Source organism: Loxodonta africana, chromosome 10, assembly GCF_030014295.1.
Source record: "Loxodonta africana isolate mLoxAfr1 chromosome 10, mLoxAfr1.hap2, whole genome shotgun sequence".
Taxonomy (NCBI): domain Eukaryota; kingdom Metazoa; phylum Chordata; class Mammalia; order Proboscidea; family Elephantidae; genus Loxodonta; species Loxodonta africana.
This window is the reverse complement of record NC_087351.1, coordinates 89,012,918-89,301,275: the sequence shown is the minus strand read 5'-3', so window position 1 is coordinate 89,301,275 and position 288,358 is coordinate 89,012,918. Positions and strand designations below refer to the sequence as shown.

Sequence of the window (288,358 nt, the reverse complement as noted above, 5' to 3'; positions counted from 1 at the left end):
CACCTGCACACATGTGTTTGTGCACCCAGAGGTGTGTGTGCACACGAAGCACCCAAACATGCTCGCTGCTTCTGCTGCCTTCACAGTACTTGCGTACTTATGTCTGCACACGAGTGCAGACCAGCACCCCCCCACCCCCACCCCCAAGAGGCTGAGACGTGCCAGGCTTTCTGCAGGCCCAGGGATCAGGCAGGGGTGGGGGCAGAGCTGCAGTGCACAGCTAGCTTTAATCCGAAGGAGTCTTCAGGTCGCCTGGAAACATTCTTGGCCTCTGTCCCTCCCCCTCTCCCTCGGTTCTCGGTTTCCTTCGTTCAGCTGTAATGATCTAATCTCCCGTCGCCTCGGCCTGCCAGGTTTTTGATGTCTGATGTTCCAGGCACTCAGCTGGGAGCCGGACTCTTCTGGAGCTGGACGCCTGGCTGGGCTCTGACTCCCTGTGGGGACTGGGGCGGGGCTCAGGGCCTCTGTTTCCCCAGGAGAGAAGGGACCGATGTGAGGATTTATGGATAGAAAGTGCTGGGCCTGCCTGTCTTGACGTGACTCAGGAAATGTGTTCCTCCCCGGTGCTGGGCAGAGCCTTGGTAGGGGGAGTCTACAAGCTCAGTGCTTAGCATGCAGCCTGGATGCTGGCCGCCAGGGCCCAGCTGCCAGCGCTCTGTGTGACCTTGGTCACATTGGGCTCTCTCTGCCTTGGTTTCCCCACCCGCTGGGCTGAAATTGGACTCCTTGCTGAGTCTGCCAGGGTTTTAATGCGACAGGGCTTGGCAGGCGCTTGGGCACCAGGCAAGGTTGTTTGTCACGGGTTCTGGAAGGGGCGGGCAGGGGCAGGCAGGCCCCGGGCCAGGAGGGAGCCCACGCTCCTCCGCTCTCCCTCCTGTCTCACCAGTTCGGCCCTGGCTCAGGCTCAAGTATGGCTTCTTTAAATGGACCCTCCCCAGGGACCAGACCCCCGGGCACTGTCGGCTGTGATTCAGCAGTTGCTAAGGAAGGCCTGGTACCCGGCCTCCAGGGATGAGCTGTGATCAGCCTGGATTCAGCAGGCTCGGGAAGGCTCTCGCCAGCCACAAGGAAAGTGCTAGCGCTTGGGTCCTCATTCCCAAAATGAAGACAAGGCTGGTTCCTAGGCTCCTGGCTCCTGCTGGCTTTAAGGATTTGGGGTCGGGGAGGGGTATTATTAAGAGAGTAAAGAAAATGACAAAAATGAAAATGAGCTGCACAAAGCATGTGTAATGTCAATAGCCTAACATAAGCTCCCAATAGCAGGAGCTCTCTCCTGCTTCCATATTTTGCATAGTGCCACAAGAGTCAGGCAAATAGTAAATAATCCCAAGGCAGGGAAATGTGCAGCAGTGTGTTCCAAGGATACCAGCCTTCCCACTCAGGTCACACCAGCCCGTTGCCCAACACTCCAGGCCCACCCACGCCCCCCACTCCAGCCACAGGACAAAGCCGGGAATAAAGAAACTTGCCTGCAGTCCTTATTTGCACCAGGAGGTGGCGAGAGCGTCTATGTCAGTTGCCTGCAGGTTTGTTTGTGAATTAGAAGGGAAATCAAAACTGAAACCTGTGAGCTGGGAAGCCCAAAGGGGTGAGCTCTGGACCCTAGCAATGACCTCTTGAATGAGGATAGCCTCCTGGAATCCTGCTGGAGAAGGATGAAAGCAGATAATGACAAATCTTTATTGTGTGTTTTTTTTTTGCACACCAGGTACCCTTCTAAGTATGGAGCACAGATCTATCATCTAATCCCCACAACGACTCTGTGAGGACAGTAGTATCATTGTCCCCATTTTACAGATGGGGAAATTGAAGTACAGAGATGTTAAGAAGCAGCTAGTAAGTAACAGGGTCAGGATTCAGACCGTAAATGTTGGTCTCCAAAGTCCAGCTCTTAAGCTCTTTCCTCCGTGGTTGCCCACCAATTTTCATGCTTGAGGTTGGCAGAGCTGACATGATGTGCCACCACCTTCATCATGGCTGCCCACAAGATGGAAGAGAAAGGAAATATTCCGACATACCATTTCCAATGGTGCCTCTGCCTCTGACCTCCAGGGACCTCGCACGTCAGCCAAGACAATCCTCCTGGCAAATTCTATTAAATTGTTCTCTCGCTGAGTGACCTGAGGTGTGACTCAATCCCTGGAACCTTACCTTCTGCCCTTGGGTACAGTCAGGGGCCTTCAGGATCCCTCAGTGCCTATGCTGCTCTGACATGCAACAATTCCAGGAAACTCCTTTCTTCCAGGGCTCCCAAACACAAAGTTACAGATGCTATCAGTGTGCCTGTTCATGCACACACGCGTGCACACACACATATATGCATATGCACACACAGGCACAGGTACCCTGTGGAAATTGGGAGGACTTCAGGGAGTCTTGCATTTTTGTTATATTTTTGATGTTAGGAGTGACCAGGGAGCAGCCTCCGGGCCTATAGATGCTTATGAATAAACATTTAATAGTTAAGGTCTTACAGACTTGTACAATTGTCAGAGGGCTTTCACAGATGGGGTTGTGTGCAATACACACACACGTGTTTTCTTGTTCATAAGCCTTGTCTTCCTAACTAGACTGTAGCATTTTTGAAACGGGGGACATTATTCTATAGTGTCTATCCTATGTTGCCTGGAACAATGCAGCCTCTAATATGTGATCAATTTGTGATGGTGCACACAGTTAATGTGCTCAGCTGCTAACTGAAAGGTTGGAGGTTTGAGTCCACTCAGAGGCACCTTGGAAGAAAGACCTGGTGATCTATTTCCAAAAAATCAGCCACCGCAAACCCTTTGGAGCACAGTTCTACTTTTACAAGCACGAGCTTGCCATGAGTTGGAACTGACTTGACAGCAACTGGGTTTTTCAACGGTCTTAAAACAAACATCATATTAAGCCAATAATAGAAATTGATTGAAGTTTATTGAATATAGAATTTGCAAATGGGGGTAACATTTCGACTAGGAAGTCAAAAATGTTTCAAAGAGGAAAGAACTTCCAAAAATTCTTGTTGTGTTGTTAGATGCCGTCGAGTTGGTTTCGACTCATAGTGACCCTATGTACAGCAGAATGAAACGCTGCACCATTCTCACAATCTTTGCTATGCTTGGGCCCATTGTTGCAGCCACTGTGTCCATCCATCTCCTTGAGGGTCTTCCTCTTTTTCGCTGACCTACTTTAAGACGCATGATGTCCTTCCCCAGGGACTGGTCCTTCCTGATAATATGTCCAAAGTACTTCAGATGAAATCTCACCATCCTTGCACCCAAGGAGCACTCTGGCTGTACTTCTTCCAAGACAGACTTGATTATTCTTCGAGCAGCCCATGGTATAGTCAATACTCTTTGTCAGCACCAAAATTCAAAGGGATCAATTCTTCTTCTGTCTTCCTTATTCATTGTCCAGCTTTCCCATGCATATGAGGCAATAGCAAACATGGCTTGGGTCAGGCACACCTTAGCCCTCAAAGTGACATCTTTGCTTTTTAACACTTGAAGAGGTATTTACAGCAGATTTGCCCAATGTAATACGTTGCTTGATTTCTTGACTGCTGCTTCCATGGGTGTTGATTGTGGATTCAAGTCAAATGAAATCTTTGACGATTTCAGTATTTTCTGTTTATCATGATGTTTGCTGCTTATTGATCCAGTTCTGAGGATTTTTGTTTTCTTTATGTTGACGTATAACCCATACCGAAGGCTGTATGTAGTCTTTGATCTTCATCAGTAAAAGCGTCAAGTCCTCTTCACTTTCAGCAAGCAAGGTTGTGTCATCTGCATGATGTGGGTTGTTAATGAGTCTCCCTCCAACCTGATGCTGAGTTCTTGTTTCTGTAGTCCAGCTTCTCGGATTATTTGCTCAGCATACAGTTTGAATAAGTGTGGTAAAAGAATACAACCCTGACGCACACCTTTCCTGACTTTAAACCACATGGTATCCCCTTGTTCTGTTCGAACTACTGCCTCTTGGTCTATGTACAGGTTCTGCATGAGCACAATTAAGTGTTCTGGAATTCCTTATCTTCAAAATGTTATCCATAATTTGTTACGATCCACATAGTCCAATGCCTTTGCATAGTCAATAAAACACAGGTAAACATCTTTCTGGTATTCTCTGTTTTCAGCCAAGATCCATCTAACATCAGCAGTGATATCCCTGGTTCCACATCCTCTTGAATTTCTGGCAGTTCTCTTTTGATGTACAGCTACAACCATTTTTGAATAACCTTCAGCAAAATTTTACTCGTGCCCCAAGAGTATGGCCCCCAGACACCCTTTTGACTCAGTACTGAAGTAACTCCTGAAGTTCACCATTCAGCCAAAGATTAGACAAGCCTATAAAACAAACAATAATATATCTAGCTCAATATGAGACTAAATGGGCACAAGAGCCCAGGGGTAAGGAAGAGATGGCAGGAGGGGACAGGAAAGCTGGACAAATGGAAATGGGGAATCCAAGGTTGAAAAGGGGAGAGTGTTGACATGTCACGGGGTTGGCAACCAATGTCATAAAACAATATGTATATCAATTGTTTAATGAGAAACTAATCTGTTCATCTAAAGCACACAAAAAATTTTTACTTGTGCGTGATATTAATGATATTGTTTGCTAATTTTCACATTCTGTTGGATCAAGATGGGTACAAGCATGGATCTCTTCCAGTTGGTTGGCCAGGTAGCTGTCTTCCAAATTTTTTGGCATACATGAGTGAGCGCTTCCAGCTTTGTGTCCATTTGTTGAAACATCTCAATCGGTATTCCCTCAATTCCTGAAGACTTGTTTTTCACCAATGCCTTCAGTGTAGCTTGGACTTCTTCCTTCAGTACCATCAGTTCTTGATCATATGCTGCCTCCTGAAATGGTTGAACATAGACCAATCCTTTTTGGTACAGTGACTCTGTGTATTCCTTCCATCTTCTTTTGATGCTTTCTGCATCACTGTATTTTGCCAGCAGGATCCTTCAAAATTGCAACTCAAGGCTTGAAGTTTTTCTTCAGTTCTTTTAGCTTGAGAAATGCTGAGCGTGTTCTTTCCTTTTGGTTTTCTAATTCCAGGTCTGATCACGTTTCATTATAATACTTTACTTTGTCTTCTTGAGGCCACTCTTTGAAAGCTTCTGTTCAGCTCTTTTACTTCATCATTTCTTCCATTCACTTTAGCTACTGTATGTTCAACAGCAAGTTTCGGAGTCTCTTCTGACATCCATTTTGGTCTTTTCTTTCTTTCCTGTCTTTTTAATGACCTTTTGCCTTCTTCATGTATGATGTCCTTGATGTTATCCTACAATTCATCTGGTCTTTGGTCATTAGTGCTGAATTTGTCAAATCTATTCCAGAGATGGCCTCTAAGTTAAGACAGGATATACTCAAGGACATACTTTGGGTCTTGTGGAATTATTTTAATTTTCTTCAGCTTCAACTTGAACTTGCATATAAGCAATTGATAATCTGTTCTGCAGTTCGCGCCTGGCCTTGTTCTAACTGATGATATTGAGCCTTTCTATCATCACCTTGCACAGATGTAGTCAATTTGATTCCTGCGTATTACATTTGGCGAGGTTCATTTTATAGTTGCCATTTATGTTGCTAAAAAAAGGTATTTTCAATGAGTAGGTCATTGGTTTGCAAAATTTTGTTATGCCATCTCCTCCATAGTTTCCATCACCAAAGCTATGCTTTCCAACTACTGTTCCTTCTTTCTGGAGCCCTGGTGGTGCAGTAGTTAAGCGTCTGGCTGCTAACCCAAAGGTAAGTAGTTCGAATCCACTAGCCCCTTCTTGGAAGCCCTATGGGGCAGTTCTACTCTCCTATAGGGTTGCTATGAGTCAGAATCCACTTGACAGCAATGGGGTTGGAGTTTTTTTGGAGTTCCTTCTTTGTTTCCAACTTTCAAATTCGAATCACCAGTAATTATCAATGCATTTTGACTACACTGTTTGATCAATTTCAGACTGCAGAAGTTGGTAAAAATCTTGAATTTCTTCATCTTATGCCCTGTTTTATCGATGTTTCTGTGGAAACGGACCTGAGAACAGTGTTTACACAAAAACAACTTACCCTAAAAGGCAGGTGCCAGTAGACCCTGGAGTTTCCGTTCCTTGAAACTGACTGCATATGGATAATTCTTCAAAAGAGCTCAATGCCTGAGGCCAATCGGTCTCCACTAAACTATTTATTAGGCAGGCTATCGTTTGACTTAAAGGTGACTTTTGAAAACCAGTTTTCTCAAGGCTCAAGGTTCAAAAGAAGATCTCAGGACAATGGCCTAGGTAGGTCACCTCAATTCCATGGGCCCCAGAAACCTGGATTCCGGGAGAATTAAAACTGTTTCTCAGTGGATAAAAGAGAGATTGATTTATGCTAACATAATTTTTTGTTTAGAGGCATCCACCATCTCCATGATCCTTTCATTAGCCCCCACTCACACCAAACCCACAACCTCCTACATAACCCAGCTCCTCACTCAGCTGTCCCACCCCACCTCCCAATGACTGCTCATGGTGTACCCTGAATCACCTAGTCCTGCTTTTCTTGTGTATTCTGCCCATCCCCTACATTCAGTTTCCATCTCATACTTGGGACTTGGAGGCCATTCACAGAGCTTTCCTCTCCCCCTTTACTCTGTTGACTTTCCCCTCCAGATAAGAGCTAGGTGGAGGCCTCTTGTGGCTGTGGGAGAAAGGACTTGAAACTGGAGGGGTGGGCCCCAGGCGGAGGGATGGCCTCAAGTGAACTCCCCTCTCATTTAGACCTTCCCTCCCTTGAGGCCCAAGTGGGGAACCAGAAGTTCCAGGCCTGTAGCTTGCCCTCTGGGATCAGCAGGGTGAGTCTTGGGGGAGGTGGGGCCTGAACCTGAGGTGAGGGAGCCATCTGGCAAACCTGGAGGCTCTTCTGTGCTTGTAGCCTCAGGGGTTAGAGGCCAGAACAGATAAGTTGAAAAAAATGTGCTTCTCCAATTTTCCTTTCCCAGGCTGAAGAGGATGGGGAAGGAAGCTAGTGTCCCGGGGTCTGCTGTTTTCTGGACTCCAGGACTCAGGCAGGCTGGAAATGGCCGTCTGAGCCTCCTAGGTCCATTTCACTCTGCCCCTCCTCCTCCCAGCTCTTCTGGGGGGACTAGGGATTTGCTGTCTGGAGCTGATGAGATGTAAATGGCCTTCCCTGTGGCAGTGCCCTCTACCTGCCTACCACCTTCTGTGGGGTGGGAGGAGCCCTCGGGTGGTCCTGGTAAGCTGAGCTTTTTGCATGGGTGGGGGTGTGGTGAAGTTGGGGGAGAATTTGGGGTCCCACAGAACTGTCCTCCTATCTCACCCTCATCTCCTTTCAGGCTTTGATGGTAAGCCTCCCCAGTCCCCGGACTCGCAGGCCATGATACGAGCCTTTGCAGGGGTGTTTCAAGGCTAAGGGGACAAGACTTCTGCTCTCCTCCACCCAGGGCTGCCCACCTTTACCTCCCCAGTTTGTGCTGGAAAAAATGGGATCCTCCCGCCGGCACGCTTCTTCCCGCCGGCTACACAGCGCCACCTAGTGGGTCATGGACACCAGCACAAGGACATTCCACAGAGGCCCCTCACAAAGGAGTTGCTGGTTCCCTCATCCCAGAGGGCCTCAGAGTCTAGCTCTGATCCCTGGGCTGCTATCTCAGGCCCTTTCCCCCCAGGGAGCTACAACCCACCATATCTCTCCGAATCTCGAGTCCAGGGCACTGTGACCGCTGGAGACTAGGAAATGAGTTTCAGAAGGATCCAAGGCTACTTCAGACAAGCTTTTGGGGCACCGTTTATGTCATAAAGTGATGACCCTTGGCCACTAGGGTTGGATGAGGCTTCCAGAAAGGCCTGGAAAGGACTGAGCCTAAGAGTGAGCCTGGGATGTATGGCCGCAAAGCAGAATCTGCTGCTGTCCTCAGGGCCAAGTGGAAATCTGTCAGACCCTGAGCCTGGTTTATACACCCTGAGGGTCACACTGGGTGAACTTATTCTGCACAATACCTCTGACAGCCCCAGCATGTTTTAGAACCTCAGAACGGGAAGGATCTTGAGCAGGTTTGTCATCCACCTCTTATCTTTGATGATGGGACTTAGGCAAGGCAAACTGACACAGCTACTGAATGGAAAACAGCCCTTAGGGGCCTCTCCCTGGAGGGGACACAGTGACAGACCACTTCCTTGTGGACCATACTAAGATGGAGAACCCTAAGCTCATTCCACAGTGTAGCATTGCCAAGTGTGTAAATGCAGGCTGAGGGTCAAGACACCATTCCTGCTGATTCTGGTAGGTGAGGGCATCAGTCTTGTCACCATCTCTTGTCCCCTTTCTCATTATTGAAGGATAGATCAGAACGTGAGTGCTGGATTCAGACTGCTGGAGTTTGAATCCAGTTTTACTGTATGACCATGCAACCTTGGTTCATTAACCTCCCTGTGCCTGTTTCCTCATCTATAAAATGATTATAATGTCACCTGCTTTAGAGAGTTATTATGAGGATTCAATGAATGAAGGAATGGAAAGTGCTGAGGACTGTTGGCCAAGAATTATTTTCCTACCCCAGTGGGGATTCCTTGGGGAGAGGACCACTGCTCCAAGAACCTAGATGCTGTGGGGACGCCAGCCAGTGATGCCAGGACACAGGCCCTTCCTGGCCTGTGAGTGGGGCTGCTTTCCTCAGTCAGCAGCCTGAGGCAATAGACCCATCAGCAGGGCTTGGTGGAATATTCTAAGCCCCAGGCCACTGCAATCCTGGTGCCAGGGGATGCAGGCCTCCCAAGATGGGGCAACTACTGAGTGCAGATGTGCGCTGCACCCCTGAGAACTCCCTGCTCCCCATCTCTCCAGCCTGGAGAGAGCTTGCTGTGGGCTGTGCATTACAGATTTCACTTGCCTGTTTCTTGGGGTATCATGTAGCTGGGGGCAAGGACATCCTTTTTCAAGTCTGCTATCAAATTTGAGCCTGAAAAATGTGCATGGTAGCATGGATCATAGAGTAGAGTAAGCATGGGCCATAGGTTAGGTGGTGTGGGCCATAGGAGGGCTTCCTGTCACAAGGCTGAAGCTAAGAGACTGCCAAGGCGCGTGGCAGAAGAGAGGTGCTGGGGGTTCGGGGCTCACTGACTCAGGCTGGAGGTGTAAGCTGGTAGATTCTACCTTTCCACGTGCTCAATGCTCCCTCTCACAGCCCTGCTTCAAGAGATACTGCTGAAGGGTTATATTAGTTAGGATACTTTCACCTGCAAATTACAGAAGCTGAGTCAGGCTGTTGCTGTTGTTGGGTGTCCTCGAGTCGCTTCCAACTCATAGTGACCCAATGTACAACAGAAGGAAACACTGCCCAGTCCTGCACCATCCTCACAATCGTTGTTATGTTTGAGCCCATCATTGCAGCCACCGTGTCAATCCGTCTCGTTGAGGTAAGCAAAAAGGGAATTTCTTAAGGCCCAAATGGAGTTCCTGCTTCAGGCGCAGTTGGATCCAAGGGTTCAAATAATGTGATCAGGGCTTAACTCTCTTTGGCTGTCAGCTCTGCCTCCCTCTGTGTTCTGCCTGTATTCTGAAGATAGGCTTTCTTCCTGTGTCAGGAAGATGACAGTCAGTAGCCTTAAGTTCACATCTTGTTGTTGTGTGTCATTGAGTCAATTCCAACTCATAGCGAACCCATGGGACATAGGAGAACTGCCCCATAGGATTTCCTAGGCTGCAATCTTTATGAGAGCAGATTTCCAGGTCTTTTCTCCTGTGAAGCCACCGGGCGGGTTTGAGTCATCAACCTTTAGGTTAGCAGCCTAGCATTTAACCACTGCACTATTGGAGTTCCTTTGGCTCAAATCTTAAAGCCTAATAATGCTTTGCTGTTGAGTTGATTCCAACGCATAGAAACCCTATAGGACAGAGTAGAACTGCCCCATAGGGTTTCCAAGGAGTGCCTGGTGGATTCGAACTGCCGACCTTTTGGTTAGCAGTGGAGCTCTTAACTACTGTGTCACCGAGGCTCCTTATAAAGCCCTGGAAACATAGCTTCTGTGTTTCACCTCCCAGGGAAGACTAATTGATTCCACCGGGGACCATGGGCACCAATGAGCCAATCATGGTGGGGAAGGTACTTTGATTGAAAGGCCTGGAACACTTGCCCACTGCCACATTCTTGGTAGGGGGTAAGACACCATGACTGACAGCTGCTGAGGAGAAAGAGAAGTTCCCCAGAGAAACTAGAGGAAGGGAGATGGGGAGATGGGGGATGGGGAGGCGAGTTGAGCATGCAAAAGCCATGTGTCACACTGTTCTCAGACGGACTTGACCAGGAGAACTTTTGTCTTCAAATCAAGAATCCCAGAACAAGAATATTACAACTCATCAAGTCCACCCCATCTCACTTGACAAATGAGAAGCGGAGGCCAAGGTAAGTGCCTTGCTCAAAGTCATTCTCTTCTCCTGCAGAGGGATGACTTCATTCCTGGCTCCAGCTCTTAATTATTCCAGTCTAGAGCCAAGTGCAGTGGCCAAAGGGTTGTCTGAGAAGCTTCTCTTCCCCCAGAGTGGTTCAGCAGAGAGTCAGGAGGGGAGGAAGGGGCAGCAGGCTCCTTCCTGACAAGCCTAAGGCATTTGTCTTCCCTATTCTAAACCTTCGTACAGTTATAGGCCAGGAGCCCCCACCCCACCCAGAACACACACAGACTCCACCTGCCAGGACAAGGAGATTACAAATGGCTGTCAAGACCACAGACAGTTGCTGGGAGATGGGCTAAGAATGAGGGAGATTGCAAAACAGAGAGGTGGATTGCCACGTGTGGTCTATGTGATTCATCTCATGGACTGAAAGTCATGCTATCCTCCTACGGGGTGGGGTAGGTTTTGAAAAGCCTCATAAATTCCAATCCACACGAGCTCCTTAATCAAAATCATTTTTAGGTGCTGTCTTAATCAGGGTCTTTAGCCAGGGAAGGGTGTGATGTTGGGACAGGAACTAGGGAGCAGGGCAGCTTCTGCCTCCTTCTCCCACATGATCTCAGCTTTTCTCTTTGTCCGTGTGCATATGGTGCCCTGGCCCAGTGTCCCATGTTCTCCATAGAAGCCACTCACATCTTGCTATACCCATGTTGTTGGGTGCTTAGCCCTCCCCCTTAGGGCTTGTTCATGCCCTCCCCAATAGAATACTGCCCCCCTTTTCTCTAGCTCCAGGAATTCTACTCACATTTCCAGCCCTGGCTTGGGTTGTGCATTCTGTAAGCTTCTGCCTTGACAACTCTAACCCAGTGGTCCTCAACCTTGACTTTGCCCTCCCAAGGGCAGTTGGCAATGTCTGTAGACATCTGTGGTTGTCACAACTGGGGGAGGTGCTACTGCCATTGTAGGTAGAAACCAGGGATGCTGTTGAACATCTTACAATGTACGGGACAGTGTTAAACTGGGAATGATCTGGCCCAAAATATAAATAGAGCCAAGGTTAAGAAACCTTGCAGGATAGAATGTCCGTGGCAGTGGTACCCAGCCATCCACTCAGTGGCTCTCAGGAGTTGAAGGAGGGAATGCTGTGTCTCCCCAGTAGACTGTCAAGGACTGAAGGTGGGGCTGGGCCTCATGTTTTCATGTTTTGTATTCACCGGTGATTCCTAGCATAGTGGGTGGGGGTGGGGGGTACAGAGGAAATGCTACCGAACATGTGGCGTGTGGCTGGGTTCAAGTTCCAGCTCCACTTGCTCACTAACCGTGTAACCCTGAGCAAGTAGCTCAACCTCTCTGTGCCTCTGTTTTTCATCAGTAAAATGGGGCTAATAATAATAAAAAAATAATAATATACCTACCTCAAAAACCAGAAAACCCCAAACCAGTTGCCATTGAGCCGATTCCGACTCATAGTGACCCTGTAGGACAGAGTAGAACTGCCCCATAGGATATCCAAGGAGCTGCTGGTGGATTCCAACTGTCAACCTTTTGAATAGCAGCCGAGCGCGTAACCACTATACCACCAGGGCTCCACCTACCTCAAAGTGTTATGAAAATTAGATGACTTGTGCTATATACCAAGGGCTTAGAACAGTGTCTAGCTCATAGAAAGCACTCATTATATGCTAGCTATTATTATTCTGACCACCACATGTCTGTCAATTTGTCCTATTGTGGTGGCTTTCGTGTTGTGTGATGCTGAAAGCTATGTCACTGGTATTTCAAATACAAGCAGGGTCATCTATCATGGATGGGTTTCAGTGGAGCTTTGGACCAAGATAGGCTAGGAAGAAGGACCTGGCAGTCTACTTCTGACAAAATTGGCCAGTGAAAACCTTATAAATAGCAGCAGAACATTGTCTGATATAGTGCCAGAAGATGAGCCCCTCAGGTTGGAAGGCACTCAAAATACAATTGGGGAAGAGCTGCCTCCTCAAAGTAGAGTCAACCTTAATGGCATGGAGGGAGTAAAGCTTTCAGGACCTTCATTTGCTGATGTGGCACGACTCAAAATGAGAAGAAACAGCTGCAAACATCCATTAATAATTGGAACTTGGAATGTACAAGTATGAATCTAGGAAAACTGGAAGTCATAAAAAATGAAATGGAATGAATAAAGATCAATATCCTAGGCATTAGTGAGCTGAAATGGACTGGTGTTGGCCATTCTGAATCAGACAATCATTGGGTCTACTATATTGGGAATGACATATTGAAGAGGAATAGTGTCCCATTCATCATCAAAAAAACATTTCAATATCTATCCTGAAGTTGGGTAATATCCATATACCTACAAGGATGACCAGTTAATATGACTATTATTCAAATTTACGAACCAAACACTAATGCCAAAGATAAGGAAACTTAAGATTTTTACCAACTTCTGCAGTCTGAAATTGATCATACATGCAATCAGGATGCATTGATAATTACTGGTGATTGGAATATGAAAGTTGGAAACAGAGAAGAAGGATCAGTAGTTGAAAAATTCGGCCTTGGTGACAGAAACAATGCCAGAGACATCGTGACAGAATTTTTCAAGACCAACAACTTCTTCATCGCAAATACCTTTTTTCAACAATATAAACGGTGACTATACACATGGACCTGACCGAATGGAAAACGCAGGAATCAAATCAACTATATCTGTGGAAAGAGAGAATGGAAAAGTTTAATACTGCCAGTTAGAACAAGGCCAGCTGCTGACTGTGGAACCGATCATCAACTGCTCATATGTACGTTCGAGTCGAAGCTGAAGAAAATTAAAACAAGTCCTCGAAAGCCGAAATACGACTTTGAATACATCTGACCTGAATTTGGAGACTATCTCAAGAACAGATTTTATATATTGAAAGCTAATGACCAAAGACCAGACAAGTTGTGGTATGACATCAAGGACATCATACACGAAGAAAGCAAAAGGTCATTGAAAAGACAGGAAAGAAAGAAAAGACCAAAATAGATGTCAGAAGAGACTGAAACTTGCCCTTGAACGTAGAATAGCTAAAGCGAATGGAAGAAATGATGATGTAAAAGAGCTGCATGGAATATTTCAAAGGGCAGCTCAAGAAGGCGAAGTAAAGTGTTATAATGAAATGTATAGGGAGCTGGAGATAGAAAACCAAAAGGGAAGAACATGCTCAGCATTACTCAAGCTGAAAGAACTGAAGAAAAAAATCTGAGCCTCGAGCTGCAATATTGAAGGATTTTATGGGGAAAATATTGAACGATACAGGAAGCAGCAAAAGAAGATGGAAGGAATACAGAGTCACTTTACCAAAAGGAATTGGTCTATGTTCAGGAGGTAGAATATGATCAAGGACTGATGGTATTGAAGGAAGAACCCCAAGCTGTACTGAGGGCATTGATGAAAAACAAGGATCCAGAGACTGATGGAATACCAATTGAGATGTTTCAACAAACAGATACAGTCATGGAGGTGCTCACTCATCTATGCCAAAAAATTTGGAAGACATCTACCTGGCCAAATGACTGGAAGAGATCCATATTTGTGGAGAAAATACTTCCAAAGAAAGGTAATCCAACAGAACGCAGAAATTAGCAAACAATAGCAAGTAAAGTTTTGCTGAAATAATTCAAGAATGGTTGTAGCAGTACATTGACAGGGATCTGCCAGAAATTCAAGCCAGGTTCAGAAAAGGATGTGGAACCAGGGATATCACTGCTGTTAAATGGATCTTGGGTGAAAGCAGAGAATACTAGAAAGATATTTATCTGTGTTTTATTAACTCTGCAAAGGCATTGCACTGTGTGGATTATAACAAATTATAGATAACATTAGGAAGAATAGGAATTCCAGGACACTTAATTGTGCTCATGAGGAACCTGTACAGACCAAGAATTGTCAACAGAACATGGGGATACTGCATGGTTTAAAGTCAGGGAAGGTGTGTCAGGGTTGTATACTTTCACCATGCTTATTTAATCTGTATCTGGGCAAATAATCCGAGAAACTGGATTATATGAAGAAAAAATGGGGCATCAGGATTGGAGGAAGACTCATTAACAACCTGCGTTATGCAAATGACAAAACCTTGCTTGCTGAAAGCAAAGAGGACTTGACACTTACTGATGAAAATTACACCTCGACATAAAGGAAACAAAAATCCTTACAACTTGACCGATAAGTAACATTGTGAAATGGAGAAAATATTGAAATTGTCAAGAATTTCCTTTTACTTGGATCCACAATCAACGCCCACAGATGCAGCAGTCGGGAAATCAAATGACGTATTGCATTGGGCAAATTTGCTGCAAAAGACCTCTTTAAAGTGTTGAAAAGCAAAGATGTCACTTTGAGGACGGAGGTGCGCCTGACCCAAGCCCTGGTATTTTCAACTGCCTCCTACACATGGCTAAGCTGAACAATGAAGAAGAAAAGACCAAAGAAGAATTGATGCCCTTGAATTATGGTGTTGGCAAAGAATATCGAATATACCATGGATTGCCAGAAGAATGAACAAATCTGTCTTGGAAGAAATACAGCCAGAGTGCTCAGGTACTTTAAACATTTTATCAGGAGGGACCAGTCGCTGGAGAAAGACATCATGCTCGGTAAGGTAAAAAAAAGAGGGTCAGCAAAGAAGAGGAAGCCCTTGGTTGAGATGGATCAACACAGTGGCTGCCACAATGGGCTCAAACATAGCAAGGATTGTGAGGACCGAGTAGTGCTTTGTTCTGTTGTACATAGGGTCAGTATAAGTCAGAACTGACTCGAAGGCACCTAACAACAACACTATTATTCTGAAGAAGCCCTGGTGGTGCAGTGGTTAAAGCATTTGGTTGCTAACCAAAAGGTCAGCAGTTTGAACCCACCAGCTGTTCCATGGGTGAAAGATGAGGCGGTCTGCTTCTGTAAAGATTTATAAGCCTTGGAAACTCCATGGGGCAGTTGTGTCTTATATAGGGTCGCTATGAGTTGTAATGGACATGAGGGCAGTGGGGTTTTTTTTTCTTTAATGTTATTACGCTAGGTCCCTAGGTGGTGAAAACAGTTTCCACTCTACTACTTACCTAAAGATTACGTAAAGGTTGGTGATTCCATTTGAACTTTCACGGGGATACCTTGGAAGAAAGGTCTGGCAATCTGCTTCTGTGTATAGAGTACAGCCAAGAAAACCCTATGGAGCAGTTCTACTCGGTGACATGTATTTGGTTTGTTAGTTTTTTATTATCATTCACATCAGTGTTCACAATGGGTTGACTCTCCTAGGGAGCATTTTTGAAATTTGGGCGTGTGTTTGGTGAGGAGGTGGGGGGAGGTGAGGGGATGATGTCTCCTACTGTAGTTATGCCTGAGTATTTACATGTTGAAATACGTGTTATTTTGTTATAAATCATTTTATTTCTTTATTATAAAGTTAGGGCAGTATGTTGGTTAAAAATATTATATCTATACAAAAAAAAGAAAACCAAACCCATTGCTGTCGAGTGATTCTGACTCATAACGACCCTATAGGTAAGTTATATTATCGACAGATTTACTTTCAGAATTCTGAAATATTACGAAATAATTTTTAAAAAGGAGCATTGTTGGGTCTTCCTGGGTTGAGCCACATAGTTGTAGATGACTGAGCTCGTACCACTGCTCTTGTTATTTTTAAACGAGGGCACCTCTCCAGCCTGAAGACTTGGCACACTGCACTCACTTAAGCAACTCTCATTAGCTGCTTGCCCGCCTTCCTTGCACACCTGGGGTAAACACAGTCCACCTCTGCCTCCTCCTGATCCCACCCCCTTAGCTGGCTGGCACCCCCAGCCCTGCAATCACAGGCCCAGAAGGGTGGAACTCAGTAGAACATACATGCAGAACCGGGGGTGGGGTACTCAGCTGGGGCAGGCATCCAGCCTCGCTGGCCTGCGGCCAGTGAATTCCAAGGTGGGACATTGCTTGCCATACCACTCTTCTCCTTGCTCAGCCTGGGATCCCGCACCTCACTACTAGCCTCCTACTCAAGCATCTCCTCTTCCCCTGAAGAAACACAACCTGAGCTCTTCTACATCATGTTCGTCCTTGTTACAAATGATCGTTGTAAGAACAATGGGTAAAGTCACAGAGGAGAAGTCGCACTTAATCCCGTTATAGAGAAATAGTAACCAGTTGCCATCGAGTAGATTCCAACTCATGGAGACCCCATGTGTGTCAGAGTAGAGCTGTGCTCCATGGGGTTTTCAATGGCTGATGATTTTCAGAAGTAGATAGCCAGGCCTTTCTTACGAGGTCCCTGTGAGTGGACTGGAACCTCCAACCTTTTGGTTAGCAGCTGAGTACCTTAACCATTTGCACGTCCCAGAAACTCTTATCTAGAGAAAACCTCTCTAATATTTTGATGCATATTCTTCCAGATATTTTTTTTCCTGGAAATCGTACCTCTGTATTTCATTGGATTTTTTAACAACACATCTATCTATACATGCTGTTTTGTAACCTGCTTTTTTTTTTTTTTGACCCAACAATATATCTTGAACATCTTTTCAGGCCATTAAATATTCTTCTACCAAGAACTGTTAATGGCTATAGAGTATTCCACAAATAAGCCATATTTATTTTTTTTTTATTGATTGCTGGACATTTTGTATCTCGTTCTTGACCTTGTTTGAATCCTGGCTCTGCCATTTAATAGCTGTGCGCTATCAGGAAACCACTTCCTCCTCCTGAGCCTTGCTTCCTCATCTGTCCATTGAGTAGTCTAATGCCTGTCCCTTGAGGTTGCTGCAAAGATACCTGAAGTGGTTAAGATGCAGTGCTTGGTAGTGCCATTCTTTGTCTTTTTTTAAAAAAAATTTATTTCAGTTTTGTTGTTGAAAATATACACAGCAGAACATACACCAATTCAACAGTTTCTACATGTACAATTCATTGACACTGATTACATTCTTCAAGTTGTGCAACCACTCTCACCCTCCTTTTCCTAACTCTTCCTCCCCCGTCAATATAAACTCACTGCCCTCTAAATTTCATATCCAACCTCATGAGTTGCTGCTGCTCAAGGCAGACATTCTTTACTAATTAAGCTAAACTATTGTTTGGTTTAAAGAAGACTTCAGGGAATATTTTTGGCTTAGAGTTTAAAGAAGATATCAGGGTTAGAGTGTCAGGGGTTCAGCTAGCCTCAATGGCTCCAGAAAGTCTGGATTCCATGAGAATTTGTCCCAAAGTGTTTTCTTTCTTCCTTTTTTAAATTATTATTGTACTTCAGATGAAGGTTTACGAACAAACTATCTTCTCATTAAACAGTTAGTGCACATATTGTTTTATGACATTTGTTACCAACCCCACGACATGTCAACAATCTCCCTTCTTGACCTCGGGTTCCCTATTACCAGCTTTCCTGTCCCCTCCTGTCTTCTAGCCCTTGCCCGTGGCGTGCCCCTTTAGTCTCGTTTTGTTTTATGGGCCTGTCTAATCTTTGGCTGAAGGGTAAACCTCAGGAGTGACTTCATTACTGAGCTAAGAGGGTGCTTGGGGGCCTTTCTCTTGGGGTTTCTCCAGTTTCTGTCAGGCCAGTCTGTTTTTTTTTTTTGTGTGTGTGTGTTAGAATTTTGTTGTACATTTTTCTCCAGGCTCTGTCTCAGACCCTCTATTGTGATTCCTATCAGAGCAGTCAGTGGTGGTAGCCAGGCACCATCTGGTTGTACTGGACTCAGTTTGGTGGAGGCCATGGTAGTTGTGGTCCTTTGGACTAATCTTCCCCTTGTGTCTTTAGTTTTCTGCCTTCTCTCAAAGTGTTTTCTTGATGTGAATGCTCATCACTTTCGCTGCTGCACCTCCTTCTACTTCTTCAGGAGTTCCCAGTTCATCACAGCCACCCTAAAATGTTGCCCCAAGGTCTTCCCATCATTCTCAGTGTGTAAGTCTCTCTCCTGGTTCCAGCAACAGGGGACTCTAAACTGGCACTAGGCCTTAGCGGGGTGCGAACTCAGCTTCTTCCTTGGCTCAGTTTGGATTTAAGACCAGATTCTTAAGGCAGAGCCTCCTGGAAACTCCCATGATGCCAATTTCCTGGGCCAGCAGGAATGGCTGCCCACCCACTTTTCCAAGGTGAGTGTGAAGGTCTGTCCAGGTACCTGGGCCCATGCTGAATTTGTGTCCTCAGCTTGATGTACACAGATGTGAGCCCTCTGGGCAGTGGCCACGGTCTAGGAAGCTTGCACACCTTCTACAGACCATTCTTTCTGGGGCTGTCCCTCTGTTCAGGTCTGACCATGCCTGTACCTAGACAAACTTGGGGAGCTTTGTTTCCCAACCAGGACTCCCCACTGTCCAGCCAGGGGTTGACTAATCACAGCCCCCATATCCACTGCAAAAGGAAATACTTGGACCCATACCTCTGATTATGAACAAGGCCTCTCAGCTGAGGTACCTGCTTCCAACAACCAGAATGAAGGCCCTAACTAACCCCAAGTAAACACCCCCAAAATGTATAGGATCTGCGTGCTCACACACATACACATGCACACACGACATACCCCTCCTACCCTCACTTACTCACTCAAGCACACTCACACTCATTCACTCACTTATGCTCACACCCATGTATGTGCACACAACTACCCCTGGGACAGCACTGAATTTAACTTGGCTCATGTCCTTGGCAGTGATGTTCTGAGAACAAGGAAGGACAGCATGATTTGAGAGACCTCGGGTGCCGGCCTACAGGGCTCTTCTTCTAGTTGTAACTCCACAAGTCAGCTCCCAATTTTCTGTACACTTTGGGAGGTGAGGGAAAAGGGGTACAGATAAGCTGCCAAGAGAGAAAAGAGACCGAGGCCTGCACACAATGACACCTCGATTATTATTACCGGGCTGTCTCCATACAGGCAGGGCTCTGAGGGGGCCCAGAGCTTCTGATCTCCTCTGGAGCCCACATGACAAGTGTAGGAGCCTGACTTTGGTGGATCCATTGAAATGGGTCAAAGTGCTGGGGAGAGGGGTGGAGGAGGCACATGCGAGAGCAGGGGAGGCAACCAGGGAAGGGAACCAGGACTGACCTCAGGAAGCAGGACTGGCGATGGAACTCGAAGTATTGATAGAATCTCATCAGGAAAGGCTTAAAACAACCCCATTCAAGTCCAAAAGCAATACAGAATCAGTGTAGAAACCTTAAAAACTCATTTAATTCAACAAGTATTTAGTGGGTACCTACTTTGTGCCAAAGGAACCCTGCTGGCATAACGGTTAAGCACTCAGCTGCTAACCAAAAGGTTGGTGGTTCAAACCTGCCCAGCAGCTCCAGGGAAGAAAAGATCTGGAGATCTGCCATAAGGATTACAGTCTAGGAAACCCTATAGAGCAGTTCTACTCCATCACACCGGGCTGCTGTGAGTCAGAATCAACTGGACGGTACCTAACAGCAACTGTGTGTCAGGCCCTCTGGAAGGATCCTCAAGAGAAGAAAAAACTCTAGCATACTCCCATCCTCCCTGTTTCCCCACACCTTCTTTCTGAGAAGGGCCTTCCCAGATGTGCTCAGTGCCATTTCGCTGTTTCTCGGGGGCTATCCACCAGTGTGGCAAAAGGGCAAGGGGACCCGGCCAGAGTCTTGAGAACCTTAGTCCCAGGTCTGACTTGGCCGCAGACTGGCTGTGTGCCCTTGACTAACTTGCTGATCCTCATTGATCCTCAGTTTATTCATCTAATTTAAAAGAAAGGGGGGCTAGGTCAAAGACTTTGTCCTGTCTCCCACCCAGAGCTAATAAAAAAGCACCAGATGGTGGCGTGAAGGATGGGGAAGCACTGGGCCAGTGGCAAACACTGAATGGCTGGAATTACCACTGTCTGCTATAAATGAAGCTCATTTCCAAGAACCACTGATGTACATGTTCTTTGCCCCTTGACTGACCCTACACTGTTTTACTTTCTTGGTTCTCATGGATTTAAATATATATATACATATATATGTATGTATGTATTTGCTGTTGTTGAGAGTATACACAGCAGAACATATACCAATTCAACAAATTCTACATATAAAATTCAGTGACAGTGATTATTGTCATTGTTAGGTGCTGTTGAGTCAGTTTGGACTCATAGTGACCTTATGTACAATAGCGCCATCTTCATGGTTGTTATGTTTGAGCCCGTTGTTGTAGCCATGTGTCAATCCATCTCATCGAGGGTCTTACTCTTTTTAGCTGACCCTCTACTTTACCAAACATGATGCCCTTTGCCAGGGACTGGTCCTTCCTGACTACATGTCCAAAGCATGTGAGACAAAGTCCTGCCATTTTTGCTTCCAAGGAGCACTCTGGCTGTATTTCTTCTAAGACAGATTTATTTGTTCTTTTGGCAGTCATGGTATATTCAATATTCTTCGAGAACACCATAATTCAAAGGCATCAATTCTTTGGTCTTCCTTATTCATTGTCTAACTTTCGAATGCATATAAGATGATTGAAAATACCATGACTTGGGACCTTAATCCTCAAAGTGACATCTTTGCTTTTTTAACCTTTTAAAAAGGTCTTCTGCAGCAGATTTGTCCAATGCAATATGTCATTCGATTTCCTGACTGCTGCATCTGTGGGCATTGATTGTGGATCCAAATAAAATGAAATCTTTACAATGTCAATCTTTTCTCCATTTATCATGATGTTCCTTACTGGTCCAGTTGTGAGAATTTTTGTTTTCCTTATATTGAGGTGTAATCCATACTGAAGGCTGTGGTCTTTGATCTTCACCAGTAAGTGCTTCAAGTCCTCTTCACTTCCAGAAAGCAAGGCTGTGTCATCTGCATAACACAGGTTGTTAATGAGTCTTCCTCCACTCCTGCATGTAGTCCAGCTTCTCGGATTTTTCGCTCAGCATACAGATTGAATAGGTTTGGTGAAAGGATACAACCATGACGCACACCTTTCCTGACTTTAAACCACGCAGTATTCCCTTGTTCCATTCGAACAACTGCCTCTTGACCTATGTACAGGTTCCTGATGAGCACAATTAAGTGTTCTGGAATTCCCATTCTTTGCAATGTCATTCATAATTTGCATAGTTAATAAAACACGGGTAAACATCTTTCTCATATTCTGTTCTCAGCCAGGATCCATCTGACATCAGCAGTGATATCCCTGGTTCCACACCCTCTTCTGAATTGAGCCTGAATTTCTGGTAGTTCCCTGCTGCTGTACTGCTGCAACTGCTTTTGAGTGATCTTCTGCAACGTTTTACTTCTGTCTGATATTGTTTGCTAATTTCTGCATTCTACCGGATCACCTTTCTTTGGAATGGGCACAAATATGGATCTCTTCCAGCTGGTTGGCCAGGTAGCTGTCTCCCAAGTTTCTTGGTATAGACATTGATTACATCCTTCAAATTGTGCAGCCATTCTCACCCTCCTTTTCTGAAGTGTTCCTCCCTCGTTAATATAAACTCACTGCCCCCTAAGCTTCTTTATCTAACCTTTTGAGTTGCTGTTGTCAGTTTAATCCCATATAGTTCATTAGCAGAGCACAATACTCAAGGCAGGCATTCTTTACTAATCAAGCTAAACTATCGTTTGGTTTAGGTTTTTTAAAAAAAAACTGTTTCTCACTCTTGCTGTACCACAGGGGTTCTTCATCAGGGGCAATTTGTCCCCCAGAGAATATATGGCAATGTCTGAAGACATTTTTGGTGTCACGACTGGTTGCTACTGACATCTAGTGGGTAGAGATATTCTGCAATGTGCAGGATAACCCCCACAACAAAGAACTATCAGGACCAGAGTGCCATGATGAAGTTGAGGGACCTTCCCGTAGTATATCGGCTCTGGCTGCTATTGTTGTGATTTCTCTGATAGCATCATTCTCTATTTCTAATGTGGGGTTGCCAGTCCATTGGGGTTGGGAAACTAGTCAATCAAGCTTGCTAAGATTAGTTCTAAACTAAGAGTAAATAAGTGCTGAGTCATACCCGATTGACTACTCTTATGAATCAAGTGCATGAGTTTGATGACCTTGACTTTGGCTTGATTGGGGCTGAAGAACTGGACTTAGCACTCAGTAACTCTAACAATGGCAGAGAGGGGTGCCAGTGACAGGGGGCCCTGGGCCTTCCAGAGGGGTGTCCATGGAAAACAGAACAGACCTGCCCTGGGAAATTAATCAGGGTTCTCTGGTGCCTGAAGGAGGGCTTCCTCCCACCTGAGTTGGACCATGGCCCACTCCTGGCTGCCAGGTCCTGGAGTCTCTGGCTTCTGCTCTCAGTGTTCCAATTCCTGACTGTGCTTCACTCAGTTCCACAATTTGACTTTGAAACTCTATTCTGCCCCCCTGGCTCCTCCTAGCCCCTGCAGCCAGGCAGATAGAACAATAGGCCCTCTTTCCTCCTCCAGTTTTTCTACAGTGTTCTGCATAAGCAAGGGGTCACACTTGACCTCTGGATAACTGAGGATTTACCATATTTGGTTTGGAAATGCTCCATCTATATGATGTGCCAACACTCTGATCTTGGCACAGGCTTGCTCATTCCACATTTGTTAGGACTTCTTTTGTTGTGAGTGCTGGAAGTCAACTCTCGCTGGGCTAAGTAAAACAGGAAATCTATTGGAAGGACCCCAGGGGTATCACAAGAATTCCATGGCAGAAGTTGGACATCAGGGATGGATAGAAACCAGGGACAGGACCACTGTCGGGAGCACAGAGAGTTTTCCTTCCCCTCTGCTCTCTGCTTCCTACCTGTATCTCCCCATCTTCTTCATTCTTCTCTCTTAAAAAAAATTTTTTTGTGTGTGAAAATATACACAACAAAACATACATTTTTGACATGTACAGTTCATCGACAATGGTTACATTCTTCTATTGTGCTGCATAGAGGGTCATGCACTGAGCAAGGCAGGGGGAAGACAGCTGCCCCTGAGCGTCTGGGAGGAAAGCATATCCCTGTTCCCTATAGCATGTAGGCGGGTGGGTTTTGCAGCTGGACTATGGGCCCCCAGTGCTGTTGGCTGTAAGGACTAGGAGGCACCACTTATTCTTGAACCCCTGTCATGGGTGACTAGGTGGCATGGGTGAAGCCACCAGTTATCAGGCCCCTGATGTGGCCTACTCCAATCACCCCTGCCCATCTAGGACTGTAGGTGAGAGCCTGAACCACACACTTGATTACCCAGACACCTGACCTGAATCTGTACAAGAAAAGTAAACTGACTCCTGGGCTCATATACCTAGTAACAGCTCAAACCACCTGGTGACAGGATGTGAGAGCTTCAAGGGCACCAATAATCAAACTAGCTCACACAACCAGCTTATTTGGGCATATGAAAACAAAACAAAAGAAAACAAGAAGCTAGGACACAGTAAGCAAACATAAAATAAATATAATAATTTATTGATGGCTTGGAGACAACAGTCAGTATCAAATCACATAAAGAGGCAGACCATGATGGTTTCGGAAAACCTGGTGGTGTAGTGGTTAAGTGCTATGGCTGCTAACCAAAAGGCCTGCAATTTGAATCCACCAGGTGCTCCTTGGAAACCCTATAGGGCAGTTCTACTCTGTCCTATAGGGTTGCTATGAGTCAGAATCGACTCGATGGCAGTGGGTTTGGTTTGGTATGATGGCTTCAGCAAGCACCCAAAACAAAAAATCAAGAAATCTTCCAGAGGAAGATAACTTCTTGGAATTATTGGAGGTAGAATTCAACAGGTTAATATACAGAGCTCTTCAAGAGGTCAGGAAGGAGATCAGGTAAAATGCAGAACAAGCCAAAGAACACATACACAAAGCAATAGAGGAACTTAAGAAGGTTATACAAGAGCATAATGACAAAGTGAACAGGCTGCAAGAATCCATAGAGAGAGAGCAAACTGAAATCCAAAAGATTAACAATAAAATTTCACAATTAGACAACTCAATAGGAAGTCATAGGAGCAGAATTAAGGCAATGGAAGTCAAAGTTAGTGAGATTGAAAATAAAGCACTTGACACCAACTTATTTGAGGAAAAATCAGATAAAAGAATTAAAAAAAAAAAATGAAGAAACCCTAAGAATTATGTAGGACTCTATCAAGAGGAATAACATATGAGTGATTGGAGTACCGGAACACCGAGGGGTTAGGGGGAGGGGGGATAACCGAAGATACAGAGAGAATTGTTGAAGATTTTTGGTAGAAAACTTCTCTGATATTGTGAAAGATGAGAAGATACCTATACAAGAAGCTCATCAAGCCTCACACAAGGTAGGTCCCAAAAGAAAGTCACCAAGACATATTATAATCAAATTTGCCAAAACCAAAGATAAAGAGAGGATTTTAAGAGCAGCTAGGGATAAACAAAAAGTCATCTACAAAGGAGAGTCAATAAAACTAAGCTTGGGGTACTAATCAGAGACCATGTGGGCAAGAAGGCAATGGAATGAGATACCCAAAGCCTTGAAGGAAAAAGATTGCTAGCCAAAAATTATATACCCAGCAAAACTGTCTCTTAAATATGATGGTGAAATTAGGGCATTTCCAGACAAACAGAATTTTAGGGAATTTGTAAAAATCAAACCGAAACTACAAGAAATGCTAAAGGTAATCATCTGGTTAGGAAATCAATAACATCAGATAAAAACCCAAGACTAGGACACAGGACAGAACAAACAGATATCAGCCCAGATAGGGAAGTCACAAATAAATCAAAGCTAAAACACTGGAAAATAAGGAAACAGGTCAATATATAAAAAATGACAACATTAAAACAAAAAAGAGGGACTAAGTAATGTAGTCATAGATCTTTCATATGGAGAGGAAGTCAAGGCGACATAAAGAAATAAAACATTGGTTTAAACTTAGAAAAATAGAAGTAAATATTAAGGTAAACACAAAGGAAACTAACAATCCTACACATCAAGATAAGAAACAAGAAAAACAAAAAGACTCAGCAAATACAAAATCAATGACAATGGAAAGGATAAAAAGAAAATACATACAGAAAAATGACTCAGCACAGAAAATTAAGTGGGACAAAGAAACTGACAACAACACACAAAAAAATACATCAAAATGACAGCACTAAACTCATATCTATCAATAATTACACTGAATGTAAAGGGACTAAATGCACCAATAAAGAGACAGAGAGTGGCAGAATGGATTAAAAAACATGATCTGTCTATATGCTCCCTACAAGGGACACGTCTTAGATTTAAAGACACAAACAAACTAAAACTCAAAGGATGGAAACAAAATATATGAAGCAAACAACAATAAAAAAAGAGCAGGAGTGGCAATATTAATCTCTGACAAAGTAGACCTTAAAGTAAAATTCACCACAAAGGATAAGGAAGGACACTGTATAATGATTAAAGGTTCAACACACCAGGAGGATATAGCCATGATAAATATTTTACACACCCAACAACAGGGCTCCAAAATACGAAAAAACAAACTCTAACAGCATTGAAAAGAGAAATAGACAACTCCACAATAATAGTAGGAGACTTCAACACACCACTTTTGGTGAGGATAGAATGTTCAGAAAGCAGCTCAATAAAGGCACAGAAGATCTAAATGCCGCAATCAACCAACTTGATCTCATAGACATATACAGAACACTCTACCCAACAGTAGCTAAGTATACTTTCTTTTCCAACGCAAGTGGAGCATTCTCCAGAATAGACCCATGTTAGGCCATAAAGCAAGGCTTAACAGAATCCAAAGCATGGAAATATTACAAAGCATCTTTTCTGACCATAAAGCCTTAAAAGTAGAAATCAATTACAGAAAAAGCAAGGGGAAAAAAAAAATCAAACACATGGAAACTGAAAACACCTTGCTCAAAAACTACTGGGCTATAGAAGAAATTAAGGATGGAATAAAGAAATTCACAGAATCAAATAAGAATGAAAATACATCCTACCAGAACCTTTGAGATAGAGCAAAAGCAGTGCTCAGAGGGCAATTTATAGCAGTAAATGCACATATCCAAAACAAGAAAGGGCCAAAATCAAAATAGTAGGCTTACAACTCGAACAAATAGAGAGCAGGAAAAGAAGCCCTTGGGCACCAGAAGAAAGCAAATAATAAAAATTAGAGTAGAGTTAAATGAAATAGAGAATAGAAAAACAATGAAAAGAGTTAACAAGACCAAAAGCTGGTTCTTTGAAAAGATCAACAAAATCGATAAACCATTGGCCAAGGTGACAGAAGAAAAACAGGAGAGGAAGCAAATAACCCAAAAAAGAAATGAGATGGGCAATATCACAACAGACCCAACTGAAATTAAAAGAATCATAACAGAATACTATAAAAAATTGTACTCTAACAAATTTGGAAGCCCAGAGAAAATGGACAAATTTTCAGAAACATGCTACCTACCTAAACTAACACAAACAGAGGTAGAACTAAAGAAACTTATAACAAGAGATTGAAAAGGTAATTAAAAAAACTCTCAACAACAACAAAAAAAGCCCTGGCCCTCATGGCTTCACTGGAGAATTCTACCAAACTTTCAGAGAAGAGTTAACACCACTACTACTAAAGGTATTTTAGAGCATAGAAAAGGATGGAATACTCCCAAACTCATCCCATGAAGCCAGCAGAACTCTAATCCTAAAACCAGGTAAAGACACCACAAAAAAGAAAATTATAGACCAATATCCCTCATGAACATAGAAGCAAAAATCCCCAGCAAAATTCTAGCAAATAGTATTCAACAACATACCAAAAAAATCACCACGACTAAGTGGGATTCACACCAGGTATGCAGGGATGGTTCAACATTAGAAAAACAATCAATGTAATCCATCACATAAATAAAACAAAAGACAAGAACCACATGATCTTATCAATTGATGCAGAAAAGGCATTTGACAAAGTTCAACACCCATTCATGATAAAAACGCTCCACAAAATAGGAATAGAAGGAAAATTCTTAAACGTAATAAAGGGCATTTATACTAAAGCCAACAGCCAACATCATCCTAAATGGAGATAGCCTGAAAGCACTCCCCTTGAGAACAGGAACTAGACAAGGATGCCCTTGATCACCACTCTTATTCAACATTGTGCTGGAGGTCCTAGCCAGAGCAATTAGGCTAGAAAAAAAAATAAAGGGCATCCAAATTAGTAAGGAAGAAGTAAAAGTATCTTTATTTGCAGGTGATATGTTATACACAGAAAACCCCAAAGAATCCTCAAGAAAACTACTGAAACTAATAGAAGATTTCAGCAAAGTATCAGGATACAAGATAAACGTACAAAAATCAGTTGGACTCCTCTACATCAACAAAGAGAACTTGGAAGAGGAAATCACCAAATCAATACCATTTACAGTAGCTCCCAAGAAGATAAAATACTTAGTAATAAATCTAACTAGAGACATAAAAGACCTCTACAAAGAAAACTACAAGACACTACAACAAGAAACCAAAAAGAGACCTAAATAAGTGGAAAAACATACCTTGCTCATGAATAGGAAAATGCAACATTGTGCAAATGTCAATTCTACCCAATGCTATCTATAGATACAATGCAATCCTGATCCAAATTCCAATGGCATTTTTTAATGAGATGGAGAAACAAATCACCAACTTCATATCGAAAGGGAAGAGGCCCTGGATAAGTAAAGCATTACTGAAGAAGAAGAACAAAGCGGGAGGCCTCACACTACCTGATTTTAGAACTGATTATACCACCATGGTAGTCAAAAACAGCCTGGTACTGGTACGACAACAGATACATAGACCGGTGGATCAGAATTGAGAATCCAGATGTAAATCCATCTACCTATGAGCAGCTGATATTTGACAAAGGCCTTAAGTCCCTTAAATGGGGAACAGACAGTCTCTTTAACAAATGGTGCTGGCATAACTGGATATCCATCTGCAAAATAATGAAGCACGACCCATACTTCACACTATGCACAAAAACTAACTCAAAATGGATCAAAGACCTAAAATATAAAATCTAAAACAAAAAAGATCATGGATGAAAAAATAGGGGCAACACTAGGAGTCCTAATACATGGCATAAACAGAATACAAAACATTACTAACAGTGCACAAACTGGGAGCTCCTAAAAATCAAACACTTATAAGCTCATCCAAAGACTTCACCAAAAGTGTAAAAATACAAACTACAGACTGGGAAAAAAATTTTGGCTACAACATATCCGATCAGGATTTAATCTCTAAAGTCTACAGAAACCAAAAAACCAAACCCACTGCCATTGAGTCAATTCCGACTCATAATGACCCTATAGGACAGAGTAGAACTTCTCCGATAGAGTTTCCAAGGAGCGCCTGGCGGATTCGAACTGCCAACTTCTTGGTTAGCAACTGTAGCACTTAACCACTACACCACCAGAGTTTCCTTAAAATATACAGGATACTGCAAAACCTCAACAACGAAAAGACAAGTAACCCAATTTAAAAAAATGGGCAAAGGATATCATCTTAGACATCTAGTGCTGCTATAAAAGAGATACCAAATATGGATGGCTTTAACAAAGAGAAATTTATTTCCTCACAGTAAAGTAGGCTAAAAGTCCAAGTTCAGCTCCAGAGGAAGGCTTTCTCTCTCTCTGTCAGTTCTAGAGGAAGGTCCTTGTTATCCATCTTCCCTTGGTCTGGGAGCAACTCAGCACAAGAACCTCAGGTGCAAAGGACGCGCTCTCTTCTTGGCACTGCTTTCTTGGTGGTATGAGGTCCCCAACTCTCTGCTTGCTTCCTTTTCCTTTTCATCTCTTGAGAGATAAAAGGTGGTGCAGGCCACACCGCAGGGAAACTCCCTTTACATTGGATCAGGAGGTGCCCTGGTAAGGGTGTTATAACCCCACCTTAATCCTCTTTAACATAAAATTACAATCACAAAATGGAGGACAACCACAGAACACTGGGAATCGTGGCCTAACCAAGTTGATACACACATTTTTGGGGGCATAGTTCAATCCATGATAGATATGAACAGGCACTTCACCAAAGAAGACATTCAGGTGGCTAACAGATACATGAGGAAATGTTCATGATCATTAGCCACTAGAGAAATGCAAATCAAAACTACAATGAGATATCATCTGACCTAAACAAGGCTAGCATTAATCCAAAAAACACAAAATAATAAAGGTTGGAGAGGTTGTGGAGAGACTGGAACACTTACGCATTGCTGGTGGGAATGTAAAATGCTACAATAAAAAGCTAGAAATAGAACTACCATATGATCCAGCAATCACTCTCTTTGGAATATATCCTAGAGAAATAAGAGCCTTCAAACAAATAGATATATGTGCATCCATGTTCATTGCAGCGCTGTTCACAATAGCAAAAAGATGGAAACAACCAAGGTGCCCATCAATGGACGAATGGATAAACAAATTATGGTATATTCACACAATGGAATACTATGCAACCATAAAGAACAGTGACGAATCCACAAAATAACTCATAACATGGATGAATCTGGAAGGCATTATGCTGAGTGAAATTAGTCAGTTGCAAAAGGACAAATATTGTATGAAACCACTATTATAATGACTCAAGAAAAGGTTTAAACACAGAAGAAAACATTCTTTGGTGGTTACGAGGGTGGGGAGGGAGGGAGAGGAGTATTCACTAACTAGATCCAAAAACCAAACCAAACCCATTGCCGTCGGGAAGACTCCAACTCATAGCGACCCTAAAAGACGGAGTAGAATTGCCTCATAGAGTTTCCAAGGAGAGCCTGGTGAATTCCAACTGCCGACCTTTTGGTTAGCAGCCGTAGCACTTAACCACTATGCCACTAGGGTTTCCACTAACTAGGTAGTAGACAAGAATTATCTTAGGTGAAGGAAAGGACAACACACAATACAGGGAAAGTCAACACAACTGGACTAAACCAAAAGCTAAGAAGTTTCCTTAATACAACCAAACACTTTGAGGGACAGAGTAGCAGAGGCAGGGATCTGGGGACCATGGCTTCTGGGGACATCTAAGTCAATTGGCATGAGAAAGTTTATTAAGAAAATGTACTGGATCCCACTTTGGTGAGTGGCATCTGGGGTCTTTAAAACTAGCAAGCGGCCATCTAAGATGCATCAATTAGTCCTAACCCACCTGGAGCAAAGGAGAATGAAGAATACCAAAGACACAAGAAAAATATTAGCTCAAGAGACGGAAAGGGCCATATAAACCAAAGACGCCATTGGCCTGAGAACAGAAGTAGGTGGTGCCCGGCTACCACCTATAATTGCCCTGACAGGGAACACAACAGAGAATCCCTGATGACACTGTAGAAAAGTGAGGTGCAGAACTCAAATTCTAGTAAAAAGACCAAACTTAATGGTCTGACTGATACTGGAGGAACCCCAAAAGACATGGCCCCTGGACTCTCTGTTAATCCAGAACTAAAACTGTTCCCAAAGGCAACTCTTCAGACGAAGATTAGATTGGACTATGAGACATAAAATGACACTCGTAAAGAGTATGCTTCTTAGTCCAAGTAGATACATGAGACTAAATAGGCAGCTCCTGTCTGGAGGTGAGATGAGAGGCAGAAAGGGACAGGGGCTGGTTGAATGGAACACAGGAAATCCAGGGTGGAAAGGAGGAGTGTGCTGTCACGTTATAGAGAGAGTCGTTAGGGTCACATACAATGTGTGTATAAATTTTTGTATGAGAAACTACATTGAGCTATAAACTACACTTAAAGCACAATAAAAAAAAATTATTGTCATTTCAATCTCATATAGGTTATTCTTCAATAGGGTGCAAAGCTCAAAACAGACATTATTTACTGAGCTAAATTGTTACTAGGTTTAAAGATGCCTTCATGAGATAGTTTGGGCTCAGTGTTCAAAAGTTGTTTCCAAGGAGCAGCTGGTGGGTTCGAACTGTGGACCTTTTGGTTAGCAGCCAAGCTCTTAACCACTGTGCCACCAGGGCTCCACAAATGCCTATAGATACATCTGTCTATACACACATATATATCCATATATTCATACCCATACACATATGCCTATATACATATTTGTGTAACCATTCACATATTTTTTGTTTGTTGTTGCAAAATCATATTTGTCGTATCCTTTACCAAAAACGTCCTTTTCTGTTATACACTTACTGACATCATTTACCTTGGTCAAGCTGTGTGTACACTTCACCCACATTCAATGCCCCCTTTCCCATTACCAAAAATAACAAGTATCTGCTAAGGGGTCACTGTCGGTCAGAACCGACTCCATTCAACGATACCTAACAACTATCTCGAGAGTGCTTTCTGCTCCCATCCCTGCCAATTCTGCATTCAGCTCTGCCATTAATAAAGCTGACCAGTGTGCAAGCCCTGCTTCACTGCTTCTACCTATTCTGGATGGGCCAAGCGCCCTAAGGGGAAGAGGAGTGAGTGCACTCCCTCATACCTTCCGCAGTCCACTAAGATGGCTATCAAGGCAGTGGGAGAAGGAAGTACAACATTCAGAGCAAGGGAGGTAAACAGTCCCAGTGAACACAATAGAGTTTTGTGTTCCATCTTAGGACTACCTTTTAAAAGAAACTCTTGAGCAGATCCTGGGAGCAAGTCCAGGAGGAAAGAACTAGAATGATGTCACATGATGCACAATTACAGGAAGTGAGAGAAGAATGAACATTTGTTGAGTATCTGAAATGTTAAGGCACTTTGCTTAAAGGTCTCTAATCACCCTAGAAACCCTTGAGAAAAGCACATTTATCCTGATTTAACAGGTGAGCAAACAGGTACTCAAAGTACTTAAGAATATCTCCTAAAGTCAGACAGGTTAGGAAGAGATGGGGCTGGACTTAGAGTTGGGGTCTGTCTGACTCCCCAAGTCTTGCTCCAATGCTGCTTCTCCATAAAAGAATTTTGCCCGGAGAAAGCTTTTGAAGTACCTGCTGGTTGCCTACCCAATACCCATTCTCCCTTTCTTCTTTATCAAAGCACCATCATCGTTTTATTTGAGGCAGCAATGTGTCTAGATTTAAACAAATAAAAGATAGCCTCTTTTCTTTTGCAACTTGGGGAGGTCATGTGACAGTTCTGTGCCCACAGTCTAACTAATCACCTATGGTTGGTTGAGGCCACATCGTTCAATTTCTGCCTCTGTGGTCACATTGCCTTCTCCTCTTCCATCTGTGTCAGTCTCCCCCTACCTCTCTCTTACAAGGACACATGTGATTGCATTTAGGACCCAACCAGAAAATCCAGGATAATCTCCCCACATCTCAAGGTCCTTAACTAAATCACATCTGCAAAGAGCTTTTTCCAAGTAAAGTAATATGAACCAATTCTAGGAATCAGGACCTGATAGTTTGGGGGCCATTATTCAGCCCATTACAGTGTGTGATGAGGTCATAAAAGGCACTGCGGCTCCTTGTTCTTTCTTGGATTGCTCACTCTGAAGTTGTGTGCAGCCCTGTGGAGAGGCCCAGGCGGTAAGGAACTGAGGTCTCCTCCTGCCAGCAACGATGAGAGCGAGCCATTTTGGAAGCAAGTCTTTCAGCCTCAGTCAAGCCTTCAGACAGCTTGACTGCAACCTTATGAGAGATTCAGAACTAGAACCACCCAAACGAAGCTGCCCTCAGATGACTGATCCTTAGAAACTATGTTTGTTGTTTTAAGCCACCAAGTTTTGGGGTAATTTGTCATGCAGCCATAAAAAATTAAAGTACCACTTTCCAAATTACCCTCCAAACCTCTGCCAAAGTTGTTTTCCAAAAGTGAAAATCTGATCAATTCATCTTCCATCTAAAATCCTGTTGCTACCCAAAATTTTCAGGGTAAAGTCCTAAGTGCTTTGCTTAGCACATAAGGCCCTTCTATACCGTACGTGGTCTCTCTGCCCAGCTCCCAGGCTTCATTTCCAGCAATCCGCTGCACTCTCCTTCATCTAGAACAACTAACAGTTCCTTCCCAGGTCATGCACTCCTTGGGCCTTTATTTATGTTGTTCTCTCTACCTGGATTGCCCAAAATTTTCCTCTTTCTTCAACTAACTAACAAACCAACCAGCCAGTTAACTAGCAAGAAGGGCTTAGAAGCTGGTGGATCCTGAGCTCTGCCAACCCTTGGGGTCTGTGACAGGCAAACTCTAGGTAGCCTCCGTTGACTTCTGCCTTTTGATATTCCCACCCCTGGGCAACCCCCTCCCCTTGAGTGTGGGCAGGACCTCTGGTTTGCTTCTAACTAAGGGAACATGGCAAAGAAGGTATTGAGGGTACCTAGAAATGAATTCCTGACCTGAAACCCTTTGTGACTTGCTGAAAGATAACCGTGAGATGCTGGTTGGTTGTTGGGCATAGTTGGCTCAGTAACTGCTCTCAAGTCAGTTCTTGTCTGTGCATTTTATTTCCATAGCTACAAGCTCCATGGTGATATCTATTTATTTTAGCCTTTCCTCCCCTGCCATGGGAAACCCTCAGTGAGACAGACTGACACATCGGCCACAACAATGGACTCAAACATACCAACAGTCATGAAGGTGTCACAGGACCAGGCAACATTTCATTTTGCTATACGTAAGGTCGCCAGATCTGACTCAAGGGCAACAAACAACAACCCTGTCCAAGTATGACTTAAAATCAAAACAAAAAACTATATTTCAAACAAAAAGAAAAGGTTCTGGTGCTTAGAAATAAAAACGGTAAAAATACAGAGAGGAGTTTCCTTGCTCCTCCCTTTCCCCACCTGCTGTCACCCCCGGCTGTCCCACTGCTGGGTTTTTTCCACATGTGCCGTTGGCAGTGCCTGGGCCGACAGGGTGGGAGCTGCTGCGAAGTGTGGACGGTGGGCTTGTCACCCAGGATTCTCCGAGCTGATGGTGAAGGATTCCACATACAAGCAATTGTGGCAATGGAGGCTGAAAAAGTGCCACACAAGGCCATGAAATGGGACCAACACTAGGAAGCTTGTGTTCAATTTCATAGCATAAAGCCTGGCACTTAATCATTAATTTTTAAAATTAGATAAATTGCCAAGTGAGTAGTGGGGGCAGAAGGTCTTATGGGTTCCAGGGAAGGAGCAGGAGCTATGACCTGGGATGACAAGGAGGGCTTGGTGGAGGACAGTTCCGAGCTGGGCTGGTAAGATAGCAGAGGGGACCAGAGTTAGGGAACCGCCGGAGCCTGGGGATGGGAGCGTTTTGCCCCACCCCTAGCACTGTCTCCCCCAGTGGCACCTTGTAAAGTAATATGTTGACATTATGGTTGCCAAGACCGAGATGGGAAGACACCTGGAGCGGAGCTTCTCCAGCTCTCTATGGCAAAGGGCCAGTTTTTTTCTTTTTAATTTCTAATTAATCGTGGGCTGATTCTTTTGTAAAATATAGTACAAAAGAATTACTAGAAAAATGAAATGAAAAAGAGGCATACAAAATACAAGCCAATTTAAAAATTATCATTAGATTAAATTTACATCAAATTACTCTGTCAAAGTGCTATAAAAGTACCTAAATGCTTCCTCACCATTTCTGTACTTACCTCACCCTGGGCCTGCAGCAGGCACTTTGCAGATGGGAGGACCACACTTTGATTAGTATTCAAGATGGTGAAAGATGCAGAGAAGGTGGCCAAAGGGTGGGGCCTTGAAAACATCACTTCCCAGCCCCTCTACCTGGCCCCCTGCCTGTCCGGGTTTGCTCCCCCATGGTGGAATCTGGCTACCCTTCTGGGAGGACAGGCTTCTGGGGAGGCAGCTGGGCCAGGCTGAGAGGTGTGGTGTCCTGGTGCGTTAATAAGTCAGAATGCCACCACACTAGTGGAGTCCCTGGGTGGTGCAAACGGTTAACGTGCCCAGCTGCTAACTGAATGGTTGGAGGTTTGAATCCACCCAGAGGTGCCTTGGAAGAAAGGCCTGGTGATCTACTTCCAAAAATCTAGCCATTCAAAACCCTAAGGAGCACAGTTCTACTCTGACATATAAGGGAGTAGAGTCGGAATGGACTGCATAGCAACTGGTACTGGTCAAAAAAAAAAAACAAAAAACTGGTCAAGCTGGTATTATTTAAGCATTTGTTCAACGTTTGTTTGGAGAGGAAGCTGAGCCCTGCACAAGGCTGGGGGGTGCGGGAGTGAGGGGTGGGAGGTGCAGGGTGGAGGAGGGGAGACTGAGCCCTGCACTGGGCGGGGGTGAGGAGGACACATAGGGTAGAGGAGGAGGCAGCCTCCGTTTCTCCCCTACTCTCCTCAGCAATTTGGCTCTGCCCCAAGCTTGCTGAGCCCTCTCCACAAACAAATGCCCTGCGGGAGACACGACATCCTCCTTGGAAGACGGTTTATGGAGGAGCTCTTGTATGGAGCACATCCCTTGGTGAGGGCCTCTCCCGGCCCCCAAGTAGCTTGTCAAAGTGGGCCCTCCAGCTGAGAACAGCCCTCCTCCAGGGCCAGACAAGCGCGGGCAAATAAACCTCCTCCGTGCCGTTACAGGACTGGTGCTGTTTTAGCATCCCTGGGGAGCATCCGTAGTGAACAATTTCACATTTTTTCACCACATCGAAGATTCCCCTTCTAGGTATGGCTGACATCTGTCTTTCTCCCAACCCCACAGCACCTTCATACAAAAAAAAAAAAAACAAGAAAAATCCAAACCCATTGCCATTGAGTCTATTCTGACTCATAGTGATCCTGTAGGACAGAGTAGAACTGCCCCATAGGGTTTCCAAGAAGCGCCTGGTGGATTTGAACTGCCGACCTTTTGGTTAGCAGCTGACCTCTTAACCACTATGCCATTGGGATTTCCAGTTTACAATCCATGACAGGAATGGATGACCCAGTAAGCAACGTAACCAGGGGCTTACTTGTGTTTACTTACTACTCCATATGATCTGGTAAGCAAGGTAAGCACAGTGCTCACCTATCTATTGGATTATCCACCCTTGTCTGGAACAATGATATCAATAACAGCACTGACTCTTCACCAGGCGCTGCACTCAGCATTTGACAGGCACCATCTCCGCTCAGTCTCATGACCACCCTAGGAAGGAAGGTTGGGTATTGGGCCCATTTTACAGACAAGCAAACCATGGCTCAAAGTTTTAGGCACCCTGCCCAAGGTCACATAGGTAGTAGATGGTGGAGGCAGGTAAACACAATTCTAGCTGACTCAAAGGTCGTATTCAGAGCCAGGATCTGGAGGTCTGGAGCAGGCAGAAAAGAGAGCCCAGAGCAGTATCCTGGTGAGTTTCTCTGAAAGGAGCTGGGTGGAAGTCAGGCTGCAGAGCAGCTAGGCAGTTCTCCCCGCCTTTGGGGAGGGTGCGGGGCCTTGAGACGTGTGTCTTCTCCATTTCCTTGGAAGAGGAAGGGGCAGCTGTCAGCCTATGCCCTCTACAATTCATAATTTGGCTTTGGGCCCAGGCTTGCTGCACAGGACAGTGGCAGGTACTGAGCACACAGTCCTGACTTCTACCAGGTGATTTTCCACTCGGTCCCTCTCACTGGGTGGTGAGATGACAGTCAGTCCTCGCTGATAAGCTCACTGTACCCTGTCACCCTAGGTCCCTCCTCAGCATGGAGCTGCATAACAATGGATAACGTTGTCAAAGGTTAAAGATACAAAGATTTGGGAGAAATGATTGGGCAGGCCTAATTGTCCCCTTCCTTTGCCCTTTGTAGGACAACACGTCCCGCTCAACCATCACTGTGAGACAAAATTCTTCCAAACCTATGTGGCGCTCATAGGTTGTACCCAATTTCTAGATAGCCGGGAGGGCATTAGAAAAAGGGCCCCAATAACTAATGTGGATTGCTCCCCAAGCATCACATCCTTCCCGTCCCAGCCTGAACACACATTACCCATGGCTGTCGAGTCCGTTCTGACTCATAGAGACCCTGAAGGACCAAGTAGAGATGCCCCATAGGGTTTCCAAGGCTGTAATCTTTATGGAAGCAGATTGCCACATGTTTCTCCTGCGGAGCGGCTGGTGGGTTCGAACCGCCGACCTTTCAGTTAGCAGCCGAGCGCTTAACCACTGTACCACCAGGGCTCCTTGAACACACGTTAGCACATGGAAAGTAGCTTTTATTACTTACAAGAATCAGGCAGTTTATGACAGGAAAAGTTCCATCACCATCTGTCTCCCCTTCAAAAGCCGTCTGGATAGAGATGACAACCCTTCCTTGCACACTCTACTTTGTGTCTGGTCTCCCCCTGGTGGGTAGGTCCACTTAGGTGGACTGTAAACTTAGGTTATACATGCCCCATCTGCACCATACCTGAGGAGACTCCCAAAACTTCCTCTTCCAGCTAGTTTATAACACCAACCTAAGTGACTAACTGTATCTTTTTTTTTCCCTCACAGGTTCCTCCAGATAGTTTCTTTTGTTTTTTTAAATTGTATTTAGGTGAAAGTTTACAGAGCAAATTACTTTCTTATTCAAAATTTTATACACAAATTGTTTCACGGCATTGGCTACAATCCCGCATTGTGTCAGCACTTTCCCCCTTTCCCTGTCCACCTTGGGTTCCTGTCCATTCATCCAGTTTTCCTGTCCTCTTCCGTCTTTGTTCCCAGGCAGATGTTGCCTACTTGATTGTATATTTGATTGATGTAATAAGCACGTTCCTCATGGCTGTTATTGTTTGTCTTATAGGCCTGCCAGTCTTCGGCTGAAAGGTGAACTTCGGGAGTGGCTTCAAGTCTGAGCTAGAAAGGTATCTGGAGGCCATAGTCTCAGGGGTTCTCCCAGTCTCTGTCAGACCAATAAGTTTGGTCTTTTTTAAATAAATTTGATAGTTTGTTCTACATTTTTCTTCCACTCTGTCTGGGACCCTTTGTTGTAATCCCAGTCAGAGCAGTCAGTAGTGGTAGCTGGGCACCATCTAGTTCTTCTGGTCTCAGGGTCATGTAGACCGTGATTTATATGGTCCATTAGTCCTTTGGACTAATTGCTCCGTTGAGTCATTAGTTTTTTTCCCCTCTCCTTTGCTCCAGACTAGAAAAGACTGACAGTTGTATCTTAGATGACTGCTCAAAAGTTTTAACACCCAAGACTACTGACCAAAGTAGGATGTAGAACGTTGTCTTTAAGAACTGTGTTGTGCCAGTTGATGTAGATGTCCCTCCATGATTGTATCTTTTTAACCCTGCTGTCAAACGTCCTACTGCATTATGCCCCCCGACTGCCTGAGGAGGGGGTAGTTACCTCAGAACTGTATCTTTTTAACCCTGCTAACAAATATCTGGCCTCAGTGTGGGGAGGGGAGGTATTTTTTTCCTAAGGCCTAAAGATGCCCGCAGGGAGAGGAATGGAGATAACCATGGCTGTCTGGCTTCTCTGAAGGCCTTATTCCTCACACCCTCTTTTCCACCAATTTCCAGGATAGATAAGGTCATATGGTCAGGGAGGAAGAAGGTAGCTGGAATAACTGGACATAGGGTGGAGATATTCTCTTCTCTCCCCTAACCAGAAACCAGTTGTTGTCAAGTTGATTCTGACTCATGGTGACCCCATGTGTGTCAGGGCAGAACTGTGCTCCATAGCTGATTTTTTGGAAGTAGATCACTAGGCCTTTCTTCTGAGGTGCTCCTGAGTAGACTTGAACCTCCAATCTTTTGGTTAGCCGCTGAGTGAGTTCACCGATTATACTACCCAGCGACTCCAGCTAGGTCAAATTCTTAGAAGGAGGGATACTGGACTAATTGCTCCAGTTATGTTTGGATAACCAAGAGTAGAGGGGCCAGTACCCTGCTTCCTGGCTTCACTCTGGGAGGGCAGGCAGCCCTAGAGAATTCCTTGTGCTGCCATGGATTATGTTAGTGATGCCTGCGTGGGGACCTGCACAGGGGATGTCTTAGTCTGAGTTCTCTAGAGGAGCAAAACCAGTGAGACATATAATCATATAAGAGAGAGATTTACTTCCAGGAAATGGCTCATGCAGTTGTGGGGGCTGGTAAGTCCCAAATCCATAGGTCAGGTGGCAGACGGGAGACTTCTGCAGGCACTGGAACTGGAGTCCTAGGAACTGGGGCTCAGACAATGAGAAGAGTGCAGGATCGAGAGAGAACGACCTTTGCCAGAACATACATTTATGTACTAGAGGCAAGCCACACCCTCAAGGAAACTCTTCTTTTGACTGATTGGCTGCTCACGTTGGATCACGGCATGGAACATGATTCCATTACATTACATTATGGAAGGGCAACCAGTCCAGAATCTGCCAACTCCCTGAGAATCATAGCCTAGCCAAGTTGACACATAACATTAACCATTATGGGGGGCTTAGGCAGCCCCACTGGAGTCCTTGCACATCCCCATGGGATGCAAAGTTCTTTCTGTGTGAACGAGCCTGATGCACATTTGATGCCGAGGGCTGGAGGGTCTCTATGAGGGAGGCAGGTCAGGGATGGCAGCGTGAACCCACACAGGGCAGAGTGGAGACCCAGCTGTGGCCCCTCCCCACATCAACCCTCTGAGAGAGGATCAACCACCAATTAGAACGGGGAGGAGCAGGGTGAGGAGAGAAATCTTGACTTTAATGGCTTGTTAGCATGAAACATCAGGGGCATCAGTCCCTGGAGAAGGCCATCATGCTTGGCAGAGTATAGGGTCAGCGGAAAAGAGGAAGACCCTCAATGAGGTGGATTGACACAGTGGCTGCAACAATGAGCTCAAACATAACAACGATTGTGAGGATGGCACAGAACTGGGCAGCGTTTCATTCTGTTGTGCATGGGGTCGCTGAGTCGGAACTGACTCGACGGCACCTAACAACAATAACAACAACAAAGCATGAAACAACCTTGAAATCATTGCAGCGACCAAGCTTGTCTAAAAGTCACTAGATTAAATTTTACGTTATCAGAAAGAGTGCAGGGTTAAATGTGGTTTAGGATAAAAACTAAGCTTTAGTAATGGGAAACAGAAGAGTTACATGTTTGCTTGCCACAGTGTGGGGACTGTAGAATGGTTCAGTCTGAGGAGAGGGTCCCTCCAGGCTGGGGCTTCTGCCCACCCCAAGATGCCCACCCCAAAATCCCTGTCTGAGTTTCCTGGTGGGGCCATAGAAGAGATAACACAAGTGGGTGGCTTTAAAGAACAGAAATTTATTTTCTCACAGTTCTGGACATGTCTCTGAAAGTCTAAATTAGGGACAGAAGGTGGGGGTAAGCCAGTCTCTGCCAGGGAGGCCAGGCTTTGCGAGTCTGGCTTCCAAGAATGAGGCCAGGCTCCAGGCAGGCCCAGAAGCTAAGCTCTAACCCTCCTACAAGGGCACTGGGCTGGGCCCCCCTCCAGCCTCCCCGGCCCTGGCCCAGGACCCAAGGCCTGCTCCCCTCCTGCCAGCTCCTTTCCCGGCACCGCCTGACTGTGGACCAGCTGTGAGCTGCAGGAAAGACAGCGGAGCAGCTGGCTGGCCTCTGGAGGTGGGAACCAGGAGTTGGGCCAGCCCAAGGAGGGTGGCTCAGGGAGCAGGCAGCAGTACTCTGGAGGAATTGCTGAATTACCTACTGCCGGAAGACCATAGCCAGAGCAGGCCTGGGCTGGCTCTGCTGGTTGAAGCCCTTGAAGAGCCCTTTCTCCTGGCTCTGAGGCCTCACCACCACTGCCCTCCCCTTCCCTTCCTCACCCTCCCCTCCACCCTGCCTGCCTCAGAACCAACCAGCGGCCTCTTCCAACTAGGAGGAAGGGAAGGTCAGCTAGCTAGCTCCCTCTATGAAAGTTGGTGGAGGAGGCCACCGGGGAAGGGGGTATCCTCCCCACCCTGCCCTTCTTTCTTTCTTACTTGCAGCCTGCTGAGATCAGTGCTGTTCTTCAGATCCTACCAGGCTAGTCAGGAGGCCACCTCAGAATTGTTGAGGGGAGCCTGGGGCGGTGGGGGGAGTGGGGGGAGAGGATGGGTTGTCTGTGCCCTCCAAGTCTCTTTCCCAGAGAGAAAGGTCCCTTGTGATAAATGTTCTAAATCCCAGACAGGACTGGCTACAGAATTTATGGGGCCCAGTGCAAAATGGCAGGAGCCCTGGTGGCGCAGTGGTTAAAACGCTCTGCTACTAACTGAAAACTTGGCTGTTTGAACCTATCAGCCACTCTGCTGGAGAAAGATGTGGTAGGCAGCTTCTGTAAAGAGTTACAGCCTTGGAAACCACATGAGGCAGTTCTTCTCTGTCCTACAGGGTCGCTATGAGTTGGAATCGACTAGACAGCAGTGGGTTTGGGTTAGTGCAAAATGACAAGGAGGAGCCACTTGTTAAAAAATTATTAAGAATTTCAAGATGGTGGCAGCAGAACATTGAGCTACGTGGAGCTCTATGAAACTGGCCCTTCCCTTCTGGGCCGCACCCATCTCCCCTGGAATAGAGAACGTGTCTTTGAGACCTTGGCTGTGGGTCGGTCAGAACAGACACCCAGCCCTTGCTCCTTCACTTACACTGTCCTCTGCGGCAGTGTCTAAAGCCCTTCCTCTCAGGGAAACTGAGGCAGCAGGAAGCCTGGGTCTTCATGAGCCCATGCAGTACTACCATCCAGAGCACCAGGGACTCCCATCGGCTGCCCATTGCGGGCCAACCCCATGTTCTTGGAGTGGTGGGTCAGGCTGCAGAATTCCTACCCTGTCTTTTGTTGTCCGTTGGCACCCATCTTACCTGTGAGGAAGGAGCGGAGGGCGTCCAGGTTTGCTTTGCCAGTTCAGACCAGTCCCTCTGGGCAGCCAGGTCTCAGCAACTTTATTCTTTGCCTTGGCCTCTGCACTGTGGCTAGCTCAGCAAGACTGGGTGGGGTGATGGCCTTTGCGGCTGGCAGGTCTCCAAGCCAGAGGGAGGGTGGGACCTGGGGAAGATCCAGGAGTGGACTGATGAGGAGTGTAGCACTCTGGCACTGCAGCTGGGCCAAGGTCAGGGACAGCAGCAGGCTCTGCCCTGGGCTGGAAACCACCCTTCCAACTGCAGAGAAATGCCAGGCCTAGAAGGCAGGTGGGCCTGAGGAAACCTCCCCAGCTCACAGCCCCCAGCCTGATAGGTCCCTTAGGGTGCAGTCCCCGCTGAGACACTTCTTTCTGCAGCTTCATCCCCAGGCTCTGGAGGCTTACTACCAGCTTTGGGATGATACCAACAACCCCTCCGATTGTTGTCGTTAGCTATTGTCAAGTCAGCCTAATTCATGGCAATCCCAGCTTATGGCGACTCCATGCACAACTGGACGAAACGACCTGAGCCTACGCACAACAAACCAAAATGCTGCCTGGTCCTGTGCCGTCCCCATGATCAGTGGCAGATTGGATGGTTGTGATCCATACGGTTTTCATTGGCTGATTTTTGTAAGTAGATCACCAGGCCTTTCTTCCTAGTCTATCTTAGTCTGGAAACTGTTGAAACCTGTTCAGCATCACAGCAACGTGTGAACCTCCACTGACAGATGGGTGATGGCTGCACTTGAGGTGCACTGGCTGCAGTAGAACCTGGGTCTCCCACATGGAACATGAGATTTCCACCACTGAATCACCAGGCCCCAGATCTCTCCCGTTAAACCAAAACCTTCTGCCAGTCAAGCTGATTCCAACTCATAGCGGCCCTATAGGACAGAGTAGAATTGCCCCATAGGGTTTCCAAGGAGCAGCTGGTGGATTTGAACTCTGGACCTTTTGGTTAGCAGCCATAGTGCTTAACTGCTGTGCCATCAGAGCCCACTTCTCCCATTAGGGAGTGCTTACTTAGGGCCTGGCAAGGGGCTAAACTGTTTGTGAGCATTATCCCATCTATCCTCCTAACTATCAAAGGGGATAGGCCCCAGCCTCCAGCCTCCACTTCTGTTGTCTCAAGCATCGGTGGGCGTTCATCCCAGATCTGTTTACACATGGGCACTGCGAGGCTGCCATGCTGCTCTGTCTGACTGAGCAGCTCTCAGGAAACCTCACAGCTGGACTGTTGAGAGCAGAGATCCATTCACTCTTTCTTCAATTCCTTAAACATATTCTCCAAATATTTCTGAGCCTCAGGCATGGCACTAAGCATGGAGATCTACAGACGAGGAAGCACAGCCCTGGACTTAAGGAGCTCAAGGTCCAGTAGGAAAGGGCAACATGCCACCAGACAATGAGCACACAGAGGGATGTGTGTGTACAGGGATTATGGGAGGACGGGCTTGTACCTCCTAAGATGCTTTTGGCTGCAAGTAACGGGGAACTCAACTCAAAGTAGCCTAGACGTAAGGACATTTATTGGCTACTTCACTGGGAGGGGTTGGGGAGGGGCTGGCTAGCAATTTAGCCATGTCTTCAAGGACTCTGGGTTGTGCCTTTGTGCTCTGCCATCCTTGGTGCTTTTGATGATGCCACATCCAGTCCACACGATGGATGCCACAGCAGCGAGCCTCACAGCCTCATGCAATCGTGTCCAAAATCAGAGTGAAATGGTGGCTCTCTTCCTGAGCCTTGTTCCTTTTATCAAGTAGGAAAATCTTCCCCAGAAGCTCCCAGTAGACTTCCCTTTACATCTCTTTATGCCAGCTGGTCACAGGGCAAGACTACCTGCAAGGAGTCGGGAAAGCAAGTACCAGGCATTTTATGTTCTGCCTAGGAGGAAGGAGGGAGAGGGTGGTGGCTATTGGGTGGAGAAGAGATCATTTGCCACCTGCTCCACCTACAGCAGGAGCTCTCAACCTCTACCCTATGGACATGCCGGGCTGGATTGTTTTGTGGGGACTGTCCTGTGCATGGCAGCATCCTTGGCTTCTCCCCACTAGAGGCACTCCTCCCCCAGGTTATGACAACCAAAAATATTCCCTGTGGAGCAAAATTGCCCCTGGTGGAGAACCACTGTCTACAGTCTTCACTAAGCCATATTGAGGAGTCAGGGAAGGCTTCCTGGAACAGGCACTAACTGAACCGAGACTTGGAAAATGAGGAGTTATGGAGCTGAGGAAGGTGGGGAAAGACCTTCTTTCAACAAACATGTGCCCATAATTCCTCACATTTTTATACAGCTTTATAGTTTGAAATGTGCTATTGTTTATATGATTTTATTTAACCCTTGCCATGGCCCTGAGAAGGAGCCCTGGTGGCGCAAACAGGTAAGTTCTTAGCTGCTTACAAAAAGGTTGGCAGTACGAACCCACCCAGCCACTCATCGGGAGAGAGACCTATCAATCTGCTTCTGTAAAGATTACAGCCAAGAAAACCCTATGAAGCAGTTCTATTCTGTCACATGGGGTCAATATGAATCAGAATTGACTTTATGGCACCTAACAACAACATGGCCCTGAGAGATAGATGCTATGATCCCATTTTATAGACAAGAAAACTGAGGCTAGAGAAACTAGAGCCTTGCTACCTGGCCAGTGAATGGTGGCTCAAAGGGTAAAACCCTTGGGTTTGAAGCTCTTCGAGCCCTTTTTCTTGGCAGGATGGGCTCAGGAAGCCAATTGGCCTCTGCCTGAGAAATGTGTCTGGGCGTCTTCCCACTGAGAAACTAACGAGGCTTCAGCTGCAGGGACCTCCACTTCAGTGAGGCCACCTCTGAGGCATCGTCAGTTTTTAAATCTGTGTCATTTGTTGTGATTTCTTTTCTCATTCTAAATCAACATCTACTTTCTATACCTAATGTTATATTTGTACATTTTTTAAAGTATTTTTTTTTTTTTTTTAAAAGATGACTACCAAATTGTGTAAGCTCTGGTCCCACGGAACCTGGATCTGCCCCTGGGTGGGGAACCTGCACCCAGGCAGGCAGAGGGCTCTGGCCCCAGCTCCCACTGTGGTCTGGGGTCCCTGAAGACAGCTGGGTTGCAGCCTTTTCAGGGACCTATAAAAATATGATTTTCCTGAGCTGGTTTGGGGTCCTATTTTCTTTTTCTGGGCTTTCCCCAACCAGGTCTCAGAGCTGGAAAAGCAGTGCCAAGACGGAGGACTTGTGAGATCGGATTGCCCTCTGCTGGGCAAACGGAGGCACGGCTGGGAGTGGCTTCCCTCGGCTGTTAAGACAGCTGGCGAGAATGTGGGCGGGTGTGGGGGTGACAGCGCAGACGTCCTCTTTTGGGACGTGGACTTTCTGTAGACTTTGCATTAAGGTAAAGATGCTGAATGATCTCCCTTAGCAGACAGTGATAACCGGTTATCTAGTGAATTCAAATTAGTGGTCTGCTTCTTGTTTCTCTTCATCAGTCTACCAAATGTGGATGGACATCGAAGTGGAAAAGAATGCTAAGATACCATATAAAACTTCATTATTTTTGGAAATCAACATTAGCCAAGGTCCTTTGGATAATAATGCGTCTCCGTAATTCAAACGTGAGCACGCTCTGATTTGACACAAGAGTCAGCCTCATCCAGCATCAGCCAGCTAGCTGTCCCCATGCCAGTTCCTCCATGGACTCCCCAAGGCAGCGGCAAAACATCAGCAAAAAGCCCTGTGAGGGTCACACCACTGTTCCTCCACAAAAGCCACCGCTGGGCGCCCGCACAGCCCTGCCCCAGCTGTGCTTGGCTTCTGCTCCCCTTTGGGATGTCTGCTTCCTGAGGGAGAACTGACCTCCAACTCTTCTCGGCTCCTTCCTCTAGTTCAAGGCTGCTGGTTGGCAGCCAGTGTTTGAGATGCAGGCTTGCCTTGCCAGTGGCTGTTTTCTTTCTCTCTTGTTTTAAATCCCAACTTGGGGTGGAAAGGGGGAGACCGCTGTCACATGGGAGGGATTACAACCAATGTCATGAAATATTATATGTATATATTGTTGAATGAGAAACTAACTTGAGCAGTAAAGTTTCACCTAAAGCACAATAAAGATAAAAAAAAAAAAACATTCCAAGCCCCAAATTGACAAGGTAGTCCTGGTCCACTGAGGACACCACAGCCGCCACCCCCACCAGCTGCCAGAGGCTGAAGCTTGCACTGCTGACCTGCGGGCCCCGGGTGTGGAGAACACCACTGGCACGGCTACCAGCATCACTCCGGGAGCTCCTCCAGCTGCCGTACCGCAGATGTTGGAAGGAAGGAATTCTCTGCAGTCCTTGGTTCTTGGGGGCACCAGTTCCTGAATCTAGAAGGGAGTGGATGTCTGGTGTAGTCAGGGTCCTCGGGCCCAGCTGCAGGGAGACCCTGCCTCCTCCAAGACACAGAAGGTGGGTACTCCCCAGCCTGGGAAGGGGGGTTGAGCTCAGCAGCCAAGAAAAATGCCAGATGTCTACTGTCTGTCCCTGTTCTAGCTGGCCTAGGAATCTGCATTGTTCATACCACATCCACCAGTGCTGCTGGCCCTGCTACCTCCCTCCAGTTCTTCCTAAGACCTGGGCAAAGTCTTTTGTTTTTACACAAGCTTGAAGCCAAAGCCCGAGATGGGAACGTCCACTCCTCCACCCCCCCAGCCCCAGTATTTCAAAGGCCCAGTACTTCGGCGTTTTCAAAGATGGCTGCTCAGGTCAGCCCCTAAGGTGTCCTGCTGGAGCTGAAGCTTCCCCCACCCTCCTGTCTTAGGAGTGGCGTGCCATGTTTCATGGGGTCATGTTTACATGAAGTATTTGTATGCCAGGCCTCAGGCACAGTGTTTCACCCAATCCTCACTACAACTAGATGGGGAGGGGGTACTAGTATTATCCCCATTTACTGATGAGGAAACTGAGATTCAGAGAGGTTGAGCGACTTGCTCAAGGTCACTAACCTGGTAATTGTGAAGGCAGACACAAGTCAAACCCAGGTCTGTCAAATGCCAGAATTCACAGGCTTAATTAACCACTTTCTGGTCCCTGGGTGGTGCAAATGTTTAACATGCTGAGCTGCTAACCGAAAGGCTGGAGGTTTGAGTCCATTCAGAGGCACATTGGAAGAAAGGCCTGGCCTTCCACTTCTGAAAATTAGCCATCGAAAACCCTATGGAGCACACATGGACTTGAGTCAAATTGACAACAAACGGTTGGAACCACTTTCTGGTTCTGGCACACAGAGATATTCCACACTCCTTCTCTTCTCCTGTTTCCTCAGGGCATTTTCTCTGTAATGGGGCTGGGGGTGGGGTGGGGAGGGCACATCAACCTGACCTTGAGAATTTGGCCACAAGAGAGTATCACCGTCTCTGCCTTTGCCTCTCCCCCATTGGTCAGTCCAGCCTGGCCTGGAGCCTATGCTTGCTTATCCATTTAGCATTCCTCACCTGGCTACAGAAAGAAAGGCTGTTAACAGGGCAAATGCATTTAAACTTCCCCCTGTTGATACAAAGCTCACTGGAAGTCACAAAGGGGCAGGAAAGCATGTTGGTTAAGATCTCGGGGTGCCAGAGCCACACTGCCGAGGTCTGCACAACCATATTTCCACTTGCTAGTTGTGGGACCAAGGAGCCCTGGTGGCACAATGGTTAAGTGCTCAGCTGCTAACTGAAAGGTTGGTGGTTCGAGCCCACCCAGTGGCTCCATGGGAGATCCTGTAAAGGTCGCAGCCAAGAAAGCCCTACTTGTTCTGCTGTGTTATATGCAGTGAATATGAGTCGGAATCGACTGGACGGCACCCAGCAACAACATCTGTGGGGCCTTGGGCAAGTTGTTTAACCTCACCATGGTCCCACTGCCCCAGCTGTAAAATGTGGCTAACAGTCTTCACTGCACAGGGTCACTGCGACGAGGCTGACTTAGTGCCTGAAACCAAAGTGAGTTGGGCACAGAGGAGGGTTAAGGCCAGGTGCCATTTCCCAATTTCCCAGGCTGCAGCCTGACCCCTTCAGAGGCTGGGCTTGTGGCCTCTGGGCCATCTTTGACCATGACCTACTCCTTCAAGGTCTTTCTGCCTCCACCTTGGTCTGTGGAAATGCTGTAGCTCCTGCTGCTGTCCTGCCGGACTTGTCAGGTGGATGAAGTGCAAGTCCGCCCTAAGGGTGCACGTCTCCTCTTTGTGGCCTTGTCCAGCTCCAGGGTGGGCTGATGGGGGAGAGGACTGCACGTTTGTGCAGCTATTCCTGTGTGCCTGCTACTTCTTCACAATAAGGGTGCGAGGTAGCCACTAAACCAAAAATCAGTTGCTGTTGAGCCAACTCCAACTCGTGGAGACGAATTCATGACACCTTTGACTCTTCTACTGTCCCGGACCTTAGGCGACAAACCTGCAGCTGCTTTTCTAACAAACTGTCGATCAGCAAGAATGAAGGGGCTACAGAAACACTCATTTTACGCTGTTCCCTTTTGGGCTTCATGCAGAGACAATTCTGTATAAATGTACAGTTGACTCTGATTTGGAAATCTGAAAATCAGTCCATCGTTGTTACAATTTTTTTTTTTACGATTATAACTATATTGATGTTCATATTGTGTAAAATAACTCATTTAATAAAGTAGTACTTTGATTTTACAATATCACACGCACACAAAAAAGTTGAGTTGTGGTTGAGTCAACTCCATTTCAGGGCGACCCCATGTATGTCGGAGTAAAACTGTGCTTCATAGGGGTTTCGACGGCTGATTTTTTGGAAGTAGATCGCCAGGCTTTTCTTCCAGGTAGCCACTAGTAATCTCCATTCACAGTGATCCTTGGAGAGGTCTACCCAGGTACAAGGCTGCCGGACCCTGGATCCCAGGCACTACCTTCAGGGCTCAGATTTCATGCCAGGCTCCTTAGACGGAAGAGGTTGGAGATAAGAAAAAGTGCCTGGCAAAGACTCCAAAGCGGTTTAGGAAACGTCTATAAGAGCTCGAGGCACAGCTCTCAGTAGGACTTTAGGAGCTTGCCTGACACCTAGTGGCCACAGGTAGGAATGACTCAGTCTTTGGGAGGGCTGTTGTTTGGGTCCGTTGTTGGGGGCTTGGCCATCCCTTCATTCACTTGGGGGTGGCGGTGTCAAGGGGTGGCCTGGAGGGTTGAGGGTTGGGGAGATATTTTACCTTCTCTATAATTTCCATCATTCTTCCAACAACCCACTACCAACCCACTGCTGTCGATTCCGACTCATAGCGACCCTATAGGACAGAGTAGAACTGCCCAAAGCCACTCAAATAAAAATAACATTTGATAAGAACAATTGATGCCTTTCAATCTTACGCAAAAGATGAATAAAGGCATCTTGAGAAAAATTTGCCGTTTTTGTTTATACATAACCTGTAGTCCATAACAAATTTTGATACTTCATGGTCTCTCCTTCCAGACCACACATAATCCTCATGGTTCCACCCTAACCAAAACCAAACCTGTAGCTGTTGAGTTGATTCTGACCCATAGCGACCCTATAGGACAGAGTAGAACTGCCCCATAGAGTTTCCAAGGAGTGCCTGGTGGATTTGAACTACTGCCCTCTTGCTTCGCAGCTGTAGAACTTATCCACTACTCCACCAGGGTTCCTGGTTCCACCCAGACACCAACATTTATTGGATGCTCAGTTACCGGCTTGATGGAGAATTGAGTGGGTTATAACAGACATTAAGGACACAATCCCTGATGTCAAGGGGCTTTGATTTACTTGGGCAGATAAAGCCATATTCGCCCCCTGATGTGCATGGAGGATATGAGTTTCAGCCCACAAACTCCTTATTGCATTTCTTTGTTTTCTTCTTTCTCAGCCTAATTTTGACTTTGAGCCACGTTCCACCCAGGCAATGGGACTTTCAACCTGAGGAACACGCCCAGGGTTGTGCCAATATCTTGACCATTCTGCTGTGCTGAAGTGCTGGGGAGACCCCTCTGGTCACTGTTCATCTGCTGCTGTCCAACCCACATAGTCTCATCGGGGCTTCTGATCTGCTGCAACCATGCCCTGGTTGGGGCAGGGGAGTTGTGATGAGGCTGGGAGCCCAGGCCAAGAATCCAGCCCCTAGATCCAGCTGTTTGCTTGGAGGTCCTGTGGGAGAGCAGCCTGGTATAGGCACCCTGCTTTCTGCAGGACCCACAGCCTACCTCTCCTCCTTCCAGTGGGGGAAGCACCTCTTAGTGCCCTGTGCCCTCTCCCTTTCGCTTCTCTGCCACCCCCCTCAAGTTCTGTTCTCCCCAGTGAGCTTAAACCAGTTGCCATCGAGTTGATTCTGACTCATGGCGACCCCACATGTGTCAGAGTACAACTGTGCTCCATACGGATTTCAATGGCTAATTTTTCAGCTGTAGATCGCCTGGCCTTTCTTCCAAGGCACCTCTAGGTGGACTCGAACTTCTAACCTTTCAGCTAGTAGCTGAGCATGTCAACCATTTGCTCCATGCGGGGACTCGACCCTTGTTGGAAACTTACTCATTGGCGCTAAACCCCGTAGAGGCTAAGACCTTGAATAATGAAGAGAAAGGGGAAACTATGGTAAAAAAAAAAAAAATTACTTCAAATAATTATTCTGTCCCAGGTGCAGAGAGGCCTCAGGACTCACCTCCTGAGTGAAGCAAAGTGAAACCCACAGGCTGGTGACTTGATCCTAGATGCCTCCACTGTGATCCAAAGAATTGGTCTTGGATATTGTGGCCTTCCCCTCTCCCTCAAATTTTCCCAGTTTTCCACCACTTGCCAAAAAAAAAAAAAGTGCCAGGTGAACGTATTCATTTATTCAACAAGTATTTATTGTGCCGGGCACTGTGCTTGTGCTACTGCGATGACAGCTGGCGATTTAATAAAAACGCAACCGTGAGGTATCCTTTCTGCCCACCTGAGCTTAGCTATTCCTTTTCTACTTTTGCTAAGCTCTTCGTGCCTTCTCAGTTACCCATGGGATTTAAAAAAGAAATCCAGAATGATAGCCTCTTAGAATAGAATGGGAAATCTCTATTTTAGCTTTTCTGGTTTTCAGGTGAAACCAGTGAGGTCCCAAGGGCACGTGGTCATTTAGCCCTGGGGCCATGGCTAGGCACTTTCTCCCTGTTACCCTTGACATTTGTCTCTGAAGTCTCCTGTCGTTTCCACAGGATCTGCTCCCTCTGCTGTCTGAATCTTTGAAATCTCTCCCCTTGACCCGGTTTACAATCACTATGGCAACTGCTGTTGTCCACTGACCTTCTCATCCCTCAGCTCTTGCCCTGCCGCCTAGCACCCCCCCTGCATCCCCTGTTTGTCCGTGCGGCTCTCCGCAAGGCTGGAAGGGTGCGCCCCCTGGTGGCCGCTAGCATCCGAGCGTGCACCCGCGGTGAAAGGGCACAGCAGCAGCAGCCCAGGGAGCGGAGAACAAAGCCAGACTTTATTCGCTCGCTCACAGCCCTCGCCTTGGCGTGTGTTCACCGAGGTTTCGCTGTCTCTGAGCCTTTTCGCTGCTACCATCCGACTTGCCAGGACTTCTCTCGCGCCATTACTTCTTTTCAGAGCAGACCTGTTGCTATGGTGCTTTCAAGGAACTGTTTTGAAAGGTAAGGGAATAGATATGAACACCAGTCCGGCCTCCAGCCTGCTTGACGAGAACGTTAAGGCAGGTTCAAATTCAAAGGAGACCTTTTATAATTTTTATCATTCTGGCAGCAAGTGGAACATGGGTCACGTTCAGTGTTGGCATGGGGCTGGGGGAGGGCGCTGGTTACATTGTGGCAAGAGTGAAAGAAAACTGGTTGGTCTTTTTGGAGGGCAATTAAATTCTTTTTTCTTCTAGCAATTTTTATAGTTTTATTTCTATTTAAATCTTTTTAAAAATTTTGTTGGTGTTGTTCAACCATTTCTACGTGTACAATTCAGTGACATTACATTGTTCCACCTGGGCAACCCTTCTCACCCTCATTTGCTGAGTTGTTCCTCCCATTAACATACATTCACTGCTCCCTAGGGTTCCAATCTAATCTTTCCAATTGCTGCCGTCACTTTGATGCATGCAGTCCTTAACGGAGCAAAATGCTCAAGGCAGACATTTTTTAACTAGTTTAGCTAAACTAATCGTTTTTAAATGTTATTGTGTTTTAGGTGAAAGTTTACACAGCAAATTAGGTTTCTATATTGTTTGGTTTTAAGAAGACTTCTGGGGATATTTTTGGCTTAAGTTTTAAAGGTTATCTTGGGGCCACCATTTAGGGATTCATCCAGCCCCCATGGCTCTAGAAATCTATGAGAATTTGAAATTGTCCTACATTTTTCCCCCTTTTGATCAGGAATCTTCTCCAGTCTCATGGCAAAGGAGCCAGTTGTTCTTGGAGACAATTTTAAATTAAAAAAAAATTTAAATTTAAGTTTATATTATAGTACCTCAGTTGTGCCAGGTCTATTCCCCTGAGCCTGTTTGAGAAAAACAGTCGCATGTGTGCAAATGCTTATATGTGTAAGGATGTTTTATTTGTAGAAGGCAAAAAAACTAGAAGTAGCATATATGTCCATAACAGTGAGATTGAAGTGCGAGACGGCTGTACTATGGAACACCCATGCAGCTGTGTAAAATACTGAGACGGATCTGAGTGTTTTAGCAGGGAAAGATCTCCAAGACATACTGTTAAAGGAAAACAAGTTACAGAAGAACGTGGTAACAAGATTTCACTTCTGGTAAAGAAGAAACTCTACGTGTGTGTGTTTGTGTATGTATAATCATCTATAATAAAAACACATGTGTATTGTGAGCCTACTGCATGCCGGGTAGTGTTCTAAATGCCTTCTAGGCATTAACTCATTTAATCCTAAAAAAAAAAAAAAAAAAAAATTGTGTGACACAGATTCTGTTACTAGCCCCATGATACAGATGAGGAAACTGAGACACTGGGAGATTGGGTAACTTGCCCAAGGTTCTACAGTCGTGGAGCCTGGGTTGAAATTTAGATGGTCTGCCCTAGAGCCCCTGTTTTTAATCATTTTCTCTCTGCATCTCTCTCTCCTTCTCTGTCCTTCACCAATGCACACGTGCACACATTTGATTACATGGGAAAAAGTATGGAAATGTGCACCTGAAATTACTCACGTGAGCACTTTGAGGAGGGAGTGTGAACTGTGGGGGGAGATAAAGAGAACCTTCAGTTTCTCCTTGCTGTACTTCTGTGGGTTTAGCATTTTTACGAGTAGATGCTATTGCTAACAACAACAACAAAAAGATTGATGCAAAAATACAAATGATATGTCTGCTTCTCAGTCGGAACTAACAAAGCAGCAGTGTATGATCCGAGGGGCAATTTGAGGTGCCACGAGAGCGTCCCACCTGGGACTGCGACTCAGGGGCCCCGGTCCCGCTTCTGCCTTTGATGATCACATGGCCTCACTGGCAAACCTGGAGAGTTGGTGCCCCTCCAGCAGGAGCTGCACTTGGAATCTGGCCTCTTGACCTCTGCCTCGGGCACTTGCCCCCAGCTCCCCAAGGGTTAAGAGGCACCATTTTAGGGAGGGCAGCCAGGAGGTAGAGGACTGAGGCATCTGAGCAGCACAAGAGTGAGGGCCAGTCTTGGAGGGGTGCAAGACCTGAGCCCTCCTCTGACACCCCCTTGTCTGGATGGCAGTGCCACCCCTGAGAGACAGCACCAAATGCCAGTCACTTTACATGTGTTTCCCCATATAGCCCTTCAATAACCCTCTGGAGCGCTGTGGTTATCATCCATATGTTAAAGACAGGGAATTAAGGCTCGAAGATTGAGAGCCCGCCCACAGTCACACTGCAACTAATAGCAGGGCAGAGTTTGCACCTGGGCCACATGAAAGACACTCAATAAGGCAAAGGAAAAAGATATCAGGGGAAGGGGTTGTGCAGCAGGACCCCGTAGGGACCTCTTTCTAGTAGAGTTCCTAAGCCACAGGGACCCAGTGGAAGCCCCAAACTCCAGACCGTGTTTGGGTGGCAGGCAGCTGGTGGTAGTGAGGAGGTCTAGCTCAGTGGTTGTGAACGCGGGCTGTGGGGCCACTCAAACCTGGGTCAAAGGCCAGTGCTGCCCTTTTCCAGATGTGAGGCCCAGATACTAAAGCTTAGCATCATCGTTTACAAAGTGGGGTTGATCACAGTGCTATCATTGGACATTGTGGGAATCAGGTCCCAGTGCCTGTTGAGTGAGGAGCAGAATACTTGGCACATGGTGAGGGCACAGCGGGTGCTGGTTGTTATGATTGCTGTTATTGTGGCCTTTTCCATCTCATCGAGGAATTCAGTGTAATTCATAGCCCACCTCACTCCCCAAGCTGCAGGGGAGCAGAATGGCCTGTGGTTCCCCCGGGGCACCAAGCCAGCCCACTCTCACTACTGTGTCCTTGCTGCCCTCTGCCTGGGCAATCACCCGTCTTGTCTGTGTCTGTCTATCCCGCCAGACTCAGCTGAAACATCACCACCTTCTACCCAAGTGGTAGCTCCTCTTTGGGCTATGATTGTACGCAGTCCCCATTACTGCTCCCTCCATCCTGTGGCCCAGCAATCTGCTTCCTGGTCCTACCTCCTATTGGGTGTGAGCAGTGCGCTGTGGCTGCTTCTGCCCTGTGGCCCCAACAGCCAGCACACGGTTGAGGCTCACTAAGCTAAATGAGTGGACTGAAGATGAGAAGGACAGTAAAGAGTGGGCCGGACTTGGGAACCAGGAGAAAGGCAGCCACTTGCTGCAGGGTAGGGGAGGCCCTAATAAGAAGCTCAGGCCAACACAGTCAGGGCCCCTTATAGAGAGACCAGGCCTTCGTGAGCTGGGAATTGGGTAGGGGCAGCCAATGGGTTTGGGCTGACCTGAAGTCCACCATGCCTGTCTTCTTCTCATCCAGCTTCTTTATCAGCTCCCTGATTTGGTACCGGTTCACAGGTACCTTGCTTTGCTGAGGAGGGGGGTGGAACATGTGAAGTTAATGGAGCCCTCTGCTCAGCAGCTCTTTACCAGACCTCCATCTCTCTCTCCCACTCTCACACACACACGTACATAGATACACACACGTGCACACACACACAATGCCTCCCTCTTCTTAGGACCATGGATGACAGCTGAGGGCTCAGAGGAGACTGAACCCACAGTATGGAGGGATAGGAAGAAGCCCGGCCTAGGGGTCATTGCCCAGACTCCAGAGGGTCTCTCTTCTCTGAGGAGCAATAAGGGTGAAGGAGACCAGAGGTCAGTGAAGTAGGTGGCCCTGGGGTGGACAGGAACTGTCCTTTGTAGCATGGTGAAATTCATTCTCTTTTCCTATTCTCTAGTTCTGGCTGGCCCTCTTCACCACGGGCCTGGGTACTGAATGGCCATCTGTCTTAGTCTGGGACCCAGTTGGACCTTCCCTTCGTGAGTCCTGTTATTGCAGGGCCCAGCTCACTTCTAGGGCTGCTCTGAGGGCCCTCCTTAAGTCTGTATCTCAGGGGGCCTTCAGCACCTCATCACCTGGGTTGAGGAACATGGGGTTTCTGGCACAATGGCCAAAGGTTGAAATATTGGGTGTTTGGGATGTGGTCTCACTCCCTTTCTTATCTGCCCAGTAACCAAACACAATGGGGAGAAAGAGCTACAAGAAGAAGAATATGTATCTTCAGGTAGCATCTTGGCTCAGAGGATGACTCTCAGCAGGGGTGTTGAGGGAGGTCTGAGGTTTCCCTCCTGGCCCAGATAAATGAGGTGAGCTGCTCACAGCCAATCCCAGGAGGCCCTATGAAGCACTTTCTCTCTCTCACACACACACAAACACACTCATGCACGCACAGCATCGGGGGTCAACACACCTGTAACATCGCTTTCCGAAACTCCCCTACAGGCATCTTCATCATTCCACGAGGGCTCAAACTCTTGAAGAAGTCCAAGGCTGTGATCTTTTGCTGTTCCACATAGCTCTGCGAGAAGTAGGAAACACCAGGAGTAAACACGTGACCTTATAACCACTCTAACAACCCCTCACCAGCTGCGAAAGGGTAACCCGAGCTCCCAGACATAGAAAGGCTGAGGAGATGGTAAGAAGGCTTGAGTCTCCCATATCTTATAAAAAAAAAAAAAAAAATTTTTTTTTTAATAAGATATCTTAGCAGTTGTTTAATATCAAGAGCCCTGCATGGGCCGAGGCACAGCAGCATTGCATGTCATGATAGTTCTTGTGTGCTTGCCCAGTTTTGAGTTGCCCCCACCTGCCACTGAGCAAAGTCTCCATGCCATTCTAAAGGTGGGAGCATTGAAGTCAATGCTGTGAAGGTCCTACAGGATTAAGGGAATAAAGACTGGTGGTCATATTTACATATCATATTTAGTTTTGAAGATGCTACACTGATGGTGGGTGAGCTCTTATGAGCTTAGAGATCAAAAGACCAAATCACAACCATGTACTTATCATACCTTGTGATAGGTTGGACAGATGCAAAGAATTCATGAAATTCTCATAGTTCTCACACAAGTGCTTATATGGAGACATACCTTGTTAGGATGTTTAAGATATAATATTTCATTTTTTTTCATTTAAAGATGGACCACTGCCATTGAGTTGATTCCGACTCCTAGCGACCCTATAGGACAGAGTACAACTGCCCCCAGAGAGTTTCCAAGGAGCACCTGGAGGATTCAAACTGCTGACCTTTTGGTTAGCAGCTGTAGCTCTTAACCACTATGCCACAAAGGTTTCCCATTTAAAGATATTACCTATTAATTGTAGGATGATTTTAGATTAGTAGAAAAAGAAGAATAACCCTTAAATCCAATCCCATCACTCAGAGCTTACATCTGGTTGTGTATTCTTTTATCTATTTATCTGAACCATCTTTCTTTTGCAATACTGATTTATAAAAGTTATCTATACTGTATTAGTACATCGTGAATACCTAAAATATTCTTTTGGAGTCCTTTTTTAGTGTCTTCTTGTTTCTCTTCCCACTCTCAAAAGACCTCAGGCAAGGCTCTGCTGTACTGATATATACTCCTGTAGATAACCTTATTGTTGTTGTTGTGTGCTATCCAGTTGATTCTGACTCATAGTGACCCTATATAACAGAGTAGAACTGCTCCACAGGGTTTCCTGGGCTAATCTTTATGGGAGATCACCAGGTCTTTTCTCCCTTGGAACCTCTGATGGGTTCAACTGTTGACCTTTTGGTCAGCAGCTGAGCACTTAACTATTGCCCCACCTTGAGTAGGGCTCCTTGCAGATGCCCTACTCACATGGAATCCTCAGGGGTCATTCCCTAGTCCTCTGCTCTTGTTCCCCACCCCTGCCTTCCTGGAGCATACTGACTCTCGCCCTTCTGGGATGAGCCCCAAGCCTACATGTCCAGTTCTCTTTCAGCAGCTGTTGGACAGTTCATGCTGACACCACACTGGCACCTCCATCCAACATATCCAAAGTGAACCTCATTTGGCTGAGTTCTACAAGCTGTACTGAGTGCCATGGTGGACACTGTGGGTGAGCCCTCAACCCTACTCCAGTTCCTCACAGCAGAGGCTGGAAAGCTAAAAATGGACACTTTCCAAGTCCTCTTGCTGCTGGGGTTTGGAGTAGGATGGGTCCGGTCAAGCAGTGTGTGAGACGTACACGTGAGACAGTTGTGGGAAGCTGCAAGGGTGGGTAATTTGTGGTTGTGCAGCTTCCTGTTTATGGCAGAAGCAGCAGCCATCTTGACAACCTATTTCGGGTGTTTTGCAAACCAAGTTTCCCCTTGGTCCCAGCTGAGGTTATCTTACCTGTAAAAATACTTGATACCCCTCTGCCTTTTAGAACTTAGACACAATATGCTAGAACGCCTCTCTTTGGTCCTGCAATCTGAGGCACAGAGCAGACCAGTCAGGGCCAGGGAGCAGACCGAGGGGCTCAGGCACCGCAGAATCTGCATTTGCACAGCAGCATCCCTGTCCCTGGTCTGCAACCATGGGGGGCTCCTCACTGCCACCGCGTGGAGAGAGGCCAGTGGTGGAGAACACCAGACCTGGGTTTGGGAGCTGCTCTGCGAGGTGATCACATTAGATGGGCTCTGACAGCCCTTTCAGCTCTAGTATGCTCTGGTTTTTTATTTCCACTGTTACGTCTTCCTCCTGTGCTTCCCAGAGACAATCTAACAAAAGACTCTAGCCAGTCCAGGTTACCTCAAGAGATAAAGGACTTGAGAGTCCCTCTTTAACTGAAACCACCACAGGGGTGTCTAAGCATCCTCACCAGCTGTTGGAAGATTCGGAGTTTATTGGGTGCTTATTATGAGCCCTGGTAGTGCAATGGTTAAGCACTTGGCTGCCAACTGAAAGGTTGGTGGTTTGAACCCACCTTGTGGCTCCACTGGGGAAAGACTGGCGATCTGCTTCTGTAAAGAGTACAGCCTAGGAAACCCAATGGGGCAGTTCTACTCTGTCACATTGAGTTGCTATGAGCCAGAATCTACTTGACAGCACCTAACACATAACAAAAATTATATACCAGGCATGGTTCTAAGCACTTTGCATACATTACCTAATGTAATTTTCACAGCAACCCTATTATGGTGGATGCTACTGTGATCCCCTTTTTACAGGTGAAGAAACTGAAGTACAGAGTGCTTCAGTGACTTGCCCTCGGTTGGTCATACATTTAGCAAGTGGAGGAACCTGGGTAGTAGACTCCATCCTGTTCCAGACCCTCCCGCTTCCAACAGCTCTCAGCTTTTCCCTTCCTCTGGGAGTGGAGAAGCACTGTGATGAAGTCTGGAATCCGCAGGGAACATTCTATGTCTGCAGTCCAGGGAACTGCTATGTTTCTTGGCAGAGAGGATAGTACAGATACTTTGGGGAGGGGGCACTCTGGGTGGCAGATTTGGCGCTAAAGGTCAGCTTTCCCCGAGGGGTCTGAGAGGAAGGCCGAAGCTCACCTGGATCAGTTTCATGGGGTTCGTGCACAAGAGGATGTTTTTCTTGCTGGAGAGGCCTTGCACTGACTTGTAGATCACGTCCAGCTGGGGGTGAAGGGCACATACCCCATCCAGAATTTTCACGAACTGCTCAGACACCAGCACATTCTGGGGGAGAGGGGAGAGGGGAGAGGGGACCCGTCACGGGGGGTGGGCCTTGCCTTTGTGCCATTGTCCTGCCTAGGCCAGCGGGCACCCCCTTCCACCCAAGCCAAAGTCAGAGTGTGTCGTCCTTTCTTGTTCGTCCTGCTGTGCTGCTTCTAGGTTTTTCAGAGCTTCTGATTTGCCTTGTCAGTTTCTTTCATGATTTTGATCAGATGTTTTAATCAAGTGCTGGTGGCTTGTAACACACTGTCAGCTCAGCTCTGCTTCCAGACGGTGACCATAAGTGTCTATATGTGACAGATACGTTACAACTATGGAGTTGCAACTGGTCTTTAAACAAATATTCTGAAACGTCCATATCTACGTGAGTGTTTTTCTTCTGAGCAGGTGCCCTGGGAAGAAGACCCTTTATTCCAACAATCCCGTCATGGTTCAAGATGAATTGGGAACTCTCTTTTGGAAGTGCCCTCAGAGCTGGCTTATAGGCCACAGGAGAAAACATGCCCTGTGAAAGAAAGAGTTCAGCCCAACTTGGCTCAACCAACTCGATCAACTCGCTTCATTTCTCTGATGTGGTTCTGGGTAGCTTTTGGCTTTTCAAAAAATTAAACCTAGACTTACGGGTTGAAGAACTACCCCCTTCGTAGACACTCTAGAGAGAGTTCTAGAAGCATCTACAATGGAGGAATTCCCACACCGTTTAGAGTTATGGCAGCAGAGTTGACAAAAGGGAAGGAAAGGGTAGTTGAGACCTCTTTCTTCTGGTAGGCTTGTTATGTGGCATGTGATCACAGCTCATGGCTCTATGTGCCATCTAGTGCCGAAACAGCAACATTTCTAAAGCTTCCCCAAACACACCAAGGCAGTGCCTGGGTCTGTGCCTTCCAGCCTGCACTGCAGGGAAAGAAACAAATGCCACCAAAATCTGGACCCCTGTCCGAGGCAGGGTGGAGTGGGGGCCAGGTAGCATCCTGGGCGCAAAGTCAGAGCTGTAGGAGTAGGGTGGGGAGAGTGTCTCAGAGGAGAAAGACCCATGAGTGGGGGCGAGGAGGAGGAGGTCAGAGGACAAGGTAAAAAGAAAAGCAAGTCCTTTTTGTAATGTTTTATAATCTGTGGCAAATATAAATTCAAATTTTACTCACCGTTCAGTTCTAAGGAGCTTGAATTTAAGTATTCAGAATATCACTGAGATTGCAAGGCACTAAAATCGTATTAACAAAACATCATATTCGTGTATGTAAAAACACGTAGAAAGGCTTTAACACCATACCTTTATAGAACTCCAGTACCCTACAGTACGAGGTAGAAGCCCTGGGTTTACTCCTTGTTGTGTTTCTCACTTGCTGTGTGGTCCTAGTCAAATGACCGAACCTCTCTGTTTCAGGTTACTCATATGTGAAATGGAAAAATGAGGAAAAGTACTTGACCTGCCTCTCAGAGTAGGATCAAATGAGATGACATATAAAAAAATGACTTTCGTGGGAAATGTATAAAAATTGTAGATAAGCACAGGGTATGATTGTTATACAAGCTACCACTTCTAAGGTTAGTCAGGTTCATTGTGCCAAGAGTATCTGGCAGGAGTCTGAAGTCACCTCCTTGGGCTTTCCACCTTCATTAAGTCATTTTCACCATCAAATACTACTCTGAGTACAACAGACCAAGTCATGAAATGAAAATACAAGAATGTATATTCTTTAATACCCATATTCTAAAATTTTGTGATTCTGGAACAATTGTGAGATCCAGGACCACCCATCAGCAAAGCTGACTGTAAATGAAATCTGTTTTGGGGTTCTCCTGCCTTCCGAGTTGGTGTCTCCTTATTTTTCTTCTCATGCCCACTCTCAGAAGGTATTCATGTGTTGGGATCCCAGGATGTAATAAATTATTTCACACTGTCATTAACTAAATGGCTACTCCCTCTGAATGGACCCCTGGAGAAGGCACAGTTGTACCAAAAGGAGTGACTTTCTCAGGGAGCATGTGTGGGAGGGCCTGTGGGGGGTAGAGGTGCTGGCACGGCAGACATAGAGTGGCATGGTAGCTGCCTCGCTCTCTGATGTGAGCCACTGCCATTTAATTACTTACAGAAATGTCTAGCTCTTCCATCTTGGATTTGGGGTTCCTCTTGATGGATGTGATAAGTAAAACAGCCCCCTCCATTGTCAGAGGGTTCAGGAAAAGCTGTGGGAGGAGGGATAAGACAGGAGGAGGCTGAGATGGGGCCAGGAGAGGCTGGCTGAGGTCGTGGCTTTATTTTTTCCCACCAAACCATAATCTTTGTCTTCCTCCCGGACTTCTCTGTAAGCACTTATCTCCTCATCCATCTGTTCATTCATTCATCTGTCCACCCATCCATTCATCCATCTATCCATCTGTCCACCCAGCCACCTGTCTATCTCACTGCTCATTCTTTTATCCAACAAACATTAATGGGGGCCTGTCATGTGCCCACCACTGGGTTAAGCACTGAGGGACACAAGCAGTCATGACAAGGTCCTGCCCTTAGGTAGCTTACATCTGAGTGGGAGAGACAGGCAAGCAAGAAAAAAATGTCAGTCTCTCTTCTCTGAGTTACACCTGGCCCCACTCTACCCAGGCTGGGGCTCTCCCAGCTCTCCTGGTCTGTGCATGCTCTGTGCACCAGCCCGAATCTGATTTCCTCCTGTCACCTTGCCAGCTCTGAGGTGGCCATCCTCTCTGATGGCTGGCTCATCTTCACTGATTCCTAACTCCCATTCTTCTTCCACCAGGAACCCCTTGTCTGTGGTCCACATGTAACACCCCCGCCACGAAGGAGAAGGAGTTGCAGTGGAAAGCCAGGTGTAACCTGAGCAAGTCACAGAGCCTCAGTTTTCTCATCGGACAAATGGAGCTAATAGAGCCCACTTTGTAGGTTTGGGCAATGAGTAATGAGGCAAATCACTTGGCTCATGGTAGGAGCCCCAGAAAGGGGAACTTTTAACAGAAAACCTCATCCTTCACCTGTTTTCCCACTGCTCAGAAGCTTTCATATTATCAATTGGCATCTGTAAGCAAATTAATTTACAATGAAATAGGCATTCATACATTCATTTAATAAATATTCATGGAGACCTGGTGGCACGCTGGTTAAGAGCCTGGCTGCTGACCAAAAGGTCAGCAGTTTGAATCCACTACCAGCTCCTTGGAAACCCTGTGGGTCAGTTCTACTCTGTCCTATAGGGTCTCTATGAGGCGGAAGTGACTTGATGGCAACGGGTTTGGTTTTGGAGCATCTTTTATACGTAAAGCACTATGCTAGTGCCAGTGGTATAATAACGGGCAAAACCAAACACAATCTTTGTTCTTATGAAGCTTTCACACTATGGAGGTTTCAGACAGGAACCAAATAGTCACTCAAATGAGAGTGTCATTAGCAGGTGCAGTCAGTTCTGTGTGAAGGAAGTGAGCGTGGTTCTTGATAGCAGACAGCCTAGACTGAGGATTCCACAGGGTTCCCGAGGAATAGCAGCTTGGGCCGTGCTCCGAAGCAGAGAGGTAATTAAAGCTAGTGGAGGGAATGAAGGGACAGAAAGCACTCAGGCTGAGGAAGCAGCGTGACAAAGACCCCTGGTAGGAAGAAGGAGATGAAAGACCAGTGAGGCCTTGTGTGGAGAGCAGAGAGCATGGGGTCAACTGAGGCTAGAGAGGCATGCAGGGGTCAGAGAATTGGACTTGAGCAACAGGAAGCCATGGGAAGGTTTAAGCTGGAACGTGGGGTGGGAGGTGCGGGGGGTCAGCTTTGTGGTCACAAAGCATGCTCTGGCTGCAGGGAGAAGACCCTGGAGGTGGCCCAGATGTAAGGAAGGAAGACGGGTTAGGAGATGACAGCAGGGCACCAGGTGACAGACGAGGGTGACATAGAGTTTACAGCAAAGAGTCAAGAATATAGGCGTATAGAAAGGACGAGATAGGTTTTCCTGAGGATTCTGTCTGCAATATCCAGCCCCATCACCCTGCTGTCTCCACTCCACCGCGCGCACGCACACACACACACACACACACACACACACACACGTGCACACTCAATGGCCTGTTCCCAGCTTAGGTAAAGACTGTACTTTCAGAACTTTGAGGCTTTCATTGGACTCCAGTCCTCTGCTGATCTTGGCAGCTCCATCATTGGTAATGTCATTGCTGTTGAGATCTAGGTAGGCCAGGGAGGTGTTGAGTTTGAGGACCTCCCCTATGGCCTGAGCCCCGTCGTTGCCAAATCCATTCATGGAGAGGTCCAGTGTCTTCAGGGTCACATTAGCCTCCAGAGAGAGGGGAGAACAGTACGAGCATCAGAGTTGCATGTGGCTCCTCCACCCACGCTGGCCCCGATTCTATCCCCTGCCTGCGTCCTGACTGGGCTCTCAGTGGTCCCTGGGAGAGGCACGTGGGCCAGATCTTTCCAGATCCCTCCCAATTGGGCTCAGAGTCCCAAGTACAGGGACTCCTTTGTGTGTTGGTCATTCCCTACCCCCTAATCAAACTGCCCTCTTGAGGTGCCCCCAAAGATGCCTCCCCAGCCGCACAGGGTGAATTTACTTGGGTAGGATTTATACTAAACTATAAAGTGTATCCAGGAATCGTGGAAGAGAGAGCAACAACATGAAAAGCAATTGATAAGAGCTTAGTATGCCCTCGTCAAGGGTGACCATGAGGAGCAGAGTCAGGATGACGAGGATGGGGGTGCCCTGGGCATCCTCACCAGGGCTCAAAACTTCACTCCCAAAGGGCGTCTTACCCGGAGACCGTTGCACAGGGCCACAGCTCCCCGCGTACGGATGTGATTCCAGCTCAGATCCAGCACCTGGAGCCCTACATTGAGGGCTGTAAGGAGGGGGAGTCATTTTAGCAACCCCTGCATCCCAAAGAACCGAGTCTCAGAGTTCACAGAAGTCCATGACATTGAGACAAAGATTGCCCAATGATCAGGCAAAGTAAAATAGTGAGGTACTATTTTTCTCAGTTATTAATTTAAACACAAAAGTGTTAGATGATCTCCAACACTGGCAAAGATGTAAAAATACTCATATTGCAGGTGACAAGTAAATTGGTAGAATCTGTTTGGCAAATATCTGGTCACAGGTATTTTCTCATTAAAATGTGCATGCCCTGGACTAATGGACCACAACTACCATGGCCTCCACCAGACTGAGTCCAGTACAACTGGATGGCGCCCGGCTACCACCACTGACTGCTCTGACGGGGATCACAGTCGAGGGTCCTGGACAGAGCTGGAGAAAAACGTAGAACAAAATTTTAACTCACAAAAAAAGACCAGACTTACTGGCCTGAGAGAGACGGGAGAAACCCCAAGAGTATGGCCCCTGGACACCCTTTTAGCTCAGTAATGAAGTCACTCCTGAGGTTCACCCTTTAGCCAAGATTAGACAGGCCCGTAAAACAAAACAAGACTAAAGGGGCACACCAGCCCAGGGGCAAGGACTAGAAGGCAGGAGGGGACAGGGGAAAAAAAAAATGCACATGCCCTATCACCCATCAGTATCACCTCTGAGACTGTACTTGAAGGAGACAATGTGGAATATGGGAAGTGCCACAGCGTCACTTATAAAAGGAGCATTTGTGACTCCCAGAGGAAGGGGTAAGTTGTACTTTTTTTCTCCAGTTGCTGTTGCATCAGCTCTGACTCATGACGATCCCATGTGTGTCAGAGTAGAACTGTGCTGCCGTAGACTGCTGACTGAAAAACTGGAGGTTCGAGTCCACCCAAGAGATGCCTTAGAAGAAAGTCCTGATGATCCAGTTCTGTAAAATTAGCCATTGAAAACCCTACAGAGCACAGTTCTACTGATACACACGGGATCACCATGAGCTGGAATGGAATGGCTGGTAACTGGTTTAAGGGCTAAGCATGTAAAACATGGAGCCCTGCTGGTGCACTGCTTATGCATTCAGCAGCTAACCAAAAAAGGTCGGCAGTTCAAATCCACCAGACGCTCATTGTTACTTTTATCTGAGGGCGAGCTATTATGCTGAGGACATCCTTGGAAGGAGAGGCTAAGGCACCTTTGAGCCATTACTGAATGGGAGGACTCGCCTTCAGGCCTCAGGTCGGGGAGAAATGTATTCTATTTATTTTGTTTCATTTCATTTTATTTACAGTGTATGGTGTACCCAGGATCTTGTTTCTTTTTCACCCACCAGGATGTACTTATAGTAAAGTGCACAACATCTTATATTCATTTTGAACAAACTTTCTTCTGTCTTCTCTATCCCTCCAACCCCTTCCTACTTCCTTCCCTCCCCCCGCCATTTACCCGTATTTTGTCTTCTCTGCCAATCACCTCACTTAAGTTATACCTTTCACACCTGCATCTTTTAATAAATGGCCATAAAATTTAACTTTTAATTCTCATCTCACTACTTTCTAGCTGATGGCCTCGGAGGTTACTTATCCTCCCCTTACTTCCTGGTCTTTAAGATGGCGATATTAACCTGTATAGGGCTTTTGTGAAGACCGATGTAAAATTGTCTATAATGGTGCTTGTCATGTACCGTCCTACCGATACCAGCGGCCAGTGAGTCAGTTCCAACTCACGGCGACCCCATGTGCCTCAGAGTAGAACTGCGCTCCATAGGGTTCCTAGTGGCTGATTTTTCAGAAGTAGCTCACCAGGCCTTTCTTCTGAGGTGCCTATGGGTGGACTTGAACCTCCAACATTTTGGTTAGCAGCCAAATACATTAGCCTGTTGCCCCATCCAGGGACCCCTGCCTGTCATGGTAATCAATAAATAGCAGCTTTAATAATAATAAAAATATTTCTAAAAGCTGCATGTATAAGCATGTATAGTAGGGTTATATGCCAAGCCCAAGCCAAGCCCATTGCCGTCGAGGCGATTCTGACTGATAGCGACCCTATAGGACAGAGTAGAACTGCCCCATAGAGTTTCTAAGGAGTGGCTGGTGGATTCGAACTGCCAGCCTTTTGATTGGCAGCCACAGCACTTAACCACTATGCCACCAGGGTTTCCAAGGGTTATATAACCACATTAAAATAGAATGTGCTCTATCTCAGTTTACATTTATGACCTCAGTTTTCAAGTGGAGACTCAAACCGCCCAGTAATTCTTCTATATTTTCCTTAGTGCATTTGCTCCTTCGCTCCTAAATGCTCTTTTATAACTTCTCTCCCCTCAAATCTGTCAACCTCCACCCCACTCTCAGCTAAGGATCTTACCTTGCATTTCACTGTGAGAATAGCAGCAGTACAATGGGAGGGTCCTTGGCTTTCCAACAAGGAATCTACCAACCTACCTGCACCTGTACCCACTCTTGGCCTCCTACTCTTCCAGTGAATGTACTGTCCCGCCTGCTCTCCAAGGGCACCCCTCCATCTGGTTCTGGACACCGTTGCCTCCAGTCTTTTCATGGACTTTGCTCTTGTCCTCAGTGACCTTCTCTCTCTTCTGCATCATCAGTTTCTTCTTCTTTCATTGATTTTTTTTTTCATATTAGCATCTTCACACTTAAAATCCCTCCCTGTACTCGATGGTACTCTGCTATCACCCCCTCATCTTTCTGTTCCAGCCCTCTTAGCGAGACTTCTGGAAAGACTTGCTTATGTTGCTGAGTCCACATCTTTGCATCCTATTTTCAACTTAACCAACTCCAGGTGGATTTCCACGCTCATCTACTTCCCTAAAATACTGCTTGTCAAGGTCATCAGTGATCTCCATGTTGCCAAATCCTGAGGCCACTTTTCTGTCCTCATCTGACCCCTAAGTAGCATTTGACACAGCTGGTCACATTCTCTGCCTTGAAGTACTTCTTTGATACCTCACTTTCCTGGTTTTCCTCCTACTCCTCAGGCTTCTCCTTCTCTTCTGTGAGCCCTAAAAATGTTGGAGTGACCCAGGGTTTGGTGCTATGGCTACTCACTCAGCTCTGTGTCTAAATGACCTCATCTTGTCCCATGGTTTTAAATACTTCTGTATGCCTAGGACTCCCAAACTTGTGTCTCTAGTCCAGACCTCTTTGCCAGATCTAAACTCATGTAGCAAGCTATCTACCTGACATTTCCATATGGGTGTCAAATGGGCATCACAGTCATTACATGGCCAAAATGGAGACCTTGATTTATAACTCCTGTCCCTCTGTACCTGTTACCTGAGTTTTCCCCATTTAAGTAAAAGATACCACCACCCAACTAGTAGCTGAAGCAAAATAGCCATGAGTCAATCTTTATTTTTCCCTTTCTCTCATTCTTCACATCAGCAAGTCCTTTTAGACTTACCTCTAAATTCACCCACTCTTTCTATCACCACCTCCACCTTTAGTCTAAGCTATTATCATGTCTTGCCTGAACTTCCACAATAGCCTCTGAATCTGTCTCCCTTCTTCAATTCTTGTCTTTCGGCGCATTCTTCATACAGCAGACCGACTAGTCCTTCTAGAATGCAAATCAAGCCACATGACCCCTCCCACCTAACATCCTCCAATGACTTCTGACACATGAATAATAAAATCCAAACTCTGTTCCTGCCATGGCCCATGAAGCCTGACACAATCCCAGGCCCCTCCATGACCACATCCCCCTCTTGTATCCTCCCTGTCCACTCTGCTGTAGCCACACTGTCTGTCCCCCATGTTTCTCAAACTTGCTAAGCTCTGCTCTTTCCACTTGGAATGCTTTGACTCTAGAATTCAGCGTGGTTGTTTCCTTTTTGTTCTCCAAGTCTCAGCGAAGAGCCACCTTCCGTGTGGGGTTTTCCTACACTATCCTGTCTAAATTAGCCCTGGTGGTTCAGTGCTAGAGTTCTTGCCTCCCACGTGGGAGATCTGGGTTTGCTTGCTGGCCAGTGCACCTCATTTGTGGCCACCACCCATCTATCAGTGAAGGCTTGCGTGTTGCTGTGATGCTGAACAGGTTTTAGTGGAGCTTTCAGACTAAGATGGGCTAGGAAGAAAGCCCTGCTGATCGGTTTCCAAAAATCAGCCAATGAAAACCGTATGCATCACAATGCTCCAACCTGCAACCAATCGTGGGGATGGCAGAGCACCGGGCAGCAATTCGTTTTGTTGTGCACGAGGTTGCCATGAGTCCGGGGCCAACTCTACAGGTACCTAACAAGAGCCCTCCTACCGGCTCATAGCATTCCCCTCATTTCTTTAGGAAAGAACACTTGTTTCTACCTTTTTGAAAATCTTTTATAGCAGTGCTGCAAGGAACCTTTCTGCATATCACTCTGTGTATGGCTGACAACTTCTCTGAGGCATGTGAAGGAAAACTGCAGGATCATAGGATACATGTATTTTCAATTTTACTAAATACTGTCAAGTTGCTCTCCAAAGTGCCTTTCCCTAGAAGCTTGTGAATATTCTTATTTCTTCACAGCGCCCACAGTGTTTGATATTCACTGGCGTTAAGATTTCTGCAGCTTTGGTAGGTGAGGGAAATCTTCCTTTAGTTTACATTCAATTACTAAAGAGGCTGGGCATTTGGGTGTCTTCTTTTGCTATCAGTATGATTTGACTATTGGGGTACTTAGCATTGTCTAATTGATCTACAGGATTTTTTAAACCAGTATTTTGAACCCTAGTTTTTTAAGTCCTACAAATGGTGCAAATATCTTCTCCCTGACTGTTGTGTACCTTTTAACCTTGTCCATGGTGTCTTTTATCATACGTAAATTTAAAACTTATTGTTGTCAAATATAGGAATCATTTTTGTTATAGATTATGCTTGCTGTGCCACATTTAAGGTTCCTGGGTAGCACAAACCATTTGCCTTCCACTATTAACCTAAAGGTTTGCAATTTGAACCCACCTAGCGGTGCCTTGGAAGAAAGTCCTGGCAATTAGCTTCCATAAAGTTTGTTGTGCACTTCAACAGTTGTCATCAAGTCAGTTCCTATTCATAGCAGCCCCTGTGTGCAGAGTAGAACTGTGCTCCATGGAGTTTTCAAGGCTGTGACCTTTTGGAAGGAGATCACCAGGCCTTCCGAAGAACCTCTGAGTGGGTTCAAACCACCAACGTTTGGGCTAGTAGTTGAGCACTTAACCATTTATGCCACTCAGGGACTCCCTATAAAGATTAGAGTCAAGGAAACCCCATGGACTGGTTCCCCATGGACTGGTTCTACTCTGTAGCACATGGGGTCGCCACGAGTCAGAATTGACACAATGGCCGTGGGTTTTTGGTTTTGTGCTGCGTTTAATAATCCTGAGCCTTCCTGAGTTAGTCCTGGTTATTTCTCTGTATGTTCTTCTCATCATTTTAAAGTTTAACTTCCCACATCCGGTGCTGAATCCATTTAAAATGTATCTTGGGTGCAGTTCCCATAACTTTTATAATCTGAACATCCAATAATAAAAGAAGAAGGAAAAGAAGCAGCAGCAGGAGCTCTGACAAGGGATCCTCCCCAAGTCCCTCCCATCTGCTGGCCTGCTCTCTGCGGGGGAGACTTACCCAGCATCTGTCCCAGCTGTTCTCCTCCCTTATCAGAGAACTGATTGTGACTCAGGTCCAGTTTCTTAATTCGATAATTGGACTGAAGAAACAGTGGTAAGGGAGATTATTTTTCTCTTCTGTCTGCAAACATCTCACTTATCTCAGGCAGCACGATGAAGGGCTCCCATATACCAAAAGTTATATGAGCTAGGGTGCTAAGACTGAAGGCAATTTCCCATTATTTTTCTTATTCATTATTTATTCAACTGTTGATGGCCGCTGGGCGAATTTAGTTCCATCTGAACAGGCCCACCACTCACTGTGGCTTTTGCAAGGAACAGCAGATCCAAACACTTACCAGCTCCCCTGAACCATGCCAGTGGCCACACTTCACTGTGCCCACACAGCCACCAGGACCTCCACCCCAGGTCTCCCAGGGATCTTCCCATTGGACTCGGCTGCGCCCCTGGCTTCTTACCGACATGGCTTGGCAGAACAATACTGCGGATTCTTCTTTGAAGTTATTTCCTGCAGCGAGGGAGGTATATTAGCAATGCACTCCAGACTAGGCTCCCCTTCCCCACCCGGATCCAGCCCTGCCAGTCTCTTCCCTTGGAACAATCAGATGAGAAAACAGTGGCAAGCGTTCAAAGCAAATGTTTCATGGTCACAGAGAAACCAGGAGAAAAAAGACAACAATTTACCATCTCCTTTAATTTCTCTTCTGTCTCTGTCAGGACTGCCCAGGAAGTTCGAGGAGCTGGTACATTGTACCCTTGGCATACATGGCAGCACCAACTCCTAGCCTAGTGCCTAAAGTCTGTACCATTATAGAAAATGCTAATACAACATCGCAGCAGCAGGGCCAGGACTAGGGTGAGGAGAGGAAGGCCCTTGCCATGGGTGTAAAATTTAAGGAATGCCAAAACTCAGTAGTCCAGATAAAGAATTTTTTAATGCAGCATTATTAAAAATAAAAAATAATGTAAAAACTCGGATAAACACAATTTGAAATAAAGACAGAATCTGACCCTGCAACTTGCCTAAGTAGGTCTTGCTCACTTTACCCCAATCTTATTCCTCTCAGATTCTGTTTTTATTTAAATTTTTGGTATTTTGTTCATCATGATTTTTAAGTTTTAAAAAATTTTTATTGTGGTGAAATAAATGAATCAAAACATCTCAACCATTCTTACACGTGCAGTCCAATGATTCATTGAACATCCTGTATGACAATTCATCATCTTGTACGACAATCACACTGTTTCCAAATTTTTTCATCGCCATTACCGAAAGCTCTCTATTGCTTAAGTAATACCGCCCCCTTCCGCTTCCCTCACCCAGCTAATCACTCATAAACTTTGGTCTCCATGTATTTGCCTATTCTGAATATTTTATGTAATATTCGTCCTTTGTCTGACTTTTTTCATTCAGTATAATGTTTTCAAGGTTCATCCATGTCATAGCATGCATCAGAACTTTATTTCTCTTTATAGTCGAATAACGTTTCATTGAATGGGTATAACACATTTTATCCATTCGTCTGTTGATGGACAATTGGTTTTTCTTTTACCTTTTGGCTATTGTGATTAATGCTGCAGTGGACACTGGGGTACAAGTCTCTGTTTGCATCCCTGCTTTTGGAATTGCTGGGAGTGAAATTGCTGGGTCATGAGGTAGTTGCTGTGTGTTGGAATCGACTGGATGGTAACGGGTTTAAGGTAGTTTAACTCTTTCAGGACTGCCAAACTGTTTTCCATCGCGGTTGCACCATTTTACAAGCCCAACAGCAGTGGACAATGGTTCTTGCCAATACTTATTATTTTCTGTTTTTCTGATCATAGCCATCCTAGTGGGTATGAAGTAGTATTTCATTGTGATTTTGATTTGCATTTCCCTAATGACTAATGACGTGGAGCATCTTTTCATGTGCTTATTGGCCATTCATCATGTATTTTTACATTAATTTTGATTTTAATTACATTAAGATATCACTTATCTTAATTACTGAGTTATCCAGCACCCCCTTACATTCTGAACCGAGGCAAGTGCCTCACTGCCTTCACCTTCCTGCCAGTCTTGCTCCCTGCTAAGCAGTCTAAAGGAATGGTGATTTCTGGGTAATAAATGACAGAGCCTTGTCCTCAAATTTCTTCTCTGAACCCTGAAAAGAGCAAACTGTAGAAGTTCTCAGGGAAAATGAAATCAAAACTCATTCATTTATCTTTACCTGAGGGGTTTTTGCAAGTTGCTCTAGAGTTCAAGAGATCCACCTTTACCCAGGTAATTTTTATAATACTTTCAAATTAAGGCATTGTATTTGAAAATCTAGCTTTACTGGGTGGTGGCGGTGGTGGTGGGTTGGAGGCTTTCTTTTAAATGGTGGTTTCTTAAAAGGCAGAAAGGGAAGGGCAATGGTTAAAAACGCAGTTAACCTGATAACAGACCAGCAGACCTTTGCCAAATCTTTCCCACATGCCACTAGCTCTGTGAGAACAGAGACCATTGCTTAACGATCTTTGTATCTCTAGCACCTAAACAGCACTTGGCACATGACAAAAAGGCGCTCGATAAATGCTTGCTGAGTGAATGAATGAATAAATAAATAGATTCATCTATGAAAACACAAATACTTCTTTGGCTGTGTCTGGTACCGGTGCAGTTACAATGAGGTAATAAGTTAGTCAATGCACAAAATGAGATAAGTTATTCAAATTATTGTGCTTACAGCAGTGGTTACAAATAGTGCAGGGCTGGCTATACGAGAATCACCTGGGAAGTTTGACAAGGTACAGATTCCCAGATTTCCCCCCCTAAAGATTCTGGTTCTGCAGCTGGGATAGGGCCGGGTAATTTGTATTTTTACAAAGAGCTGTTAGCATTATGTCAACATTATGTTAGAAGTCTTAGCTAATGCAACTAAAATCAGTCATTAGGAGTTATAAATATTAGAAGAGAAGAGCAACACTCTCTCATTGTCTGCAGACATCATAACCTACATAAATAATACAAGAGAATTAACTACAAAATGTTAGCACTAATAAGGTAATTCAATAAGTGGCTGGATAAAGGATCAATGTACAAAAATTAATACCTTTCAGACATACCAGTTATAACCAGTTAGAAAATGCAATAGAAAAATATTCCATTCACGTAAGAATAAAATGTTAAAAGACCTAGAATTAACCTAATATGCAATATGCGAAACCTATATTGAACATAACAAAGACTTAAAGAAATAGAGAAGTTGGTGATTTGTTTCTCCATCTCGTTAAAGAATGTCATTGAGATTTGGATTGGAATTGCATTAAATGTATAGATCACTATTGGTAGAATAGACATTTTTACAATGTTAAGTCTTCCTATCCATGAGCAAGGTACGTTTTTCCACTTATGTAAGTCTCTTGGTTTCTTGCAGAAGTGTACTGTAGTTTTCTTTGTATAAGTCTTTTACATCTCTGGTAAGATTTATTCCTAAGTATTTTATCTCCTTGGGGGCTACTGTAAATGGCATTGGTTTGGTGATTTCCTCTTCGAAGTTCTTTTTGTCAGTGTAGAGGAATCCAACTGATTTTTGTATGTTTATCTTGTATCCCGATACTCTGCTGAACTCTTCTATTAGTTTCAGTAGTTTTCTGGAGGATTTCTTAGGGTTTTCTGTGTATAAGATCATGCCATCTGCAAATAGAGATACTTTTACTTCTTCCTTGCCAATCTGGATGCCCTTTATTTCTTTATCTAACCTAATTGCTCTGACTAGGACCCCCAACACAATGTTGAATAAGAGCAGTGATAAAGGGCATCCTTGTCTGGTTCCCGATCTCAGTGGGAATGCTTTCAGGCTCTCTCCATTTAGGGTGATGTTGGCTTTGTATAAATGCCCTTTATTATGTTGAGGAATTTTCCTTCTATTCCTGTTTTGCTGAGAGTTTTTATCATGAATGGGTGTTGAACTTTGTCAAATGACTTTTCTGCATCAATTGATAAAATCATGTGATTCTTGTCTTTTGTTTTATTTATGTGGTGGATTACATTAATTGTTTTTCTAATGTTGAACCATCCCCGCATACCTGGTATGAATCCCACTTGGTCATGGTGAATTATTTTTTTGATATGTTGTTGAATTCTATTGGCTAGAATTTTGTTGAGGATTTTTGCATCTACATTCATGAGGGATATAGATCTATAATTTTCTTTTCTTGTGGTGTCTTTACCTGGTTTTGGTATCAGGGATATGGTGGCTTCATAGAATGAGTTTGGTAGTATTCTTTCCTTTTCTGTGCTCTGAAATACCTTTAGTAGTAGTGGTGTTAACTCTTCTCTGAAAGTTTGGTAGAACTCTGCAGTGAACCCCTCCGGACCAGGGATTTTTTTTTTGTTGTTGGGAGTTTTTTGATTACCTTTTCAATCTCTTCTTTTGTTATGGGTCTATTTAGTTGTTCTACCTCTGTTTGTGTTAGTTTAGGTAGGTGGTGTGTTTCTAGGAATTCATCCATTTCTTCTAAGTTTTCAAATTTGTTAGAGTACAATTTCTCACAGTAATCTGATATGATGGTTTTAATTTCAGTTGGGTCTGTTGTAACATCGCCCATCTCATTTCTTATTCGGGTTATTTGCTTCCTTTCCTGTTTTTCTTTTGTTGGTTTGGCCAGTGGCTTATCAATTTTGTTGATTTTTTCAAAAAACCAGCTTTTGGTCTTGTTAATTCTTTCAATTGTTTTTCTGTTTTCTATTTCATTTAATTCAGCTCTAATTTTTATTATTTGTTTTCTTCTGGTGCCTGTGGGTTTCTTTTGTTGCTCTCTTTCTATTTGTCCAAGTTGTAAGGATAATTATTTGATTTTGACCCTTTTTTCTTTTTGTATGTGTGCATTTGTTGATATAAATTGGCCTCTGAGCACTGCTTTTGCTGTGTCCCAAAGGTTCTGATAGGAAGTGTTTTCATTCTCGTTGGATTCTCTGAATTTTTTTATTCCATTCTTAATGTCTTCTATAATCCAGTCTTTTTTGAGCAGGGTATTGTTCAGTTTCAAACTGTTTGATTTCTTTTCCCTGCTTTTCCTGTTATTGATTTCCACTTTTATGGCCTTATGGTCAGAGAAGATGCTTTGTAATATTTCAGTGTTTTGGATTCTGCTAAGGCTTGCTTTATGACCTAACATGTGGTCTATTCTAGAGAATGTTCCATGTGCACTAGAAAAGAACAGCACTTGGTTGCTGTTGGGTAGAGTATTCCGTATATGTTTATGAGGTCAAGTTGGTTGATTGTGACATTTAGATCTTCTGTGTCTTTATTGAGCTTCTTTCTGGATGTCCCGTCCTTCACCGAAAGTGGTGTGTTGAAGTCTCCTACTATTATTGTGGAACTGTCTATCTCACTTTTCAATGCTGATAGAGTTTATGTATCTTGCAGCCCTGTCATTGGCTGCATAAATATTTAATATGGTTATATCTTCTTGGTGTATTGTCCCTTTAATCATTATGTAGTGTCCTTCCTTATCCTTTCTGATGGATTTAACTTTAAAGTCTATTTTGTCCAAAATTAATATTGCCACTCCTGCTCTTTTCTGATTGTTGTTTGCTCGATATATTTTTTTCCATCCTTTGAGTTTTAGTTTGTTTGTGTGTCTAAGGTGTGTCTCTTGTAGACAGCATATAGATGGATCTTGTTTTTTAAACCATTCTGCCACTCTGTCTCTTTATTGGTGCATTTAGTCCATTTACATGCAGGGGAATTATGGATCAGTATGAATTTAGTGCTATGATTTTGATGTCTTTTTTTGTGTGTTGTTGACAGTTTCTTTTTCCCACTTAATTTTATGTGCTGAGTAGATTATCTTTATACGTTGTCCTTTCCTCTTATTTGTTGTTGTTGATTTTGTTTCTGCTGAGTCTGTATTTTTCTCTTATGAGCAGGATAGTTTGTCTCCATTGTGGTTACCTTATTATTTACCCATATTTTTCTAAATTTAAACCTAACTTTTATTTCTTTGTATCGCCGTATCTTCCTCTCCATATGGAAGGTGTATGATTACATTTCTTAGTCCCTCTTTATTATTTTAATGTTGTCTTCTTTTATATAATAACATTGCTGTTACCCTGTTTTGAGCTTTTTTTTTTTTTTTAAATAATCTTGCTTTGTTTTTTTGGATTTCCCTGTCTGGATTGACTTCTGGTTGCTCTGCCCAGTGTTCTCATCTTGGATTGATACCTGATATTATTGATTTTCTAACCAAAGAACTCCCTTTAGTATTTCTTGTAGTTTTGGTTTGGTTTTTACAAATTCCCTAAACTTGAGTTTATCTGGAAATATCTTCATTTAACCTTCATATTTAAGAGACAGTTTTGCTGGATATATGATTCTTGGCAGGCGATTTTTTTCCTTCAATTTTTTAAATATGTCATCCCATTGTCTTCTTGGCTGCGTGGTTTCTGCCAAGTAGTCCAAGCTTATTCTTATTGGCTCTCCTTTGTAGGTGACTTTTCGTTTATCCCTCGCTGCTGTTATAATTCTCACTTTATCTTCGGTTTTGGCAAGCTTGATTTTGTCTTGGTGACTTTCTTTGCAGATCTACCTTATGTGGAGTTCGATGAGCCTCTTGGATAGATATCTTCTCATCTTTCACAATATCAGGGAAGTTTTCTGCCAACAAATCTTCAACAATTCTCTCTGTATTTTCTGTTATCCCTCCCTATTCTGGTACTCCAATCACTCGTAGGTTATTTCTCTTGATAGAGTCCCACATAATTCTTAACTTTTCTTCATTTTTTAAAATTCTTTTATCTGATTTTTCTTCAAATATATTAGTGCCAAGTGACTTATCTTCGAGTTCAGAAATTCTAGCTTCTACTTGCTCAATTCTTCTCCTTTGAATTTTATTGTTAATCTTCTGAATTTCTGATTGCTGTCTGTCTATGGATTTTTCCAACTCATTAAACTTTTCTTTATGTTCCTGAATAATCTTTCTAATTTCTTCAGTTGCTTTATTTGTGTGTTCCTTGGCTTGTTCTGCATATTGCCTCATTTCCTTCCTGATGTCTTGAAGGGTTCTGTATATTAAACTTTTGTATTCTGGCTCTGGTAATTCCAAGAATGCTCTTTCATCTAGAAGATCCTGGGTTCTTTGTTTTGAGAGCCTTTTGAGGTGATCGTGGTCTGTTTCTTTATGTGACTTGATATTGACTGTTGTCTCCGAGCCATTTATAAGTTATTGTATTAGTTTATGCTTGCTTACTGGGTCATAGCTTCTTCCTTTGTTTTGTTTTGGTATACCCCTATGGGTTTCTTGAGTGAGCTAGCTTGATTATTTTCACCTTTGGAGCTCTGACGTCCTGTCCCCAGATGGCTAGAGGTGTTATCAGGTACATCAGTTTAGGAGACCATTCAGTTTTCTTGTATGAATTCAGCTCAGGTTTCCAGGTAGCTGATCATCAAGTGTGTGGTACAAGCTCTGTCCTACAGTCTAAGAGGGGCAGAGGTGGTTGGCGTATATACTGGTACCTGATTGCAGCAGGGGGTCACGCTCTGAACAAGGCAGGGAGCTGAGAACCGACCCCCGAGTGTCTCTGAGGAAAGAGCGTCCCTGTTCCCTAGAGCGTGCAGGTGGGTGGGTTCTGCAGACGGACCATGGGCACCCAAAGTTTTTGGTTGTAAGGATTGGGACGTACCAGTTATCTTTGGACCCCTGTTACGGGTGGCTGGGTGACCTGAGTGGAGCTACCAGTCCTTAGGTCCCTGATGTGAGTAGGTGAGGACCTTGTTTAATAGGCAAAGCAATGTCAAACACCAAACACCCACCTCTCCACCTCACAGCTGAAACGGTTGGAGCCTGCCAACAAGGGCCTATTTTCCTGAAATAGGCCCACACAGGTCCATGCAGAAGGGATAGGTGCTCAAAGTCCACAGATGGTTTATGCCTGGACAGGAGCCGCTTCTGTCCTGAGCTCCCCCAGTTAGTGGAGCTAGCAAATTATCTTTTCCCCAAATTGCAAATTTTTTCCTTCCCCAAGGCTGGGAGGATGGCTTTAGGTGCTCAACAGTGTCTATCTGAGGCCCAGGGAATTCAGCCGCTGAAGCTGGCTTGGGGGCAGGGGGGCAGGGTAAAATATACGCAAGTACTTAGCTTTTGCCGAAAGCGCCTTTCTTCTCAGGTTCTGGAGGTGTGAGTAGGCTGTGTGGCTGGCTGCTTCTCTGTGAGGAAACTGCGGCCAAACGCTAGTACCAGCCCGCCCCCACTCCGGGAATGGTGCCTGAGGGCTCCCCATGATTCAGGTCTGGTAATTCCTCTCCGCTTCTGAACGGTCTTTTCCTTCCCCTACCCCTCAGTTCGTTTTCTAAACTTGCCTTTGAAGCTCAGGGCTATGAGCTTGTCACAAATGTACTCATTTCACTTGTTTTTTCGGGTCTTTGTTGTAAAGAGGACTTGCCAGAAGCGTCTGTCTATTTCACCGTCTTGGCTCCCTGGTACAATCTTCTTAAGGAGCCCTGGTAGCACAGTGATTAAGCACTCAGCTGCTAACAGAAAGATCACTCTGAGGGAGAAAAGACCTGGTGATCTGCTCCCGTAAAAATTACAGACTAGGAAGTCCTATGAGGCAGTTCTACTCTGTCCTATAGAGTTGTTATGAGTCAGAATCAACTCGACAGCCTACAGCAGTCTTCTTAAAAGGAAATTTGGAAATTAATTTTTTTAAACATTTAATTGTGTTTTAGGTGAAAGTTTACACAGCAAGTTAGGTCCCCATTTAAAAATTTTTATACAGATCGTTCTGTGACATTAATTACAATTTTCACAACCTATCAGCATTCTTATTATTTTCATTCTGTTTGTTCCGTTTCCATTGATCTAGCTTCTCTGCCCTTCCTTGCCTTCCCATTTTTGCTTTTGGGTAAATGTTGACCATTTGGTCTCATGTAGTTGATTGTTTTAAGAGACACATTACTCACAGATGATATTGTTTATTTTATAAGCCAATTATTTGGCTGAAAGGTGACCTCCAGGAATAGCTTCAGTTCCAAGTTCAAAGGTTATCTTAGGGTTTTTTGTTTTTTTTTTTAGGAATTTGAATTTTGTCTACATTTTTCTCCCATTCTATCAGCGACCTTCTGTTGTGTCCCTGGTCAGAACGGTTGGTAATGGTTGCCTGGCACCATCTAGTTCTTCTGATCTCTGACTAGAAGAGTCCATGGTTCATGTGGGCCATAAGTCCTGTGGACTAGTTTCTTCTTTGAGTCTTTGTTTCCTTCATTCTCTTTTGCTCCAGACGAGTAGAGACCAATAGTTGGAAATTAATTTTTAACTTCACAAAACTGGGTGTATCTTTATATTCAGTAATTTTGCTCCTGGGTATCTTTCTAGACATACTAGAACATGTGCCCAAAAGATATATGCACAACAGAGTTCTTGGAATTATTATTTGAAAGATTGAAAAATTGGAAATGACCTAAATGCTCTCCTCCCAAATAAACTATGCTGCATCCAACCATGGAATACTACCCAGAAGTTCAAAAGAATGAGATAAACCTATTTGTTTTGTCACGGAAAGAAATCCAAGATATATTTAGAGTAAAAAAAAGGAAAACTGGAGAATAACACCTGACATGTAATAACATTTATGTTAAAAATATATACAAACTCTAATTCCGTATATTCTCTCTAGATACTTCTAATATCTCTTTGTCTTAGGTATTTTCGCTATGACATATTCAGGTGTGGATTTATTTTATTTACCTTGCTTAGGACTCACTAGAATTCCTGTATCTGAGAATTCATCAATTCTGGAAATATCTCAGTATATGTTTAAATATTGCTTCTCACACATTCTCTTCTCTTTCTGGAACTTCTTTTAGATATATTTGGGTCTACTCATTCTCTCTTCCATGTCTATTATCCTATCTTTATATCCTCTATATCTTTATCTTTCTATGCTGCAAAGACAGATAAAATATCCTTTCAGGTTATTAATTTTCAGTTCAGCTTGTTGTCGTTAGGTGTTGTCAGTTTGATTCCGACTCATAGCGACCCTATGTATAGTGGAATGAAACACTGCTGAGTCCTGTGCCATCCTCACGATTGTTGTTATGCTTGAGCCCATTGTTGCAGCCACTGTGTAAATCCAACTTGTTGAGGATCTTCATCCTTTTCAATGACCCTATTACTTTACCAAGGATGATGTCCTTCTCCAGGGACTAGTCCCTCCTAATAACATCTCCAAAATATGTGAGACTGAGTCTCCCCATCTTTGCTTCCAAGAGACATTCTGACTGTACTTCTTCCAAGACAGATTTGTTTGTTCTTCTGGCAGTCCATGGTATATTCAATAGTTTTTGCCAACCCCATAATTCAAAGGTGTCAATTCTTCTTTGGTCTTCCTTATTTTTTTTATTTATTGTCCAGCTTTCCCATACGTAACAGATGATTGAAAGTACCATGCCTTGGGTCAGGTGCACATTAGTCCTCAAAGTGACATCTTTGCTTAACACTTTAAAGAGGTCTTTTGCAGCAGATTCGCCCAGTGCAATTTGCTGTTTGATTTCTTGACTGCTACTTCCATGGGCGTTGATTAAAGTTGTCAAGAGCTTCATTTTACTTGGATCCACGATCAATTCAGCTATGTCTAGTAATTTGCTGTTGAACTTACCTATTGAGATTTTAATTTCAATGACTATGTATATATTTTTCATTTCTAGAAGTACTATTTGGTTTTTTGGGGTCTTTTAAAAATGATGTTTTGTTCTTTTCTCATGTTTTTTCTTTTTTTTTTTAATTAATGTCATTAATTGTACTTTACAGTTGGGTGTACTACATCTTAGTCTGTTTGGACAATTCCAGTTAATTAATAATGCCCTTCCTTCGTTCAAATGATAAATTATATGGTTACTTTCTTTATAGTCTATATCTGATAGTTCTATTTTCTGAAGTTTCTGACTTTGACAGCTCTTGTGATGTTCTGTTTCCTTGTGTATTTTGCAAATTTGGACTACAAACCCATCTTTAGTAAGGCTTTATCTGTGGGAATCCCTAGCACCTGGGTAGAAAGTGTGTTCTTCCAAAGAGGTTTTATGTTTGTTTCTCTTCCATGCCACAGGATACTTTTTCATGTTAATTTCTTGGCTTAGGGGTTCCAGGATGCTGTGGATAGTATGAATTCAAACCCCAAACCTGAGTGAGGGCAGGTCTATAGGTACTGGAATTCTCAAGTGACTTTTTTTTTTTTTAACTGATTTAAAACAAGTATATAATAGAAGGCTAGGTAGTAATAAATGCTATGAAGAAACATCAAGCAGGGAAACAGGAGAAGGAGTGATAGTGACAGAAGGTGGTATTTCAATAGGGTGATTGGGGAAGTCCTCCCTAAGGAGATGCCATCTGAGAGGATATGTGAATAAATAAGCCATACAGGTATCTGAGGATGGAGAATTCCAAGCTGCATTTCAAGAGGGAAGCCTGTGTGCAGAGTGAGACAGAAGTGAATGTTGAAGACAGTGGAGAAGCCAGGTGTGGCTGTGGAGTGGGAGGAAGGAGGACTGGAAGGCTTTCACAGGGTGTAGACACAGTGTTCTGGTCTCTGAAACCGAAAGGACCTGGTCTAATTCAATCAGACCCTGCATCTTCTCAGCTCCTCTCATTCCTCTCTCTCTGATTCCCAAATGTTCTCTCCCTCCTCATTCCATGGGCTCACCTGAAAGCTGAATATTCCAGAGTGAAGAGATATTTCTCTGGAGAAAGCCTGAAAGGATTCCAGCCCCTTCCAAACCAAGATCATTCTCGGAAATATTCTAAAAGGCAACAAAACACTTAAGTATGTAAAAACCCTTCCGAAGGGCCCTCATTAATAAACAATGTCAGCGTGAAGTTACTCGAGGTCTGCACCAAGGGAGGAGCCCTGGTGGCACAATGGTTAAGAGCTCGGCTGCTAACCAAAAGGTTGGCAGTTCAAATCCACCAGCTGCTCCTTGGAAATCCTATGGAGCAGTTCTACTCTGTCCTATAGAGTTGCTGGGAGCAACAGGTTTTGGTTTGCACCAAGGGAGTAGGTTTGGGGTGGGTAGGGGGCCCAGGAGGTAAGGATTAGAAGGATTGAGGCTGTGCAAAGAACATAGCTATCGAAAATCCTATGGAGGGCAGTTCTACTCTGAACCATATTGGGTTGTCATGAGTTGGAATCGACTCTATGGCAACTGGTTTTTGTTTGTTTGTTTTTTAAGTACCAGGGTTAAATTAGGCAAGTGGGAAGTCATTGAAGCCAACTTCAGGGAAAACAGACCAGCCCAAGGGTCTCACTGTGGCAGCAGAAGATGTGGGTTTGGAAGCTGGTTTCTGGCTTCCCTTCTTCCTGTTCTTTGCACAACCTCAATCACCAGGCCTTTCTTTCAAGGTGCCTCTGGGTGGATTTGAACTGCCAACCTTTCACTTAGTAGCTGAGTGCTTAACCGTTTGTGCCACCCAAGAATGCCTTAAATCAGTTGCCATCAAGTCAGTTCCTACTTATGGCAACCTAGTACTTCTGTACTAGCAACCTATAGCAGGCTCATAGGACAGAATAGAACTCTTTCAGAGGATTTCCTAGGCTGTAATCTTTACAGGAGCAAATCGCCAGATCTTTTCTCCCACGGAGCTGCTGGCGGGTTCAAACCGCCGACTTTTTGGTTAGCAGCCGAGTGTTTAACAATTAGGTCACCAGGGTGCCTTCCTAGTACTTTAGATAGGCAAATAATATTTTATAAAATTATCATGCCTTTATTTTCCTTGAAAAAGTTCACTTTAAGGCAACTAGACAGAAGTAAGATGATCTATGTAGGGGCTTATAAGGTCCCAGATGGAAATGGTTCCTTAGGGTTTCCCATGGTCACAGGGAGCGTGGTCCCCCGGCCAGCTCTCATACGTGGCACTCCTCTGAAAAGCCACTTCTAGAGGAGAGGAGCCTGCAGTGCGATCGCAGACAGCCTGGGAGCCAGTGTGGGCTTGGGCAGGAGCCTCTGGGCTGGTCTTGAGTGGGTTCCGAGCCCCGAGGTGTGGTGGTAGCAGCAACGGAGAAGGCACAGTACCAGCTCCTGGATGTAGTAGTTCTCATGCAGCATCTGCATCAGGCTGGTGACGCCCTCCTCCATCATACAATTGTCTCCCAGCTCCAGGCTGATAATAGTCGTGTTGGACTTCAGCCACCACAAGGGAAGGGGGAGAAAAACACAGAGTTGGTTGGTGACCTAAGTCAGTTCCCTGCCATGGCCAGAACTTGTCCCCTCTCTTGAACAGCCCGTTCAGATCAGAGGGGATGGAGGTGCAGGCTAGGAGTTCCAGAGGAGTAGATAGGAACAGGAGACTTGCACAGAGGATGCTCCATCTCAAGGAGCCTCGCTAGAATAATGTGCTTATTCTGGGCACTTCCCTGGGGGAATTTAGACGAGAAACGTTCAAGTAATTAAAGCCCTGAAAAGAAAGAGGTACAAGGATGAACTGGACAAATTTGAGCTATTTAGCCAGGAGGACAGAGAACCATTACCTACTTCAGATTAAGGAAAACGTGATACGTTTAATAAGGGTATTTAGCAGAAAGTTCTTGCAAGGAGGGTTTGTAAATCATTACTTTGTCTGCTTCCTTCAGAAGTCTTTATTTTAGTTGTCTGGCACTTTTTTTTTTAATCAGGAAGCTGTCTCAAGGCTGTTGGGAAGGAGCTGGACTTAAATCAGTGCTCTTTCAGTTACATCCAAACTAGCCTGCATTTCCACTGGGAGTGAAAGCAGAGGAAATTATTTGCGTTGCAGCAGGAGGAACTGGGATTAACTCTAACCAGAGTTTTTTCTACCCACCCCTTCCCACAAACCAGTTGCCGACCAGGTGATTCTGACCCAGGGCAACTCCATGTGTGTCAGAGTAAAATCGTGCTCCATAGTTGTTCAATGGTTGGTTTTAAGAAGTAGATTGCCAGGCCTTTCTTCTGAGATGCCCCTGGGTGGACTCGAATCTCTAACCTTTTGGTTAGCAGCCTGGCATGTTAACCGTTAGCACCATCCAGTGAGTTCAGTGGCAGAATTCTTGCCTTCCATGCGGGAGACCTGGGTTAAATTTCTGGCCAATGTACCTCACGCATAGCTACCACCCATCTGTCAGTGGTTGCTTGTATGTTGCTATCATGCTGAACAGGTTTCAGTGGAGCTTCCAGACTCAGACCGACTAGGAAGAAAGGCCTGGCAACCTACTTCCAAAAATCAGCCAGTGAAAACCCTGTGGATCACATTGATCCACAACTGATCACAGGGTGGTGCAGGACCAGGCAGCGTTTCCTTGCCTTGGGTGCCATGTCCACAGTGGCTAACAATAGTTTCCTTTTCCCAGAACAGAAAGGTACAGAGAATAGGCCAATCTTTGGACGCAGTGAGTGAAGTAACAAGTATGGCAAGGATCTCTAGGGGCTGTTTCCCCTTCCAAGAAAAAGGAAAGTGTGACAGTGCACGGTACTGCAATGTGGAATGGCTCACCCAGGAGCTTCATGGAATGTCTTTTGGTCTCAGCTCTCTGGGCAAAGTTCCCTGGTGCTCAAGGGCAAGGGCAATAGCTCAGGTGATCTCTCAAGTCCTCACAGGCCTAAACGTCTAGGTCTTATTTAGCAGTGTGCAGAAACCTAGCTTGCATTACCACTTCCAGAGCCACCCTAGGGACCAGCTCATTGCATGGTGAAACAGGAGGCCCAGTCACCAACTCCATCCACGTTCATGACACATGGCCCAGTTATCTACTTGTCACCCCCTGTGCTAACTGCTGAGGAAAAGATGATGATCACAGAGAATCTCTGCTCCCCAGGGGCCTTTGCCGCACTATGTGTAAGGGCATAGTCCTAGGCCCCAGAGGGACAGATACAAAGAGAATGAAGTATGATCCTTATTATCAGGGTGATTTAATCTGAGCCAAGGAAACACAAACATGTAAAAAATTAAATAGTACAGAAGGCAAATAACAGTTCGGTTGTGACACCAGAATGTCACAATGATTAATTGTCCAATGAATGATACAGAGAATCAGAGGAGAAACTTCCCCAAAACAGACACTGCTGTTACTAAGAAACGAGCGGTCCAAGTCCTGAGAGGACCTTGTCATTATTATCTATTTTTTCCAGGAAACTCATGAGGTAATGGTGTGTCCCAAACACTTTATTAATCAGTATTTCAACCCTCCGTGAATTTCACCATGGCTTTGTTCTTTTTCTGCTCTTCCCTCCCTGCTCCCCTTCCCTCCCTGCTCCCCTTCCCAAGAGAAATAGTACAATCTCGAATTTCATGTAACTTCTTAATGGTTTGTGCTAAGCACAAATGCTGTTGTTATATCCTTCTCCCTCCCTCCTCGCCCCTAAAATGAGCTATATTGAACTTTCTCTTTACCTTCCTAATTGACAGTGCTGTGCTGATATACAATTGTTAAAATTTCTGAGTGTTGTGTGTCAAGGGAGTCAGTTTTGCACATCATTAATTATAATTATATAAAGCTATGAACAGTTCAAGGTCAAGTCCTTGTTTGGCCATGCCAACCCAAGAGATAACATTATTCCTGTGGGAAAACCATCTGTTGTACAGTGTGGTCTTCAAGAATTATAACGTTCTAAAAAGCATACATCGAATGAACTAGCGAACCCTTTTATAGCAAAGGTGAACTTTGGAATTGAGACCCAGGCTAATACTTCGTAATGTGCTTTCACTCAGGCCCAAGCCCAGCCCAGCCTAGCCCCTTTCCTGGGCCCATGGGCTGGTGCCTTTGCTTTCTGAATAGGAAGGAGTATAGACTTCCAAGTCCCGGGACTCCAACAGCCTCTTTCCTAGGTGCTAAAGGGGAGTCCATGCCTACTGGAGAAACCGACTGGCAGTCAAGCAAAGCCAATGGCAGGGTGGGTGTAAAGCTTGCAATTTAAGCTTTCAGAGGGGAGACCTACCACCTTGTCAACCCCCCACCTCCTCCAAGTCTCACGTGTCCCCATGGCATGCTCACCACCAGGGCTATAGCAATCGCCTTGGTACCCTTGGGGCCCAGCCCATGGTGATTGAGGTTCATGTAGGACTCCTCCATGTTCCGGATGAAGTAGGAGACGGGCACTACACCCACCAGTTTGCAGGCCTCCAGGTACAGCTCCTTTTGTCCAGTGGTGAAATATTTCTCAGAATCTGTGAAGAAAGACAGTGTAAACTAGGATTTCTCTTCCACCTTTGCCTCATCTCCCTCTAACCCAGGCGGAACCCACTTCTGAATGCCAGCTCCGATGACAGAGGATCTGTCCCCATGGGTATGAAGTCTAGAGGGCAACTCCAATCCAGAAAGTCAGCCAGAGGTGGGAGAGGGAAACTCTAACTCCAGGAAACCCCAAATGATGTCTCCCTTTGGGTAGGAGATGAGGACCCCGGTTTTAGGCCCCAAGCTTTCCTAGGAGAAGAAAATAGCATGCCGCCACCTTCCCAGGCTGGTATATCCCATGACTGACCATCAAGGATGTGCAAAGTTCTAACCCTCTTGCCTATCTTGGGTCAACTCTCAAGGACCCAAACCAGACAAAAACAGATGGTTTTTAAGGCGGTGGGAGTCTCCATTTCAATTTCATTGTTGCTGTTAGTTGCCGTCTAGTGAATTCCAACTCACAGCAACCGCATGTGTGCAGAGTAGAAGTGCTCCATAGGGTTTTCAAGGCTGTGACCTTTCAGAAGCAGATCACCAGGCCTACCTTCTGAGGTGCCTGTGGGTGAGTTCCAACCGCCAACATTACAGTTAGTAGTCAAGTGCTTAGCCATTTGTGTACCAGGGGAGTCAGGGATAAAGCTTTACTAAGCATTTAGATAGGACCTCTCTTTAGGTAAATTCTTCACTACACAGGGGATATTTCCATCTTGCAATGATTTGTATCTTAAGAAGCCCTCTCTGTCCTACTTGGGTTTCTAGTTGGTAAATGTTTAGTAAAGCTTTATTCCTGACACCCCTGGTAGCACAAACCGTCAGGAGACCTGGTGGCATCACTGGTTAGATGTTCAGCTGCTAACCAAAAGGTTGGCAGTTGAGATCCATCAGCCACTCCTTGGAAACCCTATGCGGTAGTTCTACTCTGTCCTATAGGGTTGCTATGAGTCAGAATCGACTCAATGGCACCTAACCACAACAACAGCAAAGAGAGGTCTGGCTTTGCCCTCGGCCACTGGGAGGTGATCTCTAGGCCCCTGGAGTGTCCTGTCTGATAGGATCGTCTTTGTTGACTGGGGGCTTTGGCCAATGGAAAGTCTAACAATGTGATTTATGATGGGGCTTTAGGACATGCCGTATCAGGTCTGACCTCCGGAGGAACTGGAGACTAAAGATATTAGCCAGAACCTTTGGGAAGGCCTGGAGGTTAAACAAAGGTCAGCTATGCAGGTAGTATGTGATTGAGTCCCAGTAAAAAACTCTGGACAGCAAAGGCTCAGGTAAGCTTCCCTGGTTGGCAATACCCTGCGTATTGCCACACATTGTGGCTGGAAGGAGGTAGCGTTGTCTGCGACTCTACGAGGAGAGAATGACCAAAGGCTCGCATTTGGACCCCTCCCAGACCTTGCCTTATGCATCTCTTCCTTTGGCTGGTTCTAATTTGCATCCTTTCTCTATAATAAAACTGTACTTATACATATAACATATTCGGTGAGTTCTGTCAGTCATGCTAGTGAATTATTGAACCTGAGGATGGCTGTGGGGAATTTGTAGACAGCTGGCCCGAAATGAGAGGGGTCCTGGGGACCCCTGAACTTGTGGCTGGTGTCTGAAGTAAGGGCAGTCTTGTGGGGACTACTCCCCGAGACTGTGCGGTTTTCCCAAACTGATTACACCCCTAAGTCACCAGGAAACAACAAACAAACTTGCATTTAAGTGGGCTTTTCTGTTTTCAAAGGCTTGCGTGTCATTTTTCCTCATATAAAAGATTGTCATCCTTCTTTTACCCATGACAAATCTAGCCTAAGATTATACACAGCTGATCTGCGCTAAAGCCAGCCAACAGAATCAGATCGGGGACACCACCAATCCATCCCAACCTCCTTGGGGCCTTTATTCCTTCAGCTTTAGACCAGCCTGGCTTGTGGTCACTGGGAATCAGGCTTCCCTGGATCCTGGCTGGCCCAGCAGCTGCGCCCCCATTAGGTAAGCCCAGTCCATGGCAAGACTTCCTCTCGCCTGCTTGGGTCTATGTCTGCATCTGTTTTCCTTTGGATCCCAGGACTTTTGGCCAATCCATCCCAAACATTTCTAAGGCAGACAATGAGAGCTTTGTTGGTTAAAGGACAACACACTTACAAGGAAGCTGATTTTTGCATGCACAGCTACAAAGTGACCTTCTCTTTGGTTATAGAACAGGGTTTCTTAACCTTGGCCCACTGACATTAGGGCTGGATAATTCTCTGTTGTGAGGGTTTGTCTTGTGCATTGTAGGATATTTAGTAGCATTCGTAAGGTCGCTATGAGTCGGACTTGATTTGAAGGTAACGGGTTTGTTTGTTTTTTCTGGTCTCTACGCAGTAGATGACTCTAGCAATCTGCCTAATGTCCTCTGCGGGGCAAAATTGCCCCTGGTTGGAACCACTTTTGTGTAGGAAGAATGGCCAGCAAACTGCTCCCTTCTCCCCCTTCTGTAGCCTCACCACCAGCTTGCTACTTCCACCTAGGCTCACGCCCTCCCAGAAAGCCCTTCCTGCCCTATGCTCAGCATCTCAGCACCAGCTGCAGGAGTGCCAGGAGCCAGAGCAGCTGAGGCCAAGTTTCTATTCCAGCACAGTGTCTTGAATTTTTTTTCCTAATTTTTTTGTGTTTTAGGTGAAAATTTACAGCACAAATTAGTTTCTCATTCAAACATTTATATACACAAATTGTTTCATGACGTTGGTTATAGTCCCCACAATGTGTCAGCATTCTCCCCTTTCCGCCCTGGGTTCCTTGTGTCTGTTCATCCAGTCTTCCTGTCCCCCCCGCCCCCGCCGCCTTCTCATCTGTGCTTTTGGACAGGTGTTACCCATTTGGTCTCATACATTTGATTGAGCTAAGAAGCGTGGTCCTCATGTGTATTATTGTTTGTGTTATAGGCCTGTCCAATCTTTGGCTGAAAGAAAGGTGGACTTCAGGAGTGGCTTCAGTTCTGAATTACCAGGGTGTTCAGGGGCCATAGTCTGGAGGTTCCTCCAGTCACTGTCAGACCAGTAAGTCTGGCCTTTTTTTTGTCAATTTGAATTTTGTTCTACATTTTTCTCCACTGTATCTGGAACCATCTATTGTGATCCCTGTCAGAGTGGTTGGTGGTGGTAGCCAGACATCATCTAGTTCTCCTGGGCTCAGGCTGGTGGAGGCTGTGGTTCATGTAGTCCGTTAGTCCTTTGTGTCTTTGGTTTTCTTCATTTTCCTTTACTCTGAACATGATGGGACCAATAGATGTATCTTAGATGGCCACTCATACGCTGTTAAGACCGCAGATGCTACTCACTGAAGTAGGACTAAGAACGTTTTCTTTATGAACTGTGTTATGCCATTTGCCCTAGATGTCCCCCGAGACCATGGTCCCAAGCCCTCAGCCCCAGTACCTCTGTCCCTCAAGGTGTTTAGATGTGACTAGGAAGCTTCTATAACTTTGCCTTAGTCAAGTTGTACTGACTTCCCCTATATTGTTTTGTCTTTCTCTTCACCAGAGTTAACACTTGTCTACTATCTAGTTAGTGATTTTCCCTCCCCACTCCTTCCCTCCCTCCTAACTATCATAGACTGAGTTATATTCTATGTGTAAAACATTTAAGTTTGTGTAATAAGTAGACTAATACAATATTTATCCTTTCGTGATTGTCTTATTTCACTCAGCATAACGCCCTCCAGATTCATCCATGTTGTGAGATATTTCTCGGACTCATCATTGTTCTTTATGCGGCAGTGAACATGGGTGTGCATATGTCTATTTGTGTGACAGCTCTTATTTCTCTTGGATGTATTCCTAGGAGTGGGATTGCTAGATTGTATGGTATTCCTACTTCTAGCTTTTTAAGGAGGTGACATATCATTTTCCATAGTGGTTGTACCATTTTACATTCCCACCAGCAGTGTATAAGAGTTCCAATACCCCCACGACCTCTCCAACATTTGTTATTTTCTGTTTTTTTTTTTTTTTAAATAGTGCCAGTAATGTCAGGGCGAGATAGTATCTCGTTGTGGTTTTGATTTACATTTCTCTAATTTTAATGATCTCAAGCAATTTTTCATGTGTCTGTTAGCTGCCTGAATGTCTTCTTTGGTGAAGTGTCTTCGCCCATTTTTTAATTGGATTATTTGTTTTTTTGTTGTTGAAGTGCTGAAGTATTTTATAGATTTTAGCACTTCCTCATGTGTCTGTTAGCTTCCTGAATGTCTTCTTTGGTGAAGACATTTTTTAAATTGGGTTGTCTTTTTGTTTTTGAAATATTTTATAAATTTTATAGATTAGACCCTTGTTAGATATGTCATAGCCAAATTTTTTTTTTTCCAGTCTATAGGTTCTCTTTTTACTCTTTTGGTGAAGCCTTTTGATGAGCGAAAGTGTTTAATTTTTAGGAGCTCCCAGTTATCATGTTTGTCTTCTGGTGTTTGGGTGTTGTTAATTATGGCTCGTATTGTATTTATGCCTTATTTTAGGGCCCCTTACTGTCCCTATTTTTTCTTCCATGATCCTTATTGCTTTAGATTTTATATTTAGATCTTTGATCCATTTTGAGTTAATTTGACATCTAGTCATGCCAGCACCATTTGTTAAAGAGACTGTCTTTTCCCCATTTAATGGACTTTGGCCCTTTGTCAAATATCAGCTGCCTGTAGGTGGATGGATTTATGTCTGGGTTCTGGACTCCGTTCCATTGGTCTATGTGTCTGTTGTTGTATCAATTCCAGGCTGCTTTGACAACCATAGCTGTATATAAGATCATGTAATGTAAGACCTCCCAATTTGCTCTTCTTCAATAGTACTTTTCTTATCCAGGGCGTCTTTCCTTTCCATATAAGAGTAGCAATTAGTTTCTCCATCTCATTAAAGAATGCTGGTGGAATTTGGATCAGGATTGCATTGTATTTGTAGATCGCTTTGGGTAGCATTGACAGTTTCACAATGTTGAGTCTTCCTATCCTTGAAAATGATACGTTTTTGAATTTACGTAAGTGTCTTTTGGTTTCTTGCAGTACTGTTTTGTAGTTTTCTTTCTATAGGTCTTTTACGTCCCTGGTTAGATTATTTTCCTAAGTAGCTTATCTTTTTTTGGGAAGCATTCCGCTGCTAACAAAAAGGTTAGCAGTTCGAATCCACTATCTGCTCCTTGGAAACCCTATGGGGCCATTCTGCTCTGTCCTGTATGGTCACTATAAGTCAAAATTCACTCGATGGCAGTGGGTTTTTTTGATGAGTTATTGTAAATGGTATTGATTTCCTTTTTGAAGTTCTCTGTGTTGGTATAGAGGAATCCAACTGATTTTTGTATGTTAATCTTGTATCTTGCTACTTTGCTGAAACCTTATATTAGTTCCAGTAGCTTTCCTACAGATTCTTTGGGGTTTTCTATATACAGGGTTTTCATAGCATCTGCGATAGGAATAGTTTTACCTCTTCTTTACCAATTTGGATGCCCTTTATTTCTTTTCTTGCCTCATTGCTGTAGCTGGACTTCTAGCACAATGTTGAGTAAGAATGGTGATAAAAGGCATCCTTGTCTGGTTCCTTTTCTCAGGGGGGATGCTTTCAGTCTCTTTTCATGGAGAATAATGTTGGCTATTGGTTTTGTATAAATGCCCTTTATTATGTCGAGGAATTTTCCTTCAATTCCTATTTTGCTGAGAGTTGTCTTGAGTTTTTGGCATCAAATTCAGACCCTAGCGGTTTTAGTCCATCAAAGCAGAGCAGGTACTCCTTGGCTTTTCCCTTGGGACTTACACTGCTCTGTTCGATGCTGGCATCAGATGTGTCCAGAGTTTGGCCTTTTCTAGTTGTATTTACTATGGTTATATATGTATACATATATATATATATTTTTAACTTGTATTGTGCTTTAAGTGAAAGTTTACAAATAAAGTCAGTCTCTCACACAAAAATTTATATACACCTTGCTATATACTCCTAGTTGCTCTCCCTCTAATGAGACAGCACACTCCTTCCTTTTGCTATGTATTTTCGTGTCCACTTGGCCAGCTTCTGGCCCCCTCTGCCCTCTCATCTCCTCCCCAGACAGGAGCTGCCTACATAGTCTCATATGTCTACTGGATCCGAGAAGCTCACTCTTCACGGTATCATTTTCTATTCCATAGTTCAGTCCAATACCTGTCTGAAGAGTTGGCTTTGGGAATGGTTTCTGTCTTGGGCTAACAGAAGGTCTGGGGACCATGACCTCTGGGGTCCTTCTAGTCTCAGTTAGACCGTTAAATCTGGTCTTTTTATGAGAATTTGAGGTCTGTATCCCACTGCTCTCCTGCTCCCTCAGGGGTTCTCTGTTGTGTTCCCTGTCAGGGCAGTCATTGGGTGTAGCCGGGCACCATCTAGTTCTTCTGATCTCAGGCTGATGGAGTCTCTGGTTCATGTGGCCCTTTCTGTCTCTTGGGCTCATAATTACCTTGTGTCTTTGGTGTTCTTCATTCTCCTTTGCTCCAGGTGGGTTGAGACCAATTGATGCATCTTAGATGGCCACTTGCTAGTGTTTAAGAACCCATATGCCACTCTCCAAAGTGGACTATGACTATATTTTATTTATTAAATATTTTATTGTGTTTTAAGTGAAAGTTTACATAGCAAATTAGGTTTCCATTTAACAATTTCTATGCAACTTGTTCCATGACATTGGTTACATTTTTCATAAAGTGTTGACGTTCTTATTATTTTCATTCTTTTGTTCTCTTTCCATTAATCTAGCTTCCCTGCCTCTCCTTTGCTTATCATTTTTGTTTTAGGGTAAACGTTGACCATTTGGTCTCATATAGTTTATTATTTAAGGGAGCACAGTATTCACTGGGGGTATTGTTTATTTTATAATCCGATCTATTATTTGGATCAAAGGTAATTACCGGAAGTAGCTTCAGTTCCAAGTTCAAAGGATATCTTAGGGCACTAGTCTTTGGGTTTCTCTAGTCTCTGTCAGTCCAGTAAGTCTGGCCTTTTTTTTTTTTTCAGGAATTTGAGTTTTGTTCTACATTTTTCTCCCTTTCTGTCCAGGACCTTCTATTGTGTCTCGGTCAGAACGGTCAGTAGTAATAAACAGGCACCGTCTAGTTCTTTTGGTCTCAGACTAGATAGATGAGGCCGTGGTTCATGCAGGCTATTAGTCCTGTGGACTAGTTTCTTCTTTGAGTCTTTGGTTTCCTTCATTCTCTTTTGTTACAGACAAGACTGATAGTTGTATCTTAGATGGCTGCTCGTAGCTTTTAAGACTCCAGGCACAACTCTTCAAACTAGGATATAGAACATTATCTTTATGAATGATGTTATGCTAATTGATCAAGTTATTCCATGAGACTATGGTCCCAAGACTTCAAACCCTGTAAACTTATCCTGCAAGGTGTTTGGCTGTGTTTAGGTAGTATCCGTAACTGTGCCGCCATGTGGTTTATTGTATATATGAATATATATGCAGTGCATATAAACATGTATATACATATGCCTGCAGATACACTTGTACATGCACACCCATGTACTCACGTGTGCCTTCTATGCACATATATGCATACATTTGTATATGGTTCTGTTTTAGAGGCAGCTTGCAACAGTGCCACCACTAGGTGGGGGCATGGGAGGAATGAGATAGAAGGGGGAACCTAATGTAAAACACCCAGTGTTTCTATTGCCACTTTCTCCAACCAGGCAAAATCAGGTGTTAAGAGCAATATTAGTGGCAATCTTGAAATGGAAAAGAAGTCAGAAAAAGCATCAAGAAAATGGGTAGGGGGATGGAGAGTAGGTCTGTGTAGGAAAGTGAAGTCGTGTGTTGACCACAGTGGGGAGGGTTATGAGTTGACTCTACGTAGATGAGTTTCACAGTTTAATTTGGCAGAAGACCCTTTCCCATCTCTGCTGCTTCTGAATCACTGCCCAGCACCCAGATGCAAGAACCCAGGAGAGGAAGGGCCCCTGGGCTAGTCTCAGCCTGGGAAGTATGAGGTGGACTGCATTAGGCATGGCCAGCATCATTCTCCCCTTGCACCATGAATGTACTCCTTGGCACTCCCCTCCTTGGGGAAACTAGGAGGAAGAAGAGGGTGGAAGTGTTGTCTGCAATAATGGAGTCTGCTCCAGCAAAGCCAGCCCCTAGGACACACTTAGATTTGCCTGGGGGAGACTCCAAGCATTCAAGTAGGGGAAACTAGAGCTCTAAGGGGGTGGAGGAAAGTGACCCAGATGCAGATGGTCCGCAGAAACACTCCAGAGCCCCTGGAATATGGAATATGGAAGGCAGATCGGCAGGGTGGGGTGAACATGAGATCAGTGAACCACGAGATTGGCAAGTTCCTGGTGGCATTGGGCAACTCACGTGATCTCTTTGAGCCTCAGTTCCCACCTCTGTAAGAAAAACAAAAAAACCAAACTCATTGCTGTCAAATTGATTCTGACTCATAGCGACCCTATAGAACAGAGTAGAACTGCTCCATAGGGTTTCCAAGGATGTAATGTTTATGGAAGCTGACTGCCACATCTTTCTCCCTTGGAGCATCTGGTGGCTTCAAAGCACTGATATTTTGGTTAGCAGTCAAACGCTTAACCACAGTGCCACCAGGGCAGTGTGTAAGTTAGTTAAGAGGGGTATGATAATGGCGACCTCTTGGGGCCATTGCAAAGATCACGTAAGATGCCATATATGGAAACATTAGAAAACCAGAAATCCCTGTTCCTTTATTGGTTCAACTTTCAACAGGCTAATGGAGGACACAGTGAGGCAGGCTGTGAGCTTGGGCAGGCCAGCCTTGAGGAGGACGTGACATAAACTCTGCACAGGCATTTCTGGCCACATTCCTGTTACAGGATGTCCTGCTGGGCAGGGCCATGGCCACTGAGGAAAGGAGTGATAGGGCAGCTCCCGGGAAACCAGATTCCTCCAGTTTTTGAGGAAGGAGGCCAGCCTGACGCCACTCCTAGATACCCCCTCACCTTCGATCTCGAGGTCTGTTTCTGAACTCTCTCGGGCTGGTTTCTCTTTTTCAACAGTCAGCGGGACTTCAGCCTCACAGTAGAGTGTGTCATCACTATCTTGTGATGCCGGCACAAGCTCGTTCTCATCTGGAAGAAACATTCATTTCCTTGATTCTGGGAATGCATCTTGCCACCAGATTCCCTCCGTCTCTGCGTCCTTCCTCTGGGTCCCAGGTCCTGGCTGGGAATCAGTCTTCTGTGGCTTGGGCAGAGGGCCCCCAACCCCTGCTAGGGAGACTGTGTTCTGCAAGCCCTCCCTTCCTACCATAGGGTGGTTTGCCACTGAATCCTCTATGGTCCGTGGGGTCTCAGGAGATCTGCTGCTCCTGCCCCCACTTGTTGTTTAGGGCCTACCTCGGAGATCAGCTCCTTGCTCCCTCTTTTGGCTTCTTATTTGGGTGGGGTCAGGGTCTGCTGTTATTCTTTCTGGTGAAGGGATGTGTCCTAAAGCCTTGTCTCCCTCATTGTCAGGCACAAATGGTGGGGGCTGGAGGGAGGGAGGCAAAGGACAGGGGAGATGGTGGCTTGGCTCAAATGTAAAACAAAATGGAACGGGAGCAGTCCAGGCAGTAAGAGGGGTAACTTCATTCTTAAAAATTTGACCTAGCTTCTCTTCCTTCCAATCCAAAATTTATTTTATGACCAGGAAGAAGAGGGGCTTGCAAAATCTGCCTCGGATTGGAATTAACTGCTATACAAATCCTGTTTGAGGGGAGGTTGGTGAGGACAGCAGAGCTTCCCTCACGTCAGTCCCCTTGACCTGCCAGATGGGGGCTTTTCCACCACTGGGTCACTGATCTGGGACCAGACATGGGCTCCCGAAGGTCATGTACTGGGTTCAGAGCTCATTCGTCCTCCATCAGCAGGCCTGGACAGTTTGGGAGGAAGCCACCCTACTCTTTGAGTGGGCTCAGTTTTGACCACCCAAGTTCTAGGATGGTGGGGTTCCAGAAGAGTCCATACAAGTCTGTGTCTTTCTTAGTCCTTGTCCATAGACTCAGCCCCAACATTTATTTCCCAGCCTGTGAGACAAGGTCTGTGTGACATGGGCCGGGAGTAGCAATCATTGGCAGTTAGAAGTCCACCATTTTTGTTGCAGTTCAGCCACCAAACTGCTGTGTGCCATCAGGAAAGTGATACTTTTCTGAGTCTTAATATTCTCATTAGTCAAACACTTAAAATTCCATGCAACCAGTGGAGTACTGATAAATGTTTAACAGCTGGCTCTCCCCAAAAATGTCCTGATTTTGTTGTGTTAGCCAATTTATGTGGTGTAAATATTCCCAACATGGCTGATTTCAAACTGCTAACATGATGTCAAAAATGAAAATTAAAGTTATTTTTTTTAGAGCCAGTAGGAGCCAGTTCTAACACAGCACTGCAAGCAACTCTCTTATTCCCTGCTTGCCAAGCCCTGAACCCAGGTCAATATAACACCTCATACCAATTCTAGAGGGTCCCAGGGGAGGAGAGATGGGGGCTTCGGGGCCCATGTAATCACTGGGTGTGATACTGAGGGAGCCCGAAAGACCTGAATGGTCAGATATGGGATGCCTTTTCACCTTTTGTCTCAAATTCAAGAGGTTCATCATTGTCCATGGTGCCAGGACCCTCTCGGGGGTTGCTGCCAGCTTCTCACCACCTTTCTGCTGCTTCCCTAAGAAGCACACCTGTCCATTCACTTCTGTCTCAAACTTTGAGCACCCTGCCTTCACATAGGCAAATCCCAGGGGGGTCTGTAGTTATCCTTCCATCCCAGCAAGCCCTAGGGAGAGTGGGCTTTGTTGGGAATTGGTCATGCATGGATTTGACCCCGACTCTGGCTGGGAGAGGAAGCTACTTCCCGAGCTCATCAGGGAGACTGATACGGCTTGATTCCTGGGAGTCCTGTCGAAAAGATGCCCACCCACCTGTGACTTTGTGACTTAGGAGCCGCTTTCATTTCATCTTCAACATTCCATGACCTCATGCAGTCATTGTGATCCATGTGGGTGAACCTGGCAACTGCAGGCCTCCTACCCTTTTCGTGGCTCTGACAGTCATCTTCTCTCATATGTCCACTGGGGCCAAGCTCAGGCTTGGCTGCGAGTATTCAGGTGTCGAGGGGGGGCCTCTCAGTGGTGGTGTACTGTCCTCTGAGTCAGGACCAAACCCAAGCCCCTTAATCAGGTGACTGTAAAGAGCCACCACCATGTTCTTCTCTCAAGGTGGCTGTACTTCAGGTACAAAGTATTTCAGTGATGGGTGAAATCAGTTTTCTCTTACCCATATCTTCCTTTTTTTGACTCCCTTGGGAGAGTAGCCTCAACGTTGGAGCAGAAGATCGAAAGCAAAGCACGACAAACATATGTTCTATCACTGCAGTTTGTGTCAGCCAAAGCAGTATTCAAACTACTGGGCTGCCTCACTTAAGCCACCTAACCAGCATTCCCAGGCTTGGCTGTTTTCACATGTCTTGGAGTTGAACTTCAGTTGCGGTTTACTCTCAAGAGAATCTGGAGGCGGGTTTGATCCTTCTTGATAAGCTTTCAGCACATCAACGGTCAGGTCAGTGACTGGAGGGCTTGGGGACATAAAAATCCCTTCTTGCCACTTAGAAGAATGATAGCGATCTAGGAATTTGGGTAGGGAAAACACAGTACGACTCCTGGAACAAAACAAAACAAAAGGTAAATGAGATGTTACTTATTCTTTCAGGTATTTGTTCTGAAAATATTTATTGAGCACCTACTAGGTACAAGGTACTAAAATAGGCACTATCGGTGGTGGGATTAAGACATGGGCCCTTCAAGGCAGGTACAACACAAAATAAAAACTGACAGGGCGTGCAGTCCCTGAGCAAATATTTTTGGTGGAATCTCTATTCATATAAACAATTTGAGTCATCCCAAATCTGTGGCAGTGCCATTCTGGTGGCCTAAATCTCATGTGATCCCTGGAAAAAAATACCAAACACAGCTGAAGGAATCATTCCAAGATGATGGTATAGACACAAAGCCTAGATAGCCTCAGAGCATCTGGTCAACCCCATGCTGGTGTAGAAGATAAGCAAGTATATGGGGGAGAAATAGGAACCAGGTAGCATTTTTTTTTTAGCATGTGGGGTCTGGTTAAGCTCCAGGTGCCATGCGGGGATGGCACTATTGGCCCCATCCAGTCCTGAGTATGAAAGAAGGAGTTAGAAAATTTGGAGGAAGGCACTCCAAAGAGCCCCTGAGCAGAGGCATCACTTGATAAAGGTTTCTTTGAGATTCTTTGTGAGTGTAGGTGTGAAAATGGCGTGGGGATGATGTCTGACCTCCTCTAACTTCACAAGGCAGAAGGAGAGTCAAGATCAACAGCATAAGGCTGACTCCCATGAGGCGGAGGCCAGGCAAGCCTCCTTTCTCTGTCATCTTTATCATTTTGACCCCAACCATCCCTCCCATGCATTCTCTACTTCTCTGCTGGGTTCGATAATTCACTGCCATGGCCACACAGAACTCACAGGTCATACTCACAATTATGGGGTTTATTAGGTTTGTAACAGGTTACAATTCAGGCTCAGGAACACCCAATGATACAGCTCTTCCATCAGGTCAGCCTCTTCCAATCATGCTTACAGGCATGCCCTTCCCTGGCCCTAGGCCTCTGCCCAAAGGCATTCAACTTTCTCTCTCTGTGGGCTGGGAAGCCCACCACACCAACTTCTGTAGCCTGGTTTCTGCTGCCAGGTCTCTGCCACTGCCTCTTGCCATCTTCAGGGTTGCAGTTCACTCTGTCTTCTGGGTCCAAGAGTTTCTCAGTATAGGGATCCCGAGTCCAAAGGATGGCTTGGCACCTGGCTCTTCTTCCTTGGTGGTGGTAGGATTCTCTCTTCCCCACCTCTGGGATGGCTCACCTCAAGCCCAGGAGAATGGCAAAACTGACCAATCCCTTTGGTGGGTCACAATTACCACATCTGCACAGTCCTGCCCAATCACTTGGGTGGGAGTTACAAGACCATGACTAGAGAGGCCTTACAAAAGTGATCTGTCACACCACAGTAGGGGATGGTGAGGTTTGTTCACATTAGGGAGTGTCCTTGGGCTCTGGAAAATTTGAGTCTGGGGAAAAGGCATTTTCCAGGAGTGTAGGATGAAGAGAGGCAGCAGAATCAGGAAAGGCCAACGTAGAATTAGGGGAGTGTAGGGTGTGAAGAGGAGTGGGGAAAGGAAAAGCCTGAAGGGCAGAGGAAACTCAGGAATAGATTCAAATGCAATAGGGAGCCACCGAAGATTTTTGAGCAGGAGAGTGATATAATCTGAGCTAACCTTTAGAATAGTGGAGAGAACTAAGAGCCAATAATTTTGCATAAGTCAATGCTGAAAAAATAAAATGTTCAAGAACCACAGTTTAAAAAACATATCTTTTTAAAGTCACGAAATGTAGTACCTGCAACTTCTTTTTGTATATTATTATTTTTTAAATTTCTCTATTACTGAATGATAAATATGACAATATATATACATATTTTTAAATACTATTTTACTGTGTTTTTGGTGAAGGTTTACATAGCAGTTTAGGTTCCCATTCAACAATTTCTACACAAGTTGTTCAGTGACATTGGTTACATTCTTCACAATGTGAGAACATTCTCATTATTTCCATTCTGGTTGTTCCATTTCCTTTAATCTAGTTTCCTTGCCCGTTTACATTCTCATCTTTATTTGAAGTGATTGTTGACTATTCTCCTATAGGTGATTTTTTAAAGGAGCATAGTACTTATTATTTTTTGAGCCAATTTGTTATTTAGCTGCAGGGTGACCTCAGGGGTTTGTTTTGGTTCAAGGTTTGAAGAGTATTTCAGGGTTATTGTCTCGTGGGTTTGTTTGGGTTTTGTTTTTTTTTTTTTGGAATTTGAGGCTCTGTTCCACATTTTTTCCCTGTTCGATCAGGGTCCAATTATTGTGGCCATGATGGGTATAGTTTTTAATTAAACTTTTTATTTCAAAATAATTTTAGACCTCCTGAAGAGCTACAAAACTAGTAGAGTTCTCATATACCCCTCCACCCGGCTTCACCTTATATTAATATCTTTTTTAAAATGATATTTTATTGTGTTTTCAGTGAAAGCTTATGCAGCAAATCAGGTTTCCATTTAACATTTTCTATACAAGTTGTTCAGTGTCATTGGTTACATTTTTCACAATGTGTCAATATTCTTATTATTTCTAGTTGCTCCATTTTCAACAATCTGGTTTCCCTGCTCCCCTTGTCGTCTCATCTTTGCTTTAGAGCAAGTGCTGACCTTTTGGTCTCATACAGATGATTTTTTAAAGGAGCACAGTAGTCACCAGTGATATTCTTTGTTTTATGAGCCAATCTGTTATTTAGCTGAAAGGTGACCTCCAGGAGTAGTTTCGGTACAAAGTTTAAAGTGTATCTCTGGACAATAGTTTCGGGGCTGGGGGGAGTCCTCTAGTCCCTATCAGTCCAGTAAATATGGACTTAGTAAGAATTTGAGTTTGGTCTACATTTTTCTCCCATTCTGTCATCACCCATCTATTGTGGCCCTGATCACAATGGTCAGTAGTGGTAGCTGGGCACCATCTAGTTCTTTTGGTCTCAGGTTTGTGTAGGCTATTAGTCCTATGGACTAGTTTCTTCTCTGAGTCTTTGATTTTCTTCTTTCTCTTTTGCTCCAGATGAGTGGAGACCAACAGTTGTATTCTTAGACGGCTGCTCGAAAGCTTTTAAGACCGCAGACATTACTCACCAAATTAGAATGTAAAACATAGACTTTATGAACTATATTATGCCAATTAATCAAGTTGTCCCATGAGACTATGGTCCTAAGTCTTCAAACCCAGTAAACCACTCCTGTGAGGTGTTTGATTATATCTAAGAAGTATCCATAACTGTGCCCCACATGTGCTTTACTATATATATGAATATATATGTGTGTTCACCCATATGTGTATATACATATGTGTTAACATCTTATATATACCACAGAAGAATTCTCAAAACTAAAAAATTAACATTGGTATAAGACTACTAACTTAACTACAGGCTTTATTTGTATGTCACCAGTTTTTTTCAGTAATGTCCTTTTTTGGTTCCAGGATCCAATCCAGGACCCTACATTGCATTTTGTTATCACGTCTCCATAGTCTCTGCCAAACTGTGACAGTTTCTCAGTCTTTGTCTTTCATGGCTTTGACATTTTTGAGGAGTGCTGGTCAGGTATCTTGTATAATGTCTCTTAATTTGGGTTTGTCTGATGTTTTGTCAATTGAGGCTGTGCATTACTGGGAAGGGTACCACAGAGCTGATGTGCCCATCTCAGGGCATCATATCAGACGGCACACGACGTCAATACGTGTTAACTTTGATAACTTGGTCATGGTGGTGTCTGTCATGTCTCTCCAGTGTACAGTTACTATTTTTCCTTTTGTAATTATTATTTGCAGGTACTTTAAGACTATGTAAATCTTTTGTTTCTGTTTAAACTTTCACCAGTTAATTTTAGCATTCGCTGATGGATTTGCCCCAGAAATTATTACTGTGGTGTTCTTCTAATGGTGACTTTCTATTTCTCACAACCACATTTATTAACTGGAATTCTTCTATAAGAGTGTTGTTCTTCTCCCCCATTTATTTATTCAGTTGTTTGTATCTGTGCCCTTTCAACATACCCACTTTTTTTTTTTTTTGGAGAGCTTTCTTACTTTCTGGCACTGTAGGAATGAACTACTTTTCTAAGTAGAGTGGTGTTTCGAAACCAAGATCTAGGTGCTGAGTGTGCTCATCACAGTTGGATTGTCACTGCTTCTAGTCCCTCTCAGTGGATAAAGCTAGGAAATATATATATATGTATGTATACCAACCTATGCATAACATATATATCCATATTTAGGTATATGAGTAGGTATGTGTATGTGTATATATATTATACACAGTAAGTCCCTGGGTTCTGAAAGTCCGACTTATGGACAACTTGTACTTGCCCTTTAATGTTATGTAAATTTGCCCTCACTTTGAAATGATTGAACCCTTACTCGCAACTAGTTTTTCTTCACTGTCACCTTCACTTGCTACATGTGCAGCCTTTAAATCATTGAAAAGGCTTTGAGCCTTTTCTTGCACTAACCCAAAACAAAACCTGTTGCCAGTGAATGGATTCCGACCATGCTATAGGACAGAGTAGACCTGGCCCATAGGGTTTCCAAGGAGTGGCTGGTGGATTTGAACTGCCAACCTTTTGGTTAGCAGCCAAGCTCTTAACCGCTACTCAACCAGGGCTCCTTCTTGCACTAAAGCGAGGCTAACTGTATGCACCTGTTCAGACTTACCTACAAATCTGACTTAAAGACATAGTTAGGAACAGATCTAATTCTTAACTCATGGGTTGCCTGTACTAGACGAAACAGTGAATCTATACTGATAGCTGTTTCTCCATTCTAGCTCCTTCTTCCCTACCCTCTTTAATGTGGTTATATGATTCATTTCTAATATCATTAGATTCATTTGTCACAGTTTGCATTTCATCTTTCCCTTGTCCTGACTAATTAAAAAAAAATTTACGTGCAGTAAAATTTACTCTTTATGGTGTACGCTCCTATGGGTTTTGACAAATACATAGAATCATGTATCCACAACTACAGTTCCGTTCAGAATAGTCCCATCACCCTAAAAATTCCTTCCTGCCGCCCCTTTGTGGTTAATCCCTCCCCACCCAACCCTGGCGACCACTGTTCTGCTTTCCAACCTTACAGTTTCACCTCTTCCAGAGACACATAAATGAAATCATACAATGTTCAGATTTTTGGGCCTGGCTTCTTTCACTTAGAAAAAAGCATTCATCCATGTTGTTGCCTGAAGCAGTAGTTTGTTCCTTTCTATTACAGAACAATATTCCATTGTACAGATATACTAGTTTATTTATCCAATTGCCCACTGAAGGACATCTTCGTATTTTACTTTTTTGTGATCATGAATGAAGCTACTGTAAAAATTCATGTAAAGGTATTTGTGTGGACATAAGTTTTCATTTCTCTTGGGCCTAATAATGGGATTGTTAGGTCACATTGTAGGGTTGCTATGAGTTGGAATCAACCAGACAGCAATAGGTTTGGTTTTTTTGGTATTGTAGGTATATGTTTAACCTTGTAAGAAACTGCCAGGTTGTTTTCCAAAACAACTGTACCAGTATGTATTTCCAACAGGAATGTGTGGCAGTTTCAGGTGATCTACCTTCTCCTCAAAACTTGTGATGCCAGTTTTTTTTTTTTGGCCGTTTTAATAGGTGTGTAGTGATGTTTTTAATTTGCATTTCCCTAATGGCTATTGATGGAAACCATGGTGGCATAGTGGTTAAGAGTTTGGCTGCTAACCAAAAAGTTGGCAGTTCAAATCCACCAAGTGCTCCTTGGAAAGCCTATGGGGCAGCTCTACTCTGTCCTATGGGGTCGCTGTGAGTGGGAATCGACTCAATGGCAATGAGATTAATGGCTATTAATGTTGAGTATCAAAAAAAAAATTTTTATCCTTTCTTATGCTTATTTGCCATTCATGTATATTCTTTGTTTTTTGTTCAAATCATTTGCCCATTTTAATTTTTTTTTTCTTATCGTTGAGCTTTGAGAGTCTTTTATGTATACTGGATAACAAGTCCTTTGTGAGAAATGTAATTTGCCAATATTTTCTCTTAGTCTGTGGTTTGTCTTTTCCTTCTCTTCACAGTGTCTATCCCAGAGTAAAAATTTTAATTTTTTTTTATAATTTTTATTGTGCTTTAAGTGAAAGTTTACAAATCAAGTCAGTCTCTCACACAAAAACCCACATACACCTTGCTACAAACTCCCAATTACTCTCTCCCTCCACTCTCTCTTTTTCTGTCCATTCGCCAGCTTCTAACCCCCTCCACCCTCTCATCTCCCCTCCAGGCAGGAGATGCCAACATAGTCTCAAGTGTCTACCTGATCCAAGAAGCGCACTCCTCACCAGCATCCCTCACCAACCCATTGTCCAGTCCAATCCATGTCTGTAGAGTTGGCTTCGGGAATGGTTCCTGTCCTGGGGCAACAGAAGGTCTGGGGGTCATGACCACCAGGGTCCTTCTAGTCTCAGTCAGACCATTAACTCTGGTCTTGTGAGAATTTGGGGTCTGCATCCCACTGCTCTCCTGCTCCCTCAGGGGTTCTCTGTTGTGTTCCCTGTCAGGACAGTCATCGGTTGTAGCCAGGCACCATCTAGTTCTTCTGGTCTCAGGAAAAAATTTTAATTTTGATTAAGTCCAATTTACAATTTTTTTTTCTTTTTTATTGTGCTTTTGGTGTAATATCTAAAAACTCTCCAACTCAAGGCCATGCAGGTTTTTTTCTACGTTTTCCTCTAGAAGTTTTATAGTTTTAGCTTTTACATTTAGGTCTGTGATCCATTTTCTGTTAGTTTTGTATAAGAAGTAAGTTAAAGGTCAAGGATTATCTATTTAGTGGCCGTTCAGTTGTTCCAGTATCATTTGTTGAAAAGATTATCCTTTCTCCCTTTTCACCTTTGCCAAAAATCGGTTGAGTAAATGTGTTCTTTTGGCTTTTGGGGCAGGGAGAGAGTAGCATTTCAGATACTACACAACCAGCTTGTGTTGTATCATCTGATTAAGATGTTGCACTTATAAACTACTGGATTGTGAGTTGCAACCCATGGTGCTGGAAGGTGGGTGGGAGGGACTTAGGGGTAGAAGATGAACTGATTCTATGAAACCAATAAAACTGAAGCTGTTCCCTTCAAATTGATTCCGACTCATAGCTACCCTCTAGGACAGAGGAGAACTGTTCCATAGAATTCCCAAGGCTGTCAATCTTTACAGAAGCAGACTGCCACATCATTCTCCTGTGGAGCAGCTAGTGGGTTCAAACTGCCAACTATTCGGTACCAACTGAGTCTATATTTAATCCAAAGGAGACAGTCCCAGGGGTGGGGAGAAGAGATGTCATTTTGACTTGAAATGAGTCAAAGAGAATGCCCCCCAGGGCAAAGTATGGATGTGAAATACTTAGAGAATGGTAAGTTCCTTCTTCATCACCGATATTCCTGCTAAAACACTTCCCTATGTGGGGACCAAGGTAGAAGAACCCTTTAATATCCTATAAGCTACCATTTATATAAGTGTCAGGCATTGTTCTGAGGCCTTTACATGTATTGCCAGCCAATGAGCCGATGCCGTCGAGTCGAACTCCTGACAAGACAACCTTTTATATGTATTAGCACATTTAAATTGCCCAACAACAATGATTATACTATTGTGGGATGTTATTATTATTCCAAAGAGCCCTGGTAGTGCAATAGTTAAGTGCTTGGCTGTTAATCAAAAGGTTGGTGGTTCGAACCCACCAATGGCTCCTTGGGAGAAAAGACCTGACAATCTGCTTCCTTAAAGATTACAGCCTGGGAAACCCTATGGGGCAGTTCTTCCCTGTCCTATAGGGTTGCTATGAGTTGGAATTGACTCAATGGTATACAACAACAACAATTATTATTCCCATTTTACAGATGAGGAAACTGAGCACAGAGAGGTTAAATAACTGGACTAAGGTCCCACAGCTAGCAAGTGGCAGAGCAGGATATAAGTGGTCAGTGTGGCTCCAGAGCCCATATCGTTTCTCCACATTGACTCCCTTGCTGTTCCTTGAAGGTATGAAGGTTGTCCCCCACTCACAGCTGCCGCTGCCTGTGTTTTAGCCTATGGCAGGGGCAGCTTACGTGGCCCCTGGGAAGACCAAATTGTTCAGCTTAAGGAGGACTTTCCTAAGGAAGCATGAAAGCGAGTGACTGTGAATGAGGTTATTATTCCGTCAGCTGTAATAGGCTGAAAGTGGCCTGTGGGCTACATGCTGCCACCACTGCTTTAGGACTTTTAATGTCACAGGAATTTGTAGAAGGGGCTGGAAGCTGGAGAAAATTCCTCTGGAAGTGGGGAGGCAAGGTAGGGGGAGAATGATGCAAAAGTTCTGGCCAAGGTAACATGAGCCTGATCCAGATGGGCAGCCTGCCCAGGAGCAGTACCCCCCATTGAGGGCCTTTCAACAGTTTTCAAGTGTAGTATGTTGACAGGTTGGTTGTAAAGACTGTGATCGCAACACATTCGAAGAAAAAGTTTGAAAGTAGGATCATGAGACATTAGAGAAAGTGGTCACAGTGTGACAACTTTTGGGGTCCATTCAATCCCAGGACCCTCACCAATTAAGGGCTCAGGCCCTGCACCATGGCCTGGCCCTCCCTCCATCTTTACTACCCTGAGCATGGTGGAGGGATCAGCCACAGTGTTGGGAGGGATGGAGGAAAGGGTGGTTATGGATGCTGGTCAATGTGTTGGTGTGGCAGCAGGAAGTAGGGAGTTCTTACTTGGTGGTTCTGTTTTTTTGGTGAAGTTGGTGGGAAATCATCTCCTGAGAACCAGAAGGGAGGCAATAGAGCAGGAAGTTTGAGAAGGATGCTCCCTGTGGGAATGGGAGAGGAAGCTAATTAAGGAATATGGGGCTGCTTAGGGAGGGTTAAGGGCTGAAGCAAGATCGGAGACCAGGACATTAATGACACTAACCCATGTAGCTGATAATTTCATTCATTGGTGCTCAGCAGCCCAGATGGAAAAGCCAAGAAGAGAGATGGATTTTTTTTTTTTTTTTTTTGGCTTGGGCAGATATAATCAAAGAACAATGAGGCAGGAGAGTTGATGATGTTGGGAAGAAAGTGATTTAAGATGGGTCATGGGAATTATATGTTGGATAGAGAAGGAAAAGGTGACAGAGGGAAAGAGACAGAAAAAAAAAATCAAAGGGAGCTCTTGGGCTTGGGAAGTTAAAGCACAGTTGAAGGGAAAGTGGGAGAGCCATAAGGTGATCAGAGTGGGGCGTGTGAATTTCTGATTTCAGAGGTGGAACAGTATGACACGTCCAAGGTATGGCTAGGGCAGGGGGTGTTTGAAGTAGAAAGGGAATAAAGGTCATTGAAGAGGTGAAGACAATGATCTTTGAGGATGGGGGATGGCTTATCCACATTGATGATGGGAAGACTTGAAGTAGGGAAGAAGACCGTGAGTTCCCAGTCAATGTCTTCAGGAATAAGGGGGAGTGACCAGGCAGTCCAAAAGACAAGGATGACGTTCAGGTAGACATTGATGTGTGCTCAATAAATTTCTAATGAATTCATGAATGAATAAATCAGTGAATAACTGAGTGAATGAATGCATCATCTCAGACCAATCTGGCACTTTCTACAGCACTCTGTATCTCAGAGTGTCCCAAAGACATCAGGCTCAGAGAAGCTAAGTTATGTTATTGGGAGTGTAGGAACCTTGTGTTATTATAAAAGTTGAAGATACGGGGTATACAGTTCTTTTCAGCCTATCCCGTCTGAGAGGCTGTTTGTGTCCTCTAGACTTGCAAGGTCCAAGGTAGCCACTAGATCTGTGTGAGGAACCATGGTGGTACAATGGTTAAGCACCAGGCTGCTAACTGAAAGGTTGGTGGTTCAAACTTACCCAGTGGCTACATGGGAAAAAGACCCAGCAATCTGCTTCTGTAAAGATTATAGCCTAGAAAACCCTATGAGGCAGTTCTACTCTGTCACATGGGGTTACTGTGAGTTAAAACCGACTCCATGGCACTTAAAAACCACAATAGCTCCTTGTGGCTACTGAGTACTTGAAATGTGGCTAGTCTTAACTAAGATGTGCTATTCATGTAACGCACATACAGAATTTTGAAGACTTAGTACAATAAATATTGATTACATATTGAATGTTAAAAATTTAAATGTATGGGTTAAATAAAATATATTATTTAAATTAATTTCACTTGTGTTTAGTTTTTTTTTAACCTTTTTCATGAGTCTATTAGAAAATTAAAAATTACATATGTGGTTCACATATTTCTTTTGGGCAGTACTGCTCCAGGACTTGGTCAGTAGCCTCTGCAAACCTGAAAGAAACATTATGCCACCCCTACATGTTTAACTATGGAGTTTATAAAGGCAACCACCCTGGTTGAGCTTCCATATATATATGTAGTCATAAGTAAAATTTAAGTCATCAAAGCATGCAGATAGGAAATGCTAACTTAAAAGAACGTTTAGATCCTGCAAAGTATCGGAAAACCTTCCACTTGCCCCATTAGATAAGTTCTGCATCCTTGAAACCACTCTAATAGTGGATCCTAACCAGTTGCCATCAAGTCAACCCTTACTCATGATGACCCAGCCTACGTGCGTCAGAGTAGAACTGTGCTCCGCAGGGTTTTCAATGACTGATTTTCTGGAAGTAGATCACCAGGCCTTTCTTCTGAGGTGCCTCTGGGTGGACTCAAACCTCCAACCTTTGTTTAGCAGCCAAGCTGTTAACCTTACAAATGGTGATGATCAGTACTTATTATTTATTGTCTTCATTGTTATCATAGTTGGGATGAATTGAGGTGTTTAGCTGGCCTCTTGGAGTATTTCTGACATAATGAAGCCGCAGATGGTGCCGACTGTATTGCAGTTTTCTTTTGACTAGGGAGGCTGCATGTCTCCAGGCCAAGTCTTCTTGGAATCTGTAGTTACCAGCTTGCTCAGTAATGCCACCTTACCTTTTGGAGGGCCGGAGTCTTATTTGAGCCAGGGATGTGAAAAAAGACCCTACATTAGCAATAGCCAGAGCCATTTTTTACCATTTCAAGAAGTATAATAGTAAACACTGAGAGATTATCCTGGGTCAGGCACAGTGAGGGAACCGAGACTCCAAGAGGTTAGGTAGCCTGAGAGGTTACCACAGTTAAGAAGTGGTAGAGCTTGGATTCGAACTTGGTAGTCTAACTCCAAAGCTTGTGATTCTCACATTGCCTTATACTTTCCAACATAGCTGATTATGGGTTAGAAAACAAAAAGGGACCAGCCTAGCTTAACTGGCCTCAGGAAAGACCTTTGAGAGAAAATGGTATCAGTTGGCCTGGTACATTTTCGCCCATGCATATGAACTGAGCAGCCCAGTTGAGACTGAGTCCTTTAGCGGAGGTTCTTAAACTTTTTATCAAAATAACTTGGTAAGTATTTAAGGAATACAAAATCTTGGGGCCCCACTTCAGACCTGTTAAATCAGAACCCTGGGAATGGGGTCTCTTGTTGTGGGGTGCCGTCGAGTGTTAGTTCTGACTCATAGTGACTCTACGTACAACAGAATGAAACGTTGCCCAGTCCTTCGCCATCCTCATAATCATTGCTCTGCTTGAACCCATTGCTGCAGTCACTGTATCCATCTTGTCGAGGGTCTTCCTCTTTTTCACTGACCCTCTACTTAACCAAGAATGATGTCCTTCTCCAGGGACTAGTCCCTTCTGATAGCATGTCCAAAGTATGTGAGACAAAGTCTCACCACCCTTGCTTCTAAGGAGCATTCTGGCTGCACTTCTTCCGAGACAAATTTGTTGTTTTTCTGGCAGTCCAATGTATATTCAATATTCTTCACCAACACCATAATTCAAATACATCAGTTATTCTTCAGTCTTCTTTATTTACTGCCTAGCTTTTGCATGCATATGAGGCGTTTAAAAATACCATGGCTTGGGTCAGGCACACCTTAGTCCTCAAAGTGACATTGTTGCTTTTTAGCACTTTAAAAAGGGCATTTACAGCAGATTTGCCCAATGCAATACGTCGTTTGATTTTTTGACTGCTGCTTCCGTGAGTGTTGATTGTAGATCTAAGTAAAATGAAGTCCTTCACAACTTCAATATTTTCTCCATTTATCATGATGTTGCTTAGTGGTTCAGTTGTGAGGATTTTTGTTTTATGTTGAGGTGTAATCTATACTGAAGGCCGTAATCTTTGATCTTCATCAGTAAATGCTTCAAGTCCTCTTCACTTTCAGCAAGCAAGGGTGTGTCACCACAGGTTGTTAATTAGTGTTCTGTAATCCTGATGCCCTGCTTTTCTTCATCTAGTCCAGTTTCTTGATTATTTGCTCAGCATACAGATTGAATAAGTATGGTGAAAGGATACAACCCTGACACACACCTTTCTTGATTTTAAACCACGCAGTAGCCCCTTGTTCTGTTTGAATGACTGCCTCTTGGTCTATGGTCTATGTACAGGTTCTGTATGAGCACAATTAAGTGTTCTGGAATTCTCATTCTTCGCAATGTTATCCATAATTTGTCATGATCCACACAGTCGAATGCCTTTGCAGAGTCAATAAAACACAGGTAAACATCTTTCTGGTACTTTCTGGTTTCGGCCAAGATCCATCTGACTTCAGCAAATGATATCCCTTGTTCCACGTCCTCTTCTGAATCCAGCTTGAATTTCTATCACTTATATGTCAATGTACTGCTGTAACCACTTTTGAATGATCTTCAGCAAAATTTTAGTTGTTTGTGATATTAATGATATTCTACGATAATTTCCAAATTCCAAATTCCATTGGATCACCTTTCTTTGGAATGGGCACAAATATGGATCTTTTCCAGTCAGTTGGCCAGGTAGCTGTCTTCCAAATTTCTTGGCATAGACAAGTGAGCACCTCCAGCGCTGCATCCAGTTGTTGAAACATCTCAGTTGGTATTCTGTCAATTCCTGGAGCCTTGTTTTTCACCAATACCTTCAGTGCCCCCCGCCAAAAAAGGTTTTTTTTTTTGGTTTGTCCTTCAGTGCAGCTTGGACTTCTTCCTTCAGTACCATCGGCTCTTGATCATATGCTACCTTCTGAAATGGTTGAACATCAACCAATTTTTAAAACATTTCCTAAGTGGATAAGGAACCATGACTTCACAAAATAATAAATTTAGTCTCTACGTAAATATCTTGTTTAGGATCAGTGTTGCAACATAGACTTCGGGGAAACTATTGGGGCAAAATGGAAGGCGGGAACAAGGAGAGTTTGTTTACTTAAGCCATTGAGTGCGTCAGTCAAATCCCACTCATAGTAACCCTATAGGGCAGAGTAGAACTTACTCTTGGATTAGGAAATCTTTACAGGAGCAGATTGGCAGGTCTTTTCTCCCACAGAACTGGCCGGTAGGTTCAAACCACCAACCTTTCAGTTAGTAGCGTATCTCTTAACCATTGTGGCACCAGGGCTCCCTGGGGACTCCTTAAGTAGAGGTAATGTTTGTGGGCTAGTTTCTAAGGGGTTTCCCAACGTTCAGATTGTCTCTGGGGCCTCTACTTCTCATCTCAGGAAAAGGGATGGGTGTTGTTGCCTGGAAGTAGATTCTGCCTATAGAGCTAAGGATAAAAAGTGGGAAGGCCACAATACTGACTCTTCTTTTTCCTTTTAGCTTTTTGGTGTTATGATGTACCCAGCTGGTCCTGGATCTGGTGATTCCCCAGAGGGCTTCCCTGAACAACCAAGGCTCCAGCCACAAATTGGAAATTGCACAGCTCAGACACTGGGTACTGAAATAAGGGAGTATTATACAGTGCTTTCTTCTTCACAGCATGGTTGGGGCAGAAGATTGACGGTGGGGGTTTGGGGAAGAGAGACTCAAAGAGACCTTTGATTAGCACAGAGTTGATGGAGGAACTGGGCTTCATTTAGTGATATATGCTTTGTTCAGTCAGTCAGCAACGGTTTATTTGGGCCCTACTATATGCCCAGCTGGAAACCCTGGTGGCGTAGTGGTTAAGTGCTACGGCTGCTAACCAAGAGGTCGGCTGCCCGAATCCGCCAGGCGCTCCTTGGAAACTCTGTGGGGCAGTTCTATTCTCTCCTATAGGGTCGCTATGAGTTGGAATCGACTCAACGGCAGTGGGTTTTATGTGCTCGGCAACCCTATGGGGCAGTTCTACTTTGTCCCATAGTCGCGATGACTCCGAATCGACTCGACGGCAACGGGTTTGGGTTTTTTTTTTTATGTGCCCAACAATGTTTTAGGCACTAGAGAGCTACCTCAGTGAAAAAAAACGAAACAGACTTGATCCCTACCCTTGTAAATTTTTTTTCCTTGTCTCTTTTACCAGTGAGACCCCCCGTTATTGTTTTTATTTTTTCCCCAGATTAGGAAACAAGGGCCAATTTGGAACAGAATGGTGAAGGAGACAAAATCTTAGACACTGAGTTAAGGTGTGGATTCAGTTTTCCACCTAGAATTTTGAGTTGGAGAAGACAATAGAGTCAGGGAAAGGGGAAAATGGGGAAGATTTCGCGCTCTTTCCCCTCTCTGGTTTGGGAAGGGGTAGATAACAGTCAGGGCTGGATAGGCCTTAGTAAAAGTCCAGCCTCATTTTCCATAGCCCCTCATTTTCCATATGAGAAAAATGAAGGGCGGGAAGGTTATATGGTTGACTCAAGATGGACACCTAGTTAGTGGCAGAAGTGGGAATAAAACTGTGGCTTCTGAATAATAATATGAAGCCTTCAGCGGGACACTTAAATTTTAAACTCAGACGGAAGGCTACATCCCCAAGGCAGGCCCTGTCGGTTGCCAAGGGACTCAGCTTCCCCGCCCCTGTGGGCGCGTCCGTGGCTCTGGGCTCCCAATAAAGTTGTTGTTGAAGCGCGGTCGGCGGGAGCCGCGGCGGCGCCACGTGGGCCGAGCAAGGGGCGGAGACGGGGCGGGGCCTGGGCGGGGCCGAGCTGAGGGAGACCCGGCGGGCTGCAGCGAGGAGGGGAGGCGGCGCCCGCGGCCGGCCATGATCGCGTCTTGTCTGTGTTACCTGCTGCTGCCGGCCGCGCGCCTCTTCCGCGCTCTCTCAGGTACCGGCCCCGCGTCCGACAGGCGGGCGTCCGGCCCGGGACCCTCTCGGTTGGGCCCCGCGGGGCCGCGTGCCAGGCCTCACGACCACCGTCCCTTGGACAGTGCCAAAATGTGTGAGGCGGCCGTCGCCTCTGGCCCCGCGGTGCCGGGCTTGCCCCCATGAGGCCCGGGCCTGGCTGACGACTCTGGTGGCCCGGTGGAGTCGAGCCACGGTTAACGTGAGAGGGTCTGGGAAGGGGCAGGGGCCGCCCCTGCCTGGCCCTCGAGGTGCAGAGAGGTGCTGGGCCGAGCCCCTGCCTGGCCCTCGGGGTGCAGCGAGGTTCAGGGCCGAGCCCCTGCCCTGGGGGTCGCAGAGGGCTGGTTCCGTGGGGCTGAGGCGAGTGCCCGAATTCTCTGTGGGTAGAGGCGGATCGGCCCGGGCGAACCTGCCTTCCCGGGTTGGCCTCGCACTCTCACAGCCGCCTCTCAGCCCGCCGCTCTCCGCGGAGTTTTGGCTTGAGAAACGGATCCTCTGCTCAGGATTCAGACACATCGGAACCTCAGTGCTGAAGCAGCCTTGGTAGTTGAGGGGAAAAGGCTATTCCTTGACATTTTCATGATCTGCCCGCGCTCGCCATTCCTGGGCTTTGAGATTTCAGAGGCTCTTGTGAGACCACCCCTTCCTCTCTGAGATGCCACAGAACTCCAGGATTTTCTCGGGCAGTTTAAGGGGCGGGACCAAGAAGTACTTTTTTAGAAAAAAAGGCATTGCAACTGTGCATTCAGTACTTTTCCCTTCCGGAGTTTCACCCAAGTTTGTATGTGTGTGTATAATTTATGTATTTCGCAGAAAATATGTTTTATATTTATTTACTTTTTTACTGTCTTAGCACTACAAGCTCCCGGAGGGCAGGGCCGTGTCTGTTTTGTTAATTGTATTTTTAGTATTACCACACTGCCTGGTATACAGTAGGCACTCAGTGAATTCCAAGATGTCTTGTGTATCCAAACTTCAGAGGGGTGAGAAACTCTACGGACTTGACTGCTTTCAGATATCTAAAGCATATTCCTTTAATCATGTTGCCATCATTTCTGGAGCTCTTCCTATGTCCATAGCCCTGGTGGCACAGTGGTTGAGAGTTTAGGCTGCTAACCAAAAGGTCTGCAGTTCAGATGCACCTAACCAAAAGGTCTGCAGTTCAGATGCACCTAACCAAAAGGTCAGCCGCTCCTTGGAAACCCTTGGGGCAGTTCTACTGTGTCCTATAGGGTTGCTGTGAGTCAGAATGGACTCAACTGGCAGTGGGTTCTTCCTGTGTCCATGATGGCAGCTTTAGTGAAATAAACTAGTTCACACTAGTTCAGAAGTTTCCAGAGAGTTCTAGGGCAGGGCTTCAGACCAGTTTGTTCTGGTTGGAGACCCTGATGAAAATTTGCATTCCCACCCGATATACTGGGTCAGAACCTGGAGTTTAACAAGATCCCCAGGTGATTTTTATGTATTGTAAATTTTAGAACCAGTACTCTACTAGTGGCTCTCAGAATTGGTCCCTAACCAGCAACATTAGCTTCCATTGGGAACTTGTTAGAAAGGCAAATTTCTAGTTCTAAGGCTCTCAGAAGAGGGACCACCTCTTCTCTTGTACCCCATTGGAGTAGTTCTGCTTGTATTAACTTTGTATATTTGACTTCTACATAGGTTTTTTTTTTTTTTTTTTGGTGAAAAGGTTTTGCTGCTGAAAAACAAACCAGAGACAACAAATAAATCAAAAACTCCTAAATTTGAGAGCCTGTAACCTCGTGCTTATAAACCAAAGAACCTCTGCCATCTGGCATACATAGAGAATGTTTCAAGAGGCAGAGAATTATCAAATCCCAGGAACTAATGCCCAGCAACCTAGCCCGTGGGCTTAAAGCAGGGTTTCTCCATCTTCGTACTATTGACATTTTAGGCCAAATAATTTGTTGTGAGAGCTGTCCTGTACATTGTAGGATGTGTAACAGCGTCCCTAGCCTCTTACCACCAGATGCCAGTAGCACCGCCACAGTTGTGACAACCACAATACAATGGCTCCAGATATTGCCAGATGTCCCTGGGGAGCAAAATTGCCCCGGTTGAAAACCATTGGAGGTGAATCAGAGGGACATAGACCAGAAACAATATAGTGACATCTGAACCATTTTTAAATTTTTCTTGCTTTCTAAAAAAAAAAAGTTGATAAAATGAACCTCTTTACTGATTAAGAGTCAGCATTACGCGTATCACTTGTACTGTGCTGCAAATACGGGATTTATTATGTGTGGGCTGGTTGCTTGCACCAAATTACTGTGCTTAGATTTTTGGGACTCTTAATTTTAGAGTTTTTCCTGCCTGCTTTCTTGCGGGTGGGCTGTCATTTGTGGCTGCCATAACAGAGATGACAGCTGTCTCTTCTTGCTGTCAGTTATCAGCACTTCAGATTTACAGCCTCTGATGTGTTGTGGAACGGGAAAGTTGATAATGAAGTTTGTGAAGATTTTTTGAGTATAATAAATAGCGTTAAGAGGCGTAAGAGCCTTTGCTAAGATGTAAATTGTGTAGATTTTGTGACCCGTTTTTGTTTATTTTAGGACTTTTTCTTTTAGAATGCTTTCAAGATTAGGGGATGCTATAGAGTTAGAAAAGCTCTTGGAGATTATCTAGTCCAAACTTGTCCAGTTCCCATTTTATGGTCAAGATTGAGTTCATCTGACTAAGGGCACTGTCCAAGGACACATAATTTTGTTAACTTCCATGGTAGATCATAGCCCACAGTTCTGATTCATGGTCAAGTGCTGGTTCCAGTGTAACTTGGTTTTTAGAGCCAGTTGATGTTAATAGGAGTCTTAACCTCCAGATAAAAGGGATGTGGGTATATCAGTCCACCTCTGTCCTGGATTATGTCGGACACCTGTTCTTTTATTAATTCAGTGAACATTTATCAGGTCCCTACCATATACATTAGTTAATATTTGTAAAGCACTTAGAACAGTGCCTGGATCATGGTAAGCACTTTGCTCTGATGACAGTGTTGTTCCAGGCACTAAAGTGGACAGGCTCAGTGATGATACAGCAAGGTGGGTACGGTTCTTGCTCGTATGGGGCTTATGTTCTAGCTGAAGAAGTGGGTGATACTGTCATCTCATAACCTTGTTTTTTGGCTTTCCTTCTAGATGCTTTCTTTACATGTCGGAAAAATGCCCTCCTGGCGAAGAGCTCATCCTCCCAGGTAGAGGGTGACTTTGCCATGGCCCCTCGGGGCCCCGACCAGGAGGAGTGTGAGGGCCTGCTGCAGCAGTGGCGAGAAGAAGGTTCAAGCCAGGTGCTCTCAACTGTGAGCGAGGGTCCCCTTGCAGACAAGGCACTGGCCCAGAGTAGCCTGGCGCTCCTGATGGGTAATCCTGGAGAACAGGATGCTACTTCAGAGGACAAGTGGTCCAGCAGGCAGCTGAGTGACCTGCGGGCAGGAGAGAACCTGGACGAGTCTTTCCCAGAGGTGCTAGAAGAGGAGACACTGCCAGAGGTTGAGGGCCCTACGTGGGCAGCTGTCCCCATGCAGACAGGCCCCCAGTATGCAGACTGTGCTGTCCTCCCAATGAGTGCCCTGGTCACAGAGCAGTGGGAAGAGGACCCTGCAGTGGTGGCCTGGAGCATAGCGCCTGAGCCTATTCCCCAGGAAGAGACTCCCATCTGGCCCTTTGAGGGCCTGGGGCAGTTGCAGCCTCCCCCGATGGAAATACCGTATCACGGTGAGTCTGGCAACCAGCTCAGTGAGCCAGGGCAGCAGGTTGTCTTGTGCATGGGCAGAGCCATTGCTGAAGAGGACATTGTCTGGTGGGGAGCTTTGCTGGTGCACTCTTTTTTCTTGAGAGTCTTTGAGAACCTTGCAGTGTCAGATCCAGAGGGGCCATAGGGGTCATCTCATCCAGCCTCATGGCCTTAGAGATGAAATAACCATGGTGCAGAGAGATAGCGGGACATGTTTAAAGTCATACAGCTAGGTAGTGGCAGAACTAAAACGAGGCCACAGTTCTGATTCTCCATTTCTCTAGAGTGAGCCCAAGGGGTTCCTGGGTAGGGGTGGGGAAATTCAAGATGGAAGCTCTCTGGGCCTTCACTCTTTGCCTCAACCAGGATAGCTCCAGCTTTATCTGCTACGTATTGCACTTATATAACATTTGAAGGAAAAATTCTATGACTCAAGTAGACAGACATGAAATCCACTATGCTGCCTCATGCTGTAGGGTGATGGGGAACCTGGGACACATGTGGCCTAGCACCATAGGTCTTTCAAGGTTTAGAGGTCAGAAAACACCCAAGGCTGCAGTTAACTCTAAAAATGTCTTTAACCTCAGGTGACTGTTAATCATGCCCATCTGAGTGACTCCCCATAGACTTAGGGATTTATCAAAAGTGAGAGATTGTCAGCCTATGAATATTTATTGAGCATTGACTAGGTGCCAGGTACTGTGCTAGGTGCTGGGGATACAGTGATGAGCTGGCTGAGATTGTCACTGGCTTTGCAAAGCTTAATGTCTAGTCTGAAGAATGTCCTTAGAGTGATGCTCAAATCACTACAGAGGGAAGGGTGACAGGGAAGATAAAAAAGGGATCTTTGAGCACAAAATCACTGGATCAGGAGTAGAGATGCAGAGGCCTCTGGATAACATGCACTCGTCATGGAATTCTTTCCTTTGCAGAAATTTTGTGGCGAGAATGGGAGGATTTCTCCACCCAGCCTGACGCTCAGGGCCTGGAGGCAGGGGATGGCCCCCAGTTCCAGTTTACTCTGATGTCCTACAACATCCTGGCCCAGGACCTGATGCAGCAGAGTTCAGAGCTCTACCTGCATTGCCACCCGGACATCCTCAATTGGAACTATCGTTTTGCCAACCTCATGCAGGAATTCCAGCACTGGGACCCTGATGTGAGTGAAGGGGAAGTGCCGTCTTGCATTGTCCCTGTACCTGGGCTGTTTCTCAGTGCTCTTCGAAAACGAGCACAACCCCATAGTGTTCAAATGATTCGAATCCTGCCTGAGGCTGGAGCTTGCCTGCCTGGGATAAGGGAGTTTTTGGCAGATGCAGAGCAGCATCTCCCTGGGTGCTTACCTTCTGGTGCCTTTATGCAGGGAGTGAGACTTGTGGAATTCAAGGAGCAGAAAAATCCAGCACGTGTGTCTAGTCTCCTCAGCTTAAGTCTGGGCAAGTTCTGTCTGGCTGTGGCTGTCTGGGAAGAGTCAGTCTGGTGGGGAGTTTCAGTGTGGCTCTACCTGACACCTGCAGCAGCTTCCCACCTCGCTGACTGCCTGTTCCCATCGGGGAGAGAGTCACTCTCCAGTGTTCTGGGTACTCTGGATACTCTGGAGTGATTGGTTTCCTTGTCATTTTCCCAGATCCTGTGTCTCCAGGAAGTCCAGGAAGATCATTACTGGGAGCAGCTGGAGCCCTCTCTGCGAATGATGGGTAATGCAGCCCCTGGCGTGTTTGCCAGCCTTTCTTCCTACAGCCCTGTCTACTCTTCTCCTGAAGACACCATCTTTTTCTTTTGTCTCAGTAAACTCAGTCTCAGCTGTGAGCCAGCTCCTTCCTTGTGTGGGTGAAAAAGAAAAAGTTCTGCCGTTTTGAAAGCAACTCTGACAAATATTGCCATTTAAGCCTAGAAATAACCAACCCTCTGAGGCTGAGTATTATTTATCTCCATTTTACTCTGAGAATTTGTGTGACTTGCTCAGGGTCACAATGCAAGTAGGTCCAGAGCTACATTCTGTCTGACTCCAGAGTCTATGCTCATCCTATCAAGGTATATTGCTTCATGTCCTTTCCTCCCTCCTTTTCCTCATAGCCACTCAGCCAACTGGTTACAACTGTAAGAGAACCTCTACAGAACCAAGGAAATGGTTAGGGCAAGGACTCCCCTTACTGAGCAGCAGGAGCAGTGCCTTAGGCACAGATTCCTGGGCTGTTGCCACTGGTTGAAGGGGATTCAGGCTTCAAGGACTCTGACCTCACTCCTTGGCTGGGGTTTTCCTTTCAGGCTTTACCTGTTTCTACAAGAGGAGGACTGGGTGTAAAACGGATGGCTGTGCCGTCTGCTACAAGCCCACCAGATTCCACCTGCTCTGTGCCAGCCCTGTAGAGTACTTCCGGCCTGGCTTGGAGCTCCTCAATCGGGACAACGTGGGCTTAGTGCTGCTGCTACAGCCGCTAGTCCCAGAAGGCCTGGGGCAAGTCTCGGTGGCCCCTCTGTGTGTGGCAAATACCCACGTTCTGTACAATCCACGCCGGGGTGACGTCAAGTTGGCCCAGATGGCTATTCTTCTGGCCGAAGTGGACAAGGTGGCCAGGCTGTCAGATGGCAGCCACTGCCCAATCATCTTGTGTGGGGACTTGAATTCTGTCCCTAATTCACCTCTCTACAACTTCGTCAGGGATGGAGAGCTGCGGTACCATGGGATGCCGGCCTGGAAGGTGAAATGGGGAAGGCCATTGTGGGGGTGGGAATGCAACCTAGGGAGAGATTCGAGTGTTGGCATCCAGTGCTGCTTCGGTGGCAGGGACCTCAGTTACACCTGTTCTGGCTCCCTTCCACTGCTACTTGTTCTGTTGAATGGCTTGTGCCCAAGACTGGCAGTTAGGAGGTCTTGAGTGTCTTTGACAGTGAAATCCTTTTAACTTTTACCATTGATTTATTTATAGTCACAAGTAATACATAAGTACATTCATGCAAGAATTCAAACATTCTTTAAAAAAGGCAAAAGCCCCCTTTATTACTTACTTTCTTTTCATGTTTATTGTCTTGAAGTGAAAGTTTACAAATCAAGTCAGTCTCTCATTCAAACATTTACAACTTGGTATATATTCCTAGTTGCTCTCCCCCTAATGAGACAGCATACACCTTCTCTCTGCACTCTATTTCTGTGTTCATTCAGCCAGCTTCTCTCCCCGCTGCCTTCTCATCTCCCTGCCAGATAGGAGCTGTCCATGTAGTCTCATGTGTCTACTTGATCCAAGAAGCTCACTCCTCCTCAATATCATTTTCTGTCTTACAGTCCAGTCTAATCTCTGTCTGAAGAGTTGGCTTTGGGAACGGTTCCTGTTCTGGGCTGACAGGCCTGGGGACCATGACCTCCAGGATCCCTCTAGTCTCAGTCAGGCCATTAAGTATGGTCTTTTACGAGAATTTGAGGTCTGCATCCCACTGCTCTCCTGCTCCCTCAGGGGTTCTCTGTTGTGTTCCCTGTCAGGGCAGTCATCGGTTGTAACTGGGCACCATCTAGTTCTGGTCTCAGGCTAATGTAGTCTCTGGTTTATGTGGCCCTTTCTGTTTCTTGGGCTCATAATTACCTTGTGTCTTTGGTGTTCTTCATTCTCCTTTGTTCCAGGTGGGTTGAGACCAATTGATGCATCTGAGATGGCTGCTTCCTTGTGTTTAAGACCCCAGACACCACTCTCCAAAGTGGGATGCAGAATGTTTTCTTAACAGATTTTATTATGCCAGTTGACCTAGATGTCCCCTGAAACCATGGTCCCTAAACCCCCGCCCCTGCTACGCTGGCCTTTGAAGTGTTGGGTTTATTCAGGAAACTTATTCGGTTTTAGTTTAGTCCAGTTGTGCTGACCTCTCCTGTCTTGTGTGTTGTCTTTCCCTTCACCTAAAACAGTTGTTGTCTACTATATAATTAGCGAATGCCCCTCTCCCTCCCTCCCTCCCCATTCTCATAACCATCAAAGAATATTTTCTTCTATCTTTAAACTATTTCTTGAGTTCTTATAGTAGTGGTCTCATACAGTATTTGTCCTTTTGCAGCTGACTAATTTCACTCAGCATAATGCCTTCCAGATTCTTCCATGCTATGAAATGTTTCACGAATTCATCGTTGTTCTTTATCGATGCGTAGTATTCCATTGTGTGAATATACTATAATTTATTTATCCATTCATCTGTTGATGGGCACCTCAGTTGCTTCCATCTTTTTGCTATTGTAAACTATTACTTACATTTCCTACCTTCTTCCTTTAGAGTCAAGTAACAACTTTCGAGTTTGGTGGTGTTCTTTTAGATCATTTTCTGTGCACTTATAACAATATGATCATAATTAACATCTATTAAGTATTTATTGTGTGCCAGTTACCATTCTAAGCACTTGACATGTATTTACTTGTTTAATTTTCACAGTTTCCATCATTGCTTCCATTTTATATATGAGTAAACCAAGGCATGGAAAAGTTAAGTAATTTGCTGTAGGTTATGCTGGTCACGGAGTCAGGATTTATAACCAGGCAGTCAGTCTGGCGCCTTGCCCTCTGTCCTAGTTATCTAGTGCTACTGTAACGGAAATGCCACAAGGGGGTGGCTTTCGGGAATAGAAATTTATTTTCTCACAGTTTAGGAGGCTAGAAGCTCAAATTCAGGCCACCAGCTCTAGGGGAAGGTTTTTTCTCTGTGTGGCTCTAGGGGAAGGCCCTTGTCTCTTTTCAGCTTCTATCCCTTGGTGATCTTCATGTGGTGTGGCATCTGTCTTCCCTCATCTCTGCTTGCTGGCATAATCTCTTTTATATCTCAGAGGTAATTGACTTAAAACATACCCTAGACTGATACAGCCTCGTTAACGTAACAGAGAACCCATTCCCAGATTGGGTTATAACCACAGGCATAGGGTTTAGGATTTACAACACATATTTTTGGGGGACACATTTCCATCCATAAAACCCTCAAACACTATGCTACTGTTGCTCCTAACAGCCAGTATGTAATCAGTTGTGTGTGTGTTTTATAAACATGATATGCTGCTGTAGGTTTCATTTTGTAGCTTGGTTGGTTTTCACTCAGCAACGTGCATATGGATCTGTCTCATTCCTTTTAACTGCTAAATGTTGGTGGTGTAGATTTCTCAGAGTTTTATCATCGTTGATTTAGCTCTGCTGATGGTCATTCAGCTTGTGCTGATTTTTTAATAGGTTGCTTAGTCTCCGTGTTCTGTTTTTTCCCTACTGATCTAACTTACTGTTTAACTTTTGGCGAGGCACAAATGGAGAAAGGACACAAAATGAATTATTGTTGAGCACTTTGGGCTTTTACTTTAATGAGGTTACTTAAGTGCCAGCAATGTTCTAGTTGCCATGTGCTGAGAGAAAGGCATTATTCTCCTCTACAAGATCGTTAATCAGGGAGCTCAGGGACTGGGAAAAAGAATTTACTAAATGCCTACCATGTGACAGTCCTGAGTTCAAATCCCTGCTCTGCCTCCTTGGGTAAGTTACTTCTTTAAGCTCCATTTGCCTCATCTATACATTGGGCATATACTGGGACCTGCCTCAGAAGGATTTTTCCTCCGCCCTGGGTTAAATAAAATAATGCATGTAAAGTATTTCCCAGTTCCTGGTTCAAAGTAAGCAGTCAACCCAGAGGGCATGGCCCCCGGACTCTCTGGTTGACTGTGCCCTCAGGCCCATCTTGGAAGAAAGCTGGCTCTTCACTGACAAAAGTAATCCCATTGCTGTCGAGTTGATTCCAACTCTGTTATCCCAAAACTAAAACCATTCCCGAAGCCAACTCTTGAGATAAAGATTAGACTGGACTATGACACATAAAAGGATACTGGTGAGGAGTGTGCTTCTTGGCTCAAGTAGACACATGGGACTAAGTGGGCAGCTCCTGTCAAGAGGTGAGATGAGAAGGCAGAGGGGGCAGGAGCTGGTTGAATGGAAAGGGAAATAGAGGGTGGAGAGGTGTTGTCATGTTATAGGGAGAGCAACTAGGGCCACATAACAATGTGTATAAGTTTTTGTATGAGAAACTGACTTGAATTGTAAATGTTCACTTAAAGAACAATTGAAAAAAAAAAAAAGCAGTTGTTAGCAGTGGTTATTAAGATTTTAATTTGTACATTGAGATATTATCTATTTATAGTAAAAAAAAAAATAGTAGAAGTTATTAAACCCAAGAGAACTTGATCAAAATCACACAGCTAGTAAATGGCCATCAAATTCCAGGTCTGTTTCACTTAGATGACGTATTGAAAAATGCATACCCTTTAAGAGCCGGGATTGTGTCCATCACTGCTCTATCCCAAGCACTTAGCTAGTGTTTTGCACGTAGTTGGCATTCAAATATTTGTTGTTGGTAGCTGAAATAAAGGAGATTTTGTGACACACTTGGAAATACGCAGATGACTGATGTTGCCGAATGTTTCTCCATGTTGCGGAATGTTTCTCCATGTTGCCGAATGTTTCCCCGACTATGCTCTGTTCGTTCCCAGGCTGCTCATTGGCCTTGACTGAGGATGGTGACGTAGATATGGTAAAGTGCTTTGGTGCATTTCCCATTTGGTTTGACCCTTGTGGTGTCCCCATAGTAGGTTTCAGATGCTAGATTTTGACCCAGACGATCTAAAGATCAGGATAAATCCTTTCGCATTGCAAGTTCAAGCCCTGAAAGTTTTTGTTCCTTGTGGAGAATTGTGTAGATTTTTTTGAGGTGAAATTTAGGGGGCCTCATGTTCATCATTCTTATTCTCCTTGACTCATATACCCCACATTCCTGTCTCATGGACATTTCAGTGTTTTCTAAAGAAAAACTAGTTTTTTCAATTAGCCCCTTATTTTGTAGCCTTTACTTGAGACTCATGTGACTTGCTTACATCATGTGTATAGCGTGTGATTGTGTGAGAGTGTATATTTGCATGTCCCAAAGAATGGATTGTTAGTTCCTTTTCCCATCTTTGTTTCCTCATTCCCACCCCGCTCTTTCCTTGTAGGTATCCGGACAGGAAGACTTCTCCCATCAGCTTTACCAGAGGAAGCTTCAGGCCCCACTGTGGCCCATCTCCCTGGGCATCACTGATTCCTGTCAGTATGTCTCCTTCTGTCAGCCCAAGAGATCAGGTGAGCATGTGCCACATTCTTGGTTGACTGTGCCCTCAGGCCCATCTTGGAAGAAAGCTGGCTCTTCACTGACAAAAGTAATCCCATTGCTGTCGAGTTGATTCCAACTCATAGCGACCCTATAGGACAGAGTAGAACTGCCCCATAGAGTTTCCAAGGAGCACCTGGTAGATTAGAACTGCTGACCTTTTGGTTAGCAGCCGTAGCACTTAACCACTGTGCCACCAGGTTTCCCTTCCAGTGAAAGTATAATTCCCTTGACTCCTTTGTTTTTATCACTGTCTTCCAGATGATCACTCAGTGAAATGTACAACTTTAAATCATAACTATTGGAATATCTTCTTGTCTTCAGAGCCTACCTCTGTGTCCCTATGCCAGGAGTTTCTTGGTACTAAGAAGGTCTCAGCATGTAGTGCCTCTTCCTTTCTTTTATTCTATGGCTTTTCCTGGTTTACAGAGAGACGCAGATATAGCCGAGACTTCCTGTTACATTTCCGCTTCTGCAACATCGCTTGTCAGCGACCAGCAGGGTTAGTTCTCATGGAAGGAGTGACAGACACTAAACAAGGTAATGGAAATTAAGCTGTTTTCTTGGTGTTCCCTCCGCTTCAACCCCTGATGTTTGCCATTCATGTGGTTTCCTAGACTTTTCTGGATATAATTTTTAGAGCTCAGCTTCTAGTAATGATTATGGTTAAGTAGAAGGTTGACTGAGTTCAGTAGCCATGTACATGCATGGATGTGCAGTATTGTAAGAACACTGAACCAGGGGTCAAGAGACCTGGGTTTGCGCTAGCTCTGAGACCTTGAGTAAGCCCCTTAATCTTTCTAGGCTTAAGTTGCTAATAACTAGTGTGTGTACAGCATATGTAGGGAGGAAGATACATATGATGGGTCTCCGAAAATCATAAGGTGACATTGGTCCTGGTTGTAATAAAAAGTTGCTCCTACTGAGAACTTCCAGATTGAATGTGGCAGAGTATACTTGACATTCACCCCTTCTTGTCTCTGAAACTACTCCTAAGCAACAAGGATAATGAGGAAAAGAAAGGCAGCAATCATCTTTGACAAAACTAGGAGATACCTGAAGATATCTGAAACCGTGAACAGCACAGGTGGCATGGCTGCAAGAAGCACTGGAGATCATGTAGAGGTGCTGAAGGATGTATGGATAGATTTAGCTCTGGGGCTGTATGGCGCTCAGAAAAAACCAGCAGGGTACATTTCTCCAAGATGAGGAGCACACCTTAAGGCACAAAACAAATCTCTTGTTTCATCTACAAAAATGGGGTGCACAGGTTGTGATAGGAGTGTCTCTGAGCCTGTTTTGGTTGTAGGACACAGTAGAAAAAGAACTGATCAAGGAATCAAGCCACATTTGCCTTAAAGCAGTCTGGTCAAGTGGCAGGGGGAGATGAGATATTTCACCTCAAGCTGCATATCTCTTTTGGCTGGGGAGAAATAAAGACTAAAAGGACTTGTGTACAATCCTGTGTCATAAGGAAGATTCCTGCTAATTGGAATGTGTCCTTAGTCCTTCCCTTATGTAAACTTTGTACAAATAGCTGGGGCAGGAGAACCTCAACTAATTCAGAACTGGGTAGCCTAAAGGGAACCAGCATGGGATCTGTGCTCAAACACTATAAGAAAAAAAGGGAGGAAGAAACAGGAAAACAAAAGACCGATAAAAAATATTTAAAGATAAAAAATGTTGCCATGTAGCAATCAGTAATTATGATTATTTCCCCATGAATAAAAAAGGAAGCAATTGCCTTTATAAAATATGGGCACAAAAATAATTGTCTTTATGAAATAAGTTCAGGCACATGGGGAGACATCAGAAGATGAAATGTAAGCTGCAGAGCTCAGGAAAGAAGCAAAATAAGAGATAAAATCTCCATATAAAATGAAGACAAAATTGGATGCAGTATAAGGAAGAAAAGATACTGCCGAAAACAAGGCAAGAGACATATAGAGGACAGGAAATGGGGAGGGCAGAATGACAGTAGTGAAAGATAGATAAAGGAGACTCAACATACCCGTAATTGGAGATTACAAAAAATATATATATATATAATGGCACAAAACAAATATTTAAAGGTATGATTCAAGAAAAATTTTCATAAACAAAAATATCTAAGTCTTCAGATACAGAGGGTGTATTATCTCTCAGGAAAAAGTGACATAGGAGAATTAATACCAAGATATATCCTAGTGAAGTTACTAGAAGTCAAAGATAAGAAAATCCTTTGGGCAGTTGAACCAAACAGATCAAATTACTTTTTAAAATAAAGATAATATCACTCAGACTTCATACATCTTCACACTAATATTCAACTCTAGAAGACCATGGAACAAGGCTTAAGGGAAAAAAACTATAGGTCAAGAATTTTGTACCAAACCAAGCGGCTGTTCGTGCGTAAAGGAGACAGAAGTTCTTGAACATGCAAAGATACAAGGAATATTGTTCTCATAAGCCTTTCTTCACAGAATAGTGTCCAGTATAGTACTGGAAGATGAGCCCCCTAGGTTGGAAGACGTTATACAACAGCTGCAACATGGGCTGGAGCATACCAATGATCATGAAGATGGCACAGAACTGGGCGACATTTTGTGCTTTTATACGTAAGGTCACAAGGAGTTGAAGCCATCTTGATGGCAGCTAACAACAACAATGACAAGCCTTTCTTGAAGAAATAACTGGAGAAATAACTTAAGCCAATCAAACAAGGACTGGAAGAACTATAGTAAAAAGACTGATAGTGAGCACTGAATTTATTTTTTTCATGTAGGTATTTAATTTGAATTGGCATTTTGCACAGAGTAGTGAACATTTCAATGGCTTAATGTTCTAAGATTATAAAATTTTTAAGTCAGTCATTGGATCCCACATAGGTAATTTCACATTAAGAACAGATTATTTAAAAAAAAAACAAAATCAAGGCTTTGTTTGAATAAAGCATAAAATGAGCATTACAGTTTAATAACAAACAAAATTAAATCTAGCAACTTTAACATACGTGCTGACAATGGCTTAGTAAGTAGAAAAGAATTATTACCTGGGGGAACATATCTAGTTTTGAAAATAATGCAAAATAGTAGCATTATTTTCAAAATTGAGATTAAATTTGGATAAATACATCTGCTGGCCACATACTGTGATCATGTCATTGCATTTGTTCAGTACCCCCACCCAGGGCTGACCAGGGTCTTGATTAGTCTCTTAAAAGGGAGTCCAAATCTAAAAAGCTACTGCCATTTTTAGGCCATGAGTGGAAAGACTTTTAAGTTAGTACAAAGAGACCCTTGTGGACTTGCTCTGATTTTCTTCAGTTTCAGCTTGAAGTTGCATATGAGCAGTTGATGGTCTGTTCCACAGTCAGCCCCTGGCCTTGTTCTGACTGATGATATTGAAGGTTTTCCATCATCTCTTTCCACAGATGTAGTCGGTTTGATTCCTGTGTGTTCTCTCTGGTGAGGTCCATGTGTATAGTCGCCATTTATGGTGGTGAAAGAAGGTATTTGCAATGAAGTAGTCATTGGTCTTGCAAAATTCTATCATTTGATCTCTGGCATTGTTTCTATCACCAAGGTCGTATTTTCCAACTACTGACCCTTCTTCTTTGTTTCCAACTTTCACATTCCAATCACCAGTGGTTTTCAATGAATCCTGATTGCATGTTTATCAATTTCAGACTGCAGCAGCTGACAAAAATCTTCTGTTTCTTCACCTTTGGCCTTAGTGGTTGGTGCGTAAATTTGAATAATAATCATATTAACTGGTCTTCCTTGTAGGCGTGTATATTATTCTATCACTGACAGTGTTGTACTTCAGGATAGATCTTGAAATGTTCTTTTTGACAATGAATGCAGCACCATTCCTCTTCAAGTTGTCATTTCCAGCATAGTAGACGATATGATTATCTGATTCAAAACGGCCAATACCAGTCCATTTAACCTCACTAATGCCTAGGATATCGATGTTTACGCATTCCATTTCATTTTTGGTGATTTCCAATTTTTCTAGATTCATACTTTGTACATTCCAGGTTCCGATTATTAATGGATATTTGTAGCTGTTTCTTCTCATTTTGAGTCACGCCACATCAGCAAATGAAGGTCCCGAAAACTTTACTCCATCCATGTCATTAAGGTTGACTTTACTTTGAGGACGCAGCTCTTCCCCAGGCGTCTTTTGAGTGCCTTCCATTGCTGATGTGAGATGGATCCTGGCTGAAAGCAGAGAATACCAGAAGGATGTTTACCTGTGTTTTATTGACTACGCAAAGGCATTCAACTGTGTGGATCATAACAAATTATGGATAACATTGCAAAGAATGGGAATTCCAGAACACTTAATTGTGCTCACGAGGAACCTGTACATAGATCAAGAGGCAGTTGTTCCGGGCAGAACAAGGATATACTGATTGGTTTAAAGTCAGGACAGGTGTGCGCCAGGGTTGTATTCTTTCGTCACACCTATTCAATCTGTATGCTGAGCAAATAATCCAAGAAGCTGGATTATATGAAGAAGAACGAGGCATCAGGATTGGAGGAAGACTCACTAACAACCTGCATTATGCAGATGACACAACCTTGCTTGCTGAAAGTGAAGAGGACTTGAAGCACTTACTAATGAAGATCAAAGACCACAGCCTTCAGTATGGATTGCACCTCAACATAAAGAAAACTAGAATCCTCACAGCTGAACCAATGAGCAACATCATGATAAATGGAGAAAAGATTGAAGTTGTCAAGGATTTCATTTTACTTGGATCCACAATCAACAGCCATGGAAGCAGCAGCCAAGTAATCAAACAATGCATTGCATTGGGAAAATCTACTGCAAACGACCGCTTTAAAGTGTTGAAAAGCAAAGATGTCACCTTGAAGACTAAGGTGCACCTGACCCAAGCCATGGTATTTTCAGTAACATCATATGCATGTGAAAGTTGGACAATGAATAAGGAAGACAAGAGAAGAATTGATGCCTTTGAATTGTGGTGTTGGCGAAGAATATTGGATATACCACGGACTGCCAAAAGAACGAACAAATCTGTCTTGGAAGAAGTATAACCAGAATGCTCCTTAGAAGCAAGGATGGCGAGACTGCGTCTTACATACTTTGGACATGTTGTCAGGAGGGATCAGTCCCTGGAGAAGGACATCATGCTTGGCAAAACACAGGATCAGCGGAAAAGAGGAAGACCCTCAACGAGGTGGGTTGACACAGTGGCTGCAACAAGAGCTCAAGCATAACAATGATTGTAGGGATGGCACAGGACCAGGCAGTGTTTCATTCTGTTGTGCATAGGGCCGCTATGAGTCAGAACTGACTCGATGGCACCTAACAACAACAACAAAGAGACTATAATGTGAGCATTGTTTTTTTCTAGAGGATTCGTTCATAAGTACTAATAAATAGTATTTCCAGTTCAATACCAGAGTTATCCGACTAATGTGCACATCATAACATGCCACCTTGATCTGACACTAACTTTACTGGAAAGCATCTGAGTGCAGAAGGAGATGCAGTGTTAGGTAATGATGGGCTGATTGTCCCACAAGCTGACATTGAATTGCACTAAAGCATTCTACATCACCGTTGTGATTCTTTATCTCCCCAACTCCCATTGTGACAAAATAATTCAAAATAAATCTACATTTTAAATTCCCATCTTGTTAATATTTACAAAAATTAATCATTTCTTCTTTCCACTGTGGTTCTTAAAACCACTAAAAAGGGTTATGTTTTCTTTCTCTTGAGCACTTGTTTATGCTGAATGTTGGAGCTTCGGGTCTTTCTTTTATCAAGTGAGAGCAGACTTTGTGTCCAAGTAGGTACATTACAGGAAAAAACAATTGCTAATAGATGATTTTTATTTACAAACTGACCAGCTGGCTGCAGAGCAAAGGTTTTCTGATTAGCTTTCTAAGTAAAAAGTTCTTATTCCGGAGGCGGGGCCAAGATGGCGGACTAGGTGGACGCTACCGCGGATCCCTCCTGCAACAAAGACTCGGAAAAACAAGTGAATCAATCACATACATAACAATCTACGAACCCTGAACAACAAACACAGACTTAGAGACGGAGAACGAACAAATACGGGCAGACAGCGATTGTTTTCAGAACCAGGAGCCAGCGTACCAGGCAGGTGACCTTCGGAGCCCGATTTGGGGCAGAGCCCAGGGGGGCAGAAGGCACAGACAAGGGGCCCAGCCCTAGCCCCTGAACTCTTCCCGGGAGAGAGCCTAGCCGGTTGGCGCGGGTGGTGTAGCGGCACAGCCGGTGGGAGAAGCACCCGGGAGGCAGTGACTGATCTTGGAGCGGGGAGAGCAGCGTCCCAACCGGGGAGCCGTCCCGCCGGGAGTTTGTCGGGGAGCGGGCGTAGCGCAAGCGTGGGGATCAGCTATATTTCCCTAAAGCGACCCCGGGGGGTGGCCCAGACGTTCGTGCGGGTGACGCCCACCCAGTTTGCGCGAGCGGTGCGGTGCACAGGAGGGAGAAGTCCCCGGGAGGAAGTGACTGGTCTCGGAGCAGAGAGAGCAGCGTCCCAGCTGGGGAGCCGTCCCGCTGGGATTTTGGCAGGCGCGGGCAGGGCGTGAGCGCGGGCCCAGTTATATTTCCCTGAATGGACCCCGGGGGCGGGCCCAGCCGTTCGTGCGGGCGACGCCTACCCAGCTCGCACGAGCGGAGCAGCGGGCCAGAGGGAGAAGTCCCCGAGAGGAAGTGACTGGTCTTAGAGTGGGGAGAGTAGCGTCCCAGCCGGGGAGCCGTCCCGCTGGGATTTTGGCGGGCGCGGGTGGAGCGTGAACGCAGAGATCAGCTCTATATTCTGAGGTGCTACACTCCTGGCTCTCTGATCCCTCCCCTACCCTCCCCAGACGGCTCCATTAACATCCGAATACCCTGAGCCAGAGGGAGAATTCAGATAGGGATCTGACTGCATTTTTTTTTAGCTGATTACCTGGAAAAACTAGTTTCCCAGTGATGGCTCGGAGACAGCAGTCCATATCAAACCACATAAAGAAACAGACCATGACAGCTTCTCCAACCTCCCAAACAAAAGAATCAAAATCTTTCCCAAATGAAGATACAATCCTGGAATTATCAGATACAAAATATAGAAAACTAATTTACAGAATGCTTAAAGACATCACAAATGAAATTAGGCTAACTGCAGAAAAAGCCAAGGAACACACTGATAAAACTGTTGAAGAACTCAAAAAGATTATTCAAGAACATAGTGGAAAAATTAATAAGTTGCAAGAATCCATAGAGAGACAGCATGTAGAAATCCAAAAGATTAACAATAAAATTACAGAATTAGACAACACAATAGGAAGTCAGAGGAGCAGACTTGAGCAATTAGAATGTAGACTGGGACATCTGGAGGACCAGGAAATCAATACCAACATAGCTGAAAAAAAATCAGATAAAAGAATTAAAAAAAATGAAGAAACCCTAAGAATCATGTGGGACTCTATCAAGAAGTGATTGGAGTCCCAGAACAGGGAGGGGGGACAGAAAACACAGAGAAAATAGTTGAAGAACTCCTGACACAAAACTTCCCTGACCTCATGAAAGACGAAAGGATATCTATCCAAGATGCTCATCGAACCCCATTTAAGATTGATCCAAAAAGAAAAACACCAATACATATTATCATCAAACTTGCCAAAACCAAAGACAAACAGAAAATTTTAAAAGCAGCCAGGGAGAAAAGAAAGGTTTCCTTCAAGGGAGAATCAATAAGAATAAGTTCAGACTACTCAGCAGAAACCATGCGGGCAAGAAGGGAATGGGACGATGTATACAGAGCACTGAAGGAGAAAAACTTCCAACCAAGGATCATATATCCAGCAAAACTCTCCCTGAAATATGAAGGAGAAATTAAGATATTTACAGATAAACACAAGTTTAGAGAATTTGCAAAAACTAAACCAAGACTGCAAGAAATGCTAAAGGAGATTGTTTGGCCTGATGACCAATAATATCAGGTACCAGCACAATACAAGGTCACAAAACAGAACGTCCTGATATCAACGCAACTCAAATAGGGAAAGCACAAAAACAAACAAATTAAGATTAATTCTAAAAAATAAATAAATAAACAAAATAATACACATAACAGGGAATCATGGAAATCAATAGATAAACGATCACAATAATCAAAAAGAGGGACTAAATATAGGAGGCAGTGAACTGCCAGACGGAGAGTGATACAAGGCGATATAGAACGACACAAGTTAGGTTTTTACTTAGAAAAATAGGGGTAAATAAGGTAACCACAAAAAGGAATATCAATTCCATAACTCGAGAAAAAAACCAAGAAAACCGTAACGACTCAACTAACATAAAGTTAAACATTATGAAAATGAGGATCTCACAATCTACTAAGAAAAACATCTCAGCACAAAAAAGTATGTGGAAGAATGAAATGGCCAACAACACACATGAAAAGGCATCAAAATGACAGCACTAAAAACTTATTTATAATTACGCTGAATGTAAATGGACTAAATGCACCAATAAACAGACAGAGAGTCACGGACTGGATAAAGAAACACGATCCATCTATATGCTGCCTAAAAGAGACACACCTTAGACTTAGAGACACAAATAAACTAAAACTCAAAGGATGGAAAAAAATATATCAAGCAAACAATAAGCAAAAAAGAAGAGGAGTAGCAATATTAATTTCTGACAAAATAGACTTTAGACTTAAATCCACCACAAAGGATAAAGAAGGACACTACATAATGATAAAAGGGACAATTGATCAGGAAGACATAACCATATTAAATATTTACGCACCCAATGACAGGGCTGCAAGATACATAAATCAAACTTTAACAGAATTGAAAAGTGAGATAGACACCTCCACATTTATAGTAGGAGACTTCAACACACCACTTTCGGAGAAGGACAGGACATCCAGTAAGAAGCTCAATAGAGACACGGAAGACCTACTTACAACAATCAACCAACTTGACCTCATTGACTTATACAGAACTCTCCACCTAACTGCTGCAAAATATACTTTTTTTTCTAGCGCACATGGAACATTCTCTAGAATAGACCACATATTAGGTCATAAAACAAACCTTTGCAGAATCCAAAACATCGAAATATTACAAAGCATCTTCTCAGACCACAAGGCAATGAAACTAGAAATCAATAACAGAAAAACTAGGGAAAAGAAATCAAATACTTGGAAAATGAACAATACCCTCCTGAAAAAAGACTGGGTTATAGAAGACATCAAGGAGGGAATAAGGAAATTCTTAGAAATAAACGAGAATGAAAATACTTCCTATCAAAACCCCTGGGACACAGCAAAAGCAGTGCTCAGAGGCCAATTTATATCGATAATTGCACACATACAAAAAGAAGAAAGAGCCCAAATCAGAGAACTGTCCCGACAACTTGAAGAAATAGAAAGTGAGCAACAAAAGAACCCATCAGGCACCAGAAGAAAACAAATAATAAAAATTAGAGCTGAACTAAATGAATTAGAGAACAGAAAAACAATTGAAAGAATTAACAAAGCCAAAAGCTGGTTCTTTGAAAAAATTAACAAAATTGATAAACCATTGGCTAGACTGACTAAAGAAAAACAGGAAAGGAAACAAATAACCTGAATAAGAAACGAGAAGGACCACACCACAACAGAGCCAAATGAAAGTAAAAGAATTTCAGATTACTATGAAAAATTGTACTCTAACAAATTTGAAAACCTAGAAGAAATGGTTAAATTCTTGGAAAAATACTACCTACCTAAACTAACACATTCAGAAGTAGAACAACTAAATAAACCCATAACAAAAAAAGAGATTGAAACGGTAATCAAAAAACTTCCAACAAAAAAAAGCCCTGGCCCGGATGGCTTCACTGCAGAGTTCTACCAAACCTTCAGAAAAGACTTAACACCACTACTACTGAAGGTATTTCAAAGCATAGAAAAAGACGGAATACTAGCCAACTCATTCTATGAAGCTACCATCTCCCTGATACCAAAACCAGGTAAAGACATTACAAAAAAAGAAAATTATAGACCTATATCCGTCGTGAACATAGATGCAAAAATCCTCAACAAAATTCTAGCCAATAGAATCCAACAACACATCAAAAAAATAATTCACCCTGATCAAGTGGGATTTATACCAGGTATGCAAGGCTGGTTTAATATCAGAAAAACCATTAATGTAATCCATCACATAAATAAAACAAAAGATAAAAACCACATGATCTTATCAATAGATGCAGAAAAGGCATTTGACAAAGTTCAACACCCATTTATGATAAAAACTCTTACCAAAATAGGAATTGAAGGAAAATTCCTCAACATAATAAAGGGCATCTATGCAAAGCCAACAGCCAATATCACTCTAAATGGAGAGAACCTGAAAGCATTTCCCTTGAGAACGGGAACCAGACAAGGATGCCCTTTATCACCGCTCTTATTCAACATTGTACTTGAAGTCCTAGCCAGGGCAATTAGGCTAGACAAAGAAATAAAGGGTATCCAGATTGACAAGGAGGAAGTAAAGCTATCACTATTTGCAGATGACGTGATCGTATACATGGAAAACCCTAAGGAATCCTCCAGAAAACTACTGAAACTAATAGAAGAGTTTGGCAGAGTCTCAGGTTATAAAATAAACATACAAAAATCACTTGGATTCCTCTACATCAACAAAAAGAACACCGAAGAGGAAATAACCAAATCAATACCATTCACAGTAGCCCCCAAGAAGATAAAATACTTAGGAATAAATCTTACCAAGGATGTAAAAGACCTATACAAAGAAAACTACAAAGCTCTACTACAAGAAATTCAAAAGGACATACTTAAGTGGAAAAACATACCCTGCTCATGGATAGGAAGACTTAACATAGTAAAAATGTCTATTCTACCAAAATCCATCTATACATATAACGCACTTCCAATCCAAATTCCAATGTCAAATTTTAAGGGGATAGAGAAACAAATCACCAATTTCATAAGGAAGGGAAAGAAGCCCCGGATAAGCAAAGCATTACTGAAAAAGAAGAAGAAAGTGGGAGGCCTCACTCTACCTGATTTCAGAAGCTATTATACAGCCACAGTAGTCAAAACAGCCTGGTACTGGTACAACAACAGGCACATAGACCAATGGAACAGAATTGAGAACCCAGATATAAATCCATCCATGTATGAGCAGCTGATATTTGACAAAGGACCAGTGTCAGTCAATTGGGGAAATGATAGTCTTTTTAACAAATGGTGCTGGCATAACTGGATATCCATTTGCAAAAGAATGAAACAGGACCCATACCTCACACTATGCACAAAAGCTAACTCCAAGTGGATCAAAGACCTAAACATAAAGACTAAAACGATAAAGATCATGGAAGAAAAAATAGGGACAACCCTAGGAGCCCTAATACAGGGCATAAACAGAATACAAAACATTACCAAAAATGACGAAGAGAAACCAGATAACTGGGAGCTCCTAAAAATCAAACACCTATGCTCATCTAAAGACTTCACCAAAAGAGTAAAAAGACCACCTACAGACTGGGAAAGAATTTTCAGCTATGACATCTCAGACCAGCGCCTGATCTCTAAAATCTACATGATTCTGTCAAAACTCAACCACAAAAAGACAAACAACCCAATCAAGAAGTGGGCAAAGGCTATGAACACACATTTCACTAAAGAAGATATTCAGGCAGCTAACAGATACATGAGAAAATGCTCTTGATCATTAGCCATTAGAGAAATGCAAATTAAAACCACGATGAGATTCCATCTCACTCCAACAAGGCTGGCATTAATCCAAAAAACACAAAATAATAAATGTTGGAGAGGCTGCAGAGAGATTGGAACTCTTATACACTGCTGATGGGAATGTAAAATGGTACAACCACTTTGGAAATCTATCTGGCTTTATCTTAAACAGTTAGAAATAGAACTACCATACAACCCAGAAATCCCACTCCTGGGAATATACCCTAGAGATACAAGAGCCTTCATACAAACAGATAAATGCACACCCATGTTTATTGCAGCTCTGTTTACAATAGCAAAAAGCTGGAAGCAACCAAGATGTCCGTCAACGGATTAATGGGTAAATAAATTGTGGTATATTCACACAATGGAATACTACGCATCGATAAAGAACAGTGATGAATCTCTGAAACATTTCATAACATGGAGGAATCTGGAAGGCATTATGCTGAGCGAAATGAGCCAGAGGCAAAAGGACAAATATTGTATAAGACCACTATTATAAAAAAAAATAAAAAAATTATAAGATCTTGAGAAATAGAAAAAACGGAGAAGGACACATACTTTTGTGGTTACAAAGGGGGGAGGGAGGGAGGGAGGGAGGGAGAGGGTTTTTTATTGATCAATTAGTAGATAAGAACTGCTTTGGGTGAAGGGAAAGACAACACTCAATACAAGGAAGGTCAGCCTAATTAGACTGGACTAAAAGCAAAGAGGTTTCCAGGATAAAATGAATGCTTCAAAGGTCAGCGGAGCAGGGGCTGGGGTCTGGGGAACATGGTTTGAGGGGACTTCTAAATCAATGGGCAAAATAATTCTATTAAAACATTCTGCATCCCACTTTGAAATGTGGCGTCTGGGGTCCTAAATGCCAGCAAGCGGCCATCTAAGATACATCAATTGGTCTCAACCCACCTGGAGCAAAGGCAAAGGAAGAACACCAAGGTCACACGACAACTAAGAACCCAAGAGACAGAAAGGGCCACATGAACCAGAGACCTACATTATCCTGAGACCAGAAGAACTAGTTGGTGCCTGGCCACAATCGATGTCTGCCCTGACAGGGAGCACAATAGACAACTCCTGAGGGAGCAGGAGACCAATGGGATACAGACCCCAAATTCTCATAAAAAGACCATACTTAATGGTATGACTGCGACTAGAGGAATCCCGGAGGCAATGCTCCCCAGACCTTCTGATGGCACAGGACAGGAACCATCCCAGAAGACAACTCATCAGACATGAAAAGGACTGGTCAGCGGTGGGGAGAGAGATGCTGATGAAGAGTGAGCTAATTAAATCAGGTGGACACTGGAGAGTGTGTTGGCAACTCTTGACTGGAGGGGGGATGGGAAGATAGAGAGAGAGGGAAGACGGCAAAATTGGCACGGAACGAGAGACTGTAAGGGCTGACTCAATAGGGGGAGAGCAAGTGGGAGAAGGCAGTAAGATGTATGTAAACTTACATGTGACAGTCTGTTTGGAATGGTAAATGTTCACTTGAAGCTTAATAAAAATTAATTAAAAAAAAAAAGTTCTTATTCCAACTTCTCAACAGAAAAGTTATGAATGCAACTTGTCTACTAGCCCAGGCATGGCACAACTTACTGTCTTCTTTCCAAGTGTTTGTAGAACTTGTTTGCTCGGCTGCTACTGATGTTGATATGTCCAGCTCTTGTGGAGGTAGCTGGGGCTTGTGTGGCCTAGTGGGGCAGGTGGAAGCCCCAAGTCCTGTGTAATTGCCACAGTGCTGCTGTTTGTACGCAGTGCTGTGTGGGCAGAATGTATGTTGCATGGGTATTGATGGAAACCATTTTCAACAGTCCACTCTGATTTTTCTGGCATATTGTCATGATAAAGGATGGAACTGAAAATCAAGTTATTAGTGTTATGAATGTTTATGTTTCAAATAATATAAAATCAATAATCACAAAGCAAAACTGCAAGATATAACAAAGAGTAGTAGATAATAACTAATGGTAGGAGATTCTTAGTCTGCAACAGAGCAAGCAGATAAAAGGTAAGCAAGAATGTGGAAGACATAAGTAACATGCTGTATGGTAAATCCGATTGCTATATATCATACTCCGAACCTTCAAACAAGAGAGAATACATCTTTTCAAGTATCCATAGAAAATTAGTAACAATTGACCACATATTAGATCACAAAGAAGACCTCAGTAAATTGCAAAAAGTAGATGTAGTGTAGTCAACTTTCTCTGATTGTACATGCAATAAAATTAGAAATTGGGGGAAAAAACATCATCGGGACATTTAAAAACTTCTGAACAACTTTTGGGTCAAAGAGGAAATTTAAACTGTAACTGCAGAATACCTAGAAAATAACGATGATGAAAATACCGTATATTTTTGGGATATAGCCAGAACAGTGTTCAGTGAAAATTCATAGAATAATACAGAATATAAAGAATATAGAATGGTACTAATATATAAGAAAGAATGAAGGTAAATTAACTAAGCATCCAACTCAAGAAAAAAATAGAAAAAGCTCCCAGATGCATTCCCTTGAAAGTATCAGGCCCAGATTGACAGGAGAATATCATTAAGCCTTTAAAGAACCTGTATTTCCTTTACTGTTCAGATTGTTACACAGGAAGAAAGTGGACAAGTTATTTTTACGAATCAAGTATATTGACACTGATGTCTGACAACAATTATACAGAAAAAGAAAATACAGGTAGTAAAGAGACATTTGTTAAAATTCAATAACTATTTTATATTATTTAAAAAAAGAACCCTCCTAAATTAATAAAAGCCGGTAATTCCTTACACTGTTAAAATACATTTATTTCAGCTCTACAAATTAGCATCTTGCTTAAAGAAGAAGCTTTAGTAGCATTCCTGTTCAAGTGAGGAACAAGACAAGGATAACCACTAATATTAACTATTTGGAGATATCAGCCAACACCATTAGAAATAGAAAATAGAAATATAAGAAAATAGGAGTAGAAAAATACAAAGGAGGGGTAAATTATTACTTGTTGATATTTTTATATAACTGTTAATCTAAGAAAATCAACTGAAAAGTATTATAGCATTAAGGTAGTCAGGAAGGTAGCTGGGTACAAAATTAATAAGCAGAAATCAGTAATGATTATATATAAAAATAACACTTTGTTACAAGGTAAATGGGAAAAGACCCTATTTGTAATAGCAACAGAAAGAAAAACATAGAAATAAATTTAACAGAAGAAATGCAAGGTATATAAAGGAACATTTTATCAGTTGATATTGTTGTTAGGTGTCATTGAGTTGGTTCCGACTCATAGCGACCCTAGGTACAGCAGAAGAAAACACTGGCCAGTACCATATTTACAATCATTGCTACATTTGAGCCTGTCGTTGCAGTGACAGTGTCAATCCATCTCATTGAGGGTGTTCTTCTTTTTCAGTCACCTTCTACTTTACCAAGCATGCTGTTCTTCTCCAGGGACCGGCCCCTCCTGATAACATGTCTAAAGTATGTAAGATGAAGTTTCACCATCCTTGCTTCCAAGGAGCATTCTGGCTGCACTTCTTCAAAAACAGATTTGTTTGTTTTTCTGGCAGTCCATGGTATATATTCAGTATTCTTTGCCAACAACATAATACAGAGGCATCAGTCCTTCCTTGATGTTCCCTATTCATTCATTGTCCAGCTTTCACATGCTGGACATATGAGGCAATTGAAAATACCATGGCTTGGGTCAGGTGCACCTTATCCTCAAAGAGACATCTTTGCTTTTCAACACTTTAAAGAGGCCTTTTGAAGTAAAGAAGTCCTGGTGGCACAGTGGTTAAGAGCTTGGCTGCTAACCAAATGATTGGCAGTTCGAATCCATCAGCCGTTCCTCGAAAACTCTGTGGGGCAGCTCTGCTCTGTCCTATAGGGTTGCTATGAGTCAGAATCAACTCAACAGCAACAGGTTTGTTTTTTTGCAGCAGATTTGCGCAGTGTGATATGTTGTTTTATGTCTTGACTGCTGCTTCTATGGGAGTTGATTGTGGATGTAAGCAGAATGAAATCCTTGACAACTTTGATCTTTTTTCCATTTATCATGATGTTGCTTACTGGTCCAGTTGTGAGGATTTTTGTTTTCTTTATGTTGAGGTATAATCCATACTGAAGGTTGTAGTCTTTGATCTTCATCAGTAAGTGCTTCAACTCCTCTTTACTTTCAGCAAACAAGGTTGTGTCATCTGCAAAACCCAGGTTGTTAATGAGTCTTCCTCCAATCCTGATGCCCCGTTCTTCTTCATATAGTCCAGCTTCTCGGATTATTTGCTCAGCGTACAGATTAAAAAGTATGGTGAAAGGATACAACCCGGAGGCACGGGTTCCACATGAGCACAATTAAGTGTTCTGTAATTCTCATTCTTCACAATGTTATCTGTAATTTGTTATGATCCACACAGTCGAATGCCTTTGCATAGTCAATAAAACAGAGGTAAACATCTTTCTGGTATTCTCTGCTTTCAGCACATATCCCCATGACATCAGCAGTGATATCCATCGTTCCACATCTTCTGAATCCAGCTTGAATTTCTGTCAGTTCCCTGTTGATGTACTGCTGCAACCATTTTTGAATGATCGTCAGCAAAATTTTACTTGCGTTGTGATATTAATGATATTGTTTTATAATTTCTGCATTCTGTTGGATCACCTTCCCTTGGAATGGGCACAGATATGGATCTCTTTCAGTTGATTGGCCAGGTAGCTGTTTCTGAATTTCTTAGTATAGACGATTGAGCACTTCCAGCATTGCATCTGTGTTGAAATATCTCGATTGATATTCAGTCTTCTTTTTCTCCAGTGCCTTCAGTGCAGCTTGGACTTCTTCCTTCAGTACCATTGGTTCTTGTTCATATGCTACCTCCTGAAATGGTTGAATGTTGACCAGTTCTTTTTGATACAGGGACTCTGTATTCCTTCATCTTCTTTTGATGCTTACTGCAATATTTTGCCCTTAGAATCCTTCAGAATTGAAACTCAAAGCTTGAATTTTTTTCTTCAGTTCTTTCAGTTTGAGAAATGCTGACCATCTTCTGCCTTTTTGGTTTTCTAACTCTAGGTCTTTGCGTATTTCATTATTTTACTTTGTCTTCTTGAGCTACCCATTGAAATCTTTTGAGTAGCTCTTTTACTTCATCATTTCCTTCATTTGCTTTAGCTATTCTGTGTTCAAGAGCAAGTTCCAGGGAGGTGGAGCCAACATAGCATCTGTCATGGATTGAATTGTGTACCCCAACAATATGTGTACCAATTTGGTTAGGCCATGATTCCCAGTATTGTGTGATTGGCCACCATTTTGTCATCTGATGTGATTGTCTTGTGTGTTGTAAATCCTGTTACTATGATGTTAATGAGATGGATTAGTGGCAGTTAGGTTGACGAGATCTAGAAGATTAGATTGTGTCTTAAACCAGTGTCTTTCGAGATTTAAAAGAGAGAAGTGAGCAGAGAGACAAGGGGACCACACACCACCAAGAAAGAAGCACCGGGAGCACAGCCCGTCCTTTGGACCCGGGGTCCCTGTGCTAAGCTCCTCGACCAGGGAAAGATTAATGACAAGGACCTTCATCCAGAGCTGACAGAGAAAGAAAGCCTTTCCCTGGAGCTGACACCCTGAATTTGGACGTCTAGCCTATTAGACTGTGAGAGAATAAACCTCTTTGTTAAAGCCAACTACTTGTGGTATTGCCACGTTGCAGCATTAGATAACTAAGACAGCACCCTAGACAGACACGTCGTACCATCCTACAGCAAAGACCCAAAAAACTAAGTAGAACAGACACAAATGTTAATCCTGGACTCTAAGCATCAAATGAAGGGATAAAGAAAGCTATCAAACACAAATGGAAGAAGAAACTGAAGGAAAACCGAGAATGAGGAGAGATACGGAGTGGATGTTCCCTGACAGCTAAGATGGCACAGCATCACTGTCTTGGAGCACAGCCATCAATGACCTTGAACAGGGAGTATGGGAAGGCAACTTTACGACGGAGTTCCCAAGAGGAGACAGAGCACCTGGTAACCAAACATGCTTTCCCACCCCTCACTCTTCTGCCCTGTACACTGCCTCCACCCTTCCTGATGGGCCACGCTGAGAGCCTTGGCTAAATAATACTGGCCTGCCGCCAACCCAGGTCTGCCTCACCAGCTCCTGCCACACTATTTTTTTCACCTTTCCTCTTTTTCTCTCTCCCACCTAGCCCATACTCCACCCCTACGCCTTCCCTCTGGGCCATGCTCTGCCACCTTGGCTAGACAAAGCTAGAGAGACAATGGCACATTGCCAGCCTGGGCCTGCCCCACCTCCACCTGTTGGCTCCTGACATGCCATTTTTTTCCCTTTTCTTTCTCCATCCAACCTAGCTCTATATGCCACCTCTACCCTTTCCTGCCAGGCCATGCCACACTGCCCTAGCTAGAGAGACACCAATCCACCACCAGCCCAGGTCCACCCTGCCCCACCTGCTTGCTCCTGCCATGTCATTTTTTTCCCCTTTACACCTACACCTGTATGCCACCTCTACTCCTTCCCTCCCAGCCTCGCTGCATCACTGCAGGTAGAGAGCTAACAGCCCACCATCACCTTGAGTCACACCCACCCCCACCTACCCCAACCTGCCGCCACCCATGAGCCCCCACCACGTCATTTTTTATTTTATTTATTTTCTTTTCCTCCCACTTAACCCCATAAGCCACTAACCCCTCCTTCCCCTGGGCCACACCATATCTCCACAGCTAGAAAGCCACAAGCCTGCTGCTTTCTACCTCCTACCTAGCCCCATATACCACCTCTCTGCCTTCCCGTTGGCCCCCAGGTTCGCCCTGCCACCACCCACCTGATACACCCTTATTTTTTCTTTTTTTTGTATCCCCCACCATGCTCTGTACCCCACCCCACCAGGCCTTGCCATGCTACTGTGGCTAGAGCATCCCTAGCTCAGGCCTGCTGCTGCACTGGGCCCTCACTGCCCTTGTACAACACCCCTACCAATCTGGTGAGGGGCTGTGAATGCTCCCACACGGCTGGACCAACATCGGGAGGCAGGCAGTGCCTGCCTGGTCTGCTGTCAGCTACCTTGCCAAAGCAGTATACAGCAAAGCAGGCTCACCCTGCCTGCTGCTGCCCTGCCCAAAGGGACAAGGTGGGGAGAGCTGTTATACCCACAGACGAGGAAGCAGCAAAGCACATCTGGCCAGCCCACCCTGACATATCAAAACAAAACAAAGAAGCAGTATGAAACGAATGAACAATCGGTAAATAAAGAACATAATACATAAATGTTTCAGAGAAAGACTATCAAAACATATAAAAAAGCAGGCCAATCTGCCTCCAGCAAGTGATCAAAATAATCAGATAGCCTTCCGATAGGTGACTAGGCGGTGGGACTACCTGATATGGTATTCAAACCACTAATATTTCGGGCTCTCCAAGAGATTAGGAAAGAGATCATTGAAAACACAGACAAAACTAATAAAACAGCCAAAATCAAGGAAAATATAGACAAAACAGTAGAAGAATTCAGGAAAATAATACAAGAACCAAACGTCAAAATAAATAATCAACTAGAAATCATACAAAAACAGCAAGTAGAAATCCAAAAGATAAACTGCAAAATTTCAGAAACGGACAACTCAATAGAAGGTTTTAGGAACAAATTTGAAATGACAGAAGATAGGATCAGTGAGATTGAATACAAATCCATGGATGCCACTTTGTTTGAGGAAAATTATCAGAGAAAAGAATAACAATTACATGGGACACATTCAAGAACAAAAATTTGTATGTGATCAGAGTTCTAGAGCAGGGGGAGAAAATGGAAAACAGAAGATTGTTGAAGATTTGCTGGCAGAAGCTTCCCACATATCATGAAAGACAAAAAAAAAAAAAAGACCATCCAGGAAGCTCAATGAATCCCATATAGGATAGACCCCAAAAGAAAGTCACCAAGACATAATCACATTTGCTAAAACAGAAGACAAAGAACAGCTCCAGAAAAATGAAAAGTCACTTAAAAAGGGGATACGATAAGGCTAAGCTCTGATTACCCAGAAGAAACTATGCAGGCAAGAAGACAATAGGATTACGTATAAAAAACCTTGAAAGAAAAAAACAGCCAGCCAAGAATACTGAATCCTGCAAAACTCTCAAATACGAGGGTGAAATTGGGACATTTCTAGATAAACAGAAATTAAGGAATTTGTAAAAACCAAACCGAACTTACAAGAAATATTAAAGAGAGTCCTTCAGTTAGAGAACCAACAACACCAAACAACAACTGGAGCCTAGGACACAGGACAGCATCAGCCAGATACCAACCTAAGTAACCAAACCAAAACCAAACCCACTGCTGTCGTGTCAATTCCGATTCATAGCAACTGTATATAATAAAACAAAACTAAAAGACTTAAAACAGGGAGACAGACGTCAATCTGTAAATGATGACAATGTCAGAATAATAAAGGGGAATTAACAGTTTAGGTATAGAACTTTCAAATGGGGGAGAAGTCAAGGTAATATCAAGTAATAAAAGGCTTGTTCAAACTTAGGAAGATAAGGCTAAATTTCAAGGTAACCACAAAGAAAGTTAACAAACCTACTCATCAGAATAAAAAATAAGAAAAACATAAATTCTCAGTAAACATAAAATCTATAATAATGAAAGAATAGAAAATCCACAAACTAAAGGAAATCAATACAGGAAAGTAGGGAGAACAAAGAAAACGTCACTACCACAAAAAAAAAGCACAACAATATGATGGCAATAAACTCATACTTGTCGGTAATGCCCTAAATGTAAATGGCTTAAATGCACCTGTAAAGAGACAGAGACTGGCAGAATGGATAAAAAAGCATGACATATCAATATGCTGTCTACAAGACATATACCTTAGACACAAGGCATAAGTATATTAGAAATCAAATGATGGAAAAAAAATACATCAAGCAAACAGTAACTGAAAAAGGGCAGGAGTTGCAATACTAATCTCAGATAAAATAGACCTTAAGGCAAAATCAGCCATAAAAAACAAGGAAGGGCATTATGTAATGATTAAAGGGACAGTCTACCAAGAATACATAATCTTTATAAATATCTGTGCACCCAACGGAAACCCTGGTGGCATAGTGGTTAAGTGCTACGGCTGCCAACCAAAGGGTCAGCAGTTTGGATCTACCAGGTGCTCCTTGGAAACTGAATGGGGCAGTTCTACTCTGTCCTATAGGGTCGCTATGAATCAGAACTGACTCGATGGCACTGGGTTTGGTTTTTGGTTTTGGTATGCACCCAACAACAGGGCTCCAAAATGTATTAAAAAAAACTCTAACAGCATTGAAAAGAGAAATAGCTCCACGATAATAGGAGACTTCAATACACCACTCTTGGTAAAGGACAGACATCCAGAAAGAAGCTCAACAAAGGTACTGTCATGAATTGAATTATGTCCCCCCAAAAATGTGTGTATTAACTTGGTTAGGCCATGATTCCCATTATTCTCTGTTGTCCTCCATTTTGTGATTCCAATTTTATGTTAAGAGGATTAGAGTGGGATTATAACACCACTCTTACTCAGGTCACCTCCCTGATCCAATGTAAAGAGAATTTCCCTGGGTCATGGCCTGTACCACCTTTTATCTCTCAAGAGATGAAAGGGAAGCAAGCTGAGAGTTGGGGACCTCATACCACCAAGAAAGCAGTACCAGGAGCAGAGCATGTCCTCTGGACCTGGGGTCCCTGTACCTGAGAACCCCTTGACCAGGGGAAAATTAACGACAAGGACCTTACTCCAGAGCCAACAGAGAGAGAAAACCTTCCCCTGAAGCCAACACCCTGAATTTAGACTTATAACCTGCTAGACTGTGAAGAAATAAATTTCTCTTTGTTAAAGCCATCCACTTGTGGTATTTCTGTTATGGCAGTACCGGATGACTAAGATACGCATCTAAAGGCCAAAATCAACCAACTTGACCTCATAGACACATATGGAACACACCATCCAACAGCAGCAAAGTATTTCTTTTCCAGCGGACATGGAACATTCTCCAAAATAGACCACATTTTAGGCCACAAAGCAACCTTCAATAAAGTCCGAAACATCAAAATATAGAAAACATTGACTCTCCTCACCAAAAAAAAAAAAAAAAACAACCCAGTGCCGTCAAGTCGATTCCAACTCATAGCGACCCTATAGGACAGAATAGAACTGCTCCATAGAGTTTCCAGGGAGAACCTGGCAGATTCAAACTGCTGACCCTTTGGTTAGCAGCCGTAGCACTTAACCGCTATGCCACCAGGGTTTCCTCTCTGATCACAATGCCATAAAAGTAAATATCAAAAAGAAGAGTAAGAAAAAAATATATATATATGGAAACTGAATAACACCTTTCTTAAAGTAACTGGGTAATAGAAGAAACCAAAGAAGGAATAAGAAAAATTCCTAGAATTAAATGAGAATTAAAGCACATCATACCAAAGACTTTGGGACACAGCAAAGAGTACTCAGAGGTAAATTTATAGCAATAAACACAAATCAAAAAAGAAGAACGGGCCAAAATAAAAATGTTAGCCCTACAACTTGAACAAATAGAGAACAGCAAAAGAAGCCCACAGCCACCAGAAGAATGAAAGTAATAAAGATTAGAGCAGAATAGATGAAATAGAGAACAGAAAAACAATAGAAAGAATCAACAAGACCAAAAATCGGTTCTTTGAAAAGATTGACGAAATGGACAAACCACTGGACAATCTGACAAAAGAAAAACAGGATAGGAAGCAAATAACCCAAATAAGAAATGAGATTGGGGACATTACAACAGACCCATCTGAAATAAAAAGGATCGTCACATAATACTATGAAAAATTGTACTCCCACAAATTTGAGAACCTAGAAGAAACGAACAAATTTCTAGAAACACACTACCTACCTAAACTAATACAAACTGAGAGAAAATCTGAACAGACCCATACTGAGAAGAAATTGAAGAGGTAATTTAAAAAAAAAAAAAAAAAAAACTCCCAACAACAAGAAAAAAAGCCCTGGCATGGGTAGTGTCACTGGAGAATCCTACCAAACATTTAGAGAAGAGCTCACAACAGTACTACTCAAACTATTTCAGAGCATAGAAAAGGAAGGAATACACAAAAATTCATTGTATGAAGCCAGAATAACCCTGATACCAAAACCAGGCAAAGAGTGCACAAAAAAAGAAAATTACAGACCAACATCTTTCATGAATATAGATGAACAAATTCTCAACAAAATTGTAGCCAGAAGAATTCAGCATCATATCAAAAAAAATAATACACCATGACCAAGTGGGATTCATACCAGGTATGCAAGGATGGATCACCATTAGAAAATCAGTCATCTTAATCCACCATATAAATAGAACAAAAGAAAAGAATCACATGATCATCTCAATCGATGCAGAAAAGGCGTTTGATAAAGTCCAACACCATTCCTGATAAAAAAACTTTCAGTAAAATCGGAATAGAAGGGAAATTCCTCAACATAATAAAGGGCATCTTTGCAAAAACAGCAGCCAACATCATTCTCAACGGAGAGAGGCTGAAAGCATTTGCCCTGAGAATGGAAACAAGACAAGGATGCCCTTTATCACCACTCCTGTTTAACATTGTGCTGGAAGTCCTAGCTAGGCCAATAAGGCACGAAAAAGGAAGAAACGGCGTCCAAATTGGGAAGGAAGAAGTAAAACTATCTCTATTCACAGATGATGTGATCCTATGCATAGAGAATCCCAAAGAATCCATTAAAAAAAAAAAAAAAAACTACTGGAACTAATAGATTGAGCAGAATAGCAGGATACAAGGTCAACATGCAAAAATCAATTGGGTTCCTATACACAAACAAAGAGAACTTCGAAAAGGAAATCAGGAAAACAATACCGTTTGTAATAGTCCTTAAAAAGATAAAATACTTAGGAATAAATCTAACCAGGTATGTAAAAGACCTATACAAAGAAAAGTACAAAACATTATTCCAAGAAACCAAAAGAGACCTACATAAATGGAAAAACATACTATGTTCATGGAGAAGAAGACTCAATATCATGAAAATGTCCATCCTACCTAAAACAAATCAATAGCATTTTTTAACAAGATGAAAAAATAATCTCCAACTTTATATGGAAAGGACAAAGGCCCTAGATAAGCAAAGTATTATTGAAGATAAGAAAGTAGGAGGCCTCACGCTACCTAACCTCTGAACCTCCTATACAGCCATGGTAGTCAAAATAGCCTAGTACTGGTACCGTGACAGACACACAGATCAGAGGGAACAGAATCGAGAACCCAGAAGTAACTTCATCTACCTGTAGTCAGCTGGTCTTTGACAAGGGACCAAAGTCCATTAAATGGGGGAAAGGAAGCTTGTTAATAAATGGTGTTGGCAAAACTGGATGGCCATCTGTAAAAAAAAAAACATGAAACAGGATTCCATATCTCACAACATATATAAAAACTAACTCAAAATGAATCAAAGACCTAAATATAAAACCTAAAACAATAAAGATCATGGAAGAAAAAATAGGGACAACACTAATACATGCCCTAATACATGGCATAAAGACAATACAAACCATAACAATGCACATACACCAGAAGATAAACTAGATAACTGGGAGCTCCTAGAAATTAAACACTTGCGCTTGTCAAAAGACTTCACCAAAAGACTAAAAAGAGAACCTACAGACTGGGAAAAAAAATTTGGCTGTGACAAATCCAACAGAGGTCTAATCTCTAAAATCTATGGGGAAATCCAACACCTTTAAAACAAAAAGACAAATAATCCAATTAAATGGGCAAAGAAAATGAACAGACACTTCACCAAAGAAGACATTCAAGTGGCTAACAGACACATGAGGAAATGATCCTGATCACTAGCCAATAGAGAAATACAGAACAAAAGTACAATGAAATAATCTCACCTGACATTACTGGCACTAATTAAAAAAAAAAAAACAAACAGAAAATAACAAATATTGGAGAGGTTGCAGGTAGTTTGGAAGACTTATGTACTGCTGGTGTGAACATAAAATGGTACAACTAGTATAGAAAACGATACGGCACCTCCTTAAAAAGCTAGACGTAGAAATACCATACAGTCCACCAGTCCCACTCAGGAATATATCCTAGAGAAATAAGAGCTATCACACGAATAGACGTGTGCACACCCGTGTTTCTTGCAGCATTATTCACAATAGCAAAAAGATGGAAACAACCTAAGTGCGCATCAACAGATGAATGGGTAAGCAAATTATGGTACGTACACACGATAGAATACTGTGCAATGATGAAGAACAATGATGAATCCACAAAACATCTCACAACGTGAATGAATCTGGAGAGCATTATGCTGAGTGAAATAAGTCAACCACAAAAGGACAAATATTGTATCAGACCATTATTATAAAAACTCAAGAAAAGGTTTACAAACAGAAAAAAAAAATCTTTGATGATTATGAGGGAGGGGAGGAATGAGGAAGGGAAATCACTAACTAGATAGTAGACAACTGTCAACCTTGGTGAAAGGAAAGGCAACACACAATATAGGGAATATCACAATTTGACCAAGGCAAAGGCATAGAAGTTTCCCAGACACATTCAAACACCTTGATGAACTAAGATACTGGGGCTGAGGGCAGGGGACCATGGTCTCAAGGGACATCTAGGTCAATGGGCATAACATAGTTTATAAAGAAAATGTTCTACGTCCTACTTTGGTGAGAGTGGTGTCCTAAAACTTGTGAGCAGCCATCTGAAATACATCTGTTGGTCCCATCATGTTCCGAGCAAAGGAAAATGAAGTAAACCAAAGACACAAGGAAAGTATTAGTCCAAAGGACTAATGGGCCACATGAACCACAGCTTCGACCACCCTTAGCCCAGAAGAACTAGATGGTTCCCAGCTGTTGCTACCAATCGCTCTGACAATAGAAGATCCTGGACAGAGTGGGAGAAAAATGTAAAACAAAATACAAATTCACAAAAAAAAGACTAGACTTACTGGTCTGACAGTGACTGGAGGAACCCCCGAGACTATGGTCTCTGGACATCCCGCTAACCCAGAACTGAAGTCACTCCCGAAGTCTACCTTTTAGCCAAAGATTAAACAGGCTTATAAAACAGACAACACATGTGAGGAGTGTGCTTCTTAGTTCATTCAAGTATACGAGACCAAATGGGTAAAACTTGCCCAAAAGCAAAGATGAGAAGGCAAGAAGGGACAGGAAAATTGGATAAATGGACACTGAGAACCCAGAGGGGAAAGGGAAAGGGGGAGAGTGCTGACATTTTAGGGATTGCAACTAATGTTACAAAACAATTTGTGTATAAAAACTTTTAATGAAAAACTAATTTGTGCTGTAAACTTTCACCTAAAACACAATAAAATTAACAACGACAAAAGTAAGTTTGAGTGTCTCTTCTGATACCTGTTTTGCTCTTTGGTTTCTTTTTTCTCTTTTTAATGATCTTTTGCTTTCTTGTCTGGTCTTCTGACAGCTTGTGTGGTCTTCAGTCATTAGTGTTCATTGCATCAAATCTGTTTGTGAGGTGGCCTCTAAATTCAGGTGGGATATACCCAAGGTTGTACTTTGGTTCCCGTGGGCTAGTTCTAACTTTAGCTTGAACTTGCATATGACAATTGATGATGGTCTGTTCCGCAGTCAACCCCTGGCCTTGTTCTGACCGATGATATTGAGCTTCTCCGTCGTCCCTTTCCACAGATGTAGTTGATTTGATTCCTGTGTATTCCATCTGGTGAGGTTCACGTGTATAGTCGCCGTTTATGTTGTTGAAAAATGTATTTACAATAAGCAAGTCATTGGTCTTGTAAAGTTCTATCATGAGACCTCTGGTGCTGTCATTTCTTCTAAATTACCAAGTTAATTGGCATGAAATTGTTCATAACATTTCTTTACTATCCTTTTTTTATACAGCTTTATTGAGATGAAATTCACATACCAATAAAATTCACCCACTTAAAATGGATAATTCAAAGTTTCTTAGTATATTCATTAAATTGTGCAATCATTATCACGGTCTAATTTTAGTACATTCTCATCATCTTAAAAGGAAATCCTTACCCATTAGCAGTCACTGTCCATCTGCCCCGTCCCTACCCTTGTTGAAAATTAATTGGCCGTGGATGTGTGGGCTCGTTTCTGGACTCTCAATCCTATTCCTTGGAGCTGTATGTCTATCCTTATACCAGTACCACACTTTTGATTACTATAGCTTTACAAGTTTTGGAACAGGGGAATCTAAGTCCTCCAACTTTGTTCGTTTTCCAGGTTGTTTTGATATTCTGAGTCTCTTACATTTCCATATGAATTTTATCATCAGCTGGTTAATTTCTACACAAAAAGCCAGCTGAGATTTTGGTAGAGATTGGGTTGAATTGGTAGATCACTTTGGGAATATTGCATTTCAACAATATTGTCTTACATGTAATGAACATGGGGTGTCTTTCCACTTATTTAGGTATTCTTTCTTTCAGTGTTTTGTCATTTTCAGCATACAAGTCTTGCAGTTATTTTATTAAATTTATTCCTAATTACTTTATTCTTTTTGATGCTTTTATAAATGGACTTGTTTTCTTAATTTCATTTTTGGATTGTTCATTGTTTCTGTAATTGTTTTTTATATATTAATCTTGTATCCTACAACCTTGCTGAACTCATTTATTAGTTCTAATAGTTTTTTAGTGGATTTCTTGGTTTTTTCTATATACAGGAGCATGTCATCTTGCAGATAGAAATAATATTATGCCTTCTATTCCAATCTGGATGTCTTTTATTTCTTCTTGCCTAATCACCCTGGCTAGAACCAGTATAGTGTTGAACAGAAGTGGTGAGACATTCTTGTTTTATTCCCAATTTAGGGGGAAAGCTTTCAGTCTTTCACCATTAAGTATGTTAATGTTAAGTATGTTAGCTGAATCCTTTCTAGGTTCCCTTTACTGGGTTGAGGAAGTTCTCCTCTATTCCTAGATGGCTGAGTGCTTTTATCGTGAGAAGCTGTTGAATTTTTTCAAGTGCTTTTCCATGTCTATGAGATGATCATGTGGTTTCAATCCTTTATCCTATTAATAAAAACCAAAAACCAAACCCACTGCCGTCGAGTTGATTCCGACTCATAGCAGCCTTATAGGAAGAGTAGAACTACCCCATAGAGTTTCCAAGGAGCACCTGGTGGATTTGAACTGCCAACTTCTTGGTTAGCAGCTGTAGCACTTAACCACTACACCACCAGGGTTTTCCATTCTATTAATGTATTACATTAATTGATTTTCAAATGTTAAATCAACTTTATAGTCCTGGGATAAATCGCACTTGATTGTGGTATATAATCATTTTTTATTTTGCTGTATTTGGCTTGCTAGTATTTTGTGGAGCTTTTCTAATCTATAGTCATAAGGGATCTTGATCTGTATCTTTTCTTTGTGACGTCTTTGTCCAGTTTAGGTATCAGGTGTTTGTGGAGTATTGGTATTCTCTGTTTAAATGTTTGGTAGACTTCATCAGTGAAGCCATTTATGCGTGGGATTTTATTTGTAGGAGGTGTTAAAATTATTAGTTTAATCTCTTGTTACAGATCTATTCAGACTTTCTATTTCTTGAGTCAGTTTGTGTCTTTGTAGGCATTTGTCTGTTTCATCTTAGTTATCTAATTTATTGGAATACTGGTGTTTATAGTATTCTCCTATAATCTATTTTATGTCTATAAGGTGATAGTGATGGCCCAGGCCCCTTTTTTATTCTCAATTTTAGTAATTTGCATCTTCTTTGTTATTTTCTTGATCGGTCTAGATAAGGGTTTGTCAATTTTGTTGATCCTTGTTACCTGTTCATGTCAGTAGGGTCTGTAGTAATGTCTCTCTATTTCCTGATGCTGGTAATTAATGTCTTCTTTTTTCTTTCTATCTATATGTATATGTATGTATCTACCACCCACCTGTCAGTTTGTTGTACTGTGGTAGCTTGTGTGTTGCTATGATGCTGGAAGCCATGCTACCATGGTGGATGGGTTTCAGCAGAGCTTCCAGATTAAGACAGACTAGGAAGAAAGACCTGGCAATCTACTTCCAAAAATGACTGAAGGAAAACCTTATGGTTCATAACAGAACATTGTCTGACTCTCTTGCTTTGGATACATCATTAGGAGAGCTCAATCGCTGGAGGAGCATATCATGTGTAGTGAAGTAGAGGGTTAGCAAAGCAAGGGAGACCCTCAATGAGATGGATTGGTACAATAGCCACAGTGATGAACTCAGACATGCTAGCAATTATGAGGATGACTCACGACCAGGCAGCGTTTCATTCTGTTGTATATAATAAGGTCACCGTGACTCAGAGTTGACTCAGTGGGAACCAACAACAACACTGTATGTATGTATGCATGCATATATACATATATGTGTATATGTATGTTTGTATTTACATATGCATACATACATATTATGATATGTGCATAGAAAAATCTCTGGATTTTGGTAACATTGGTTGCATCTGGAGAAAGGAATTGAGTGGTGGAGGCAGAAGTGGGAGGGAGACTTTTCACTGTCTTCTCTACATTTTTATTTTTTATTTTTTTTACCGTGTGGCTGTATTACGTATTCTAGAAAATAAATTTAAATTAAAAAAAAAAAAAAAAACTGGTACTGAGCCAAGGAAGACAATGCCTATGTCAGAGGGCTCTAAGTTTGCCTTCCTTAGGTTCCTGGCATTGGTTCTTTGCCTTCTTCTCCCCTCACCTTCTCACTTTCTGTTTCCCATTCTGGAGTAATCCAGTCAAGGATCCGAGAGAGAATCCAGGGGAGATGCTCTGACCTGCTTCACAGTCTAACCCCCAAAAAAGTCTATAAATGATCAAATCTTTCTCTCTCTCGTCCTCTACAGAGCGACCTGCTGGCTGGGCCGAGTCTGTCCTTGAGGAAGACACATCCGAGCCTGAGCCTGCCTTTCCCAGGTAATCTTCCTTCCAGTTCCCTTCCACTTTCATTCCAGTCCCTCCTATGTTATGAGAGAGATTCCCACTGTCTTACCTGAGGCTGATTTTAGGGGGAGCACTTTTTGCTAAACGCTGTCTTCTCCTAATACGTGCTAAGAGTGGCATACAGGTGTGCAGAGGCCAGAGGTTCCTCCCACGCCCCATGTTCTTGTAGATGACAAAGCCAGTGTACCCTAAGCCTCGGGGTGAGCTCTCATGGGCCACACTCGGGTATGTTAAGTAGACTTCACCAGGTAGCAAGTGGAGAGTAGGGAGTAAGGAATGTCAGGGGGACTCAGTATAAATGTGCCTGTTTCTAGGCTAATTTTAACTAAGAATGTCTGCCTCTTATTAGCATGGTAAAGAATGTGCTGAAATTGAGTCATTTGGGAGCATTCTTTAAAAACCCTTTCATAAAACCCACAGAGAAAGTGACCTTGGGAAAGCTTCAATAATTTTTGTTGACTGACATCTCCCCCTCTATCCCTGTAGGACTGTAGGCACCATCCAGCACTGCCTCCACCTGACCTCGGTGTATACCCATTTCCTGCCCCAGCACGGCTGCCCAGAGGTCACCACCATGCCCATGGGTCTTGGCACGACAGTGGATTACATCTTCTTCTCAGCTGAGTCCTGCGAGAATGGGGACAGAATTGGTAAGCCTGTTGGTTCCTGGGTTCTTGGAACTCACCCTGAGCGTCCCTGGGTGGAGGTGATAGTAGGTGAGGCATTTGGTGGCATGGCTTGGTCTGCTGGAGCCTGACCAGGCAAGGAGCAGATTTCATACCTACCTGGCACTGGTCTCCTCATTATACTTCTCATAGGACACTTGATTGCCTTCTTTCTCTTTATCCTTGGAGTATTAGAGAGAGGTAAATAGAACAAGCACTCTACCCCTATTCTAGAGGTGAAAATAGAGCACCAGTTAGCGACTGAATTTGTTTATCAGCAGCCAATTAGTGAGAGACTTGTTAAGTTTCTGTTGTCGTTGTGTCAATTTCGACTTAGAGCGACCCTGTAGGACAGAGTAGAACTATCCCATAGGGTTTCCAAGGCAGTAATTTTTATGGAAGTAGATGGCCACATTTTTCTCCTGAGGAGTAGCTAGGTAGTGGTTTTGAACTGCCACCCTTTCAGTTGGCAGCTGAGTGCTTAACCAGTGTGCCACCAGGGCTTGTTTTGGTTAGGTTAGAGACCTTATTTCCTATCTGTTCACCCCAGACCAGTAGTCACAGCCTAGCAGTCCATTAGCCCCATGCCTATTTTGTTTACAGAATGTTTTTTTTTTTTAATGTTTAAATTAATTGCCTGTGTTTAAAATTCAGATTTCATATTTAAAAAAAAATCTAGATTTCCAGCTTCTCCTGGAAAATCAGAAGGTCCTATAATGCTGGGCCTGGGCATACACTTTCCAGCTTGCCACAGTCTCCCGCACCCCCTGCTTTATTCACTGATACTATCATGGAGTATCTCTGAGAAAATGAGGCCTCTTCAGGCAGAGGTGAGGGAGAGTGGGGCAGTGAGGGGAATGTTGCCTACAGAAGACTCCCTCCCGGCCTCAGGCAGCCTAACGGTGGCTTCTTTATCCACTGCTTTCCACTTTGCACCCCAGATCGCAGGCTGTATCAAGATGGAACTCTCAAGCTCCTGGGCCGTCTCTCCCTCCTCTCTGAAGAGATTCTCTGGGCTGCCAATGGCTTACCCAACCCCTTCTACTCTTCAGACCACCTCTGCCTATTGGCCAGCTTTGGGATGGAAGTCACCGCCCCATGATGGGGCTCCCAGGGGAAGAGGGCTTCTCTTCCAGAAGAGCTCACTGGATCAGAGACTGTGGAAATAATCCCATGCTTCTGGAAACCTAGATCCAAGAAACTTAAGTCCCCTCCTTTCCCCCTTGTTCCCTTTTTCCCATGGTTAGATTTCCCCCAGCTGTTCCCTGCCCCGCCCAACCTCTTCCTAATCCTGTGCCACATACTCAGTGGCCCTGGGAGAGGCAGAAGGGGGCTTCCCCCTTCGTTCCATGTATCCAGCGCTCCCCCTTGATTTTTAATTACCAGGGTTGCGGGAGCTATTGATCTCATTGGTTATTTGCTTTCAGTCCGTTTCTTGGTACCTTCTGCCTAACCTTCTCCCCGCCTTCATGACCTCGGGGCCCAGCCCTCTTGCCCGGCATGCACCTGTGAGCTGTGTGTGTTGTGCATGTGTCTTCTTGGGGTGGGAGTGCTCTGTGTAGAGCCATGGCTGCCTCTGACCAGCCACTTTCCACATAGGGGCTGTAGGCCTAGGGACCAGTTACGGGTGTGATCTAGTACTGTGTGCTGCCAGGCAGCAGCAGGGGTGTGGGCCCTTCTTAATCCTCTCTGTTTCCTTAGGCATGCATCATGCCAACTGAGGGATAGTCTTTATCTGGCCTCTGGGAATAAAGGGGCCCCACAGCCTGGAGCAGCAGATTCAGGGATGCACCACCTGCCCCAGTGACCCCTAGGCCTCTGATCCAGAGCTCCGAAGAGGCTTGGCATGAGTTCTCTAGGGCTCTTCCCTTTCCCCATGTTGTCCTGAGGGAGACAAAGTTTGAACCCCACGTGGGGTTCATCAGGCTGGGATAGTGGCTTGAGGTTTAACACTTTGAAAGAAAGAGAAACACCCCAGGAAACTGTCTTGTCTCGCTGGAGTCTGCAGCCTTGAGAGCTGGGCAAGGGCAGGAGAAGTAGTGGGAGGAGCAGGGAGGCTCTGCGGCTGCCTCAGCTGGACTTGTTCTCTTTCCTCTGCACACCTTAGAAACAGGTTTCAATTCTTTTCCTGCACCCACCTTTTACTTTCTGTTGCCTCCCTCCTCCTCTAGTCCCTTCCATTTCTCCCCAGAAAAGCCTAGTATTTAGCTCAGGCCAAACCTTAGCACAGTGGTGGCCTTGGGCAAAACTGGTGCAAGAACTTGGAGTGGCGGTGTTTGAGGATGTGCTCTGGCCAGCAAGGCCTCGGCTGCTTGTTGCCTCCACTGACCCTGTCCTAGCACAGGCGCACACTGGCCAGCTCAGGGGCTTCCTAGCTCACACTGTGCTACCTGCATGCTTACTCTGTCATTGCAGGGGTGTGGCCTGGGCTGATCCTGGGCTAGCTCCTCCCTGCACCCTTTTGACTCCTGAGCAGCTATTAGCCTCACAGGTTTGAGTTGCAGTTGCCCCACTTGGCCTCCAGAAGGAGACTGAAGACAATGGCCAGAAGCTTCTATTAGGGACAGTTCCAGAGGCTAATGCCCTTCTCTTTTTTTGAAAGCCAAAGAAAGACCCAGCTTGAATTCTGTGCTGCATTCATGGTTATGGGCTTTCCATGCCTGGGTTTATTTCTCTCTGCTGTACATTTTGAAACATGGTTTCCTGGGTACCGGGCCTGTCTGTCCACTCCTCATCGCTGACACTGTTTGTCTCTCTCCTGGTACCTCCTGAGATGGTCTTGAGATAGTGCCCTGTTGGCTCCTAGGACTAGGGTCCCTCCCTCTGTTCTGTCCTGCCAGGAAATGCACGTTAAAGGTGGCTAAAGATGGCAGAGAGCAGCGTTTGATAGATTATCTTTTCCTTGTTGTCTTTCTTGTTTTTGTTTTGGAAATGAAATGGGGGTTTTAAATAGTCATTTAAACTCTTTTTCCAAATAAAGGTTTACCTATTTTCCCCTACTGTTGGTCATTTATTAGGATTCTGAAGGGCATGGGGGAGAGGGCCTGGAGAATGAGGTGGGCAGAGAGAAAGAGACAGGAGCTTTTGATCTGGGAGGTCGGGCAGGGGGGTCTCAGGCCCTAAATCTAGACTGGAGAAATTTGTTGTAATTTTCCTCTGATAACTGAGGCAGATGGATCTGCCTTGTTCATCTTGTACCACTTCCTCCCTTGGATGCCCACTGCTCTGAGGCCTGGGGGGACCAGGGTTTGAGCAAAGCCTCCTGCCCTGACTTGGGTACAGCTGTCTTCCCTGTCGTTCCCAAGCTATAGGAGAATAACTCTTTGCACTGCTTCTCATCTTATTCCATCTGCTGCCCTCGTGCCCCTCCTAGTCCACACTGTGTTTCAGGAGTGTCTGTGCTGAAAGTAGGGCATGATGGGTGTGTTTTCCTCTCAGAGCAGTGGCAGCTGCACGAGGCACTATGCAGGTGCCAGATGCCTCCCGCCGAGCGTCTATTTCGGATAATCTCTTTGCATCCTGGAGCCAGGGCTGAGCTGCGGGCCATCTGTTGGTGGAATGATTTCTCTTCCTTCCCAGGCTTAACTCTGCTAGTACTTTTGTTCTCCTCCAGCTCCCTATGTGGCAAGCCCAGCCAGGCCTGCATGCCCATGGGAAGCCCTGAAAGCAGGCGTGGTTTTCGGCCGCAGCTGAAAACGGATTCTCAGGCCCCACCTCAGACCTCTGATTCAATCTCTGAGAACCTGGGTTATTTAAAGGTACCTGGGTGCTTCTGTTGAACCACCTGAGTTGGGACCCACTGATTTAGTGGAAAGAAAATTTACCCAGGTGGCCAGATCACAACTTGTCCTCGTGGCTTGGTTGGTTGGTGAGTAGGTAAGTTACCTGTTTCAGTTCACATCCCTTGGTGAAATAGATATTAAAGTAAAAATCTTTTCCACTTATGAGGCATTTTCAGATCTGAAATTGCTGTGTTTGGGCTTTGGCAAGAAAGGGATGCCAAGAACTCCAGAGTATTATTGGTAGGCGTTGGGTACATAGTTGTTCTCCCTAGTCAGGGTGGATGATTGGGCTCATGGGCTGAGAATTATTTTATAGGTCCTATTTTTTTTAAGCTTTGAGGAGTACCCCCAGAGGCCCTTTGCCTGGGGTGGAAGGTTTTCCCCTACTTGCCTCAGTCACTAAAGGTTTCTGTAACACAATTATTAGCTTACAAAGTGCTCCATCAGTAAACAGTAGCACTGTGAGGTGGCAGTTCTGGTGTTTTTCCTATATTTTTATGTCTGAAGAAATAGAAATCTCAGAGTATAAATTGAGAATCTCCCTTGTTTTATTTTTTGCCACCTCAGGCTTCTCAGAACACAGGCTGTCTGGGAGTAGGAGTGATAAGGCAGACACACCGGGGTGGCCCTGGGAAGGGCGTGCTGAGGCAGCTGTAAGCTGGCGACAAAGAAAGGAAACAACCATCCAGGCTGCTGCTGCTGTTTCTTTTTCTTTCCAGTTCCTGCCCTGGTGTAGCTACTAACTAGAGGAGGGTTGTTTTTGGATTGATCACTTAATGCAGAAGTGTGGCTTCTCTTCTCCCAGGAGCTGGTGGGGCCCACCTCCTCTACTTTCTGTTAGGGGAAGAGAGAGCTGACCTGCAGCCCCACATTTCCAGACCCATCCCAGTAGCACCACACCTGTGAGATTCTCTTCCCCTCCCAAACATGCAAAACAAAACTGTCCTAGGCCAGCCAAATGAGAGAGAGCCTGGGCTGGGAGAATGTGAATTTAATGTGTTTTGAAGGGAAATCTGCCCTACTGTCCTGTCCTCAGTTCAGTCCCTGTGATGCTGAGGCCTGGGGCCTCGCACAGCTCTGGACAGAAGAGCGGCTGCTACACTTAAGTTCTTGGAGGCTTTGTTTTTCCCATGACCAGATCTTTTCTGGTTGGAGTTTGGAGGGAGTCCAGATATCTATGTGCACATTCTCGTGTAGGCTGGGCTTAGAGAGCTGAGCAGAGTGGCCAGTCTCTACCACTCGCCAGGCCTTTCTCCACCTACTGGCAAACACCAAGGTTCACAGGTAGCCCTACTTGACATGACCACTATTTCCTATCACCACTGTGACCACAGTCAAGATGCCAGCTCCTCACAGGAGATGGGGATGGTAGAGCCTCATCCCCTTCATTTCAGGGCTCAGGAATGTCACCTGCATCCAGAGGTCCAACTCACATTAGTTGTGATGGTTAAGGTTGTGTGTCAACTTCGCTGGGCCATGATTCTCAGTGGTTTGGCAGTCATATAATGATGTGATCACCTCCATGATGAGATTTGATATAATGTGATCAACTCCATGATGGGATCTGCTGTGAGTAGCCAATCAGTTGAAAGGGAGTTTCTTTGGGCTCGTGGCCTGCATCGAATATAAGTGGACATTCTGGCAAGGCTTGTGGGCTTTTGCTGACTCTGGATCCTGCAGCTGGCTCCTGTTTTTCTGCTCTCTGGTTCTTGGGACCTGAGCTATCAGCTTACCTGTGGTCTTGCCTGCCAATCTTGGGATTCATTGATCTTCGCAGCCTGTGAGCAAGAGCCTTGCTCTCTGACCTGCCGATCTTGGGTCCCCAGCCCTTGTGGCTACGTGAACCTATCCTGACCCATGGACTTGGGACATTCCAGCCTCTACAACTGTGTGGTCCACTTCTTTGATATAAATCTCTGTCTACATATATTATACACTTTATTAGTTTTGCTTCTTTAGAGAACCCAGCCTAAGACATTAGTCAAGTGTCTAAGTTAAGTACATGCTGTGAGCCTGAATGAAACAGGACAGCAGGAAATACAATAATGCCTTTATTCTTCCCCAGCAAGTTGGATCCTGATGGGCCCAGGAGTGTATATGGTAACATTTACCTGGGGCCAGTGTCCATGATAAGCCTGTCTGACTCATGACAAGCACTTACTTGTCCAGCAGTCCTGAGAGCAGTCCAGTGGCCCATAGTGTATGACCCCATGTCATTGAAACCGGCCCATGAGGCCCTGTACTGGGTGTCATTTTAGCTGGACCTCGTATAATTTACCACACTGCCTTTACGTAAAGGCGTAAAATCCAAATTATTCACAAATTCAGGTAACCTTTATTAAAAGGCCCTTTTTGGGTATCATTTTAGCTGGATTTAAACATACTAGTAAATAACTGCCTCTAGTTAATGGTGTGCAGTTCAAGACATTCATGGATTCCAATCGATTGCCCCTCCTCTTCCCATCACTGCTCACCACCACACTCCTGAGAATAAACGCCACTTCCAGCCAGGGCTTCTTGGGGGTTGGCTGCGATAAGAGGTAGGAGATACTCTACCTCCTGTTTTGTAAGTCTGGGTTTTACTCTTAAACTCTGAAAGAACAGAGAAGCGGAGGAGGGGTTAAGGCTGAAAAATGCTGTGGGGTCTAAGAGATATTTCAATTTCTGCCATCTGTTTGGGCTTGTCTCAAAGTGTGGGAAGAGCAGGAGGGACAATGGAGAGGAAGGAAGGGGGCTGGAATGGGGTGGTGGAACAAAAGGTGTTTTACAAAGCAGCTGCCTTAACCACCATAGATTATGGACTGTGATTAGAAGGGACCTAGGGATCCCTGTTGCTATGGTTTCCTGAAACAAGCTCATCTCTCAGGGGAACACTCACCCTTCCTCTCTCCTTTGTGCCTGATGGTCTGTTGTGGACTAGGATAGGAAGAGCAGGGCTCTGGAATGTACCCTGAGGGCAGACTTGCCTCCGGGAGACCAAGCCTGCTGTGTGAGGGAGGCAAAGGGGTTCATTTATGGCGACAGGAAAGATCTGCCCACAGTTTAGGGTTCACAAGAGCTGAGTGGCTTCAGTAAGTGAGAGAATGAAAGTCTGGAATCCCAAAAGTTTCATCATGACTGCAGGGCTGGAAGTTCTCCTGTTCCTGGTTTTAGGCTTCCCTTCCTCCAGGCCAGGTACTTCCCCTGGAGCTGAAGAACCCAATGGAAAGGAGAGAGGCAAGGTTTGCATGTTGTGGTATCTGCCCAGCCCACACAACCGAGCAGGGGAGACTTTATTCATTTCAGGGGAGAAGTGAAGACAGGAATGTGATGAAGTGTGAAAAGGAAGGGGCAATACTGACATGAGCAGGACTGGAAGAACAAAGTCTAGAAGTCTAATACAACATGGCAACCGAACACAAAACTTAAGGGAGGGGGTGCTCCATCATCACCAGGCCCCAGGGCCAAGCACACCCGAGTTTCTTCTCTCTTGTCAGACTTGAAGAAAAAGAGAATTGAGACTCCAGAGCACCAAGATGGGGCAAGGGGTCAGTACTGATGGCCTTGCCACTAGCACCATGGCAGCCCTGCCTGGCCTGGGGAAGCTGGTAAAAGGCAGGGGCCTGGTGGGGGCAGACTTGCCACCTCAACCCCATACTCCAGAGGACTGTCTCCTGCCCTTCACACTGGCTTTTCAGTGGGAATTTCCACAGACTTGAGCTCTGGCACAAAGAAGCCATCGATATAGTGGACCCCAGCTTTCACATCCCTGCACTCAAAGGCCAGAGAAATTGCGTAGAGAGAGTAGGCCTGGGGACATCACTGCAGCTAAGGTAGAAAATAATCCAGGCAAGAAAATCAGACCTGTGCAAGCAGGCTTCTGGGCACTCTACCAGCCAGAATCACACCGAGTCCCAGAGCCAGGAAGTTAAGTCCCAGTTGGAAGGGGTGGGGGCATGAGATGACACTGAGAGGGCAGGAAGCCAGAGAGGTTAACTTGGCCTTCTCAAAAGCCCAGCTCCCTAGGCCCCTCAGCCCTGGGCTTTTATCGGTACAGCCCCTGGACCAGGGAGCTGCTGCTTTCCCCACTGGCCATGCCCTAGTTAAGCATGGGGTTATCTGGCAGATGGGTGAGGGGAAGATGAGTATGTGGTGAGGCCATGGGAGGGAGAGGCCTGGCAGGTGGGATCGGAAGGCTCCCTCAACCCAGCTTCCCAGTGCTCTCACCCTGGTATCGAGCATAAGGAACTAGGTGTTGGGGGAGACCCTGCTGTCACCCCGGATCTGGCCCACCTTCGCCAACCAGCTTTCTCTGACCTCATCTTGACCCCTCCTCACCCAGCAGAGGGTACAGATGAGCCCACACTGAGTGCTGGAAGGCAGACCTGAGGCAGGAGAAGCTAGGGTCACAGCCAGGCCCTTGTCCCTCAGAGGAAGTGAGATGAGGTTATACCAAGGATAGTGACTAAGGCCCCAAAGTCCCTGCCTCTGTGCCTCCCTAGAAACCTTGAAGCCAGGCCAGCCCCAGGGAGCAGAGCCTGTGTAAACACACCCGGGAAGGGAGGAGGAGGGTTGCTACATATGAGAAACGTGGGAAATAAAGAGCACCGCTATATCCTGTGGTGGTCATAGGCCCGAGGTCTTGGCTTAGGAAAGGTGAGTGCTAGGGAATCTGAAAGAGGGGCTGGGGCTTCGTTCTACTTCCTTCTCCTAGAGGGCTAGTGGGTCCCGGTGTCCTTTTAGGGTTCTGGTATCAGAAGCAGCTTCCTCCATGTCTCCCTGACCTGAGCTCCCAGCTCCCTCATACATCCCTTCCTCTCAAGCCCTGTCCTCCTGTCCTCCCTGGGAAGTCCCAAAGACATCTGAGGGACCACTCCCCTGCTGATCAGTGGCCCCCTTGGGGCACCCACATCCAGACCCAGAAGGGAGTTTGCTTTCTGCCTCACACCTCCCAAAGACAGCCATCTCTGCCTTAGGCAAACCTGGGAACACCATCTGCATTCCCTCAAAGCTGGGCTGGGCTGGTGAGTCAGGGGTCATAACACAGTGCCCCTCGGATTGCCCTGGCCAGGGTGTGGGCCAGTGGGCACCTCCCCAGGGCCCACTGAACCCATGAGGAACTTGGCGGGGGAAGGGACCAACCAGTGGCCTCCCAGAGTGCCTCTGGCTGCCCGTTGCTGGGCCTGGCTCTGGGCCAAGAGCTGCTGGTTTGATGAGCTGCCGGCTCTGGTGCCTCTCTGCATCAGCAAAGGTCTCCCTGTCTCTTCCTCCCCTGCCTCTTTGCCTCAGGCACAGGCTGAGAGCTGCACTCTCTCTAGTCCCCTCCACCCCTGTGGTGACAGCACCACATAGATCCATAGTCTGCTGGGACCGTGAGTAGGAGGAACACAGCATGGTTGCTCACTATGGGAGGCACTTCAATGGCGTTTCCTCATTCTCGGCTGTGGCTGTAAGGCCCTTTCCTGGTCCAGCCCAGCTCTAGGAAGCTTAGAACGGTCTCGCTTTCTCCCTCAAAGCATCTCAGTGGACTTCTCCCAGAACAAGCTCTTTCTACTCCAGAGATTGCAAACTGCTGTTCTTTTTTGCCTGTATTGGGTTTTTAAATTTTTTTGATTGATTGCCAACATTTAAAAATCAGAGAATTCACATAAAAATTCAGAGTTCTGGCTTCTGAAACATCAGGTGACCTAGCAACTCAGGGCCCCACTGTGGGAAGAGCTGAGTAGCAGCGGCCCCTCTAGTGCGGTCTACCCTTCTTCGTTGGCCTCAGTCCCCCCAGCCCAGCAGCCCTCTTTGTAAGTACCTGCTTGGCCCCTGTGGGCATCTGGATTTACTACTCTAGTTTGACCCCTCTCTTATCCAGGCTCCAAGCACCTCCACAGCCTTACTGACAGCTGGCCCTGACTGAATCCTAGCCTCTCAGCAAAAACTTACTGTTCATCTCATCCAACTACCCTTCCAGAACTTGAATCCTCTGTATAGCTTCCTGACAAGTAGCCATCTAGTCTTTGCTTGAATACTTCCTGAAGTAGAGAACTCACCACCCCCCAAGGCAATCTGATCCTAAACTTTCCCCCAACCCTTTCTCACATACACCTCCAGCTCCTGGGTTCTATCCACTCAGTGGCTACATGGTGCCCTTGGCCTACACTTCCTTGTTGCTTAAGCCTCCTTTCCTGAGCCCTGACAACCTCTCCACAGGCTCTCACTTCGCAGCCAGGTATCTTGCATGACCCCAGCTGCTCAGGTTCTGCCCTGCCAGGGCCCTGACGAGATGCCCATGCGACAGGCCTAAGCATCACTGCAGCCTCCAAGCTGGGCTGCTAACCAGGAAGGCTGGCCTGAGCCACAAGCATCCTGGTCTGCTCTCAATTTCCCCAACAAGGGCTGAGGTAACATGGGGAGGAGCAGTGCCCACTGCTGGGCAGTGCCCAAGGCCTGAATGTCCCACCCGCCCTGTCTGCTCAGTCCCCATGACCCCAGTGCAGCCCTGGGCCCTCCACGAAAGCCCAGACCGTTCAGAGAGCTCCTTGGGCTACAGCATAGGCAGGGTTGGGTCTGAGCAAGTAGAGCCAGTAGGCAGTTTGGGGCCTGGGAACATCTTCACCCAGGGGTTCTCTCCTGGGTGCTCAAATAGCCTGTCCCCAGCATGACGGAGCCAGTAGGCGGTGCCAGCCTGAATAGTCCCAGGGGCCCGTGGGGCTCTCCTGGGCCAGGGGCTCCTGCTCCTGGGGGCAGATGTGGCCTGTGCCAAGCTCCTGATTTATGGGTGACACAGACCTTTCCCAATGATTCCTACCCTGCTTCCCGTTCCCTGGGTCAATATTCTGCCAAGGCAGACAGACTGAAGAAACACCTTTATGCCTCCTCCCCCACCCCACCAAGCCTCAGACCTGGTGGGGCCAGGAAATGTCCCAACATAGGACAGGGGCAGGGTGCCAGCAGAGCCGGCAGCCCCCTCACCCAGCCCATGCATGCAGACCTCCGAAGCACTGGCCTTCTGGCCACTGGCAGATCCATTAGTTATACATTTTTCCCAAATACACATCAGTCGTGGAGTTAAAAACTCCAAACAAAACACTAACCGCCTATCTGCCCAAAGTTAGGGGGCACGGCTCAGTGGGGGAGGGAGCAGTTTGGGCAGCTGAGCTAGAACACATATTTCCTGCTGCCCTTCAACCTGCCTCTTCACCAGCCCTTCCTCCCCTATGAACGTGGCTGGTCCAACAGGTAGGTCCTGGCCCCCAGGAGCGGGATGAGCGGGGTGCTGCCACTTCCTCACACCCGGATCTGGTACCCATTGAGGTCTGGCATGGCTTTGGGCTCAGACGGCTTCTTCTCCCCAGATGGCCTGCAGGAAGGAAGAGAGCAGAGCAGGGGGTCGAGGTGAGTGGTCACCATGTTAGGGAGACGGGAAGGAGGGAGCAAGTGGTGGCTTCTGCCCTCCATTCTCCACAGGGCCTCACACACAGCAGAGTGGAAGTGTTTCTGGAAACTCCACCCCGCCCACACGCTCCTGAACATGGTCCCTGGCTCTCTTACTGGCTCTCGTTCTTGGCTGGAGGTCAGCTAATCTGGCCAGGCTTGGCTGGTAACAGCGTACAGTGTAAATTTCTCTAAGGGAAGTCTGCTCTGTACAGAAGCCTCCCAATCAAAGTGAATGCTGATGGGCACGTTGGTGCCAGAGGCCTGCCTGGAACCCCTTAGTTCATACCAGAGAGATGGCTCCTGGATGACAATTATATTTAAAGCGAGAGCGAGACTGAGATGTGGATCAGAGGAGGCGGCCTTGCATTTTAATGGGATGTTTTTGCCATCTAGATCTAGGCAAAAGCCAGAGTCACGGGGACCAAGGTTTGTTCAAAGCCATCCACCCAGCCGCCCATCTGAGGTTCAGGAGAACGCACGCCTCGCAGGGGCACCCCTTCCACCCTGCCTCCCACATAATCCATTCTGCCACGTGCTTGGGCTCTCCTGACTGCCCTACTGGCCCGCCACTGAGGCCCCGCACGGTAGCCGGTGGGGCCAGCTGACCTTTATTTCCTTCTGAATTGCTGTTGGGAGATGTCAGCACAGGACCTCACCATTCCAAATCACCTCCCTTGGGTGCGGGCAAGGAAGAGGGTGACAGCGAGGGAAGAGAGGGGTAAAGGGGGTCCAGAAGATGAGAGGAAAAGAAAATGTCTTCTTCAGCCCACCCAGTTAAGATCCCATCTCCTCACCGTCTTTCCCCACGGCTGTTCCTGCGATGGGGACTGGACTGGTTCCGCTGAGGAGAGGATACATCCTTCTTCCGGTCCTTGGTAGGCGAGGGAGGGCCAGTCCCTTTACCAATCTTGGAGGAAAGAGGAAATAAAAGCATCCCTTCAGGGCAGCCCCAGAGCCCATCTTGCCCTGCAAGTGGCAACAAACCCCTCAGAGGCTACCCTGGGAGCCTCAAACAACGCTCTGCCCTTCCCTGGAGTCCTTCCAGTCCTACTTGCCAGGCACGAAAGCTGCCAGGGAAAGGGTTCCTTAGCAGTGGGGTCCAGTCCCCACGGGCCTCTGAAGGTAGCAATGGAAGTGGGAGAATGCCACTGAGCTTTCATATTATAAAAAGTCCCTGAGGAAAGGTCTGTTCACCTGTGCTGGGTAAACATGCCAGCCAAGGAGAGCATCCTGTGTCTGAGCTTTGTGCTAGAATCTTACCAGCCCAAGGGGGACACTGGTTATTTCCAGCCAATCAGAGCTCAGATTAGCAGTTACATCTCTGATTAAGAAAAAATGAGAAGAACAAATGAATCATCCTTTATAAAGCACAGTTAGCTTGATCAGAGTTTTCAAAACACGGGGTGCACCAGAAGGGGCGGTGGTGGTGGAGCTGTTAGCTGCCATCGAACCGGCCCCTGACTCATGGCAACCCCCTGCACAATGGAATGAAATGCTGTCTGGTTCTGTACTATCCCTGTGATGGGATGGAGGTAGTGGGGAGTTAGTAGGGGGACAGGAAAAGGGCAAATACAAGGGAAGTTTTTAGTGCTGAATAAGTGGGGAATTACAGTGCTAAAGACCAGGCAAGTAGGTCCAACCTGCTCCCCTGAAGACACAATAATATCAAGCAGCAAGAGCCAGGGTGCTGGGCAGCCCAGAGGCTAGGGCAAGGAGGATCAACTTGGGAGCAGGAAAGAGTAGCCGCTGAAAGCACTGGGCAGCCTGCTTCTGCCCTGGGGGAAGGTACTCTCATCCCACAAGGTCATGGCTTTGGGGCTGGCCAAAGTCTTTAGATTCCCCCTGGCTGGGCAGACCTGGCCTACCTACAGGCCCCGGTGACACCCCTGGATTTCTCATCAGGAGACTGAACTCCAATGGGACCCACTTCCCACTGCCTGGGAGTAAGTTCCTGGATTCCCTGCACCTCAGTCTCCTACCCTGAAAATGGTGACAACATCCACTGCCAGGGCTGTTTGTGGCAGGGCTTCAAACCAGTTCTTCCTGGTTCAGTCATGGTGAGGAAGCGAAACTGCAACAGACTCAAATTTTTAAAAACTTGGGTGAACTGGAAAGGGAAAAATTACAGGTCGAAGCCCTGCTAGAAACCTAATCTCCCTCTTAGAAAACAAGGGCAGCATACATACTGCATAGCAACCAAATCTGCCTGCAGGATTTTGGGCAGAGTTGGAAATAGCAGTGCCCCGCTCAAAGATGGCAGCCGACTGCCCCACTTTGAATGTGTGTTCTCCTCCACAGTCCTGCCAATAATCCAATCTTAGGCATCAGTCTCCTGAAAAGGCTCACTACATCCCTTCCAAGTTTCCCGTTCCAGGGCTTCAACCCATAATTTTTCCCATTCTAGTTATCATTCCAGATCACCCAAACTGTAAAAATATGGGTCTTTTCTGGTTTTCTTTCATTAGCCATGACTGAACTGGTTCAAAGCCCTAGTTTAGGGGAAGAAGCAGGGGAAGTATCTATGTCAGTGACCATAGCAGAGGTACCAGGTTGTTTGGTGGGGGCACAGTCACAGTGCAGCAGTGACCCAGATGGGGTCCCAGAGAAGGAACCCCCCAGTTCAGGGGGCCATAGGGAGAGGTCAAAATTCTGCCCACTGTTAAGGCTCTGGGGGCAAACTCCTCAGCAGCTTATCCCAAGGCACAAGGGCCACCTCCTCCTAGCCACCCTCTATCTGACCAAGATTCCTGCTTATTAAGAAGGGAGAAATGACTGCCCGATATCTTCCCCATAGTCTGACTTCCCCCTTTTCTCTGGCCTCTTTCTCATCTTTCACTAGGTGGGCTCTGTGTGTGTGTGTACGTGTGTGTGTGTGTACGTGTGTGTGTGTGGAGGGGGGATGGCAAGAGTTAGGACACATTGGAGGAGAGATGGAGGCGACTCCCTTCCCCTCCCCACCACCCTCTCAGACAGGTCATGACTCCCACCAAGGGGTCTTTACTTATAAAGTCCTCCACCTGGAGATCGCACACCTGCCTTTATCCATGCTTGTAAGAACTACCACCCACCCAGGCCAGCTCACCTGCTTCCTCCCTGGTCTGCCCACTTGCGGGACTGTCTCCACAATAAGGATCATTCACCAAGGCCGGGCACCGAGAGGAAGCTTCACATGTCATCTCCCTCAACCCTCACTCCACCTCTGATGGGGCAGGGACAGGTGGAGGAACGTAGCTTTCTCTCCAGGGTGGCTGCCCCTCAGGCACCAGCCAGGATGTGGCAGCCCCTCAGGCACCAGCCAGGATGTGGCAGCCCCTCCATTTTCAAAACCCAGAGCCTCAGCCCCTGCGGGGTCGTGGCGGTGCGACCACCGACCTTGAGCCGCATGTCGCGGGCGTGTCGCTCCAGCTCCTTGCGGAAGTCCTCGCGGCCCAGCCGCTCCACGTCCAGCACCGAGTGCTTCCACTCGATCTGCTCCACACTGTGCGGGTCATGGGACACGCACTGGCCCAGCTTCACCTTCTTCAGCACGTGCCAGCAGCGGCTGTAGGCGGCCTCGTAGTCCAGCACCAGCTCGCTGAGCGTGCGGAACGCCGGCGCCTTGTACATCAGGTCCTCGCGCCGGCTCATGCCCAGGGCCCCGTAGCGGCCCCCGAAGTTCACCCCCAGCACAATGTGGCGGAAGTAGTTCCCTGAGAAGTAGGTCTTGAAGCTGATGGGGAAGCGTTCCAGGGTGGTCATGCTGTTGGTGAGGTAACTGGCCATGCCGTCCAAGCTAAGGAAACAGCCGGGGAGAGGAACAGGGGCCAGCACACGAGACCAGCACCGGGACAACCTCCCACGGTGCGACGACACTCCGAGGCCCAAGACCCTTAGACCACTAGCCAATCAGACGCTAGTGCTTGAGTGCAGCCCCTCCCCCTTGCTCATCTCCATATTCTTGTCCTCTACCACAAAGCCTAGAATACAGTCGGTGCTCAATAAATGACTATACAACCAACTGAATCTCTGTGGGAACAGGGCTCTTTGCTGCAGGACTCACAAAATAATTATAGCTAACAATGCTCCCTCGCTCCAAACTGCAGAGCTTTCCAGAAACCCTGGTGGCTGAAGGTGGGATGAGAAAGACCCGCCCCCCACCTCTGCCTCCTCCCTTCCTTCTTCCTTCCCCCATCTCTCCCCTTCTCCCTCTCTGTCACACACATTTCTCCTCACACATACATTCCCTCAGAAGCACACACAACTCTGTTCTGTCTCACTTTCCCTTCCTCCTCCTCCCTACAGCGCTCACCACCTTTCAAATAAAACCCAAACTCATTTCCATGGCCCAGCTACCCCCTCCAACCTCTTACACCGCTCCCTGCACCGGCTCACTCTCCCCAGCCGCCCAGGGTTTCCCGGCTGAGGGTCTTTGCATTAGCTAGTCCCCCTGCCTGTCCACCCTCAGCCAGCTTCTCATGCCTTGAGCTTAGCTGCCATCACCATCTCCACCTCAAAGCAAGTCTGCCCTGCTGTTTATTTCCTCTGAGCACACTCACCACAATCTGTAATTATTTATTTACTTGTCTGTCTCCTCCACCAGAATATAAACTCCCCCAAGGAGAGTCCTTGTCTGTGGTGTTCTTTGCCGTATCTCCGGGGCCCAGCACAGAGCCAGGCATGTCATGGTTACTCGCTAAAGCTCTTTTTGAGTGCATGGGTAGAAGGAGATGAATGGGTAAGAGCAGTGAGCAGACACCTTGTCCCAGACACTGTGCTACGTGTTCCACATACACTGACTCATTTAATTGTCCTAAGAACCTTGTGAGACAGGTATTATTATTATCCCCAATTGCAGAGCAGGAAACTGAAGCTCAGAGATGTTAAGGAACTTGCCCGTGGTCACTCTGTAAGTGGCAGAACAGGATCCCAGTCCAGGTCAGCATGACCCCAAGTCTGTGCTCTGTCACTATGCTAGGCTCCCTCTGGTGCTAAACTCATTCCACCACCAGTTCCTGAGCCCCTCACTCCCTGCAAGTGCCTGAGATGAATAAGGCACATTAGAAGGCAATGGAACAAACCGAAGACAGCCCGTTGGGTGTGTGATGACTGAGGCAAGGCAAGGCGCTGGGGACACAGGGAGGGCCCCTCACCCACACAGGGGCTGTGCCTGATTTCTTCCACCCCACAATCCACCAGGTAGCCCCTGAAAGGCCTCTGGGACCACGAGGTCCTGCCTGGACCAGCATCTGGAGAGAAGAGAGCAGAGTCTCCCCCCGTAAGTGTGGGTGGGAGCCTACCCTTTAGTGCCAGCCCTCAGCGTAGCGCTTGAAGGAGGGAATGAGGAGTCATGTTGGTGGCACTGGTCACAGCCTGGAGTTCTCAGGTAGCCTATGCTCATCTAGTGAAGATGCCTGGAACCAGGGCGATGCTTGCCAGGCCCTCTGGAAATGGGCCTGCACCCTGTTAATTAACAACTCCCATGGTGGAGCTAGTTGTGGGCCCTCTGGGGGAAAGGAGGGGCCTCCTGCAGCCTCTCTTTATAAACTTAAGGCACATGTAATCCCTGGATGGTGCCAACGGTTAGCATGCTCGGCTGCTAACCAAAATATTAAAGATTTGAGTCTCCTCAGAGGCACCTTGGAAGAAAGGCCTGGCAATCTACTTCTGGAAAATCAGCCACTGAAAACCCTATGGAGCAGTTCTCCTTTGCACACACAGGGTTGCCATGTGGTGGAACCAACTCTACAGCAACTGGTTTGGGTTTTTTTGATGTCTGTGTGGGGGTGGAACCCAGGTGGCACCATGGTTGACAGCTTGACTACTAACCAAAAGTCAGCAGTTTGAATCCACCAGATGCTCCTTGGAAACCCTATGGGGCAATTCTACTCTGTCCTACTATGAGCTGGAATTGACTCGATAGCAGTGGATTTGGTTTTTGGTTTACCTTTCTTTAAAAAATGTTTCATTATAGAAATCAAACGTAGACAGAACAGTTCAACGAGCCCTGATGTGCCACTAGGGCTCCAAAGAAAGATAAGGCACTGACCAATTAGGACAGAAAACGGGCCATAAACACCTGGCAGTCCTGCCTTCCCTCTCCTGCCCTGCTCTGATGTGGGGCATCCGGGGAAGGCAGCCTCTCCCAGGGGCTTGTTTGCCCCGACCTAACCTGGTGCCCCAGCTTTTGTCCCAGTTCTGCCCTTTTGGTGGGGTGACTAAGGAACCCGTTTTTTTTTTTTTTTTTTTTTTGAGGCAGTTCTGTTTCAAGGACCCCATCTCCACAAAAAAATGTGTCCTGGAAATGCCAACATTTGGGCATTCCAACTGTTTCCCAGATGGTTTGGTTCTTGGAAATGGCCCAACAGCCTTTGTGAGACAATGTCTATCTTGGGGGTTGGAGGACAGGGTCATGGTGTCTACGTGACTCACAGAAAGGCTGCTGAGCACCGGAGGTGGCTGCCCCTCTCACCTCCTACCCCTAACCTTGGAACCAAGTGGATGACTGCGCAGGAGAGAGAACTGGGAGAGCTGGGAACTCATTTAGCCCCCCTTCTCCTCCCAGAGGAGGAAGCTGGGGCCCAGAGGGGCTGAGTGGCTAGTTCTGTCACACATCACACGTGTCACACAGCCCAGAGCATGGAGGAGCTTGCTCGTGGGGCCTCCCAGAGCCAAGGAAGGATACATTCCCAGGATCACGGCTTCCAGGCATTTGATTGGCAGAGCCTCTTTGGTCATTTCCTTGGCCAGGTCCATCAGCCTGTGGGAAGGTGGGGGGGTGGTTAGAGTTCTGAGGACAGCACCCCCAGAAGTAGGGGGCAGGAAGGACAGAAACCCCCTTTCTAAGTTGCCTCAGTGCAAACCCAGCACCTCCCGCCTTCACCTACCCTGGAGCCAGAGAGGGGTGGGAAAGAGGCAGTCACTGGTGATAAGGAAGAAGGCCCATCCTCCCTTCCTTCCCTCTTTCACTTCCTCCTTCCCCAGGCTCCAGATCCAAAGACCTCTGGGGGAGGGGAGTACAAATGGCAGACAGGTGGTTACCAGCAGGACCTTGACAGCCTGGGTGATGGCGGAGGGCCGGGGCGAGCAAGGAGTGGGGCATGCCTAGGTTGCTGTATTGACCTCTTCCTTTTGGGAGCACAGTGGACATCCCTGACCCAACCATGGCTTCTCCGAAGAGCTTATAATTGATAGCAAATGCTCCCCGCAAGCTGGCCAGCTGCCAGAGGCCTGGAAGTGGGATCACAGGCAGACAGCCACAGGCAACTCCCCAGCCTGTTCCTGAACTTGGAATTCAGGCCAGCCTATCCCTAGGCCTGCTTCCTCCCTCCTCATGAGTGCTGTCCCCCAGGCCTGGGAATTTTGCCTGGCCACTGGCTCTGCCCAGGAGGCCGCCTGAGGCTCCTCCAGCCAGGCCCCAGGATAGGGCCTCTCCCACCACCTCCCCTGGCTCCTCCTAATGCTGTACAGATCACATAGCAGCCACAAACCAGAGCAGAGCACTGAGGGCTGGAGGTGGATTCCACCGGGGGCTTGGAGAACAGGCCATTAGCTAATTCAGCTAATACTAAAAAAAAAATTTTTTTTTTTTATAAGCCATGTAAATTATTTTTCATAAGAAAACAAACATAGACCAATCATGTGTGGAGCAAGCTGTAAAATTCACATCAATTTTTAAAAAATGCAGGGGCTTCAGGCTGTGGGCGCCTTTGGGCTGGACCCCAGGCCCAGGATGGCATTCACTCCTCACCCTCCTCTGTCCTCAGGTTTCCACAGAAACATTTGAGAGCAAATGGACCCAGACAAGGGTCTCCAGGTGGGGTGGTGATGCAATACTCTTTTGGCTTGGCCTAAATGACCGGAGAAGAGCCAGGAAGGCAAGTGGAGTGGCTGCCCAGGTTCCCACAAAGGGGAGTCACAGGCAGCTGCAGGGAACAGGGAGATAAGGAGGACTCCTTCCTGCTAGGACCATCTCTCATTGAAAAAAAATAAAATAAAAAGACCCAAGGCGTATTACAGACCATCTATCTGGGACCACCCCCTCACATCAAAGCTGGCTGGTGGGTACCTTCCCTCCTAGCTTGGCATGTCGGCATTCCTTCTCTCGGGGTTGCCCTAGCTGTTCATCCCAGCCAGCTTTCCTTCTTTATGACATTGTTAGGGCCCCATGGTGGTGCTCACCCCAGCTGGCTGGACCCCTTGGTGCGGAGGGACCGTGTGCCCCTACTTACCCTGTCAGAGGTCTGCTCTTCTTAATTTCAAAGAACTGTGTCCCTGTGTGATTGTACCTGCGGGTGCCAGTTAAGGGCTTCCTAGCTTCATCTGGAACAGGCTCGTTCTGCCCCTCCCACCCCTATCCCCACCTCTAGCCCCCAGGGGCCTAGCATACCCAGGGGCGCATTCTGGGTATAGGCCCCACAAAGTGCTTCCCACCGGGCAGCTTGGAGGATGCGCAAGACCCAGTTCTCCTGGAGGGGGAGTGGAGGACGCAGCTTTTGTGCTTCTGCTTCCCCTACAGAGCCCCTTCTTTCTTCTCTCATCCTCTTTGGCTCCCCGCCCCCGCCCCCCCCGCCCCCATTCTCCCTGGCCTCTGGCTAGGACAGGAACAGGCAGCCTGCCCAGCAGGGCTGGGAGAAGAGGCTTAGCAGTGACAGCTCTCTGCAGCGCTTCACTTTCCAACCAGGTGAGAAATAACGTGAACTGAGGGAAGGCTGAGTGGGAGTCCACTCCATCCTCTAGTTGCTGGGTGCTCCTGAGCCAATCACCTCCCCGTTCTGGGCCACAATTTTCCCACTGGCAAAGCAAAGGCTGGACCCAATTTTCAGTGATCAGCCTGGCTTTTCTCCTACTCAGGACCCAAGCCTCGTCATCTGCAGCTGGAGAAGCCAGGACTCAGCTGTAGGCAGGGGGCAGGGTTCTGGACGGGCCCAGAGGAGGGGCATAGGGAATCTGGGGCCAAGCAGAGCCCAATGCTTTTTATGCTGGGTAGCCAGCCTCCTGCCAAGAAAGAAAAAGGCAGAGAATTGGGAGAAAATTCCAAGATGCAGAAATTATCTCCTAGAATATAAAATTCTTTTTCTCCTCCATTTTTTCCCCACTTTTAAAACCAGTTTTTAGATAGCCCCCAAGGCAGCTTCCTCTCCCTCTCTCTGCTGGGGCTAGACAGGGTGAAGGAGGAGGAGTGGACAGCCTGATCGAGAACTGGCTGTTTCATCAGCCAGCCAACAAGGAGGCATTTCCCTCTCCACCTCATTATACAGCAGGGGGTGAAGTAGAGCGGGTCAGTGAGGAAGACTCTTAATGAGATGGATCGGCATAGTAGCTGCAGCAACAGCCCAGGCATAACGACCATGGTGAGGATGGCGCAGGACTGGGCAGTGTTTCCTTCTGTTGTGCACAGGGTTGCTATGAGTCAGAATCGACTCCACAGCGCCTAACAACACCACCACCGCAGGAGGAGCAAGCAGGGGGCAGAAAGGCCGAAGTGGGTCCGGTGCTCATCAAACCGACCTGGGCTGAACACAGACTGGGGGCACACAGACTGCTGTGTGCACGGCGTCCCCTGGAGTTGTAGAACTAGCTAGGTGGCTCTGCCAACAGCTCTCCAACCCTGTCTGAAGGAGGCTTCACTCGGCCTCTAGCCAACCAGACCGTGCCCATGACCCTTGGCGGGGAGGATACTGCAGCTCCCTGATGTAGCGCTGCACAGCTTCCAAGCGCTCAGGGACGGGCGTGGATGGCTGGAATGTAGGCACACTCGGTATGGGGATCTGGGGACAGAGAAAGAGCTCTGGTCACAGAGGGAGGCTCAACCTGGACCTTCCAGCCCACCCGACACTCAGGATCAGCCCCTGGAGAAGCCACAGCCCTGGGGAGGGGCCTCTTTTCTTGGAGACTTCTTACTGAGACACCTGTCAGACTCCATCACAGCCATTCCACCCCCTCCCAGCACTTGACCGCTTGATTCCTACTCACAGTGACCCTAGAGGACAGAGTAAAGCTGCCCCATAGGGTTTCCGAGGCTGTAAATCTTCACAGAAGCAAACTGCCACATCTTTCTCCTGAAGACTAGCTGGTCAGTTTCAACCACTGACTTTTTGGTTAGTAGCCGCGCGCTTAACCACTGTGCCTTGTCAGCATCCCTAATTTGGGGTTTATGCTAGTGTTCCAACTTTACACTTCTTTCGTAATTTTAGAAAAACATAGGTTGACTCACTGGCTGTTTTGAGTTTTAAATATTCATTACTTCAAGGCTTAAGAAGAATGTCAATATTAGGGTTAAGTTCATTTGTGTTTGGGGTTCACTCTGGTTCAAGTGCTGGATCTAAACAGGTCCTTTTAGGGCCCTGCCCTGGGCTGGGGGACAGCTTCCAGGAGAGGTGGGCATATCCTCGGCTGGAGGGTGTCCATCCCACTATCACGAGCACCTTTCACCTGGCCTTTCAGAGCTCCAACCTGAACTGCCAAGGAATAGGTCAGTGGTGGAGCCCCAGTGGTGTAGTGGTTAAGTGCCATGGCTGCTAACCAAAAGGTCGGCAGTTCGGATCCACCAGCTGCTCCTTGGAAATCCTATGGGGCAGCTCTAGTCCGTCCTATAGGGTTGCTATGAGTCAAAATTGACTTGATGGCAACGGGCTTTTTTTTTTTTTCTTTTAGCAGGCCAGCGGGACATATTTTGGAAGAGATCTTTCTAGGTCTTGCTCAGGCCTAAGCCCTTTGGATGAGTTTCACGGAGGCAAAGGAGCCCTGGTTTCTCCTTCGACACATCCCTTTCCTGCCAGCTCTACCGCCAAGCAGTATGGGTCACCGGGCAGTCTTCACCAGAGGGACTTTGCAGTGCCTATACCAGAGAGAGAGGAAGGGATGAGTCAGGCAGACAGGTACCTCCTGATGGCTAGGAACCAACAGCTGTGGGCTGCTGGGCTGGCCAGGGGTGAGTCAGGCCTGGCCAGCAGACCCCCGAGGGTGCCTCTCAGCAACCAGGCTTTCTTCAGGAAACAGTTCATCCCGCAGGTGTAGGCCCCAGGCTGCAGGCTTCCCTCTCCAGCCAGGGAGAGCTGAATCCTGGCAGCGAGCCCCAGGAGGCTAAGAGAGGCATCCATTAGGGAGCCTCTGAGGTTACAGAACCAGCTTCTGTGGGTAGAAGAACCAAACTTCCAGGGACAAGACCCACACCTCTGGGCTCCCCCTTGGCCAGCAGTATAGCCTGCCAGGAGATGGCCTCCCAGTTCCTCACACAGGGAAGCCCCCTCCCTACTACCCGGGCCCCTGCCAGGCTGCCCTGGTCACAGGGAGTCAACCCAGCTGGGGCTACTGAATGTCCATCTCAAGTGGAGGAGTACCTGTGAAGGGAAGGAGCAAAGCAGGAGCACATGCAAACTGGGGGTAGGGCTGGGAGTTGGGGAGGGAAGGACCCAGCGCTTTCCACCTTCCTCTGGGAGGCTCCAGTGGTGGAGAGGCTGAGCCCACAGGGCTCCCAGCCTTTTAAATAACATGGCTACAGTGGCTGGGGCACTGACAAGAAGGGAAGTGACACACTCATTATCACGGCACACTCATGTCTAGGGTGCTGCTGGTGGTGGGGGGTAAGGGAAACAGGACAACCTCTAACAGAGATCTACTCCCTGAAAAGGGCTGAGACACAGAAGGGAAGAGGCCCTGGTCCAAAACGATAGCTTTGCGTGAACTTCCTCTCTTTTTCTCCCACCCTCAGGATTCCCTCCTTCCTGTCTGGGCAGTCCCCAGCAATCACACTGGCTCCCAGCAGCTAACATCTCTGCCTGAAGCAGACCAGTTATTTCCCTTTTCATATCACCCCCACTCCCCTAACTGGCGCCACCATGGGGACAAAAAGCCCAGCCCAGGGATGGGTTGGTGGGGGTGGGGGGAGGGTGGCTCTCTCCTCTTCCTGCCTGACTGAAAAAAAAAAAATTTAGAATAGAACTGCCCCATAGGGTTTCCAAGGCTATAATCTTTAGTGAAGCAGATTGGCCACATCTTTTCCCACAGGCTGGTGGGTTTGAACCGCTGACCTTTCAGTTAGCAGCTGGACGCTTAACCACTGCACCACCAGAGCTCCTACGTTCATTCAAGGAATCACTTAAAGTCCTGAGTTCTATTACAACATTCCCACTGGAGGTTCTAGTTTAGCATAATAAGGAGGCTTGGGAAAGGTGGGAGGAGCCTGGAGCTGAATGTATGGGGAAAAAGCAGCATAGCCTAGAGGTTAACAGATTCTAGAACTGGACATCCGGTCCGTATCTAAATCCCAACTCTGCCATTACCTAATTGGTCACCTTAGTCAAACTTAACTTCTCTGTGTCTCAAATACCGCATCTGTAAAATGGGTTACAAGAACAGAACCAGCCTCGTAGCATAAATGAGCTGCTGCAAGCTGGGGCCTTTGAACTGGGCCTGGCACACGGCAAAGGCTCAGTTCCTGCTCACTGTCATTATTATTACGATGTGTACCAAAGATATTGGTCAGCATGTGCTGACCCTGACAAGGTGACTTTTTGGGAGATGTCTAAATTCACATCCTGCAGGTGCTCAGTGGCCACAGCCGCAGCTATAAGATCTTCAGCAGCTGGGTCTGGGATAAGTGGTCACTAGGTCATATTTCAAATCCGCCAGGCGCTCCTTGGAAACTCTATGCAGCAGTTCTACTCTGTCCTATAGGGCCGCCATGAGTCGGAATCAACTCGATGGCAATGAGTTTTAAGTTTTAAGTCGTATTTGGTAAAGTAGGGGGTCAGCAAAAATGAGGAAAACCCTTGATGAGATGGACTGGCACAATAGCCACATCAATGGATTCAAGCATACCAATGACCACGAAGATGGCAGACGACCAGGCTATGTTTCATCCTGTTGTGTATAAGGTGGCTGTGACTGGAATCAACTCGATGTCGACTAATAATAACAAACTTTTGAAGGTGGTGGCAGCTTGAAATATCGAGGAGAGACTATCAATGAGCACAAACTTTCTGGGTTTAGGATCCTTTTAGAAACTGTTGTTCTTTAACAGGCTGGTTTTGCTCTTTCAGAAGGATATTTCTTCAAAGTGTCTCCGGGGTGGTTTACTGGGTCATTTACATGCTCACCTGTTTCACATGCTTTACCTCATTTATTCCTCCCCACGACCCTCTACAGAGGGCACTGCTAATGTCACGGATTGAATTATGTCCCCCCCAAAATGTGTGTATTAACTTGGTTAGGTCATGATTCCCAGTATTCTGTGGTTGTCCTCCATTTTGTGATTGTAATTTTATGTTAAAGAGGATTCGGTGGGACTGTAATAACACCCTTACCAGGTCACATCCCTTATCCAATATAAAGGGAGTTTCCCTAGGGTGTGGCCTGCACCACCTTTTGTACTCTTTGTTAAAGCCATCCACTTGTGGTATTTCTGCTAGAGCAACACTAGATGACCAAGACAGCTACTACCCCTTTTTACAGCCAGGGAAACTGAGACACAAGAAGTTTGTGGACCTTGCTCACTTTAGTTTTGGGGGAGCCAGAATTTGAACACAGTGGATTTGGCTCCAGCACTCTTGTTTTATCACACTATTATCCAAGGGGGCCCAGACTTGACTGCCTCCAGGGACAGGGAGGTAACACAAATGGTTTGGGCAAGCTGGGTGTGATTGGTGGGGACTGTGGCAAACCAGGGGAGAGGAGCGCTCCTCAGCCCCAGTTCATAGCTGCCACGTGGGATTGCAGATTCTCTGTTCCCAGACCTCATTTTCTGAAAAGATGCCAAAAATCTGGATCTTTATGTGAGATCTCCTAATTTTAAATTTTGGCTCAGATGATATTCTAAAACAGTCCCAACAAAATATATATTTGGCCCACCACAGTGACCCAGCCACTCAGCGAAGGGAGAGCCCAGTGGTCAGTCCACTCAGTTGCCAGCATGCTGCTCACACCTCCTCCGCACCCCTCTCCCCACTACACACACAATTTTCCCGTGGTTTGAGGTGGGGAAGTTTCAAATTTTCCCAAATCTCTCACCAAATTCCTCCCACCCAACCATACTCTAGTCAGTCACAACACATACCCCCACAGACAATCGTTTTATTCCTTCATCGATGTCTGTCCTAAACATGATGACTGACGACGAGATGACATTAGTGACCAGTCACTAACAAGCTTGTTAATATTTAGTCCCTAGCATTGGTGACGGTTCTGCATAGACGGTACCTATGGCGTCTATGGTCTGATTTAGGCCTAAGCAAGACGGCTGAAAGGAGTACTGGTCATACAGTGGTTAAGCGCTTGGCTGCTAACTGAAAGGTCGGCAGTTCGAAGCCACCAGCTGTTCCAACAGGAGAAAGATGTAGCAGCCTGCTTCTGTAAAGGTCACGGTCTTGGAAACCCTATGAGGCAGTTCTACTCTATCCTACAGGGTCAGTATGAGTTGGAATCAGCTTGAAGGCATTTTATTTTATTTTTTTTTAAAGATGGTTAGACACCAACCTGCTCATGTGGGCAAAGCGTGTTGCTCTGGCCTCACTGGCACAATGCTTTGGTTACTCGAGTGAAATCTACCCTCCCCTCCTGAGAAGGACCTGAGAAAAGGTAGTGAACATCTAATTGCCAGTGTTGGTTTGGGGATTTACAGTTTGTCAAATACGTCTAATATATAGCCTTTCATTTAATCTTTACCACAATCAACTCCATTTTACAGACGACAAAACTGTGGCTCAAATACGTCGAAGAGGCCCTGCCTAAAGTCATTTAGCCAGGCTAACGATCTGTACCAAAGTTCATATCCTTTGACACAGTACTTCGTCTTCCAGAAATTTATCCCAAGGAAATAATCAGAGCTGGACCGCAAAATTTATGTTCTACAATGTTTACCATGGTGTTCATTTTAAGAATAAAATATTGGAAACAATGTCTGTTATGGATTGAACTGTGTCCCCCCAAAATATGTGTCATAAATCCTAACCTCTATGCCTGTGGTTAGAACCTCATCTGAGGATGGGTTGTCTTTGTTATGTTAATGAGGCAAGATTAGTGTAGGGTGTATCTTGAGCCAACCTCTTTTGAGATATAAAAGAGATTAAATGCAAGCTAGCAAGCAGACATGGGGTAAGACAGATCTTCAAGAAACCAGGAAGCAGAAGCTGAAGAGACAAGGACATTCCTCCAGAGCCCTCAAAGACAGAAAGCCTCCCCTCAAGAGCTGGAGCTCTGAATTTGGACTTCTAGACTCCTAAACTCTGAGAAAATAAATTTCTGTTTATTAATGCCATCCACTTGTGGTATTTCTGTTATTGTGGCACTAGGTAACTAGGATAGAATTTGGTACCAGGAGTGGGGTGCTACTCTAACAAATATCTAAAATGTGGAAGTAGTTTTGGAATTGGGTAATGGGTGAAGGCTGTAAGAGTTTTAAGGTGTCTAATAGTAAAAGCCTAGACTTCCTTGAAGAGACCGTTGGTAGAATTATGGACATCAGAAGTGATTTTGGTGAGGGCTCAGAAGGAAGTGAGGAGAGCTATAGAGAAAGTCTCTATTGTCTTGGAGAATACATATGGCGCCAGCAACAATGTTGCTAGAAGTGTGGATGTTAAATGTGTTTCTGGTGAGGTTTTAAAAGAAAATGACGAACATGTGATTGGACAACAGAGGAAGGGTGATGTGTTTTATGCAGTGGCAAAGAACTTGTTTGAATTATGCTCAAATGTTCGTTGGAAGGTAGAACTTGTAAATGATGAATTTGGATATATGGCTGATGAGATTTCTAAGCAAGATCTTGAAGGGGCCGGATGGTTTCTCCTTGCCCCTTATAGTAAATGTGAGAGTAACAAGATAGACTTAAAAATTGTGCAAAATGAAACCAGAACTTAAAGATTTGGAAAATTCTGTTGTACAAACTAAGGACATGTGTCCTAGAATATTCACCAAGGACATGGTAACACAATCTGTTGTTAAAGAGATTAAGCCTGTGACTGATGGATCTAACCAGCTACCACAGCAGAAAACCCATCAGCTTAAACTGAAGGGCACAGAGAAAGAACAAAAGGAAATAACGCTGTTTGCCTCTTGGAATTCTACAGGCAGGAAACAGGCCAAAGGAGCTACATCTGTTGTCCTCCAAAAAAGAAAAGGACCATCCCTGAAGAAGCTCAGAGATCAGCAGAACTGTTGGAAGGACCATGGGAAGCAGGGCCCTCTTGGGTTTTAAATGGTGGGTCCCTGGTCTCCTGGATCGCAAAGGTAGAGCCATGGTTTCCTAGGTTTCAAAGAGTCAGATCTTCATCCACTTGGTTCTGGAGTGTGGGGCTGCCATTCAGTTTGGCCAAGAGGATGGGACGGCTGCCCAGAGCTGAGGAGGCGGGGCTGCCATGCCCAAGGAGCAGAAGAATGAGGCCTGCTGGAGCAGGGTGTAGGGTCACCATTCAGATGGATAAGGAGAATGGGGCCGCCCAAAGCCAAGGCAGAAGAGTTGCCATCCCAGTGAACCTGGAAGGCAGAACTGAAGCCCAGGGCTGAGGGGCTTCCACCCAGACTCTAGAAAGCATGGCCAACACCATGAGTCTGGAAAGTAGCGCCATTGTCTAGATGGTCTCAGAGAAGAGGATTACTTTCAAGCCTCCAAAGCTAATGTAATGTGTTCTGCTTGGTTTTCGACTTGCTTGGTGTCCGTTATTCTTTCTTTCCCTCTAATTTCTCCCATTTGTAATGGAAATGTCTACTTTGTGCCTATTCCACTACTGTACTTTGGAAACAGCTAACCTGTATTCTAGGTTTCACAGGTTCACAGATGAAGAAGAATTTTGTCCCAGGATGGAATACGCCTAAGGGCTCGCCCATATTTCATTTAGATGATTCAGGAGATGAGATGTTGGACTTGGAGTTGATTTAAGACTTTTGGGATGACGTGATAGGGTGAATGTTTGCAAGTGGGAAGGACATGAATTTTGGGGGGCCAAAGGATGGAATGTTATAAATTGAACTGTGTGCCCCAAAATATGTTATATATCCTTATTAACCTGGAAGCCTGTGGTTATAATCCTGTTTGGAAAAGGTTGTCTTTGTTATGTTAATAAGACAGGGTTAGTATAGAGTGTGTCTTAAATTAATCTCTTTTCAGATATAAAAGAGATTAAACAAGCAAGGGAGGGAAGCAGAGATGGGGGAAGAGAGATGCCAAGCTACATGAAGATCGTCCAGGAGCAGAAGCTAAGAAGAGAGAAAGCCTTCGCCTAGAGCCGGCACCCTGAATTCAGACTTCTAGCCTCCTAGACTGTGAGAAAACAAATTTCTGTTTGTTAATGCCACCCATTTGTGGTATTTCTGTTATAGCAGCACTAGATAACTAAGACAATGTCCAACCGTAGAGGATTCACTAAGTAAATTATTAGTCGATACAGGGACAATTACGCAGCCATTCAAAAAACAATCCACGTTTTGTTCCCCTGAAAACAAAATGTTCGACCTTCAATGTCTTAATTCCCTTTTCTCAGAAGGCATTTTCTGGTGGCTGTATCAGTAACTTGGTAAAAATCAAACAAAACATAACAGGACACTTGTCCCTGAGTCCAATCTACATTAACTGCTGCTCCCTCCACTACCCCACTTCCTTGTCATCTGAGCAGGCAGGACTCAGCATTCTTCTGGGACCTAGGTCCAAAGGACTCTTCATTGGGGACTTTAGGCCTCTGCATTTGAGAGAGTGCCTCTTCAGTCTTAACCATGATGTTTTTAAAAAACATTAAGCGTATATTTCCATATAACCCTATAGAACAGAAAGTCTCAGACACCCTTTCATTCAGCAAGCACACATAAGTGCCTGTTCTGTGCCAGGCACACAGGAGGCCCTGGTAAGACAAAGATGAATGAGACTCAGCCTCTGCCATTGAGGGCCACACAACAGAGGGATGGCCGTTGCAGAGCAGTAGCAGAGTACACAGAAACACTATTCAACGTGGCCCCTGCCCACAGGACCTTTTCTAACTGCCCCAAGTCTGGTGTACAACAGAGCAGAGCGTCTGGAGCCAGGAGACCTGAGGTTGAGTCCCACCTCTGTTGCTTCCTAGCTATGTGATCTTGAGTTCCTACCTGAGTTTTCAGCTTTCACATCTGTAAAATGGGGGCCAAAAACTGCACTTCCTTCACAAGGATGTTAGGAGAACTCAGTGAGATAATGCATAAAAATATTTTGTCAACATAAACCAAAAAAAAACCAAACCTGCTGCCGTCAAGTCGATTCCGACTCATAATGACCCTATAGGACAGAGTATAACTGCCTCATAGAGTTTCCAAGGAGCGCCTGGTGGATTTGAACTGCTGACCTTTTGGTTAGCAGTTGTAGCTCTTAACCACTATGCTACTAGGGTTTCCTCTGTCAACATACGAACCAAAACCCTGTTGCCGTCAAGTCGATTCTGACTCATAGTGACCCTATAGAACAGAGTAGAACTGCCCCATAGAGTTTCCAGGGAGCACCTGGTGGATTTGAACTGTCAACCTTTTGGTAAGCAGCCGTTGCTTTTAACCACTACGTCACGAGGGTTTCCGTACCTCCTTAGTCATTCATAATCTCTCTGCTCACAGTTCTCTGGTTTTACAAGTGTCATTAGGCAAAGGCCATGACAATCCACCTAAGTGTGTTTTTTGGTCAATCTGCTGTCCCACCCACAAAATGTGGGCATTTAAAGAGATGGGGGAGGGCTTCTCGGAGGCAGTGCTGTGAATCTCACAGAATGACACCAACGACAATTGGGAGAAAGTTCCCCTGGAAAGGCACCACCCTGTCTGTATTTTAAATCTTACCCCGCCAGTGGCCCACTACCCCACTTGTGGGAAAGATATGACTTTGCTCTCCCAGCCACAAGATCAGTAAAACCCTCGATCCTTACTCCCCACCCCACCCAACCCCACCCCACCCCACCCCACCCCACATACTCCTCACCTTGGGCAGGTCCGTGGCTCCACGGATCCGCTGCGCCACCTTCTCTCCATCGGGGTGGATCTTGGCCACATGCTTCCACATCCTTTCCCAGGTGGCCTCATCCACAGGTAGCCCACCCCGGTTGATAAAGAAGGGGATACCTCCGTCTCGAAGGTCCTCTTCCCCTTCCTCCTCTGGCTCCTCATCTCTCTGGGCTGAGGCCCCTTCGCTGGTCTCCAAACGCCTGATCCCACAGGGGGCGGCAGTGGCAGCGGGGGCGGCACCGCTGCTGCCGCCCCCGACTACCTTCTTCCCCCCGGGCATCCCCAAATCTTTGACGGAGGTCGGAGGAAAAATAGGTGGCTCACAAGAGGCTTCCAACTGGACGCCAGCTGCAGCGATAACACATGGCCAAACAGAGTGCAAGGCGCCTTTAAGAAAGCAGGGCGTGGCTCACGTACAATAAAATACTACTCGAAAAGAAAATCAGTGCAAAACGTGAAGTGGGGGGGCCTAGGGGGCCGGTTGTCCCGGGTTAGCCTTAGAGGCCTTGTTCTGTTTGGAAAATGGGATAAAGAGAACACACCCCAACTTGGCAGCCTTCACAAAACACCCCCATTTGACAGCGAGAACAATGACCGGCAGGTGACGGAGCTGGCCGAGTGGAGAAAAATCGGAGGGAAACTGAGGCCAGACAGCTCAGACCTGCGGCCGCAAAAAGGAAGGGTCAAGGCACGGGAGTCCACGCCGACTGGGCGCCGCAGGGCCCAGTTTCAGAGAGAATGAATTCCTCTACAAAACGCACGCAGGCTCACACCCCCGCGCGTCCCCAGGGGACCGAGCCGACTCCAGGCCGCGTCAGCTCCAAGCCCCGATCCCCGGGCGGGAGGGTGACGCTGGGGGGCGATCTCTTCGACGCTACGAGTCCGGGAGCCAAGACTGGCAGCTGGTGGGGCCCGGGAAGGGGGCACGCGCCGACGCGCACATTCCACGCCCGCGGCCAACTCCCCGCACAAAGTGGGCTTTGTCTTGGCCCCCGTCCCCTGGCCCCCAGAGCAGCAGCGGTGCCCCCAGAAGGGGAAGTGTGGGGCGGGGAGGCGAAGGCTGGGAGCGCCCAGGCCCCGCCGGTCCCCAGCTGGGCGCGTCTCAGCGGGCGGACGGTGGACAACCGGCGTCGCGCCCCGCCAGCCGAGCCATCGCGGGGCGCGCGTCCCGCTCCGAGGCCCGGAGCTCAGCGGGCCCGGCTCCGGCTGCGCGCAGCGGCCAGGCTGTGGTCACCGAGCGGCGGGCTCCGGCCGCGGGGGCGCCGCCCCGGACCGGCTGCAGCATGGGCGGCGGCGCGGCCGAGCGGGCGAAGGATGCTCGGCAGCAGGGCGCTCGGGCTCCCGTGGCCCCGGCCAAGGGGCGGAGGAAGCGCAGCGGGGAGAGGAAGGCAAGCCCGGCCGCAGCCACGGCCGGAGGATGCAGCTGGAGGCGAGTTGACAAAACCTCAGCGAGCGCAAGCTGCGCTGGTGCCCCGGCAGCAGCCCGCGGAGCGCAGAGTCCGCGCGCAGGTCGCGGCTCCCGGGCTCGGTAACGCTCCGGCCGCCGCCGCCGCCGACCTCACAGCCCCAGAACGCTGCAGCAGCCGGCGGTGTCCCCAGCAGGTCCACCGCCCACCCGGTGCGACTCCGGCCCGCGCTGCGCATGCGCTTCGTCCCCCCCTTAAAGGGCCAGTGCATTGCCGCCCGCAGCCATCCCTCCGCCCCAAGTTATCTCAAGGATGCGGTGGGTCTCAGCTTCCTGCTCGCCTCGCTCTCAGGGCGCCACGAAGCCCGGGAGGAGCTACAAAGAAAGTTCACACAGTGCTGAACGGAGTGCACACCCCAAGGGGATTCTGGGCGCAGAAGGCCGGCTTCAGGGATCTTCCTAAGGGGGGGTGCCCCGCAGGGGCCCTCAGCGTGCAGAAGCGAGAGCACCGGCCTTGGCCGCCCAGGCTCTAGACCGGATTCAGCTTTTATTTTGCTGCGGGACGTCTAGCAGGCCATTTCCCTCAGTAGGCCTCAGTTTCCCCATCTGTTTAACTGAGTTGGTTACGGAGCCTTCCCAGCGCGTGCGTTTCTTAAAGGAGGAGCATCTGAGTGGTGGGGTCACTACCTCTGGAAACGAGAGGGTTAAAGTTACCCTCCCCAGATGCTCTGCATCAGTGGGAGCCGGATGAAGGCGCCCCACCGCCGCGGACTGTGCCGGATGGATGCTGAGCCCCAGGGTCGTGGGACCGCGGCCTGGGAATGGGAGGCGATGGCTGGGGAGAGTCAGCTGGCCCAGAGGAAGGGGAAAATATATCCAGTTGTGCGCGCCCCCTGGACTGGGGAGACCCAACGCACTCTCTCACCCCTACCTTCATTCCACTGAGCTGTTACACGTGGAAAAGGCACTCATAGTGTACAGAAACCTAGAACTTTACTAAAATCTGACAGCCGAGTGTGTGGGGTGTGTGTGTGTGTGTGTGTGCGCGCGCGCGCGCGCGCGCGGGCACGCTGTAAGAGATTCCTTTCCTCCTTCTCACCCATAGTTAGTGTGAATAACAGTCTCCTGGAGGGCGGGAAAGGGGTGATTGCAGATTCCTGGGCCCTAGCTGCCTCGGGGGTTAGAAACCAAGAGTGATCAGTGATGGAGAGGATCACAGGACGCCGAGAAACGTAGTTAAAGCAGGAATTCTTAAGCTCACTGAAGATGACTCCACACGTGTAAAAACTACCAAGGATCCACAACTACAAGCTCTTTATCGTGTAAATGGGAAAACCGAGTCTCAGCTCACAGAGCAGATGTGTGGCAGAGCTAGAAATGGAATTGGAATCTTGTTAGCTTCCACCCTGCAACATCACCCAGCCTTTCATCCCTTCCTCTGAGGTTCCAGACATCATAGAACAGCAACTAAACAGCCCCACTGTGCCCTGTCTAAATTTCCCTCCCACAGATATTGAGAGAGAATAAATTATCAATGTTGTTTCAAACCAGTAAGTTTTGGCAATTTGTTATGCAGCATTAGATAGTTAACATCCTGAATTTCCTGAAGTCACCAATAATAAAATGGATTTGGGGGTATTCCTTCTAACTTTCAATCAGTAAGTATTTATCGAACACTTTCTATGTGCTGGCTCTTGTACCAGGCAGTGGGTATACAGCTGAACGGAAGGGATGTGGGACTTGCCCTAGGAGGACTTGCACTCCTTTAGGGGGAGAGACAGTTAAACACAATGCCAATAAAGTACTCTGCCAGAGGGCTAGTGTAGGAAGCTGTGGGTGTGCACCCCCAGGGCAACTTCCTGGTCAGGAGGGGGCTGGGGAGTCGGCCAATGACAGAGGCAAGAAGAGATGGGTACAAGGACAACATTGTCTAGGCTAGAGAATTTTGTGGGATGTGTCCATAGAGGTGGGAGGCAATAGGTGTCAGACAAGGAGGGGTCACACAAATAGATTAGAAAATATTAAAGCTGGAAAGGAATGTGTCTAACTCAATCCTGTGTTAGCCAAAATCCCAGAGAGGATCAGTGTATTGCCTGGCGTTGCACGGCTTAGACGCTGAGGCCAGATCTTGGGTCCTTCACCAAACCCTTCCATAACTTTCCCACCAGGGAACAACACCTCTAACAGACACTTCAGTAACTCCCATTTGGCTTATATCTTTTATGCCTACTAACTCTTTTGCTCAGCCCTGGTGGCGTAGTGGTTAAGAGCCACAGCTACTAACTAAAAAGTCCTTGGAAACCTTATGGGGCAAATCTACTCTGTCATATAGGGTCACTATGAGTCAGAATCAACTCGATGGCAACAAGTATCTCTTTTGCTCCGTTCACAAAAACTCCTGAAGAGGTTAAACTAAAACCAAACCAAACCCTGTGCTGTTGAGTCGATTCCAACTCACAATGACCCTATAAAAAAAAAAGGACAGAGTAAAACTCCCAGAGAGTTTCCAGGGAGCGCCTGGTGAATTCCAACTGCCGCAGACCCTTTGGTTAGCAGCCATGGCACTAAACCACTACGCCACCAGAGGCTAGGATGCGTTTAATTCCCATTTCACAGATGAAGAAATGATGGAACTTAAGGACCTAGTAAAGGAGCTGGCCCAACAAAACTGCTCAGTACCAGTGGCTTGAGGACAAGGATGGTGATGATAACGACACCTAGCTCACATCATACATCACCGTTGTTACTGTCACACTCTGGACTAATGTTCTGGAAACTAACGCACAGCGTCTTAGGGCCTCAACATTGGTGTTAATATGCTCCAACTCGTTTTCTATCCTCAGGTCTATTAAAGCGCCAGGCAAATTCCCAGAGGAGAGTCTGATTGATTTAGCTTGGGTCCTGGACCCATTCCTTGGCTAGAGGCAGGTGGAGCACCTTCATTACCAGCCCCACCAAGACTGCAGGCAACGAGGATGGGAGAGGGGGGCTATCCTAAAGGAAAATGGGGTGCGGTTAGTATAAGAGGGGCGTAGAGGTGCACAGGTAGAGGTGAGTTTATAAAAGCCGGATGCTATGTCTGTGGGGTCTAATATGGTAGCCACAAGCCATATGTGGCTATTTAAATTTAATTAGCATTAAATAATATCAGCAATTCAGTTCCTCCGCTATGTTAGGCACACTTCAAGTGCTCAATAGCCACATGTGGCTCATGGCTACTGTATTAAAGGATGGAGATTATAAAACATTCCATCACTGCAGAGATTTCTATGGGATTCTATGGAACAGTGCTACTCTATTATTCTTAAACAGAATCCAACTATTTTTCTTTTCTTCTTTTACCTCACAGATTACGAGTGTAGAAACAACCAAGAAAGAGGGTGAGTCAGTCTTCCTTCATGTAGTCACTCAATGATTTCATCATTTGTCTATTCAACAAACATGTACTAAGTGTCTAATCATATATGGTTGTAGGCACCAGGGAGGGATTTTGGAGAGCTTGTCCAGTGGATCTCACGTTAGAATCACCCAGGGATTCTTAACATTACTTATCAGTACTGAGGTCCCTGGGTGGTGCAAACGGTTTGCACTGTAGGTTGGCAGTTCAAACCCACCCAATGGCACCATGGAAGAAAGACCTGGCTATTGCTTTCATAAAGATTACAGCCAAGAAAACCCTATGGAACCGTTCTACTGTGTCACACATGGTGTTACCATAAGTCGAAATTGATTGGCTGGTAACAAGTTTGTTTTTTTTTGGTGTAACAGTACATACCCCCAGCCCCATCCAGCAGAGATTCTGACATCACTGGTTTGGGGTGGGGCTTGGGCACTAATCATTTAGAAAAGCTCTCCATGTGATGCTAATATGCAGTGGGACTTGAGGAGCCCTGGTAGTGTAGTGGTTAAACATTTGGCTGTTAACCAAAAGGTCATCAGTTCAAACCCACCAGCCACTCTGCAGAAGAAAGGTTTGGCAGTCTGCTTCTGTAAAGCTTACAGCCTTGGAAACCCTACGGGGCAGTTCTACTCTGTCCTATAGAGTTGTTATGAGTTGGCATCAACTCACCGGCAATGGGTTTGAAAGTCTAGTCTGTCTGGTGAAGTGATTTGCTTCAGATAAGCTAAAAACCTGAACTGCTGCAGCCTAACCTCCACTCCGTGTTCTTTAGACAAAATCAGAGAGTTCTCCAAGGACTTGACATCTGTCTAAATTGAATGCAAAATTCTGAGAGGAGGAACAAGTCTACTCTTCCTTAATCCAAAAGGAATCCAACTCACTTCAAATAAAGTGGCAGAAGAACTTCCGATTTGGGGTCCATTTGAAATTGCTTCTTTCTCAAACTGTTGGTGGGTTTAGCTGCCATTTACTGGGTGCCTAGTGTATGTCAGATACTTCACATGTACAGTTTAATTTACTCCCAGGCCAGTCTTGAATCTAGAAAACCGAGATTCAAGAGGTTAAGGATGACCACTTGTCCCAAGTGGCACAGCTGGAATTCCAACTTGAGAGTTCCTGTACCTGCCTCACCCCGTGACTACCCCCAGCCAACGGTGCAGGCTGCTGGCAGCCAGAAACATCCTGCTTTGCAGCCACATAGGAAAGGATGCTCTGGGTAGGTGAGACGCAACCTTGTTTTGTGTGTCGGTGCAAGCCCAGAGCTGATGTGATCTGGGCTATTGATCCTGTGCTCAATGACAGTACTGGGGGCACGCAGGGCAGGGGGATTTGTGGATGAGACAGACGAAGGGACTTGGAGTGGCGTTCTCCTTTGGGTTGATGGTTGTACCTGGATTCCTTTTACTAAGGGATCTGGAGGAAACAGCTGAGAGCAATGTTGTACCTGGAGCAGTTTTAGACACCCGGTAATGATGGTGCAGGCCTGGTGTAAGGATTATCTATTCTTGGCCTGGATTCCTGTGGGCTGGCAGAGTGTCTGTGTAGCTGTGTATCTTTGTAATCTGAGTCCCTGCCTGATGCTTCCTGGGCAGCCTGGCCTGGCCTGGCCGGGAGCAGGGGGAGCTGGGAAGAGACAGACTCATTGTGTCCATTCCAAAGAACTCTAACCTGTGAAGCCGTGGGGAAAGATTTCACTCCTGCCTGTCCCTGGGGGCCGCCTCACACAGGCAGAGGAGGTCCAGGCTTTGGAGAGCAGCAAGGAATGGCTCAGGGTTGTCTGTACGGCATTAAGCAGATCTAGGTAGAAGCAAAGCCATGACTGGCCATAGAAAAAGCATAAGCTATCAAAGTTGGAAGGACCCTTGGAGATCTTTTTGCTCAGCTCTTATTTCATAGATACAAAGCTGAGGCTCAGAGCGGTGACAGGACTTGCTTACAATTACAGTTAGTGGCAGGGGTCATACATGAATGCAGGTCTCCCATTCCTGGCCCAGTGTCCTTCCCTAATGTGGTCTCCTAGCAGGACTGAAGCTGGTAGTGGATGAACCTTTGAAAGTTTTGTGGTAGCAAGAGGTAGAGATGGCCTCCCCAGCTGTGTGTGTCAGTGGGTTGGTGTGCATGGGGCCTGGATTTAGGACGGCTGTGGTCCGCCTCTGCAGGACTGGATGACGGCTGCTCTCATTTTTCAGGCAAATCATTCCTGTCCAGACTGGGATCCCCCCAGAGTTTCTGAGCAAGTAGGACGGTGAGCTCTGACAAGGTGCATTTCTAGTAAGTTCCTAGGTGCTACTGCTGCTGGCCCAGGACTTCACTTTGAGAATCACTGTGCTAAAGTATAAGTTTAAAAAAAAGTTTAAAAAGGGTGAAATTATGGATCTTAGATAAATATAAAATGAACATATGTGTTCATGGTGTTCCTTTGGGTTCTTTCCCCCTGCAACGTGGGCAGGTGTTTGGCCAGTGGCCAAAGTGGCAGATTATTGAGTTGGTCACCCAGGAATGGCTCCACAGTGTCCAAGGCTCTGGATGTCTCAGAAAGAATCCTGCAAAGGCCCCTGCAAGGCACCGGGTCTTGGTGACAGGAATCCAGGCCAAGAATAGATAATGCTTCCATCAGGCATGCACCGTAATAGTTGGGTGTCTAAAACTGCTCCAGGTACAACATTGCTCTCAGCTGTTTCACACAGAGCTCTTAGGAAAAGTGTGAACCAAGGGCTGTTCTGAGATGTTGGTGCATCCTGAAGACCGGACCATAACCATGTCACAAGTGGCAGGACTATAGGTCCAGAAGGCGGACTGAGTTCGTTTCTAGAGCCATGGCTTTCAGGGAAGACTTTGCTTTGGTTCAACACCTTTTGAGTGACTATTATGTGAATAAGAGTCCCTGGGTGGTACAGTTAAGTGCTTGACTACTAACCAAAAGATTGGCAGTTTGAACCCACCCAGAGGTGCCGCAGAAGAAAGACCTGATAATCTGCTTCTGAAAGGTCACAGCCATGTGAACCCTGTGGAATGCACTTCCGCTGTGCACACATGGGGTCTACATGAGTTGGAATGGACTTGATGGCAACGGGTTTGGTTTTTTTTGGATTTGATCATGTGCATGGTATAGCCGAAGGTGCTGCAGGAAATACAGACACTTGCAAGACATTACTACGGTCTTTTGGGGCTGTATCTAAGACTTGTCCCACTATTAACTTATTGAGCACTTACTGTGTGCCAGGTGCTTTACATACAGTATTTTATGTAGTCCTTACCATAAAACCGAAACCAAACTCGTTGCCATCAAGTTGATTCTGACTCATAGTGACCCTATAGTTCAGAGTAGAACTGCCCGAAAGGGTTTCCAAGGCTGTAAATCTTTAGGGAAACAGACTGCTACAGCTTTCTCTCACAGAGTGGCTGGTGAGTTTGAACCGCCAACCATTCAGTTAGCAGCCAAGCACTTAACCACTGAGCCACCAGGGCTCTTTAGTCCTTACCATAAACCTGCAAATAAGGATTCTAATTTCTACTTTTCAGATGAGGAAATGGTCACAGAGAGGTGAAACGACTGTTTCTGGGTCACAGCCAGTGAGTGACTGAGCCGGAATTCAGAGCCTGTGCCCTTTGTGCTCCACCAGGAGGCCTCCAGCTAACTGCAACACAAGGCAGAGGCAGGCCAGTGCGGCTGGCCGCACAGACTCAACACGGTGCTGGAGGAGCGCAGAGGAGGGAGAGATTCCTTCAGATCCATGTGATTGTGTTTGGCATTAGGCAGTATTGACATTTACCAGTGCCTCGATTGGATTGGACTCATAACGACCCTATTGACATTTAGGGCTGGGTAATCCTTTGTTGTGAGGGGCTGCCCTGCATGTTAAAGGATATTTAACAGCACCCCTGCTTCCACCCACCAGATGCCATTAGCAGCCCTCCAGTTGTGACAGCCACTCCTGGTGAAAACCACTGGTTTTAGGTAAGAGATGGTCATAGAGCTGGGCCTCCAGGACAAGGATTTTGGTGGTTGAAGAAAGGAGGAAAAAATTCCTTTGTTTAGTGTTTTTTCACTTAGATTTTCCGATATGGCCTTCATACTAACCCTGTGGTTTGCTCAAGTCAGCATATAAAGCAATTGACAGCCAAATAAGTTGCCTCTGGACTGCAAAGGAGCACTGGTAGCACAGTGATTAAGAGCTTAGGCTGCTAACCAGAAGGTCAGCAGTTCAAATCCACTAAGCTGCTCCTTATAAACCCAATGGGGCAGTACTACTCTGTCCAAAGGGTTGCTATGAGTCAGAATTGACTCAACAGCATTGGGTTTGGTTTTGGTCTGGACTGGAATGCAGTCGAGGCTTCCAGTCAACGGTGAGTTTCCTCTGTAACCAGCTCCTTCCTGGCCTGTTAGCTCAGCCTGAAGTTAGTGCCTATTTTCCATCCTCTTGCCCTTAGTCCCCTTCCAGTGAGCCTTTTAGGGAATCTATCATCAACAACCGCCACCCCCCGGTGCAAATATTTATCTGGTACTTATTTTGGGCCTGGCACCGTGTTAAGGACTTTCTGATTGTCATTTCATTTAATCCTTACAGCTCCCCCCAGGAAAGTGTTTTAACATTCCCGTTCTACTGGAGGAAACGGGCTAAGAATGAGGAAGCAAGATGCCCAAGTTCAGGCCTCTGCTAAGTGGCAGAGGCAAGATTTGAACCCAGGCCTTGCTGAGCTTCTTCTCTTAACCACTGTGCTCTACTACTTCCCAAGGGTGCCCCTCCCCATCATACTGCCCACCAGGCTTTATGTACCCCCTGATGAGTTCACAGAGTCTCTGGGTAGTACAGTTAACACACTCGGCTGCTAGCCAAAAAATTGGGGGTTTGAGTCTACCCAGTGGTGCCTCAGAAGAGAGGCCTGGCAATCTACTTCTAAAAAAATCAGCTACTGAAAACCTGATGGAGCACAGTTCTACTCTGACACACATGGGGTTGCCATGAGCCAGAATTGACTTGATGACAACTGGGTTGGGTTTTTTTGCTTTGGTAATGAGTTCACAGAAGAACATGGGCAGCAGCTTACTGAAGGTAGGGCAGGAGGACTAGAATGCCCTCTGCAGTGTGATGGATCGCCTTTGTGAGGCCCTTCTAGTTTCTAGTGTTTGGGAGGGACTGTGCAAATAAGGCATTTATGGCCCATCAAGGGGATTGGTCAGTTTTGCCTTAAAAGAGAGCCAATTCCAGAGCAAAGAGAGGATCTCACCACCACCAAAGAAGAAGAGACAGTGTGTCCTTTGGACCAGGGATCCCTGCACTGAGAAGCTCCTGGATCCAGGAGACAGTGAAGGGTAACACTGAAGACAGTAAGAAGTGGTGGCAGAGAAACTGTGACAAGACAGACTGGCAAGAGGAATCAGCAGGAGAGACCAGTAGGAGACAGCACAGTGGGCTTCCCAGCCCACGGAGTGAGATAGCTGAGTGTCTTTGGGCAGAGGCTGAGGGCCAGGGAGAGGTGTGCCTATGAGCAAGTCTGGGAAGAGGGTGTCCTGATGGAAGAACTGTTTCTTGAGAGTTCTTGAACCTGAATTGTAACCTATTACTTCCCTAATAAACTCCATAACGGTGAGTATGATCTGTGAGTTTTGTGTGACCATTGCAATGAATTATCAAACCCAGCAGAGAAGCAGAGAGTGCCATGGGAGGGGTGGTTGGTGTCAGAATTGGTAAAGATGGTGGAGAGAGGAGGCATATCTGACCTCTGCCTGCTAGGAAACAACCTTGGGCTGTTGATCTTGATTCTCTTTCCCCCTTGTGAAGTTACAGGAGGTCAGAAACCACCCCCATGCCACTTTTACACACCTTCCCACCCCATCAGTTGTGCTGAGGAAGGGCAGACAGTGTTGCTGGTGGATCCTCCCTTTGCTGTTGTTGTTGGGTGCCGTTGAGTCGATTTCAACTCATAGCAACCCCATGTGACAGAGTTAAAGTGCCCCGTAGGGTTTTCTTGGCTGTAATCTTTATGGAAGCAGATTGCCAGGTCTTTCTCCCATGAAGTGGCTAGGTGGGTTTGAACCACCAACCTTTCAGGTAGCAGCTGAGCTCTTAACCATTTGCGCCACCATGGCTCCTTGGGTCTTCCCCTTAGTGAAGGACAATAATATGGCTAGAATGGCAGTCAGCAACCAGGGAGGGCTTCCTGTGAACAGGGCACAATGCCCAGTCAGGCTACAAGACAAATGGGCCATGTATGTGCTCCAGACCGGGGCACAATGAGCTTGTTATCGCCCATCTGCCTGCAGTGAAATAACACTCCATTATTGCAGGAGACAGAGAATAAAGTAAACATAATATTTGGGGTTGGGTTCTGAGTTCATTTTTTTTTTTCCCTCTACCCTCGTCCCTTCTCTCTGGAGTCATGGTTCTTTTGGGACTATGAGTTCTGAAGCTTGCGGAGTTTTATCTCCGATGGAGAGTCAGACCAGTGGGCGCAAGCAGGCCCTAGACAAATCCCCTCAGTGAATGAAATCTTGATATTCATGTTCTGTCCACTCACAAAGGACCCTTGTTCCATCTCTTGGCACTGCAGGGAGGGACAGGGGTAGGGGGGGAGTGGTGGACAACTGAGGCCATCCCTGGAGAGGAGGTGGCCTGCCTGTTCTCATCGTCATGGGCAGGCTGTGTTAGGGATAACACAGACGGTCAGGTTCAGAGGTGCCAACGGTTAGGACTGGAGCAGCATCTTGGTCGTGTTAGGTGAAAACGGTGCTTCTCAAACTGGAGCGTGTGTCCAAAGGACCTGCCGGGCTCCTTCCAGCACAGAGGGCTGGCGGCCCCCAGGTTTCTGAGTCAGTAGGACAGTGAGCTCTGAGAATGTGCATTTCTGCAGGTTCCTAGTGATGTAGTGGTTAAGAGCTCAACTGCTAACCAAAAGGTCAGCAGTTTGAATCCACTAGCCACTCCTTGGAAACTCTATGCAGCAGTTTTACTCTGTCCTATAGGGTCACTGTGAGTCGGAATCGGGTTTGGTAGTGGTGGTGTTTTTTTTTTTAAACGAGTTCCCAGGTGCTGCTGCTGCTGATCCAGGACTTCACTTTGAGAATCACTGTGCTAAAGTATAAGTTTAAAAAGGGTGAAATGATGGCTCTCAGATAAATATAAAATGAACATATATTAAAGATTTTATTTATTTAACTCCTTATTTTTGAGAGAATCGAAAGCTGTTGAAACCAGCTAAAGGGAAAACTTAAAGAGACATATATATAATCAGGAATTCGGACATATGTATAAATGAATTTGCTAATGAATGCAAAACTGATTAATATCCCATAAAACAATGAATTCAAATGGGGCGATCTTTTCTAAAAATTGGTGTACCTCTGCTGGACAAAATTTATGTACATTTCTATGGACAAGATTAATTTGCATGACTACCGTTTTTGTACAACTGTTGCTAGTTGCCATCAAGTCAGTTCCAACTCTTGGCGACCCCTTGTATAACAGAACAAAACATTGCCGGGTCCTGCACCTTGGTCGTACACCATCCTCACGATTGTTGGTATGTTTGGGCTCCTCTTCCAGCACTGTATCTGACAATATGCTGAAACGTTCGTTCTTACAGAGTTGTAAAATAGCCTAGTCAATAGAAACCAAAGGTGTACCCCCCTCTACAGAATCAGATAGTCCCCAGAGTGTCTCTAGCTCATTTGGCGGGGGCGGGAGGGGGGAGCTTGTTAAAATACAAGTTGCTGGCTGATTCTACCCCCTAGAGTGTTTGCCATGTTGGGAGTGGGGACTTGCGGCTCTAACTGCTTCTTTTTTAATTTTTTATGGTGGTGAAAATATACACAAAAAAACATATGCCCATTCCACAATTTCTACATATACACATTCTTCAACCTGTGAAACTGCTCTCCCTCTCCTTTTCCAAATTGTTCCCCCATCTAACTGCTCCTTAGCCATACTTCCAGCCGATCTTCCTGCTTTTTGCCCCACCTTCACCCTCACTTCCAGAACTATCTGTTGCCACAAATGGTTGGGGATTGTGCGACGCAAATTCCATTGCATCTTGGCTTCCCTACCCCCCGCCCCCCCCACTATTTTAGCATTTAGCTTTCTCATGCAGGCTGAGCCATTTCCTGATTGTCCATCTACTTTCCAGCTTCTGAAAGATTGTTGCTATCATTTCCTCTCCTGTTGCTTTGTCATCATGGGTTTATGATCCTGTCTTTTAAAAATCCAGATTCCTTTGTTGTCACTTTGGTGGCTTTCAGAAGGGAATGGAGCACACTTCACCCATTTTTTTGCCTAGTGAGCCTCAGAACAATCCTGCTTATCGTTGTGCCTATTTTACAAGTGAAAAAGAATTCATTTGACCAAGAGTTAGCTTTTTCAGGCCTCATTCCATATTCTGTGCTTTTGACTCAAGAAAAACAGTTCTAGCATGTTCCAGTTTTTCAGAGCCTTTCACGGTGTTTCTCTCATTGGCTCCTCACCACAATTCAATGACTCAGGCAAAACAGAAGTTACAGTCTCAGACTGAAACTCAGTGAGGGGAAGGGACTTGCCCAAGGTCACATAGCTTAATATGCTCTGAACCCACTATTTCCAAGTTGAAGTTCAAGGCCTTTCTCCTGTTGACTCTGGAATACCTTTAAAGACACATCCAGGTATAAAGCATCTAATTACTCAACAAATATTTATAAAGTGCCTACTATGTGCCTGAGACCCTGCTGGGTGCTGATATAACAGGGGACAAGATGGTTGAGAGTAGTAGGTGCTGTTAGTGCCATCCATGTCCCCTTAGGCCACCCCAGATATCACCTGCAGGCAGTTCCTGTACATGCGGATGGCTTCCTGCCTCTCTCTGCCTGAGCTGCCAGAGAGTTAGGATCCCGGCAGCAACCCTTGACCAATGAGGTGTGGGAGTTGGTGGACAAACCCCTGAGCTTCCTTGCTGCTGAGTGGGATTCTTTTGAGGCATGTTCTCTATAGTCTGTCAGAGGGTTCCCCACCTCCCCCACAGGACTCAGCCTAAGTTGCCCTCAGTGGTAACCTTCTTTTTAACAATCTGTTAGATTTCCTCCTTCCCTATCATTTCCTCACTTGCTCACCTGTGATTCCTGGGATCATTTCCTAAATAAGCAACCTACTCTCAAATCCTTGTCCTAGCATCTACTTTTGTGGATACCAAACTAAGAACCTGGGCTCCTAAATTCCTTTTGATTTGCAGCTGATAGTTCTGTCCTCTTCCCCTTCTTCTGTGCATGCCCCTCCTCCCCACCTCCGCAGGTAAGCTCCAAGAAAGCAGGGACTTTTGTTGTGCTGTTCTTTGCCATTCCTCTGGTGCCTGGCATGTGGTAGGTGTTTAATAAATGTTTGCTGATTAAATGAATAATGGCTATTGCTACACTGATCAGGGAGAGATCTAAGAGACTGGAATTTAAATGATGTGGGGGTAAATAGCAGCAAACTCTCCATTTTGGGTGTTTTAAGTTATCTTAACGCCTTTATGACTTGGTTCTTGGCCTTTTTCTTCTCCAGACAGCTGGAGAGGAAGGAGATGAGAACACGACTATGTCAGCGAGTAGACAGGGGTTGGAGGGTGGCGGGCGGTGCTCGTGGGTCACAAGTTCAGACACAGAGGCATCAACATTCCCAGGGACTGTTCCCAGGGAGACCCAGAGTCCCGCCTTGGTCTGCTCTGCGGTTTTGAAAGGCCTGTGATCATGGGAGAGAGGTGGAGAAGCTGAAGTAGGACCTAAGCTCCATGGAGGGCTGGTCGGTTCACAACCCCACATGGGTCCCAAGAGAATTTCAGCAAGAGTTTCTGGGCCTCATGGATGGAAAGAGACCTTGAATCAAGTGAGTGTTCCTGGCTTGGCTGAATGATCTGCTTTTTGAGATTTTTCCACCTGAGGCCATCTAGCGGCTGTTGGGAAAAATTGGACTCAGACTGAGAACTAATTTCTTTTCCTTAGGGTTTATTCCAGGCCAGTAATTCTCTTCCAAGGAGCCCTGGTGATGCAAATGGTTAAGAGCTTGGCTGCTTCTGCTCCATCACATGGGATCATTATGAGTCGGAGTTGACTCCATGGCAAATAACAATTCTCTTCTTGGCCTCTGACATCACTTTTTTGACTGTCCTGGTTGTGTAGCTTCAACATCTTGGTTAATCGGTAGCTACTGGGAAAATGCCCTAAGGGTGTGTAGGCTAGCTTTCCAAAATGATGTGTTCCAGTGGTGTTGGTTAAGAAAGAATATCTCAAGTTTGTGTAAAGTTTTAGTTTGCACAGCACTTATTCCAGATACTATCTCATTGAATTAATACCTTTCATGTTTGACTCTTACAATAGCCTAATTAACATTAAATATCTAGGAATAAATCTAACAGAAGATTTGCAAGACCTCTTAACTGCCAATGACGACTCACTATTGAAAGAAACGAAAGGAAGCATAAATAAATAAAAGTCTAGACCACATTCATGGACTGGAAGACTCAATACTGCAAAGACGTCAATTCTCTCCAAATTAATCTTTAGATTCAATGCAATCCCAACCAAAATACCGGTAGATTTTACTGAAAGGGATTCAAGAACACCTAAATAAATGAAGAGCGTCCCTCGGGGGTGCAAATGGTTAATAGGCTTGGCTGCTAACTGAAAGCTGGAAGTTTGGGAAGAAAGGCCTGGCAATCTACTTCTGAAGAAATCGGCCACTGGAACCCCATGGAGCACAGCTCTACCCTGACACATACAGGGTTGCCATGAGTTAACGGCTCCATGGCAACTGGTTACTGTTTGAGTAAATGAAGAACTAGACCACATTCATGGGTTCAAAGACTCAATACTGCAAAGATGTCAATTCTCTCCAAGGTAATCTTTAGATTCAATGCAATCCCAATCAAAATACCAGCAGATCTTATTTTGTGGAAATTAGCAAACTTCTAAAGTTCATATGGGCCGAGAAGAGTAAAGGAAACCTTGAAGAAGAAGAAAGATGGAAACTGTACACTAGAAAAATCAAGACTTATTATAAATCTAATGCGCTTAGGACGGTGTGGTGTTCCTCCCCCTGGGCTACCCCATTTTATTTTAGGTTTGAATTGTTTGTGTGCTTCTCACAAGGGAAACTCTCGGTAAGATAGGTTGACACAATAGCTAAAACCATGGGCTCAAACATATCGAAGATTGTGACGATGGCACAGGACCGGACAACATGTCATTCTGTTATATATAAGGTTGCCGTGAGTTGGAGCTGATTCCGCAGCAACTAACAACAACATGCTTCTGAAGGCTGGCCCCCACCCCCCACCCCGGATGTAGCCCCTGGGAGACATTAGAGGTCCCAGCATTCTTCTCTGCTTTCTTCCAGTTGTCTATGGCTGCAGTAAATCTTATCATGGGCTTTACGGTACATGGCAGCCATCACCAGTGATCCAAGAGCCACTGCTGGGATTTCAGGCGATCCATTCTCCACGAAGCAGCAAAGCACTCCTTTGCTTAAACCTCCCCCATGGCTTCCCATTGAAGTAGGGATACAGTCCTAGCTCCTTAACTGGGCTTAAACAGCCCTTCACATTCTGGTCCCTGCCGCCTCTCTACCCTCTACCCTACTTTCTGCCACACACGACAACCCTTCGATTCCTTGAAAAATTCACAGACCTAGTTTTAGATTAGGGTCCCTGGGTGGCGTGAGTGGTTAATGGACTCAGCTGCTAACCCAAAGGTTGGAGGTTCAATCAACCCCAAGGTCCCTTGGAAGAAAGATCTAGTGATCTACTTCCGAAAAATCAGCCACTGAAAACCCTATGGGTCATATTCTGACACACTGGAGATCACCATGAGTCGGAGATGACCTGAAGGCAACTGATTAGTCTTAGATTCTAAGCATTAGCACAACCCTCTGCCTGGTACGTTCTTCCTCCTTACCCTCTCTTTCCGTGCTTGGCCAAGTCCTACTTACCTTTCATGTCTCAGTTTAAACTTCCATTTCTTAGGAAACCTAGGATCCTTGACTCCTTACACTAGGTGAAATCCCCTTGCCACACACTCCCTCTCAACGCCCCCATTGCTTCTCCCTTTCAAAATGCTCCACAATGTTCAGTATCTCTCCTTCTGGCAACATGAGAACAGAGACTGCTTTTTTTCTTGTTCACCACTGTGTCTCCTGCTCCTAGAACAGTGCCTGGTGCACACAGAGTGGATGCCTGATCGATATCTATTAAATGCACAAATAAATGAATGTATAAATTAAAAATCCATACTTGAAAGGCTGATCTTGAAAAACCAAACTTAACCGTGTGCCAAAGATCACCAGTTCATGATGTAGTAGTGCAGTTACTGAAACTCTAGGAGGGCTGGTTAGTGCCTTTCCGTAGTTACCAACACCTATTCTCCTTATCCAAATGCTTGTCAGACTGGGCAAGAGAGTAGGGCGAGGACATCTCCACCCCTGGAGCAATAAAGCCACTGTGGGTTAATGATATCGTCTTTGCATGCAGAGGGCAGGACATCAACCCATTCTCTTTGTAAACCAGAGAACTACTTTGTTCTGAAAACCAGAGGTTTTGTTGTGTTGGTTGGTTATAGCAAAAAGGCATCTGATGGGCTAGGCAGCAGTGCCATGAATACCAAGCTGTGCCCAGTGGGGGTCTTTAAAATCCCTGAGGGTGCTGCTTCCAGAAGCCGCATTTGCTTAGTTCTGTGTGTTGGTGTTGTGTAAAATGGGTCATTTATTCATGTTTACCAATTTCTTTGTTCAAGTACCTTTTCATCATAACAAAAGAATAAATCTTCAGCGTTGAAAATTTGGAAAACACAAATAGGCAAAAAGAAGACAATAAAAATTAGGTAATCCTGCAACTCAGAAATCAGGGTACAGGAGGCCCAGTGCCTCGGGTCCACCATACTTTAGGGGCCTGTGAAAATGTTTACATTTTAATTTCTTTTAAAATCAGAAGACATTGATATAATAATAATCAAATAACAACGAATCTACCCTGGATTATATTTGTCTTTATACCAATGGGTAAATACATATAATTTTTTTTTTTTTTAATGGAAGAAGGGGCCCACGAAAGTGAATGTGCCTAAGGCCCAGGAAAGTCATAATGCACCCTGTCAGAAAACCATTTTTCATATTTTGTTGTATATCCTCCCGGTCTGCCTGTATTCCATGCATACAACACACACATGCACATATACATATTTATTTTGTGTTTATAAAAATGTGCATATTTGCCCAGAGTTTTACGATTTTTTTAACTTAACAATATATTGTACTTTCTGTTCCATGTCATTAAATGTTCTAATATATTCTTATTTAATGTTGTATTTAAAAAAAAAAATAACACACCCATTACTGTAGTCTTTACGGAGGAGCCCTATTACACAGCAGTTAAGGGCTTGGCTGCTAACCAAAAGGTCGGCAGTTTGAATCCACCAGCGGCTCTTTGGAAACCCTATGGGGCAGTTCTACTCTGTCCTATAGTGTTGCTATGAGTTGGAACCAACTCCACGGCAGTGGGTAGAAACTTTATGGAAGCAGACTGCCACGACTTTCTCCTGTGGAGTGGCTGGTGGGTTCGAACTGCCAAACTTTTGGTTAGCGGTCTTAACCATTGCACCACTAAGACTCCTAAGGTAACAGACAACTCTTAATGCCTGCGCAGCTTTCTAGTAAGTGGTTGTGTCTGAGTTTCCGAGGGCTGCAGTAACAAATGACCACACCTTGGTAGCCTGAAACAACAGAAATTTATTCTCTCACGGTTCTGGGAGCCAGAAGTCCAAAATCAAGGTGTCAGCAGGGTTGCATTCCCTCCTTTTCTCTTCCAGCTTTTGGTGGCTCCAGGCATTCCTAGGCTGGTGGCTACGTAACTCCAATCTTTGCTTCTATTTCACCTGGCCCTTTCCTCTGCTCTGTCTTTTCCTCTTCTGTTTCTTATATGCATGCTTGTCATTAGATTTAGGACCCTGGTGGCCTAGTGGTTAAGAGCTCGGTTGCTAACCAAAAGGTTGGCAGTTTGAACTCACCAGCTGCTCCTTGGAAACTTTATAGGGCAGTTCTACTCTGTGCTATAGGGTTGCTGAGTCAGAATCAACCCAACGGCAGTGCGTTTTCAGAAAATCCATGATGACTTCACTTTGAGATTCTTAATTATATCTGCAAAGATCTACTTTTTCCATATAAGGTCACATTGATAAATTCTGGTGGTTAGAACATGGACATATCTGATCTAAACCTAACCTAGCCCTGTTGCCGTTGAGGACATATCTAAAAACCACTGCACTAAACTATTTATTTATTTATTAAACTGTTGTTGTTAGGTGAGATCGAATCAGTTCTGACTCATAGCCACCCTGTGTAGAACAGAATGAAACAGTGCCCTGTCCTGCACCATCCTCACAATCGTTGCTATGCTTGAGCCCCTCGTTGCAGCCGCTGCATCAATCCATCTCATTGAGGGTCTTCCTCTCTTTCTCTGACCCTCTACTTTACCACGCGGGATGCCCTTCTCCAGGGCCTGGTCCCTCCTGATAACATGTCCAAAGTATGTGAGACTAAGTCTCACCGTCCTTGTCTCTAAGGAGCATCCACAATGTGCTTCTTATTAAACTAACCTCCTATTTTCTTATGTCTCCAGAGTTTTTCTATTATAGAAGACAGTAAGAAGAACATTTTTTCAACAAAACCATTATATTCATTCATGTTTATTTCCTTGGAAAAAATATCTAGATGTGTAATTTTGAAAATTGATACACTGTAGCTAATTTAACAGCGGAAAGGTATGTGTGTAGCATAAATCATTTATGATAATACCCATAAAACTTCCTGGGGCCTTGTCTTGCCTAAGCAGCACTGCAGGCCCCAAGTAGCCTCTTCTTGGTTTAGGAAGGGCCCTCTGAGTGTGCAGTCACTGGAAGCTTGGGGAAGCACTGTCTCCTCAGGTCTCATCACAGTAGATGCTCACTGTGGAGGCTCAATAATTCTTTGTCAGATTAACAAATGGATGAATGCATACTTAGTTACCTAGTGTCTGAGTTACCTAGTGCTGCTATAACAAAAATACCATAAGTGGGTGTCTTTAATAAACAGACATTTATTCTGTTTATTCTCTCACATTCTAAGAGGCTAGAAGTCTAAATACAGGGAGCCAGCTCCAGCAGAAGGCTTTCTCTCTCTGTTGGCTCTGGGGGAAGGTCCTTGTTATCAGTTTTCCCTTGGGTATAGGAACTTCTCAGAGCAGGGACCCCAGGTTCAAAGGACACGCTCTGCTCCTGGCTCTACGTTCTTGGTGGTAACAGGTCCCTCTCTGCTCCCCTCTCTCCCCTATATCTCAAAAGAGATTGACTCAAGATACAGTCTAATCCTGTAGACTGTGTCCTGCCTCATTAACATAATTGCCTCTAATCCTGCCTCACCAACATCATAGAGGTTAGGATTTACAACACATAGGACAATAACATCAGATCACAAAATGGAAGACAACCACGCAATACTGGCAATCATGGCCTAGCCAAGTTGACACACATTTTTGAGGGACATAATTCAATCCCTAACAGTCGGTATGAATCTTAGTCCACAGGCTCAGATGTTCAAGAATATTACATTTCTTTGTACTCTTTAAATCAGCTTGGGTTTATTCCACCTGTTGAACTGGTGGGAAGTTAAATTTCGGTGGTTATTGAGTCTTCCCCTAGAACTCTGCCTGCCCCAGGTTATACTAATATTTTAAAACCTTGAGCACCAAAGCCTCATCTCGGGTACTCTGCCAGTCTCCCAGTCCCACTGGGGACTGCTGAGACCCTTTGTCACTGATTGCATGGTCTCTTTAAACCCCTGCTTCTGCTGCATCTATGCCACATTTGGGGCAAGGGATTCTTGGATAGACTTGAAGTCTTGGTGACTGGGTTTCAGGACCCCTAAGTGCATCTTATAGCCTTCTGTTCCCTTCAGATCTTGCCACAAAGGGATGCATGGCTCCTCACTGTAGGTTGGGGGCATTCTCTTTGCCCCTTGCTACCCTTACCCACCGCCACATGTAGGACACGTCTCTTCATTGCCATTAGTTAGGCGTTTTTCCCCAATGAAAAGCAAAGGAGCTTTTGCCCTGAAACTCTTGCTTTCTGCTTGGCAAAATCCCAAAGGTAGGCAACTCCAAAGGGCCTGGCTACTTGCTTGAAATTAGAAGAGGGACAAATATAGCGGAGAGCAAACCTAAATCCTAATCTCAAATTATCCTGCCATAAATGTAATCATGAAATGTTTATAGTGGTCAGCGGTAATTCTTCAAGAAGAGAATCCTCATTCACTGAGCTTGCTTGAAGACATGCTCTGGAGTGGCACATCTCGGCACTGGAGAAGGGGGATATGGGACTCTGCGGTCATTTATGTAACTTCTGCATTGTGTTAATAAGTACAAATGCCACAGACACTATGGTTGGGCACAAAAGTATTTTTCCTTGTTCAATTTTTGTCTCCAATGTAAAGCAGAAGAATGCACATATATTCTTGCAGGTTTCATTTGGCTTTGAGTTGTGTGGGAACGATACAGTTGGAAACAGTATATGATTTTAAGAGGAAACTGGTGCTTTCTGAAGCTTTTGCTTGGGTGTGCCTTAACTACACCTGCATTTCTTGCAGTTTCTTACAAAGAAACTTCCTTTTGAGGGTCAAAAGTGAATGCTTCAACTGAAGTTAAGTTTCAACCGGAGGGAAGTGTTTGAAAGCTTGAGCCTTTGTTAGTCCAAAGAACATTGTTTCATCAACAGTGACTGAAATAGTTATTTCCTTTGGGAAACTTTTGCCAGTGAAACAAGCTTTGATTTTGGAAGCAAATGTTTTGGCTTTAAAGATGGCATCTGTCTCAGTGTGGGTTCTCTAGAGAAACGGTATTAGTTCATTCCACTGGGATCAACAACAGCTGTCCATGGAAGCAGCAGTCAAGGAATCAAATGACATATTACATTGAGCAAACCTGCTGCAAAAGACCTCTTTAAAGTTGTAAAAATGCAAGGATGATACTTTGATGACTAAGGTACACCTGACCCAAGCCATGACTTCTTCATTCTCCTCATATGCATATGAAGGGAGGACAGTGAAAAAGAAAGACAGAAGAAAAACTGAAGCCTTCAAATCGTGGCATTGGTGAAGACTATTGAATATACCATGAGCTGCCAGAAGAATTAAGAAATCATTCTTAGAAGAAATACATCCAGAATGTTTCTTAGAAGCAATGATGGCTAGACTTCATCTTGGTTACTTTAGACACATCATCAGGAACGACCAATCACTAGAAAAGGACATCCTGTTTGGTAAAGTAGAGGGTCAGAGAAAATGAGGAAAACCCTCAATGAGATGGATTGATGCACTAGTTACAACAGTGGACTCCAAACATACCAATGATTATGGACTGAATTGTGCCCCCCAAAATGTGTGTCAGCTTGGCTAGGCCATGATTCCCAGTAATGTGTGGTTGTCTTCCGCTCTGTATCTGATGTAATTATTATCCTACATGTTGTAAATCCTAACATCTCTGATGCTAATGAGGCAAGATTACAGGCAGTTATGTTAATGAGGCAGGACACAATCTACAGGGATTAGGTAGTATCTTGAGTCAATCTTTTTATTTTTTTGAGTGGGGTGGTTAAGATTTTATGTTTTGCTATGATACAAATTGCTAACAGTGGCAACAGAGAGCTGCTTTGACTGCAAAATAAGCTGCTTTCACAGCTATTGTCAAGCACTCATGGGGAAATTTAAAGCTGACTGGGCTGAAATAGGAGCCCTGGTGGTGTAGTGGTTAAGAGCTCAGCTGCTAACCAAAAGGTCGGCAGTTTGAATCCACCAGCCACTCCTTGGAAACCCTCTGGAGTAGTTCTGCTTTATCGTATAGGGTTGCTATGAGTAGGAATCGACTCCACAGCAATGGGTTTGGTTTTATTTTTATTTTTTATTTATTGTGCTTTAAGTAAAATCAATTCTGTCTCTCATACAAACAGTTATACACACCTTGCTATGTACTCCTAGCTGCTCTCCCCCTAATGAGAAAGCACATTCCTCCTCTCCACCCTGTATTCCCCATGTCCATTCAACCAGCTCCTATCCCCCCCTTCCTTCTCATCTCACCTTCAGACAGGAGTTGCCCACATAGTCTTAAGTGCCTCCTTGAGCCAAGAAGCTCACTTCTCACCAATATCATTATCTATCTTACAGTCCAGTCCAGTCCCTGTCTGGAGAGTTGGCTTTGGGAATGGTTCCTGTCCTGGGCCAACAGAAGGTCTGGAGGCCATGACCACCGGGGTCCCTCCGGTCTCAGTCAGACCATTAAGTCTGGGCTTTTTACGAGAATTTGAGGTCTGCACCCCACTGTTCTCCTGCTCCCTCAGGGATTCTCTGTTGTGTTCCCTGTCAGGGCAGCGACTGGTGGTAGCTGGACATCATTTAGTTCTTCCCATCTCAGGCTGATGGAGTCTCTGGTTTATATGGCCCTTCTGTCTCTCGGGCTCATCTTTACCATATGTCTTTGATGTCCTTCATTCTCCTTTGCTCCCAGTGGCTTAAGACCAGCTGATGCATCTTAGATGGCTGCTTGCTAGCATTTAAGACCCCAGACGCCACTCACCTAAGTGGGATGCAGAATGTTTCCTTAATACATTTCGTTATGCCAGTTGACCTAGTTGTCCCCTGAAACCGTGGTCCCCAAGCACCCAACCCTGCTACTCTGGCCTTTGAAGCCTTCTGTTGTATTCAGGAAACTGCTTTGCTTTGAGTCAATCTCTTTTGAAATATAAAAGCAAGAAGTGACCAGAGACAATGAGGACCTCATACCACCAAGAAAAAAGAGCTGAGAGCAGAGCGTGTCCTTTGGACCTGGGGTCGCTGTACTGAGAAACTCCCAGACCCAAGAAAGATTGATGACGAGGACCATCCCCCAGAGCCAACAGAAAGAGAAAGACTTCCCCTGGAGATGGCACCCTGCATTTGGACTTCTAGCCTCTTAGACTGTGAGAGCTTATGCATCTATCAGTTTGTCATACTGTGGTGGCTTGTGTTTTTCTGCAATGGAAGTCGTCAAAAATGAAATGGACCTCAAAAAGATCAATATCCTAGGTAACTGTGAGCTGAAATGGACTGATATTGGCCATTTTGAATTGGACAATCGTATGTTCTCCTGTGCCAAGAATGACAAATTGAGGAGGAATGGCATCTCATTCATTGTCAAGAAGTACATTTCAAGATCTATCCTGAAGTACAACACTGTCAGTGATAGGATAATATCCATACACCTACAAGGAAAACAGTTAATATGACTATTATTCAAATTTATGCACCCAACACTAATGCCAAAGAGAAGAAAACTGAAAAATTTTTAAATCAACTTCTGCAGTCTGAAATTGATCAAACATGTAATCGAGATGCATTGATAATTGCTAGTGACTGGAATGCGAAAGTTGGAAACAAAGAAAAAGGGTCAGTAGTTGGACTATATGGCTTTGGTGATAGAGATAACACTGGAGGTCTCATGATAGAATTTTGCAAGACCAAAGACTTCTTCATTGCAAATACCTTTTTTTAACAACATAAAGAGCAGCTATAAATGTGGACCACACCAGATGGAATATACAGGAATCAAATCAACTACATCTGTGGGAAGAGATGATGAAGAAGCTCAATATTATCAGTCAGAACAAGGCCAGGGTCCAACTGTGGAACAGATCATTAATTGCTCATATGCAAATTCAAGTTGAAGCTCAGGAAAATTAGAGCAAGTCCATGAGAGCTAAAATATGACCTTGAGTATATTCTACCTGAACTTAGAGACCATCTCAAGAATAGATTTGATGTATCGAACACTAATGACTGAACCCCAGATGAATTGTGGAATGACATCAAGGGCATCATACACAAGGAAAGCCAAAGGTCATTAAAAAGACAAGAAAGAAAGAAAAGAACAAAAGGGATGTCAGAAGAGACTCTGAAACTTGCTCTTGAACGTCGAGTAGCTGAAGTGAATGGAAGAAATGATGAAGTAAAAGAGCTGAAGAGAAGATTTCAAAATGGGGGACAGGGGAATCAAGAAGACAAAGTTAAGTATTTTAATGAAATGTGCACAGACCTGGAGTTAGAAAACCAAAAGGGAGGAACACGCTCAGCATTTCTAAAGCTTAAAGAATTGAAGAAAAAAAATTCAAACCTCAAGTTGCAATATTGATGGATTCTATGGGGAAGATATTGAATGATGCAGGAAGAATCAAAAGAAGATGGAACGAATACACACAGTCACTGTACCAAAAAGAATTGGCCAGCATTCAACCGTTTCAGGAGGTAGCATATGATCAAGAACTGATCGTATTGAAGGAAGAAGTCCAAACTGCATTGAAGGCAATGACAAAAAACAAGATTCCAGGAATTGATGGAATACCGATGGAGATGTTTTAACAAAAGGACACAGTGCTGAAAGTGCTCACTCATCTATGTCAAGAAATTTGGAAGACAGCTTCCTGGCCAACTGACTGAGATAGATCCATATTTGTTCCAATCCAAAGAAAGTGATCCAACAGAATTTGGACATTACTGAACAATATCATTAATATCACACACAAGTAAAATTTTGCTGAAGATAGTTCAAAAGTGATTACAATAGTGCATGGACAGGGAACTGCCAGAAGTTCAAGCCAGATTCAGAAGAGGATGTAGAACAAGGGATATCATTGCTGAAGTCAGATGAATCTTGGCTAAAAGCAGAGAATACCAGAAAGATGTTTACCTGCATTTTATTGAGTATGCAAAGGCATTCGACTGTGTGGACCATGACAAATTATGGATAACATTGCAAAGAATGGGAATTCCGGAACACTTAACTGTGCTCATGAGGAACCTGTAATGACCATAGACCAAGAGACAGTTGTTCAAACAGAACAAGGGGATACAGCGTGGTTGAAGGCAAGAAAGGTATGCATCAGCGTTGTGTCCTTTCACCATACTTATTCGGTCTGTCTGCTGAGCAAATAATCTGAGAAGCTAGACTACATGAAGAAGATGGGGCATCAGGATTGGAGGAAGACTCATTAAACAACCTGTGGTCTGCAGATGACACAACCTTGCTTACTGAGAATGAAGAGGACTTGAAGCACTTACTGATGAAGATCAAAGACTACAGCTTTCAGTATGGATTACACCTCAACATAAAGAAAACAAAAATCCTCACAACTGCATCACTACGTAACATCGTGATAAATGGAGAAAATATTGAAGTTGTAAAGGATTTCATTTTACTTGGATCCATAATCAACGCCCATGGAAGTAGCAGTCAAGAAATCAAATGACATATTGCATTGGACAAAAAACCTCTTTAAAGTGTTAAAAAGCAAAGATGTCACCCTAAGGACTGAGGTATGCCTGACCCAAGCCATGTATTTTCAATCACCTCACATGAATTCGAAAACTGGAAAATGAATGAGGAAGACAGAAGAAGAATTGATACCTTTAAATTATGGTGTTGGTGAAGAATATTGAATATGCCATCAACTTCCAGAAGAAGGAATAAATCTGTCTTAGTAGAAGTACAGCCAGAACGCTCCTTAGAAGCAAGAACGGCGAGACTTCAGCTCACATATGTTGTACATGTTATCAGGAGGGAGTAGTCCCTGGAGAAGGATATTGTGCTTGGCAAAGTAGAGGGTCAATGAAAGAGAAGAAGACCCTCAATGAGATGGATTGACACACGGGCTGCAAATGATAGACTCAGGCATAACAATGATTACAAGAATGTCGCAGGACCGGGCAATGTTTCGTTCTGTTGTACGTAGGGTCTCTATGAGTTGTAAGCTACTTGATGGCACCTAACAACAATAACAGACCGTGAGAGAATAAATTTCTGTTTGTTGAAGCCATCCACTTGAGGTATTTCTGTTACAGCAGCTCTAGATAACTAAGGCACCAATGATCATGAAGATGATACAGGACCAGGCAACATTTTGTTCTGTTATGTGTTAAGGTTGCTATGAGCCAGAGCCGATTTGATGGCTAGTAACAACAAATATACATATATATTGTTGTTGTTAGGTGCCATTGAGTCAGCTCTGACTCAAAACAACCGTCTAAGACAGAGTAGAACTGCCCCATACGGTTTCCAAAGAGCGGCTGGTAGATTTGAGCTGCCGCCATTTTGGGTAGCAGCCAAGCTATTAACCACTATGCTACCAGGGCTCCAAATATATACATATAGATAGATATGGATATGGATATAGATATAGATACAGATATAGATGATAGATAGAGATAGAGATAGAGAGATATAGAGATAGAGATAGAGACAGAGATATAGTTTTTTTTACAGATATATATACACACACATATACATACATACACACATATATCCGGATCTGTATCTATATATCTGTATCTATCCAGAGATTGATTGATTTACCTGAAGGAATTGGCTCACACGATTGTGAGGGATTGGCAAGTCCAAAATCCACAGATCATAGATCAGGCAACAGGAAGAGTGAAGAGCTCTGGCGACATGTTTATCTATAGTCTGGAAGTGGAACACACCACAGGGAGGCTCCCTTTTCACTCTTAAGGCCTTCAACTGATCAGGTGACGCCCACCCAGGTTATAGGAGGTGATCTGCTTTATTTAAGGACAAGTGATTTAATCACATGTATCAGTCCCTGGAGAAGGACATCATGCCTGCCAGAATACAGGGTCAGTGGAAAAGAGGAAGACCCTCAACAAGGTGGATTGACACAGTGGCTGCAACAGTGAGCTCAAGCATAACAACAATTGTGAGGATGGCTCAGGACCGGGCAGTGTTTTGTTCTGTTGTGCATACAGTCGCTATGAGTTGGAACCGACTCGATGGCACCTAACAACAACAACATTTATTTCATAACAGCAACTAGACTAGTGTTTTAACCAAACAACTGGACACCATAGCCTAGCCAAGTTGACATGTAAAATTAACCATCATATCAGTTAACCGGACAGAGCTGGAGAAAAATGTAGAACAAAATTCTAACTCACTCAAGAAAAAAAAAAAGTAAACTTACTGGTCTGACAGAGACCAGAGAAACCTTGAGAGTATGGCCCCCACACATCACTTTTAACTCAGTACTAAAGTCACTCCTGAGGTTCAGCTTTCAGCCAAAGATTAGACAGACCGTAAAACAAAACGAGACTAAATGGGCACACCAGCTCAGAGGCAAGGACAGAAAGGCTGGAGTGGACATAAAAACCGGTAATGGGGAACCCAAGGTTGAGACAGAGAGAGTGAAAACCCAGTCGGACAACGTGATTTATGGTGGGGGCTTTGAGTCACATGGTATCAGTCCGACCTCCAGAGGGGCTAGAGACTAAGGTCAGTCACATGGCTGTCGGCCATGTCTGTGTGATGGAGCCCCAGTGAAGACTCTGGACACCAAGGCTCAGGTGAGCTTGTAAATTACAAGATGATGAGAAGAACCTTAACAGCGTTATAAAACTTATAGTCTGTTAAATGCAAAGATAACATTGCGGTGAAATTGGGTACAGATGATTATTGAATTTGTGAAAAATTATGGTTCATATGCACAGCCCCTAATGTGATCTAGGATGGGGCCAAGTATAAAGCTGAAGGTTGAGCGTTGTAATGCTACTCTGTGCCTCTCAGTATCTCATTTGGAGATCTTTGCATATCTAAATTTGAGGTGCTTCATGAATGTGGATGGTGCAAAAGGTTAAGGGCTTGACTATTACCTGAAAGTTTGGCAGCTTGAAGCCACCCAAAGGCACCTCAGAAGAAAGTCCTGGTGACCTGCTTCTGAAAGGTCACAGCATTGAAAACCCTACGGAGCAGTTCTTTTCTTCACACTTTGGGTTGCCATGAGTAGGACATGTCTCCATGGCAACAGGTTTGGTTTTATTTTCATGAATGTGAGACCCAGCCAACAGCCCCATTGAGCCCCCTGTGGTAAACCTCCAGCCAAGAGTTGAATACCAAAAGGGAGCCTAACTCAGGGGCCAAGATTTCATAATCAGTCACCTCATTTGTCTTTGTCCTCCTGTCTAATTTCCCCTCCCATGACCAGTCTTCCTCCTCTCCTCTCACCTCCTGTTCACTCTAGACTCTCCATTCTCTTTTCTGATCCCTTCCTGGCTTCTCCCTCTTTCCCTCCCACCTTCCCCCTCTCCCTCCCTTTCTTCCTTCCTTTCCTCCTTTGTAAGTCTAGTGGGCCTGGGCAGTGGAAAGGCTGATTATGAGTAAGGGGCTGACACCTGCGGGGTCAAACCAAGGTCACACCAGCTGCCAGCTGAAAGAGGAAGTGAGGCTGCCTCTGTTCTGGGCCCTTCCACAGATGGAGCTCACCCCCGCCCCCTCTGGCCCCCCTGGCTGTGGTGACACTCAGATCTCTTTGTTTGCCAGGAAAACTGTGGCTTATTTAAAAGCAACCCCGGCATCCATCACCCCGGCGTCTCTTTGCCCAGGATGGCTCTTTGTTAAGGAGTTCCTTACAGCCCAAATGCAGGAAGCCCTTTTTCCTTTCTCCTTTGACCAGATTGTGTTGGAGGACTGGCTGCCCCGACTAGCGGAGCGGCCACTCCCAGTGCCTGTTTATTAGTTTGAACTGAGAGGGAGGAGACTGTTCTCTTGACCCGGTTTTGGGGAGAATTCTGGAGCCTCCTGGGCTTTGAGTGTCTGACCCTCTACCTGTAACACCAGTCCCCCAATAATTGTTTAGAAGTTTCAGGGTCTTAATGGTGCTGAGGTCCTAATGGTGCCAGGGCACTTGGTCATGGCTATTGGCCCCACAGGTCACTCCTGAGCCATCTCTCAGTCGGGTCCACATGGCCCTGGGGACAGTGGGGAGCTCTCTGCTACTTTATGTCACAGAGAGCTCTGAGCCCCACTAGAGACCTGTCCATATAGACATGCCCTCCGTGGGTCTGCTGTGGGCATCCTCAGGCCCCTGCCCCTGAGCCCCTCTCAGGACCCAGGCCCTTTGTTTTTACCTCTCCTCTCCACTACCAGCCCAGGGAAGGCTTTTCCTAGATTTTGTGGTCTCTACCCGTAATCTTCTCTATCCTTCCCAAGTGTTTAGACTTCAAGGATTGGAAGCTGGGATTTCTCAGACTGTTGTCAGCTCTCTGTCCTTTCACCACCTCCTTGAAGAAAAGAACATGAAGTCTAGGATCTACTTGAGAAGGGTGAAGGGGAAAGGGGGCAAATATCCCTCAAATATGACCCCATTTCTGAACACTTGTAATGCTGGCACAGTGCCCGGCATACACTAAACGACTATTGAATGAGGAGTGAGTGAGGCCATGAATTAAGGCAGGAAGCCTGGCTAGGAGCTGCAAGATCTGAACCCAAATCCCAGGCCTTTACTGACTTCCCAGTGACCTGAATGGAGCAGTTACATCTGTGAGTCCAGTGACCTAGGTGAGGCAAAGGATTAGATCAACTCTGGGATTCTTTCTAGCCCCAACACTCTAGATTCTATATTCACAGAGAAAAAGGAAAGAATATTTATGCTATTATCCCGCTGAACTCAAGCAGCGTAGACAACTCTCGCATGCCCCAGAAAATTCAGGCTCATCCACACAATTGCCTCCAAATATTTTTCCCTTCTAGCGAATGTTGGCTCCCCAAATGTCACCAAAACAACCTGTTGATAAGACAAAAAAACCAAAACCAAAACCAAACTCATTGCTACTGAGTTGATTCCGTGTGTTACAGGATAGAACTTCTCTGTAGGGTCTTCTTGGCTGTAATCTTTATGGAAGCAGATCTCCAGGCCTTTCTACCACGGTGCTGCTAGGTGGGTTTGAGCCAACAATCTTTAGGTGAGTAGATGAGCTCAAGGCGGTTTGTGCCACCCAGGAAGGCAGGGGTCATGGTGATGGCAATAGCATGGCTTCGCACAAAGCTGGGTTTGTTGCTCACCGTGATAAGGCTGAGCTCTACCTCCACTAAGCCTTAGTAGCACCTCAAAGGGGGAGGATAAAGTCCAGGTATCTATTCAGACTTTATAGTTTGGTTTCAGGTGGATCTTTCAATATGGGGAGGGGTGCTTGATTAGGATTGGATAAAGATCATGATATATGAGTTTGACTGGTAGACACAGAAAGGTGAGGATTTTGAGGTAAGTGGTTCAAAGAGTCTTGGGGTGTAAATTGTCTTTTGATACTCCTCATTGAAGGGGTGATGTATCTTTCAGGAAGTTCCTAGAATGAACAATAAGGTTATTTGCAATTTTTATCTTCCTGGGTAAGGGTCTCCTGGAATAAAGTTATTTTGATGAAGGCAGTGGAATATGAAGTCATGTCAATACAGACAGTTTAAGCTGTGTGGATGGTTTGATTCTCATCCCAAGCTACCTTTGATGGCTGTCTCAATAACTATGATGACCTCTCTACCCAGTGCCCTGGAAGCTGACAGGTATGGGCTGTATCTACACTCTCTTGTCATCTGGCTTCCAGTTGGGTTTGGCACATGGCGAGCAGGGAGAAGACTGAGCTCCACAGTATTTACTTCCCTTTTCTCTCTGCTATGTTGTCCTGGGGTGGTTGCTTCCTCCTATTTCAGGCTTCAGCTCCTATCAGGCAGCCCTCTGGTCTACTCCTCCCTCTTGAGTTCCTAAAAGTGCTTCCTCCTCCACTTGTCCTTTCAGGTCTAGGGGAGCCCAGCTACTATTAACCCTTGTTGCTCTTCTTATTGCATATACTCAATGAGCATGTGCTACTTTTCTAAAAGCATTTCCACATTTTTTTCTCCTAAAGTCAATTGTGTGGAGAGTATAAACGCTATTAGGGATTAGTGAAGAACTAAGAAAAAAAAAGTCAACCAAACATTAGTGTTTTTAATCAATAAAATTTCAAAATAATTTTTTTAAAAAGCTAAAATTATGACTCTCATACAGTTATAAAGTGAACATGTGTTAAAGATTTTATTTAGCTCATAATTAATGAGGGAACTGGTAAGATGTTACAGCCAGTTCAGAGGAGATGTCAAAGAAGCACAAATTCATGTGGAACAAACACAAAAAACAAACAAAAGAAAAGCGCCTGGGTGGAACAAAGGGGTGTTGAAATGAATTTACAAATAGAAGGAAACTGGCTTTTCCCATGGGGAATAGGGAATGAAGCCAATGGAACCTCCAAAGGACAGAATTTCTTTGCTTGCTCTGGTGGCAGTGGTTAAAAGCTTGGCTGTTAACCAAAATGTCAGCAGTTGGAATCCACCAGCTGCTCCTTGGAAACCCTATGGGGCAGTTTTACCCTGTCCTATAGGGTCGCTGTGAGTTGGAATCGATTTGACGGCAATGGGTTTTTGTGTTTGTATAAACAAGAATTATTTGCGCTGCTATCATTATCTACAATGTATAAGGTTGTATAGCAGAGCCCTGGGGGCACAGTGGTTAAGAACTTGGCTGTTAACCAAAAAGTCGGTAGTTCGAACCCACCAGCCACTCCACAGGAGAAAGATGTGCCAGTCTGCTTCCATAAAGATTACAGCCTTGGAAACCATATGGGGCAGTTCTATCCTGTCCTACAGGGTCCCTGTGGGTAGGAATTGACTCAAAGGCAATGGGGCTTAGAATATAGGCAGTCTCTGGGTTATGAATGAGATCAATTCCTGAGTCTTTCTTTAAGTCGAATTTGTATGTAAGTTGAAACAGGCACATAAGGTTCTTATTTCCTCTTTCGAAACGTAGATCCTTTCAAGCATTTTTTTTCCAAAGTAAGCTAGTCTCTTCGACATGAAATATTTGGTCTGGCCAATAACCTCCCTCCTCACTCACTTTTTTCAGCATTTCAGGGAACTCACAGCACTTATAGCAACACTTTCTTAGCACCTTCTGCTTCACCTTGCACTTTACTGTTACATAAATTTGCCCTCCCTTTGAAACAACTGAACCAAGGCTTTCTAACAACAAACTCTTCATTACAATCACCTTCACTCGCTGCAGCTTTTAAATCATTGAAAAGGCTTCAGCCTTTTCTTGCGCTAAAGTAAGGCTAATAGGCATATTATGCTGATTTTGATCATCTAAACAAATTATCCATAGCCTTTCCATTTCAACAATGAAACCACTGCATTGCTTAGTAATAACTGTAGCTTTTACCCAGGAGAGCCTTTCATAAGCTCCATTATTCCCGCTTTATCCTTTAAAATTGTCCCGATCATTGACTGACTGTAGCCTGACGCTTTTCCAATGACTGATGGCATTTCACATCTTCTGAATCACTCTATTATCTCCACGTTATTTTCAATCGTGATCGTTTTCCTTTTCTTTGATGCATCACCAGCACTTAGATCAGATTTACGCTTCGGAGGCATGGTTACAAGGTAAATAAGAGAACAATTTAAGCCAAATATAAAGTTACACACTCAACACAGTGTTAAGGGCAATGTGACCCAACTTAATATGGCAGACGGTGTTCTCCTTCCCAGAGCCCACAAACTGCTGAAGCCGCAATGTTTTCATGAGCATCACAAAGTAGTGCCTGCGTTCATTATTACGAACCACTGTATTTAACTCAAATTTTTAATATAACGTGCCTTATGGCAGTTGGTTCTTAAGTTTGAATTGTCTGTAAGTTGGACGTTAACCCGGGGACTTGCTGTGGCTCGGCAGAACACAACTGTTGCCCGGTTCTGCCAAATCTTCATGATGGTTGGTGTGCCTGAATCTGTTGTTGAAGCTATTGTACAGTTCCTTCCAACTCTGGGGCCCATTTACCAGTACTATATTAGACTATATTCTGTTGTGATTCATAGAGTTTTTATTGGCTAATTTTCAGAAGTAGATTGCCAGACCTTTCTTCCTAGTCTGCCTTAGCTTCTGCCGAAACCTGGCCACCACGAGTAAGCCTGCATGGCCACATGCAAGCTACCACCATATCACAAGATGACAGACAGGTGATGGCAGCATTGATTGAGCACTTACTATTTGCAGGGAGAGATACAATACATAGGAATTTATAAACCACTTCAGGATTTTAGGCATAAAGAGCTGAAATATTTCCCTCAAGCAGTCTCATGAGTAGCATATTTATTACACTTGCTCCTAGTAACATAAGGATATTTACAAATTGAGTTCCATCATAAGGTTTTCCTTTTAGGAAAAATAAAAGTTTCCACTGCTTTTTAAAAAAGCTTGAAAACCTCTGATTCATGTCCAACCATCTCATTTTATAGAAGAGCGGGGAATGACCTGCTGCAGGTCACACAGCTTGTTAACTGATCTGTGGTTGGAAGACCGGGTTTTGAGAGCCAAAAAGGTGCTCCTTTTTGCATTATTAGGTGACACAAAGAACTCTCTAGAAAGGAAGGAAGGAGGCTGTGACAGATGGCATTCACCTCATGTGTTACGGGAAGTCTGTTACATCCCTCTAACTGGATGTTGGGAGCTTCAAGTAAACTCACAATTTACCTTATGTCATTGTTGAGTATCCTTAATTACACCCTGGAATGTGGTTTAAGTGCAGCTTAGAGGATGTTCACGAATAGTGTCTACAGGGACACTCAGCATTTATAAAATTCTTTACAGTAATTGCAGTCCCAACATTGTTCTGGTGCGTTAAGGAAGCATGTTCACGCCCAACTGAAAGATGACTTAACAGGGTGGAGACTAGCTGACTGTTGTTCTTCTAACCTCTATTAAAAAATAATCAAAACTCAACAAAATTTGAATTTAAGGTTTATTCTGAGCAGTTATTCTATATGCATATTGTTGTTGCTGTTAGGTGCTGTCGAGACAGTTCCAATTCATAGCGACCCCATATACAACAGAATGAAACACTGCCTGGTCCTGCACCATCCTCACAATTGTTGTTATGCTTGAGCCCATTATTGCCGCCACTGTGTCAGTCCATCTCGTTGAGTGTCTCTTTTTCACTGACCCTCTATTTTACCAAGCATCATGTCTTTCTCCAGAAACTGGTCCCTCCTGATAACATGTCCAAAGTACGTGAGATGAAGTCTTGCCATCATCACTTCCAAGGAGCACTTTGGCTGTATTTCTTCTAAACGGACTTGTTCTTTCTTCTGGCAAGCAATCCATATGCATATAGAGAGACCATTTTGATTCTAGAAAAAGCAAATGGCTCAAAGAAGCTAGGTTCAATGAGGCTATTATAAAGAGGAAGGAGAAATATAGAAAGAAGATCAATCATTGGCTAATCTTAACATGATTGATTGAACCCTGCCCTCCCCCCTTTTATTGAGATCAAACTGATATCAGGTCACAAGATGGTCTCTGTCCCTCCACTCAGCTCTATCTTTTGAAATTCAAATTTCAGCAAGCCTGGCTTAGAACAGGAAAGAAAGAATTTGCAACTTTGGGTGAGAGAAAAACTGCTGGCAGAATTAATTTTGGTCAGGAATTTCTTTAAAGTGAATATTTGGTTTGAATATTTGTGAATAAGATAAAGAAACCAGACCAACGGGTCTGTGCCCAGCGTGCAAGAAGCCGAACTCTCAGACGCTGATTTTGAGACGCAGAGTTTATTTTGCAGACTAGCAAGTGGGAACTCAGAGGTATTGACCTCAGATTGAGTTCCTCAATTTGAGGAAGTATTCACATTTTATAATTATACATATTCATATAGGGGAGGGGGAAGCCAGTGGGCAGGATCAGAGAGTTTTAACTATTCATAGTTTCTATTGATTATTCATTATGAGGCGGGGCTAAGACTCTGCACAAAAGTGGCCAACGAACTCTTCACTTTTGAAATGGGCTTGGCTAGTGCAAGTGATGTATGTCCAGTGATTTTGGTTCTTTGACATGAGCCTTTTTGTTCCTTGACATGAGTTCTCTTGTGTTATGGAGTATGCATGGTGGCCCGGGGTCCTCTGTCGGTCATCTTTGTCTGTTCTGTGCATGTCTGACCGCTCTGAGCCAGTTAGACCTGGACCCATCTGGAGCTCTCCAGAGGGTCTGCAAAACAACTTAGAGGAAGTGAGTGACGAGGTGGGGAGGTGACTGGGAGTGGCCTGATAACTGGTGGAGTACTAATTAGTTAGGTGTCTTCAGCCTCTAGGGTCCCCTAACAATAACCCCAAAATCAAAGCAAGGTATCTGCTATCAATTTCTCTCTTTGACATGACCCGACTTGAATTCAAGACTTTACAATCCTTGTCTTCATCAGTCCAAGGAAGCTCCTTGCTGAATTAAGTTCAGGGTTTAGCTTACCAAAATTGGAGTAATCTGCCCTTGGTGTTTCATAATCAATCCGAGTTTCCTATCTCTTGGCCATCATGTTGAAACCTCATATTCATGTTGAATGACCAGCTTATAGAGAAGCTTTCTCTCCACAGATAGATTGTGGTTCCATCTGGTTTTGCCACAACAGCTTTGCGATTCCAGATGGAAAAATCCCCATCTCTCCCTCTGCTTCCAAAGCTGCCCCACCCCGACTGCTTTATCTACAGCCAGTAGCAAAAAGCCTCACCAAGGACAGATTTTCTCCAGTGGTGGAAAGAGTCACTAATGGGGGAAACTTATCATCTTTTCTTCCATCCTTAAAAACTGCACTGGGTGAATGGAAAAAAATTCCCACATCTGGCTGGACTGGTTGAACAGAGGGGCAGCTGGGGCAAAGTCAGGCAGGACTTTATCAAAGGAAACATTAGGAAAAAGGCTATTCTTACTGCTAAGGAAAATTACAACTTTTGATTGTGACTATTGCTACTTAGCCATCCAATTTTTTCTTTCTCTTCAACAACATCCTTAAAGAATCCAAGTCTTTGGCCAGAACTCTCTGGTGGCACCTTGTTTCTTCCAGGTGGCCGGAATGGAGCCCCATGTTTTTGTGTACGTGTTTAAAGGAATAATAGGAGCCAAACTGTTTTCTTCCCACCATATCCTCACCCACCTGCCATGTGAGAGAGGAAGGAAAAGAGGCTCTATCAATCGGGGTTCTCTAAAGAAATGGAACCCAAATGATATATAATTTAATAAATAATTTAACTCCTTAAAATCTCAGAGAGAGAGAGAGAAAGATTGACCGATCGAGTTTAAGGAACTGGCTCACCAGGTTTTGGGGGTTGGCAAGTCCAAAATCCATAGCTCAGGCTATAGGCTGGAAACTCCAGCAGGATATCTTTCTTCTGGAAACTTCAGTCTTTGCTCTTAAGGCTTTCCACTGATTATGGAGGATAAGCTGCTTTACTTAAACATTAATCATATCTAAATACCTTCATAGTAACATCTAGACTAGTGTTTGACCAAATAACTGGGCACCATAGCCTAGGAAGTTGACACATAAAATTAACCATTACAGGGGCCGGAGAGATAGTCTGGGAAAAGTAGTAAAGACAGAGCGAAGAGGATTGAAGAGGAGGATTTCTGAATTTGAGGAGTGAAATTTCAGCTGCCAAAAAAGCACCTCCTCCCCACCCATTCCTTCTCTGCCTACTTTCACCTCCAGCGCCAGCTCCCAGCACCACCTCCTTGAGGCCGCTGAGACCCCGCTCTCACCACGTATTTTCTCCTTCTTCAGCTACAAAGGAGACAAACTTTTTGGCCATCTGTCCCCCTTGCTGAGCTTTGAGCCCCGTGCTCCCAGAAAACAGTGAGGTAGAGAACTCCCACCCCACCCTTTTGTGTTCTGAAACTGCAACTCGTTTGCATTTCTACATATTCTTAGATCAGACCCATCCCACACTTCTCTTCAATTCCTTGTTTACTTGCCTCTCTAAAGCCCCACACCCCATTCCTTCTCTTTGCGAGTTTCCTCTGCATTAGTGAAAAAAAAAAAAAAAAATCATCTCCTTAATCATCTGGTGCCTTTTGCCTTTCTCACTGGGCTGCCCACCCTGGAGGTCTGCAGTAGAACCACGGGCACCTTTGGAGTAAAGAAGGGAAGTTGCTCTTGGTGGTTTTTGGGAAGACTTGAACAGGCCTTAGTTAATGGACTAACAGGAAGGATTCCATGGAGCGTGAATCCTCCTTCTGGCAACGTTTTCCACTTCAAACCCTCAGAAGCAGCTAGCTCAAGAGGAAGTTTATTAACATGCTTATGAAGCAAAACATAAATCCACATTGGGGGAAGGAGGAGGGGGCGCAGGGCAGGAGGGGGTGCTGGAAAATCTCCCGGTAGGGGGAGAAGCACTTTTGTTCCCTTCACCGAGGATGAAAGCACTGGCAACTTCCCATTCAGTGCTGGTGGCTGCTGCTGGGCCAGGGCAGTTGTGTGTTGGTACAGATTTGCCATTTGTCAGGGATTGTTCCCAGAGGCCTTCTACACTTTTGTTGAGGTCTACTGGAGGAAGTTGGCTCTTCAAGACTGGCAAGTTTTTGGCTTGTTAAATGGAAAAGGACAATGGCCTTTTTGACCCTAGTGTAAGAGACCTGGGTGCTCACCAAAGGTAACTTTAAATGTTTTAAAAAATGTGTAGTGAAATAGCAAGAGCCACTAGTTTAAAAAAAAAAATCACCCATAAATTTTTTTCTTTTATAATCTTAACACCCAAGCACACTATAATAGATGTTTAGTATTCTGCTTCTGAAAAATGAAAGGTAAATAACAGAGTTAAGAAAGGGAGTGATTAAGCTCCTACAATAACAATTTTCAACCTTTCTGGTCTCAGTACCCGTTTACACTCTTAAAAACTATTATGAACCGCAATGAGCTTCTATGTGAAATATTTTGACATTTACCTTACTATGTTAGAAATTATCACTGAGAAAATATTCAATATTTTAACTCACTTGAAAATAATTGTAATAAATCCATTACACCTTAAAATAAATTACATATTTTTGTGAAAAATAACTGTATTTTCCAAAAGAAAACTTTTTTGAGAAGAATGGCATTATTTTACATTTCACAAATCTCTTTAATATTTGGCTTAAAAGATTCTCTGCTTCTGCATTCAATCTCTTCTGTCTTAATGTTTTGCTTGAAGTATATGAAGATCTGTCCTCAGACAGATATGTAGTTGGAAAAGGGAGAACCAATCTTTAGGGAACCCTCAGGGGTCTTTGGACCAGCATTTCTCTTACATATTTCATATTTAGAGATTTAGATCATAGTGTGAATTGACATGATTGTTTTTTGAAATTGAGGTCCTGAGGGGTCAAGTCTCTTGGCTAAAGTCACCCAGCTGGTTGCAAGGATTTCAGTTTAATTTACTTCAGCCAGCTCAGATCCATCAGCTGTCCTTTTCTGGCATTGTGCAGGGCTTGTAAGGGCACAAAGATGGGTAAGAGATCCCAGACTCCAAGTTGTTCACTAGTCACGCACTAGCTAAGCTCAGACATAATGAAAAGACCAAAACAACTTAAAAATACCACTGTAAGTGGGGAAAAATTTCTCTCCCTCTTTTACTGAAGTATTCCAGACAGAAAACTGTACAAAGTAGAAGTACCCTATGAATTTTTCACTAACAGAATATACCCGTATTGTATTTCTTTTTCAGGCGAATCTTAGGTAGCTTTATTCAAGAGGCTCTGGAGCACAGTGGTTGAGAGGTTGGCTGCTAACCAAGGGGCTGGAGGTTTGAATCTACCAACAGCCCCTTGGAAACCCTATGGGGCAGTTCTACTCTATCCTCTAGGTTTGCTATGAGTCCTAATCAACTCAACAGCAACAGGTTTGGCTTTTTGGAAACCCTGGTGGTATAGTGGAAACCCTGGTGGTATAGTGGAAACCCTGGTGGCATAGTGGTTAAGTGCTATGGCTGCCAACCCAAAAGATTGGCAGTTTGAATCCACCAGGTGCTCCTGGGAAATTCTATGGGGCAGTTGTACTCTGTCCTCTAGGGTAATGGGGTTTTTTTTTTTTTTTTGGTTTTGGTGGTGTAGTGGTTAAGTACTATGGCTGCTAACCAAAAGGTCAGCAGTTCAAATCCATCAGGCACTCCTTGGAAACTCTGTGGGCAGTCCTACTCTGTCCTATATGGTCGCTATGAGTCAGAATTGACCTGACAGCAACGGGTTTTTGACAGGTTAGTCAAGTGGTGGCACAGGGATTAACAGCTTGGCTGCAAACCAAAAGGTTGGCAGTTCAAGTTCACCAGCTGCTCCTTGGAAACCCTATGGCAGTTCTATTCTGTCCTACAGGATTGGAATAGACTTTGACAGCAACAGGATTTTACTCAAGAGGCAGGGTGGAATAACAGAAAAGCAAGCTGACCTGGGATAATTTGTAAACCTTGGGTCTGTTAACTTTTTAAGCTCCCTCTTTCTTCTTCGGTAAATGTAAGGTTTGCCCAAAAGAAACTCACCAAACTTTTGCCCACCTTTAACATTATGTTAAAAATAATCAAAACTCACTGAACTTTGAATGTAAGGTTTATTCTGAGCAGTTATTCCATATATGCATATAGGCAGACCATTTTGATTCCTGAAAAAACAAATGGCTCAAAGAAACTACGTACAATGGGGCTTACAAAGAGAAGAGGAGACAGAAATATAGATCAACCATTGGCTAATCTTAACATGATTGATTGAGCCTTTCCGTCCTCTTTTTACTGAGATCAGTGGATATCAGTTCAGAAGATAGTCTCTGCCCCTCCACCCAACCATATTTTTTGAGATTCAAGTTCAGTAAACCTGGCTTCAAGAAAGCAAGGATTTACAACTTTGGTGAAAAAAAAAGTTGCTGGTGGATTAATTTTGGTCAGGGTTATCTTCTTTAAGGAGGTCTTCTTTAAGAGCTCAGGCTGCTAACCAAAAGATTGACAGTTCGAATCCACCAGTGACTCCTTTGGTCTTCTTTAAAGTGAATGTTTGGTTTCGTGGGAAAGAAAACCCCAAATCAAAGCCAGATATATGCTACCAATTTATCTGTCTGACAATTCTGTGAGTCTAAATGTGCTTGCATATTGTGGATTGGTTTGTTTCCGGGTTGGCGATCAATTCTCTGTCAGCGCACTGGGGAATAAAGCAGGAAGCCTGCCATCTAGTGGTAAATATATAGATTGCTCTTGTGTTCAACCTCTTGGGCTGAATTTTCAGTCCTTCTCTTCCCACCCCCACTTTCCTTAATTACTAGGGGTTTTAATTGTGCCACAGTTACAATACTTCATTGTTTGGCTAAATTATAAAGAATGAAGAGAATACCATGTAACTCGGCCTGCAGGCTTTGCCATACCCTCCATGTGCACAAGAGGACAGGCCCTGTGCTGAGCACTGGGATAAGGGTGGAAGAAACATACAGGCCCTACGCTGGTGGAATTTACATTCTAGAGTGAACAAATACAGTATACAGCTAGAGAGTCGATGATACTGGTGATACATACGAGCTAGCCAGACAAACTGTGTGTGTGCGTGCACTCATTCAACAGGCAGAAAAAAGGGCAGGTGTGAAAGTGCTGAGACAGGAGGGGCAGTTAGTGTCTATCTAGGGAGCTGAAGGAGGTCAGTTCTTCCTGAAAGGGAGGGAGAGTGAGGAGATGAAGCTGGAGAGCCAGGCAGGGGCCAGCTTGTGCCACCTTTATCCTCAGAAGAGTGGGAAGGGGCAAAATCAGACCTGCGCTTTGAAAGCTCACTTGGGCTGCAGTGTGCTGGACAGATCGCACAGGGGGCACGAGGAGGATGCAGGAGGAGATGAAGGGAAGCCTGTTAGGAGACCACTGTAATAATTCAGGGAAGGCAGTGGTTCAGGGGTAGAATTCTCACCCGTGGGAGACCTGGGTTCAACTCCCAGCCAGTGTACTTCATGGGCTGCCATCACTTGCCTGTCAGCAGAGGCTTGTGTGTTGCTATGATGCTGAACAGGTTTCAGCAGTGCTTCCTGACTAAGATGGACAAGGAAGAAAGTTCTGGCAATCTACTTCCAAAAATCAGCCAATGAAAACCCTTACAATGGTCCAACCCACGACCAATCGTGGGGATGGCGCAGTATAGGCAGTGTTTCCTTCTATTGTGCAAGGGGTTGCCAGGAGTTGGGGGCCAACTCAACGGGCGCTAACAACAGCAAGAGGATGGCAGCCTGAGCTAGGAAGATAGAGAGAAGTGGAGAGGGATGGAGACAGAAGAGTGATTAGCAGAACTGATGACCCCAGCTCCAGGGTGTTTGTAAACTCCTGGAATGAAGGGCCATGACTGTCAGAACCTCGGTAAATCCTGGGTTCAGGGGCTCAGAGAACAGGGTCCTTTTGGTTCTGAGCAGTGTCTGAGAGAACCGTTCATTTAATATCAATAGTAAGACGAGGTTGTCTCTTATCACCATTAATATACAACATTTTTCTAATCAAACAAGAAAAACAAACTAGTCTATATGAATATTACAGAAGCGGGGAAAATTATCTTTTTTGGGGTGGGGGGTCAGGCAGGATTGCAAAGCCAGTCTAGTAACAAACTATTAGAATTAATAACAGAATTTTGAAATGTAGCTGTATAAAATAGCTATATAAAAATCAATAACTTTTCTTTATACTGGAAACCCTGGTGGTGTAGTGGTTAAGTGCTACGGCTGCTAACCAAAGGGTCTGCAGTTCAAATCCACCAGGCGCTCCTTGGAAACTCTATGGGGCAGGTCTACTCTGTCCTATAGGGTCGCTATGAGTCGGAATCGACTCGACGGCAGTGGGTTTTTGTTTTGGTTTCTTTATACTAACAAATGGAGAGACATTCCATGCTTATGGGTGGAACAGCTTATTATAAAATATAATTCTAAAATTAATATATGGTGAAACCTGTGGGAGCCGGAGCTCAATGGGATGGCCTTGTTTTTCCAGGTCTCCTAAGTTTTCCAACTTTGACAGGGTTGCAGTCTTACCACTTTTCTATTGCCGTCTATTAGTGGAAAATATTTGTGTTTTCTTTCTCTGACAGTTTTCCACCTTACACAGGTTCTGGCTTTTGCAGGTTTTACTGTATAAATTTAATGTCTTTCTAATCAGAATCCTGACGTGTGTGTATGTGGGCCCACTTAAATCAGGTTTATATGATTTTAAAGACCTACCTTGTTGGTTAGATTGTTTAGATTTCTATGTCCTTGCTTAATTTTTGCCCATTTGACCTGTCCTGTACTAAGAACGATGGGCTAGAGCCTCCCTATGGTGTATTAACTCTGTTTCCTTGCTTTCCTCTAGTGTCTGCCTTATATAGGTAGAACACTGTCCCTACCTAAAAATAATCACTATCTTGGTTTCTAACACCATCAATTAACTTTGCCTGTTTTTGTCTTCAAATAAGTAGAATCATATAGCATGTGTGCTTTTTGGTTCTTGCTTCTCTTATTCAACATGTTTGTAAGATTCATCCATATTATTGCATGTACTTAGAGCTTGCTCATTCTCATTGCTGTATAGTATTCCACTGTGTGTATACACCACATTTTATTTATCCATTCTATGACTGGCAGACTGTGGGGTAGTTTCAAGCTTTGGGCTCTGAGAAATAAAATTGCTATGGATATTCTTGTACCTATCTTTTGGTGCACATTTGTATGCATGTCTGTTGGGTACTTAGGAATGGAATTTCAGTCACAGGGTACCAGTTAGCTTTTGATGCCTTACTCTTAAATACAAAGAGATACCCAAGGTCACCAAACATTTATGGAAAGCCTCCTGTGTTAAAGAAAGACACGATCAAACAAACTAACAAAGAAACACAGGTGGGTCTACTTTTCCTATCACCAGTTTGAAGGAACTTCATCTGGCATGACCTGAGCCTTCTTCTTGTCTTCTTCTTGTCTTCCTCACATGATTATAAAAATAAATATCAGAGTGGGTCCAGTTGCCATCATTGTACACGTAGGATTTACGAACAGTTGGGTCATAATGCATGTTGGCTGCGTGTCATCATTTCTTTTGGAACTGGATGTTGATGTACTTTTCCTTTTTGGTCTTGGTGTCGTATGTGTAGAATATTTCTTTGACTTTGGTGGAAACCACCCTGGTCACATACAGCACACCACATGCCACGAAGGTATTGCTGGCTGCAGGGTGAAACAGGCTGGTTTCTCAGATGCTTGGAAGGTGGTCTCATTGATTTCGGCCGGAATGATGATACCTCTGGCTTCTTCCATTGCATATATGATCCACAGGCCTGTTTCATTGGCAGAGGAGTCCAAATCTTGATACAAGGAGGAACTATAGGAAAAGCGATTGTTATAAGCTGCACTGGGGAGTGGGCTAGTCTGGCCATTGTTAGAAGTAACATTCTCTTGGCACATGTTGCTGGAGTTGGTACAGTTGTAAAGCTGGTTCTTGTACATGACCATTCCAGAGCCATGTCCTTGAATTTGCAGATCAGTAGAGATTATAGCTCTGAGCTGCTCTAACTTGATGTAGTCTTTGCATATAACGTAGCCAAAGACAACAGGGGAAGAATGTATGATGTTCTGATACGGTGCCTTTTGACCTGGTTCTAGGTAGGGGTCCTTCTCCAACCTCCACTCTTTGGCGACGTGGTATGGAGAACAAAAGCCTGGCTTCAGTTGGTGATGCCTCCATTGGCACAGAACCCTGAGGAGCATGAAAGGGGTGGCATTAGGCTTCACAGAAACAACGCATAGCTGTGGATACAGTGCTGGCCTACAGTACGTGTTCTAAGGGTATTTGGGGAGGGAATGATGGAAGGAAGCTAGGAAGCTGACTAATGATCACTCTATCTTGGGTGGGGAAGCTCGTAGAGGGGAAATTTCAAAATTTTACTTTTACGGTATCCATTCTTTGGGGTCACCAAACCTTGGGCTCTTCTTGGGTCATTTGATGGGAAGATGATCTGACTAGGTGATTTGACCATGGAAGAGAAAACACAACCATAGTTCAGGGGTTTCAGAGACCTAGATTTCTAGGTCACTCGGGTTAGGGTGTTCATGGCCTTGAGTCACGGCCCTTTGGGTTCATGAACAAACCCACAGATATTGTGTGCTGTGCAGGATCTAAGGGGCGGGGTGTAGGAAACAGCCCTCTGAGGAGGTATCCTGTCTCACCCAAGTTGGATCTGCTGTGTGTTCTCCAGAAATAGGACATGGATTTACTGCTGGCCCAGAATGCATCACTGCCAGGTGAACTATGATACACAGTGTGATGAAAAGGCATTTAGCTACCCTGTGTGCACAGATTTCCCAGGACTGTGCGATATTTGTCTTTTAGGAGTTGAATCTTTGCTCACTTCACCCACAACCCATGTATATTCTATTTTCTAAGGCACCAGTCAGTTTTTGGAAACCCTGGTGGTGTAGTGGTTAAGAGCTACAGCTGCTAACCAAAAGGTCGGCAGTTTGAATCTACCAAGCGCTCCTTGGAAATGCTACGGGGCACTTCTACTCTGTCTGATAGGATTCCTATGAGTCAGAATTGACTTGACAGCAACGGGTTTGGTTTTTTTTGGTTTAGTTAGTTTTAACTCTGCTCTGTTAAGACTGTAAGTTGCTTGAGAACAGGAAGTTTGTCTGCAATTTCTTTGATAAACATTGCCCATCTACATATAAAACTCAACCCACCTGAATTACATCATAAAGATTGCTGATGAACGACTGGAATAGCATGCACGTTAAGGAACTAAGAATAGTAGGGAGTGTTGTTGTTAGGTGTCGTTGAGTCGGTTCCGACTCATAGCAACCCCATGTACAACAGAACGAAACATTGAGTAGGGAGCAAACACCTGGAAAAAATAGTTCAGCCTCATTAGTATTGTATGCAAACTAGAATAGCTAGAGGTACCACTGCACAGTTATTACATTTGCGAATCTAAAATAGTAAGATCCAGAGCTGGTAAAGCTTTGGGGAAACTGGCCTACTCGCAGATTACTTACTGTTCATACTGCATACTGGTATTATTCTTAAGAACATTCTGGCAATGTTCAGCACATGCTATAAAACTGTTCATAAATTGTGATCTGTAATTTTATTTTTTGTAAAATTCATGAGTTAGCTTAGGGGAACCCAGTGGCAAAAACACAAACACCATGTTGCTGACTGACTGTCTTACCAACATTGGGTCTCTCCTCCCCAGGGGGTGTGAAGCACTGACATTCTTCCACTTTCTGTCCCAGTCTGGTCAGTTCGTTTTGGAAATCCAGGACATGCATCAGAGGGCTCCAGTGTGTCTTGACTCTAGAGGGAAGGACAGGTCTGGGAGGAACTTCAGGGCCTGGGCAAAGGAAGCCCAAGCCCTCTCACTGCCGTGGCTCAGCTGCGGCCCCCCGCCCCCTGCCCCCGTCACCCTTCCCTCTCTCACTTCCTGGATGGGAGCTAAGGCATCAGAAGGTAAAGCTGGGCTCTTGGAATGAGCAATAGCCGAGTGGTCTTGGGGCTCTGGGTGGAGCAGACTGTTTTCCCTGGACTTCTAACCTAAAGGTTGGCAGTTCAAACTCACCCACTGGGGCCTTGGAAGCAAGTCCTGGGACCCTGCTTCCGTAAAGATTACAGCCAAGAAAACCCCGTGGCACAGCTCTACTCTGTAACACGTGGGGCTGCCGTGGGTCGGGGCTAACTTGGCGCCAATGGGGTTTTTTTTCTTAGAGCTGAAGGACCTTAGCTGTCTTCTAGTCCAATTGCCTCAATGATAAACACGGAAACAGCAGTGGCTAATGCTCACTTACCAAGGGCCAAGCACTGTCCTAAGAACTTTATATATATTGATTTATTTAAATCTCTCAACAACCCTATGAAGCTAGTAATAATATTTTCCTGATTTTACAGATGGTGAAACTGAGGGTAGAGAGATGAAATAACTTGTCCAAAGTCACACGACTAGCAAGTGGCTGAGCGGTGACCATTCACACCATGCCGGAGGCTGTCAGACGTTGTTGAGGATGGTGCACAATGAGAAATCCATTTTCCGTCACCACTCGCTACACATACGTAACAAATACAAATTTCACCGAACACGCAACGCACCTTGGTAGTTTTGATTTTGTCCCATTCCATACCATTCCAAGAAGTCCTGGTCTTGACTCACTAAAGTGATCTCAACTGATTTGAGGATTACCTGACGGCACTGCATTCCGCTACATTGCTACTAAGCGATTGCTCAGGTCACACGTGGGTAAACAGCAGAGCTGGGTCTAGAACCCAAGTCTCCAGGATCACAGTTCAGGGTGTTCCCCTGCATCATCCTGGGAGGGCTGGGGCACCTCTTGGCATCCGTGAAAAAACCTTCCCAGGAGGCTGCTGGATTCGAGCCGCAGAGTGCAGAGGTCAAGACTCTGTAGCAGCAGTGAAGGAAGGGCCAGTCCTTTCCTCCCTAAAGGCAAACATGTAGAGCACCTGCTCCTCTCCTCCCCCCAGGACTTGCTCAGGCCTGGCTGTTGCAGCTCTGCCCTAGGTGACTAGAGCTCCCACCAGAGGGGGACCCTGGTTTCTAGCCAAGCTCGTCTACATGCTTGGTTAGGCTAGCGATTTTTTGCACATATTGAGCAATTGTTTTCTCCTAACTTTCCAGCTGTTAGAGAAAGGTTCACCAGACGAATTGGTTAAGTAAGATGCTCTGCAATCTGCTGACTCCAATCCCAGGTCTTTTGCTTGGGGACTTTTGGCTTCATGGATTCATGGGCTGGGGTTTTTACCACTCCCCTCCCTGTAGCCCTGACCCTGCCATCCTTCAAAGTCCAGCTGAAGTGCCACTTCTGCCATCATTTCTTCCCTTATCAAAACTTAGTGTAACAGAATACATTTATTGTGAGTAGATGCGATTTGAATCGGGCATCGTCACCTGAACATGTTGGGAAGGCCCTCTGAAGGGGAGACGGTGAAAGGGGGTTATGTAAGTCATTGTTATGTTAATTTCCCAGAAGACAACATCGAAGCACAGGACAGGTTACAAAAACAGTCACCAAGGACTTGCCATACATCCTAAAACAGTCACTAGTCAGACCGTGGAGTTCTTGCTTTTCTAAATGGCTGCACGTAGATAATTTTCCAAAAGAACCCAATGCCTAAGGTTCTCTGCTAAGCTGCTCACTAAAGCTACTGGGCTGAAGGTGGCTCCAGGGAACCAGTTTCCCCAAGGTTCCAATGCACACCTAAGGGTGGGTAGCCTAGGTGGGTCACCCTAATTCCATGAACCCAGAAATCTGGATTCAAGGAGAATCAAAACGAGTTTGTCAGTCCCCACTATACATGGGAACACATCTCAGAAACTCTCTTGTTTTGTAAGATATTTTATTAATGTAGAGATGTTGGCTTGCATCCAGGACCCACCACTTATGAGCTGTGTATCATGGACAAGGCTCTCTGAACCTCTCTTTCCTCATCAGTAAATTGTCTGCCTTTTAGTGTTAAGCGTTCAGTTGCTAATGAAAAGGTTGACAGTTTGAATCCACCAGCTGCTCCACAGAAACACTACGGGTCAGGTCAACTTTGTCCTATAGGGTCGCGAGGAGTTAGAATTGACTTGACAGCAATGGGCTTGGTTTGGTTTTTGGTTTTAGGGCTACTATGAGGACTACATGGATCCCTGGTGGCACAATGATTAAGCGTTAGGCTGCTAACCAAAAGTGTGGCGGTTTGAAGCCACCGAGCTGCTCCAATGGGAGAAAGAGATTTACTTCAAGGATATGGCTCATGCAGTTGTAGAGGCTGGAAGTCTCAAGTTCATGGGTCAAGCATCAGACTGGAGGCTTCTCCAGACTCACGCAGCTGCAGGGGATGACAAACCCAAGATCCACAGGTCAGACGGCAGACTGCTGGCCCACGGCTGCAAAGGCTGACGAATCCAAGATCAGCAGTTAAGATGGCAGATGGCTGGCCCAAGTCCCAAGAGCTGGAGGTTAGATGCTGATGAGCCAAATGCAGGATCCAGAGCAGAGCAAAAGCCAGCACGCTTTGCCAGAAAGTCTACATATATTGAATGCAGGCCACACCCCCAAGAAAACTCCCTTTCAACTGATTGGCTATTCATGGCAAATCCTATCATGGAGGTGATTACCTCATATAACGGCCAAACCACTGAGAATCATGGCTCAGCCAAGTTGACACACAACCTTTAACGATCACAGTCCCACTCACATGGAGCTCTGAGTGCCCCTCACATCTGCTGCAGACAGGGCTCCTTTCTGCACTTAATCACACATTGCCAGGGATCACTACATTCCCATGTCATGCCTGTGTTACTGTCCTGCCAACTCCACTGTAAACCCCAGGGGAGCAGAGACCAGGCTTTCTTCTACTGCATCCCCACTGTCCTTAGCGCAACCCTAGGCCCCTGTATAGGAGTCCCCGGGTGGCACAAACAATTAAGCTGCAAGGCTGGTGGTTCAAACCCACCCAGAGGTGCCTCAGAAGACAGGCCTGGCAATCTGCTTCCTAAGGTCGCAGCTTTGAAAACCCTGTGGAGCAGTTCTACTCTGCACACATGGGGTTGCCATGAGTGGAACTCTGGCAAATCACCTCCTCTTATCTTCTGGGCTCTGATCCTCTCATCTGTCAAGTGATAGGCATTTCTCAACCTGGGGTGCCTGGAGGTACGCCAGGGGTTAAGTAATGCCGTTGCACTGATTTGAGGACTTCTCGGAGCATTAATTTTACTTGAATACTTGGGACAACACTTTTTTTTTTTAATTAACTTTTTTTTTTTTTTTATTAAGCTTCAAGTGAACGTTTACAAATCCAATCAGTCTGTCACATATAAGTTTACATACATCTCACTCCCTACTCCCACTTGCTCTCCCCTTCTTGAGTCAGCCCTTTCAGTCTTTCCTTTCGTGACAATTTTGCCGGCTTCTCTCTCTCTCTATCCTCCCATCCCCCCTCCAGACAAGAGTTGCCAACACAATCTCAAGTGTCCACCTGATATAATTAGCTCACTCTTCATCAGCATCTCTCTCCCACCCGCTGACCAGTCCCTTTCATGTCTGATGAGTTGTCTTCGGTGATGGTTCCTGTCCTGTGCCAACAGAAGGTCTGGGGAGCATGGCCGCTGGGATTCCTCTAGTCTCAGTCAGACCATTAAGTTTGGTCTTTTTATGAGAATTTGGGGTCTGTATCCCACTGATCTCCTGCTCCCTCAGGGGTCCTCTGCTGTGCTCCCTGTCAGGGCAGCATCGATTGTGGCCGGGCACCAACTAGTTTTTCTGGTCTCAGGATGATGTAGGTCTCTGGTTCATGTGGCCCTTTCTGTCTCTTGGGCTCTTAGTTGTCGTGTGACCTTGGTGTTCTTCATTTTCCTTTGCTCCAGGTGGGTTGAGACCAATTGATGCATCTTAGATGGCCGCTTGTTAGCATTTAAGACCCCAGACGCCACATTTCAAAGTGGGATGCAGAATGATTTCATAATAGAATTATTTTGCCAATTGACTTAGAAGTCCCCGCAAACCATGTTCCCCAGACCCCCGCCCTTGCTCCACTGACCTTTGAAGCATTCATTTTATCCCGGAAACTTCTTTGCTTTTGGTCCAGTCCAATTGAGCTGACCTTCCATGTATTGAGTGTTGTCTTTCCCTTCACCTAAAGCATTTCTTATCTACTGATTAATCAATAAAAAACCCTCTCCCACCCTCTCTCCCTCCCCACCTCGTAACCACAAAAGTATGTGTTCTTCTCAGGTTTACTATTACTCAAGATCTTATAATAGTGGTCTTATACAATATTTGTCCTTTTGCCTCTGACTAATTTCGCTCAGCATAATGCCTTCCAGGTTCCTCCATGTTATGAAATGTTTCACAGATTCGTCACTGTTCTTTATCGATGCGTAGTATTCCATTGTGTGAATATACCACAATTTATTTACCCATTCATCCGTTGATGGACACCTTGGTTGCTTCCAACTTTTTGCTATTGTAAACAGAGCTGCAATAAACATAGGTGTGCATATATCTGTTTGTATGAAGGCTCTTGTATCTCTAGGGTATATTCCGAGGAGTGGGATTTCTGGGTTGTATGGTAGTTCTATTTCTAACTGTTTAAGATAACGCCAGATAGATTTCCAAAGTGGTTGTACCATTTTACATTCCCACCAGCAGTGTATAAGAGTTCCAATCTCTCCGCAGCCTCTCCAACATTTATTATTTTGTGTTTTTTGGATTAATGCCAGCCTTGCTGGTGTGAGATGGAATCTCATCGTAGTTTTAATTTGCATTTCTCTAATGGCTAATGATTGTGAGCATTTTCTCATGTATCTGTTGGCTGCCTGAATATCTTCTTTAGTGAAATGTGTGTTCATATCCTTTCCCCACTTTTTCATTGGGTTGTTTGTCTTTTTGTGGTTGAATTTTGACAGAATCATGTAGATTTTAGAGATCAGGCGCTGGTCGGAGATGTCATAGCTGAAAATTCTTTCCCAGTCTGTAGGTAGTCTTTTTACTCTTTTGGTGAAGTCTTTAGATGAGCATAGGTGTTTGATTTTTAGGAGCTCCCAGTTATCTGGTTTCTCTTCATCATTTTTGGTAATGTTTTGTATTCTGTTTATACCTTGTATTAGGGCTCCTAGGGTTGTCCCAATTTTTTCTTCCATGATCTTTATCGTTTTAGTCTTTATGTTTAGGTCTTTGATCCATGTGGACTTAGTTTTTGTGCATGGTGTAAGGTATGGGTCCTGTTTCATTTTTTTGCAAATGAATATCCAGTTATGCCAGCACCATTTGTTAAAAAGGCTTTCTTTTCCCCAATTAACTGACACTGGTCCTTTGTCAAATATCAGCTGCTCATATGTGGATGGATCTATGTCTGAGTTCTCAATTCTGTTCCATTGGTCTATGTGCCTGTTGTTGTACCAGTACCAGGCTGTTGTGACTACTGTGGCTGTATAATAGGTTCTGAAATCAGGTAAAGTGAGGCCTCCCACTTTCTTCTTCTTTTTCAGTAGTGCTTTGCTTATCCGGGGCTTCTTTCCCTTCCATATGAAATTGGTGATTTGTTTCTCTATCACCTTAAAATATGACATTGGAATTTGGATTGGAAGTGCGTTAAATGTATAGATGGGTTTTGGTAGAATAGACATTTTTACTATGTTAAGTCTTCCTATCCATGAGCAAGGTATGTTTTTCCACTTAAGTATGTCCTTTTGAATTTCTTGTAGTAGAGCTTTGTAGTTTTCTTTGTATAGGTCTTTTACATCCTTGGTAAGATTTATTCCTAAGTATCTTATCTTCTTGGGGGCTACTGTGAATGGTATTGATTTGGTTATTTCCTCTTAGGTGTTCTTTTTGTTGATGTAGAGGAATCCAAGTGATTTTTGTATGTTTATTTTATAACCTGAGACTCTGCCAAACTCTTCTATTAGTTTCAGTAGTTTTCTGGAGGATTCCTTAGGGTTTTCTGTGTATATAATCATGTCATCTGCAAAGAGTGATAACTTTACTTCTTCCTTGCAAATCCAGATACCTTTTATTTCTTTGTTTAGCCTAATTGCCCTGGCTAGGACTTCCAGTACGATGTTGAATAAGAGTGGTGATAAAGGGCATCCTTGTCTGGTTCCCGTTCTCAAGGGAAATGCTTTCAGGTTCTCTCCATTTAGAATGATATTGGCTGTTGGTTTTGCATAGATGCCCTTTATTATGTTGAGGAATTTTCCTTCAATTCCTATTTTGGTAAGAGTTTTTATCATAAATGGGTGTTGGACTTTGTCAAATGCCTTTTCTGCATCAATTGATAAGATCATGTGGTTTTTGTCTTTTGTTTTATTTATGTGATGGACTACATTAATGGTTTTTCTGATATTAAACCAGCCTTGCATACCTGGTATAAATCCCACTTGATCAGGGTGAATTATTTTTTTGATATGTTGTTGGATTCTATTGGCTAGAATTTTGTTGAGGATTTTTGCATCTATGTTCATGAGGGATATAGGTCTATAATTTTCTTTTTTTGTAATGTCTTTACCTGGTTTTGGTATCAGGGAGATGGTGACTTCATAGAATGAGTTGGGTAGTATTCTGTCATTTTCTATGCTTTGGAATACCTTCAGAAGTAGTGGTGTTAACTCTTCTCTGAAAGTTTGGTAGAACTCTGCAGTGAAGCCGTCCGGGCCAGGGCTTTTTTTTGTTGGAAGTTTTTTGATTACCGTTTCAATCTCTTTTTTTGTTATGGGTCTATTTAGTTGTTCTACTTCTGAATGTGTTAGTTTAGGTAGGTAGTGTTTTTCCAGGAATTCATCCATTTCTTCTAGGTTTTCAAATTTGTTAGAGTACAATTTTTCATAATAATCTGAAATGATTCTTTTAATTTCATTTGGTTCTGTTGCGATGTGGTCCTTCTCGTTTCTTATTCGGGTTATTTGTTTCCTTTCCTGTATTTCTTTAGTCAGTCTAGCCAATGGTTTATCAATTTTGTTAATTTTTTCAAAGAACCAGCTTTTGGCTTTGTTAATTCTTTCAATTGTTTTTCTGTTCTCTAATTCATTTAGTTCAGCTCTAATTTTTATTATTTGTTTTCTTCTGGTGCCTGATGGGTTCTTTTTTTGCTCACTTTCTATTTCTTCAAGTTGTCGGGACAGTTCTCTGATTTTGGCTCTTTCTTCTTTTTGTATGTGTGCATTTATCGATATAAATTGGCCTCTGAGCACTGCTTTTGCTGTGTCCCAGAGGTTTTGATAGGAAGTATTTTCATTCTTGTTGCTTTCTAAGAATTTCCTTATTCCCTCCTTGATGTCTTCTATAACCCAGTCTTTTTTCAGGAGGGTATTGTTCATTTTCCAAGTATTTGATTTCTTTTCCCTAGTTTTTCTGTTATTGATCTCTAGTTTTATTGCCTTGTGGTCTGAGAAGATGCTTTGTAATATTTCGATGTTTTGGACTCTGCAAAGGTTTGTTTTATGACCTAATATGTGGTCTATTCTAGAGCATGTTCCATGTGCGCTAGAAAAAAAAGTATATTTTGCAGCAGTTGGGTGGAGAGTTCTGTATAAGTCAATGAGGTCAAGTTGGTTGATCGTTGTAAGTAGGTCTTCCGTGTCTCTATTGAGCTTCTTACTGGATGTCTTGTCCTTCTCCGAAAGTGGTGTGTTGAAGTCTCCTAGTATAATTGTGGAGGTATCTATCTCACTTTTCAATTCTGTTAAAATTTGATTTATGTATCTTGCAGCCCTGTCATTGGGTGCATAAATATTTAATATGGTTATGTCTTCCTGATCAATTGTCCCTTTTATCATTATACAGTGTCCTTCTTTATCCTTTGTGGTGGATTTAAGTCTAAAGTCTATTTTGCCAGAAATTAATATTGCTACTCCTCTTCTTTTTTGCTTATTGTTTGCTTGATATATTTTTTCCCATCCTTTGAGTTTTAGTTTGTTTGTGTCTCTAAGTCTAAGGTGTGTCTCTCGTAGGCAGCATATAGATGGATCGTGTTTCTTTATCCAGTCTGTGACTCTCTGTCTCTTTATTGGTGCATTTAGTCCATTTACATTCAGCGTAATTATAGATAAATAAGTTTTTAGTGCTGTCATTTTGATGCCTTTTTATGTGTGTTGTTGACAATTTCATTTTTCCACATACTTTTTTGTGCTGAGGCGTTTTTCTTAGTAAATTGTGAGATCCTCATTTTCATAGTGTTTGACTTTATGTTACTTGAGTCGTTACGTTTTTCTTGGCTTTTATTTTGATTTATAGAGTTGTTATACCTTTTTGTGGTTACCTTATTATTAACCCTTATTTTTCTAAGTAAAAACCTAATTTGTATTGTTCTATATCGCCTTGTATCACTCTCCATATGGCAGTTCAATGCCTCCTGTATTTAGTCCCTCTTTTTGATTATTGTGATCTTTTACCTATTGACTTCCATGATTCCCTGTTATGTGTATTTTTTTTAATTAATTTTAATTTGTTTGTTTTTGTGATTTCCCTACTTGAGTTGATATCAGGACGTTCTGTTTTGTGACCTTGTGTTGTGCTGATATCTGATATTATTGGTTCTCTGACCAAACAATACCCTTTAGTATTTCTTGTAGCTTTGGTTTGGTTTTTGTAAATTCTCTAAACTTGTGTTTGTCTGTAAATATCTTAATTTCGCCTTCATATTTCAGAGAGAGTTTTGCTGGATATATGATCCTTGGCTGGCAGTTTTTCTCCTTCAGTGTTCTGTATATGTCGTCCCATTCCCTTCTTGCCTGCATGGTTTCTGCTGAGTAGTCTGAACTTATTCTTATTGATTCTCCCTTGAAGGAAATCTTTCTTTTCTCCCTGGCTGCTTTTAAAATTTTCTGTTTATCTTTGGTTTTGGCGAGTTTGATGATAATATGTCTTGGTGTTTTTCTTTTTGGATCAATCTTAAATGGGGTTCGATGAGCATCTTGGATAGATATCCTTTCGTCTTTCATGATGTCAGGGAAGTTTTGTGTCAGGAGTTCTTCAACTATTTTCTCTGTGTTTTCTGTCCCCCCTCCCTGTTCTGGGACTCCAATCACCCGCAGGTTATCCTTCTTGATAGAGTCCCACATGATTCTTAGGGTTTCTTCATTTTTTTTAATTCTTTTATCTGATTTTTTTTCAGCTATGTTGGTGTTGATTCCCTGGTCCTCCAGATGTCCCAGTCTGCCTTTCTAATTGCTCGAGTCTACTCCTCTGACTTCCTATTGCATTGTCTAATTCTGTAATTTTATTGTTAATCTTTTGGATTTCTACATGCTGTCTCTCTATGGATTCTTGCAACTTATTAATTTTTCCACTATGTTCTTGAATAATCTTTTTGAGTTCTTCAACAGTTTTATCAGTGTGTTCCTTGGCTTTTTCTGTAGTTTGCCTTATTTCATTTGTGATGTCTTGAAGCATTCTGTAAATTAGTTTTTTATATTCTGTATCTGATAATTCCAGGATTGTACCTTCATTTGGGAAAGATTTTGATTCTTTTGTTTGGGGGGTTGGAGAAGCTGTCATGGTCTGCTTCTTTAAGTGGTTTGATATGGATTGTTGTCTCCGAGCCATCACTGGGAAACTAGTTTTTCCAGAAAATCTGCTGCGTCCAGTCCAAATCCCGGCGGGATGGTTCCCTGGCTGGGACGCTGCTCTCCCCATTCCAAGACCAGTCACTGCCTCCTGGGGACTTCTCCTACCGGCTGCGTCCCACGCCGCCCACGGAACCGGCTGGTCCCCCTCCTGGGGTTAGTTCAGGGGGGTGGAGCAGCTCTCTGTGTTTATGCCGTACCTGCGTCCAGTCCAAATCCCGGCGGGACAGTTCCCCGGCTGGGACGCTGCTCTCCCCGTTCCAAGACCAGTCACTGCCTTCCGGGGACTTCTACTGGCTGCGTCCCATGCCGCCCGCGGAACCGGCTGGTCCCCCTCCCGGGGTTAGTTCTCTGTGCTTGTGCCATACCTGACTGGTACACTGGCTCCAGGATCTGAAAATGATCGCTGCTTCCCCGTATTAGTTCATTCTCCGTCTCTAAATCTGTGTTTGTTGTTCAGGGTTCGTAGATTGTTATGTATGTGATCGATTCACTTGTTTTTCCGTGTCTTTGTTGTAAGAGGGATCCGAGGTAGCGTCTGCCTAGTCCGCCATCTTGGCTCCGCCTCCTTTTAATTAACTTTTATTGAGCTTCAAGTGAACGTTTACAAATCAAGTCAGACTGTCACATATAAGTTTATAGACACCTTACTCCGTACTCCCACTTGCTCTCCCCCTAATGAGTCAGCCCTTCCAGTCTCTCCTTTCGTGACATTTTTGCCAGCTTCCAACTCTCTCTATCCTCCCATCCCCCCTCCAGACAGGAGATGCCAACACAGTCTCAAGTGTCCACCTGATATCATTAGCTCACTCTTCATCAGCATCTCTCTCCCACCCACTGTCCGGTCCCTTTCATGTCTGATGAGTTGTCTTTGGGGTTGGTTCCTGTCCTGTGCCAACACAAGGTTTGGGGACCACGACTGCCGGGATTCCTCTAGTCTCAGTCAGACCATTAAGTATGGTCTTTTTATGAGAATTTGGGGTCTGCATCCCACTGATCTCCTGCTCCCTCAGGGGTTCTCTGTTGTGCTCCCTGTCAGGGCAGTCATCGATTGTGGCCGGGCACCAACTAGTTTTTCTGGTCTCAGGATGATGTAGGTCTCTGGTTCATGTGGCCCTTTCTGTCTCTTGGGCTCTTAGTTGTCATGTGACCTTGGTGTTCTTCATTCTCCTTTGCTCCAGGTGGGTTGAGACCAATTGATGCATCTTAGATGGCCGCTTGTCAGCATTTAAGACCCCAGACGCCACATTTCAAAGTGGGATGCAGAATGTTTTCATAATAGAATTATTTTGCCAATTACTTAGAAGTCCCCTTAAACCATGGTCCCCAAACCCCCGCCCTTGCTCCGCTGACCTTTGAAGCCTTCATTTTATCCCGGAAACTTCTTTGCTTTTGGTCCAGTCCAATTAGCTGACCTTCCATGTATTGAGTGTTGTTCTTCCCTTCACCTAAAGCAGTTCTTATCTACTAATTCATCAGTAAAAAACCCTCTCCCTCCCTCCCTCCCTCCCTCCCCGCCTCGTAACCACAAAAGTATGTGTTCTCCTCAGTTTATACTATTTCTCAAGATCTTATAATAGTGGTCTTATACAATATTTGTCCTTTTGCCTCTGACTAATTTCGCTCAGCATAATGCCTTCCAGGTTCCTCAATGTTATGAAATGTTTCACAGATTCGTCACTGTTCTTTATCGATGCGTAGTATTCCATTGTGTGAATATATCACAATTTATTTACCCATTCATCCGTTGATGGACACCTTGGTTGCTTCCAGCTTTTTGCTATTGTAAACAGAGCTGCAATAAACATAGGTGTGCATATATCTGTTTGTGTGAAGGCTCTTATTTCTCTAGGGTATATTCCGAGGAGTGGGATTTCTGGGTTGTATGGTAGTTCTATTTCTAACTGTTTAAGATAACGCCAGATAGATTTCCAAAGTGGTTGTACCATTTTACATTCCCATCAGCAGTGTATAAGAGTTCCAATCTCTCCGCAGCCTCTCCAACATTTATTATTTTGTGTTTTTTGGATTAATGCCAGCCTTGTTGGAGTGAGATGGAATCTCATCGTGGTTTTAATTTGCATTTCTCTAATGGCTAATGATCCAGAGCATTTTCTCATGTATCTGTTAGCTGCCTGAATATCTTCTTTAGTGAAGTGTGTGTTCATATCCTTTGCCCACTTCTTGATTGGGTTGTTTGTCTTTTTGTGGTTGAGTTTTGACAGAATCATATAGATTTTGGAAATTAGGCGCTGGTCGGAGATGTCATAGCTGAAAATTCTTTCCCAGTCTGTAGTGGTCTTTTTACTCTTTTGGTGAAGTCTTTAGATGAGCATAGGTGTTTGATTTTTAGGAGCTCCCAGTTATCTGGTTTCTCTTCATCATTTTTGGTAATGTTTTGCATTCTGTTTATGCCCTGTATTAGGGCTCCTAAGCCTGTCCCTATTTTTTCTTCCATTGTCTTCATCGTTTTAGTCTTTTATGTTTAGGTCTTTGATCCACTTGGAGTTAGTTTTTGTGCTCGGTGTGAGATATGGGTCCTGTTTCATTTTTTTGCAAATGGATATCCAGTTATGCCAGCACCATTTGTTAAAAAGACTATCTTTTCCCCAATTAACTGACACTGGGCCTTTGTCAAATATCAGCTGCTCATATGTGGATGGATTTATATCTGGGTTCTCAATTCTGTTCCACTGGTCTTTGTGCCTGTTGTTGTACCAGTACCAGGCTGTTTTGACTACTGTGGCTGTATAATAGGTTCTGAAATCAGGTAGAGTGAGGCCTCCCACTTTCTTCTTCTTTTTCAGTAGTGCTTTGCTTTTTTTTTTTTTTTTTTTTGCTTATCCGTGGCTTCTTTCCCTTCCATATGAAGTTGGTGATTTGTTTGTCTATCACCTTAAAAAATGACATTGGAATTTGGATCAGCAGTGCATTGTATGTATAGATGGCTTTTGGTAGAATATACATTTTTACTATGTTAAGTCTTCCTATCCATGAGCAAGGTATGTTTTTCCACTTAAGTATGTCCTTTTGAATTTCTTGTAGTAGAGCTTTGTAGTTTTCTTTGTATAGGTCTTTTACAACCTTGGTAAGATTTATTCCTAAGTATTTTATCTTCTTGGGGGCGACTGTGAATGGTATTGATTTGGTTATTTCCTCTTCGATGTTCTTTTTGTTGATGTAGAAGAATCCAAGTGATTTTTGTATGTTTATCTTATAACCTGAGACTCTGCCAAACTCTTCTATTAGTTTCAGTAGTTTTCTGGAGGATTCCTTAGGGTTTTCTGTGTATTAGATCATGATCATCTGCAAATAGAGATAATTTTACTTCCTCCTTGCCAATCTGGATGCCCTTTATTTCTTTGTCTAGCCTAATTGCTCTGGCTAGGACTTCTAGCACAATGTTGAATAAGAGCGGTGATAAAGGGCATCCTTGTCTGGTTCCCGTTCTCAAGGGAAATGCTTTCAGGTTCTCTCCATTTAGAGTGTTGTGGGACAACACTTTTAACATAAAAATAAATACGATTACCTTGTTAAATAGAATGCAAATTTGCTTTCATTTTATGGATAAATACAAACCTATTGCCTTCGCATCAATTCCAACTCGTGGTGACCCTATGGGTTACAGGGTAGAACTGCTTCACAGGATTTTCTTGGCTGTAATCTTTACTAAAGCAGATCACCAGGCTTTTCTTCTGTGATGCCTCTGAGTGGATCCAAACTGCCAGCCTTTAGTTCAGTAGATGAGTGCAAACTATTATCGCCAGCCTGGGACGCAAGTCTTCAAAACAACAAGATTTGGTGGAATCCTCTAGAACTTCTGGGAATCTGATTTTATGCTCCTCTGCCAGGGAGAACACTTCAATTTGAGACATGATGGGCCAGGAGGTGGCCAAGAGCCTCCCACTCCTGGCATACGAAATCCCTCTGGCCTAAGGCACACTGACCTTTCTGAATCATAGAGACACGTTCAACCACGCTGACTGTACTCTGTTGTTATTAGATGCTATTGAGTTGATTTTCAGCTCATAGCGACCCCATGTGACAGATTAAAACTGCCCCATAGAGTTTTCTAGGCTGTACCCTTTTACAAGAGCAGATCTCCTGGTTTTTCTGCTGATTGGGTTCGAACCACTAACCTTATGGTTAGCAGTCAGGCGCCTAACCATTGTGCCAGCAGGGCTCCTTCAGTGTTATTTTATTGTCTTCTAACATTTTAGGTTTTGTCATCTCACCTCCCCACTGACTGCTCTCCAGCTGGTCTTCTTTCTGCTCCCAAATACCCCGGCCTCATTCCTGCCTCAGGGTCTTTGCTCATCTGTGCTCACTGTCTGCAATGCTTTTCCTCCCTGCCCCCTGTTGGGAAGGCCTTCCTGACCAACCGCTAACCTGGCTCTCCAGGCACATCCCTGCTTACTTCCGGTCTTAGTTATCCAGTGCTGCTGTAACAGAAATACCACAAGTGGTGGCTTTAACAAACAGAAATTTATTTTCTCACAGTTTAGGAGGCTAGAAGTCTGAATTCAGGACTCCAGCTCTAGAGGAAGGCTTTCTCTGTTGGCTCTGGGGAAAGGTCCTTGTCTCTTTTGAGCTTCTGCTCCTAAGTGATCTTCTTACGGCCTGGCCTCTCTATTCTGCTCGCTTGTTTAATCTTTTTTATATCTCAGAAGAGATTGACTTGAGATGCACTCAACACTACTCCTGCTTCATTAACATAATAAAGACAGCCCATTCCCAAATGGGATTTTAATCATAGGCATAGAGATTAGGATTTAGGGACATAATTCAATCCAGACACTTTCTCAGAAGCCTTTATCAATATCTGATATTTTCTTGAACAGGTTTTGGTTCGTATGTTTGTTGTCTATCTCCCTCTGCCAAAATGTGAATGCCACGAAAGCAACCATCTAGCCCTCTGCCCACCCTTCACTGCATCTCCCAGCACCTGGAACAGCACATGGAGTTGGGCGCACGGTAGGCATGCTACTAATATGTGCTGAACGGATGGGTGAATAAGTCACCTTTAGTGATCGTGGCTGTTATGGATTCAATTGTGTCCCCCCAAAATATGTGTTGTAAATCCTAAACCCCTACACTTGTGGATATAATCCCATCTGGGAATAGGAATGTGTTGTGTTAATAAGACCATATCTGTGTAGGGTGTGTTTTAAGCCAATCACCTTTGAGATACAAATAGCGCAGGTTGGGCACAGAGAAGGAAACACAAACTGAGGGGAAGATACTTGCCACATGAAGATTACCAAGGAGCCTAGGAACACAAGCTGAAAAGAGACAAGGACCTTCCCCCAGAGCCTATAGAGAGAGAAAGGCTTCCCCTAGAACTGTTGCCCTGAATTTGGACTTCTAGCTCCCTAAACTGTGAGAAAATATATTTTTGTTTGTTAAGGCCACTCACCTGTGGTATTTCTGTTACAGTGGCACTAGATAACTAAGACAGGAAGTGAGCAGGGATGTGCCTGGAGAGCCACGTTAGTGGGTGGTCAGGAGCCATGAAGATGAACAGAACATAGTCTCAGCACTAGTGTGAGGAAAGACAAGCTCACAAATGACCATAATTCAAGGCAGACTATGGTAAAAACAAGTTACCCTGTTTTGGACCTCAAAAAAAACTGGTTAAGGAAAATATCTTTGTGCATTCATGAGGGTCTTCAGTTGGTGAGGACAATGCATTCCCAAGCATCTTAACAGTACTGGGAGTTGCTTGTTCTGGCCGGGATGGGTGAGAAATGATACCCCCAAAGGACATTAGGCAGATTCTAGTTTCTAAGGCTCAAGAAACAGAGAGTTCCCTCTTCCTTACCCAGCTCTATCACTTTTCTCCAGTTTCTGCTGCTCTGACCCTTGTGGACCAAGAGATACGTGAGAGAGATGGGCTGATGGGAGAAGACCCAAAGTTAGGCACTGGAGCTGCATTTTCCCCAAGTCTTGTCTAGTCCCTTCTTTGTGTTTCTCCATTGATCAAGCCCCCGAATAAATAGTCTTCTTTATCCTGTAAACCCAATCACCAGCAATGATCAATGCATCTTGATTGCATGCTTGATCACTTTCAGACTGCAGAAGCTGGTAAAAATCTTCAATTTCTTCATCTTTGGCCTTAGTGGTTGGTGCGTAAATTTGAATAATCATCGATTAACTGGTCTCCCTTTGTAGGTGTATGGATATTATCCTATCACTGACAGCACTGTACTGCAGGATAGATCTTGAACTGTTCTTTTTGATAATGAATGGGACACCATTCCTTTTCGGCATAGTAGGCCATACGATTGTCTGATTCAAAATGGCCAACACCAGTCCATTTCAGCTTACTAACCAAACCAGCTGCCGTGTAGTTGATTCTGACTTATAGCGACCCTAAAGGACAGAGTAGAACTACCCATAGGGTTTCCAAGGAGTAGCTGGTGGACTTGAACTGCCAACCTTTTGGTTAGCAGCGGAAGCTCGCCATAGCTCTTAACTACTGCAACACCAGGGCTCCTCAGCTCACTAATGCCTAGGATATCATTTTATATGTGTTTCATTTCATTTTTGACAACTTCCAATTTTCCTAGATTCATACTTCATACATTCCATGATATTTCCAATTGCCTCATGTGCATATGAATGCTGGGCTAGGACTGAATAAGGAAGACCGAAGAAGAATTGGTGCCACTGAATTGCGGTATTGGCAAGGAATACTGAATATACCATGGACTACCAGAAGAACAAACAAGTTTGTCTTGGAAGAAGTATAGCCAGAGTGCTCCTCGGAAGCTTACGTACTTTGGACATGTTATCAGGAGGGCAAGACCAGTCCCTGGAGAGGGACATCATGCTTGGTAAGGTAGGGGATCAGCAAAAAGAGGAAGACCCTCAATGAGATGGACTGACAGTGGCTGCAACAATGGATTCAAACATAGCAACAATTGTGAGGATGGCACAGGACTGGGCAGTACCTCCTTCTGTTGTACATAGAGTCACATGAGTCAGAACCCACTTGCTGGCACCTAACAATGGCAACATCCTTTGTTACACTTGAGTGCATCTCTCAATCCTGGCCATGGTCATGGGACCTCAGGAGTAGAAGTACTCACAGATCAGTCACCCCTTGTTTCTGCACTTAGGATATCCATGGGCTATCACGTCACACAACCTATTGGAGGCATACAAGTCACCTTGATTCCAAATACTTATTGCATGCAAAGCACTGTGCAAGCTACTCTGGGTAAGTGGGGGCCATGAAGATGAACACAACATAGTCTCAGCACTAGTATGAGGAAAGGCAAGCTGACAAATGACTATAATTCAAGACAGAATATGGTGAAAACAAGTTATCCTGTTCTGGACCTCCAAAAAAACTGGCTAAGGAAAAGATCTTCATGCAAGCTGGGTTAGCGGCAGGGTGGAGAGCTCTGAATGGGGCACCCTGATCCCTACAGACCCCAGACCCACTCTGTGACTTTGGGGAGTTCATTTCTCTTATCTGGGCCTAATTGGAAAAACAAAATAAAACTGGATCCCTACTTCACTCCTTGCACTCAACAATTTATATTAAAGTTCTAGAAGAAATCAAGAAGGCAGGGAACCTTTCTCAGCAGGGTATAAACCCAAAAGCCTTCCCCAAAGGAAGAGATTGACTGTAATGCAGATACAAAAAAAATTTTTTAAATATCACTATGGAGAAAAATACCATCAACATAGCCCAAAGACCAGGGACAAATATCTGCAACATATATGGTGCAAATGGTTTGCTCTCGTCCAGAGATATCATTGCTGATGTCAGATGGATCCTGGCTGAAAGCAAATACCAGAAGGATGTTCACCTGCGTTTTATTGACTACGCAAAGGCACTCGACTATGTGGATCATAACAAATTATGGATAACATTGTGATGAATGAGAATTCCAGAACACTTAATTGTGCTCATGAAGAACCTGTACATAGATCAAGAGGCAGTTGTTTGGACAGAACAAGGGGATACTGCATGGTTTAAAGTCAGGAAAAGTGTGTGTCAGGATTGTATCCTTTCACCATATCTATTCAGTCTATATGCTGAGCAAATAATCTGAGAAGCTGGACTACATGAAGAAGAACGGAGTATCGGGATTGGAGGAAGACTCATTAACAACCTGCATTATGCAGATGACACAACCTTGCTTGCTGAAAGTGAAGAGGACTTGAAGCACTTACTGATGAAGATCAAAGACCACAGCCTTCAGTATGGATTACGCCTCAACATAAAGAAAACACAAATCCTCACAGCTGGACCAATGAGCAACATCATGATAAATGGAGAAAAGATTGAAGTTGTCAAGGATTTCATTTTACTTAGATCCACAATCAACAGCCATGGAAGCAGCAGTCAAGAAATCAAAGGATGCATTGCATTGGGTAAATCTGCTGCAAAAGACCTGTTTAAAGTGTTGAAAAGCAAAGATGTCACCTTGAAGACTGGCAGCCCACCAGAACCCCGTGGAACTGGGGAAGGATAGTGCCCCAAAGGAAAGATGGGAGGGGGAGTGGGGCACTCTTATCAGAAGACGAGGAAAGGGATGTTGGGCAAAGCAGCAGAACACCAGATAAAGACATATGTAAATGGAAAATGATACTCTTTCTCAGGCTTCACGAACTTTCCCGGAATCCCTCTGTGAGTTTTTCAAATCATAGATATTATCACAGACTGTTACCGACTTTGAAGCAACGGCAAAGGTCATCTTGTCCAACCTCCTCATTTTACTAGGAAACCCAGGCCCATAAGAGACAAGTGAGTTTCTTAAGGTGCAGAGCTGAGCAGGGTCTAGACCTGATTTGTGGCCCAGTGTACTTCTGGCGTCTTTGTCTCTGCCACCAGTTAGCTCAGTACATATCCTCCTGCATCTGCTGCCCTGAATCTTGCTCAAGGTTGAGGCTGGGGAGCATGGCTTGCCTGTGAGTCCCTGAGATATGAGCCACACCTTCTCCTCTGACCTGTTCCTCAGTCCAGCAGACTGGGAACAGGAGCTAAGTCCAGAAAAGCTGGAAAAGCCATTTCACCTGGGATCTTGGTCTCTCTCGCCATTTCTCCATCTCCCCACTCAGGAACGCAGCTGTGGGAAGGATGCACTATGATGGGGTATTTCAGCCCCCATGGTCGCCGTGTTACCACACGACTTTTGGCCCCTGTTTCTTTACTGATTGTTGTTGATTATCATTGAGTTGACTCTGACTTACGGTGACCTTGCATATAACAGAATGCAATGTTGCCCAGTTCTGTGCCATCTTCATGATGGTTTGTATGTTTGCGTATTTTTGTTGCTATTGTGTAAACTCATCTCATTGAGGGTTACCCTTGTTTTCACTGACCCTCTACTTTACCAACCATGATGTCCTTTTCTAGCATATGGTCTTTCCTGATGACATGTCCAAAGTATTTGAGCTGAAGTCTTGCCATCCTTGCTTCTAAGGAACATTCTAGTAGTATTTCTCCTAAGACCCATTTGTTTGTTCTTCCGGCAGGCCATAGTGTATTCAATATTCTTCACCAACATGATGATTTGCACACATCATCAATTCTTCTATCTTCCCTTCCCTTTTTTTTTTTTTGGCCCAGCTTTTGCATGCGTATGAGGTGACTGGAAAGACCATGGCTTGGGTCAGACACACTTTAGTCATCGACATGACATCTTTGCTTTTTAGAACTTTTAAAGAGGTCTTTTGCAGCAGATTTGCCCAATGCAATAGGTCATTTGATTTCTTGACTGCTGTTTTTTTCATGGACATTGATTATTGACCCAAGTAGAATGAAATCATTGACAACTTCAATTTTTTCTCCATCTATTATGATGTTGTTTGACAGTAGATGAGGGTGGACATTCTTACTTGTAAACGGTGTTGTGAAGATAAAGTGGAATGTATCTAAAGTCACCAGTGTGGAGAACATAATAATAGTCCATATGTGTTTGTCGAGTTTGCAATCACTGGCAATGACTTTGCTTAGTTTCCTAAGACCCCCTTTCTGCAGGACCTCTGCTCATTTCAATGATTTCTCTTTGCTTCTTACATGATTTCAAGCCGTCTGCAACTCTGTCATTTCTCCAAGTCCACGTGTCAACTAGACTTTTATCATTTTTTTATATTGATCAAGATCAAACCAGATAAAAATGTTATTTTTAATTTTTTTCTATCACCTGCTACTCATTCCTTTCTGTCACCACCTAATAATGAAGCAACATTTTCCTTTATTCTCTTCTTCTATGTGTTGTATCTGAAGACCGTCTTTCTGTGTCTTTTATGTACTAGTTAATAAATTATGCTTTGGTTAGATTTCTGTTAGTTTTCTCCCTGAGCCTTCATCAGCGTCCCTTTATTTATTTATTTTGAAAAAGAAGGTTACACTTTGAATAATAATCATCTCTGGGGTATTGCACCAACTTCAATAGTGCATAATTCGTGGAAAGCAACAGTTAATAGCAGTGATGGTTAATTTTGGACATTTTGGTTCTCATGAATTTACCTATTTCACCGTGAACCTACACCGGCGTTTTGTTGGTCTGATATAGAGGAGGAATGTATTCTAGTTTGGGGTTTTGGTTGAAAGGTACTGAAAATAGCTCTTTTTGAAAAGATGCCAACATCCAGATGCCTTGAAAGACTGCGTATTGTCCTCGGGACCCACTCCCCACCACCCCTCTGTGCTTCTAGACCTACAGCTAGACTCAAGCTACAAGAGACCCCAAAATGTGCAGTACAAAGTGTAACCCCTGAAGAGACGCACTACACTCCAAAGACCTACATGATTTTTCTAATTTAACCGACTCAACAGCAATGGGTTTTGGGGTTATAGAGAGAAATCTGGGGAATAGTTATGGGAATGGATATTAAGGGTGTGGGATAACAGTGGAAGGGAAATAAAGTTGGATTAGTCTGAATTTATAAATAGGGACCCACTAAGCAAAGAAGCTGCATTTAGTGTTTCCGCTCCAGAGGTTAGAAAGGGTTCTAACAGTTTATTTGGTTGGTTGGCTGCAACATGACCAAAAGGTGGTCTACGTTAAATGGGGGGGGGGGGCGGGGGGAGGATTGCTGATTTTGCCGCCTCCCCTGAGGAGCCAGGCTCTAGTTAGCTAGTCTTTGCCTGGAACATGTTTGCCCCAGCACATGTCAGAGACCCAGCCATAGCCACAGAGCACAGCCACGGGCTGCTCCGAAAGAGCTTGCTACCGGAAGGGGGAACCAAGTCTTACTAGGACAAAAGTGCGTGCGCTCTGAACAAGTCCCGGGCCCTCAGGCTAGGGCTGCTCCAGCTGGTGCAACCTCCCTCCCCAGCAATAGGGAGACCTCAACTGGCCTTCCAGAGCATCCCGCCCCGGTGTCTCCTCCCCGGCGACCCCGAGCCCGCGCTCCGCAGCTGCGCGAAGCCAGCCTTACCTGCGCACTGACGCGAGAACCCGTGCTGCAGAAGGAGTCTGCGGGCGAGTGGTGGTGAGAGGGGCTGTCCCTGGCACGGGAGGTACGGCTGCAGCGGGGGGGGACACCTTATAGTCGGCGTTGAAGCCCGAGAACATCATGGTCGCGGGTAGTCAAAGCCGGGCGAGGGGCCGAGGGCGGAGACAGGTGGGAGCTGTGAGCAGAGCTCGGTAGGAGCGCGGGGACCGCTCGGTAGGAGCGCGGGGACTGCTCGCTGGCTGCGCCGCCGCTGCCGGCTGGGTCTCGGGTTCTCGGCGGCCTGCTGCGGATGCGGTTGAAGGACCTGGCGCCACGGTCGCCCCTGTTTTACAATAGCATTTTATGATTGAATCCCCGCCTCCGAACGAAACCTTTGCGGCACCGAAGGGATGGCGCTGGGGCCTTGGCGCCACTGAGGCTACCTCACTGCCTCCGCTAAGCTCGTGGTCCCCTGGCCTCCGTCTTGCTGTATTTTATTATCTGTGAGCGTTTACAATATCGGTCTTAGAGGTCCCGTAACCCCCGAAATAAGGGACTTTAGGGATGGCTCCCCTCCACTGCAGCAGGGAACGGTGGTGGAAACCCGCTGACGCAGATGTCCTAATATGGACTGTGTAAAAGGGGAGATACAGTGACTCCGTGTATTCCCTCCGTCTTGTTTTGATGCTTCCTGTTTTGTTTAATATTTGCCTGTAGAATCCTTAAGTATTGTAATTTGAGGCTTCAATTTTTTCTTAAGTTCTTACAGCTTGAGAAATGCCCAAGGTGTTCCTCCCGTTTGGTTTTTCTAACTCAAGGACTTTGCACATTTTATTATAATGTACTTTGTCTTCTCAAGACATCCTTTGAAGTCTTCTCTTCAGCTCTATTACTGCCTCATTTCTTCCATTCGCTTTAGTTCAAGAGCAAGTTTCAGAGTCTCTTCTGACATCTCTTTTGTTTTTGTTCTGTCTTTTTAATGACCTTTTGCTTTCTTGAAGTATGATGTCTATGATGTCATCCCACAACTCTTCTGATCTTCAGTCATTGGTATTCAATGGTCAAATCTATACTTGAGATGGTCTCTAAATTTAGATGGGATATACTCAAGGTGGTACTTTAGCTCTTGTGGAGTTCCTTTAATTTTCTTCAGCTTCAACTCAGACTTGTATATGAGCATTTGATGGTCTGTTCTGCAGTCAGCCCCTGGCCTTGTTCTAGGTGATGATATTGAGCTTTTCCATCATTTCTTCCCACAGATGTAGTCCATTTGATTCCTGTGTTTTCCATCTGGAGAGGTCCGTGTGTATAATTGCTGTTTATGCTGTTGAAAAAAGGTATTTGCAATGAAGAAGTCATTGGTCTTGCAAAATTCTATCATGTGATCTCTGGCATCATCTCTACCACCAAGGTCATGTTTTCCAACGACAGATCCTTCTTCTTTGCTTCTACCATTCATGTTCCAATCACTTACAATTACCGATGCATCTTAAGATTGCATGTTTGATCAATTTCAAATGCCAGAATTTGATAAAAATCTTCAATTTCTTCATTTTTAGCATTAGTGACTGGTGCATAAATTTCAATAATAGTTATATTAACTGGTCTTCTTTGTAGGCATATGGATATTATCTTGTCACTGACAGCTTTGTCCTTCAGGAGAGATCTTGAAATGTTTTTTTTTCGTGATGAATGCAATGCCATTGCTTTTCAATGTGTCATTCCTGGCATAGTAGACCATGTGATTGTCCAATTCAAAATGGCCAATACCAGTCCATTTCAGTTCACTAATGCCCAGGATATCAATCTTTGTGTGTTTCATTTCATTTTTGATGACTTCCAATTTTTCTTGATTTGTATTTTCTACATTCCACATTCCTATTATTAATGGATGTTTGAAGCAGTTTCTTCTCATTTTGAGTCACTGTACCAAGAAGAATTGGTTGACAATGAACCATTTCAGGAAGTAGATTATGATTAAGAGCTAATGGTATTGAAGGAAGAAGTCCAAGCTGCACTGAAGGCATTGGTGAAAAACAGGTCTCCGGGAATTTACAGAATATCAGTTGAGATGTTTCAACAAACAGATGCAATGCTGGAAGTGCTCACTTGTCTATGCCAAGAAATTTGGGAGACAGCTACACGGCCAACCTACTGGAAGAGATCTATCTATCTATCTATACACACACACACACACACGTCCATTTCAAAGAAAGGTGATCCAACATAATGTGGAAATTATTGAATAATATCATTAATATCACACACAAGTAAAATTTTGCTGAAAATAATTTAAAAATATTTGCAGCAGTACATTGACTGGGAACTGCCAGAAATTCAAGCTGGATTAGGAGAGGACGTGGAAATGAGCAAGTTTCTAGAAACACGCTACCTACCTAAACTAACACAAACTGAGACAAAAAAACTAAACAGACCCATAACAAAAGAAGAGATTGAAGAAGTAGTGTCTTAGGTTGGGTTCTCTAGAGAAGCAAAACCACTAAATCATGTAAATATACATATATGGAGAGATTTATATCAAGGAAATGGCTCACATGATTGTAGAGGCTGGAATGTCCATGGATCAGGATAGAGGCTTCTTTTTAGTCACGTAGCTGCAGGGGCTGGTGAACCAAAGCCCATCAGGTCAGGGAGCAGGGCTCTTGCTCACAGGCTGTGAAGATCCACGAATCCCAAAATTAGCAGATAAGCTGATGCTCAAGTCCCAAGAACCAGAAGTCAGACGAATAGGAGACAGCCACAGGATCCAGAGTGAACAAAAAAGCCAGAATGTCTGCTTATATTCAGATGAAGGCCACATCCCCAAGGAAAATCCCTTTCAACTGAATGGCTACTCACAGCAGATTCGATCATGGGAGTGATCACATATAAACACTGAGAATCATGGCCCAACCCAGTTGACACACAATCTTAATCATCACAGGTAGTAAAAAAAACTCTTGACAAAAAAAAAAGCCCTGTCCCTGATGGCTTCACTGGACAATTCTACCAAACATTCAGAGAAGAGCTCACACCAATACTACTCAAACTATTGCAGAACATAGAAAGGGAAGGAATACTCCTGAATTCATTCTGTGAATCCAGCATAACCTTGATACCAAAGCTAGGCAGACACCATAAAAAAGAAACTTACAGACCAGTATCTCTCATGAATATAGACTCAAAAATTCCCCACAAAATTCTAGCCAATGCAATTCAACAGTATATCAAAAAAAAATAGTACATCATGACCAAGTGGGATTTATACCAGATGTGCAAGGATGGTTCAAAGTTAAAAAAAAAAAAAAATCAACTTACTCTATCACATAAATAAAACAAAAGAAATGAATCATATGATCATCTCAATTGATGCAGAAAAGACATCTGATAAAGTCCAACACCATTCCTGATATACACTCTCAGCAAAATAGAAATAGAAGGGAAATTCCTTGACATAATAAAAGGCATTTATACAAAACCAACAGCCAACATTATTCTCAATGGAAAGAGACTGAAAGCATTCTTCTTGAGAATGGGAACCAGACAAGGATACCCTTTATCACCACTCTTATTCAACATTGTGCTGGAAGTCCTAGCTAGAGAAATAAGGCAAGAAAAAGAAATAATGGGCATCCAAATTGGTAAGGAAGAGGTAAAACTATCCCTATTCACAGATGATATGGCCCAAGACATAGAAAACCCCAAAGAACCCACAAGAAAGCTACTGGAACTAATAGTTTTCAGCAGAGTAGAAGGGTACAAGATTAATATGCAAAAATCAGTTGGGTTCCACTACACCAATAAAGAGAATTTCCAAAAGGAAATCAGGAAATCAGTACCGTATAAAATAGCCCCCAAAAGATAAAATACTTAGGAATAAATCTAACCAGGGATGTAAAAGACCTATACGAAGAAAACTACAAAACATGACTTTAAGAAATCAAAAGAGACCTTCAAAAATGAAAACACATACTATGCTCATGGACAGGAAGACTCAACATTGTGAAAATGTCATACTACTCAAAACAATCTACAGACATCATGCAATCCCAATCCAAAATCCAACAGCATTCTTTAACATGACGGAGAAATTAATCACCAACTTTATTTGGAGAGAGAAGAGGCCCCAGGTAAGTAAAACGTTATTGAAGAAGAACAGAGTGGGAGGCCTCACACTATCTGATCTTAGAACCTACTATACAGCCACAGCAGTCAAAACAGCCTGGTACTGGTACAACAACAACACATAGATCAATGGAACAGAATTGGGAACCCAGATATAAATCCATCCACCTGTGGGTAGCTGATGTTTGACAAAAGGCCAAAGTCCATTAGACGGGGAAAAAACAGTCTCTTTAACAAATGGTGTTGGTATAACTGGATGTCCACCTGTAAAAAAATTAAACAAGATTCATACCTTACACAGTATACAAAAACTAACTCAAAACGGATCAAAGACCTAAATATAAAACCTAAAAGGATAAAGATCATGGAAGAAGAAAATACAATGCTAGGGGCTTGAACACACGGCATAAACAATACAAACCATAACTAACAATGTACAAATGCCAGAAGATAAACTAGATAACTGGGAGCTCCTAAAAACTAAACACTTATGCTTATCAAAAGACTTCACCAAAAGAGTAAAAAGAGAACTTACAGACTGGAAAAAATTTTTTGGCTATGACACATATGACAAGGGTCTAATCTGTACAATCTACAAAATACTTCAGCACCTCCACAGACAAATAATCCATGATCAGACACTTCACCGAAGAAGATATTCAGTAGACGTATGAGGAAATGCTCGTGATCATTAGCCATTAGAGAAATTCAAATCAAAACTGCAGCGAGATACCATCTCACCCTGACATCATTGGCCCTAATCAAAAAACCAGAAAATAACAAATGTTAGAGAAGTAGTGAGGAGACTGGAACTTTTATGCACTTCTGGTGGGAATGTAAAATGGTACAAACAATATGGAAAACGATATGTGGCCTCCTTAAAAAGCTAGAAATAGAAATATGATCCAGCAGTCCTAGGAATATATCCTAGAGAAATAAGAGCCATCACACAAGTAGACATATGCACACCCATGTTCAGTGCAGCAGTATTTACAATAGCAAAAAGATGGAAACAACCTTAGTGCCCATGAACAGATGAATGGATAAACAAATTATGATACATACACATGGATGAATCTGGAGGGCATTATGCTGAGTGAAATAATTCAATCACAAAAGGACAAATAATTGTATGAGACCATTTATTACACAAACTCAAGAAAAGGTTTACCCACAGAAAAAACTCAATTCATGATGGTTATGAGGGAAAGAAGCAGTGGAGAAAAAAAATCACTAACTACATAGTAGACAAGTGTCAACTTTGGTGAAGGCAAAGACAACAAGCACACAATATATGGGAAGTCAGCAAAACTTGACCAAGGCAAAGTCATAGAAGCTTCCTAGACTCATCCAAACACCTTGAGGGGCTAAGTTCCTGGGCTGAGGGCTGGGGACCATGGTATTGGGGGACATCTAAGTCAATTTGCATAAAGTAGTTCATAAAGAAAATGTTCTACATCCTACTTTGGTGAGTAGCGTCTGGGGTCTTAAAAGCTTGTGAATGACCATCTGAGATACATCGATTGGTCCCATCCTGTCTGGAGCAGAGACGAATGAAGAAAACCAAAAACATAAGGAAAGTATTAGTCCAAAGGACTAATGGACCATGTAAACCATAGCCTCTATTAGCCTGAGCCCAAAAGAAGTAGATGGCGCCCAGGTACAACCACCAACCTGTCTGACAGGGATCATGATGGAAGGTCCCAGACAGAGTGGGAGAAAAATGTGGAACAAAATGCAAATTCACAAAGACTAGACTTAGTGGTCTGATTCAAAATGAGAAGAAACAGCTGCAAACATCCATTAATAATCAGAATGTGGAATATATGAAGTATGGATCAAAGAAAATTCTAAGTCATCAAAAAGGAAATGGAATACATAAAGATTGATATCCTAGGCATTAGTGAGCTGAAATGGACTGGTATTGGCCATTTTGAATCAGACAATCCTATGTTCTAATATGCTGGGAATGACAAATTGAAGAGGAAGGGAATTGCGTTCATCATCAAAAACAACATTTCAAGATCTATCCTGAAGGACAACATTGCCAGTGATAGGGTAATATTCATACGTCTACAAGGAGGACCGGTTAATATGACTGTTATTCAAATTTACACACCAACCACTAAGGCCAAAAATGAGGAAATTGAAGATTTTTACCAACTTCTGGTGTCTGAAATTGATCAAGCATACAATCAAGATGCATTGATAATTACTGGTGATTGGAATGTGAAAGTTGGAGACAAAAAAGAAGGATCTGTCTTGGAAAACATGACCTTGGTGATAGAAATGATGCCAGAGATCACATGATAGAATTTTGCAAGACCAAGGGCTTCTTCATTGCAAATATCTTTTTTTCAACAACATAAACAGTGACTATACATGTGGATCTCACCAGATGGAAAACACAGGAATCAAATCAACTACATCTGTGGGAAGAGATGATGGAAAAGCTCAATATCATCAGCCAGAAAAAGACCAGGGCCTATTGTGGCACAGAGCATCAGTTGCTCATATGCAAGTTTAAGTTGAAGCTGAAAAAATTAAAACAATCCTTAAGAACCAAAATATCACCTTGAGTATATCCAACCTGAATTTAGAGACCATCTCAAGAACAGATTGACACATTGACACACTGAACACTAATGACTGAAGACTGGATGGAGTTGTGGGATGACATCAAGGACATCATACTTGAAGGAAGAAAAAGGTCATTAAAAAGACAGGAAAGAAAGAAAAGACCAAAATGAATGCCAGAAGAGACTCTAAAACTTGTTCTTGAACTAAAGCAAATGGAAAAAATGAGAAAGTAAAAGAGCTGAACAGAAGATTTCAAAGGGTGGCTTGAGAAGACAAAGGGAAGTATTATAATGAAATGTGCAAAGACATGGATTAGAAAATCAAAAGCAAAGAATAAGTTCAGCATTTCTCAAGCTGTAAGAGCTGAGGAAAAAAAATTCAAGCCTGAAGTTGCAATTCTATGGGCAAAATATTGAACGACATAGGAAGCATCAAAAGAAGATGGAAGGAATACACAGAGTCACTACCAAAAAGAATTGGTCAGCCATTTCAGGAGGCAGCATATGATCAAGAACCGATGGTGTTAAAGGAGGAAGTCCAAGCTGCCATGAAGGCATTGGTGAAAAACAAGGCTCCAGGAATTGACAAAATAACAATTGAGATGTTTCAACAAGTGGATACAGCACTGGGGGTGCTCAATTGTCTATGCCCAGAATTTGGAGGACCTGGTCAAATGACTGAAAGAGATCCATACTTGTGCCCATCCCAAAGAAAGGTGATCCAATGGAATTTGGAAATTATTGAAGAATATCATTAAGGTCACACACAAGTAAAATTTTCCTGAAGATAATTCAAAAATGGTTGCAGCAGTACATTGACAGGAAACTGCCAGAAATTCAGGACTAATTCAGAAGAGGACAGGGATATCATTGCTGATGTACCATGGATCTTGACTGAAAGCAGAGAATATCAAAAAGATATTTACCTGTGTTTTATTGACTATAAAAAGGCCTTCGATTATGTGGATCATAACAAATTATGCATAACATTGCAAAGAATGGAAATTTCAGAACACTTAATTGTACTCAGGCAGAATATGTGCATAGACCAAGAAGCAGTCATCTGAACAGAACGAGGGGATACTGTGTGGTTGAAAGCCGGGAAAGATGTGTGTCAGCGTTATATCCTTTCACCATAGTTTTCAATCTGTATGTTGAGCAAATAATCTGAGAAGCTGGGCTGCATGAAGAAGAAGGCAGCACCGGGATCAGTGGAGGGTTCGTTAACAACTAGTGATGTGTAGACGGCACAACCCTGCTTGCTGAAAGCAAAGGGGACTTGAAGCACTTACTGATATGTATCAGAGACTACAACCTTCTCTATGGATTACACCTCAACATAAAGTAAACAAAAATACAACTGGACCAATAAGCCACATCATGCCGTCGTGTTGATTCTGACTCATAGCGACCCCACAGGACAGAGTAGAACTTCCCCATAGGGTTTCCAAGGAGCGCCTGGGGGATTTGAACTGCCAGCCTTTTGATTAGCAGCCGTAGGTCTTAACCGCTACGCCATTATAATTGGAGAAAATATAGAAGATGTCAAGGATTTAATTTTCCTTGGATCCACAATCAATGCCCATGGAAGCAGCGGTCAAGAAATGAAAAGATGCATTGCATTGGGCACATGTGCTGCAAACAATCACTTTAAAGCATCGAAAAGCAAAATGTCACTTTGAGGACTAAGGTATGCCTGACTCAAGCCATGATATTTTCAATTGCCTCATATGCATGTGAAAGGTGGACAGTGAATCAGGAAGACGGAAGAATTATGGTGTCGGTGAAGAATATTGAATATACCAAGGACGGCCAGAAGAAAGAACAAATTTGTATGCTGAGGTTTTTGAGTCTGTTCTGGGATGGAAATGACCATTCTCTTGTGCTGTTTGTGATCCTTAAAGTTAGGAATATGTACAAAGCAGCTTCAACATTGGGAAATACACATTGTGTTTTATCTTCTATTCTGGATTCAAACATGCCTACATGCATAAAATTTGGCTTTCCTGAATCTGTAGTTCTCATGTAAGTATGAAATTGTCAAACTTCTCTATTAAGGTTTGTATTTAAGTTATCGGTATAAACGGCACTAATTTCTTGGATGCCGTCGTGAATCTTCATCAGGTATATCCACATTGTTGAAGAAGAAAATCTATTTGAAAGAACTTCATACACTTTCGTCCTTTTTTTCATGCAAGATTCAAGTGTGTCAACGATGGTGTAGTATGTGGTTATGTGAAATTGATTTCTGGCACTGAATGGTACTTCTGGAGCACTTCTGTCGTTTACTTGTTTCTTTCTGATGCTTCCATGACAGTGAACTGATTGATAATCAGTATTTGGCAGAATTTGTTTTGTATTTTCAAACTCTTCTCTTAAATTATGTAAATACCCTGTTAATGCCTGGTAGAGATCTGTGCATGTATTTAAATTTACTTCTGAATCTTGGAGAGCTTGACTCATCTGATGAAAATGCTGCATTATATTATTCCATGTAACCAACATAGAAACATACTCTAATGTTTGCATTTTATTGGCAATGTTTGCAGCTTCTCTTTTGGTATCTCCTTTTTGTGTCTGGTCTTCAGCAATATTTTCTAAGGCATCTAGAATCTAAGTGTACGATTCCAGGATTGCACCCATTGCTACAGCATGCACTTCTCAATGAGTATTAGAAAGACATTTTAATACTCGATCATTGCCTAAATGTGTTTTAAGAACTGCCCATTGGTGAGTAGAGATGGCAAAAAAATGTGTAGAATAACTGCAGAGTAGAAAAAAAATCAACAACTACTGTGCTACCTCCTACAAGATGAAGTGAATGCGCAGCACATGGTATGAAAATGCCACATTCATTACATTCTAAAACTTTGTTGCATGCCTTTATAATGCCCTGACATATTGTCAGCATTGTCATGGGACTGGCCTCTGCATTTAGAAAAATTAATTTTGCAAGCTTCACATAAGTACAGGCATGCCTTGCTTAACGTCCATTCCGCAACATCCATCTGCATATACATCCATGATCCAATAGGTTATAAGAGTTCAGAAATCCAGACTGGAGAATGGGATGTAGCAGACAAACTCTGGTGAGATCCGGCCGTCTACCTCTAGCTCTCCTGGTCCCATGTCTGCGCCTGGCCCCTGGGGCAGCAGGGGGAGGGGATCCTATTGTCTATCCACAGCGTCTGTTCTACCATGCTTGCCTTAGGCAGGAGACCACGCAGATGCCACCGGAGCTGCTGAGTCGGATGCCCCGTCGAGGCCACTGCCCCATTTGGCTCGGGCGCCCTGAGTGTGACACCCAGGCTCAAGGCGATGACTCCTCCCATGGTGGCAGCTGCCTAACAGCCCTGGCTGCGGAGGTGGCAGGAGGAGGAGCAGGACAGGCAGTGGCTGGGGGAGGAGGTAGAGGCGGAGAAAGGGCGGGCAGGGCTAGAAAAGTTTAAAGCCCATGGGGGTGGGGGGCAGGAAAGTCAGGCAGGGAGGAAGGAAGGGAAGGGATCTGGCAGTACAATGAGAGGCAGTAGGCTGGACAGCAAGTGTGTGCCTCATGGGGGATGGGGCCAGGTGTGACTCTCTTGGAGACCTGGGTGGGTGACCACGCAGGACCAGTGGCAGCAGAGCCATAGTTTTCTTGTAGTCTCTTGGTGCAGCAGCAGCAGTGGCACAGGTCCCAGGCTTGACCAGTGACCATCTGCACACCTCTCTCCTGTATATAACATGATACTCACACAATGTCCAAATCACATAGTGTCCTATTTCAGAGGGTGTATCAAGGATGTTAAGGAACGCACACCTACAGTGAAGTACTTGACTTACAATTTCTTCACCAGTATGACTTTTTAAGCTAGTAAATGTGTTAAATCGTTTGACAGGTTTTCCATCTGTTGGATATATGTATCTTAAAACAATACTTAGCTGGTCTGTTTGAGAAAGATCAGGAGTAGAATCTACAGACAAACTGAAATATTGAGCTATACTTATTTCACTGAAAATAGTTGATTGAACTTAATGACTTATTAAGTTTATTAATTCTTCACATGTTGTTTTAGACATATATGATGGGTTGCCCTTTCCTGTGTTACCATATTTTGAGATGTGACCTCTAAAAATCCATCAAGATGAGCAACAACTTTGAGTAAACTCCCAAAATTTCTATTTTGTGGGGACCCAAACACTTCATTTCTCCCTTGAAAAGATAGCCCGCATTCAGCAATTGTAATGACAGCATTGCAAAACGGCTTTCCAATATTGATGTTCTTCATTAATTTTTGTTTCCAGTTCATGAGTTAAGCCAAAACCATGTCTTCAGTTTAAATATGACAACATATAATCTCTGTGAATTGAGCTGTTTTCATATTTATCAGTCATATGCGAGTTGTCCCAACTGCTAAATCCATCCATAGAAAATCGAGAATTTAATGACTCAGGTAGGACTGAATAGTTTGAAAACAAAACATTATATAGAGTGACTTATGGGGAATACAGCAGCCACTTTTGCTTATAATTTTCACCATTAGCTTTGCACCCTAGGAATATATTCTGGCTACAGAACCTTGTTTATTTACTATCCAGAAATTTTTGAAATGAATTTTCAGACGGTCTATCGTGATGCTGACAATCACTTGGCCCTCTTTTGATCCAATGATTTACACCATTAGAAGAAAAATTATTCTGCAAAGCAGAATCTGTATTTCTGCTATTTATGGGATCTGCACATACGACAATTCCAGATCCTAAAATAATTTCACTTTCTACATCATTATTAATTTTTTTTTTACTATAGCAAAGAATGGATGCAGAATTTGGAACAAATTCTGGTATATTCATATTGTTATTAGTAATTTCAGCACTAGCAGTACTAGTACAACAGTTTGCACCCAGTAAACTCGAGAGTTCAATGGAAGAATTCTGTTCTGATTTATTACATTTTAAAAGGAAGTTAATTTTGGAATTGTCTTTAGGGATTCACAAAATCTTTTCTTTTTAATATCTTCGAGGTTTCTTTTTTTTTTTGCACTCCACTTACAGTTGTTGCTGTTGCATTTTACCTGGCTATAAAATTATGTCACTTTGAAAATTTGGCTCTACCATAGCAAATAAGGAAACCCTGGTGGTGTAGTGATTGAGAGCTACAGCTGCTAACCAGAAGGTCAGCAGTTCGAATTCACCAGGTGCTCCTTGGAAACCCTATGGGGGAGTTCTACTCTGTCCTGTAGGGTTGCTATGAGTCGGAATCAACTCGACCGCAATGGATTTGGTTTGGTTTTTTGGTAGCAAATACATTTGAATAATTGAAAATAAATAAAATTTATAAAATAAAATTTATGTTCGGATTTGGACATTAACACAAAAATTATATTTGGAAAATTAATAGGTAAAAAAATTGATCTGGGACATGTAATTTTGTTCTTTAGGTCTGAGATTGTCAAAAGAAATAGTATTTACAAGGCAGTCAGAAATAATTTCATTTGTTCCTCATATGATGTTTGTTGGTGGGCCTTTTGCAGATCTCCATGAATGTTTTTTGTCTTGAAATCATACTTAAAAACTTGTGCACTCACTTTCCGTCCTTTGATGCTGTGTCTTCATAGTTCTTTGGACACTGCTAATACCTGATGGGGTGAGAGTGATCACAAAGAGCATGATGCAAATACAAGGGTATGCTTAATCTGAGGATGTATTTTGGTTTGCTTTGCACAACACAGGACCAGATAGGTCACAAGTCACATGATTATAGTGCTGCTGCCGTGTTCTTATGTGGTCAACAAGTGAGAACTGAATGTGAGGTTATACCTGGTTGGTCTGAAATGAAAAGGAGAATATAATTGTTATTGTATACAAAATTTATAAAATGCACATTTTATTTCTTCGTGGAATTGTTTAACTCCCGTATTTGGAGATACGTATGTAATTGGTGTGAGAATAGCCTCACTTTTCCAAGAGCAAGTTTGTTCTGTGAGTCATAACAGTATCTGTTTCTTAAAAGAAAATCAGTCTGAAGGGAAATGGAAAATAAAATACCTTTATGTAATTTTTTTCTGGGATTCCCATTGTTTGCAATGTTATCCATAATTTGTTATGATCCACACAGTTGAATGCCTTTGCATAGTCAGTAAAACACAGGTAAACATCCTTCTGGTATTCTCTGCTTTCAGCCAGGATCCATCTGACATCAGCAATGATATCCCTGGTTCCACATCCTCTTCTGAAGCTGGCCTGAATTTCTGGCAGTTCCCTGTCGATATACTGCTGCAGCCGTTTTTGAATGATCTTTGGCAGAATTTTGCTTGCGTGTGATATTAGTGATATTGTTCTATAATTTCCACATTCGGTTGGATCGCCTTTCTTGGGAATAGGCATAAATATGGATCTCTTCCAGTCAATTGGCCAGGAAGCTGTCTTCCATATTTCTTGGTATAGACAAGTGAGCACCTCCAGCCCTGCATCTGTTTGTTGAAACATGTCAATTGATATTCCATCAATTCCTGGAGCCTTGTTTTTCGCCAATGCCTTCAGAGCAGCTTGGACTTCTTCCTTCAGTACCATGGGTTCCTGATCATATAACACCTCCTGAAATGGTTGAACATCAACTAATTCTTTTTGGTATAATGACTCTGTGTATTCCTTCCATCTTCTTTTGATGCTTCCTGCATTGTTTAATATTTTCGCCATAGAATCCTTTCACTATTGCAACTCGAGGCTTGAATTTTTCTTCAGTTCTTTCAGCTTGAAAAATGCCAAGCTGCGTTATGCAGATGACACAACCTTGCTTGCTGAAAGTGAAGAGGACTTGAAGCACTTACTAATGAAGATCAAAGACCACAGCCTTCAGCATGGATTACGCCTCAACATAAAGAAAACAAAAATCCTCACAACTGGACCAATGAGCAACATCATGATAAACGGAGAAAAAATTGAAGTTGTCAAGGATTTCATTTTACTTGGATCCACAATCAACAGCCATGGAAGCAGCAGTCAAGAAATGAAAAGACGCATTGCATTGGGTAAATCTGCTGCAAAAGACCTCATTAAAGTGTTGAAGAGCAAAGATGTCACCTTGAAGACTAAGGTGACAAGCCTTGGTATTTTCAATTGCATCATATGCATGTGAAAGCTGTACAGTGAATAAGGAAGACTGAAGAAGAATTGACGCCTTTGAATTGTGGTGTTGGCGAAGAATATTGAATATACCATGGACTGCCAAAAGAACGAACAAATCTGTCTTAGAAGAAGTACAACCAGAATGCTCCTTAGAAGCAAGAATGGCGAGACTGCGTCTGACATACTTTGGACATGTTGTCAGGAGGAATCAGTCCCTGGAGAAGGACAACATGCTTGGCAGAGTACAGGGTCAGCAGGTAAGAGGAAGACCCTCAACGAGGTGGATTGACACAGTAGCTGCAACAATGAGCTCAAGCGTAACAACGATTGTAAGGATGGCTCAGGACCGGGCAGTGTTTCGTTCTGTTTTACACAGGGTTGCTATGAGTCGGAACCAACTCAACCGCACCTAACAACAGCAACAACAATTTTTATCTAAATATTCATTTAATTTATTTCTTCAAGGAATAGTTCAATTTCCTTACACGGAGATATGTAAATATTCTGATTAAATGTAACTGTAATGTTCTGATAAATGCCCTTTGTTGCTTCCTTGGAAAACAAATTTAGAAACACACTTATTGTTGCAAAAGAGAAATGTATTTTGCATGGTAAATAAAAATTGAATTTTTCATCCTCTTCTTAATGTTCTTAACACAATTATCAGCATATAGAGAGTAATACTGAGCACTGTGTTCTGTGCATCAGACAATAAAAAATGAAACTCACTTGATACATAAGTTAAAACTTTTAATGTTAGATAAATATTAATATTTCCTGTATTTTTTGGATGCTTGCTATGTTCGTATTATATTAAATTATTACCCATGTTAGTATTAAACGTATCCTAGATTGTGTCCCGGTGTATGTCCAATATATTTTAAAGTTAAAGTTATAAATATTATTGTTTATGAAACTTAGGACATAACTCTGTACATAAAGGCTATACAGTTAAAAAGTAACTTGATTGAATTCATTGCAATGGTCAACTTATTTGAGGTCTCTCGCTTTTTGGAGTCACCTGGGACTGGAGTTCCCATTGATTGTTTACCAGGACGTGCACAAGAGCCTATCCTTGTGTTTATGTAATGGCAAAGAGCATTGCTGGCCCTCCTGACAGGAATTGCTGGATCAGCAGATGAGGGATGTACAAGACAGTTCTCTCAAGATGGATCAGAGGCCCCTTATCAATGAATATAATCTGTCCTTGCCCACTAACCACTCATATTGGATCCAGTTGCTTATTGGATGAATGTAGCAAGAGTTAGACTCCCCAGTCACCGCCACCTCTTGTTTATTGGAAAGAATTAGTATACTCCCAAGAGACCAGCTGAGATAAGGAGTTTCAATTACACGGGAGGGGACCGTAGAAGACAGATGTCAATGAAGGGGCCTTATAGCTTAAACAACCCTGCACATGGGCACGGCTCATGACCCTGCATGAACTTGATTTCTGGCTGGCACATTCTCACGCACTGGAGCTGGTGTCAATTTCGTTTAACGCCCTGCCAGTTCCCTTCCACTGCGGTGCTCATTTTTCTTTGTGTCCTGTCTACTTAGCATCTCTGGTCTTTGCTTTGGACAGCTGGTGCCCCTGTTTTGTTTATGTCCTAAGCACGGGCTTACCTTGCTTATTGGGTAACCCTCTGTCTTAGTCATCTAGTACTGCCGTAACGGAAGTAGTACAAATGCGTGGAGAAATTTATTCTCTCAGAGAATTTTATTCTCTCACAGTCTAGGAGGCTAGAAGTCCAAATTTAGGGTGCCAGCTCCAGGGGAAGGCTTTCTTTCTCTGTGGGCTCTGGAGGAAGGTCCTTGCTATCACTCTTCCCTGGCCAAGATGCTTCTCAGCACAGGAACCCCTGGTCCAAAGGATGAGCTATTCTTCTGGCTCTTGTTTCTTGGTGGTATGAAGTCCTTATGTCTCTCTGCTGATATCTCAAAAGAAATTGGCTTAAGACAACCTAATCTAGAAGATTGAGTCCTGCCTCATTACAATAACTGCTGCTAATCCTACTTCATTAACATCATAGAGGTAGGATTTGCAACACATAGTAAAACCACATCAGTTGACAAAATGGTAGACAGTCACACAATATTGAGAATCATGACCTAGCTAAGTTGACAGATATTTTTGGGGAACAAAATTCAATCCACAACACCTGTGCATTGTCTGTCAAAGTTGGTGAGAGTAGCTTTCCAGCATCCACAACATGCAGGAGGGATGAGGTTGTTCTCCCGAGAAAGTACGTCTAGAGAGCTTCAAGCCCTGACCTCTTATTGCCCCTTCCAAGGGGAGCTGTGGTTTTTTTTTTTTTTGAATCTTGAATGATTTGATAATTGCTGCAGGTGGCCTTGAAAGGAGTCTTGGGCTGTTGCTTGGGGGTATGGCGGTGGTGATGATGATAATGATATCTCCTTCTGGGATGTGCCTACTCTGTGCCAGGCCCTGTGACTGGCACTTTAAATGCTTTATCTCTGGCCATTAGAACAACCCTACAAAGTAGGTGGAATTATTACCATTTTACAGATGAGAAAATTGAGGATCCAGGGAGATTAGTACTTGCCAAGAATCCCACACTTGGGTTGCCTCCAGACTTTTATAGTTGCATACCCTATCAGTAAGAATTTTTTTGACCGTGCACCTCATTTATGTCTGTTTATTTATCCATAAAGCATAAAGCAGTCCCATTATCATCAGTTACTATCTCAAGGCACAGAACATGCCTAGGGAAAGTTTACTGCAAATAATAGTGGACGTAAATCCACATTTCAAAGTGCCTTCTTGATAATTTTTCATATTTCTTTTTTGGCCAATTGCTTGTCAGATATGATTAGATCAACATTATTTTTACCTCATAACGTGGTTGACAAAGAGCTTGTACTAGGAGTGGGAGAAGTCTCAGCTCTGTCATTTTTCATGTCAGCTTGCGGTTTAAGGCACGATTTCTAATTGTCCTTTTTGTGAGGGTAATCCAGTTAAAACTAGATGATATTACTTGTCAATTCAATTAACCAGGCAAAGGTAAACTCCAACGGGGCAACGTACAGAAATCTAACAAGCCAGTGTAGCACCACTGTCAACTGTCTTCCCTCTTTACCTCCCATGCCCTGAGTCACAGTCACCAGCAGACACATAGACCAAAGCAGAGGGACAACATGACCGTGTTCATTGCACACCAGCAAAGCTTAATTTCCTTCTTGTTGTTCAGATGTTTGAAAGTGTATAACTAGTTGTAGAAGCTTCCAGCTTTCCAGGAGATCGTCTTGTGTCCCCTCCTTTGAAGCCCTCGGCAGAGGCTGGTAGAACTGTAGCATTAAGATCCCCTCTCTCTGGCTCAAAACCCCATGCTTGGCCTTGGTGGAAGTTTTGGTTTTTATGTGATTTTAGAGCAAAGTTGTTAGGAACCAGGAGTCAAGGTTCATCTTGTCTATTTGTTTTTCTTTCTCTTCCCTCCCATTTTTTGTTTTCTGTCAAAACAAAGATGATGGCCTTGAATTTGTGAGACAATCCTTTCTGTGAGATGGAGAATGTGAAGCTTTTAGGCCTGTTTCCTAGAGAGTACCTGTGTCTTGCTTGACCTCATTCCAACCGATCTCCCAGATTCTGAGGGACTCAGTACGCGTTTGTGGAATAAGTGAATGAAGGAAGGAAAGAATGAATGAATGTTCTTGGAATGCCTGAGGAGATTGGAAGAGGAAAGTTGGGAAATGATGGGGTGGTAGGACTCAGATACAGAATTGGGGACCTCAGAAGTCCTCAGGCACCTACGTTTGAGAATTAAATGACATCTAACCTTGGTCAGCATTTGGAAGGACACTTTTTGTTCAAAAAAGAAAAACGGTACAGTACACTGTGATAAGACCATTTCCTTTCTCACAGCGTCTCCTTTAATGTCAGGTCTGAAATATGAAGTCATTAGGGGGTATTAAAACAGTGCTGACAAACTAATTAACAAAAGACATTACGCCGGATGGGCTCAATTTATCCTTTTTAATGGTTCTTATAAATGGGTGCCGCCAATTAAAATTAATAAAGATTTACCAGCGATTGCCCGGTGTACATTGCTAAGAAGCGCTGCTGAAGGTCGGCCTAAAGTCAGCTCTGTCAAAGCTGCAAGTTCAGCTCTGGAGCGGCAATTCCTCTGGAGTCCTCGTGCTTTTTTGTTTCTGCCTGGCTGTTTCTCCTTCAGCTCCATTCTCTGGACTTTCTACACTCAGCTCTGAGATGTTAACATCCATTTCCCCAACTCTGCTGTTGGCTCCACCCCAGCCTAGCCTGACTGTAGTGGCCAAAATTAAATATATAAAGAGGAGAATAATATGCTGTCTCCATCTTCCACGAGCTGGTCAGATTTGTCACAATTTGCATGGCAACATTTTCTGCTACCAGAGTCCCTGGGTGGTGCAAAGAGTTAATGTGCTCGACTGCTAACCAAAAGGTTGGAGGTTCAAGTCCACCCAGAGGTGTATTGGAAGAAAAGCCTGGTGATCTACTTCCAAAAAACAGCCATTGAAAACCCTATGGAGCACAGATCTATAGGAGTGGACGTGAGTCAGAGTTAACTCGTGGTAACCGGTTACTTGATTATTTCTGCTATCACTTCCGGAAAGTGTCTTCCGAGTTTGTTTCCCAGAGCCCTTTTTTTGAGATCCACCTGGTCTGGCTTGTCCTGAAATCTCCTTGGTGTTCTCTGATTCCTTGGAGACCCAAGAGTATAAGTATGCCTCTACTGATGGCATAGACCTGTTCCTGAAATGCTGTCCTGTGAGCTGTCTCTAGACTGGAGTGAGCTCTATGGATGGGGGATTGGAATGAGTGGGCATGGTCATTATTCAGAGAACATTTTGGCCACTCTTTTTTATCAAGTGAAGATTCCTTTTGTTATACTTTTTTTTTTTGTTAGCTGCCATTGAGTAGGCCTCCAACTCAATGGGATTGGACCTTTGTGATCCGTAGGGTTTTCATTGGCTGATTTTTAGAAGCAGGTCTCCAAGCCTTCCTTCTTAGTTCATCTTAGTCTGGAAGCTCTGCTGCAGCCTGCTCAGCATCATAGCAACATGCAAGCCTCCACTGACCAACTAGGTGGTGGCTGCACGTGAGATGCACCGGCTGGAAATCAAACCCGGGTCTCTCTTACGGAAGGCGAGAATTCTACCACTGAACCACCACCCCCTGTAATTATGCATCACACCCTTGATTGATTTCTTGCTTAAAGCAAGGGAGACCTGTGACGGCCATGCAGACTTTACTATGGTTCTGAAGCCCTCCCCACTCCTCAGAGCAGCTACTCCTCTGGAACTCTTTTGACCTCCAGAACCAAGCCTCTGCTAGCCCGCAAATGCTTTGGTTCCACTCAGCTTCAGCCCTCCTCATGGACAGGGCCCTCTTTACAGCAGCATTCAAGCTTGGGGCCAACTGAGCTCCTGGAAGACATTGTCTGTTGAGGAAGGTGAGAGGAAGAACAAGCTCAAGCATCCACCTGCCACTCTTGGGGCTGGGGTTGGTGGTAGTGGCAAAAGTTGGGAGTGACACAGAAGTGGGTGGCTCCAAAGAAGAGGTAAAATCTTGGAAGCAATTGTTCCACGACCATTTGCAGAGCTGTTATGGGCTGTGTGGAGGAGGTAGATCCTCAGCCTCTGCTCAAACCCTGGAGGCCTGTGTTGGAGGGTAAGAGAAGGCGAGGGAATGTCTTTGGGGGCATAAGTCGGGAGGTTGGAGTCAAAGAAGCCTGAGATGTGGTACCCAGACCTGCCAGGATGTGACTTGGAGGATACCAAACAGCCCCATCTCCTTGTGAGGTTGTCTTCATTCTCTCTTGATTTGAAATTCCCAGGGCAGGGGTCCCTTGAGAGCTACACTACAGGTCCTGGTATTGGTTCCAGAAGGCCCCACCTAGTGCTGCTTCCCTGGTCATGTTGCTGACTGTCAGGGACTCAGGTAAATTCATTAGATGAACCATCTGATACTTGATGTCTTGGGGTCTTGAGGTGCAGGACAGATGTGCCAGCAGGGTGTAAGTGAGACAAGAGATGGCATGGGACGCTCAGGCTTGCGAGAGCATAGGAGCTAAAAACCAACATTTCTGCTTCACATTTCACTCAAACCAGGAAAAATCCCTGTTGCCATTGAGTTGATTTCAACTCATGGCACCCTCACGTGCGTCAGAGTAGAACTGCGCACCACAAGATTTTCAATAGCTGTGATCTTTTGAAAGTATATTTCCAGGCCTTTCTTTCAAGGAGCCTCTGGGTGGGTTTGAATTGCCAACCTTTTGGTTAGTAGCTGAGCACTTAACTGTTTGCACCACCCAGGGACTCATACCATTTACCCAGTTCCTGCTTCTTTCATGTACCCTTGATGTGAGATTCTGTATGTGGGCTCCCACAAGAGTGGGACAATCAGGACGACCGGGTAGCTACTTGGATAAGGCTTATTGAGTGAGGTCTGATGTCCCTGCTACAATCCCCAGCAGGGCTGTGTCATACACTCCTGTTGCTGCCGTTGGACTTTCTCTTATCTGATGGTCCTCCTGGGAGAAAGGCACATTTAGGATCATCCAAGGCGAGGTGCAGTGGGAAGAACATTGCCTTTAGAGTCATGCAGATTAAGGATCCATCACATTGGGCTTTGTGACACTGGAGAGAGCCATATACAATGCCTTGCACCTGATTAAATTCATTGCATGTTGGTTTCCTTCTCCTAGCTTCCCCCTGGATCCCTGCTACCCCCATCTGTTGATAGTATGGGGATAATGCTACCCTGATATCTGGAATTGTGGCTGGAGGGAGGCAACATGCTTGTCAAGTCCACGGACTTTGTTGAAAGAATCTGAGAAGGACCCTAATCCTTTAGTCTCCCACAAAAAGGAGAGAATCAGAAACAGACTGGCTTACGAATCTGAAAAATGAGAACACAGCGGGATCTATTTGCTCTAGGTTATCCAGAGCCGTAGAAGCCAGAGCTGGACAGGCTCCTTGAAGCAAAGGTTGGACCCAAGGGTGAGGAGAGACAAATCCCTTGGAGAGGGAGGGCTAGGTCCAGGCTCACTTTGCAAGGTCACTGGGGGAAGCAGGTCCTGGCTACCTTCTCTATTTCCTCCTCCTTGCTTTGCACTCAATCTCCAACTCCACATGAAAAATTGGCAAAAGGACAAGGTAGGCATCCCACAGCAGAGCCTCTCTGAAGACCGCCGGGGAACTGTCCATGGGTAGTGAATTCGTGGGGAAATGTGACCTCCAGAGAGCCTGATTCCCTGGGAGGCATTAGACACACTCTTAATCGTGCATTTTATTGTTCCCTTTCTAGCATCACACAGCAAGTCACTTGTGTGACAGTACATTACAGCCAGCAGAGCAAGTTAGAATAAATAGGCTCTGTCCTCTCACAGGGCTTCTTCTGTCAGAAACCAGGACGAAAATGCCTTCTGAAGGCCAGAGGGCTAAAGAGTCCATGGAACAGACTTGAAGAGATGATTTCAAGAGGAGGCAGAGTCCCTGGAATGCCTTCAGTCTGACCAGTCTTAAATAGCAAGACATAAACTCATGAAAGCTGCAAATTCAAATGCTTCCAATTATAGTCTTCTAGTTACAAATGCTAAGGAAAAATTTACTTTTAACTGGCCTTTCCACACTCCCAAGTTATGTCAAAGGTGATTTCAGGGTTTAATGTGAAAGCACACTCTTCAGGAAGAGGCAGGAAGACACAACTGGAAGACAACTTACAGCCACAGGATACCCTTGACTCTATAGCTTCTCAACTGCTGGATAACCTTGGATAACTGACTTCACTTCTCTGCACCTGATTGCCTCACCTGTTTGTCAACTAGGAATCATAACCCCACCAACATCACAAGAGACAATGTACTGTTGCAAGACTGAAATGTGACAGTGTATCTGAAAGTGGAGTTTATATAAATAAATATAAGGGGTTATTAGATCTCTTAAGAATTTCAGATACAGAGGGCAAAGGGAGTGGGGACCAGAGGTTATGTCCATAGCTGGAGAAATTAGCTAGCATTTTATTATACTTTAGAAGTTAACAACCTTGTGGGTTGGGTGCTTTGATCTTCTGTTTACAGATGAGAAAATCAAGGTTCAGAAAAGCCTTGAATTCCACATGGTCACACAAACAGGGAGCACCAGCACTTAGACTTCTACCATAGCAAGGTGGCTTTGACCAGTGTCCCTAAATTGTCTGGCCAGCACTCCAGAGTTCAACTTCTTCCCAGGAAACATGATAAGGAAACTTTAGAGACAAAATAAGGACAGAGTCCCAGCCTCTATTACCTATCCAAAACCTTGTGGACCTGCATGGTAGAAACTGTCATTCATTTTGTTTGTCATCCATCCATCCATCCGTCCGTCTGTCCGTTCGTCCATCCATCCATCCATTTGTTCATCCATCCGTCCATCCATCCATCTGTCCATCCGTCCATCCATCTGTCCATCCATCCATTCATTTGTTCATCCGTCCATCCGTCCGTCCGTCTACCCGTCCACCTGTCCACCCACCCACCCAGCCAGCCACCCACCCACCCATCCATCCATCCATCCATTTGTTCATCCATCCGTCTGTCCATCCATCCATCCATCCGTCCATCCATCCACCCGTCCACCCATCCGTCTGTCCGTCCGTCCATCCATCTATCTATCCACCTGGGGGACCTCAGTGTGATTAAAAAAAAAAAGCAAAATTTGGAGTCAGAAGAACTGGGTTTGAGTTCCTAGGGCAGAATTTCTTCCACCTGCGGTAGAAACACCTGTTAAATGTGCAAATCAGACCTACTGTATCAGATTCTCTGGGGCTAGAGCCCAGGAATCTGCATATTTAACAAGTTCTCGCGGTGACTCTGATGTATGCTAACATTTGAGGATTTCTGCTCTAAAGCATTATCCCAACTTCTGGTAGGTTACACTCTGTTCAAAGAATAAAAAATCAAACATTACTCTGGTTAAGAGTGGGGGACTACTCTGTGGGCTCTGTCCTGGAGGCTGGTTGTCACTGACTGCTTGTGAAGTGGGGCTTTTGGCTGTGCCCTCTTCTTTCGTTCCCTGTGTCCCCAATCCTATATTTTTTTTCTCAGCAAGGGAATAATTCTACCTGATTTGGTAACACATAGGGTTGATCCTGCTTTTCTCTCCCTCTCTACACTGAAACTTGACATCTTCTGGAATCCTAGAGAAGGCAAAAGCTGTGGAGATTCAAACTCAGCTCTTCTGGCAGCAGAATCTATGCTTTTTCTTCTACATCAAGCTTCCTTGCATTCAGTCGGAACTTAATAAATGCTTGAATATATGAGTCGATCATGATGAAACTACTCCAGGTCCAAAATATTTGCCTAAATCAAGTAACTAATTGCTACTAGCATACACCTATGCTCCAGGTGTTACAGTAGATGCTTTACATACCATTTTAGTGCTGCTATAACAGAAATACCACAGGTGGATGGCTTTAACAAAGAGAAATTTATTCTCTCGTAGTCTAGTAGGCTAGAAGTCCAAATTCAGGTGCCAGCTCTAGAGGAAGGCTTTCTCTCACTGTCAGCTCTGGGGGAAGGTCCTTGTCATCAATCCTTCCCTGATCTAGGAGCTTCTCCGTGCAGGAATCCCGGGCCTAAAGGACATGTTCTGCCCCCTTCCCTTTCCTTTAATGGGTGATGCAAACCACACCCCAGGGAAACTCCCTTTACATTGGATCAGGGATGTAAGCTGAGTAAAGGTGTTACATCACAACCTAACCCTCTTTAACATAATCTAATCTTGCCTCATTAACCACAGACAGAGATTAGGATTTACAACACAGGAAAATTACATCTATCACAAAATGGAGGACAACCACAAAACACTGGGAACATGTCCTAACCAAGTTGACATGTATTTTGGGGGGACACAATTTAATCTATGACACATGCATTATCTCACAACACCCTCACAACAGTCCAGCAAAGTCTATGTTGTTATCGCCATGTTACAGATGAAGGAATTGAGACTCAGGAAGCTGAGCTAATTATTCAAGATCACAACCAAGAAGTGGCAGGGCCAGGATTTAAAACCAGATATGTGTCTCTGAAGTCCATGTTCCTTGTACAGCCACAGGAGTCTCTCTAATTTAATAATTGTTAATCTGGGAGGTCTCTCAGGAATTGTGTGGACAGCTTGATCTCCCCACACATTGAGGTTGCCTAGTCTTAGTTCACACAGGAGCCCTGGGAAACAATGCCAAGGACCCCACGTGAGCACGAGCAACTGTGGTCACAGTTGCCATCATTTCAACATGAGTGGTACCACCAGTTGGGAATTGTGTGTCCCCCTCCCTTGGGGTGGGCTCTCCTGCCCTTAAGTCAAAAGGGGAATAGGCCATTGGTGCTACATGAAACAATAGACACAGTAGAAAGAAATGGAGTCTTACATTACCTGGTACCTCATACGTTATAAAACACTTGCATATACGTGCTCTAAATTCATCCTCATAACAGGTGAGGAAGCACATTATAATTGTCCTTGGTTGTTTGGAAGAGGACACTTGAACTCAGAAATGATAAGTAAATTTTCCAGGGTGATGTAGCTAGTGAGTGACTGAGCGAGGATGTAAATCTAGGACTTCAGACTTTAGAGCACCACTATGTCCATTATGTGAAAGAATCATCAGGGAAATCTTGTTAAAGTGCAGATTTTGATTCAATAGGTCTGTGGTGGGCCCTAGGACTCTGGAGCTCTCAGATAATGCTGATGCTGCTGGTCATGGATCTCATTTGGAGCAGCAAAGCTCTTCTAGACCATGGTGCTTCAGTGTGGGCACATTCCTCCATGGTCCTTCCTAGCTTTTCCCTCTGTCATATTGTGTGGGGGCTTCTTTTTTTAAGAGGATAGGGTGGAAGCTTGGTGAAAAAGGTAAAGAGGAAAGTTTCTTGCTTTGATGCCATTTCTACATGTGTAAAATGAGGATGAAATAACATAAAAAAAAAAAAAAAACCTTGCAAATTCCTCTTTAGGACACTGGAGATAGAATAAAAGTTAGAAAAATACCCTAAATGTGCCCAGCTGAGGACAATCCAGTCAAGGTTCTGGCCTCCACCCTCTTGTGAGTTTTCTACTAAGGAAGTGTGGCTTTCAAAGAAATGAGAATACTCTGGGAACTTTAGTGGAGAGGAGAGTCTTTACCTTTAATGAACGAGTCCTCAATTCTTCTTTAAGACCATTTGTGGAACAACTTGAATTCAATTAGTACTTACTGAGTACCTCCTATAAATTTTAGGTATAGTAACAATAAAAAAGAAAAGAAAACCAAACCTGCTGCCATCAAGCTGATTCCAACTCATAGTGAACCCATAGGACAGAGTAGAACTGCCCCATAGGGTTTCCAAGGAGCGGCTGGTGGATATGAACTGCCAACCTTTTGGTTAGCGGCCAGGCTCTTGACTACTGTGCCATCAGGGCTCCAATAGTCAGTATTAATGAGGGTTTCCTACGTGCTTGACACTGTTTCAAGCACTTTCACATATTAATTCGTTTAATTCTCTCAACAACCCTTAGAGGTATGTAGTATTTTATTTCCTTTTTATAGATAAGGAGGCCAAGAGAGGGTAAGTAACTGACCCAAAGTCACACAGACAGTCAGAGGCAGAGCATGGGTTCAAATGCAGGCCCTCCAACATCTTAACCCATTCACTGTGTGCCTTCATTCTTGGGGTGGACTGAGAGCATTCACAGGAGTATGTGACACAGAACAGGAAAGCAGATAATATGTATCGATTGGCTACTATAGGGCTGGTGCTTTACAAACAATATCTCCCTTAATCCTTACAACAACAATTTCAAGGTGGGAGGAGTCTCCCTATTTTAGAGATGAGGGCTTGGAAGAGAGATTTAGTAACCTTTTCCTAGTCTCACACTTAGCAAAGTTCAAACTCAGGGGTGTCTGACTCCAAAGCCCTTGCTTTTCCTCTTACCCCTCAAGGACTGTACACGTCCACAGTGTGATGTTCTGATGTGGATGGAGACTCCATGGCCTTGTTCTCTCCGAGCACACCTCCTTGCCACAGCCCTGCACTCCAGATGCAACAGAAGTGGCTGAAGGGAGAGGTTATGTGATCCTCCCAGTAGCTGTTGGGGGACCCAGATGTTGCACCAAGAGTGATGTTACTTGATGGCTGCTCAAGCATGTGACAGCAGTTGAGCAATCAAGTTCTCATCCTTCTGTTAGCAAAAATATGTATGTGAAAGTCCTTTGTAAACTCTTAAGTACTCTATGAGTGTCCACTGGTTATCATTTTTAGGGAACAGTGTCAATATTTATGTGGTTAATGGCTGTACGATTCTGCTTTTAACATTTGAGGCATAGTGAGGATGGGGTCCAAGTGGAGCTCCAGTTTCTGGAATCTATTGTTATTGTTTAATATCTTTAAGATGCATCCCTTCCTTCTTTAAAAGATCAAACAGAGGTTATTAATTAAGACCGTTGCTTACCCAGATGAGAAAGTAAACCCATGGAAGACAGGGTCATTTTATCCTTTGGGCAAGTAATATTCAAAAGACTTAACATCTGATGGGTATGGGCACTGACCAATTAGAATGGATACCTGTAGTAAACAACGAGTACAGCTGAACTAGAGTGTACTAGTTGAACATCTTCCTCGTCTTTGGGTTTTGGATTTTGCAAGGTCCTGTGAAAATTCTTGAGGCTTAAAAAAAGAAAACTAAATATTAAAATTAATAAAGATTTAATTGTTGTTGCTGTTATTAGGTGCTGTTGAGTCAGTTCCAACTCATAGTGTCCCTGTATACAACAGAATGAAACACTGCCTGGTCCTGCGCCATCCTCACAATCATTGCTATGCTTGAGCCCATCGTTGCAGCCACTGAGTCAATCCATCTCGTTGAGGGTCTTCCTCTTTTTCGCTGGCCCTCTACTTAACCAAACATGATGTCCTTCTCCCTCCTGAGAAGTATGTGAGATGGAGTCTCATCATTCTAGCTTCTAATGAGCATTCTGGTTATACTTCTTCCAAGACAGATTTGTTCATTTTTCTGGCAGTCCATGGTATATTCAGTATTCTTAGCCAACACCGTAATTCAAAGGCATCCATTCTTCTTTGGGCTTCCTTATTCATAGTCCAGCTTTCATATGAATATGAAGTGATTGAAAATGTCATGGCTTGGGTCAGGTGTACCTTAGTCCTCAAAGTAACATCTTTGCTCTTTTAACACTTTAAAAAGTTCTTTTGCAGCAGATTTGCCCAATGCAATGCATAGTTTGAGTTCTTGACTGCTGCTTCCACGGGCATTGATTGTGGATCCAAGTAAAATGAAATCCTTGACATCAATCCATACTGAAGGCTGTGGTCTTTGATCTTCATCAGTAAGTGCTTCAAGCCCTCTTCGCTTTCGGCAAGCTAGGTTATGTCATCTGCATATGACAGGTTGTCAATGAGTCTTCCTCCAATCCTGGTGCCACATTCTTCTTCATATAGTCCAGCTTCTTGGATTATTTGCTGATCATATTGAATAAGTATGGTGAAAGGATACAATCCTGACATACACCTTTCTTGGCATTAAAATAATTTAATTAAATGTCTCTGAGTCATAACATTATGTCAATTAGCTAATTGCCTCTCAACTATTAAGTAGGTATAGATTATATTTAAAATAGAATATGGTTGTGTTTGGATTCCCTGGGTGGCACAAATGGCCGAGCACTGGGTTACTAACCAAAAGGTTGGCTGTTCTATCCACCTTGAGGCTCCTCAGAAGAAAGACCCAGGGATCTGCTTCTGAAAGGTCATAGTCATGAAAATTGTATAAAGCACAGTTCTACTCTGACACACATGGTATTGCCATGAGTTGGAATCGACTTGACAGAAACTGTTAAGGAAGTATTTGGGTATGTTGGATATGCGGTAGGATGGAGCCTCCAGAAGCGGGAGTACCTGTGGCCTGCAGAGATCCTAAATTCCCCCATGGAGGAAGGTGGGATGATTAGAGCTAATTAGATTAGAGTCAATTCTCTCCTTTTAAATTCTGTTTTGAGTGTTTTCCTCTCACATCCCTCTCCTTGTGGTTTACCAACAGGGTAAATGAATCACCCATTTTTGAAGAGGGTGAGGATAGGATATTAGTTGATGTAGCAGGAGGAGCCCTGGCCTCAGAGACCAGAGATCTGGATTCCATTCCTGGGTCAATAATTTATTCATTTATGCTACATGTATTTACTGAGCCAGGCTCTGGGCTAGACCCTGGCGACGTTACTAGCCACCTGTGTGGCAGACAAGTCACATGACCCATTTGAATCTCAGCTACTCCATTTGTAAAATGTAGGGTGGACCATATGGCATTTCTGGTCCCTTCCAGCTGACATCTGGGGACTGCATGAATGTTTTGCTGCAATGTGGTGGAAACCATTGCAGGGTCTTCATGCATCCTTGGTGAAGTGGGAGTGTCACTCTGCACAGACAGCTCAGCCCAAGTCCTTAAGAGCTGCAGACCCCAGAACCTGGGCCCAAGGGTTTCCAGCTGAGGCTAGGGGGTGTGTGGGGGGGAAATGCAAAAACTCGCCCTGGGGCATTTCTCATGGTGAGATTCCTACCCACACCCCCTCACACACACCTAAAGACTCAGTGCTCTGCCCCTGCCAAGAGCCTGTGACTTCCTAGCACTTGACCAGAGGCCCTTCTCCTTTAGGAAGGTTCCTCCCAGTCCCAAGCCCCTTTCAGCCCTGAGGTCTGTGCTTGGAGAAGAGAAGGGGAAGGTTGTGGCACCTGGAGCCCTGCCTAATTCAGCCACCTTGACTATATCAGGAAATGGAGCAGTGGGGGATAAGGTGGGGCAGGATCTAAAGAAAATATAATTTTGGGCTCTAGGGTCCCCTAGGATTTGTGACACAAACTGTGGCATCAACACCACCTGGGAGCTTAATAGACTGGAGAATCTCAGGCCCCCCCGCCAGACCTGCTAAGTGAGAATTCCTGGTGGACTCAAGGAGCTGGGTTTTAATTAGCTTCTCAGGTGATTCTCATGGATGCGAAAGTTTGAAAAGCTTTGGTCTAAATATTGCTGTCCAACAGAAATATAATGCAAGCCCCAAGTGCAAGCCACATATGTACTTTTATGTTTTTTTAATTGTTGTTGTTGTGTGGAAACCCTGGCGGTATAGTGGTTAAGAGCTATGGCTGCTCACCAAAAGGTCGGCAGTTTGAATCCACCGTATGGGGCAGGTCTACTCTATCCTGTAGGGTCGCTATGAGTCAGAATCGACTCGGTGGCAATGGGTTTGGTTTTTGTTGCGTGCTGTTGAGTAAATCCTGACTCACAGCAACCCCATGTGATAGAGTAGGACTGCGCCATAGAGTTTTTTTTGGCTGTAATCTTTATAGAAGCACATTGCCAGATCTTTCTCCCTCTGAGATGCTGGTGGGTTCAAATTGCAAACCTTTCATTTAACAGCCGAGTGCTTAACGGTTTGCCCCACACATTAAAAAAAAAAAAAAGGTAAAAAGAAAAGGTAAAATTAATTTTAATAATTCATTTTATTTAACTCAATATATCCAAAATGTCATCATTTCAACTTTAAACCAGATGAAAACTATTACGAGATATTTACATTCTTTTTTTCCATTCTAAGTCTCTGAAGTCCAGTGTGTATTTTACACTCGCAGCACACCTCAATTCCTACCAGCAACATTTCAATGGCCCAGTAGCCACGTGTGGCTTGTGACTACCATCCTGGACAGCACAGATCTAGAGCATTCATGGGTAAGCTTTAGGGAGCTTGGGAACCCTTTGACATCGGTTGCAAATTTTGTTTCTATGTACATTATGTATGCATTTTTATGAGGATGTGTAGCTTTCAGGCATTGTCGTTGCTGTGACCTGCTGTTGAGTTGGCCTCTGACTCATGGCAACCCCATACTCAAAATGCTGGCTGGTCTAAAATGTGCCATTCCCATGACTCAGGATCAGATTGTGTGATCCATAGGGTTTTTATTGGCTGATTTTTGGAAGTAGGTCTCCAGGTCTTTCTTCCTTGTCCGTCTTAGTCTGGAAACTCTGCTGAAACCTGTTCAGCATCATAGCAACATGGAAGCCTCCAGTGAGAGACGGGTGGTGCATTGGCCAGGAATCAAACCTGGGCTTCTCTGTGGAAAGCAAGAGTTCTACCATTGAACCACTGACGCCTCCCTTCAAAGCCATTAACCCCCCCTCCAAAAAAAGAAAACCCATTGCCGATGAATCAATGACAACTCATAGTGACCATATAGGACAGAGTAGAACGGCCCCATAGGGTTTCAAAGGAGCAGCTGGGGGATTCAAACTGCTGACCTTTTGGTTAGCAGCTGAGCTCTTAACCACTGCGCCACCAGGGCTCCTCAAAGGCATTCCAGCCCTAGTGATCCCAAAATGATTAAAATCTTGATAGCAAAATTTCATATTTCTCATAGCTGAATCTTCTGGTATACAAAACTTGACATTATAGTGCTGGTAGCCTGTCTGTGGGCTTCCAACACCTGACTGGCCCTGAGCTCGGAAGCCTATACTGGAGTATGTGGGAGTAGTACATATCTTGATTTCTTGGTCAGATGGATGGGAAGAGAAGTCATCATTGGAGAGAGGAGAGAGGTCCTGCCACTTGCAGACCACTATGGTTCTTAGGAATCTGTGTTTCAAGATGAATTTTCAATCACCAATCTTTTACTTACTGATAACAGAGCAAGGGCTTTTCCCAGGAAAAATATGGAATTAATGTTGGATTCTCCAGATCCCAACACAAATGTTAAGGAAACAAAATAAATGGTTAAGAATTTTTATGTGTTTTAAATGTCACTCTCCTCTGTCCCTCAGGTTTTTCCCTCCAAAGACATCAACTTTTGAATCATATGAGATGAATTGAAAAGAAAGTGACTTCTAAGTGGCCTTGACCCTTTTGTCAGCCTGCAAGGCTGATTTATTCCTGGAAAAGGTCCAATCAGAGGGCTTATCTTCTATCCAGGGATCCCTAACCTGGTGTCCATGAATGAGCTTCATAACATGCCAGCTATGTACATACCTATGAGAATTTCTCTGGGCAGAGGGCTCTGAGGTTTAATCAGATTGCCAAAGATATCCATGACCTGCCGTAAGAGTCAAACCACTGCCTGTGCCCTCCAGTCAGCGAAGATCAGTGTCCAGAGTCTAGCTTCTACCCTCTGCTAGTCCTGGAGTATCTTGTGAAGTTTCTCCTGGGAGACACTTCACCCTCTGCTCCCATATCACCTGTGTGCTCAGCAAAACCATAAGGGCTCTGTGTCCTCAGAACATGGGCTGAACTCAAAGGAATGGGCTGAGAGTCATCTCCATACTCTTCATCCCTGTCTCCTGGGCCATTGGTCTTGTTTGATGGCTCAATCATGATGTAATCTGTGGCCCACTGTGCCCACCAGTTTTCAGCTTTTGGGGATCCTGTGTGCCTGATGTGAGTCCCTGTCCCAGGCAAAAATGTTAGCATGATGATTATTTTTAACCATGTAGGAACCCTGGTGGCACAGTGGCTAAGCACTAGCTGCTAACCAAAAGGTGGGTGGTTTGAACCCACCAGCCACTCCACAGGAGGAAGATGTGGCAGTCAGTTTCTGTAAAGATTTACAGCCTTGGAAACCCTACGGGGCAATTCTAGTCTGTCGTATAGGGTTGCTTTGAGTTGGCATTTGACTCGACAGCAATGGGCTTGGGTTGGGTTATTCTGGATGCAGAGAATGTTAGATGGAGACTTTGAGCTCATTGGGTCCCATCCCCTCATGTTACAGTTGGGGAAATAGAGGCTGGAGAGTGAAGCAATTACCCAAGGACACACAGACTGTAAGCAGAGCCATGAAGACCAGAGTGTAGCGCTTCCCACTGCCTGATGCTGGCCCTTCCCTGTCTTTCAGTGTCCACAACCTAACTGGTGCCCAGTGTCCTCAAACAGCTGAGGCAGGGTCATGACTGATGAACAATAGTAGGGTGTGAGAGACCTAGGCTCAAATTATCTCAGTCATTTCTAGTTGTGGGATCCCAGACAAGCCCCTTTACCTCTCTGGGCCTCAGTTTTCTAAATCTGTAAAATGGGGATAATCAGGTCTGTGTCCTTCCTGGGGTTATTGTAAGGACTAATTAAATGGTGTGTTAACATTTGACACTGGACCTAATGCATCGTAAGTGCTGAGTAGCTTGTAGTTATTATTGAGGCTCCATCCCCTGCCAAAATCCCTAAGGCACCAATTCTCCTGACCCTCAAATCTTATCTGTCCTGGGTTTTCTTCAGGCAAGTCTTTGCTAGGTGGCTGACTAGCTGATTAGCACTGAGGGTCTCTGGGCTTGCTTGATGAGCTATACCTTCCAGCTTTCATTTGTACTCTACTAGAATGTGGGCTCTGGGAGGACACACATCAGCCTGTTTACCACTGTGTGTCCCCAGCCACCAGCTCGATGCCTGGCATAAATGTCCAGCAAATGCTTGTTGGTGAAATATTTAACTGGTGTTTTAGTATGCTGTATAATGGCCCCCAAAGGTCCTAAGGGAAGAGGGCTTGAAGCACTTACTGATGAAGATCAAAGACTACAGCCTTCAGTATGGATTACACCTCAACATAAAGAAGACAAAAATCCTCACAACTGGACAAATAAGCAACATCATGATAAGTGGAGAACAGATTGAAGTTGTCAAGGATTTCATTTTACTTGGGTCCACAATCAACACCCATGGAAGCAGCAGTCAAGAAATCAAATGATGCACTGCATTGGGCAAAGATGCTGCAAAAGATCTCTTTAAGGTATTAAAAAGCAAAGATGTCACCTTGAAGACTAAGGTGTCCCTGGCCCAAGCCATGGTATTTCCAGTCACCTCATATGCATGTGAAAGCTGCACAGTGAATAAGGAAGACTGAAGAAGAATTAACGCCTTTGACTTACAGTGTTGGCAAAGAATATTGACTATACCGTGGACTGCCAAAAGAACAAACAAGTCTATCTTGGAAGAAGTACAGCCAGAATGCTCCTGAGAAGCAAGGATGGCAAGACTTTGTCTCATATACTTTGGACATGTTGTCAGGAGGGAGCAGTCCCTGGAGAAGGACATCATGCTTGGTAGAGGGTCAGTGAAAAAGAGGAAGACCCTCAATGAGATGGATTGACACAGTGGCTGCAACAATGGAATCAAGCATAACAATGACTGTGAGGATGGCGCAGGACCAGGCATTGTTTTGTTCTGTTGTACATAGGGTCACTATGAGTTGGAATCGACTCGATAGCAATGAGTTCTTTTTGGTTTTTATCTTGTATACAGGAACCCCGGTGGCACAGTGGTTAAAGCACTTGGCTGCTAACTGAAACGTCCGTGTTTCAAACCCACCAGCTGCTCCGAGGGAGAAAGATGTGGCAGTCTGCTTCTCTAAAGATTTACAGCCTTGGAAACTCTATGGGAAGTTCTACTTTGTCCTATTGGGTCACTATGAGTTGGAATTGACTCTATGGCAATGGATATGATTTTTGTCTTATATACAGCAGCCACATTTCAAAATTCTATTATTAATTTTAATAGTTTGTGTTAGGCTGGGTTTGCAATGCTGCCTGACAAAAAAAGATAACTTTTCCTTCCTTAGTAATATTCATACAGACTTATTATTCTTTTTTTATTTCATTAGAAAGAACCTCTAAAAAAACACTCAATATTAGCAGTAATGACAGAAAAACTTGTCTTATTATTGATATTAATTGAAAGGTCCTTTCAGGCACTGCTGAGAACCAAAAGGAGCCTGTCTCTTGGAGCCCCTTACCCAGGAATTACCGAGGTCCTGACAGTCATGGCCTTCATTTCAGGAGTCTATAAACACCCTGGAGTGGGGGTCACCAGTCCTGACAATCCTGCTTCTCTCCCCATTCCTTTCTATCTTCCTAGCTCAGGCCTCCAACCCCTTGTTCTCAGCTGCTGTCAGGTCAGCTCCTGACCTGTGGGAACCCCATGTATAACAGATCAAAATGATCTACATGACCAGTGGCAGATCACACCGTTGTGATCCATAGAGTTTTCACTGGCTGATTTTCGGGAGTAGATCACCACGCCTTTCTTTTTGGTCCATCTGAGCCTGGAAGCTCACTGAAACCTGTTCAGCATCACAGCAACACACAAGCCTCTGCTGACATACAGGTGGTGGCTGCCCAAGAGGTACACTGGCGGGGAATCGAACCCCAGTCTCCCACATGAAAGATGAGAATTCTACCACGGAAATACCACTGTCCCCTAAAGTTTTAGAGAGAGTCAAAAAGCAGCACCCCCTCCCCTACCTGGGTTTGAACCAATTCTTAGATAAGACAAAAAAGGGGGCATATAGGGGCCAAAAATCACCTTTATGACTGATAAAGGCTAGGTTGGAACGCATAGCTTGTATCTACAGGCCAGAGGGTTTCCTGACAGTGAATCCAGAGTTGACAGACTTAACTACTAGCCACCAGCGTCCTTGGATTTCACAGCCTGTGCAAATCTCATCAGATGGAAGAGCAAAGGAGCTAGATCCCCAAAGGAAGTGGAAGGCTGTAGGGAAGAGGCTCAGCCCAGTCTTTCCCTCCAATCTCACCAATTGCGTAAGTAGCTCCCTAAAGGAGTGAGGAGGTAGAGGGAGCTAGGAGTTTCAGCAGGTGGCTCTCACTCCATGTGGACAAAAATCTCAGAAGTGGGAAATAATCCAAAAAGATTAAATTAGGAAATCTACATGACATGCCCAGCACTGGATCAGGACGAAAAAACCGAACCAAACCTGTTGCCCTGGAGTTGATTCAGACTCGTGGCAACCCCATGTCTTCCAGAGTAGAGCTGAGCTCCATAGGGTTTTCTTGGAGTCTCTGGGTGGTGCAAATGATTAAGTGCTCAACTGCTAGCCTAAATGTTGGTGGTTAGAACCCACCCAGAGGCACCTTGGAAGACAAGCTTGACTATTTGCTTTTGCAAGGCCACAGCCCTGAAAACCCCATGGGACAGCTCTACTCTGCACACGTGGGATCACCATGAGTCGGAATTGACTTGACAGCAACTAACAACAGCGACAACAGACTTTACAGAAGTAGATTGCCAGCCCTTTTTTCCATAGTGCTGCTGAGTGCGTTTGAACTGCCAACTTTTAGGTTAGTTTTGGAAACCCTGGTGGTGTAGTGGTTAAGTGCTATGGCTGCTAACCAAAGGGTCGGCAGTTTGAATCCACCAGGCTCTCCTTGGAAACTCTATGGGGCAGTTCTACTCTGTCCTATAGGGTCTCTATGAGTCAGAATCGACTCGACGGCAATGGGTTTGGTTTGGTTTTTGGTTTAGCCAAGTGTACCACCCAGGGACCTCGGTATCTGATAAGTGCCCGGTAAGTAGCAGCTTTAAATGATATCTTCAGCTGGGCTTTGCTCACTCAGTCTTTCATGCAAATATTTATTGAGCGCTCACTATATGCAGAGTTTTGTGCCTGTTACTAGAGAAGATTCAAGAAAGCATTGATCTCATTTTTTAACCACCCCTTTTGCTGCTGTAACTATTTATTACTTTTAGCTAATATTCATTAATAGGAAGCTCAGTGTACATAACATGTGCACACCAGGCCACCCAGCTGCCACTCGTAACAGCAATGTCTAAATAAACCTAGCCTGTGCAAGAATTTATCCAGACCTTTTTTTTTTCTTTTTTTAATTCTTTGCTGTCGAGGCAGGTCTTTTGTAAGCCTTCAGCTGTGTTTGAAACTTCTGTGATATTCACGTCATATCTCTTCCAGATCCTGCTCTGCTGGCCAGGCCTCCTTCTCTAACTCCCCTGTCTTCAAGCGTCTTCACCCAGATGGACTTGGGTTAAAATTAAGAGCACCCCTAAGATGAATTGGAGTCCCTTAGTGGTGAAGACGATTACTGTGCTCAGCTATTAATCAAAAGGTTGGAGATTCAAGTCCACCCAGAGGCACCTCCAAAGAAATGCCTGGTGATCTGCTTCTGAAAAAAAATCAGCTATTAAAGACCACTACAGACTGGAAAAGAATTTGCAGCTATGACATCTCCGACCAGCGCCTAATTTCCAAAATCTATATGATTCTGTCAAAACTCAACCACAAAAAGACAAACAACCCAATCAAGAAGTGGGCAAAGGATATGAACACACATTTCACTAAAGAAGATATTCAGGCAGCCAACAGATACATGAGAAAATGCTCTCGATCATTAGCCATTAGAGAAATGCAAATTAAAACTACGATGAGATTCCATCTCACACCAGCAAGGCTGGCATTAATCCAAAAAACACAAAATAATAAATGTTGGAGAGGCTGCGGAGAGATTGGAACTCTCATACACTGCTGGTGGGAATGTAAAATGGTACAACCACTTTGGAAATCTATCTGGCGTTATCTTAAACAGTTAGAAATAGAACTACCATACAAGCCAGAAATCCCACTCCTAGGAATATACCCTAGAGATACAAGAGCCTTCATACAAACAGATATATGCACACCCATGTTTATTGCAGCTCTGTTTACAATAGCAAAAAGTTGGAAGCAACCAAGGTGTCCATCAACGGATGAATGGGTAAATAAATTGTGGTATATTCACACAATGGAATACTACGCATCGATAAAGAACAGTGACGAATCTGTGAAACATTTCATAACATGGAGGAACCTGGAAGGCATTATGCTGAGCGAAATTAGTCAGAGGCAAAAGGACAAATATTGTATAAGACCACTATTATAAGATCTTGAGAAATAGTAAACCGGAGAAGAACACATACTTTTGTGGTTACGAGGGGGGGAGGGAGGGAGGGTGGGAGAGGGTTTTTTTATTGATTAATCAGTAGATAAGAACTGCTTTAGGTGAAGGGAAAGACAACACTCAATACATGGAAGGTCAGCTCAATTGGACTGGACCAAAAGCAAAGAAGTTTCCGGGATAAAATGAATGCTTCAAAGGTCAGCGGAGCAAGCGCAGGGGTCTGGGGAACATGGTTTGCGGGGACTTCTAAGTCAATTGGCAAAATAATTCTATTATGAAATCATTCTGCATCCCACTTTGAAATGTGGCATCTCGGGTCTTAAATGCTAATAAGCAGCCATCTAAGATGCATCAATTGGTCTCAACCCACCTGGAGCAAAGGAAAATGAAGAACACCAAGGCCACACAACAACTAAGAGCCCAAGAGACAGAAAGGGCCACATGAACCGGAGACCTACATCATCCTGAGACCAGAAGAACTAGTTGGTGCCCGGCCACAATCGATGACTGCCCTGACAGGGAGCACAGCAGAGGACCCCTGAGGGAGCAGGAGATCAGTGGGATACAGACCCCAAATTCTCATAAAAAGACCAAACTTAATGGACTGACTGAGACTTGAGGAATCCCGGCGGCCATGCTCCCCAGACCTTCTGTTGGCACAGGACAGGAACCATCCCCGAAGACAACTCATCAGACATGAAAGGGACTGGTCAGTGGGTGGGAGAGAGACGCTGATGAAGAGTGAGCTAATTATATCAGGTGGACACTTGAGATTGTGTTGGCAACTCTTGTCTGGAGAGGGGATGGGAGGATAGAGAGAGAGGGAAGCCGGCAAAATTGTCAAGAAAGGAGAGACTGAAAGGGCTGACTCAAGAGTGGGAGAGCAAGTGGGAGTAGGGAGTGAGATGTATGTAAACTTATATGTGACAGACTGATTGGATTTGTAAACGTTCACTTGAAGCTTAATAAAAGTTATTAAAAAAAAAAAAAAACTCTATGAAGTACGGTTCTACTCTGACACATATGGGCTCTCCATGAGTCAGAGCTGACTCGATGGTGACTGGCTCTAGGGCAAATGGGAAAAGGGAAGCCACACAACAGGGTGGAGCCTGGGGCATAATCCATACTTAATTTGTACTTGTGG

At 44.6% G+C, this 288,358-nt stretch overlaps 3 protein-coding genes across 7 annotated transcripts; 1 reads left to right on the top strand and 2 right to left on the bottom strand.

The window, feature by feature from the left end:
* The first annotated feature begins 51,353 nt into the window (after window positions 1–51,353).
* ANGEL1 (angel homolog 1) lies at window positions 51,354–162,514 on the top strand. Of its 4 annotated transcripts, XM_023546408.2 has the most exons (11): window positions 51,355–51,540; window positions 110,849–110,963; window positions 115,439–116,014; window positions 116,966–117,192; window positions 117,661–117,730; window positions 118,302–118,735; window positions 123,025–123,151; window positions 123,609–123,719; window positions 152,859–152,928; window positions 153,442–153,605; window positions 154,562–162,514. In XM_023546408.2, the coding sequence occupies exons 2-11, from the start codon at window positions 110,861–110,863 to the stop codon at window positions 154,720–154,722; spliced, it is 2,043 nt and encodes a 680-aa protein (XP_023402176.1). In that variant the 5' UTR covers window positions 51,355–51,540; window positions 110,849–110,860; the 3' UTR covers window positions 154,723–162,514. The 4 variants fall into 4 exon arrangements, with proteins under 4 accessions (XP_064148857.1, XP_023402176.1, XP_023402178.1 ...); XM_023546410.2 differs by lacking the exon at window positions 51,355–51,540 and having other exon boundaries at window positions 110,647–110,963; XM_003408787.4 differs by lacking the exons at window positions 51,355–51,540; window positions 110,849–110,963 and adding an exon at window positions 112,157–112,266.
* On the bottom strand, window positions 54,609–94,714 carry LRRC74A (leucine rich repeat containing 74A). The gene is made up of 12 exons (XM_064292785.1): window positions 94,536–94,714; window positions 85,397–85,569; window positions 82,467–82,574; window positions 81,101–81,197; window positions 69,897–69,946; window positions 69,437–69,518; window positions 63,748–63,833; window positions 63,077–63,271; window positions 61,083–61,178; window positions 58,848–58,994; window positions 55,761–55,868; window positions 54,609–54,874 (listed from the first exon to the last, which is right to left on the bottom strand). Exons 1-12 carry the CDS (start codon window positions 94,675–94,677, stop codon window positions 54,713–54,715), a joined length of 1,446 nt encoding a protein of 481 aa, XP_064148855.1. The 5' UTR covers window positions 94,678–94,714; the 3' UTR covers window positions 54,609–54,712.
* VASH1 (vasohibin 1) lies at window positions 160,658–184,851 on the bottom strand. Of its 2 annotated transcripts, none has more exons than XM_064292788.1 (7): window positions 183,708–184,851; window positions 174,467–174,555; window positions 173,017–173,076; window positions 171,471–171,545; window positions 168,182–168,563; window positions 165,604–165,716; window positions 160,658–164,732 (listed from the first exon to the last, which is right to left on the bottom strand). In XM_064292788.1, exons 1-7 carry the CDS (start codon window positions 184,008–184,010, stop codon window positions 164,660–164,662), a joined length of 1,095 nt encoding a protein of 364 aa, XP_064148858.1. In that variant the 5' UTR covers window positions 184,011–184,851; the 3' UTR covers window positions 160,658–164,659. The 2 variants fall into 2 exon arrangements, with proteins under 2 accessions (XP_064148858.1, XP_064148859.1); XM_064292789.1 differs by having other exon boundaries at window positions 173,017–173,073; window positions 183,708–184,849.
* Between the last annotated feature and the right edge of the window lie 103,507 nt (window positions 184,852–288,358).

Coding starts and splice junctions, on each gene's coding strand:
- ANGEL1 (XM_023546408.2), top strand. CDS start 110,861: ATGATGTACCCAGCTGGTCCTGGATCTGGTGATTCCCCAGAGGGCTTC. Junction 117,731..118,301: donor GCCCTCTCTGCGAATGATGG/GTAATGCAGCCC, acceptor TTTTCCTTTCAG/GCTTTACCTGTTTCTACAAG. Junction 123,152..123,608: donor CTGTCAGCCCAAGAGATCAG/GTGAGCATGTGC, acceptor CCTGGTTTACAG/AGAGACGCAGATATAGCCGA.
- VASH1 (XM_064292788.1), bottom strand. CDS start 184,010: ATGCCCGGGGGGAAGAAGGTAGTCGGGGGCGGCAGCAGCGGTGCCGCC. Junction 165,717..168,181: donor CCCGCGACATGCGGCTCAAG/GTCGGTGGTCGC, acceptor CTTTCCTCCAAG/ATTGGTAAAGGGACTGGCCC. Junction 164,733..165,603: donor AACAGCCGTGGGGAAAGACG/GTGAGGAGATGG, acceptor TCCTTCCTGCAG/GCCATCTGGGGAGAAGAAGC.
- LRRC74A (XM_064292785.1), bottom strand. CDS start 94,677: ATGTTTCTTCCAGATGAGAACGAGCTTGTGCCGGCATCACAAGATAGT. Junction 63,834..69,436: donor ACAGCTGGGACAGATGCTGG/GTAAGTCTCCCC, acceptor CCCTCCTTACAG/CCCTCAATGTAGGGCTCCAG. Junction 54,875..55,760: donor TTCGGAAAGCGATGTTACAG/GTGTGTTGACCC, acceptor CCCCCTCCTCAG/CAAAGCAAGGTACCTGTGAA.